This window comes from Rhipicephalus microplus, chromosome 8, assembly GCF_043290135.1.
Source record: "Rhipicephalus microplus isolate Deutch F79 chromosome 8, USDA_Rmic, whole genome shotgun sequence".
NCBI lineage: Eukaryota > Metazoa > Arthropoda > Arachnida > Ixodida > Ixodidae > Rhipicephalus > Rhipicephalus microplus.
The window spans coordinates 123252029-123502407 of NC_134707.1; the positions used below are offsets into that span (position 1 = coordinate 123252029).

General features: G+C 45.4%; 4 protein-coding genes across 7 annotated transcripts; 2 read left to right on the forward strand and 2 right to left on the reverse strand.

Annotated features, from left to right (window-relative positions):
- The first annotated feature begins 6099 nt into the window (after positions 1–6099).
- LOC142769371 (uncharacterized) lies at positions 6100–24761 on the forward strand. Of its 2 annotated transcripts, XM_075872553.1 has the most exons (5): positions 6100–6617; positions 7562–7604; positions 7684–7738; positions 7883–8078; positions 9365–9643. In XM_075872553.1, the coding sequence occupies exons 1-5, from the start codon at positions 6427–6429 to the stop codon at positions 9423–9425; spliced, it is 546 nt and encodes a 181-aa protein (XP_075728668.1). In that variant the 5' UTR covers positions 6100–6426; the 3' UTR covers positions 9426–9643. The 2 variants fall into 2 exon arrangements, with proteins under 2 accessions (XP_075728668.1, XP_075728667.1); XM_075872552.1 differs by having other exon boundaries at positions 6112–6617; positions 7562–7738; positions 9365–24761.
- On the reverse strand, positions 15813–66229 carry LOC142769370 (uncharacterized). Its single transcript, XM_075872551.1, has 6 exons — positions 65520–66229; positions 56458–56640; positions 54331–54374; positions 45416–45608; positions 29523–29627; positions 15813–28536 (listed from the first exon to the last, which is right to left on the reverse strand). Exons 1-6 carry the CDS (start codon positions 65835–65837, stop codon positions 28435–28437), a joined length of 945 nt encoding a protein of 314 aa, XP_075728666.1. The 5' UTR covers positions 65838–66229; the 3' UTR covers positions 15813–28434.
- A 50863-nt stretch (positions 66230–117092) lies between these two features.
- LOC119164562 (bestrophin-2) lies at positions 117093–176214 on the forward strand. The gene is made up of 15 exons (XM_075870338.1): positions 117093–117100; positions 117991–118101; positions 119738–119909; positions 121895–122024; positions 124694–124848; positions 128015–128092; positions 133024–133176; positions 134019–134099; positions 135368–135522; positions 143392–143467; positions 147853–148024; positions 150867–151003; positions 151443–151571; positions 166744–166828; positions 172406–176214. Exons 1-15 carry the CDS (start codon positions 117093–117095, stop codon positions 172792–172794), a joined length of 2031 nt encoding a protein of 676 aa, XP_075726453.1. The 3' UTR covers positions 172795–176214.
- A 1476-nt stretch (positions 176215–177690) lies between these two features.
- LOC119164563 (lipase member J) lies at positions 177691–237841 on the reverse strand. 3 transcript variants are annotated; one of them, XM_075872554.1, is made up of 9 exons: positions 237204–237840; positions 219768–219974; positions 203098–203212; positions 202324–202474; positions 196669–196761; positions 186969–187127; positions 180932–181003; positions 179370–179438; positions 177691–178621 (listed from the first exon to the last, which is right to left on the reverse strand). In XM_075872554.1, the coding sequence occupies exons 1-9, from the start codon at positions 237463–237465 to the stop codon at positions 178361–178363; spliced, it is 1389 nt and encodes a 462-aa protein (XP_075728669.1). In that variant the 5' UTR covers positions 237466–237840; the 3' UTR covers positions 177691–178360. The 3 variants fall into 3 exon arrangements, with proteins under 3 accessions (XP_075728669.1, XP_075728670.1, XP_075728671.1); XM_075872555.1 differs by lacking the exon at positions 196669–196761 and having other exon boundaries at positions 237204–237841; XM_075872556.1 differs by lacking the exon at positions 219768–219974.
- Positions 237842–250379: the final 12538 nt, after the last annotated feature.

Sequence of the window (250379 nt, forward strand, 5' to 3'; positions counted from 1 at the left end):
CACGCCTGGAACTCCAGTTTTCTCGGAACCAGCGTCCAGAGATGACGGGGGAGCGGCGCTCTTTTAATCCCCAAACAAGTAGCCGACTCGCCGAATGTCTATGCTCGCCGGCTATTGTCCCTGCTAGCCGGCGGATGAGACGTCCTGTCGCCACGAAGCTGTAAGCCGTTCCGGAGGGGACAACAAAGAGCGTATTCCTTTGAAGAAACGGCGACCGCCGCCACAAAGTGCCCGGCTAATTGAGCGGACCGTTTGGCGGACCGTTTGATGTCTGCTGTCCGAAGCTTGGAACCCCTCGACCAGCGACATACACGACGAGCAAGAGACTCTCTGGCGCCACCTTTAAGTGCAGTGATCTTGACTCGAAATTGGCTGTTCACGTGCGCCGTGCATGCTCGTACCCCTCACCTGTTGTGTGTGTGTGTGATTGGTGTTCCACTGAAGAAGGAGGAGCCCGACAGGGCTTATAACGGCGCCGCAGAGTGCAGGACGTCGCTCTGAACCAAGAAAAGGTTTAACCACCACGCTCGTGGTTTGTGAACTCTTAACCTCATGCTGTAAATATTTGTAAATAGTGCCATAAACCTTGTTTGTTTTTCGTATCCCCATCTTGTAAGCGCTCGTTTCCTCAATCCGAAGCTACACCGCGCTACCACAGCACCCCGGGATCACAACACAGAATACATAAAAAAGATAGAAAGGCAGCTGCGAAATTTCGGAACCATCTAAAGAAATGAGACGAGCATAGAGCAGAGGTTTATAACTACAGCTCAAGGTGCTAGTCTAGAAGGGGACGAAGCTATTGAATAGATAAGAAGAAGGGTGACAGAAAAATTTCAACAAAAAAGTGCTTTACGCACCACAATTTACAAGAATGAATCAAGTGGCACAATGGCTCCATTTTCACAACGAGAGTGGGAAAGGGCTGAGAAGACGGTTCCAAGTAGTACATCAACAGGCTCAGATGCCATTCTAATTATGCTGACAAAGACATTGGGACCGAAGTCTAAACAGACTTTGAGAGAGGCAGTGAGCAGAAGAATAATCGATGGTGAAGTCCCCGATGGATGAAAACTTAGCAGGATGAGCATAATATATGAAGAAAAGGGGGACAAAGTTGTCATAAACAACTACCGTCCTATTACAGTGAAATCAGTGGTCTACAGGCTGGCAATGCCGATTATAAAAGAAAGACTGCAGGCATGGATAGAGGATGAGGGGTTCTGGGGGAACTGCAGAATGGGTTTCGGAAACACAGGAGGTTGGAAGACAATCTGTTCTCACTGACGCAGTGCATCGAAATAGCAGAAAAGGAACACAGGCCCTTGTGGCTAGCATTTTTGGATATCAAGGGAGCGTACGATAGCGTGGTTCAAGAGGAATTGTGAGGAATACTGGACACACTAGACGTGAAGACGTAGTCACTTATCTTTTAAAGGATATATATAAAGGAAACAAGGTAGTTATAAAGTGGGAAAAACAGGTATCCAAGCCTGCAGAGGTAAAACGGGGGCTTAAACAGGGGTGTCCCCTGTCACCTTTATTATTCATGATGTACCTACAAGAATTGGAAGCCAAATTAGAGGGAAGTGGACTGGGCTTCAACCTCTCTTTCGTCAAACAAGGAAAACTCATTGAACAGGCACTACCAGCATTGATGTACGCAGATGATATAGTGCTAATGGCCGATAACAAGGAAGATTTGCAGAGATTGGTGGACATCTGCGGTAGTGAGAGAGATAGGTTAGATTTCAGATTCAGTAACGAAAAATTACCAGTCATGATTTTTAATGACAATGAAGGTAGCGAGCTTAGAATACGGGAGGTCACGCTAGAGATAACAGATAAATACAAATATCTGGGCGTATGCATAAGCAATGGGGCCGAGTACCTAAGGGAACACGAAATATACGTGACGACTAAAGGTAACAGGAATGCAGCAGTAATGAAAAACAGGGCACTGTGGAATTGCAATAGGTATGATGTTGTGAGAGGAATATGAAAAGGGGTCATGGTTCCTGGTCTGACGTTCGGCAATGCGGTCTTGTGCATGCGATCAGAAGTTCAAGCAAGATTAGAAATTAAGCAACGTGGAATAGGTAGGCTTGCCTTAGGAGCTCACGGGAATTCACCAAATCAGGGAGTACAAGGTGATACGGGATGGACATCATTTGAGGGCAGGGAAGCTAACAGCAAGATAAAATTTGAGAAGCGATTGAGAGAAATGGGGAAGGAGCGTTTGGCTAGGAAGGTATTCAGCTACGTGTACATGAAGAATGTCGATACAAAATGGAGGAAGCAAAACAGGGAATTGACTGGTAAATACTTAGGAAACAGCAGCTGGCCAAACCAAAAAGAATTATCGGGTAAGGAGGCGAAGGAAGCTGAGATTGATATGTGGAGAATCGGCATGATTAAGAAGTCCGCACTAGAGATACATCAAACTTTTAAGCAGGAAATTGCCAAGGAAAGTATCTATGATAATACTCGGGGTAGTTCTCTACTGTTTGAGGCCAGGACGGGAGTACTGCGAACCAAGACATATCGGGCCAAATACGAAGGGGTAGACACAGTATGCAGTGCGTGTGGAGAGGAAGAAGGAACTGCCGAACACTTGGTAATGTTCTGTAAAGGGCGTCACCCTATAGTTCAGGATGATGGCGCAGAATTTTTCAAAGCACTGGGGTTTAGGGACAGGTAGGGCAAAATAGACTTTAAGCTGGTAGAATTAACTAGAAGGAGGTTATCTGATTGTTGACTAAAGTCAAGGGACGAGGGAAATATAATCCCTTCACTGCAAAATAAGAATCCTCAACCACACTCTTTAAAGAGAAAAAAATCTAGTTTTCGGTTCATTAAGAATTACGGCTTGGTAGCGCTAGTCACTGCCCAATCTAAAGGGTACAGCCATATCCATTCATCCATCCATCCATCTGACCTGTCGCCGCGACGTAATAGATCCTATGCACAGTGTTAAACGGAGTTCGTGCCGTTCATTTGGCGTTGCGGGAGTTATTTTCAGAGATAGTGCACTAAGGTTATTACGAGTGGGAAATTAAAGCACCAGTTGTGCGGCTATGCGGTGCTACATGGCGGAGATGTGAGTGCGATGCGTGAATTTTGCGGGCACTGTGGTAATTTAGCCGTATTGCTTTCTTGTTCTTTAAAATTAACTGTATATATTAAAAAACCGTTGCAGTGGGCTTAAGGGTAAATGCAGGAGGACTATGCACTTGAATTCAGGTGCATGTTAGAGAAACCACAGGTGGCTAAATTTTTCAAAGCACTTCAACACAACGTGCCTCGTAATCGTATAACATTAGTTATTGTTATATGTTGAGGCACACACCACATTCATCCGATGCCGCCGGAGATATTGCAAGTGTAAGGCCTGGAACAACTTGTTCGTTCCAGACAACTAAAAGTTGCGATCCAAACGTTTTTTTTTTCTTCAAGGGAAGATAGCACAATAATTCAATAAATGTGTGTCCCTTATAAGGCTATAATATGCAAAAAACAATGAGTTCAGCAAAGTCTTATAGAACACAATTTATTGAACGCTAAAACAAACAAACTGGAAATCACTTTTGTTCACGTGGTATCAGAACTACTTCACCACGCGGTATCAAAACTACTTCATCGTGAACGTTTTGCATGTAGTCCTTCAAGATATCGTCCTCATGGAAGTGGAGGACGCACACAGAGCAAGATCTTGATAGTTTCTTATCCAATCTTGGTATTGCTGGTTGCTACCGTTGAAGACCTCTACGGGTGGCTTGAAAAAAAAAATGCCTTTGTTCGGTCGCAGATTTTGTTGAGTCGTAGCCGCTTCGGCAACTAGTGACAAAGCAGCGAGGCATGTTTTATAACATCGAAAAACCGTCACACGACGCACGAGAGCTATGCAGCTATCAACAGGCACGATAACACAACATAGCTGACAGCAAGTGAGACACAACGTCAATTGTCACCATATCTCAGTAAGCAGCAGTGGGAGCACAAACTGCGCGAGTGTCGTCGATCTCGCTGAGACACACAATGATAGCGCTTCGCACGGAACACACTTGCACTATACTTGCACGCGGCAAGGTTTTGCTTGGCGTTGCATAAGTCAGTTGCCAGACTTCGGGGTGGTTGTTGCCAAACTGCCACCAAATTTAGTAGATAAAATTGCCCCTGTTGTTGTGGCTTCTCCGTGAAGGTTTGGTGTCGTCCGCGGTGCATTTTGCGAGTGCATGAGCGATGCTGGCCGTTTTAATTAACGGAATGAACCGCGCCTTGCAGACGTTGGGGCGCGTTCTCTTGCTGTGTGTGCTGCTGTGCAATTAAGAGATCATGTCTCAGAGTAAGGTATTCAACAACGTGTCGTCCGCCGTGCATTTCGCGAGTGCGATGAACATTTTCGCGAGTGTGTGTGCGACGTAATTAACGCAATGAACCATGCGTTAAAGAAGTCGGGGCCCGTTCGCTTGCTATGTGCGCAGCTGTGCAATTAATAGATCGTGGCTCAGTATTAGGGACGCCCCCACCTCTTTTTCCTTTTTTTTTCACAGCTGATCGTTCCGCGTCGACCGCGTGCCACGACGGGGCGCTACGCTTCCCCTAGCTGTGTCAGCACAAGACATATCGTTCGGACTCGTGTAATGTGACGAATAAACGTCCCAAGGCTGGTTAATTGGGGTACGTCGAATATGCTACAGCTGATATATGCCTGGAAGGCTGCTTTATCGACGCAGTTGGAGCGAATTAAGCGTGACTCGCACGTACCTGTAAATGGGACCCTGCACAAGCATTCAGTATTTGGAATTTTGGTCGTTTGTGCTTATTGCGGGTGGGGCCCTGCAAGTGACAGTGGCTGATCGGCGCGGTCCTATTTACAGGTACGCGCGAGTCGCGCTTAATTCGCTCCAACTCCGTCGATAAAGCAGCCTTCCAGGCGTATATAAGCTGTAGCATATCCGACGTACCCCAATTAACCAGCCTTGGGACGTTTATTCGTCACTTGTACACGAGTCTGAACGATATGTCTTGTGCTGACACAGCTAGGGGAAGCGTAGCGCCCCGTCGTGGCACGCGGTCGACGCGGCACGATCAGCTGTGAAAAAAAAAAAGAAAAAAGGGGTGGGGGCGTCCCTAATACTGAGCCACGATCTATTAATTGCACAGCTGCGCACATAGCAAGCGAACGGGCCCCGACTTCTGTAACGCATGGTTCATTGCGTTAATTACGTCGCACACACACTCGCGAAAATGTTCATCGCACTCGCGAAATGCACGGCGGACGACACGTTGTTGAATACCTTACTCTGAGACATGATCTCTTAATTGCACAGCAGCACACACAGCAAGAGAACGCGCCCCAACGTCTGCAAGGCGCGGTTCATTCCGTTAATTAAAACGGCCAGCACCGCTCATGCACTCGCAAAATGCACCGCGGACGACACCAAACCTGCACGGAGAAGCCACAACAACAGGGGCAATTTTATCTACTAAATTTGGTGGCAGTTTGGCAACAACCACCCCAAAGTCTGGCAACTGACTTATGCAACGCAAAACAGAACCTTGAGAAGTGATTCTTAAAAAGAGAAAGGAAGAGAAAAGTGAGCCCCGTTATTATCTGCTTCAGTGAGCGACACCGCCACAGTAGCTCACGAGGGATGGGGGTGAGGAGGGATAAAAAGGGTAGGAGTAAAGATGTAGCAAAGCGGAAGAAGGAGAAGAGAGGAAGAGACGTGAGGTGGTGAGCCAGAGCGAGCGACGACAAACTAAGGGGATAAAGAGATAGGGAAGATGGGAGCACGGTCACTGGAGTCCGAGGACGGGGCACACCTGCGAGAGCTCCTTTCGGCGTCGGTAGATGGCGTAAAGCAAGTCCATTAAGTCAGAGCTACACTGTCGTCGAAGGTGGAAGGTCGTCGGCGGCAAGAGGTGACGTAGGGCGAGCCCAGTCGGCCAGAGCCACGCTGACGCCGGAGATCGCATAGAAGTGTGGCAGCTTGGGCTAGTTAGTATGTCATGACGATAGTTATAGCGCGAGAACAAAACGACGACACAGAGACAAGAAGGACACGAAAGACGCGAGCGCTCGTGTCTTTCTTGTCTCTGTGTCGTCGTTTTGTTCTCGTGCTATAACTATCGTCGGAGATCGCAAGCGCGCGAGCGCACAACCGGTCGGCCCGGAATCCAGCAAGCGAGTCAACAGAACCTTGCCCTTGCACGCTACGAAGAAGCACCTGCTGTTTTGCTCCGTTCAGTGGAGTTAATGCCTGGTGGAGTTTACGAACGCGCTGGCGCCACCTTTCGCCACGCCGTGAAAACCGCGGGTCGGCCTGGCGCGCAGCGGCGGCGACAGCGCCGCGTCCATCGCCTTCAGTCAGCGAAAACAGTGCCCGCGGCCTCGGGTTAGTGCCCCAATTTCTTGGTACCATGGCAACTGATGGTGGTACCGGTACTGCCGGTACTTCGAGTAGAACGAAAGCCAACAAGCGCCGCTACTGCTGCGTCAAAGACTGCCACAGCCGCGAAGGACAGCCTGGAATTCGATTGTACCGTTTTCCCGGCCAGCCTTGGGAGAAAGAACGACGGAGAAAATGGATTGTTGCCGTTCGGCGAGTGAAGTAAGTACCTGTAGCATCTGCATCTGTGTAATTGGTACCAAATTATGTTTCGGTTACCTCTGCTGCCGTTTGTTATGAACACGAGAGCGCACTGGACACTACGAACAAGCGTCCTCGTAAGCGTGCGGACTGGTTCCAGAAGTGTATATAGAGATTGCTAAAAACAAGGGAATTGCGGTATTCGCTTGTTGCCTTGATATAACGTTTTCTCTACTGACAGACATCCTATGATTATTAGACGTTAATGACGACAACATTCAATTAAATCGAATTAGTAAATATTTTAATGAATCGATATTGGCAATAGAGTCAAATAGGAAAACTGGGCAATTTTCTGCGAAAGTATCGTTGACACTTTGACATATCTGAATAGTGACAGCTCTGAATTTTTCCCAAGTCATAAAATCTGAGCAGTTGCGGCGGCGAAACGAACTTTGAGGCAGTGCAGCCGTCATGCTTCCAGATACGAGCAACATGAGCGAGCATCGTTGTATAACGTATTTACTTCACTTCGTAAGTGTGCGTGCTGCAGATGTGCTTTTTTTACGCATAGCGTAAGGCTAGCCAATATTGAAGTCGTTCTATAGTTGCTGCCAGTTCTGCTGCTTGCAACAGTCGGTTTGCCGGCAAAGTTGCAGGAATTTCACCACTCCGTAGTAATTACAAGAAACTGCATTCTGGGAAAAATATAGGTATGGTTTTTGAAGCAAGCCCGTATGTTTGCAAATTATCTAGCAAATACCCTCCTAATAAAGCTATGCAAATACTTTTTTGTTTATCTGATTGTTGCTCTTTCTCTCTGTAAAAGCGCACACAACCTTGATTGTACGCCGACTAGCCTTTTTCTTTTTTTTTTTTGCTTAATGTTAAAAATTTTCTGTTTCTGGGCTGCATGTTGTCTTTTTTTTCTCACAAGTACCTTCTTTCTTAACGCCCGTTTTCAGTGAGGGTGATGGTTCTGCTTGGATCCCAAGTGATGCAGCAAGGGTATGCTCAAAGCATTTCGTCAATGGTGAAAAGAGCAACATTGCCACGCATCCAGGCTACTACCCTACCATTTTTCCAGATGCCTGCAAGTCTCGTCCCGTCGATGCAGGAAGAGCTTTGTCAAGATATGAACGGTCAGTTCTGACAAAGTGGTGTTGGTGTGCAATTTTATTTAATGACATGCATGGTATGAGAGACAGGAAGGCCTGCCAAAGGCTTTGTAATATTTGCACAGCATACGTGTGTTTAAATTCACTGTTATTGCAATTCATTTTTAGATGGAACAGAAGGGCATCTGCTGCAAGGTCGGCAAAGCCTGAAAACCCAAGGACTAACATTGATTTCGGTGACAGCGAGGACACAGCCCTCAATACGACCTGCTGTACCTCCAGCGCTACGTCCAGTGCTTGTGTCAATGGCTTGGACCTGCTCTGCGCTGCAGCTGCATTGGCGCAAGAGCAAACTGCAGACCAGGTATAGCCATATGAAGTTGCTCTTTATATTTACACTAAGTGACAGCTGTGCACTGTGTTTGCTAATTGCACTCGCTATACTTGTTAATGGTGATGTTGAAATATACTGCAGCAGGGGGCAACATGACATTACTTCATTATGGTAGTAGCCTTCATTGTGCTTAAGGCTGTAGTTGTATCAGATGCTGAAAGTGACATTTATGGTTGTTGAAGGTATGGATGAATGCTGAAAATAATATTCATTGTTGTTGAAACGTATTGATGAATGCCAAAAATGATATTCATTGTTTTTGAAATGTATGTATGATAGGAACTACTTAAAATTTTACCTTTGATTGCATGCAAAATTAGGTGTGTCCAATAAAGCAGGTCTTTCTACCCAAAAACAAGATTTTCTTGTGCAGTGGTAGCAGCAGTACTGCCTGTCACATGTGCACTAATGAAGGCGTAAATAAACACCCACATTACGACATCTCAGAAAAACTGAATTCATCCACAATACCATGGTAGATTGCATCTTTGCATCAGGTCTAAAAGTGCTATGAGGCTTAAATAATATGTTAACAATATAATGATTTTTTGCATTGTGCAATAGCAGTTTTTCTTTAACTGCTGTTCCATCTCACATCACTGAGAATAACAGAATAAAAAAATGCTCTTCAGCTGAAGGCATAACACTGCATCTGCCATAAATGATACTTTCAAGAATCACAATCACGTAACAGCACGTGCAAGATGCTGAAGCTTCTGATAAAAAAGGAATTGCACTTGAACCTACAAGTCTTCCTGTTGACCATCTTGCAGTTGATAATTCATTTTATGGCACACACACATTTTCATTCATTAAAAGTGAAAAAAAGTTGCACTAAAACACTGCAGACATTCGAGAAAGCCACCAGTAAGGTGATAGGCATGTACTCAAAATATTGCTACCTTTAAAATTCACGATGATCAGTTCTCTGAAATTTTATGCTTACACGAGTAGCAGCTGGATTTCAAGACGTTATTTTGAGGCTGCAAGTTGTTCTTTCATAGTTAACAATCATCACTAGCTGAAACATTTATACTCAAAATGCAATATGTGGTGTGTTTACCATTTAATTGTAAATAAGCTTCCAGTGCGGGAAGTACATTTTCACTGTTTGACTAGGTCAGGGAAAGTAAATAAGAAAAAGGACTAGAGTTTGGGATTTTCTGTATACACCGAACAATCCTGCTTTCTATAGTTTTTCTAAATGGATAAATATCGCTCATTGCATGATATGTTTTTTTCTTGTTTGTATGCAGGCCTGCCAGACTGATGATGCTGACACCTGTGGACGTCTGGTTGGCTTTCTGTGCTGCATGAACGGGCATGATGAAAGCACACAGGTCTGGCACACAACTATTTGCGATGCAGGAGTTCAGTGCAGCCCTTCAATAACCTCACGCCACAGCGGGCCAAGCCAGCGAACTTCGTCATTCAATGGCTACGAAAGTGTTAAGTCATGTTCTAGTGCCATGAGAGATCTCTGCAATGTTACATTAGAAATGTATGCCGTTTTATTATAGATACGCTCAAAGTCACCAAAGTTCGCTAAGAAATAGAAATAGTTCGCTAAGTTCGCATTTCATACCAAGTGGACCGGGGAGCAGGTGCAGTTTACCGTCAGGTGTACTGTCAAGTTTAATATCCGTTTTAAATGCGAAGCATTTCTTAGTGAACTTCGGCAACTTTGAGCGTATCTATCTATCTGTCTATCTATCTAGCCGCCTACGACTTTTAGCTCTCCTGGCCGTTTGGATAGTGGTATCTATACCAAACTTGGTGTGGCATAACATGACTGTATGACGAGCATGTTTGACTAGTCTTAACATGAAAATTATGACATGTATGCCATGAATGTCATGATTTACATTTCATGGTCCTGCTTCTCTTGCGGTGATTTTGTTCACATGACATGTTTCAGAACTAGTATGGTATGACATGATAGCATGGCAAACCCAAGTGACAGACCCTAATATGAAAATCATGACATGCGTGTCAGGTAACATGACTACATGCCACGCTCATGATGAGCTCGCGGCCGTTTCGCTAGCTTCACATGTACCAACCTCGGTATTACGCGATTCGAATGGTGACATAGGTAAATGACACATCCAAACATGACAATCTAAACATTCGTGTCATGTACAACGACTACATGCCACAATCATGATGCGCTCGCGGCCGTTTTACTAGCTTTACATATGCCAAATTTGATAATACGTGACATCAATGGATGAAGAAGGTATGTGACTGGTGAAAATATGATAATCGTGAGATGCGTGTCATGCGAAAACATGAGTACATGCCACAGTCAGGGCGTCAATACATTTTGATGCGACGCGGTCGGCGTGCTCGCCGGTGTTCATTTCGTTGCGTCAGGCCGGCGTTGCCACGCCAGGCGCTGGTCCTGCCGTATACTCGCAGGTGCGCGCAGTGCTGCGTTGCTTTGTCGCATGTGCGTTTCAGTGCGTCCGGCGTCCCTCTGTCCCGAAAAAAGGGAGATGCAGTGCTGTCTGGGCAACACATTGGCACGAAATGCAGCATGTCGCATTTTGCGCCAGTTGCCGCTGGGCCATGCTGATAGACGCTGGTCGCTCCTGGCGTCGGACTGCAGAGTGCTCGCGTTTTGCTAACATAGTGGCGCTGTGCCTAGTGTGCGCACGCGTCAACGCTAAATTGGAGTATATTGGGCCTTTCATGATGCGCTCGCGGCCGTTTTGCTAGCTCCAGATATTCCAAATTTGGTGTTACGTGACGTCGATGGATGACAAAATATATGACTGGTGCAAACATGATAATCCTAACACGCGTGTCATGTAAGAACATGACAACATGCCACGCTCATAGCGTCATCATGTCATGTTCTTACATGACGCGTGTCATGTAAGAACATGACAACATGCCACGCTCATAGCGTGCTTGCAGTCGTTTCGCTAGCTCCACATATACTAAATTTGGTATCATGTGACGTGAATAGATGGCGAAGGTAAACGACACATCCAAACATGATAATCATGACACGGAAGTCATGTACGGCATCACTCACCTCCACCTCGTAACGTTGTGCTGATTTTAAAGTGACATATCAACCTTTCTTATTCGTGCTTCGCATATCATCGATTCGCACTGTACGTGGGATCTGCCAATTTTTCGATCGTTCCAAAGGGTGACATCTGCTCAAGCTTTATGACGCCTCTAGGCTCATTTGATAGATACACCCACAAAGTGATTGAGTAATGCGGTGCTTTCCGCGCAACGTAGAGTGCAGTAGTGCCAGCGAACTACTGTAGCTCTATCGTTAGCAACAACTACATAACAGTTTGGCCAAAACGAATTGAGTGCGGCAAAAACATTTTGCTATCATATTGGTTCTGTAAGCATACGAATTGCCTAGTCTGTGTTCTTGCACAAGAGCCAGAAAAGTGCATGCGAGTGCGACCGGCGGCTGTCGGTGAAGGGAGACGTATGCTCATTGGAAGGGCTTGAATCGCGTCGCATCAATGTTTGCCGCTTCTTACGCGGACACCGGTACAAAATACAAAATGATTCATTTAGGTTAATTGATGCCACGGCCGTGTTGTATTGTCATTCTTACTCGTCGAAATTACCGCATATTTGTACGTATAAACCTCCCCTGCATATAATCCGCACCCCCACTTTCAGCTCACCGAGAAAGAAAAAAAAAATCCTCGCGTATTGCCCGCACATTTGATATACAGGAAAGGCTGTACAAAAACTACTGATCAAGCAACATAGCACATATGTAGACAGAAAAAGCTTTATTTAGCCAGCAGAATACGCTGTCTGCAAGGCCAGTCACAATTCCCTCACTGTCGCTGCCTTGCTAGAGCTATCACTTGAGCCGCAGTCCTCACTATTATGCACAAAATCATTTTCGGTTCCATCCATGTTGTTTGTGATGCAGCATTTCTTGAAACATTTTTGCACCATCTCACCTGGAATGGCCTTCCATGCCTCGACAATCCACTTGCAGAATAGGGCAATATCAGGCCTTCGGACTCGTCCTGTCGGCGTCAAGTCGTAGCAGCCTTCGACCATCCACTCGGCGTAATAGCGCTCGACATGCGCTTTGAAAAGCCTGTTAAGCGGCACATCTAGAGGCTGCAACATTGACGTCATTCCACTAAGTATAACAACTAAGTCGGTGCCGTAGCGTGAAAGGCGGTCCTTCACTTCCTCAGTTGTGTGGCCACATAACGAGTCAATAACGAGCATGGACCTCTTTGCGAGCATCCCACCGGGCCTCTTCTCCCATACCGTCTTGATCCAGTCTACGAACAAGTCACTGTTCTCCACGCATTCTCGTGTGCGCGCACCACCACACCGGCAGGCAAATGAACATTTGGTAGAGTTTTCCTTTTCAAGATGACGTACGGTCGCAGTTGTGTGCCTTCGGCGAGGGCACAAAGCAAGACTGTGATGCGCAGTTTCGTGTTCCCGCCGGTCAGCACGCTCACCGAACTGCTGCCCGTCTTCTCAATCGTTGTGTCCAACCGCATTTCAAAATAAACAGGAGTTTCATCCGCATTGCCGATTTGCGAGAAAATGTAATTGTGCTGCTTTCGCAGGCCAATTAGGTACATATCTCTGGTACTTGAGCAGCTTCTCCTCTTAAGAAGCCAGCAAGCGTTGATATATTGTAGTACGCCGTCTGATTGAGAGCCCTTGCCGCTTCATAAAGCGGTGCAGCCATCCGCAGCTCGCACGGAACTCGTGAGATAGGCCTAGCTCCCTCGAAAGCCGCCGCGCTTCCACTTGGGCCATCTCGGTCGATACGACGTGGCCCCTGCTTCTCACATCTCCGATGAACTTTACTAGCTCTGCCTCCAGCTCAGGGTACGCACCCCTCTTGGGGCCACGAAATGACCTACGGTCGCGGCGCGCGGCTTGTAAGCTCTCTTTCTTCTTTCTCCACAGTCGCACGCAGGACTCCTCCACATCGCGCCGTCTTCCCACTCGCGATTTCCGAATTCCTCGGCGACGGCAATGATCTTAAGCTTTTGCTGTGCCATGAAGGCCTGCCGCTGTACGTTGCTCATGGTGACAGAACAGATCGACTTAGGCTTGGCGAACGGGTCGAGATGTGGAGAACTAGCGGCATCAGCGAGGTAAAGAGCGCTCACACTCGGCGACAACTTGACAGCACTACCCCTTCTAGTACACTGTAACAGCACCCTGGAAACAACAGAACCGAAATGCATGCCTGCTACCACGTCAAAAAGTAGTACAATAATTTACTGATAATATCTCTATAGGCACTATAATATCTCGTTTGCCTTGCTGAAATAAATACTGCTTCATTTATTATGGAACTTACTTTATTTATTATGGAACTTTCTTACACAGCACCACCTTTTCGGCAAGCCCTTTCCAAAAGTAAACATTGCGTTCGTGACGTAGGGACATGTGGAGGGTCACTGAGCGGCCGCGAACGTCCAAAAAATATACTTGTGGTGTGACAGTGAGATTTTACACTGAACAATCGAATTGTTTCTCCTCAAATGTTTTTCTAAACGCTTCAACGATGCAAGCAAGCGAAACCAAAATCGGCCGCAAGCTGCCGGGCTACTTGCGGAGCAACACGAATTTGCGGAAACTGCCTCCGCAGCCTTCGCCACACTGTTAAGGGGCTTCACAGCGCTACAAGCATTGCTGTGAAGCTGCACTATAGAACCCGCGTATTATTTGCACCTCTACTTTGCCACTGAAACTTTTGGGTTTTTTGGTGCGGGTTATACGCGCGAAAATACGGAATATATTCTTAAACCCAGAAGCCCGGATAACACAATTGTACGCGCTCGGTCGGTAGGCCTAGCCTTTGGTGGAAATCATGGTGGTAGCAACATGAACAGATTCCAGCATGGTACACTATATATTGCCCATTATTATAAGCCCACCCATCATCCGCTTAGTGCTTCCCACCATTATAGCAATGGTGGGCAGAGCCTCCCATGATTGCCCACTATCTAGCCGCTACTTCCCACCTTTGATTCCACTTTACCCATCTTCTGTACATCATGCTACCCAGTATGTCCCGCCATATTCACCATAATTTTCACTATACCCACTATTATTTCCACTACGCCCACCGTGGTTTCCAGTATCCATCATTTTCTGATAGGGAATGCTTATTTTGTTAGGCACGCGTACGCACAGACTGCCTACAGTTTCCATAATCTGGCCAGGTTTTTCAAAAATTCTCTGACTTTTCCAGTAGGGTTCAAATTCCATGACTTCTTCAGGTTTTGCAGGTTGGTAGGCACCCTGGTCAGGTTTATTACGCTTGAATCTACGAGTTGGCGGCGTAGCGAGCGACGGTCGCGGTGCGAGCGGCGGTATATTTGCAGGCGTTGCGGGCAAACGGACGAGGTGGCAGCTGCGGGCGCCGCGGCGAGCGCGCAGTAGGTGAAGGAGGGAATGACATCAGCGTGCACTGCAAGGGAAGCGTATTGTGAATGCGTAGCTGCGGCGTGACCTACTTGGCACCACTCCAATACCTGCGGCGAGGGGAGCGCGTTGTGGCACGTTCGTACGGATGCACGAATGGATAGTGGTATGCAGGCTAGTCAAAGAGCTGCAACGCATCCAATAACAGCCTGGAATGCCACGCCCTGTCTACCCCACTGGTGCGCACAAGCGAGGCCGTAATACACCGGTGCATTGTGCACATAAAACCTGAGATATCTCATTGAAAGCAGGCACGTGACAAAAGTTACTCAAGGACTCCTACAGCCCAAACAATGTTTACAAACGAAGCTGCTGCACAGAAAACTCTGCGGCACTGCCACGCATTACTAAACATGTGCGGGTCAGCAATGCAAGCCATTATCGGAAGCAATTATATAACACATCAGACACAAATGGCACAGTTTACACGGAAATTAGCAAGCAAAGTGACAAGAAAAAATGCGTATAAACATCGATGTTGAAAGCCTAAGCCTCGAGCTTAGCGCTGGCCGGCAGCACGAATCTCTCTCTCAAAACATACTGTCGCACGTACTGTCACATAGAAAACTTGATTGAATACATAAATTTTATGCTTGCTGATAGCTTGAGGCGGCCGAAAAGAATAATGCACTGTTAACCTCATGAAAGCCTACCCGTTTTATTAGATCTATCCCCGTCGCGCGCACACACTTGCATAAAACGTGCGCGTAGCTGACGGCGACACCATTCGTAGCCTGCAAGTTGAAACAGAAGTAGCCACAAGTCACCACTTGCGGCGCTGGCGGCGCATTGGTACAGTGGACTGTTGTAGGTGCTGCACGTTTTCCATATGTGTACATCTTTCTTTTCTTTGATCCTCCAGTATTGTGTGTACATCTATCTGGCCCTCTGAACATGTTTTGCTGTATCAATAGAGTGAAAGGAAATAAAGAATAAAAAACAGGTTAACAAAAAAAGAAGTATGAAAAGGCTAGTTAAATTAAAAGATAGCACAGGAATGCACACCACCATTGGGAGGCCGGGGAAAAGGTCTGATGCTGGGATTTTCCGAAATAGTCACTGTTGTACCTCTGAATAATGCCATGACTGGCTTGGTTGCTACAGCTGGTAACAATCGAATTCATAAAAACATTTATCAGTCTCAGTTGACTTTTTTTGCAGAGTGCCTCAAAAAACACACCGGTAATTTTTATGACACTAGAGAGAAAAAAGAAAAAAACACAAACATACTACACCTCATTACTAGCATGCTATAGCTTTATTCTTCAAGAATTCAAGCAGAGCACAGCACATAGGCACATGTGCGCACTTTGGCAGCAATGACTTCCATTACTTAAGCTGCCAAAAATATTGACTCACTGCATTTACACACTCAGCGAGGTGTGAGCAGTCACTGTACAGTGTTTTACAGCACAACCAAAACACACACTCACCTCCATATATGAGGCATAGCAGAGAAGAAAAAGTAGTGGACTGCGTACTTTGAGATAGCGCTTCTACTAGAGAGCACGCAAGAAGTGTCTAGCATCCGTCTTTCAGCTAATAGAAAGCAAACTCGGATGATAATACAACAAACTAGTTCACTCCTCGGTGAATGTGCACAGAAGAGCAGCGACACACCACCACGTGTAGTCTCAGAAATTTTAACAGGTGGACATGACAGGCAAGCTAGGCATGCACATGCAAAACAAAAAAGTTTCAAGGGCCTAAAGGTGAAATGTAGTACTAAAAATATACCTAAGAAGCCCTCAAAACGTTAACCCTTTATTTAAAGCATCATAATCATGCAGTGGTGGGTACAGCTGTATCGGTCTCCTTATATTGGCCAGCTTCCATTTCATTTCTAGTGCATACAACACATTCCATGAGTATTAAACCGAAAGTTTGCAAGGAGTCTTTTTTTGTAATCTATAAGCAGAAAAAGAGAATACGACTTAACTGATACTAAGTGCACACAGATGAAGACAAAAAAGGAAAGACAACAGGTCAGGCAATTGTCCTGCTGCCCTTCCTTTTTTTCTGTCTGTGTGTGCTTAGTATCAGCTAAATCATGCATTTCAACTTAATAGCCCAGTTATCAAATTTTTTGAGTGAATGCCTCTGGTTGTTCCAGCGTGGCCTCCTTTTACTAAACTCCTGACAATGCATGAGTCTTTCACAGATGCCATGCAAAACTTCAGGATAGCATCCCAAACACCTAGTATTATACATTAACCGTATGAAAATATAACCTGCAAGCAGGTTTAAAATATGCAGAATAGTCGTGCATTTTTCGAAAATACTGGGAGAATTTCACAATAGCAGCCCGAAAAATACATATTGACATCAAAATGCTTTATAAGAATATAATGCTGCCACTGCTTGCATGTTCTGTGTGAGACCACATGGCTGGTGATGCTACCAAACAACTCACAATCATGCAAAGCCCGTCAATGAGAGATCAGGGCACACAATTTAGCATATGGCTCCTATTTAAAGAGTCCCAATGAGAGGTGAAATATGGTTCAGTACAGTAGAAAAGAATGCACTTTGAATTTTTTACACTACTTACATTTAAAGCTTACATAGATCGCCACCACAAAAGCTCAAATTTTGTAAATAATAGGAGCTGACATTTTCTTAAGTTGGCAGATATACGGTGTCGGCAAAAACAGTCCAACTAAAGACAAAACGAGGAAGCAACATTGCTCTTTACAAAGCTTGCCCTTTTTACACGAGTCAAGATAGTTGCATGATTCATTGCTCAATGAGTGCGCAAACAGGCTATAGTATGTACTAGCATTTGTTTACAGGTTTTGTTACCGAAAACCAGGCATGAAACAGCGTAGAACGATGAAACAACAAAGAATCTCACTATCAACTGAAAGTAGTGTAATCAAAGAAAGGTGCAAAGCTTGTGTGTAAAAGCTCAAGGAAAAGAGGTAGCACCAACCCAAATCCAGAAGACATGTAGGCTCTTAAGATCCTAACTGCCTAAGCATAAGGATTAATTACTGTTTGTGAAATATAATCACACCATTTAATACTTAAATCTTACACACACCTATTTGCACATAAAAGGAAATATAATAACACCGCCCACAGTTGACTTAAATACGAAACCGAAACCAGCATGGTAAGAATCTTGCATTAAAGAGGTCAAATGCAGTGTCATTACCATCACAAAGAGGTGACTGAAAACACGTAGCAAGCTGGTGGCTTAGCTGCAAGTTTCTGTCAACTTCTTTTGTGTGTGATCGCAACCTGTGGATGTTAGAGCCCCCCCCCCCCTCATGAGATTCACATGGTGACGCGTGATCTTCATTACGAAAGTTCACGTGAACAATAGTTATTCTGCACACCGATGACATCTCCATCATGTCGTCTTCGTGTGTATAAAGCCCGAGACCGTGAGTAGTGCAAACAAAACGACATCTTCAGCTGCCTGTCAGTGCCCAAAAGTTTTTCCATACTGAAAACGGGAGAATAAGCTGACCTCGAAAACCAGTTTGGAGGCCATCGTAAAGTGTCCTGCAACACTTATCCAAGTGATCATCGAGCAACCTTCAGGTGATGCCATACAGGTATGGCATAAACCCTGTAAAAGTTGAAAGAGCCATAAAACAATTCCCCACCAAATTGCAATTTTGGGGAGAATATAGAATTAGAAGGTCTATTGTGCCAGTGCATATAGCATGAAAAATGAACTGTATAAGACTATTTCATTGCAAAACAAGCCCTATAGGTCGCCTGCTATAAACCCTGCCCACTGCCAGCGACTGCCATTTTGCCATGGTGTTTGTCACATCATGTACTTCATGGAGTGGAGACATCGTCTTCAACCAGTTTCAGCAACTGAAAATCATTCGATTTTCAATGTTGAACAGTAGAAAGCTTTAATAGCTCGATTGCATGTGCAGTTGGCTGTGAAAAAAAAAATATTGGCCAGAATATTGATTCGCAAAGAAAGGATCTTGTTACGTTACAGCTCGCGAGTTCGCCAGCGTACGACACTCTGGGCGCTTGCGTGTTTCTAAATGTATTCATTATAAATTAAGTTCTTGGAAAAACGCGCCGAAATTCTGCCAGCTTGTCCGCAAACACCCATGAATTAACGCACGAAACACAGATTACCAGCGAAAATCTTACACAGCACCACCTTATTTTTGTGGCAGCTTTGTTGTAGTTCATTGATCCAGAAATCAACAGTTGCAAAAAGTTTTTGTAATCTCGCAAGTACGAGCAGTCACGTAGATTTGTCGCACACTTCAGCAGTTTTCTTTTCTCACTGTACCGGTGAGCACGCTGCAAGCTGCCCTGGGGAGGAACGACAAAAGGGAAAAAGTTGGGTGCATTGATGAGCGTGTGCCATGACCTGGAACACTTTCATTTCTCTTTTGTTCTTTGAACGCACACCTTACTTTAAAGCGTGTAGCGCAGGTATGTCCTGCTGTACCGTGGTGGCTGTGGTAACTATGCACGAACCAGCCAATAGCACTGGGCTTTGGGTATATGGCATCATAGGTTGAGAGAAGAGCGAGCGACTTCTAGTTGACATTAAATATCAAAGGCCTCATGCAGCGCTGCAATGTCTGGCTCACGTGCTCTCAGGAACCTCAACTAGTGATCAGTAACCTTTCTGACCGTGCTCAAAAAGCGTTGCAGGGATGCTTGTAAGGAATATTAAAGGCAAACATTAAGTCGACGTGCAGCCTCACTATGCTACTTTCGGGTCGTGGAAACACTTAATTTGAAATAAAATCACATTTTAGCGTTCCGCACAGCGTTAACACCCCTCAAATCAGCCACCTGAAAATGGCCTTCCTGACTTAGAAGTTACCTGGCCAAACGTTGCTCGCCTTTTACTGCACAACTGGTGACACCATACTAGCAGCAGAGTGAAAGAGCGGTAGCCACAGCAACAACACTGACGACTGAAGTTTGCCGCAGTGCATGTGATGGCACTCAGCCTCTTCGAACGTAGGGGTTCGTTTTGCAGCACCCAGTGGAAAGTCACGCCAGCTCGTCTGCAGCAGCTCAAGCAACATACACCATCATGAAACAAGCGCTAAAAATTCACACATTCAGAGAGGACACATACAAGTCCTCTCCGAGTGTGCTTTTAGCGCTTGTTTCATCATGAACGCCCAACTGGCAGTCATCCTAGACATACACCATTTGAATAACTGGCAACATCACATGTATGCGACATTAGTGACTTTAAGCTTGTACATATGCTTTTGAATGTTACAGTATTACCAGAATAAAGGTTTGTGTTTGCAGTCTTATGGCAACATGTGTTTAGCAAATCTTTACAACCCCATACGTAAACATTTATTTTTGTTTGTGCAAACCACTAAATGGTGATGATAACTGCACTTGAAGCTGAACTGTACATAGTTTAGATAAGATTGAATCACAACTCCAGCAAAATCATGAGCTGCTGCTGGCCTGAATGGTATACTGGCGTACGCAAAGGTTGTAGGAATGCAGAATTACCGGATGACAGTGCAAACATTTGTGATGCTTTGTGCAACCACAGTCTCTGACACCTTTGTATTTGCTTAATGTTTCAAATTTCAAGAATTACTAAAAAGTTAACTCCTCCGTAATTACACCACTGCAAGGCATTCTCACGAGAAGTGGAGTGCACGATGCTTCTGCAATAAAATTTCTTTGTTAGCCAGGTTCAACCAGGCCCCACTAGATGGCACCACCTAACCAGGCAAAAACATACTTTTTGAACCACTCAAACAAAAACTGACAAGCAGAATTTCATTACATGCTGTAATGCATGGAAATTTCTTTTTTTATTGTAACTGGCTTGATTACCAGTGATCAACTGTACTAGGGCCTTCTGATGTCATTGAGATCATTTCAAATATTCTCACTTGGGGTGCATATGGTCATACATTTAGGTACCTTTAATTTTCAATTTATAGAGCAATGCTGTTGATAATATTTAGAATATAGACATTCTCAAACATTGATCTTTCACTTTGATATAAATTCATATTTGCCTTTAGTGTCCCTTTAGGCAACTCCGTGTAGACCTGTCTGATCAAGGTAGTTGCTTTCTTTTGGCACGGGATCACAGTGGGTCCATAAGTGATCCTAAAGCCAGCAAAACTGGTTGACACACACATAAACAGAAAAAAAAAACCCGAAAATAAATTTGGCGTGCTGTGTAGGGAAATTATGTTTGTCTTTCTTCCGACTATAAGTAATGCATCACGTCATTTGTTATTATTATTCTTTTTTGTTATTCTGGTGATAATACAGTTGGGGAAATGTTCATTGAAAACCCACAGAATTCGGGTACACATGAAATTGAATAATGCATTAGATTCCAGTAAATCAGGTATGCTGCGTCACAAACTTCATCTTTGTGTCCAAACGAAACTATGTGGCTCTCCAGTTACAGAGAATGGACACACAGTTGCAAATGCGGCAGTGTAATGAACTGAAAGACAATGTTACAACTGCAGGCAAGTGTTTACGTTCAGTCAACGTTCAAATGCTGGTAGTTCCGCGCCTGCAATCGCACAGTTGCCCTTAAGTAACATGAGCTTCTACGAACTTGTTCAGCAGCTCAACACAGGCTGGGGAGCTTGAGAGATCCAACAAAAATGAGGGCTATTTGAAGTTGCACCTAGACAGTAAACTGGCCACAGCTTCACACGAGCCTGTGCTCTAGCATGTTCGACTAAAAGAGCCTACACTTATAGCCCACAAAATTGAACAGTCAAAACTGCATGTAAGTTAGTCACTATAACGACTAAGTGCTCATTAAATGAGTAATCTAGTCTACACAAACAGTTGTAGAGCAAGCAACCGATATTACTGCAAGAGTGTTTATGAAAGCGTGAAATTAACTTTCTCATAATAGGTACTGATCATTAAGCTCTCGAATCATTATGTCAGATAGTATTTGTAAATTAGCCTGCAGCTACAAAAACCGAAAGTCGAGCCTCTAAGAACTACTTACATGTTCAACAGATGACAGGCACACACATCGAGGTTAATTGCAACCTATAGTACTCCAAGCTGGCAGTAAACAAGAGAAGCATTTAGAAAAATTTCTTTGAAAATTGTTAAAAGAAAAAAAAATTCCAATGTTCTGCTCGCTATGTTCAGAATTACCTTTTTTTATGTGTTGCAGTTATCTTCAAATGACTAAAAACATTGATTAGAGCAGTAATGATAGACATTATTAAGTTAAATTAGTAAATTACTTCAGACAGGCAGTCGCATAAAATGATGAAGTTCTAATCCTTTCAGCGAAGAGCCTATTGCCCCATTAAAGGGATACTGACACCATTTTTCAGAGGTATGTTTACGCTGCCATACTAGTCTCCTCCATACAGAGATAGCTCCAAAGAAGTGTGAGGCATACGAAATGCAGGAAGAATATTTTCATTTTAATATCAAAGTCAATTTTTACCTGGCATGCCTACTGACATATACTATACTCGACAACAACTTTTCTTGGCATTGAAGCGAAAGCTGCAGAGCCAAATAGCATGCATAGTACACCGCCAGTGAATCTAGTTCCACAATAGGCCCCGCATTTTCAACGTGAAATATAAAAGTTCCTCTTTTATTTTCTACGTGGAGCTTGTTAAGAATGCCAAAGGGTTCGTCCTGCCTTGCCGCCGTGCAGAGGCCATCGAAGATGTTCATCTTCCCTGCCCAATTTCACGGGTCGAGAGGAGCGCCGCCAAGACAAAGCCGACGGGAGCGAAGGGGGTTTCGCCCGCACCATTCCCACGGTAGCCTTCGTGGGACCGGCTCCGATCTTTCCTTCTTCCCATTTTACCTCTCTTTTTCCTTTCCCACTTTGTAGTCATTTTCAATAAACCAGTCTTGAAACTGTCACAACGAGTAGAGTCGCTCCTTTTCAAGGCTCTTGCACGCGCAAGACATGCCGCCTTGCTATAGTTACCGTGCAGCGAAGAATTCGCTTTCCAATTAGAGGCAGCCAATGAAGATTAGAGCGCAAGTAATCATCTACAGAGATATTTGAAACAGGATGCAGTACACACAGGCAAGACAGTTCTATTTATTTAAATTTACATCGTTTACAAATGCTTGAGAAAATCCAGCTCTTTATACGAGTGCCTCAAATGCTACGCAGTGTCTGAATCTACATGAAATGCCTCCGCCACTTTCCACAGCGTTACAAGACGTGCGCCAAATAGGACTTGGTCGTGTAGGGCTACACGTGCAGAAGCTCTGCCCCGGTGGCTTTCTCTTCAATGCCAAGAAAAGTTGAGGACGAAAACAGCTTGACATCAGGGTAGAGTATAAATTCCGGTGCCTTCACGTGGCAGTCTGGCTAGCTGTGATGACGTCAGGTGCCAAAACTTCCAAAATGGTGGTTTGTACAACACTAAAATAAACAAAATGGCCACTTGTGAGCCACCAACGGAGTCATTGTACGGAGTGGCCATGGGCACATCCCGACACCTCACACGAGCACACGACAAAAAGCTCATACCATGTTGCAAGGTCGGGGTACATAAGGAGCGAAAAACAGATTTCAGAAACACACAATAATTACTTTTTAAGTGTGAACTTGCAGTTAGCAGCAATTTTTGAGGCTTTTAAGCGCTTGGTTTTTCGTTTGACGCTAAAAAACACGACAACTGAACATTTTTGTGTCAGCACCCCTTCAAGATTTCCAAAACAACAGCCATTGCCACTTTAGTGGATCACGAAATCTAACTAATTTTGACAGAAACAGCGAAAATAGGCGAACAGTACAACTGTCACAGCTACACAGCAAGCATAGTTTCCCTAGCTTAGCATGATGTGTTTTGTCTTGGCACTCTTACACTCGCATGAACAAGCTTTAGCGAACGCTTTTGATCAGGCTCTCATGTGTGGGCCATTCAGTGTTTTAGGTGAGAAAAAAGGGGTCCGTATTTTCAATGAATGCGCAGCATATCAGCCTGTTGGTTGCATCTAGCTGCACGTCGCTCATTATTTGACTCTTGCTTCTATGCTATTAGTTGCGAAATCCCTTGAAAGGTGTCTCCATTCCTCCACCTTGAGAAGACATTAATGTACCTGCTAGTTGACTCTTTTTGGCAACTAAAACCAAAACTAAAAATTCACCTTTTTTTACCGGGACACCGTTTGATGCAACCACATTGATAATGTGTGTGCCGCCTTAAGTTGTTTTATTGGTTAGCTCAAAGTATCGATTTGTCCAATTTTGTCAGTAGCACTAAGAAGAAATTTCATTTTTGATTGTGAACAGGTATCGTCATATTTACAATTCACAATTATGCTGCCTTAATAGTGACCTCTGCTTTTTATAATTAATTTTGTAATACAGTAGACTCGCAACAATTCAAACTCTGATAATTCATACTTTTGGTTATTTCAAACAAAATTAAATTTTTTGGTTGGCCCTTTATTATTTCAATGTATTTAAAAGTCTCTTTATTCAAACCCCATTGGGTTAATTCATACTTTTTGTGGTTCCAAAGCAGAAAACATCTGCTGCTTCGCCACTACTATTTGCTGCTTTGCCACTACTATTTAAAAATTTGTGTGCTTGTATAATCATAACACTATAATAATGAAAAATAAGCATCTCAGGCCTTAAAAAAAAAAAGGTTCTATTAGCGAACAGATGTTTGAAACGAAGCACACGCATGGTAAACTGTGATGCTTCTCAACAGAGAGAGTTTTGTGCTGAGGGCGCATACCTACCGCAAAGAAGCAGTCGGCAATTCACGATTTCTTTGAGAGGTCTGATCAGTATTAAATGGTTGACAAGCTTGTGGACCTTACACATCTGCTTTCTGTTCATTGCATTCAGTTAGGGTTTAAAAACGCTTTAAAAAATTATAAATGTGATAAAGTCAATGCCTAATTGTAATGTGTGATGTCACTTCGCCCACAGTCATACATCTGAGAACTTCTGATAATTTGAACTTTTTGATAATTCAAACAAAACTCAGAGGTCCCTTCGAGTTTGAATTATTGAGTCGACTGTACCACGATTATGTTGCATGTCTCAACTTCCAAACGCACGTTTCATCACTGCTTAATTATTCATGTTTTCTCAAGATTGCTTCATTTATAGGCTGTTCACATGGCGTAATACTGTTAGCTGAAGCCCCCATGCCCACTTCTTAGACCTGTAAACAATTTTCAATAAACAAACTGTGTGCTGATTGTTCCTCAAGTTCAGAAGATACAGTGCATGATGTTATCTTTGGTATCTTTGGTCACACTTATGGCATAGTGCCTTGAGCACAATTTTCTTTCATTTCACTAAACACAACAAACACGCCATCATTGAGATTTGCCAGGCCTACCTTCAAGTGATGCTAACAAAGTACACGAGCATGGTGGTTACAACTAATGTTATACAGTCAAACCTCGATATAAAGAAACTGAATATAACAAAATATTGGTTATAACGAAGTAAATGAATAATAGTTTTGCCATACACATAGTTAGCAATATACCTTTAAAACAACTTTTTGAATATAACAAACTTATTTTCATGTCAGATACAACTTTGTTACAATAAGGTCTGAGCGCACAGGAATTTATTCTCAGTTTGCTAAACTCAGTCTTGAGCTTCGGCATAACTTCCTTTAAACTTGGCCAATGGCGTAATTGCAAAACACCGTTAAACACCTCTTGCCAACGATTAATGTCTATCATATCGAGGTTGCAATGAAGCTTTAATTCAATAACATTAGGTTCAGTTGCATCCTTAGCCCAGAAGACAATCAACAAGGCTCAGGAATTGTGACATGCTCAGCGAGTCCATTATCTCCCAACTTCAAATGCCCGTGCAAAAAATGAAGAGAAAGAAGAGAAAAACAACAACTACACAGGATGCACGTCCTAGCAGTGTGTCCTGTTTTTTTACTGATTGACAGCTCCACGAAAAAATACACTCAAATCTTGATATAATGTTTTCGGATAAAACGCATTATTCATAGCAAAGTAAGTGAAGAATATCTTTGCAATAGATACAGTATTATGCATAGTCAACAAATTTCTGGATATAATGAAGTATTTTTGTGGCAGATATGACTGTTATAATGAGCTTTGAGTGTATGCATCAAGGCAAGGTGTCTTTGCGAAATCTACAGCTATGTAACCTGGGTCTACTGACCAATCAAGAAGCTCAGATTTGAGAGAAATCTCTGGACACTGACCACCCATGTAGGGCACTATGTACGCAACTGGGTGAATGGCGTAATGCGATTGGATGAGAGGAAAGTGACAATGCAAGAGAGACGTGCGAACTACTTACACTTCACCCTTGCTCTTGCTTGCTCGTCTATCATGGAAATAAAAGAAAAGCGATCTAACAAAGTCTCGAACATTCCATTTTAACTGACCCATAGTGGCTAGGTCTGGATAATCCCAGCAAACACGTTTAGTCGTGTGCACAGGCAAAAGCTGCCTCACTGACCTACAGGAGAGCATGCGGTCCTCGATGAGTCTGTCCAAGTACAGGTCTCAACGTAGCTATCATGACTAAGTAACTAATAGAGCTTTAAAGCTGCAATCGTTCAGCTGTCACGAAGATGAATGGTTCATAAATTGACGAAATCTTCACACTTGATGACCTCATGGTGTCGTTTAGTAAGCTTCTACGAATACCAACAAAGAAATATATTTCAAAATGAACAAACATGAAGCATGTGCACAACTACTGTAAATCATTGTGCTTATTACGAGATATTGCGCTGAAGCTTTTCAGAGCCGTAAGCTTAGCAGCAGCACTGTTGGAAACAGAGGCAAGAGTTGGAACTCCCACCATGGTAGACCCATTTCAGTGGAGTACAAATATGAAAAAAAGAACACCCCCGCAAACGATAAAGAACCTCCTGTGGTAAAAATTCAACACAATCCCATTACATTTGAAAAAAAAAAAAAAAACGAATTGGTGCAAGTTTTAAACAATTGTGCACTTTTGAAGTCACAAGGTTTCTTGAAACCAAAAGAAAGAAGCTTAGGCAAACCTATAGGTCTCCTTGAACAGTCACAATTGCAGCTCCTACAGACATCCTGGTTACAATCTAAGAAAAAAATGTGAGCCATGCCACCAGCGTCTCCACGCACTTGCGAAGCACCTGTGAAACCAGGTCGTGCAGGCAGGTTGCCACTCGAGCCCAAGTAATTCTTCATGAATAATATAAATGTTATGCACATTATTAAATAAAGGTTTGCTGTTGCTACCTAAAGCATTACATTTGGCAGAGCAGATCTATCAAAACACCTGAAAAAATTGACAGGAAGTTAAATAAGTGAGACAACACAAATGTGAGTTTGTACGAAAGGGAGTCAACTACAGTCAAATCTCGTTACAGCGTAACTCAATATAATGATTTTTTTCAGATTAACCGACTTTTCCGAAAATCCTCCTCTAAATGTCCATTGGTTTAACATAAAAACAGTTTAGTGCTACGAATTTCAGAATACAGAATGTTTCAGAATCACGTATCGAATATTTGCCCCACTTATATCTTCACAACACTTCAAAATAGCGGATAGTGATTTTAAAAAGCTACTGAAGGCTGTGAAAATGATTCCCAGCTCCGTTCTTGCCACTATCACTATTATGACAGCGCCCGCGTATTTCTCTATCTGCCCGTCCTATTCAAATGTGCGGTAGCCTGATCCCTATCGCCATCATGATTGCTTGGTACTTGCGTTGCGCACCATTGCCTTTGTTATCGTCTGGCAGCTTTACGTGCGCGCTTGTGACCCAGGCTGTTTTTTAGCCTTTTGGTTGGCGATTGAGCGTTCCAGATCAGCTCCCAAAGCAGCACGAGAGGACTGCTACGACAGCGGAAATTGTGAAGCAAGTGACTTATGGGATGAAGTTGTCGATTACTACCAATGCATGCTTCACTAATGCTCGAACACTACCCACGGTGTGAACTACCGATGAGGATCACACCATTTGTTGTGATAAGGAAACTGCAACGGGAGCGAAGATAACATTGAAAAAGTACGTGCAAGCCAACGTGATGAATCGGTATTTGACATTGATGCTTCACAGTGCGTAAGAAGGATGCGCACGCTTAAGAGTTCATCTTTCAGCAGTCGAGCTGCCCCCATCAGGATATATTTCGCTCTTTTTCAAACACACGTGAACTGGTTTCGTAATACTTCGCCTTTGTCTTTTTGCGCTTATTCGAGCATAATGCAGTTGCGAATGTATACACAGCACAGGTAGGTGACTCATGTGTCTGCATTTACGACTACTGCACGAATTCTTTAATACTTTTACTACATTGACTTTTCAAAATAACAAATGATTTTCAGTGGTCCCTTGAGATTCCTTGTATCGAGATTTCACGGTATATGAAATTTTCAAGAAATGCTTCATGTTATGAATATGAGGAGGTGCTGGAGAACTTACGGAAATTATCCCAGGGCGAAACCTCGATGGCTCTAGGCATAGCCAACACTTTTTCTCAGGTTGTAACCGACTGAGGTAATATTTCCAGAAAGCTTTTGTAACGTCCCAAACTCTCGGGGCTTCCGGAATGCTGCTCGGACAGCCGACAAAAAAGGCAAAAGCAATCGACCTCGAAGCATAACTGGGATGGTATAGCCTCGGCGTCCAATCACGTATACAATCAAAGATGGACAGGCGTCCCGAGCAAACCTGGGGCACTTGTCACGCCAAATACACGCGCTTGCGGGAAGCCATCATTGGGGCGCTCATTCGGCACAGGCGCCCTTATGTGCACAGCCAATCACTGGCTTCAGATTGTCCACCGCACAGACAAGCCACAAAAAGCTGCCTCAAAGCGACTGCTACGCGCGCATTACGATGCTGGGCACTTTGCCACCGAGATGATGGGATTCCGAGGAGAACTGTCTGGCCTCACTCCTTGGCTGGTGGCTGCATGGCCAGCGGCACTCCGTCCAAGAGTGCGCTGTTCATCTCGCGCAGCTCTCGGTTCTCGGCCGTGACCTCGTTCAGTTCCTGCGTGCGAAGTGCTGCCTGTGAACCACTCTTGATTTTACAACCAGGGTATTTACAAAGCTATGAAGTTTTAAGTTAATTTTGCTTTAATTACAGAAACAGAAGGGTCCTGCAACACTATGCATTAAAACCTTGTTTATATAATCCAGAATTGTGTGCGCTTAGCACAATGTGGTACACTTTTAAAAGTGCCAGCACAATGGCAGGAATGTGAGATGCATTGCTTGCTTCTGGAAGCTCCTGTGTACTTGCCATATATATGTCATTTGTTGATGTTCTCCTTTGGTGTCGGCAGCTTTCTTACAATTACGATTTTCTTCTTGGCATTGTACAACTTTTACATACTTTCGTCCACACCACTACAGCCAGCGCAGTGCCATAGTGGTCTGCAAAGTCTGTGTGTGCTCTTCCTGTTTCTTGACGTAAAGACTTCACGAAACAGGCATGTGTTTGAATGTTATTCCGTTTTATGTATGCGGCCATAAATCTACTCAAAAACAGTGCCAACATTACCAGGAAAAGTACACCAATGAAGAACAGCTGGTTTGAAGCTTTCACTCAAAAAATAACTAGGATCAGGAAAGCACCAGCAATGAATCACTCATGGAACATTGCTTAAAAATCATACTAAATTCCCGGGACACTCATTTTCTATTTTATTTCCAAACGTGTACATGCACTGCATAACTCTGAATACCAGTACGATCACTGAAGCCTAAAAATTTTGCTGGTACCTTGTGAAGCCATTTGTAAAGTTGCTGTGGCCCTAAGATACAAAAAATTGAAATGTACGCTAGGGTTTCTTGTCTACATACAATTCATACTCCTTTCCCATAACTTCCTGTGGCACGAATTGCAGCTTATACAGATGTTTTCCATGACCCTGCAAGACTTGTATCACCAAGACGCTACTGCACAGAGGCCATGAAACATTACTGCAGGAGGCACTAAAGCATGCAATGTACCTCAGCAACGCAAACACGCACCTTGGCCAAGCCGAGCACCCTTCGCTCGAGTGAGTGGATGCGCAGCTCCTTCTCCTTGAGCAGCTGCACCAGCCGACGGACTTCCTCCTGCACACGCTCCGCCTCCTGCATAGACAGCCTTTGCTTGGGAACCATATCCGTGCTACCCAGGTGGGCAGCCCACCTACCATATAAATTAGTGCGTCTGTTAATTATAACTTAAAATGGCATCATGAGAGCAGCAGCCTAAAAAAAAAGACAGCTTCTTGGCCATGTGTTTTGTTCAAAAAACACTTCTACAAAACAAAAAAATCAAACGCAATGAAGTGAACCTTGTAGATACAATTCTATTTGGTATGATTGCCCAGCACCAACATCCACAATGTAATAACCAAGCGAAACAGAGAGGCAGTACGTCGAATTGGGATTTTACATTTTTTTAGATAGTATTCTACCCCGCATATTTCTCAAAGATGCATAAACGAGGTTGTGCTGTGTTTAGAGCCAGGCAGCATCCATGGATTAAAAGCAATGCAATAAAGTCAATGCCCAATTTTTCAGGCTACATAAGGAATGCAAAAAGGCTGAAAAATTAGGTACTTAAAAAAGAATTATGGCATGTGAAAAATGTGCCAACTTTCTGATATCTTTTGAATAAAGAAATCAATGATGACACATCAAACTTCTAAAGCTTCGCCAATGTGTCAATGAGGATAGTCCAGAAAGAGCCATGAAAAAAACTTGAGCTCACTGATGACGGTGGAACTAACGTTTGCATCAACTTAGAGTGTGTAAGCTATGCATGCATTGGATCTCCGTTTTTAACATTGGGGTTGTCCAAATTTACTACCACTGGATGAACTTAATCTGTGCACAAAGGGTCAGATTGTTATCACCATATTGTCAGAGGGTCGTGACGTTGACGAAGGCAGCAGACGGTGTGCCCCAAGATGGGACTTTTTATTTGGCTGAACTCGTGGCAGGGAAATGAACTGAAACTACAGTGAGCCATGCACACTGTACTATCATATCAATGCAGTGCCCAGGCCATCGATAAAACTGACAAACGTTAAAGTGTGTCAGCTTTTATAGATGCGCTATCGAAGAATCCAGAACTACTGCAGGTGGCCACACCAGCTCTGGAATAAGCTTTACTGTTCGGCTCTTGCACACCATCTCAACAAAACAATCTACTATAATCGTGAAGCTTCTCGAACGCTTGAGTCGTGGTATGATGACGTCAGAGGTACTGCCTACAATTAATCGCTAAAAATTAAACTAGCTGCACTAAATAAAGAACTTTCTGTGCATCAAGAAACGCAATAAAAGGCTGCTTCTTCGTTTCTGTTTGATTCATGAAAAAAATAACTGCCGGACGTAACTATAGGGAATGGTGAGAGTGGTTCAAAAGTTTGATTTTTGCCTGGTGAAAGTGGACAAGTCCCGACATCTAGCGGGGCCCAGTTGAACCAAACTTGTCTGCCATCTCAGAGGCCACGACAGGAAATTGTTCAATGGCCGTTGTTGCTGTGGCTCCCCCTACTTTCGTTCTGCTGCTACTAGGGTCAGTAGTTGCGCAGTAAGTCCGGGCGACGTTGTGCACAGCAACAGTGATGTGAGATGTTCTGTTCAAGAACGGGCAATTTGAAGTGCACTAACTCAATGCAGACCAGTAAAATGTGATTTTATTTCACCATAAGGACTTCCTTGGCACAGAACGACACTACGAGGTTTCTCGACCGCTATTTGAACAATCAACGCCGACTGAATAGTTTCCTTTTGTGTCCCTCTAACAATATGTGTCCCCTTCAAGTGCGATCACCACAAAGAGTTTCGTTGATTCTGTACCAAATCACAACTTAGACAGCACGCGACCTCTGCCGAAATGCAACCAATGCTGATTAGGCCTAGCCTGTCATTCGGGTTGTTGTCGTGGGAAGTTTGCCCTATGCATGAAGTTAGGGTGTCGAAAAAATCGCACTGTTGTTGAAAGTTAGCGCTGTGTTGTCTTAAATGTGCCTTCTCTTGTCCATGCCCTTTGTCTATACTTTGATATACATTGACTCCTTTTAAACAAAACTTGAAGGGACCAGGAAAATGGGTTTCATTTAAGGAAGACACGGGTCTTGGTGACGAAAAAACGCAAAAAAAAAAAAGATTTTTCAGTTTGGTGATTTTCGTTCTCTTCACATGCCAGCAAACAATGAACTAGAAGTGACGCGTAGTTGAGCCAAAAAATGTCTTGTTTATTCATCGCAGCACTTGGTTTCGCTTACGAAAACGGCCAAAACAGGCCCCTTTTGCATAGCTCGGTTCGCGCTAACCACTTATCAGATCGTGGCCATCTTAGTCTCGTTTGAAAGAGCTTCTGTTGAGCTCGCTTTCCCGTTCGAAACGAATTTCCAATGCTGCAGCCAGTCTGCGCTACCAGGCAAAAACAAGCGACAAAACCATACTCTATCATTGGTCCACAGCAGTCACGTGAGTGAACGGCGGCTCGTGATTGGAGTGCGGGGACTGACAACACAGGTGATCATGGGCGCCCGGCCGCTAACACGCACGTTGTCACCGTCATTTCAAAAGTTTTGTAGTTTTGCAATCGCAATCAAGATGCCGAACCGTGCTCAAAAGTTCCGCACACTGCACAAATTCGGCAAGCGACAGAACCAATGTGCTGTGCAGCCAGAGCTGAGCGGGACAGGAGACCGCAAGACGCGGCTATGCAGCAGCCCGACACAAAGGCAGCCTTCGATCGCTATAACTTCTACCAGTGGTGACAAGCGCCTAGAGTGCCATAAATCATCGCAACTGTCGAAGAAGATATTTGCACATCTCAGCGGAAGAGTGCAACAAATTCCGCGATGAAGCGGCGTTGCAACACAAGCAATCGTGATGGCGACCACGATGCCTCGAAATCTGCTGATTGTGGTGATACTTCAACGAGGCACCAGGAAACAACGCCGTCGCTTGTGATTACAACAGCAGAGAATGCTGCTGCAGCAGATCTTGCAGCCGGAGAAAGCGTGCCGGAGACTGCGACCGCTGCCTGTAGTACTTCAAGTATGTGCGATTGAGCTGCGAGGATAGACACGACATTTTTGGCATCGGCTGACCGGGAACTGATCTAGCGTCGTGAACAGCAAAAAGTGGGAGAACTTTCCTTGGTCTCGGCAACTGATCGTAAAATGAGTGTTCTCGCGAGTCAGCACGGCACCGAAAGTTCGTCGGCCGCGACGTATACTATGGTTGACCTCAACATGGTGAACAGTTTACTAAACGAACGTTCTTCTTGCCAAGTGTGCAGTGGTCAGTTGACCATCGAATGCGAAGCGGGTGAGTACGGCGTAGCTGTTGACTGAAGCTTCACTGCAGCAACTGCAGAGAAGTTGGTTCGAAATGGAGCTCGCTACGGGTTGGTGGCAGTGTTAACTGCAACCTGTTCGAAATCAACGTTCCCACAGGTCATGCGGTCCAGAGCACTGGGAATGGTCAGACAGCTGTGAATGACATCTTTGCCGCTATCGGTGTTTCACATCGAGGCCTTCATACGAAAACGTACCAAAAGTACTTGAAAATGAAGCTTCAGCCAGGAGCAACGAGAGCTTGTGCCGAACATTTGACTTAGTGTGCCACAGCAACCCCGGAAATATTGCCGCCTCTTTTGACGGAAGCTGGCACGCAAGAGGACACGCCTTGAAATTAGAGTAGCCTCTGTGATAGAAGTTTTTTCAGGTTATGTGCCAAATATTCTGAATGGAAAGTCAGACATTCATGCCAGAAAAATACCTCATGCAAGGCTGGCCAAATGGAAGTAGAGGCAGCAATGATTTTATTTCAACGCTCCCTTTTGCTTCATGGCCTCAGGTGCACCACCATGCTTTGTGATGGTGACAGCCAGTCGTACAGTGCTGTCAAAGAAGCTAAGGTGGACGGCCTCATAAATGTTGAAAAAGAAAACTGCTCAAGTCATGTGCAGAAGTGCATGGGAACTGCGCTTTGGAACCACGTGGAGAAGCACAAAGGGAACAGCAGCGAGCGCATCAATGACAAGGGCCGCCTAACGGGTGACCTCATCACAAAACTGACGAGTTATTATGGCTGGGCTCTGAAATCCCATTCTGGGAATGTTGATGAGATGCACAAGGCTGTGTGGGCTACATATTACCATGCGACTCCACTGACCATTCTGTCCACACGGCCCCCCGAGGCTTGGTGCAAGCATAATGCAGCCATGGCAAGGAATGAGCCCATCCCAAAAAGCAAGTACAACTTGCCAGAGGCTGAGAGCAATGCACTGCGTCCTGTTTGTGAACGCTTGTCCGACAAGAAGCTCCTGCAGAGATGCACCAAAGGGAAGACGCAGAATGCGAATGAGGCTTTGCCTTCGGTCATTTGCAGTCTCTCACAGAAGGACAAGAACACGTCACTGTTTGCTGTTGAGACTGTGGTGGCAGATGCTGTTATGCATTTCAAAACGGGGAACAAGGAATTTAGTTAGCTTATTTTGTGTGAACTGCAGCTAGATCAAACATGCACAGGTAACCAGCGAACGGTTGAGGAAGACTATTGTCGTGACGTCGGCTCGGGAAGGAAACGTGCATTTTCAGCGGCGTTCCAGGCAGCGCAAAGAAGCACAAGGACAAGCCTGCTTTTTACTACTCTGCAGGGGCTTTCTGAGTGATTGTAAATACAAGGGCTGTGGCTTTCATGCATGAAATTTTTATTTCAACTTTTTCAGTTTTTTGCATTTTTTTTCAAATACAGATTTTTTGCATGTTTTGAACTTTGCGATGAGCACTGTGTCGCTAATACTGATTGGACTTTCTTGATTTCTTTTGTTTGAATGCTATGAAATCAGAGTGTGCAAGAAAACCTTGATAAAATGTTTAAAGACATTGTAAAATTTTTTTTCTCCACAAATTACTAGTGAAAATTCAGAGCTAAGAGATTGCGACATAAAAATTTCATAACTTTGAATAAAGTTTAGATACTAGCATTAAATTGCATATTTGCACTATTTGAATATTCAGCAACATACAGGTTCAACTTTAGCTGTCTTGATGCATTACTTTTTATGCAAGTCACATTCCAAATTCGTGAAATAAGAAACACAACTTTTTTGAATTGATCTAAAGAAAATCTAATTACATGTCTTTAATCAGTGCACAAAGCTGAATATTCCCTGTAAAAATCACGTCTCGAAGCCTAATACTAATATATTTCACTATTGAGTCTCATGTTCTCCTTTAAGGGGAGTTTTCTTTACTGAGAGATAAACAAGGGTACAATATCTAAGTAAGAAACCAATGATATTAGAAGCAGTTGTTGCATTTAAGCAATAATTTCGTTTAGGGGGACGCGATAATGGAAAAATCGCGAGAAAGTCGATTTTTGGGAAATCACATATATGAGCAGTATGTATCATAAACTACCTTTTCTGTAAATATGAACTTCTAACTCATCGCAAAACTGTTTGAAATAACGTTTACAGCAAGCTGCCACAACCCTCAAGCGGCACAGGAGCGCTCCGAATAGTTCAGCTTGGCGTATCGCAGTTTCTCGACCGCTTGACGAAACTCCGCCATTTTGATGTCATTTTGTTAGTGAATTTTTGCACTTTTTTTCTCCTGCCAACCACGGTGACGGCGTAAGCGCAGGAGAGGAGCAAGCTGCTCATGATTGGAGGGCTCGCGAGAGCTTTGAAGTTTCCCACGGCAGAGACGCGCCGCCAAAATTGGGCGATACGCGCGCTCCTCAAGGACAAGAGGGACCCTGCAACTGCGATTGGCTGCTGCGCGCGATGACGTAGTACTCTTGCACGTAATGCGGCTCTCTCGTCGTCTGCTGCCGCTCCATCCCCGGCGTTTTGTGTTCCGCTCGCTGTCGCCTATCATTGCATCCGTTCGCATACTCTCCGCGTTTAAACCGTTTTTACGAAATGATTTTCCATTGTCTTTACGAGACCGTTGTTGCATTCGCTCATGATGCGTCCAACGAAAAGGAAGACAACAAGTGTCCACTTGCACATGCGCCGACGGTGATCGCATTGACACTACATGTGGAGCAGCTTCTTCATCTACGCAAGAGTTGGTCGAATTGATGCGCCTAAACACGGGACTCCTGCTTCACCGGTGCAAAAATTAGACGCTGCAAGTGCGCCTGGTGTCTCGTGCTCATTGACAGGAGCTTCCACATCCTCTTTTTATCAGCTTCAGAGTGTGCGATCCCGTCGTCAACTGTGCACTTGCCAACACGTTTTCTGACGTGCGAAGAGAAAGAGGTGGCGGATCAACAACGCCCTGCTGTTCAAAGAGAATGCTATGCCAGCGACGAAGCGGAAGTTTCAGGCAATGCAGCGCGACCTGGCCACTTAACGGGCAGCCAAGAAAGATTAACTACGCTTGAAAAAGGCTAAGAAGAGATCCTTGGAGAAGACGAAAGGCGGCGAAGAAAGAGAGTGCCAAAGGACACCTGCAGTTACGCTGCAGGGTTGTTTTAGATTTGCATATGTGCCCAAAATATTCAAATGTAATTTTCTCAAAAATGACTTTTTTGGCCAGTGAGAATGCTTGTTCCAGCCAAATCTGGGGAACCACTCATCCTATTATTAAAGCCCTTGTTTTTTTATGTGTGTGAATGAATTTTTCAGGAGGAGACAATCCCATTTTTTCAATATATTGTGTCTGTTATTTATGATACCTAATCAAAACTTTATTATTAATATCCCAATCACCCACACTAAATTTGATGGTCCGCTTTTTCGGTAAGAAAAATAAAAAAAAGGTAGCAATCTGAGAATCATCATTGTTAATTTCACAGTCCCAGCATCTTTTGAAAGTTCTCCAGACCTGGAACAAGAGAACCATGTGCACTATTCTGACATACTGCTGTAACTGGAGAGGCAGTGAACATAACTTCATGAAATTTTGTGATGATGATGATATATGTTGTTTAATGGCGCAAGGGCCATTGATGGCCAAAGAGCGCCAGGAAATGATATCGGATGGGAGCAATGGTTATGGTAAATGGCTGTAAAAGGGCCTAAAATTCTGCGCTCTAAAGATGCGTAAGACATATATTTATTAAAATCATGAAAGTGAAGTGAAGCATGCCTGGTGAGAATGAGTCTTTAGTTATCATGACATCATAAAATAGGAGCGTTATATTAGCACCGATTTCTCGCCAACGCCCTTGGTCCCAAGGGCCGGGAGACAGGTGCTCTTTTGGATGTAGCATCCGCAGCAGCAGCCTCTTTTCAGAGGCCGTGCTACCGATCACTTGAGTAGATAACATGGAAAGTATTTACTTCCTTTAAGAATGCATTCAATGCATTATAATTAAAGAGAGGTTCGCGACCAATAAACATAGCTGGGTGAAGGGGTATGTGTTCCTTGTATGCTAGTGGAAAATGTTTTTTCCTGTAAGCCTCTAGCTCAGAGCATTCAAGGAGTATGTGAAGTACGGTAAGTGGACGGCCACATCTGTGACAGCTGGGTGGGTCACCACCGGACAAAAGGTGTGTGTGCGTGCTGTGTGTGTGTCCTATTCTAAGCAGACAGAGACGGACCTCTGTACGGCGTGTTTTCGACGTGGGTGGCCAGTTACCGAGGTATGGTTTAATCAAGTGTAACTTGTTATGAGTTTGTTGATCCCATAACTTCTGCCAGTAAGCCCTGAGCTTTTTCTGTATGTTTGGTTTTAGATCCATTATAGGGACAGCAACTGAGGAGTTGGCAGAGCTTCCGTTAATTGACCTGGCGAGCTGGTCGGCCAACACATTTCCTTCGATCTCGCGATGTCCTGGCACCCAGCGCACGACGATATGTTGCTTGGAAGTATAGGCTGCGCAGAGTATTGAATAGAGGGATATAATTATAGGGTTTCTGTGTTTTTTAAGATTTTTCAATGCTTTTACGACACTCAGGGAGTCTGTGTATATAACTACCCTTGGCGTATTCAATTCTTTGATGTGTTTAACGGCTACGAATAACGCGTAAGCCTCGACTGTAAAAATGCTTGTGCTGGTGGACAGAACGCCGGCATCCGAAAAGGATGGGCCAACCGCCGCATAGGACACGCCAGTATGGGACTTGGATGCATCAGTATAATATTCTGGACAGTCATATTTATGATGCAGCTCTAAGAAATACATCCGAATGTGTATGGGGGAGGCATGCTTTGTGACAGCTACGAAAGATGTGTCACAGTCTATAACCTGCCATGGCGGGAGCCGCAGAGCAGGGGGGCTGAGGTGGTATTCAAGCAGTGGGACATCTGTTTCTTCAGCTAGGTGTCTAACACGCAGGGAGAAAGGGCGTGCCATTGCGGGTCGATTGTAAAAAAGTTGAGAGCTGGACAGGTCGTTGATGGTGGAATATGCAGGTTGCTCACTGTTCGCATTTACTTTAAGGAAATATATGAAGGAAGAATATGTTCTCTGCAGATGGAGTGACCACTCCTCCGATTCTACATAAAGGCTTTCAACTGGGCTTGTTCTAAAGGCGCCTGTGGACAGGCGGATGCCTTGATGATGAACAGGGTCCAACATTTTCAGAGCGCTTGGCGTGGCAGAGTGATAGACTATTGCCCCATACTCAAGACGTGTGCGTATAACGCTTCTATACAGATTCATGAGGCACTTTCTGTCGCTGCCCCACGTTGTTCGTGACAGCACCTTCAGGATATTCATTGTTTTCAAGCATTTATTTTCAAGATGTTTTATGTGCGGTACAAAGGTTAACTTCGCATCTAAAATTATACCTAGGAACTTATGTTCTGTGTTTACGGGTAGACGCTCACCCTTAACGACCAGTTCAGGATCAGGGTGCAAGCCTCTTTTTCGTGAAAAAAGGACACAGGTGCTTTTCTGTGGGTTCAGTTTGAACCCGTTTTCATCAGCCCATTTGGATACCTTGTTAAGGGCGAGCTGAACCTGTCGCTCACAGATCCCAAGAGAACACGATTGAAAACCTATCTGCACATCGTCGACATATGTTGAATAAAAGATATTACGTGGAATGTACAGACGGAGAGAATTCATTTTTATAATAAAGAGTGTACAGCTGAGCACCCCACCCTGTGGCACTTTGGTTTCCTGTACAAATGTTCGGGACAGAGCATTGCTCACTCTAACGCGGAAGGTACGATCAGACAGATAGCTCTCAATGACACTGAACATATTATCGTGTATACCTATGTGTGAGAGGTCTCTCAAGATTCCAAACTTCCACGTAGTATCGTAGGCCTTCTCCATGTCGAGGAACACAGATAAGAAAAACTGATTATGAACAAAAGCCTCACGTATGTGTGCCTCGATACGTATAAGATGGTCGGTGGTAGATCGGCCCTCTCTAAACCCGCACTGGTATGGGTCGAGCAATTTGTTTGTTTCTAAGTAGTGGAGTAAGCGGCAATTAATCATTTTTTCAAATAGTTTGCAGAGGCAGCTTGTTAACGCTATAGGTCTGTAACTTGATACAGTAGAGGGATCCTTTCTTTGCTTCAAAATTGGAATTATAACAGCCTCCTTCTAGGAGGAGGGGATCACACCTGAAAACCATATGTGATTATAAAGAGAGAGGAGGGTTTCTTTAGTTTCGGAGGGTAGTTCCTTCAGTATCGCGTACATTACGTTGTCAGAACCTGGGGTAGATGTATTACAGCAACTAAGTGCTGTTCGCAGTTCTGCTAAGCAGAATGGTGCATTATATGCCTCATTTCTTGCGGATTTTCTTTCTAACTTTTGTTTTTCTATTCGTGCCTTGTAATTCTGGAAGGATTCGGAGTAGTGTGAGGAGCTCGATATGTGTTCGAAATGTGTGCCAAGAAAGTTGGCTTGATCCTCCAAGCTTTCCCCGAGGCTATTTACTAGTGGAACGGAATACGTTTGTTGGCCCTGAATTTTCTTTACCTTATTCCACACTTTTCCCTCATCTGTGTACGAGTTGATACTCGATATAAACTTTGTCCAGCTTTCTCGTCTAGCTTGTCTACGCCTTCTCCTTGCCTGCGATTTGACCCGCTTGAAATTTTCCAGGTTTTCTGCTGTAGGGGAATCGCGAAGCAACGCCCATGCTTTGTTCTGAGTGGTCCGTGCTTTCCTGCATGCGTCATTCCACCACGGGACTCGCCGTTTAGAAGACATGCCGCTCGTTTTGGCAATACATTTAGATGCGGCATCAAGTATAAAAGCTGTAAAATACGTGACAGCGTCATCTACGGTCAGGGCAGACAGCTCAGCCCATGTCATGTGTGTAAGAGTTCTATACCCTTCCCAGTCAGCTTACCAGCACCGAGCGTCTGCTTGAGCTTGGAATTCACAACACGCTCGAAGAAATAGCAGAAGCCCAAGAGAGAGCACAGTTTGCAAGGTTATCTACAACAAGGTCGGGGAGAATGATCCTGCAGGAGCTGGGCCAACACCCAATGGCAATCAGGCACAATTACAATGATATCCCCGACAACATCAGGGAGAATATCACGGTGTCTCCTATACCAAGAAACATGCATCCAGAACACAACGTCGGAAGAAGAGTAGCGAGGGCCAGGACTATACTTCGTCAAGTCTCAAACGAGGAACGAGGGGTCGTATTTGTTGACGCGGCTTCCTACGCCGATGGGAAAGAGTTTGTGGCAGTGGTGGTCGATGGGGCTGGCCATGTCGTCAACTCAGCGATGGTCAGGACGGAAGACCCAATCATTGCGGAACAGGTGGCCATTGCCTTAGCACTCAAGATGGATAACATTGAAGTCGTCTACAGTGATTCCATGGCAGCACTACGGGCGTTCGCCAAGGGGATGGTCTCTGAACAAACGCTGAGAATACTGCAAGGCAAGAACATAACGCATCATCTTCTGAGTTGGTTCCCAGCTCACCTTGGGCAAATCAACGATTCCCCTCCCAATCTCAATGAAGCAGCACACGAGGCGGCGCGAGAACTCTCCAACCGCGCCTTCCCGGGGATGCGTTCTACCGATGAACCGGGAAATTCTTACAACATATAACGAGCTCACTAAACATTTCTACCTGTCTAGAAGGATTTTCCCTCCACCTCACAAAAATCTAACCCGGCCCCAAGCACTTACATTAAGGCTTTTGCAAACGCGGATGTACCGTACTTTGAAAATGTTACACATCATGTACCCTGACCTATACCCAAGTAATCTTTGTCCTCATTGTGGGGAAATAGCTTCATTAGAACACATGCTCTGGCAGTGCACCAAATTCCCTCATATATCGAACATCACATCTGCCAGATGGGAGGCGGCAATCCGCAGCTCATCCTTGGCAGATCAGCTCTGGGTTGTCCACCAAGCCCGCGAGGCGGCTGAGGAGCTTGGCATCTCAGTCCCCACGTGGGAGCTGCTCGCAACACAGTGATCTGTGTTTTGGAGGACCAAATAAAAGTTTATCCAATCCAATCCAATCCAGCTGAGTCAATCTTCCATCGAGGAACCTGCGGGGGTAGTTGATCTTTGTTCGGCGCACTCAGGATGATTGGGAAGTGGTCACTCCCATAAGGGTTTTTAAGAACGTTCCACTGAAAAACAGGTAAAAGGAATGGTGATGAAATGCTAAGATCTATGGAGGAGTACGTGTTGTTTGCAAGGCTAAAATACGTAGGCTCTTTTATATTTAAAAGACATAAACTAGAAGAGAAAAGGAGCTGCTCAATGAGACGTCCTCGCACATCACAGTGAGCATTGCCCCACAGGACATTGTGTGCATTAAAATCACCTAAAACCAGAAACGGCTCTGGGAGTTCATCTATTAATGATTCTAGATCATGTCTGTGTAGCTGTTGATGCAGTGGTATGTTCACAGAACATATGGTAATGAGTTTGTTAAAAAGTACAGCTCGAATGGCCACTGCCTCAAGGGCCGTTTGGAGCTTTAAATGTTGGCATGCTATACTACGATCAGCTATAATGGCTACACCGCCAGATGGTACGACAGCATCCTCCCGGTCTTTTCAAAAAATAATATATTGTCGTAGGAAGTCCTTGTGCTTAGGAGTTAAGTGCGTTTCTTGCACACATAGCACTTTCGCGTTGAACTTACTCAAAAGTTCTTGGACGTCATCTAAATTTCTAAGTATTCCCCTTACGTTCCACTGTATGATGTTGTCCACAGTGAAAAAGAAAAAAAAAAGGAAAAAGTGTTGTGTGCAGAGAAGACGGAGATTAGCTCATTTTACAGGGCCTTTGTCAGGCCCTGTAATCGGCGTTCTGTCCTTTTTGGGGCGGTCGAGAGAAGCTTGCCGCTCCTTCGGCGCTTCCTGCGCTGTTTGGCTTGGACTGGTGTCCATAGCCTCTTGCGAGGCACTAGACGCCCGCTCTACAGAGCGATCTGTGCGTCGCTTACACTTCGCCTCGATCGACGAAGTCTTTGTCCCCACCGAGCTGGGGGTCGATAAAGCCCCCTTGGCCTCGTGATTGCCCTGGCTGCCGCCAGAGCTTGTAGAGGTCACTGGTGTGGACAGGCTGAATGTGGGCAGGGCAGCGCTGGCTGTTCCCGCCGTAGGGGCTTGTGGCATTGACCTCGGCACGCTAGGCGAGGTCCGGGCAAATGCCAAGGGCCTTTGTGGTGCCGCCCCTCGTTGCACCACTTCGGCGAAAGGTGTTTTTAGTGCCAATGTTAACGACATCCGTTGTCTTGCTTCCCTGAATGTGATATTTTCCTTTACTTTTATAGTTATTATTTCTTTTTCTTTTTTCCAGGCTGGGCACGCTCTGGAGTATGCGGGGTGACTACCTTTGCAGTTAGCACAGAGGACCTCATCATGACTACATTCATCAGCACTGTGGCCGGTTGTGCCAAGCACAGATCAGCTGCCCTCGGCAGCTCTGGGATGCATGACCGAATCGCTGGCATTTGAAACAACGCCTCGGGTTTGGAATGAAGGGTCGGACATGGAGTTTTATATAGCCAGTTTCGAGAGTCTCAGGTAAAGTGGTTGAGTTGAAAGTGAGTATTAAGTGCTTTGTTGCTATTTCCTTGTTGTTGCGTCTGATTTCAATGCGCTGAACATGTATTACACCTTGGTCCTTCCATCCATCAAGAAACTCTTCTTCACTCAGTGTCATCAAATCTTCGTCCGATACCACGCCCTTCACTGTATTCATGGTACAATGTGCACTCACAGAGACGGGGATGTTACCAAAGGCTACAAGGTGCGACAGTTTATTGTACTGTTCCTTGTCTTTTAATTCGAGAAGCAGATCTCCACTTGCCATCTTCGTGGCCTTATAACCGGTTCCAATGGTCTCTCTCAAGCACTTGGCCACAAGGAAGGGTGAGATTGCTCTAGCTTTTGTAGATGATTGTTCGCAGTGGAGGACATGGTATTTTGAGAAAGTTTCTCTGTTTTTGGGCCAAAGTAGTGAAGTTGCGTCGGTGCGTACCCTTTTCGAAGCACGATCAGTTAGAGAGGGGGTCGAGGATCCCATGGGAAAATGTGTGTTTTTTCGGTAACGGCACCTACCACCCACCACGGAGTCCAACAAGGGGATGTGGCAGAGCATGTGGGCATGTCTGCGCAACGCCAGCAGTACGCAGTTACTATAACCCAATATGGTTTACCCTAGTTTGGATAGCCACACAAGGTTAACCCTTGCCGCCAGGAAAAACAGAAGTAAATTGAAGAGAGGAGAGAACAGGAAAGATTGAAAGTAAGAGGGAAAGACGAAGATGAAGAGAGGGAGAGACAGGAAAGGCGACTGCCGGTTTCCCCTGAGTGGGTCAGCCCAGGGGTGCCGTCTACGTGAAGCCGGGGCCAAAGGGGTGTGTTGCCCCTGCCGGGGGGCCTTAAAGGTCCAATCACCCAGCATCGGCTCAACCTCCAGGATTCCCTTTTCCCCGGACACAGCAAGGCCACGCACAGCTAGGCCACGCACAGCTAGGCCACGCACGGCTAGACGTGGGAGGGAGTCAAAACTCCCCCGTTAGCTCGGGTCCGTGGTGTCGCTACACACCAAACGCCTACTTGCGCAGGCGCCCCTGCGGGGATGAAATTTTGTATTAGTTCTAATACTTTCTCTATTAGCCTATCGTGAAAATTTCATTGAGATATTTCAATAAACAAAAAAGCAGTTGATATCTCATGGTAGCCCCCCTCCCCCCCCAAGAGAGTTTCATTTAATAGGAGTCTACTGTATTGTCACGCTGAGCCTTTTGTGCACCTAAGGATTGGAATAGATGGTAAAAGTATTTCGCCAGAAGGTAACTGTGGACGATTCCTTGTTAGATGGCCATCAGCACAGGTTGACGTCGTATGCTCACACTTTGCGGGCTCCCGTTGAGTGACGAACCGCTAATGTTGCACTTGTAAGGCCCGCAAGCTTTGCGAACAGTATCCTAAAACTTGCTTACAGCTTTTGAGTCTCAGATAAATCTTGCCTTGTGTTGAAACTGTGCTTTTATTGTTTAGGTAAGTCTTGAATAGTACTTCTCAAAGCTTGTAGTCAGTTTTTTTTTATTTCGTGTAATTCTCCCACCCCCCTCAATTTTTGTGGGCTTTCTGTGAAAAAAAAAAAAAGTTAAGATTATGCGAGTAAACACAGTAAAACAACATCTGAAATTATGGATGCTAAAATCTTCGGTGTCCGATTTTGCCTTCCTGCAAAAGTTTCAGATCTATAACAGCATTAATTAATTAACAGCACCTATGCCATGTCTATCATCTGCCTGTTAGAACCAGCGCCTTGAGTCTATATTTCTTCTGTAGCAGAGCCTGAAAAGCAGCTTTTCCACAATACGAGATTGTGATAAGGTAAAATAGTAAAAAAAAAACTGAAAGAGAGCTTTTTCATCCCACAATGACAATATTTGTCTTTAGCAACTTTGAAAAATTGCCATGCAGATCAAATCGAATAGCAAACACAATTGAAAAATATTCGGAATTTGAAATACTCGCATATTCCTACCTTTTTTTTTTTTGCTTTCTCTTCCGGTTTGAAGTCGGTGTGATGGTTAGGTTACAAGCGGGGCAAGCAGGGGCGATCAAATACAATATCATGATAATCCATGGAGCATGCCGAGTGCACAGCGCCGCGAATGAGCGTGCCAAAGCTTTACTAGAGAGGCCAACCAGAATTACCATTGAAAGTGCTAAAGCTCTGCCCTACCGTAGCCATAAGCGAACGACAGGAAAGCTGTAACGCTTTGTGCCATTTTACGGCTTTGTTGTCTTTGATCTATAGCAGTGTTAGATGTGCAACTAAAGAGCGAATTCGCTCTCGATGAGCGCGACGATAGTGACCATGGTTTCCTGTGCAGTGGCTGCGGCGAATGGTACACTCAAACCTCATCATAACAAACATAGATATAAAGAAATATTGGTTATAATGAACTAAATCAAAAATAGTTTTTGAAATTAATACAGTGTTAGGAATAACCTTCATAACTAATTTTTGGATATATGAAGCTTAATTTTTTGTAAGATGCAACTTTGTTATAAAGAGGTTTGAGAGTAGTTCCATTTTCAATCTTCGCTTGCTGCGCTTTAGATTTGAGTGGCAGTTATCTTTGTGCGCATTGACGCAGTGTTGTTTGCAACACTGCATGTAAGCAATATTGCGTTGAGTGGGTGCGCATGAATGGGCGCATATTTTCGTGGTCACCCATCATCGTGTTGACACGACCACACTTGTTATTGGAGCAGTTTAGAGAGCGGTCACATCGGTAGGATAAGAAAGAAATATTTATTCACTTCAAATACTTCGAACTATCTGAATTTGTGTCAAAGTGAATTTGAGTGTTGTGATATTCGATCAAATATTTGAAGCGCCCAAATATTGGCTCACCGAAACCATTAAGCAGGGCTATGCCGTGAATTTATCTGAGCTATAGAGTAAAACTAAAGCTCTGCAGCTTATCAACAGCAACATGCAAGAGAAAGAAAGATGGTGCCCACCCCAAGTGCCCTGTGAAGGGCCTCCCTGTTCACTCCAGTGTTGTCTTCCCATTCACTTCGCATTATGGAGGATGACGGCAGCAGGGAAGGCTGATGAGCACTCCCGTGCGAGCTCAGGTTTCCCCCGTCCGACTGATTCACGGCACTGTCGTAGTCCTGGTTGTCCTCGTCATCGGCATCCAAGTCGGACGGGCTGCAAGGTGTGTGCGACGTCAAAACCAAGAACCTCCAGCAGAATGCTCCACCCTTAACAACACTCACTATCCCCCCCCCCCCCCCCCCCCCCACCATAGAGTTCCCAACAATATGTACCAGGGGGAACTCTGGCGCTGAAATCGTTCAGCTACAATGAAACCCTGTTTATACCTACCTGCCGGGGTCGGGGACATAACTACACACTAAAGGTACAGTGAAACTCCGCCTATACGACCCACAGTATCGCTACGAGCCGCATTTTATGATGAACAGGTTTCTTCCCGACAAAATACAAATAATGTATTGAAAACCTTAGTTATACGATGAGTTTCACACCAGCCCCGCATCTTACGACGTCTATCAAATTTCATTAAAGAAAAATAAAAGCCACCTTTACTCATATCAAACGTAGACCGAATATTCACGAGTGCGAATTATAAACTTACATTCTCATAGATTGACTATAAGAAAAGTCAAGAGTGGGACAGGATGTCTTATTAGAATGGAACAATTACTCTCCTGGAAGTTCATTCACTTCTACACACGCCTTGATCGCCTGCATACGTATCCGGGGTCAATACAAGTCAACCTCTATTCACACAGAGTAGCTTCAGACAGCCGAAAAGCTGACATTTTCACTTTTTCGGTTTGTGGAAACATTTCCTGGTTGTGATAGAACTGATCTCCAGCCTTTGTCGCACTCGCAGTCACGAGCTTGCACACGCATAAGGACGCGACCAAGCTGTTTTCACCATGCAAAACTACTTTCACTTGACGTCAATGTTCATAATAAGAGCGGGACACCACTAGGTGCACTTCACAAGGCAACAAATTACGACAAGCACAGCTCAGTCTCACACGAAGGCATTCCACGCGAACTACAAGTCAGTACCATTATGCGATGACAATGCCGCAGTGTACGACTCTTCCGATGGGAGGCTGTTGGCAATGCCGTTTTGGTTTTCTTCTCACGCGCAGTCAATTTTCGGACTCTGTTTATCGGTAGAAAGATATGCGTTGGATTACATTTGTTAAAGTTGAGAGGAAAGATTTGCTTGCACCTCCTGTAAGTAATGCTGCCATTAGCTACCACCTGGCAAGGATAATTTAATCTACCTTCTTAATAGAGACACAAGGTCGTGCCTTCGGCTTATTCAGGTGGTCTGTACCCATTTTATGGGCATGACGAAGTGTCACTGCCTATAATCTTAGTTTTCGAATAAGCAAAGCCCGGTTTATAGGACGGTTTTAACATAATTGGGTCCAGGCAAAATTCGATTCGCCTGACATGCACCATTGCCGCCAACAAAAGAATAAATTCATTGCCACAGCAAATGCTGCTTAAAGTGCCCACAGCAAAGCCACTTTTTCTTTTTGCCAAAGTGCAGAAATGATTGCGTAGCTCTCGCACAACCATCCAATAGCATGAGGTGGCAAAGTCAAGGAGCATTTCGAAACTATAAAGGGGTCCGAGATACGCAGCATGGTACAGGAACAGAACAGACATAATCGACTCTCCGTGGTACAGTTGTTTTGCAGTCTGCCGCAAAGTTAAAACTGACGCAGTTTATTTAAACACTGTACGGTAGCCAAGAGCCAATTCGTTTACTGCATGGCTATTAGTGTGCATCGCTTTGCCTACTCTGCACACACCGTGACTGCCGATCTAATTGCTGAAGACTATGCCCATTCCGCTTCAGGGGATGCACAGATGCGGTGAGCAGCCTGTTGGGCTAAGGCGGTGACGCAAGCTTTGCACAAGTGATGCACTCTTTGCGATTCTCTAGAAGTCTTGGCAGTGGACGGAGCCGGGTTCCGGCTGTCACGGAATAAGAATGTACAGTATGACTAAAACAGCGTTACACTTGCTATACGGCGTGCGTGTTGGCATAATACAGTAATATTTCTTGGTGCCCGCACCTCGTTCCACTAAACTCTGCGACAGCGAGCTGCTTGCGTTTTTGTAAAGCGGTGCGTGCTTAAACACGGTCCCACACAACTAAGCGGCAACAATCGGTGGCTCAGCACGTTCAGGTAATCGCCTACTAAAAACATGCGGCATGGTTAGAGTGGCGCTACGCCACGAGCATGCTTGAACTGATAGGTCATACCGGCGTGTTTGTCCTGGTTGCCACCTCGCCTCCATTTTTTCCCTATCATTACCCGCAAGGTCATCGCCGCAATCGCTTGGAAGTCTGAACAATTGATTAGTTGATCTCCGCACTTAGCAACATGACAGAAAACCGTTCGCAACACATTGTGATGTCTGCAAGTTCCGCTGCGCAGTAAAATTTTCTGGCACAAAATGTTATCACCTCACGCAGTTAGTATGCACTAACCTGTAGGCGTAAGCCCAACACTATGGCTTAAGTGGTCCACAAAAGCGTTAGTCTCTATCAAAGTCAAGGATTCGTTGGAACTGCATTTTATCTGTTAGTATGCCTAAATCAGGTATGCACCAACGAGGTTTGAATGTAATATGAAAATGATGGGTAGTACACGAATTTGCTTATACTCGTCGACAACTTTTGTTGGAAATGAAGGGAAGGCTACGAAGCCAAAGGGGGTGTGAGCCACCACTGAAGAATATAGTCTCATCATTGCGTCCTTGTTTTCCGTGTGAAACATCATATAAAACGACATTTGTTTGTTTTCTACGTGATGTTCTTTATAAAGAAATCCAGCATGCACCAAAGATATACAGTAATACTTCGTTAACTGAAATTTGCATATTTAGAAAAATCAGCTAAGCCCAAAGTTTCCGCGGCACTGAACATTTCCCTATACGTTCCATGTATATCTTTTCCTTTATCTTGAACAATTTTGGGGTCAGATTGCGGATAACTTGAAATCTTGACTGAGAGTGGATCCGAAATTCCACCGTCAGACCTTTTCACGAAATTCGCTGCTGCCACACCTGAAGTTTGTCAATTTCTTTTCGTATTTAGCCGTGCCTGCTACTATGTCAATGCTTTCCACGAACGCAAAGTGCGCGAAGTCTCAGCCTAGCGACATATCAACTTTGTCAAGCAATCCTGTGGCACGTCATGCGACACGTGCGCTGAGCAGGGAGGCCTTCTGCCCACGCTTAACGTAGTTTGTCGCATTCACTTTGTGCAGTGCACATAATTTTCCCTGGGGTGTGACTTTTATTCATCTGCACGAACTGAGCAGTACGATTTTTCGCTCACTCTGAGGAGCAGCAAATTAGTGCGAGGGCGGCAAGCATGGCGCCAAAGCAGTGCAAGTCACTAATGCTACAAAAAAAGGTTGCCCTAATTAATTAAGGAAGTGTAGAAAGGAGGCCGAGCAAAATCGAGCATCACGCAGGAATTCGGCATCCCTTTGTCTACACTTTCTATGGTGCTGATAAGCAGAAAATGCTGCATGGATTTCAGCAGAGCTTCTCCAGCCAGCGGAAGCGCGTCCAAGGGTCGAAGTTCCCAGATGTTGAAGGGGCGTTGATTGTATGGCTGCAAAAAGCCGCGGCAGCAGCAAGTTCGCAGAGCGGCTATCGCCAACTGCTTTGCGCACACTGAGTTTCCACATGCCGCCAGTTTGCTAGAAACAGAGACAGCAGAGACAGATGACTTCGCAGACTGTGAGGAACATTGTCAAGAGGTCATCCAGCTTACAGGTAACGATGTCGCTGAAAATGACGAGACTTTTCTGGAGTACGCGCAGTGTGAGCAAGATGCGGCGGTAACTGGAATAATGACGGATTCTGAAATCGCTCAAATGGCCACTAACGTAGAGGCCGGCGGCTACGACGAACCACCTCGAAAGGTGCCGACATCTTCCGAGATGAGAAATTTGCCGTGCTTGCTTCGAAATAAGGTCAAGTGCAGCAGCGGGAAAGATCGACTGATGCGATACATCAAGCAGCTGGAGGACACCTTCCTAGGCCCGAGTACAACCACAAAGCAGACGAGCATTAGGCAGTTTTTCTCTGCTAAATAAAATGGCAGGACGGCGAAACCCAGCCAGTTAGTCTTTCGTATTTTATGTCTTTCTCACTTAAGCCTGCACGAGAAGAAATATTAGAAACTGCCGCTAAAGAGCCGGTAAGTACCGCGTAAACTGGAATTTAAGTCGAGACGTTTTCAATAAAACAACAAGCTAAAGTCGCCCCTCGTCTTATATAGCGGTGCCTAGCCGACAGTGCACCGCTGGACACAGCTATATTCGCATTCAAATCCAATAGCAGTTTTTTTTTCCCTCTTGTCTGTTTTTTTTTGTGTTCGTGATTTGCCTCCGATCTGTTCTAAGTTCGCGTTCCGCTTGACATTGTGTTTCATCTATAGCAGCCTTTTTTTTTTGTAGTATGAGTAGTATTTTATGAGTATTATTTGTAGTATTTGTAGTATGAGTTTCTAATATGAGTAGCAGTACGAGAAAGCAGTACTCAGCTGCGTTTAAACTAGAGGTTGTTTAGTTCGCAGAAGCGAACGGGAATATGGCTGCTCAGCGCCCCTTTAGTGTATCAGAAAAAAGCGTGTGCTATGGGAGGGTGCAGAAAGGGAAGCCGCAGATGTGCAATCCTCGGAAAATGTGATTTCGTGGGAGAAGCGCAGTTTATTCGCAGCTGGAGAATACGCTAGAGAACTTTGTGTGGGAAGTTCATGCATGCTCGCTGTCAGTGACCGTGGACATCATTCGCAAGAAAGCTGTGGAACTCGCTCGAGAAGCTGGGCTCACGAGAGAAGAGTTTTGCGCATCAAACTCTTGGGTGCGTCGATTCATGAGACGCAAAAGATTTTCTTTCTGGTGGTGCACACCCATCTGTCAGAAGTTTCCAGATGAGTTCGTAGACAAGCTTATAACTTTTCAGGGCTTCGTGAACCTGCTTCGGGAGCAGAACAACTACATGATGGGGCAGATTAGACAATGCCAATGAGAACCTTGTGTGGTTTGACATGCCTTCATCGACCATGATCATGCAGCATGGCGCCAAGAATATGAAGCTGTTGTCCACTGGCAAAGAGCACTCGTGCTTCTCCGTCATGCTGGCATGCATGGTAGATGGTAGAAAGCTTCCGCCCTTCATCATTTTCAAACGTAAGACAATGCCGAAGGAAGTGTTCCCGCCCGGTGTTGTCGTTCGCGTCAACAAAAAGGGATACATCGACGAGGCCATGATGCTCAAATGGATATGAGTAGTCTGGAACCCTCAGCCAGATGCACTGCTGAGTCTTTGCAGCATCTTGGTATTAGATGCGTTTTGTGGTTACTTAACCGACGCTGTGAAGCGCGCACTGGGCGATGAAAAAACGGACCTCGCCGTGATACCAGGTGGTATGACATCCACCCGCCAACCAATCGACGTTGTGCTAACCAAGCCGTTCAAGGACCGAGTGCGGCTGGAGTACCAAAACTGGATGTCCAGTGACAACCCAAAGACATCGACGGGCAGCCTACAGAGGCCTTCGCTTGCGACTGTTTGTGGCTGGGTGCTTTCCACCTGGCGTTCCCTGCCAGATTCCATGATGGAAAATGCTTTTAAGAAATGTTCCACCAGCAACTCGCTGGTGGAACATTCCTGTGATCTGCTGGATCTGCTGGTGAAGCAGATCCAGCAGATCGTAATCTGTGTTATTATTCCAATATGGCCATCATTCGAAGCGCGAGTGGAACCGACTACTTCGTGTAATAGTAAACGTGCAGTAGCTCTGTTGCTATAGCTTTCCCTTCATTGCCAAAAAAAAAAGTTTTCCGCAAGTATAGTCTTCTGTGCTTGCAGGCTTTGAATGCACTTGTGGCTTTGTTTACAGTTATGTTTAGGTTTTGTTTCAAATGAAAGAACGAATTGTTGTGAACTTCATGAGCCGATTAGAATTGGTGAGCCTATGAAAGGTCAAGGAGGTGAAGTGTAACTGCTGAACCTTTGCTGAATTTCATTTTGCGGCAAAGCGGATTGAGGCCAAACACAGCCGACAGAACCAAGACAAATCTGTGCAGTACTCATCATTCCGATGCTGGCGAAGCGCCGTGCTGGCAGCTCCTTTCAAACACTGGCACCAGGGTTCACTATTGTGTATTCATGGGACACTTTATGGTCCACCCCAAACGGCCATTTTTATTGTGACAGCATTTATATGCACACTCTCCGTAGGTCTTCGCCATCACTGTGATCTTCTGTATGAACACCAAATCGATAACATCACCCTGTGCATTATATATTCTACACGCAAGTGAAAGCAAGTGAGCACTCGGGACAAATGTGGCTGAAGCGAGATGAAATGAGCCAGCCATCTTCATCACATAGAGGGCGCTGCGATAACATCGCCTCACATGCTACATTAATTTTTTTAATGCTTAATTTACAAGATCATTTTGCATACAACCTACACAGTAATGAGAGGACAGTGGCTTCAAGGAAATACATCTTGATCTTTTTTCTCTTTCTTATTTGCTCGTGGTTTGTATTTCAGGGTTCAGGTTAATAAGAGGGGCAGGATAATATGCAAGAAAATACCATACATAACAATTGGTAGAAGGATCTACAACAAACAGTCCTACATGACTAAACACCTTTCTCCTTAAACAGAGCTCCTAATATGGAAAATAGATTTGCGGTCCATTGAGGTTTGGTCTAATAACATTAAAATGCAGTGTTGTGTGAGCGAATTTTTTCTGTAGACCAGTTTCTAGAAAAGCTGAAGTCATCTGGCCAGGGATGAAATTAGGATACTGAAACTACCATGTGCAATTATTGCCTTTCATGGATATCAGAGCCCTAAATCGACCTGGTATCAACAACAAACGAAAACGCATTTCTAAAACTTGATGCAACAAAGCTTTGCAGTCGTTTATAAGAAATGGTGGGCTGGAGCCATGATACTGCAACTGAATCATTGTTAAGTACTTTCATCACCCAAAATATGTTTGGTCATCGGAAATGTTTCATCGAAAAAAAAAAAAACAGCAGTTCCAGCCTCCAAAAACACAAGTTCGCCCGTCAAAAAGTTGGCTCGAGCGCACCAACCCCTGCTTACGGATTTCTTCATTACTTTGATCATGCTATGCAGGCTGCCAGCTCACCAAAGAAAAAGCTTATGCAAGCCAGCAAAGTGAAAAGTGAGATGCAGCGATGCGGTATTTATTACTTAGCATTTTGCACGGTTGTTCCCCCCCTGGTTTAGGTCTTCAAGAAGAAGTGCAGAAGTCACGAGGAAATGTTGCATATGTACCCTCTGTAACATCTGCCAAGGTCATAGTACTCGAAATACACTCAAACCTCGTAATAACAAAGTTGCATCTCACAGGAAACTAATTTAGTTATATCTAAGAATACGTTATGAAGGTTTATTTTAATTACTATATCAATTGCCAGACTATTTTTCACTTTGTTATGACTGATACTTCATTATATCCGGTTTCATTATACAGTACTATTGAGGTTTGAGTGTATTGCACTTACTCAATTCTATCTGAAAAATTTGCTAATTGAAACTCGAAAATGCACTGATTTAGTTTGGCAGTAAATTACAATAAACAACAGTGAAACAACAAAATTTTAGACACAATGACAACCCTCCCTTAATGCTGGCAATTAAGTAAATTTTCAGCATTGGGGTACTCGCACTAAATTTTTTTTTTTCATCATACGAAATGCCAAGCCTACAAAATGTACTGCTAAGCCTGAATGCACCCCATAAAAGCAATGACAGTATGTTTTCATAAACAGTCTCAATTGCTGACCACATCCTGACATCACAACATGGCACGAGCTTCTTGTCGTGCCCTCACAAAATATCGCGATGTTTGTATAGTTGCTCCACACAGTGGCTACACTGGTGATGCACAAGCGGCCATTTTGGAAGTTGTGGTACATGCCTTCATCACAACTACACTCAGTTTCATTCATCAGATGCAACGCTGTGGAAGCTATGCAAGAAAGTTGGCCAGCAACTCAGTGTGTCTCATGGCCACTCGCGTGACATCTGATTAGTGCCAGTGCACCCTAGCACTTCTTTGTGCTTCCCTTTGGCACGGCTGGCGAACAGAAGAAAGTGGGAAGGGCACCAAAGAACACAGGTGCCAAACGACCCTATGGTGTGCTCCCCCTGCACTGACACTGAAAGTACACGTGGTTACCATCATGATGAGCCCAGAGCAGAGAGCGTACGTGATGTCATGAGGAAACTAAGCTATACAGCGGCATAATAACAGACTGTCAAGGGCGTTTTTGTTTGTAAGCACAAAATATCTTTAAATACTTCTCACCGTAATAATGAAAAAAAATTTCAGTAATTGGTGATAACAAAACAACTACATTTTTTTTTTTCGAACGCAATGACTGCAAGAGGTCTCACTAGCTTCCACAGCGTTTCACGTGATGTATGAAACAAGGTATAGCCTGACTGCTGCGTGCTGTCAGCAGAATTCCTAGTGCAGCCTTAGTCAAGGTAGTGTCGATGTTGGTATGTGCACTACGATAAAATTAATTTTAATACCAAAATATTTTACCACCATTTACTGGGGCTTCCCACTTGCTCAGAGCCGTCTCTACATAGGGGAGTTTTTGTATGGCAGTGGGAACTCACCTTTGAAAAATGGTGCCAGTACCCCTTCAATAAAAACCTGCTGGAAATACATGGGACGATTACGCACCAACTGCCAAATTATTTTACAAGGGACATTTCTCTCTTTTTACCGAAATGCGAAAAAATAAATGCTGGGGTCATAAATGCTGCCTGTGCTTTATGTCGGGCACTGACCTTTTGTTGTTCCGGCATTTGCAGGGCCTGCCAAATGGCCTCGACTGAAAAAAGAGAGAAAAGATGCAAAGCAAAGGACAATTATATCAAAATTTCTAGGTAAGTGGCATTAGTAAACTTCAGGATCACAGAGAGTGGTACATTGGTCAAACAACTTAAAAAATAGAATAGTTCAAGCAGTATTTCAAGCAGTAGTTCAAGCAGTAGTTCAACCTCGAAACAGTTTTGATAATATTGTACAAACACATCGAGACAGAAGACCAAATTTTAAGGATTATTTGGAGACCGATTTGACCTCTCTGCGTGAACTCTGTAATTCATTAAAATGTTATAAAGCTGCGAGATGCATTAAAGCAAAACCTGTTTTCAACCACCCATTCAAACAACGACATGCTCTTGTAAAGCGTCATCACCGAGGCTGCTGCTCTGATTGGCAGTAGAATGCTTGAAAGTAAGAGCGGCTGGTAGGGTGTCGCCACCTGTTGGAGCAGATATAAACCACTTTGCGATTTTTGTCGCTGTTGCCAGATGGCATGCATTTGCGATGCATTACCAGGTGCATTTTGTGATGGCCTCCGAGACTGCGCGCAACCTGTCGATGTGCGATCTCGGAGGTCTAGACTAGGTGAAGCTAAAATCGTCGAGTGAGCTCATGAGAGCTCTGCTATCACAAGCGATGCCAGCCTGTCTCATGAGATGAGAAGGCAAGGCAGAGATGGGAAGGAGGGTATCATTTAATTGCCCATAGCAGCTTTAGTACATGACGTGTCAATAAATTTGTTGTGCGAAGGGTTTGATGATGCCCTAGCCTAAACGCTGACAAAACTTCAAAACTCATTTAAGGGTCCCTTTAAAGCTCATATATCAACACATGCGAATTCACAACATCGAATAATCTGGACGCACTCTCTGGTTCCTGCTGGCATATCCACTGTTAAATAACACCAAACTCTCGCTGATTCGGTCACACTTGGCCACAATTCAGCTAATTTAGACAGTCCTCGAAATTCAGTGAGTGGGAAGCACCACAAATGTGTGACGCAAATAAGCAAGAATGGTGTTCGTAGACATCCAAAATAAAGCTGTGCAGTTTCCATTCCCATCAGTACAATACATATGATAATGTTGGCAATGAGATTTCAGGTTAGTTAAGACAGGGAGGTTTTCAGCCATCGTCCCAATGTGAAGTCTAGTGTCGAAGTCTAGTGTGGAAAATTGTGTCTTTTACTGTGCTCTTAAGCAAAGTAACTACAGGATTTACATATTCATGAACACAATGAAACTGCATTGACATATTAGACATTTGTTTGATGTATTTTTTCAATTTTTTATAGTATGGAAGTTGATCTATTTGGGCATTTGTTCCAGCTCCACGAAATCTAAATTAACAAACTCAAGTACATAACATACTACAGTCAAAAATTAAATTTATGCGATGACCCAGACAGCTTGCACAATATTTTTAAGAAGTGGAACTAGGCATGTGTGATCGCCACTTTCCTGACTCAAAGTGTAGTGGAATAGCAGCAAGATTTGAATTTCAATAACAGTAGGGTGCGAGAACCAAATTCTAAGAATAAATAAATGGGGTGCAAGTGATATGTATTATCCCAGTGCAATGAATGCAAACATAATATACCTACTCTAATTTTTAGGGCTGGCATGCATGATAGCATCAGACTATGTGACTACATACAGCAAAGTGATCGACTCCATATTACATAATCCAGTTTCAAGGCTCTTCTGCTAGGCCGTGTGACATAATTTTTGTTACTTTTAAACAGAACTTAGTAAAATATAAATCCTAGTCACCGTGCAAAGAGAATGCTGGAATCTGTCACTATATTTTAAGGTATTTTCATTTCAACTAGGATCTAATCACACGTTCCGGCATGTCGTCGGCCCTTGTAAGTGACAGAAACCATGTCATCCCCAAGTGGGTGTACACCTGAACCTTATTACAATTAGGTTGCACATTATACAAAAACAACTTTGTTAAAACCAAAAATTTTCTGTAAAGATATAGTGATAACACTACAGCTATTGCTAACCCATTCTTCATTTAGTTAATTTTGACCAATATTTCATGATAGCCGAGTTCATTAAATTAAGGTCTGAGTGTAGTACTTCCTGGAAGGCTCCCGTCCCTGCCATGGTGGTCACTGCTCCCCCAGGTGGCACTGAAGTCGAGGAGGAGATGGAAGGGCCGTCCTGTTGCTGGTGCAGCACCTCATTCAGGGTGGTGTTGCGGCGTGTCTCTGCCGACATGTTGAGCAGCTCCTCCTCTTCGCCCGTGCTGCCACCCGTACTCTGAAACAGTCCATGGCAGGTGTCGGCATCCATAGCTTCCAAATTCACTGGGAGAACATGTGGCACTACCGTCCAAGAGCACTGCAACACATGGCAATGATGGGTAGTACACGGATTTGTCTGAGCTTTGTGCTTTCGGTTCCCTTTGGCTCGGTGTAGCCTGGCACGCTTTGTTGCAACACAAAGCTCGGAAAATGCGCAGCAATTCACTAAATTAAACTTTAAAGTCTCACCAATTCGTATTGGCCCACGAAATTACAGTGATTCATTCTTTTACCTGAAATAAATGCCAAGACATATTAATAAACAAAGTCACAAGCGCGTCTTAAGCTGCAAGCCCCAAGATTGGGCAAATCCAAGTACAATCATTTCCATGGTGCCTCAACAATCGCAGCAGAAGAGTTCTCTCTAGGAACTATTGTAAGAAATTTTGTTGGCAAAAAGTGCATTGTCAGTATGTCAAAGAGCATATTAGGATATCAAAACAAATAAAGCATGCGCTATTTTAAAGGCACAATATAATAACACCTGGTGTTGTACATGCCAAAACCATGATGTCGTTATGAGGGAATCGGTAGTGGATGATGAAACAACTTTTTATTGCGAGATCTTGCTAGTTGCTGTTTCGGGCCAGACCGCTCGGACAGAGGATAGAAGACATTGTCTCCCAATAGCTTCCCTGGCCTGCTAGCAAAAGTTTGTTCGTGTAGACCGGAGCTGAGCAGCTTTGTACACCGTTGCTCCCGGAGAGGTTTTGTTGCTTCGGACACAACCATAGTATGCGACTTAAGAAGCCACTTCTATTTTACAGGCTTTACATAAGGAGTCAGAATAAACCTCTGGAAACATCCTGTGTAACTGAGCAGGGCAGGGATACGAATTGGTTTGTAATATCCACTAATCTGCCGCCTGTTTTCAGTCTAATTATGGGTGAGCCGGAGGGAGAATTAGCTGCAAGTCAAAATGACGTTTGATATATTTTGTATCGCTGGCTATTCCGTTTTTTATAGAAGGTTCGGTTTCGGCAGCAACATCTCTTGACAAGGGTACCCCTTGAGCTGCATGGAGGCCTCCAAAAACTTCAACCATCCAGTGTTCTTTATCGTCACTGACATCACGCAGTACGTAGGCCTTTTATTATTTCCCCTCTACCAAAATGCAACCAGAACGGCTGGGATCGAGCCCACACCCGAGCACCATCAGCAGCCGAGCACTGTAAGCACTGATCTGCCAAGGCCGGCAATTTCAAAGTTCTACACGAATACTACACGGAGTAATGATAATACTAATTACACAGACCATTTAAAAGGGTCAGAGTGCTATTGCTATAGGAATATGAACCAATACAACAATAAGAACATAAGAAAGGCCAACGCTGTCGCCAATGATATATGGCGCTATGTGCATATGTCCTCAAACACTGGTCATGTCCACAAAGTACGAGTAGAGTTGCAGGGGTTTGCACACTTTTCAAGTGCTTTCTCTCTCCAATCATTCCAGCAAGGACCCTAAAATCAGGTGGGATGACCAAAGGGCAAAAAGCTTCATTCAGCAGTGTGCATCACGACCATCAGCACTTTTTTCTTTGCTGAACCCCTCTGCTGTGATCAACGACATGCTGGCGTAATTATATAGTATGCAACTCTAGCACTGTTGGCCACGAGATCAAATAGAGTAGGCACCTAACGGCAAACGAAGAAAACCTTAAAGTGTGGATGCCAGTGGCTTGTCGCCGCTCCAGCAGCAGTGTGTGTTATTAGCTGTTCGAATTCACGGTGAAAGTTGATGAAGGGGGTTCAGTCAACGTTGATTAACCTCACTGCTTCCTTTTGTAATGGAGGTCCCTAGAGTCAATAGCCTCCTTTTTTTCCAAACAGCGGCCGCAACACATTCACTTGTCGTTTTTCAACATTCTGTGTTGAAAAGCGATTTCCTTGATTTATTCCATCCCAAAGTTTCAGCATAGGCCAAGCCTAAACTCAAACTTGGCCTGCAACTCTCATTCTGACAAGCTTGAGAAAAACATGCCATGCATTGCTATTTCTTCACTTCATCCATTGGGTTCTTGTGCTAATTTCCTTTCTTTTTTTTTTTTGTTGCAGTGCTACGTTGCAGTTATAGAGTCTAATAAGTGCTTTAAAAACAATTGGTCGCAACTCTTTCCAACACATTCAAGCTATGAACACTGTTTTTAAATGTTCATGGCAGCTGCCTTATCAAAGGTCTTAAAGGAGTACTGTCATAATTTTGAGGCACCCAAAAAAAAGGGCATCTTTCATTTCCATGGTGTGCACCATCAACGTCCACCCCACACCAAAGCCAGACAATACGCAGAAACCATTTCACTTTGAATTTAAAGTTCATCGCCCAGCATCTTCAAGCCAGCCCCACCAAAATGGACAATTTCAGTTCACTGGGTTTTAGAAATTTTCGTCCTGTGTGTAGCATGATTAGCAAAAATTGCTGTCTGAGCATCTAAACTGCAATTTACTCATAATTGTTTGCATGAACCACAGCAACTAACAGCAAACTGGCTTTTGTAGCTAGTATGTCAAGAGTTGCAGTTTTCACGTGACGGCAGACACTCCTGACACGTAACTGTGGAGCCACCCTTTTGATACCAAAACCGATATTGTTGTTTTAAAGCAGCAGTACTAAAGATACTTATCAAGCACCACAGCACTCTTTTTAGGGTTCTCGACACCTATGTTTTTTATTTATTGCGACAACCTAAAAATATTTCAAATTTGTGTCCGTACTGTTTTAATCCAAATTTCCTAACAATTATCAACAGCGATTACTTATTCATTTTGAAAGCCTACATATGAAAGCACAACCTTCTTAATGACAATTCCATTCGAGTGTGGAGGAGTTACAAAAACATTAAACCACTTTCAAAGACACAACAATGGGAGTCAGAAGCTTAACAATAAGGTTCACTGCTGTAAGTGTGCTTCAATGTACAGAAATAAAATGACTCAATTTACTGGAATTCATGTCAATGCATTCTTCACCCCTGCCATGTATTATACTTGAAGTACAGGAGGAGCACCTAGATAAATAGGTAAATAAATACTATGCACTGGAAATTCCCAGCCCACGAGGGGCAACCTTTACCCTGCTCTTTTTCATTTTTAAGGTGTAACACTCAAATGAGCAGCTAACCAGAATGCATAACTACAGAACCAGGAACAGTTGTTCTTTCAGCTGTTGAAGTACATGCCCCTACATATTTTACTTAGCCCGAAGAAATCATTAGGAGTCATCAATAACTAAGAATCTCTATTGTTGTGTAGTAATAGATGCTCTCCATAATAGCATGAGGCCCTTGCTCTTTCTCCTGAATAGAGAAATGCACAACAGCAGCTGTTGCAGTCAGTAAGGTCGTAGGCACGTCCGCATTATTTGTGACTCATGAGACGCAGCTGCAGCGCAGAATTCTGTCAGCTGTCTGTAACACGTGGAGCAGTACTGCAGTCACACCATGGGGCACACAGTTCTTTTTCTTAATTACTTGACAGTTTTAAATGCAGCCTGCGTAAAACGAGCAAAACAATCCTTCAACGAAAACTTGCCTTAGATTGAAAAAGTGTTTTCTGAAAACTATAATGTTACAATTATAAGTTCATATTAGAGGAGAAAAGGTCACGGCTCCACATTTAGATTTTGCACCAAAATCTGCATGCGCGACGTCACGAATTTCGAAGTGTATTTGTCGTGTTTTGCCGACATTGGCTAGACGAAATTTCTCATAACCTTGTATGTTATGTCTTTGGCTCCTTTAGAAGACTATGACCATCATTTTTATCTATTGGGAGCTACTTAGGTCTCGGTAAATGCCCTCAAACTTTATGATTTCATGACATCGGTGCCGAAACTTCGAAGTGGCGTCCCCACCCGCATTTTTTTCTTCACGTTTTATCACGTATCAAGCGTCTTCTTGAGGGGAGTGCAGCAATTTTGGAAATGTGAAAGGGTAATTTACTAAAAACAATTATTCATTTCCCCCTTAAGTGCCCGTTTAACTACTTGACCGTTTTAAATGCAGCCTGCATACAATGTAAAAACAATTTTCAAGGACAATGTCACAATGAAATACTAGTCATGTTATCATTGTTGAACCTTTCAATTTAACAAACTTATGCAAATATATCCAGGTTAGTAGTGAAAGCATGCTTTAACTACGTGATAGCAGAACTCCAGGGGCTGCAATAGAAATAAAAACAAAAGATGCTAGGTTTGATTTCTTCAATCATAACCGTGCCATACGTGGTACAGTCTCAACACACTCAACTGGATGCAATAAATGCACATATGCTGAACCACACAGCCTACAAAGAACAAAAGAAATGCTGTGACAAATTTCCAGTTTTTTGCATAAACTATAGATGAATTATCATTCTAAAAAGTCTGCTCCCCTTACGAATTTCCACACTTGGTAAAAATTGCAGCTGGTCTCTGGTTTTATTATTATTAGGCATGTAGGCACGGGAAAAGGGAGCCATAGAATTTTGATCACGGTAGTGTTTTACAAAAAAATAAACAATGAAAATACAGTAAAAGCTTGTTAATTCAGGTTTCAAATGTCCAAGAAAACTATGCGAATTATCCGAATGACAAATAATCGAAAGTAGCCAGAAAGCAATAAATAAATGTAATTCTCAAATCTGTGCACTTTCTCCTTTTCTTGAGAAATACAAGCCGTCCAGCAATTATTTTGCACAAGAGCGGTGCAAAAGTGACAGCTTTCATCATTTGCGACTTCTTTTGCAATGGGAAGACAGCTCAAGACCACCGTGTCTCAATCCAAAATGTGCTCTGAAGTCACACCCTGTTATGTACTAACAATGTTATTCTGGATGGAAATCAACACTTCTTATAGGTCCACAGCCATTTGAGATTTTCGCAAACGCCATTTCTGTGTCTCTGCATCGCTCATTTGTGGTGCTCTGCACTCAGCGTTCTACAGAATGGATGATTTGACCGGGTTGCCGCCAAATATGACAATTAGCGAAAGTTTGGTGCCATTAAACAATGCATATGCTGGCCGACACGAGAGCCCCCACCCCCCCCCACCAAGTCTGAATTACCCTATTTCCGGACTGACGGGGATTGAATTAACGAGATTTCACTGAATTTTTTTTTTTTAATGGTGAAGGCCTTCAGCAAGTAGACCCCCCCCCCCCGAAAAAAATGTTGCTGGCCATGGGTCCAATTATTAGACATTCCTGCTCTCAACCATTTTATAAAGTTCCGTTTTATTTTGCACATTTCCGTACGACTATCAGCGTTTTTTTTTCCTTTCTGGAAAACATAGATCACAATGTGTTTAAACCAACACTGTGATGATGAACGAACGTTCGTAAGACAGGATTCCTGACGACAATTATCGAAATCGCCTGTGCGTTTTGTCATTGACTCCCACACTTTCTCCCATCCAGGAGTTTGTAAAGAACACCTCTGGTTAGTCTTATGCCACAGAATCGCTTTCAATTTCAGTTTTGAAGGAGTGCCTTTCTATCGAAGTGTCATTGCAGTGTGACATCACGGGGAGACAAAAACTCATGACGTACTATACTCGGCAACAAGTTTTCTCAACAGCACGGTGAGACCTACAGAACCCTTGCACATGCCTGCTACCTCGGCAGAAATATAACACTTAAGTTTACTGGCAATTTCTTCATTAACCTTGCTCAAATAAATGCTGCTTTATCTATCGTGACTTTATCTATCGTGACAGCTGTAGGAAGTCGTAAGTAAAATGCTGTTGTTATTCACTTTAGAAGAGTTCCTGTATTTTTTCCTTTCCATTTCCCAGACATCAACATTTTTGCGCCAGAGCTTTCTTTAAGCTTGTGAATATTTCTTTCGATTAATATGTTGGGCAAATAAAATAAATCTTCGAGCTGCTTCAAATATTGTTACTTCCCCACTTTAGGGCCGATTTAAAAACAGTTATCTTAACCCTTTACTGCGGATGTCGCGAATTCGCAACATACCATCGAGCAAGCAAGTCATGCAATGTGTGCTGCCTTTAATGTCGGCTGTGACGTACTCGTTGGGAATGTAGCTTCCAGCATAAAAAAATATTACGCTGTCTCGTCTAAGGTATTTGATGCTAGAACCAATCGTTGTGTAGCTGATGACAGAGAGCGCAAAGCGTGTGCAACAGCTCTCACTTCTCCATTTTTTTTTTCGCCTGGTAATGAAAGTTTTATCTTCAAATATTCTCTTTTTATTTGTTATGTACACAACATGTGGCCCACGACATTTTACATAGTTCTGAAGTACATTTTTTGATGCAAGGTCCTTGCTTCTGTGTCATATGGAAAATGCGCGACGTACATAAAAGTATGCATCAAAGTTGCGTTTTAGATAATTTCAGAATGCAATCATTTAAAGGTTGCTATTTAAAGCTGGAAAATGAAAACAAATTTTTGCTCAGCAGTTCCATAATTCAGGCATTAAAGAGTTATTGTTCAAAAACTACTCAAACATTATTTCACTTTGATTTGAATCAGTGTCATCACAATTAAAATTATACTAGATTCAGTTAAAAAATTCATTATTTGCACAATCTTAGTTAACTAGCAGCTACCACTGGATGTAACATTCATATTTTAGTATGAAGAGATATGTATTTTTATTATTATTTTTGTATGATCTTCCAAATTATGATAGACTACATGTAGGAATCAGGCTGGTGCGATTATTTGAATGCTTCAAGTATTCGTTCGAATAATTGAATGCTTCAAATAATCGAACAAATGGTACAGTATTCGAATTTCGCTTTGATTCGAATTTAAAATATTGAAAACTTCGAAGTATGCACAATGAACGAATAGGTCTGTATTAGTCTGCATGTAACTGCCTGTAAATGTAGTTTCACTACAGTGTAGGGATGCTAAGCCGTGAATGTACCTTCGCAGAAAAAATTCGTGAAGTCCCAACACAAATTTATAGGTGTCCTGCAACACTTACTCAACATGGTCAGAAAACGCTGCTAATCGGTAGTCGAGGCTATCGAGAACATGTGAACCAAATACTATAGCGCAGCACTCGGCCTGGAATTGATAGTAAGTTCTCAAAGTCAGCTAAAAATTTCTTTCTCTTCTCTCAACAAATGATGGATGAAGATAAAAAAAATTACTCGTCACAGCCATTGTATCAGCCACTGGCTGACTTGAACATGGCACGCTCGGTCGTTACTGGGGCTGCCGCGGGAGGCCGCGACTTGTCCACACGTACGTGCGCGATTTCACTGAAAAGTTTCGTATTCGAAGGAAAAAAAATACAGAAGAGAGAGAGAAAAAGTGCTCAAGGTCACGAGGCACGCGTGACTTTTTTTTTTTTTTCCGCTATGCTTAGTTTTCAGCACTTTTGTTGGGACAAGACTAGAGAAGACGCAATTGAAGCGTGCGACAAATCTTTGTAACTCTGCTCATATTGGACGTATTCTAAAGAGTTCCGCGGTGAATTCGTGAGACAATAAGCTTCTTTCGTGAATCCATTCCATGGCTACTCGAAAGAAATATGTCTGATCACTCAAGACACATCATGACAGCTACAATCCTACCATCAAATAGAAGTGTGACACACTCATACGCAAATAAGCACCTTTTGCGAAAACAAGGAATAAACAATTTGCTGCACGGCAGTGGAATATTCATGCAAACATAAACAGCCAATTACAGCCCGGCGCTGCAGTCTGTGCTCGTCGGTGGTGCACCACCAGGTAGCATGGACAGGCAGTTTAACATGCGTTTGTGCGATTCATAAAACTTTGTGGTTCACTGTATCTCCAGCTTGCAGTTTTTAATGCCTGAATAATGCTGAAGGTGAATAAAGCTCTTCTAGCTCATGCCAGCAAGGGCCTCAACCTATATGAAGGGGCGGTGTCAGTAGTGGGCACGGGTGCCCCCGAAGTTTTCTCATGCCCCCCCCCCCCCCCAATAACACAATTTTTGTCGTTGGTGCATCCCCCCCCCCCCCCCCCAAGAAAAAATCCCCGCACCACCCCCGCGTGTCACGCCAGAGTGGGAGCTGGGAAATAAACTGCACGTGAACACATTGCACACAACTGATATCTAAACATCACTCATTTGTTGGCCAATGGCTGATGCTGCACTATTTGCCACCACCAAGTCACGGATATGACCTGATCCCTGCCTTCATTTTCTTTCTTGTTTCTTTCTCTCTCAACAGTCACCAACATTCTGGGCGACACTTTTGCATCAATGAGGAGCAGCAAGGTCGGGCGATCTTTACATAAAAATAATATATAAGTTGAAGTGAATATAACGCCACTATCTCGCTATGTTTGTGACTTAATTACAATGACTAAACTTGGTTAGATAGAAGGGAAGGCCAAAAAAACACGGTCCTTAGGATGCGGAACCTAGCATCACCAGCCACACACTGGGGTGAAGCAAAGTCGCTCGCCATAACAATCACCCAGAAATAGTTCAACGTAGAAAGCGACTGGCTGACACAGAGTGGCGCGAGGAATAAAACGACAGACGCAAGAAAAAAGAAGCAAATGGAGCTAAGTGTAAACTTGACGCAGCAGCTTTTAGCCCCTTGATACGAGTTTCGCACATTACTCCAAACCAAAAATCGCACTCTAGGTGGCAAGGCAAAGGAATTTTCACGTGCTTACAAGCGTTACGTGCATGTCCCTGCATACAATTATTTATGAATGTGGCACTGCCGCGTGACCAAAGCGCAAACATTTTCAAGTAGCAGGCGTGCGACGTGTTTCATCGCAACGTACTGCAAGTGAACTATGTCTCAGCCAATCGTTTTGGCTAATAGCAGCATTGATTTTTCTTTGTTTCACGCACTCGGCCGATGCACGTGTCGCCAGAGAAAGCACGCACCTCGGTCGACTGCAAGTGTACCACTCCGGTGCTGCGTCGTTTCTCGCGAAGCTTTCGGCGCTCGCGCTGGGCCTTGCACTTGTTGGCATGGTTCGGTCGCGGACACCGCTTGTCCTTGGCCCGAGGCTTGGGCGACGCGTCGTGGTCGCACTCGAGCGCCAGCGAGCCCAGCTCGCAGTCGGGCGCCGACAGGTCCCGAACCGCGAGCGGCGCGGCCGTGCGCGTCACCGCGCGCGCCGTCCGTATTCGCGAACGGCGCGAGCACTGCACTTCCAGGTCGTGGTCGACGTCCTCCTGGCTCAGCGAACTCGATGCCATCGCTAGAAGGCGCGCCGTCGTCGTCCGCGGCGGTACCGAGCTTGGACTAGCCGTGCTGCTGCTAGGCCTAGCTGCTGTCAAAAGACGCGAAGCTTTCGTGCACGCCCGAAGTCGACGCCGCCGATTCCTCGCGTCGTCAGTGCCGCTCGCGGCGACGGCCGATCGTTGTCATGGTTGCGTCGTCACGGTCACAACAAGCGCTGAACGACAAAGCCCGCCGACAGCACGCCGAGCCAAGGCCGACGCGTCGCATACAATAAGCGGCCGAGATGAAGAGATGATCTCATCAGCTGTGTCCGCTATGATCAAAATATATGTGCCAGTAAGTTTGCCCTTAGGGCTAGTAGAGGCCGCTACGAGTCAAGGTCTGAAAGCAGAGCTAACAAATGTAGACAGCAAAACAAGCAGTCCTCTTTTCCTAACATGTGTTACGTGTATCAGCTTCACAAAACGTTTTACAAGTTGTTGCGGCATCTAGTGACGAATAAAAAACTACAGCGTGCATACAAAATTGTCAGACAGGTGGTCTAAATGTTTTTTTTTTCTGTCTTTAACAAAATTGCTTGATGACGCGTGCTTCGCAAATTTTCGCTTCACAAATTCGGTACTGTAACGTGTCGCGGACTCGAGGTTGGTGCCGTGCACGGATGAAGGTAGCTTTCCTTTCTCCGTGGTGCCGTGTATAGAAGTTCATACAATAATGAAACTCTATAATGTCATGGTTCAAACTTTGATTCAAACAAACACGAAACAACATGCTGCTATAAATATGACATACTTTTGGTTTATTGCATGGAGAGATTCGCAAGGAAGCTAGTTCAAGTCATACTCATGAAAACATGACACAGCGGTGTTTCGGGCTGGTTTCGGTTTCGATTATCCGCAGCGCTAGTCACACGTGAAAATGCGGCTGCTTGTTCAAAGATAATCGCATCGCTTCTCTATATACAAACACGTATGTTTAACGGTTTGGCTCTCATTATTGGTGGGATGCACACCGCGATTACTACATAACGGTCTCATTGGCGGCAAACGTGCTGCGGTGGTTTCGAAACCGAACGATCAGAGAGTCGCGGGCCCGCCCCGAAACGGGTCGATGATGCGAGCCGTCGGCATACGCGGAGCGAGCTCGCACGAAGCTCTCTATATAGCTGTGCTTATTTTGCCCCTGCATTCTGCTACAGGACGTTTCGTCGGTCGGGGCGGAAGCTCTTTTGCTTGCAAAACAGTGCCCGTACGCGAATATCCGAATGCTGCTACAACGCAGGAAGTCGACGTAACGCGACGCCTCCGGCGGTAAGTTGGGCTTCACCTCAGTGCGTCACTTAGATGTTTCTTTGATATTATCCCACTTTGCGTGCCCGCTTGTGCTTCATGCGTGAACCACAGGGTTATTTCGAAACAGCGTTAAATATAAGGAGCCTTCCCTCGTGGTTTGTCACCGGGGCTCTCACTTAATGCGTGTGATACGCCCAAACGGGGCTCAAGTTTTCCGCGCAGTGTTCGCGGAACCATATCTGTTTTGGTGTTTATGTTGAACCATCAAGAACGCCTAATGAAGGAATAAAAATCATCGTTCGGACTAATTTCTGCTATTAACTTTATGTTCGTTAGGGTATGTTGATTGTTTAGGCAGGTTTATTGACATGTCTTGCATTGTACGTAATACACGTAGTAATATTAGCAAGTGAGTGTGCAACTTTGACCACCTCCTTGCAAATAAAAAACAAAAAAAAACTGGTGAACAAATGGCGATGCTTGTTTGGAGTAGAGCACATGTCTTGCGGAAGGTGAAATGCACACACATCCCATTTTACAGGGTTCGAAACTCTCGTGTCGTCATTGAATAAGAGAAACTAATTGCCAAGTTGAATAAGCCGAATACATCGGCAAAATAAAAAAAAAGCTGCACTCCTTAGGAAATGAGTTTTCGAGTGCTGAAGGTTAGTCTAAGGTTCTCGAAAGCACTGTGTCCATTTCTTCCAACGGCATTCCTGGCAACGCGATCGCCGACCTCGATCGTGGCTCGAGATTTGCGCCACCAAGTCGAAGCTGAGGAAGCAGAGTCCACGCGCGTGAATACTTTAAGGTCTCATTCCACGACACCAGTCAGCATTGCATTGCTCACCAGCAGGCACGGCTGCCGGGTTGAAAAGGCAAAAAAAAAAAATAGCCAAGGAATTACACAAAGTAGCCAATTTGAGACAAGAGCAAGAAGCCGAAGGTAGCCAAGTGTGTGAAAACAACTATGTCGTCCGTATTTCTATGACTAAATGGACTAGTCTTTGGTGGAAATGTAGTTTAGAGAAGCAGCGCTTCCAATTCATAATTGCTCAGATTAAGTCATAGATTGTTGACTTCGGCAATCATTTCGTGCACGATGACGTATCAGTCTCTAGCGCTGTTCCAGAAATGGCTTTTGCTTCACACGTCTTGCGTTACTTAAAAAAGAACTAGATCTACCAGCTGTACGCGTTATGTAATGATTGCAAAAATTAGTAATTTATTATAATGGTTAAATTAACAGTTGCTGGGATCGAAGGATCAGTACGGCGATGTCGTTCATCACGCGATAACGGAGTCTGCAGCAGCCAATATACCATGAATTATTTATTTACACAGGACTTGTCCGGTGGTGTCGTGCATTTATCAACACTGCAGTGAAATAGATGTCATTGAGTGTTAATTTTTCGTCACGTCGTCGATACTCCTGACCACGGCAAAGAGTCTTCGTTATGCCGTTTTCCAGGACGCGTGCTTGAACCTCAGTGAACGTACACTATTTTGGCGCTTCGGCTATAGGAGATTGGCATATGAATGTCTTTAATGAGGTGTGTAATTTAATTCAAGCTATATATGAATTGAATATTCTCGACTTTTGAAAATATATCTGTAAATAATAAATAGGATGAATTAAAATCTACCGCAACTATTGAAAATTGGTTTGGTCAGTTTATTGCAGCTCTCTGCAGGTTTGCTTCACACCAGCTGTCTATGTGAAGCAAACGAGACAATATTTGTTGTATATGTTTTATATATTCTATTTTACTTTCAGTTGTAAACGGGCCCAATTCAAATTGGGAAGCTTGAAGCAGGCCTTCACCTCCATATTTGGCAGCGTATACACTCGATCACTTGCGGCTGCTACGTCACGAGATAATGATAATTTGGTTCAAATAGAGGTAACACGAAAGTAACCAGAAACTTGCCAAGTAGCTAATACCTTTTTGTACCGCCGCCAGCACCAAAGTAGCCAAATGTGCAAAAAGTGGCCAAACCCTGCAACCCTATCTACGACCTCCGGAGAGTTCACTCGGCGCTCTTCTGGTCAACACTTTCTCACACCCAGAGATTTCTACTTTTCCCTCTCTCTACAACGAGTCATGGTAGAATATTAGGAAGCAGTTCACAGACGCAAATTTCACTACCATGGAGTGAGTGAAACGTTTTTTATTTGGTCCACAATAGACGCGAGTAACTCAACGTCCCCAGTCTAAGCCCACTCGGTGACAGTTGCGTTAAACATGACCGGCCCCGCGCGAGCCCTCTGGACGGCCAGGATTTGAAAGGTCATGTCCTGGGCGTTAATGAGCGTCTTCATTTCCTCCTGGTGGAAATGGAGACGTGCACATGTAGGCGCCGCCCCTTCCGCCCCCCAGGACATCCTGTAGGTCCGCATAACCACAACACAGGGGACCATCCTGGCTTGGGAACCGTTCGGGGCATGTGTGTGCAGTGCCACTGGGCTCGGGTAGGTGCTTGTCCGGAGCAGTATGAGAGTGACAGCTTGGGCCCTGCGCAGCAAGAATTGTGGCAGGGATGACACTCGTCTTGAGAGGTAATGGTGCTTGCATGTCTTGCTATACGCGGAGAAAAGGAAGGATGGAAAGAGTGAAAGAAATATAGCCAGCTCCGCTCGGCGGACATTGATGATATGCTGAAGTCGTTGATGTGCAGTAAGGTTGTATGAAGTGGATTGACGCGGGAATGAAGCGTGTGAATGCGGTGAGAAGAGTGGCGGGAGCAGTGCACACTGCGCAGTGGGAGTGGTGGAAGGAGTGACGCATATTCGTATACAGTGGGTTTTATCCACTTTCTGTGTGTCTCTCCTGACATATGTGCTATACGAAATGCTTGCTGCATAAAGAAATGTTTCCTGGTCCACTGTGTGCCAGATCGATTATAATCGGCTAGGTCGAGGAAGTTTTCAATACCGCTTTAGTGACGTTTGCGTAAACAACTTCCAGAATGACCTCACGTGGGGCATTCAGGTGTTCCACTTGCAAATCTGGCTGGGTGCTCTACAAGTGCTCGCTTCAGGATTTCGGCGGCCACTCCGGATCTACCAGTGGAATTCGCCGTGTGAAACAAATCGCCCCTGTCGCAACGCCCCTCCCGACCCGATATTGTGGCTGCCAGTGGCGGTCAGGTCCTGGGCCGTAATGAGTGTCTTCATTTCCTCTTGGTGGAAATGTGGCGGTGTACAACCTCGATACAACCTTGTGTTCAAACTTGATATAGTCGACCTGCCGTATAGCCATCCGGACTCGCTCGCTGGATTTCGTGCCGACCGATTGTGCCCCCGCGATCTCCGACGACAGCGCAGCTCTCGCCGACTAGTTCGCCCTACGCCATCTCCTGACGCCGACAAGAGCTCTCGCCGAGTGGTGCCCCGTCCTCAGCCTCCTGCGATTGTGTCCATCTTTCTTATATTCTCCTTACGTCCGTATGTGGCTGTCCCTGCGCCTCGCTCTCTCCTTTCGCTTCCTCTATCTCTATACCTTTGAAATCCTATCCTTTTGATCCCTCCTTCCCTCGCCCCTCTCTCGTGAGCTACTGTTCAGGTGTCCTCCCCCTGCGAAATAGTTACGGGGCTCACTCTTCTCTTCTTTTCATTTAAAATTACCCCCCCCCCCTCCCCGTGTAGCCATTCCCAAATGAAATGATGTTTTCGGAATGTTTTCGGAGCACTTTTGAGGTAAGCTGTGTATTTAGTCCGCGTCGTCAAGGAAGAGAAGCGCTGTCCCTTTCGCAATATAGCTCGAATTTAGCAGTATACGTTATATTTGCCCGTTGGTGCATCGTTACTTGAAAGAGGTGGCGAAAGTTTAGAAGCGAGAAGAAACAAGAAGAGACGGAGGCAGATGTATTTTACTCATTTAGAGACCACACCGAATAGTCGAGCTGCTCCTGACGACACATCAGAAACACTGGCAGGCAACATCATGGAAAGGGCAATGACGCGGCAACACTACGTTGAAATTGAATGATCCGACTCACGGTCGCCTCATCGCGCAACTGTATCCTTCGAATGCCTATAGCCATTTACCGAGCCGTTTATATATTCTATTCTATTCGTTCCTGTATAGCAGAGCTCTAGTACCGGCATAGTCTGTGCCTTTTGGTCGCACGCTGTGGTTTGTTTGCTTGCTGTGAACTCGCAGAAATTCACGTGCTGCGTGAACCCAGCTGGCAAAAGAAAAAAGAAAGAAAGAAAGAAAGAAAGGAAGAAAGAAAGAAAGGAAAAGATAGAAAGAAATGAAAATACACCGTAATTCGCCACCATGGCTACAAGTACCGCTGTCTGGAACATCCAGAATTACTCGCACAGAAGTACCTACTAAGGTACCTACCACCACCGTATATCTCAATCAGTGGAGCCTCAGAATAGCAATCCGAAAGCATTACGCTCGGTACCTATAGACGGCGAGTTGTTTCAGATTCGAGGCGGACTTCAATTCGGTGGCGTGCGGCGTGACCACCCGTACTGCGCATGCGCAACAGCTGGCCCAAGCACTGCCAGAATACGCTCACACGCTAGCGCCTACCGGCCCGCCTAAGTGGCTATGTAAGAGGCTGTGGCCTCTCCCCCTTACACTCTCTCACTAATCACGTGATGGCGTTCGGGAATGAGATTCTGGAGATGCGCGATAAACCCTCGTGCTCCCGCGTCGCTTGCTCGAACAAGAGTTCGGGACAGCAACAGAAAGTGCAGTGACTTCATGGTGTGCTCCACTTTAAAAGACGCGTTAACATCGGACATGGTGCTCGTGAAGAACATAACTTCAAGTAGACCCACGCGGTGCTTTGCATGCTACTTGCGATTCTATTTAGGGGGTGATGGTGAAGTATTTTTGTTCTGTCATTTGAACGCCTTTAGATTTACCTCATAATTTATACCAAAACAGATGCTTGGAAAAGTTGGGGCATGGCTGGGAAGAATGAAGTGCACACTGCATATGCTAACGTGCAAAAATAATGCCCCGGTGTATCCCCTTCCTTCAGATCAATGTCCATTGGACTCATTAAATAGCGTGTAGACTGTTTAAACATAGAAGTCTGTAGTGTCGCAAATAAGCTACCAAACGAAGAAATCCGCTGCTAGTTTGCATGAGGCAGCAAGCTTTGTCTTGCAATACACCGCTTAGAATTGGCTCTATAGGCAGTATTCAATAGTCTAACCTAACTGAGTAGTTGAAATTATGCGGCGCTCTCAACTGCGGCATGCCTCATTTTTAAATGATTCTCTAGTGATTTTCCAACTTCGGCATTTTAAAATTTAAAAATTTTTAAATTATTATCTAATGATTTTTTACCTTCGACATTTTTCGGTGAATGACTTACGCTTCAGTACATTTTTGAAGTAGAATCAAAGAACATTACATCAAGCGCAAGCTCAAATACCAAATGCATTATCAACGTCATTTTGTTATCCTCAGTTCAAGTTGTCTACACCAGTAAATTTCTGAAAAAGAGGTATTTTGGGCTTTTAACGTGTTTGTTAACTATTTCTTCTCTACGTCAGTTACGCATAGAAGTGGAATAAAATAGCTGTGCGGTTGAGCTTCAGTTGTTATTTTTTCCAAAAAAGTCGTTCTGAAGAAGTTTACTATTTTTTTTTGCTAAAATACATGGGAGGTTCAAAAAATTTGAAATTGACGGAGGTGAGCCAATGTTTTCATTCTTTAGGAGTAAACATTGTTTCCTTGAACTAACTTTGCAATCGTTGTCCTGGCGTCTGAAAACTCTGCGCGATATAAATGTCATCATTATAGCGATCTGTGAAGAGTAGGAAATGAGAATGAAATAGGGAATGGTTCTGTTTATTTTTATCTGAATATAACCTTCTAAAAGTTCCTTCTAAAGGAGCGTTGTTTTAAGTCAAGGAAAACGCGGAACACCTTTAGCATTTTGCGCTTATTGATTTGAGCACGAGTTTCAATTTGTAAATATGGAGAGAGCTTTAACTCGGTGACATCAATTTTAATTTGTAGATTTAGCGAATAATAGCGCAATAGTTCAGTGAACAAGCGTACGTTAGAGCCCACGAGTAGTTAACGTAAATACGGAAACGGGGGGTCCGGACCCGAACTTTTGAGTAGTCGAGAGTCTGTATCTCTGAAAGTAAAAGTCTATTACGTAGGAGAAACCAACAAACTGCATGCATGCTATCTGTCAGAATACATTGGTGCTCGTAACACATTGGCCAATAAAAAAAGGATCAGAGAAGCTCTTCCCACTATATTTCACAATAGAGATAGAGAGATTGTGTCGTCTGCATTGGATGATACTTCAACCTTGTACCATTAATCAAAGATTGCAGATCATTGCAGGTCATGGCGTAAGCTCCTTCATTTGGCGTCAAAATAATCGGAACCAGCGTCAAAAAACTCTTGCATGGTTCTATAATGCCCGACGTCCTATTTTGTCGAAGTAGCCCGTAAGAACTCGGTGCCAATTGCACTTATTTCGGCTATACTGCCAACTTTTTTCTTGGAGAGTGTCCGAGGGGTTCAAAGATACGACGAACTGCTTTACTCACATCTTGCGTAGTGTCAAATAGAGAAATAAAGACTGATAATCAAATAGTAGGGATAAAAGAAAGAGAGATACTTACATAGGTCGGCAAAACATGTGCAGCTCACTTCGACTCACTCATGAAAAATATTTTGGACTCACTCAGACTCACCAAAATTTTCCTGAGCCGATCTCACTCAAACTCACGTAATTTTTCTTCAACCAGACTCGCTCGGACTCAAACTCACGAATATATCAATCAAACGCACTTACTGAGACTGGCTACTCAATCATGAGTGAGTCCGAGTGAGTCGACTCAGAAGTGAGGTCGCCGACCTATGGATACACATAATGAAAAAAAAAAGAAAATTATAAAAGGACAAAGATGACGTAAGACTGTAGCGTATGTTTAATACATTCACAAGTCAGTATGTGTCACTTTTTAAAAGTTTCAGAGATCGCGAACAGTAACCAACTGGTCCGGTTCATCGCTGTTCTAATCAAAATCGTGGACAGCTGCAAAAAGAATCAAATATGAATGCGGAGTTACAAAAATATGAGAATTAGTAACAGCAATGAAAAATACGCAAGCTATGAAACAGTATCCAGCGTTTATGAAAAGTGGTTAACAATTTAGAGTACTAGGTACTCTACTATGGGAGAGCATAAAGCCATCGCGGGGGTCTTGATGAGGCTGAATCGACAGTGTTTAGACAAATTAGTAAACAATTTATGATTGGTGCTCTACCATGGGAGAGCATAAGCTGTACCAAGTTCAAGCAAATAATAACTGTTGGTGTGTCTAGAAAAAGAAGTTGACGATTCAAAGTACTTGGTACTCTACTGTGGGAGAGCAGAAAACTGTCCCTAATATGTGAGTAAAAAAATTGACGGCAGATCCATGAGGTGAATGATGATGAGATTGGGCGAAGCTTCTGGAAGTAATACCTTGAAATTTTATTCCGTTCATTCGCCCGATAAAAAAACACCCGGCGTCTTTTGTTAAGCAGCTGGCGTCTTCTTTTTGTTTTGCTTTAGAAACATCTGGCGTCTTCTTGTTTTGCTTTTAGAAAACATCTGGCGTCTTTCGTTGGTTTATTCATCAATCAACGGCGTTTTGAACAAAATTTTTTTATTGTTTAATCACGCACAGGAGAAATCTCACCAGGCACTACTTTGGAGGTGAACAATGGCTGCTACTGGGAATGAGAGACAGCAGAAGTCGGCTTTTAACACTTCTACTTCTACTAACGCTTCTTACTGGAACATGCCAAGGGCTGCTAATGGGGAATGACAGGATCATTCGGCTTTTAGTTGACGCACACGCCATGAACTTTTTATTGTTCAACAAAGCACAGGAGAAATCTCCCACCGGCACCACCTAGCAGGTCAAAATGAAACACTTGTTACACACTACGACTACGACTACGAGGGACGAGCGGGTGCCGCGTTAAGGAGCTTCGCACCGAAAAGAACAAAATCTCAGATCAGAGGTATTCTACTCTTGATACGCTTAAAAAAAGTTGTTCACGATTCAGAGTACTGGGTGCTCTACTGTAAGGAGGAGCATATAAGGCTGTTTCGTAGGCCTCACTTAAACAGCGATTACAACGATCATGTGTGTAGAAACAGAGTTGAACGATTTACAGTATTTGGCACTCTACTATAAGAGAACAGAAAGCCGTCCCTTGGGATTAGAGCCCACTGTAGGGGTGGGAGAGCTTTACAAATCTCTGCCACGGACAGTCACAAAGTGAACGCTGATGGCGAGTCGAAACATTGTGCACTGCATTATGAATCATGGCCTTCTATTTTGTTCTGGTTAACAATCTTTTATTTTCTTCTTGTGAACATGTTGTTCTGTCATACGCTTTGATTGAGTGGTGGTTAAATTTCGGTGTTTTACGATGTTGTGGCCTTTTATATTGATTTGTTCTGGTCAACATCTTTTTGATATCCTTTTTGCTCACAATTATGTCAGTTTGTTGAGATGCAGCTGCGCCAAATCTGCTGTAGACAGTGAATGGTGGTTTATGGACAAGGAAGTTTAAAAAAAATGGCTCCGTATCTGCATGGTTATCGGCAAATGTCGTCGAAAGACGATAGTCTTGCGTGTGTAGAGAGTGAACAAAACATTTATTTGATTTTTTGTGGAAGAAAATTGGTGAATGGTATTATGCAGGCGCTGCGTTAGAGTGCCTCGAGCGTGCAGCGGAGGCGAATAAGCGCATCAGGTCAGGTTACACGTTAGACATGAGCGCCATCTGGCAGTTTTCTTAGAAAACGAAGCGCGTGGCTCTGAGACGGGTGTGCGTGCCCGTCTGAGAGGTGATAAGGTGTAGAACGCAAGGCGACGGGTAGGTGCCACCACCGTCTCATCTTAGGAAGCGTCGGAAACACTCGCCTTTTCGTGCAAGCGTTGCATGGTCAGCGTGGCGTGATAAGCGCTACGGTTCTTAAAATTACCTATGTATCCCTTTTTAGTAAAAGACACACATGCAGAATATATACGTGTACTTATGGTGCCCCAGACATCAGCAATAATTGCTTTTTAATTGAAAGTGTCGCAAGTATGAACGCTGAATCTTGAGCAACAATAGTGGGTCGGCCGTTTCAAATAACCGATGCCGTTAAGAGTGGACAAACAGACAAATGTACACAGAGACAGACAAACCAGAAGTTTAGCGTCGAAAGTCCCCAAGAAAGACTATCGTCTTTAAAAAATGCTGCAGTGGAAATTTTTCCCCACGAGTGAAGCCGTGCCAACCATAAGATGGCGGCTGTGGCAGCCATCTTACTAGGGGCACGATGAGCTGTTTATATTCGGCGATTGAGAAGAAGCGTTTTCCTCGCACGCCAAACGAGTTTAACGTGGAAACCTTTTCGCGTGAAATAGTGCTCAAAGTGCGTACATCTGTTACTAGTTTTCTTTAGGAAGCCTCGAATCCAAGTCAAATTTTATTGGAGATTGTGTCACCGATACTATATTATCTGCGGATCGTTTCTTTGGAAACAACTTGTAGGCCCGTGTGCTCAGATTTGGGTGCACGCTAAATAAACCCAGATGGTCAAAATTTTGGAGCCCTCCACTACGGCGTCTCTCATAACCATATGGTGGTTTTAGGACGTTAAACCCCATATCAATAAATCAAACTATCTGTGTTATATAGTTATCTATATAACACAGATCTGTCTATAGAATAACTATCTGTGTTATATGTTATATAGTTAAATATATTTAACGTAGCCTTTAGGCTAACAAATCAAAGCCACTAAATGTCTATGTGGGCCCCACCAGGAAATATCATGTTTCTGAGATCTTTGGAGGGCAAAACCTGGCTTCACTACTGCTGGCAAATCATTGCGGGAGCTTACACTCCAGAAATTTTATTTAAACCTTCTTGTTTACGGACGGAGAGACATTGTGAGCTATTAATGGAAGACTAAACAGTGACAACGGCTTGGTTTAATCAGATTGACAAACTGCTCTCTGAGAACTTTAATGCCACACGTTTCATTATGAATACGCCACCAACTACGAAGCCTTTGTCGATTGCCCCTTTTATTCTATCGGTGAGGGTCAGAAGCCTCAAGCTCAGTGGAATAGCCAGGCCGAAAGCCGTACTGTTTGGATGTCTACAGATTAAACCTTGTCAGGTAGGATATTAATCTTGCATGCATAAGACGCTCGATTATTTTGCTGAAAAATGGTTGAATACAAATGGGTCTACAATTACTCAGAAGTTCGCGATGACCTTTTTTTTGTGAACATGTGTTATTCTACCAACTTTTAGGGAATCGGGAAATATGCCTGCTTTAAACATCTTGTTAACAATATCTGCAATGACAGGAGATAGCTCACTAGAGACTAACTTGATGTGATTTATAGGCTGTGTAATGCGTATGCACCGTGCACCTCAATGAAATATAGAGAATGGGTAACAATTGCAACTGGACACAACAAAACACTCCTTACAAAACATACTGTGGGATGGTGAACTTTTACCATCACATGCCCACTGTGCCATTACGCATCATAGTCATCGCCGTAGTCATCGTCACCATAATAAAATTCCATGTCTCCACGTTTCTTTCTTTCAATGACTGCTGTTGGTTAAAGGCCCGAAGCTTGCTTTTGAGCGCTTCGTAAATGCATGACGAGCTTGCATTGACTCACAGGAGCTTTTCGTTAGCTCTCAATATACGGACATGTCGATGCTGGTAGTCCTGGCCTAGCCACAATTATTTCCTTCACGGACAGAAAGCACCACTGAAGTCAACTGCTTTTATAAACACGATAGCGCTAGAGAAATTCCGCCGTCGGCCTCGGCTCCGTTGGTTGTGAGCGAAAAATTGTCCGTGAGTGAAAAATCGAGGAAGAAGCAAATAAAATAAAATTTTTGGTTCCATTGAGAATCGAACCCAGGCCGATAGCGTAGCAAGCAGGTGTCCTACCACAAAGCGACAATGTTTTCCTTCTAGATTACTAGATTTGCACGTGGTGCAAATATCAATATAGGTCGCTAAGAACAATATTATACACAATAGAAGCGATGACAAGACAGTCGCGGAAATATTGGTGGTTACAATGCTAAGAATATTGCCACGTGAAAAATTGGACAGCCGTCTCAGCGACACCGATGTATGCTCGTTTCTAAGGCCCGTAACCGCTGTGCATTTATTTCCTGTGGCGCGCCCAACGCCCCCCTGTTTCTAGTTTGTTGCAGTGCGCCTACATGGGCTGGTTGGTACCTGATTAAGAAGTGAACAAACAGCGCTGGACGCGGGAAGGTGAGAGGACGACTTTCGTCTGTCGTCCTCTGAACGTCCCGTGTCCAGCGCTGTTTGGTCACTTCCTAATATATTTTATAATCTATTTTATTTCGCTTCTTTTTTAAAGACGATAGTCTTTCTTGGGGACCTTCGACGCAAAAATTTTGGTCTGTCTGTCTGTCTGTCTGTCTGTCTGTCTCTGTCTGTCTGTCTGTCTGTCTGTCTGTCTGTCTGTCTCTGTCTGTCTGTCTGTCTGTCTGTCTGTCTGTCTGTCTGTCCGTCCGTACATTTGTCTGTTTGTCCGCTCCTAATGGCATCGGGTACGTGAAACGGCCGACCCCATCTGCAGCGCCCACTAATGTTGCTCAAGGTTCAGCAATCATACTTGCGCAATGGTCAATTGAAAAGCAATTGTTGCGCAAGTCTGGGGCACCATAACAACACGTGTATATCTTTCATGTGCATCTTTTACTAGAAAAGGCATATACAGGTAATTTTAAGGACCGTAACGCTTATCATGCTGCGCTGACCATGGAACGCTTGCCTGAAAAGGCGACTGTTTCCAACGCTTTGCTAAGACGAGACGCTAGTGGCACCTACCCGTCGTCTTGCGTTATACCCTTTATCACCTCTGAGATGGGCGCGCACGCCCAACTCAGAGCCGCGCGCTTCGTTTTCAAAAAAAAAAATGCCAGATGGCGCTCATGTCTCACTTGTGACGTGACTTGATGCGTTCGTTCGCCTCCACTGCACGCTCGAGGCACTCTAACGTAGCGCCTCCAGAATACCATTCACCGATTTTCTTGTGCAGAACATGAAATAAATGTTTTGTTCACTCTTCCACACGCAAGACTATCGTCTTTTGACGACATTTGCAGATTACATGCAGATATGCAGCCAATTTTTTTGTGTGTGTTTTCCTCTCTCCACGCAACAGTTTGCTTTTCTCGTGGCGCGTCCCTCGCTCATCTTGCCTCAGTGTGTTTTTTTTTATTCCTCCTCAGACGGGGAAAGAAGGAGAGGGCTCGGCGGGTGACTCCGTGGTACAGTATCCGTGCTGACACGGCACGCATAAGGAAAACGCGTTCTAAACTGTACCTGTTCCTCTCGGAGCCCGTTTGCTCGGCAGTGGGAGGAGAAGTTTGAAAATGAGGAGGAGGGTTCAAAGTCATGCGGTGCATGGTGGACGTTTTGGGTACTAGTCTCCCGTGAGCCGGAATCCTGGCCTCGAATAAAGCTTCTCTAAAATAAAACGTGTATAAGCGGATCTCATTCACGCGTATTATATTTTAAAACAAAAGTCCAGTCACCTTCACGGCCCAACCAAACGACGAAGGAAAGAAACAGACGACATAAAAGATGACATAGAAACGAGTAAATGAAGGAACTAATCGTGGATTCCACGGGGATCATGCATTATTACACTTTATCAAGAGTACGGTGAGAGGGAAATTGTAGATATAAAAGGCGCGTTTTTAAAGTCTCAATAAATGTGATTGGGCACAGTGCCCGGCGCAGCTGCCGTCACAAACCGAGAAGTCGTGGGTTTGACTCCCATTGACCTCACTTTGATTTCAAAGCATTTCTCAGCGAACTTAGGCGATTTTGTGCTGATCTATCTATCTATCTAGCCGCCTTCGACTTTTTGCTCGCCTGGCCGTTTCAATGATGGTATCGATAACGAAATCGGTATGACAGAACATGACTGTATGGCGAGCATAAATGGTTAGTCATAACATGAAAATCATGGCATGTATGCCATTAATGTCATGCTTTACATTTAATGGTCTTGCTGCTTTTGAGGTGGTTTAGTTCACATGATATAGTGGAAAACTGGTATGATATGACATGACTGCATGGCGAACCCAAGTGACAGACCCTAACGAGGAAATCGTGTAAGTCATGACTACATGCCACGCTCGTGGTGCGCTCGCGGTCATTTCGCTTGCTTCACATATACCAAATGGGGTAATACGGGACGCGAATGGTTGGCAAAGGTAAATAACACGCCGAAACATGATAATCATGGCATCTGTCATGTAAAACATGACTAAATGCTATGCTCGTTGCGCGCTCGCGGTCGTTTCGCTAGCTCCTTTATATACCAAATTTGGCATCACGTCACGTGAACAGACGACAAAGGTAAATGGTGCGTCCAAACATGATAATCATGACAAGGAAGTCATGTATGGCAAAATTTACGTCTTCTTCGTAACTTTGCGCCACTTTTAAAGTGACGTATCAACCTTCCTCATTCGTGCATTGCATATAGCCGATTCCCACTGTACGTGGGATCTGCCAATTTTTTCCTCAGTCTTATGACCGCGCTATTCTTAAGCTTCATTGCCAAGACGAAGTCAGCATCAACTTCGGGCTGTCGCGATAGCTTGTGATGCTACGATTGGGCTAGGTGTATTTGTCTCCACATTGGAGCGGCCCGTGGTGTGGCCCTATGGGGTGGAACTTCTCCCAATCTTCAAATAAAGCTTTCATACCGTATCTCCGTATCGGGAGCACGCGTAACAGAAGGTTTGGTCGGCCCCGGCTAAAACACTTTTACGTTAAAAAATCTTATGGTATATCTACGAAGTGCATATGATGAGCAGGCGAAACAGTCGTATTGTTCAGCGTTTGAGCCCGAAGTGAGCAAAGACGAGGTCTGTACACGTTCCACTGGTTGTTTCCAGTCACACAATATGCATCGTAGAGCATATCAAGACGCCATTTGCTGCACAAGCCAGTCATGTTCCGGGATCATCATCGTCATAGCGTCATGGCTTATAGTTGGTACCTTGCATGTGCTGTGCCGTGATGACAGAAAGAGAATGTGTGGTCTGAAACGCGCTTCTTCTTAATCGATATCGTCGTTATTGTCATCACGGCTACGGTGCACGTTAATTGACAAGCTTAGCTCGACCTTAAAGCCCAACTCCGGCGATTTTTCGACCATCTCATGATGATGGTGCTTGTATGTTCTTTAGACACTATTCTCACGTGCCCGATTACTGAAATGCTAAAAAAATTGAAAATAATTTTAATTATCGAAAAACCGCAATACTGCAACCAAAACCCAACTGAGTGTGCTTCTACGTGTGACGTAAAGATTTGCCTGACGCTGCCTATACCTGCATGGTTGCGCATAATGCCCGTCAGATGGCACTACCTGTACACGCTGTCCGCGGCGATCGGCTAAAACGCTTATGCTGTTATGGTGAATATATGGCAAATAGTGTGTGGCTCAGAACGCAACACCACTTGGCACCTTTCGCGCGCCCACCAACACGGGAAAGAAAATTGCATGCTCAACTAACGAAGCGCCGGCCAAACCCACACAATCCATAGCAGACAAGCATACGCTGTAGCGGCACATCAATCCGTCACTTCCGCCATACAAAACACAACATCACACACACAATGTTGCGATTAATTCTGGCAAGCGAGATGAGCGTTTCGGGGCTATCTATACAACTTATTTGAAGAGAATCTGCGAAACTATCAAGCTTGCAATTCGGCATGACTGGCGCAAACTAGGAAATGAACGTACCCAGTGAATTTCATTGAGATCCACTGACCTCGAAAAATCGCCGGAGTTGGCATTTAAGAAGCTTCGCCTCCAAAAAAGCGATGATGAATCAAAGAGCGGGACAAAATTGATGCAGTTGCCGTCAACGTGAATGCTGTCGGAAGTGCGGACCTGTAACTGACCTGTCCTTCGGCGATGCGGCTGTTCCAAACGTTGAGCCTGCTCGGCGATCATGGCGGGAAATGAGACCATCACTTGTTATTGACGCAATAAAACCCTCTCTCTTCCTTTTTTCTCTCTTCATCAGCCTCACTTTCCTTTTCCGCGTCTTCTTGTTACACATGGCCATGCTGGGCGATACATGTCGCTCAAGAGGAAAGTGTATGACAGCTGGATCTCAGCCTTCCTTACCTACGGAGCTAGCAGAAACATAATAACACTCCTTGTTCATCAATAAATTAGAAGAAATGAGCATAGACATGAAACGAAGATGACTGGAAAGCAACTAGACTACTGTCTGTTTAATCACGAAACCACGGCTCAAATGTGTATGCTGATGTGGTCACATGGTCATGCCCCTATCGCCAAACAAAAGAAAAGCAGAAATACAATAAACTGACGTGTACTCCTTGCGTATCATCTCCGAAATACTATGCAATCCTCAATACTGCGAAAAAACGAAATAATAGAGAATATTGCAGGAAATCTCGTTCCTTCCTGTGCCACGCCACATAGCTATCACTGCAACAAGCTTTGCTATTACTTTCAAATGTAAGTATTTAACGTGCCACATTGCCATGACTTCTGCCCGAAGTTATCATTTCGTTACAATTCGCACTGTGTACAGCGAAGTTCCAAATTCGAGCCTGTTTCCTTTGTAACTTCTAAAATGTTATAAGACCCTAATGCAAAGTCAATGACCCGTTCGACCAATGTAAACCATCTCGCAAGAGAGTGTTTTTTTCGTTCACGACGCCAACACCACATTTCACGGAGGTCTGGCACTGGTTCGTCTCACACTGCTGTTTTTTTTTTCGACGGATGCGTGCGCACAAACAACTGAGCTTCCTTGGTGGGGAGCTACAGGGACACCGTACCTCACAGCAACTTTTACAGCGAAAGCTGTTATGAGATCACAACTCGGGTCACGCACAGTTGTCCGCCGCTGGCGCCGCAGCCGCCAATGTCCATGACCACATCGCGTGAAATTAGAAGAAAAACCTAGCACCAAAGACACAGCACCGCTCGAACCCGGCTCCGCTGGGTGCCAGCCAAGCATTCTACCCCTGAGATACGCTGGTGCTTGCAACTTTTTGACAAACTTGTCTTAGGCAGGACTGATGTCGGGAAAGTGATATGCGTTCATACGACCTATGAAGCGTTTTAAATTAGTGAAAAAACAACCAGCTGTCGCACAATGCGAATAGCGTAACAAGTGGACCGTTCAATGGCCCAACCCATTACGAAAGCTAGTTCTTGTTCTTCCGGTTAACTGTGGCGCATACCCACTTCAGCCATAATTCTTCATTTTAGTCAGCCACTGTATAAACAATTGGCACGAAATTCTTTGCAAATGTTTAGCGGATGCCGTGCTTGGCAGAAGAATGAATGGATATAGCATAGAAAATGCCAGCGTACTACCCAAAAGTTTGTTATTAATGCCCTAGTGGGTATCAAGCAAGTGTTCTTGCTGTGAATACCCAAAGAGTGTTTTGAAAAGGCTATGAAAGGCCGCTCTTCTAGCTTTCGCTGTCACTGTGCTGCGCCTTCCGCGCAGGCCTTGCGTTTTTTCCAGCCATGTGCAAGAAGGTGCACATAGGAAACGCTTGCGGCTTCCTTTGCTCAGGCTGAGCCTGCGAGTTTCATTTTTCCTGTGATATTTTGGTGCAAAGCTTTTGCGACAGCAAACACAACAAATCTTGGAAATCCGGCGTTTTGCGGTCTGTCGGTGTGGACCCCAAAGCTCGTCTGAGTCAGATATAATGTCACGAAGTGAGAGTAGACAGAAGATAGAAATACTGTAAGCACAATATTGACAACGTTTGACCTTCATCTTCTTCATCTGTATATAATCATGATCACGAAAAACGTCGTCTTCGTTCGAAGGGTTGATCAGGCGATTCGGCCTAATAAGCGCCGTCGAGACTCCAACGCTGCTACTGTCTTACAGAGTGGTGAAGGCTGCTTCGATCCCCAAGTCCTCTCCGACGTCACATTCCCCTGGAGCTTCATTCGGGTCGCCGCTTGCTTCCCCCGTCCGCTGTCATGGCTCAAGAACCGCTGCCCGGAATATCCAGCGTCCCTGTCCAACAAACTATTCCTGCGTGGATCGTCAACGCCCGGCAGCGCGACCCACCCATCTTCTCTGGTCTTCCACGTGACGACGTCGAGGTATGGCATAAATAATACGACATGACCAGTGTTTATAACCAATGGGATGAGCCTTAAAAACTTCGTCACGTCGCCTTCTATCTGTCCGATGTCGCGAAAACGTGGTTTTTCAACCACGAGAACAGCTTCCCGGATTGGCCTACTTTTGCTCAACAAGTCCGTTGGATTTTTGGGAAACCGAACATCCATTCCGAAGTGTCCAAACGAAAGCTCGGTGGGCGTTCCCAAGATCCCGGGGAGACGTACACTTCGTACATTGAAGACGTCTTTGCCCTTTGCCACCGCGTGAACTCGGTGGTGACAGAAGCTGATCGTGTTCGCCCCATCATCAAAAGGATAGGCCATGTCACGTTTAATGCTCTGGCTGTTAAAAACCCCACCACCGTTGAGGACGTTATCACGACATGTCAGCATCTTGATGAACTTTAAGCCATTCGATTGCACCCAGACTAGCCAGACGCCAGTCACAGCCAGCCTTCCTCGAATGCGGATTTGCGCGTGCTGGTTCGCACTCTGATTCGCGAGGAACTTCAAGCGCAAGGGTTGTCATGTGCACCCGCCCCTCGGCGTCACTCTCAATCTGCTGGACTGCGCGACATCATCAAAGAGGAGCTCTCATCCATGGCTGGCGCTCTCCCATCGAACACTACGGCGCCACCAACACCACCCATGACGTATGCGCAAGTTACTGCCATGCCACCTGCCTTGGTTCAGCACGCGCATCCTGTTCCTGCACAGTCCAACGTAGCAGCGTTTGCACCACACTCGCCTGTCCCAGCGCCAGTACCAGCGCCTATGACAGCTCCAGCACACTACGCCCTCTGGCGCTCGCCTCGCCCAATATGTTACTATTGTGGCATTCGGGGCCATATTTCACGATTTTGCTGCAAGCGCCAACGGAACGAACGCCGTGGCTACGATGTTTACGAAAGGGATTCGGAGCCATCCCCGAACCAGTACCAGCGACGCCCTACGACACGTTCCTTCTCTCTGACTTCTCCACTCGCCGCACCTCGCCCCTGCTATCCCGGACGCCGCCGGTCCCCTTCACCTCTACGACGCTCAACATCTCCTCTGAGACCGGCTCTACCTACTTCCGACTACCACTCGGAAAACTAGCTGGTGCAGTTTTTGGAGGGAAAGCTGCATCGCTCGAACAAACACCAAGACCTTCAGAGGGCCCAACCAACTTGTTATTAGTGTATGCGGAAGGGGTACCAGTTCAGGCATTGGTGGACACGGGGGCTGCTATTTCTGTTATTCATGCGGATTTGTGTACTCGTCTACGTAAGGTTACCACACCTTATACTGGCACTCTCTTACGTAGCGCAAATGACTCGCAGATACGGCCATGAGCACAGTGCACCGTTAGAGTTTTCGTTGATGGGATCCGGCATCATATTCAGTTTTCCGTGCTGGCTTCTTGTGCTTTTATGCTTCTTTTAGGATGGGACATTCTTTCTGATGCTGCTGCTTCCATATCTTGTCGACAACGACTCATGCATATGCGAGAGACGGATGATATTTCCCCGAAATCATCACGTGACCGGCTACGAACAGCCAATGACTTTCTTGTGCCACCTAACCACGAGCACGTTATCACGGTTATCTCTGGCTCCATTATCCATGGTGACGTCCTAGTCAGTCCATCAGTACGTTGTCTATCCAGAGGGATTGCACTTTCATCGAGTCTTGTCCACTTCTCCAATGGCACCGCATTTCTTGCAGTACTGAATATCACCAATGAGCCGATTCTGCTGACCAAGGGCACTGTTTTAGTTTCCAGCGTGGACACACAACCTATCTCTGTAGTGGCTTCGGATAACAGTCTGGTGGAATCACGTTCAATACCAACAGATGCTCCACCTACTACGGCTCTCGTCAATGCCGTCAGCACGGATCTCACTCCCCCGCAAGCAGACGAACTACTGGCGTTGTTGTCTAAGCATAAATTTTCTTTCGACGTACATTCCACTGTTTTATAGGCCAGACTTCTGCGATGGCTCATCGCATACACACCGACGGTACTTCTATTGTCCGTCGTCGACCATACCGCGTTTCTTCCAGCGAACGCGAGATCATCGACAAGCACGTTGCTGATATGCTCTAGCAAAACATCATCCGCCCCTCCTCAAGCCCTTGGTCGTCACCTGTCGTTCTCGTACAAAAAAGGACGGTTCGGCGCGATTCTGCGTTGACTACCGCGCTTTAAACAAAGTAACCAGAAAAGACGTATATCTTTTGTCTCGCATTATATGCCTTAGATTCCTTACAAGGAGCGGAATATTTTTCGAGCCTTGACCTGCGCTCCGGTTATTGGCAAATTCCAATGCACGAGGATGACAAGGAAATAACTGCCTTTGCCACACCCGACGAACTTTACGAATTTAACGTCATGCCTTTCGGCCTCTCCGATGCGCCAGCAACGCTTGAACGACTGATAGACGCTGTATTGCGGGGCCTTAAGCGGAAAACATGCTTATGTTACCTTGACGACATCGTCATATTTTCTTCAACATTCGAACAGCAAGTGCAGCGCCTAGATGAAGTTCTGACGTGTCTCGCAGCTGCTGGCCTTCAGCTCAACACCAAGAAGTGCCACTTTGCTAGCAAAAGTATTAAAGTACTCGGACATCTCGTCAGCAAAGATGGAATTCGGCCTGATCATGACAAGATTACCGCCGTTCTTCACTTCCCGGTGCCTCAACGCGTCAAAGAGCTCCGAAGCTTTCTTGGCCTTGCGTCGTACTTCCGGCGCTTCATACGAGACTTCGCCACCATTGCTGCGCCACTTGACCAACTCCTTTCTTCGGTAGCGTCATAGGTATGGTCGGACGAATGCCAAATGGCTTTCGACACCTTGAAACGTGCCCTCACGTCTGAGCCAGTGCTTTGTCATTTTGATAACGCCGCACCCACTCTCCTCCATACTGGTGCCAGCGGACGCGGACTAGGCGCTGTACTTTTGCAACGAACAGAGCGTTATGGCGAACGTGTGATCGCATACGCTAGTCACACCCTCACAGCAGCAGAGAAAAACTACACCATCACCGAGCAGGAGTGTTTCGCCGTTGTCTGGGCCATCCAGAAGTTTCGACCATATCTTCACGGCCGCCACTTTACCGTCGTCACTGACCACCACGCTTTTTGCTGGTTGTCGACGTTGGAGAATTGGTCTGGACGTCTCGGTCGCTGGATACTTCGTCTCCAAGAATACGAGTTTGACGTTATCTACAAATCCGACAAGAAACACAACGATGCCGATGCCCTTAGCCGCTGTCCTTTGCAATCCTCATCAGGCACTCCTGGCCTGTCGCCAACTGTGAGTGAACCCACCAAAGTGTCTCCGTCAGTTCATTCACTCGCCGCTGTCTATTTTCTTTCTATCTTCGGCAACGAGACGTTTGCATCCCACCGACGCAGCGACACTTACTGTCGCTCTATAATGCAGCACCTTCAAGGCTCCTCTCGTCCTCCCAACGCCCGCGCCCATCGACAGCTGCGGAACTTCAAGACTGAAAACTCAGTCCTTTACCGCTTTGTCTTCCACACCGAAGGACAGCACTGGGTTCCTGTTGCTCCTCGTTCCCTAAGGGCGCAGATTTTGGAGGTGTTTCACGATGACCCCAAGGCTGGTCATCTCGGTTTTCAAAAACCTATGAACGCATCCGCAGTCGTTTTGCCTGGCCTGGCCTTTCCAACTGCGTAGCGCGATATGTTGCGTAATGCTCGCTATGCCAACGCCGCAAGCGACCCACTTCCTCCCCGGCCGGTCTTCTACAACCTCTTCCGTGTCCTGACGCTTCCTTCGATGTGATTGGCATTGACCTCTACGTACCGCTACCAATATCAGCTAGCGGCAAGCGCTGGATTGTCACAGCAGTTGACCACTTAACAAGGTACGCCGAAACAGCTGCACTTCCTTCAGGATCAGCAGAGGACATTGCCACATTTTTTCTGGAGGCAATCTTTCTAAGACATGATGCACCACGCATCTTATAGAGCGATCGCGGCAAAGCGTTTCTCTCGAAACTACTCGAACAAATCCTCCACGCATGTAATACGATTCATAAGACGACATCCAGCTACCATCCCCAGACTAACGGCCTCACAGAGCGCTTCCATCGAACTTTGACCGGCATGATATTTATGTATATCAACGCCGAACACGCCAACTGGGATACCATCCTGCGATTTGTCACTTTTGCGTATAATACCGCTACGCAGCGCACCACGGGCTATTCCCCATTCTTTCTCGTCTATGGCCGTCAACCAACATCTCTACTCGACATCTCCTTTTTTGACGTCCCTTTGAACTCGTCATCGTCATCGAGGCAGCACTTAATCTCTCGCCTGGCCGATTGTCGCCACGCGCACACCTCAATACAGAGGCAAGCCAACAAGAGCGGAAGACTCGCTACGATGGCGTCCACCGCGTAGTTCACTTCAATACTGGAGACGAAGTACTGTTGTGGACTCCAACGCGGGTTCCTGGCCTGTGTGATAAGTTTCACTCATGTTTCATCGGCCCCTACGCTATAGTCGAGCAGACGTTTCCTGTTAACTAGCGAGTAACCCCTGTTGTCATACCTTCCGATGGCCGTTTTCGTGGTACGGAGGTTGTTCATGTGTCGCGCTTAAAACCATTTGTGTGCCGTACACCACCGTCATAAACAGCGGCCTAATTGGCTGCTTCCGCGCGAGGGGGAAATTAGTGTAAGCACAATATTTACAACGTTTGACCTTCATCTTCTTCATCTGTATATAATCATCATCACGAAAAACGTCGTCTTCCTTCGAAGGGTTGATCAGGCGATTCGGCCTAATAAACGCCGTCGAGACTCCAACGCTGCTACTGTCTTACATTATATTTGCAAATTGGGCATGGAGTACACAGTGTCCTTCAGCCAGGATGGCAGAGCGGCAAGAACAACACGAGTTTTTGTTCAATCGTCATCTTCGTCGCCTTTTTGGTCCATCCCTTGATCTTCATCATGGCTTGTATCAGCACTACCCACTCATTCCCACTCAGAGACGTTTGAAATCGTTCAGTGAGATCGAGGCCGACGCGGCAGAATCGGTTTATTGAAATGTCGATAAGCTGAAGTGGGTCAGGTGGCGCCTAGGAAGGATGCTTGCGGCGCTGGCACGACTCACAAGATGCAACGTATTAACGCACAGAGCGGTAAACTCCGGGCCAGAACAATCGACGCCGCATGTGGGCTGCTCCGAGAAGTCCAGCGGTTGGGGCATCATGAAGTTGTTCGAGCACAGTGGAATGAAGCGTTGCAGGAACTACCAGAAGAAGCTTTGGGCCTTCGGTGCTTGTGTTGCGCTGATAGAGAATTTCGTCACGGAGCGTGAACAAGCGCCGGTAAGGACCAAGCTGTGAGAATCTAGACGGCATATGACGGACCGCAACATGGCATCACTGATTTGTTCACTACGTATGTCCGTTAAATCAGAAATGGTGAAAACACCGGCATCAGAATCGTGCGCTGACAGGTAAGGGAGATCGACGGGATGGCGAGATAGACAGTCGGCATCTCGGTGCGTTCCGGCCAGACCTGTAGGCCACGTCAAAGCTATATTCCTGTAGCTTTAAATCTCAACTACCCAGGCATCCAGAAAGATCTTTGAGGAAGGACAATCAGCACAGGGTGTGGTGATCTGTGATGACCGAAAAGTGGCGGCCGAACAAGTGTGGTCGGAATTTTCCAACTGTCCATACAAGAGTGAGGTACTCGTGCTGAGTGATGGAAAACTTGCACTCGGACGGGAGAGAAGACGACTTGCGTAGGTGATTACACGATTTTAACCTTGTTGCCACTGGACGAGAACGGCGCCAATCCGCTGGCATCGGGGCGAACTTCAGTGGGTGCTGAAGGATCAAAATGACCCAAGGTAGGCGGGAAAGTGAGCAGGGCTGTAAGTTGGGGAAACGAATTGGCTTGCTGGAGACCCAAAGAAAACGGCCTGTTCTTCTTCAGTATCTGTGTCAAAGAATGGGCAATGTCGACGAAGTTGTGGACGAAACGCCGGAAATGGGAACAGAAGCCTACAAAGCTACGTACATCTTGCGTGGAACGTGTAGTGGGAAAATCTTTGACGACGCAAATTTTGTGCTTTTTAAACCTCTTTAAACCTTAAACCTTTTTTAAAACTTTAAAACTTATAACTTTTTTAAGGCAGCGGCGAAGCTCCGAGTTCATCAACGAAATGTGGGCCCCAGTGTTTCTAAGGGCAACAACAAGTGCGTCGTCTACATTAACGTCTATGAGGTTGCGTCGTGTTGGCATGGTCAGATGATTTGGCTGGCTGATTGTCAATGCAACAATATGTTCATTGAGATCGCAGGAATAGACTCGAATCGGAAATGTTTATTACAGAGCAAAAAAGAAGAGCTAGAACCTGGAGGGTGGGGCTCCTAATCCAGGGTTCCACAGGCCTCAGCAGCCCGCCTCTAGGAGTGCCACTTGGGCGTCCTTTTTCTCGCTGGCAAGCAATGTCTCACACTGCTCCATCATCACTTTTTGTGCCGAAAACTGAAACGTGTTAATTTAGGGTGGCTTTAATTCACATTCCCAAGTTATGTGAGAAAGAGTTGGCTGCTCTCCATATAACGGGGAAGTACCGACGTATGTGGCTGGGTGGGTCCCATGCTTTAAACGCGGCTTCAATTATTATATGTCTGGAGGCGGTGCCACTCGTACGCTTCTTTTGGAAATCTAGCCGCTTTCATCTCATCTCTGTTCCCTGTGTGCGTTCATTTCATTGCTGGGTACAATTTTTTAGTGGAATCCTGGATGCCTACAGAGAGAGTTCAACTGAAATCGATGACTACGAAGCCAGCAATGGAAACGAAAACGAGAGGTGTAAGCTGAAGAGCCCAGAACGGTGGTGAGTGGGTCAGGGAGGAATTTGGCGTTTAGGACCTCTTGGTCGTAATCAAGAAGAATGCGCATGGGCAGGGCGTAGTAGTGTGTATTCAAAACAATTGCTGGTAACTTCAAGTAATAAATTGAATATAAAAGAAAGAAAAGGTACGAGGATGACACAGAAACTCAAGTGAGTAGATGAGATTTAAGAGCGTGCAGATATTACTTGGTCGCAGCAAGAACAGGACTGAGTTGTATGGTAGAGACATTTGCCCTTTAGTTGACGTAGCCAGGTTGATTAAAATGTTAATGATGATGATAGTGCAACTAGTAGCGCACAAAAAAAAACACTGACGAAGTGCATAGTTTTGTCGTAAGTTTTTTTGTCCATAACCTTTTGTGCACTACTATTATCTCCCAGTATGCTATGCTGTACCCTTCCTCCCCTCTTTCTTTACTTCTCCTCACGACAACGTCCCATCTCCTCTCGATTGTTGCGCTATGATATACACAGCTCTGCCCTCCCTCATGGTGCATTCAGACGATGGACCGAATCCGGATTTGTCATGAACGCGGACGGCTAATCCGCGGATGATCCGCCTGCAGGCGCATCCACACGACGGACAGTGTCCTAGGAGAAAACAGCCAGATTGTCCTCGACCGCAGATTCGGCGCTCACCTGCACCCGCTGGCAGCAGACTGGTTTGAGAGAATTCAACATGGATGCCCGCAAGAAGCGACGCTTGGCTGCGATGTCTGTAGCGTTGTGACAAATGAACGAGGAGTGTTATTCTTTCAAGAGAAAAGAGAGTTGCTGGCAGAATGTTCTTTCAACTACATTGTTCCCCACTTGTAGAACTTCTAAATGCGTCTCCCGTCATTTTTTAGAAGTGGCACGTCACCGGTTGCAGAAGTTAGAATATTTCACCACCATGACGGCTAAGAGTTCCGCATGTCAAACGATGGCGGCGACATTTCCCAAACCACGAAAAGTGATTTCTGCGTATTTATTCACCTGAGAACAAAGCCACCGGAAATAAGTAAACCATGCTCAAGCGTAGATGATGCCCACCAGTCATGCAGCTGTCCGCGAGCCATGGAGAAAATGCCGCGAGCAGAGGAAAGGTGTACTGGTTGCCGGAAACCCCGAGCTAATCCGCTGAAGTATCGGCTTTCTCCCGACAGAATCCCGATGTGAGAAACAGGTTGGGGTCATCCGTCCACGAGCGGCATGGACGAGTCGCGGACGAGGGGAATCGCTGATGTGAGGTCACGTGACGCGCCGTCTGTCCCGCCACATCCAGATTCGATCCGTCGTCTGAATGCGCCATCACCGTTGCCCTCCTCCATCTCACCCTCACATCTCTTTGCCATACCCTTGCCTTGTTTTTTTTTAAATTGCAAACCAATTTCGTGAAATCGTACAATGTGGTGGAAGAGTTAATAAAAATTTATCGCGTACTTCACAGACACTGCCCGCCAATGTCCGCCATGTATTGTCCTTTCTAGTCGGGAAGTAAAGCACTATCCAGTCCGACGCCATAAGTAACGGTGAGTTTAGAAAAAACAATCACAGCATTTATACAGAGTGAATGATTATGAGTGGGGCGAAGCGTCCATCCGTCCATCCGTGCTTCTGTTTATCCGTTCATGTGGTCATCTGTCCGCCCGTGCTTCCGTCCGTTCATTCGTTCCTGCTTCTCTCCGTCCGTGCGTCCGTGCCTCTGTCCGTGTGTCCACCTGTCAGTGCGTCGGTATGGACGAACGCACAGAGGCACGGATGCACGGAAACAGGGATGGACTGACGAGCGCATGGACGGATGCACGGACGGACGTATGAACGGACGTATGGACAGACGGATGCACGGTAGCATGGATGGACATATAGACGCACCTACTGACGGATGGACGGAAGCAAGAATGAACAGACAGACACAAGCACGGATGGACGAAAGCATGAATAAACAAAACCATGGATGAACAGACAGACAGAGGAACGCATGGACGGATAATCAGAAGCACGTACGGAAGCACGGACGAAAAGAAGTACGTACACACAGACGGATGGGCGGAAACTGGCATAAACAGACAGATGGACGGACGTGCGAACAGACGGATGCACGTGTTGAAAACACGGATGGACGGATGGACGCTTCGCCCTTCTCATCGTAATTCACTCCGTCAATATCCTGTGAGAACTACTAACGCCTTATGTTTATATTATTCTCAAGAACATATACGCACAACGCCAGCTCTTAAGAAAGTCTTAAACTATGGGTTGTTACATACTGAATACGGAGGAGGGAACAACCCACGACCTGAGGGGCTTTGTCCGTCAAAGTGAGGAACGATGTAGAGTACTTGGTACTCTAAATTTAGAGTACTTGGTACTATGGGAGAGCACTAGGCTGTCCCGTATCGATGTCATGTGTTCGCAATGCCTTGGTGGCACGCCGTGCAATCCGAGATGGTTGCGGAAGGATGATCAACCCGTGAACTGGCATAAGAAAAGATAGAACGCACGAACGTACTCCCCGTGTCGCTTTCACCGCATGAACTCTTGGTCGTCAAATGAATGTATATCGAACCAAAGTACTATCGCAACTGGTAGAAATTGCTGAATGTTGGCTACCACATTTCTTTCCGTAGTGCAAAGGGTGGCAGTGTCAGCTGATCGACCGTGTATCAACGATGTTTTGCGTAATTCCGTGTGTGGTACAGAAAAGTGCGCGAACTAGAATTCACGTATGAATGAATGAAATGAATGTATAAACTTCATTTAAAGTCCGGCAGTTTTCACCGGGCGAGGGGGGGGGGGAAGTGGGGATTAACCACTGTCCTTTCCCACTCTTCGTCGATTATGATGGTGATGCCTCAGGTGACCGCTCGAAGTCCCTGGACCTGGGCAGCATATTCAGTTTGCAGGACGGCCCAAAGCTCGTCGGCCAGCTCGTCGCTGGTGAGTGCCGCCTCCTGCGCTGCCGCCGCCGATCAGCAACAGTGACCGCAGCCGCGGTGAAGGCCAGCCCCTGCCCTCGCGCGGTGGTGGCAGCAGCCATTGGCCTCGGAGTTGGCCCTTGCCTAACATGCGTCGCGATGGGAGCGGCGGCACTGAGGTCAACTTTTCCAGTACACCCCCAAAGCATGTGCCGCAATGTTGCCCTTTTCCCACAGGCTTTACACGCGTAAAGCCTGCGTTGGTCGGGTGTATGTTGTTATGCCTGCGAGTCCACAGCGAACGTCCATGCCTCTGAAAAAGGCAATCTGTGTCAAGGCCAGCCCGTGAGCCCGCCTGACGCGAACAACTCAATGGCGTCAACACGCGGCAGTGCCTCTCTGCCGCGCACGCACAATGAGTCACCTCAGCCAGCGAGCCCGTCGAGGAAGCAACCGGCGCCTTCCTATCTGGTGAGTCTGACGCAATGCGTGGCGACGTCACTCGTCCTTGGGTGCAGCCACCTGCAGCGCAGCGGCTCCAGATTCGATGAGAATGACGCGGCCCAGCGGCGACCCCATTGGTGGATTCTGACCTCACGACCAGCGGCGCTTCTGGTTGGACATTTGGTTACTCAAAGAATCCACCCGGTGCATATAAAACAAGCCCTGCGGCGCGTCGTGAGCAGTTGAGCTATGTGTTAGCAGTAGACACGTGTGTTAGAGAAGAGAGCTATGTGTTAGAGAGGAGAGCTCGGCTCTCCGAGTCTCTGTCGGCCCCAGTGCCAAATTTGTAACGCCTCTGTAAATATGCGGTACATAAACCTTGTTTAATTCACCGTCGTCTCGTCCGCCCGTCTATCAGCTCTGCGCAGAAGCAGTCGCGAGCTGAGAAACCTACGCTACCAAACGGCTGGTGACCTTCCCGGTGGAGTTCGAAGCAGTGACGCTTTCGGGACCGTGTTGGCGTCGCCGTCTTTCGTAACAGTGGAGTCAGTGGCGAGATTCGTGGCACCCTTAGTAACGTCGTCGGAGGCGTGCTTCGCAACAATTGTTGGCAGCTGCGGGATCGGCCGGCGTCAGCGACATCGATGCGGTGAGTGCCTGATGTTTTCCCCTCAGTTCACCAGACTATACTCTAGCTCAGGTTGTAGTAGTTTAGAGAAGGGCTGTGTGAAGCATTGAAGTGAGCTTTGATCGTTTCAAGCAAAGTCGAAGTACTTAGAAACCAAAGTTAATGCGGAAGGGGTAAACACGGGAGTGTTAAAAATTGCTTGCGCGTCTTGCTGGTAGGTTTATAGTGGGTACGGCAAGTAGATTCTTAACAGGGGCAAACAGCAAGAGGTTAGTGTGAACGATGGAGAACCTTAAAGTGAAAGAACTCATCGAAATTTGTGAGGAACTCGGCATTCCTTTGGGCCGTGCGAAACGAAAGCAAGCGATCCTTGAGATCATGGAGAATGAAGGAGTGTCGGCTGAGGAAGTCGATGAGGCCTGGGTGGATATCAAAACACGCCGTGATGAGGCTGAAAGGCGAGAAGTTCGCGAACGTGAAGAAGCTGAAAGGCGAGAAGTTCGTGAACGTGAAGAAGCTGAAAGGCGCGAACGTCACGAGCGCGAGGAGGCCGAGAGACAGGAGCGCCTCAAGTTGAAACGAATAGAATTGGTAATCCTACAGTGTTCGCAGGTGCCTAGCGTAGCTTCTCCGACGATTCAGGTGAGCGGTTATAGAATTCGGGACCAACTGCCACCGTTCGTAGTAGGCGAGGACATGGCGAAGTATCTCGTCAAGTTTGAATACGTCTGTGAGCGAAATGCTTTGGAGCGGTCTCTTTGGGCGCGGAACCTGTTAGCTCTTCTTCCTGGCGAAGTGTCCGACGCGATAACTTGCTTGTCGAGGGAAGCGTTTGAGAGCTATGGCGAGGTGAAGGAAGTGCTCTTGAGACGTTATAAGTTGTCACCCGAGGCTTTCAGGCAAAGGTTCCGGTATGCTAAAAAGGGGAACGAGTCACACGTTGACTTCGCGTTTCGTTCTAAAGCTGATTTAATTGAATGGGTTAAGGGCGAAGGTGTTTATGACGATCGCGATAAAGTGGTAGAATGCATTGCATTAGAGCGATTCTACGCTGCATCGAAGAGGATGTCAAGCTTTGGCTGTAGGACAAACTTGGTGAAGTACAGCTAAACAAGGCAGCAGAGTTAGCTGAGGAGTATTATACTCGCCGAAAGTTGCATAGCAGGGCAGTGCGCGTTGAAAAGGATGAAAGGAAAAAGGGCTTTTGAAAGAAACCTGATCAATGGAAGCCGCGAATCTGCTACAATTGCAGAAAGGAAGGGCACATCGCGATAAACTGTAAGCAAAAGTTTGCGACTATCCGAGAATCGAAAAACAAACGGAAGCCGCGAATCTGCTACAACTGCAAAAAGGAAGGGCACATCGCGATAAACTGTAGGCAAAAGTTTGCTTTTGTAACAATCCGAGAATTGGAAAAGAACATGCGGTTGTTGGAGCCGTATATCCAAGAAATTAGTGTGAATGGAAAAACGTGTCGAGCACTTCGTGACTCAGCGGCAACCATGGACGTTGTCCATCCTTCATTGGTGCCTCCGGATGACTTTACAGGAGAATGCGCGTGGATCAGGCAAGTCGCCGAGGAGCAGAGTGCTTGCTTACCAATCGCTATGGTTGTCATTGAAGGCCCGTTCGGTAAGCTTCGCACCGAAGCGGCTGTGTCTGCCGCGCTTCCAGATCGTTTTCCTTATCTTTTCTCTAACAACTCAGAGCAGCTTCTCAAAGAGCAGGGTAAATCGTTCTTCCCCAACTTAGCGTACATGACCCTCACGCGATCGCAAGCGCTGAAGCTTTCGCAGGAGCTTGATCTTGTTCAATGCTGTGAACCTTCAAGTGACCTTGGCGGCAAGTCGACGGAACCTCAGAGAGGAAATTTTCCGTGTGAGTCATGTGAGCAGTCACTCGAGCGGCCCGTCGCCGAAGCGACCGGCGCGGTTTTCGTAGCAGGTGGAGACGACATGGCGCCATTGAGTCAGAGCGAAAGGGGTGCAACGCTCTCGCCTGTAGTGGAAAGTTGAAGCGAGCTGTCGAGGGTTGATCGAGAGACGCTCATTCGAGAGCAGCGTAGGAACCTTTCGATTAAAGCGCTAATGGAAAGCGTAAACTTGGCAAAAAAGAAAAAGAATGTTTCTTTTTTTTTTTGAGAAAGCAGGGCTCCTGTATCGGAGCTACACAAATGCGCAAGGTCGCAAGTATGATCAGCTCTTGGTGCCATAAAAGTATCGTCGCCAACTATTAGAACTGGCGCATGAAAACGCATGGGCAGGGCGTCTCGGCATAAAACAGACCAAGGCTAGAGTTTCCCTTGCGTTTTATTGGCCAAAATGCTGGAAGGATATCGAAGACTTTGTACGCTCATGCGACACTTGTCAGAGAGCGGGGAAATTCGCGGACAAGTGGAAGGCACTCATGAAGCTTTCTGATACCAATTATGAAGCGAAATTAGGAAGGCGGCCGGACAAAATTTACAACTTGATGAAACCATACGTTGAACGTCAAGCGGTCGTAAATCGGCTGTTGAATGCTTCAGAGGACGAGGGAGCAGAAATTTTGAGTTCTAGTGATGGAATCGAAAAGAGATCGGAAGTAATCTTGGAGCAGTTGAACCTAGAGCCTAGGTTAAGTGAAGTCCAGAAGGAGGACCTGAGAAGGATTGTTTCCGAGTTTGGATACGTGTTCTCGGACCGTCCCGGAAACACGACGGTGATCTAAGACGATATCGAGCTAACTTGTGAGGAGCCAATCCCTAGCAAGCCGTATCGTTGTTCCCCTCTGCAACGCCGCAAGTAGGAGCCGCTCTTGCTATCGCATAGGTATCGTCGCCTTAAAGTGGCCGGTTAGTGAGGTGGAGCATGATACTCCAACACCAGAACTTTGACGTTCGCAACAGTACGAAGGAAAGCTAAACGCTAATGCAGACGATTGAGCCGTGCGGTTAGTTAGTACCTTTTCCACTTTTCGGTTTCTCGCTGGCGATTCGGGGCAAAAATTTTGTCCTCATCACGACCTTACTGAGTGCTCTCGTCCAGAGTGAGCTCAAGGAGCCAACTTTATATTCTATTCTATTTCGTTACGTTGTTGTACGTGTAAAAAATTGAGTTCTCATTTTAAGAGTCTTGTGTCCCACATGTGCCTCTTGATGTAGAGGGAACGAAATTCTGATAGACACGTAGCTAGGTATATGTTGTACTATACTTTGTCTGGTGTCCTGTCGGGTGACCGAGGGCACTTGCTTGTGTCGTGTGTTGTCTGTTGTCGAACCGTTCTTGACAAGTTGCAGAACCGTTCTCGACAAGTGCTGAAAAGAAAGATCGTCAGAAGAAACGAGCGAAGCTGGTCGACAAGTTGTGGCGACAAGCCAGTGGAGCTGGGATCCGTCCTCAAGAATGCGATGTGTTCCCGGAACAGAGTCTGGAGCTGCATTCTCCCCATGGCCCTGGAGGCAAACCTGGAGGGACCTGGCGAACGCGCGCGCCTGACATCCGAGCCACGTGGAAGCAGCTCGTCTTTCCGGCGCATTGTCTGGCGGCGGGGGTGCTGTTATGCCTGCGAGTCCACAGCGAACGTCCATGCCTCTGAAAAAGGCACTCTGTGTCAAGGCCAGCCCGCGAGCCCGCCTGACGCGAACAACTCAACGGCGTCAACACGCGGCGGTGCCTCTCTGGCGCGCACGCACAGTGAGTCACCTCAGCCAGTGAGCCCGTCGAGCAATCAACCGGCGCCTTACTGTCTGGTGAGTCTGACGCAATGCGTGGCGACGTCACTCGTCCTTGGGTGCAGCCACCTGCAGCGCAGCGGCTCCAGATTCGATGAGAATGACGCGGCCCAGCGGCGACCCCATTGAAGGATTCTGTCCTCACGACCAGTGGCGCTTCTGGTTGGACATTCGGTTACTCAAAGAATCCGCTGGGTGCATATGAAAAAAGCACTGCGGTGCGTCGCGAGCAGTTGAGCTATGTGTTAGCAGTAGACATGTGTGTCAGAGAAGAGAGCTATGCGTTAGAGAGGAGAGCTCGGCTCTCCGAGTCTCTGTCGGCCCCAGTGCCGAATTTGTAACGCCTCTGTAAATATGCTATACATAAACCTTTTTTAATTCACCGTCGTCTCGTCCGCTCGTCTATCAGCTCTGCGCAGAAGCAGTCGCGAGCTGAGAAACCTACGCTACCAAACGGCTGGTGACCTTCCCGGCGGAGTTCGAAGCAGTGACGCCTTCGGGACCGTGTTGGCGTCGCCGTCTTTCGTAACAGTGGAGTCAGCGGCGAGATTCGTGGCGCCCTTCGTAGCGTCGTCGGAGGCGCGCTTCGCAACAATGTGAGGATAACAAAGGCGTAAGGTTGGCGGGCTGGTGTACGTATTTGTCTGTATAACCTGAGAGTTACGGCCTGTCGTTTGTTCAATTTGTTGTGTGGTGCTGGTTATTTGTGTCTGTTTAGTCTGTTTGTTGTGTAATGTCGTTGAATGTGGTCAGGCTATCACCCCACGATCATTCCAGTTGTTGTCGTGTGGATAATGTCATCGCCCCGCTCTCAGAGGTGAAGGCGGCCACCGAATCGGCCACGGCTCGGTGAGTGAGATCTCGAGCCGTGGCGTGGGCCACCTCGCTTCCTGCGAGCGGGACGCTATTGTGAGCTGGGGTCCACAGAATGAACACATTCGCATTATTAGTTTTGAGATACGACGACGCCGAGGCCATCGCTCCTTGAAGCTCGACGCCGTCCTTGTTGCCATTACTTGATTGTAGTATCCGGGCCGCCAGACACGAGATGCGACCGCGCGCGAAGCCACGGACGGCAGCTTGCGAGTCGCTGATCACGACCGCAGCCTCCGGTGCTGCGGCCAGTGCAAGAGCAATCGCCGCCTCTGTGTGTTCCGTGCACACGGTGACGCTCGCGATGCATTTGCCTGTGCAATTCACAACGGCGATAACGTGAGCACGCCTTCCTTCTGGGTATCGCGGGGCGTCCACGTACACCGCTTCGTCGCTGTTGCCATACATTCTTTGGACGCCACTCGCTCTTTTGTTGCGGCACCCGACGTGGTGCGTGGGATGCATGTTTCTAGGGAGTGGTGGGACGATGAGACGGTCACAAGCCATGATAAGAACCATCGTCTTCTCCCCGCATTGCGCGTGGTATGTTGTGCCTAGAGTCGAAGACGTATGAACGGAGTGGTACTCCAAGATAATTAGTGCCGAGCCTGTCTGGCGGATTTGCCGCAGTAGAAGGCCATTAGCGAGTAGCGCGCCGTCGCGGCAGCACAAAACCGAATGTTTCTCGTAGCGATGGTTTGCAAAAATTACGCCGTCGTCATTACTTGCACTGTAAGCATTATGCAGCTACTTCTTTAACGAAACACAAGCATTTATCTTCCCATTAAGTAGCGCTTGTGTCACAGACATGATCAGACTAACAGTGCGCAATTCCCTGCACTCGTATTTTGCAAGTTCCACCAACGTGATCGAAACAAGGATATCGACACGCGTACACTTTTCGCAACATCTAAATTGCGAAATTTTGTCGAACAACAACGTCGTTCGGACGGCACCGGTGAAGTGCAGGAGAAGTTAGAGTGGACTGTAGTCGTAAATGGATACTTCAATGCTCTATTTCACTTCGCTGGTCGAGCTGGAGCATGTTGGCGGCATGCTGCGCTTTGTTATATCCACTGTAATGGGGATACATTCAATGCACAAGAAAAAGTGTGCTTTTAGTTTGAACTCGCGGTAGGATATCTTACATTAACTACAATCACATTGACTTACGAGCGTGAAGAAACGTCAACTCACGATGGCACGTGAAGTGAAACTCTCTGCTTGTGAGCTAGCAGCTGATAGTTCATCGCCGCTGTCACTCTCAGCGCGTTGACAACCACCTTCGCCAAGTGAAAAATCCTCGACGTCAAGACGGTTTCTTTGGACATCACTGATGAAAGTAATCTGAGCAATTCTCTCCGCCAAACGACATCGATAGCACCAACAACGCGTCATTTACCCCGCACAACACCCACACGGTGTCAATCACCACGTTTATCTGGGAGCCCGGTGCATACACTGTGGAGATCATTTCGCTCCGATACCCGGCAAGAAAGGAATCGCTTGCAGTATGCTGCCATCGATCAATGAACGTAAAAAAGCAAGTGGTGCAGCTTAGGCGAAAGTTTGGAAGCGCAAATCGCGAGCTTGCGCTACTTTCCGCGTACAATGAATGGTATGGCATTCATCCACTACGAAAGCACTGACGAATGCTATACGCACGTAAAACATGGCGAGTTTCAACTGGAATGGTCAGACGATAACATTAGCTATCGAAAGTGGTTGCCGAAAATGTCGCGAAGCTGTTATGTGTACACTGCGGGCTATAATTGAAAGCGTGAGTTGCCATGTATTTTCACGAAAACTTCGCGTGTCGCAAGAACGAATCAGGTTTATCCTGTCACGAATGGTTCGCTAAATTCACTGATTCACGAAACGTTCAAAGTGGTCTGTGTTCATTTCTTACTAACGCGTTAACACAGTAGCTAGCATCGCCGAAAAAGGAAGGGATCATTGGGAGCGTCTGCTTATTGATCATTCTTGAGAGGGCGTTCCTGAATTCAGCTAGACGGCGCGACAGTCTATGAGAGAGAGAAAGAGAGAGAGAAAAAAGGAAGGCCAGAAGGTTAACCAGATATTGGCGTCCGGTTTGCTACCCAGCACTGGTGGTAGGGACAGAGGGGCAAGAAAGAGGGAGTAGAAAAAAAGGGAGAAAAAAAAAACGCACATGCACTCATCAGTCATGAGAAAACGAAAACACACACAGGAATGGCATTCTAGCTACAACCGTTAAGAAAGGCCAGTCGATCGCAGAAGTGGCAGTAGCGCTTTCAGGGCTTTCTTCTGTGAAGTTGCATCTTGTCGATATTGTAAAACTCTTTCCTCCGACAGAGGCTGATTATCTAATTTGCTGCGTTCTTTGGGAAGGCATAATCGTTGTCTACTATACTGTAGGCAGTCACAAAAGTTATTTGAATGGTTTCTTTGCCACAGTGGTCACAGGCTGCAGTGTCGGCCATGCCAATGCTGAAAGCGTAGGCGTTGGTAAACGCAACGCCCAACAACAGCGTACATAAAGTGGTCTGCTCGGCAAAGCCACGGCTATCAGCCCTACGCCGTGGACCGCACGGGCAGCTGGTGCTAGAGATAGCAGATGTTATACGCCACCTGACAGTAAAAGGGCACCAAATTACATTTCAGTGGTTACCCAGTCACTGCGGACTCATCGGCAATGAACGCGCCAATCAAGCTGCCCACTCAGAAGACCATTAACTCTTACTACCGCTTTTTAGAGCAGATGCTGCACGAGAGCTCCGCTGACTTGCTCGCCAGCAAACCATATCACAATAGAATCACCCACGCTTCAAGAATGCCCGGCAATCGATTAACATTGTGAATAGAGTACGAGGTACTAGGCTATGGGAGAGTATCAAGCCATCTCGTGGGCTAACAGTTGATGTAGCCGTGGTGACAAATATCACGCCGTGAACGACTGTCTGCGACAGGAGTTCGTACACGCAGCCAGCCATTAAAAGCACGCTGGGGTAAGTCATCCCAAAAAACTTCCATAATAAATCTGGTTATAGTGCAGAGTAATGTTATTTATTCAAAACAGTATGACATTGTCTCCTCCACGGAAGGGACTGCGAAAATCAAAACTTGTTTGTATATAATCTTTCAACCAAACGAGTGGAAGCAACTGAAAATGCTCAGCCTGATGCCGTTTGAAGTGTCTGCTCTGCATTCTTGACCAAGTGGGGGGCATATTCAATCACAGGAAGCGTCGGCAGTAATATCAGCGATTGACAAATAAAAAAAAATGGCAGCATATCCACGGAGTGAATGATGCAGAGTGGGGCGAAGCATCCGTCCGTCCATTCGTTCTGGCTTCCGTCCGTCCATGCGTGCGTCTGTGTGGCCGCCCGTGCGTCCATCCGCCCGTCCGTGCGTGCGTCTGTTCGTGCGTCGAACGTCCATCTGTGCGTCCGTTTCTGCGTTCGTTCACGCATCCGCTACTGCGTCCGTCCATGCGTGCATTCGTCCGTGCAGCAATCCGTGCGTCCGTCCATGCATCTGTCTGTGTGTCCGTTCGTCCATTTATTCAACACTCCAAGTACCACCATCTCGCGTCTTTTCATCATATATTCCTCATATAGAAGCACCGCCATCCAGCGGACATTCCAAGGACTGAACGAGAGGAGGCACACGCACACTTTCTTACGGCTTGCGCTTCGTGTCTACTTCCCACCTTTAACCACCTCGAGTGGGAGGAACGCCGCTTGCTAGACGCAAGCCGGACGCGCTCACATCGGCTCCTGCTTTTTTAAATGTTTTTGACCGCAAATTTGCCGATCGACCTCGGTTTTTCGACTCATCTGATCCAGTTTCTTTCAAGGATCGAGTGGATACCCGACTTTTGCGGGTAGGTCAAGCTTTCGAACTTTTATTTGGGTGTTTCACCCTGTGCCACGTTGGCGCTCAGCTCGGCCTGCCGAGCGAGACGCTTCGAGAATGCTGCTCGAGGAGATGGTCTTCGGCGAAGAAATCTCCAGGCAGGAGGATGAAGCCTCCGGATGGATTGTTGTCCACTCTCGGAAGAAGCAGCGTCAGGATTTTACGCCCGGCGACAGCCCTGGCCCCAGTGCCGGTCATCGTGCCGCCCGTCTAGCGCACCCGAAGGGGCCGATAAACAAGCTCATCGCCGCGTCGCGCCTGCCGCGATTGCCTAAAGATCACTACCGGGTTGTCGTACGTCCCAAGGGAGGCATAGATGTGCGCAAGGTCAGTGGAATCAAGGTTACCCAAGCTTTGGTGATGGCTGCTTGTCTCGGCCCGCCGCAGGCTGAGGAAGATATTGTTTATGCCAATGAAATGCAGAACATTTTTGGGATCAGCACGCCACACGCTAGGAACGCAGAAGCCTACGCTAAAGTGAAGCAAATTCGAGTGGGAGAAACGCTCCATGAAGTCTCTACTTACGTGATTCCACCCGGGGATACGTGCAGAGGAGTTGTTCGCGGTATGGACCCTGAGCTCTCTGATGACCGGCTTGGTGAGCTCTTCGTGCACGCAAGAAATCCGAAGGTTCTTGGAGTACGGCGCATCAAGAAAACGCCCACGGTGATCGTCCTGTTTGACGGTATGAAAGTTCCAAACTACGTCATGTGTGGGACGAACCGGATCCGGTGCACGCTCTACCGACGACAAATCGACGCCTGTCGAACCTGCGGAAAGCTGGGACATCGCTCGGGCGTTTGTCCCACTCCTACAGTCATCACCTGCCCGGACTGTGGGGTCTCATCGCCCCCTGAGAATCATACGTGCCAGCCGAAGTGCTCCATCTGTGGAGGAGCGCATCCGACGGCGGATCGGGCCTGCCAAAGCAGGTACCAGGTTCCCTACATCGTTCGGCGTAGAAGGCGACGACGGAGAAAAGCAAACAAGCGGCGCGCGGAGTTCGTGCCACAGCAAGCTCCCGGGCTTGGATTCAACCTTGATAACCCTGGGCGGGGTGCGGGTCACCGCTCTCGCTCGAGGGATAGGTCTGCCTCCTGTGCCCGGATTCAGCAGGAACCTACCTGGGCTGAACGAGTGCGCCCAAAACGTGAGTCTCGCACTATCGTGCAGCGCCAGTTGCCAGAGCAAGCTACGGCTAGAATACAGCAGCTAGAGCGTGAGAATGCAACTCTGAGGAGTGAGCTTCAGGAGATTAAAGCATTAGTTGAGGAGCTTAGGCAGCGCGAACGCACGCCGGAAGGGGCGGTGAAAGTGCAGCAGGCCGAGGCACAACCTAGAGGCGGTAAGCGAAAAGCCGCTGACCCTCCGGTAGATATCGAGAAGGAGTTCAGTGACTTTAAACAGGAAATTATGGGGGTTGTCCATGAAATTAAGGAAGCCATCGCTGGTGTCAGCTCTGTCATCCAGTCCCTTTCTGCAAGGGTGGTGGTGGTGGAGCAAAACCTAAGTAGTAATCATGGCGAAGCTAAATAAAACATTTGTCATTTGGCAATGGAATTGCGCGAGCTTCCACAGGAAGAAGGCAGTCTTGCAGCAGTTCGTCAGCTCACAGGAGAATAAGCCAGCCGTAATACTCCTCCAGGAGACCCTTAAAGGAGAGGTGGCCCTCCGGGGTTATCGCTCCGTGGCCTGCTGGGGGGAAGGAAAACACGGGGTCGCCACCCTCATATCCAAAGAGTTCTCCTTTGAGGTTCGCGATGTACGTCCAGACCTAAAGGTGGAACACATACTCATTGAGTTAATCCCAAACTCTCGGCTTAAGGAGCACCTATTCATTCTCAACGTTTATAGCTCACCATCTGATACTCGGGAGACTTTTAATGCGCTTCTCTGCAAAGCCTCCAAAATCGCGGGCTCGGCTCCGTTGACAGTTGCTGGCGACTTCAATGCGCAACATCAGACATGGGGCTATATCAATAATACGGCTAAGGGGCGGGCGCTTCTGCAGCATACTACCAATCTTAATATGTTACTAGTTACTGATCACAACTTTCCCACACGTCTCGGCAATTCTGCAGCAAGGGACACCACGCCGGACCTGGCTTTTGTCAGGAACGTCGAGTGCCCTTTCTGGCAGAACTTGCATGAGAACTTGGGGAGCGACCATTTCATCGTGTCTATCTCCCTCGATGTTAAAGCACCGCCGCCGCGGGTTTTCAAAATTGTTGATTGGGATGCCTTTCGGGAACTCAGACAAAGCGATGAAAAAGAGTACGATGACCTTGGCCAGCTACTTGAGCGTCTTAAGGCAGATGTTAAAGCTGCCACTAAGGTGGTGGAGACGGATCTTAAAACGGAACGCATGGACAGCCGCCTAGCGAGGCTCCTTGAAGCCAAAAACTCCTTACTTAACAGATGGCGTACGCAGTGACTCAACAGGCGGCTCAGAAAGAAAATTGCTCTGCTCAAACAGGAGATTGAATCGTACAGCCAAACCCTGGCCAGACAACAATGGGATGAGGTCTGTAACGCTGTCGATGGGCAGATGCGGTCAGGGGCGAAATGGAACATTCTCAAGCACCTCCTGGGAGATAAGCAAACTAAAGATAATCAGAAACACACTGTTGATCGGCTCATTCACAAGGAGAGGTCTGCTGGGCTCTCCAATGATCAAATCTTACAACAGCTGGCGGATAGGTACCTCCCCCTGGGGGCTACCACGGATGCAGACTACCCGGATTTCTCTGGTCTGGAGGATGCGGAGCTGGACTCCCCCTTCAACGTGGCAGAGATCAGGGCGGTCCTTTTTGATCTCAATGGAAAATCGGCTCCCGGGCCGGATGGTATCACTAACAGGCTACTTAAAAATCTGGACGATAGATCCATTGAGCTACTAACTGACGAGGTCAACCGGGTTTGGGAGTCGGGGCAGGTGCCGAAGGAGTGGCGAACGGCCTCTGTCGTCCTCATTCCCAAGCCTGGTAAACCTCTCGGGCTCGGCACGCTTCGACCGATCTCGCTCACGTCTTGCGTGGGTAAGGTCGCGGAACATGCAATCCTTAACCGAATCTCCCATCACATTGAACAAAACGAGCTCTTCCCTTTCAATCTCAATGGCTTTCGTCCCGCGCTCTCTACGCAGGACGTTATGAAAATGATTAAACATCAAATTCTCGACATAGACACCAGATATGTCCGAGGGATTCTTGCACTCGATCTGGAGAAAGCTTTCGATAATATCTCACATCCTCACATACTGGATTCGATCTCTGAGTTGGGATTGGGGGCCCGCTTTTACGGGTTCGTCCGCTCTTTTCTCAGGGATCGCGTTGCCAGCATTCGGCTCGGGGACCTCTGCTCCAAGGTATTTCACCTTGGACCTCGGGGAACCCCTCAAGGATCGGTCATTTCGCCGCTAATTTTTAATATCGCGATGAGGAAACTCTCGCTCAAACTCTCTCGTATCGACCGCATCGGACATGCGCTGTATGCGGACGATATTACTATATGGTGCACTGGGGGTAGGGACGGAGACGTTGAGGAGTCCCTCCAGCAGGCCCTCAGGTGCACGGAGGAGTTTTTGGATAGCACGGGGATGCACTTGTCGACCGCCAAGTCGGAGCTCCTCCTGTACACACAGCCGGAGAAACGCAAGTTCACCACTATTCCATTTCCGCCGGAAGAGATCAGGATCAAAATTCACACACGGTCAGGGCAGGCCATCCCCCGTGTCGATAAAATTCGGATATTAGGCATGTTCCTGGAGGAGCACGGAAGTAACTCCCATACTCTGACTCGTATTGCGGCAAAGGCGGAGAGCATGGTCAAGCTTATACTTCGGGTGTCTAACAGGCGTGGAGGGCTTTGTGAGGCCAACCTCATGAGGCTTTTCCATGCCTTTCTTATGAGTCACATTAATTACATTGCCGCAGCGCATAGGTGGGAAAGGAAAGAACAAGGGAAACTGGATGTGATTATTCGAAAGTGCATTAAGAGGGTCTTGGGCCTTCCAAACAACACAAATGAGGAAAAGCTCAAGGCTCTTGGTATGCATAATACATTTAGTGAGATTGCAGAAGCGCAACAAACAGCACAAGCTGCACGACTGTTCTCTTCCAAAGCTGGGAGACGCATCCTGGAGTTTCTGGGCTGCGAACCAACTATGGTAGCAGACAAAAAGATACAGCTTCCACCCAAATTGAGGGAGCAGATTACGGTCTCACAAATTCCTAGAAATGTTCACCCTCTCTACAATGTCGGCCGCCGGGCCGCTAGGGCTAGGTCGCTCCTCAGTTCCGCCGCTGCCACCCCTGAACTTGTGGCGTTCGTTGACGCAGCACAGTATCCCGGCACATCCAATTTCGTGGCTGTGGTCACTGACCTTCACGTTAAAATCCTCACAGCAGCATCTCTTCGAGATACCACGCCGGCTAGGGCAGAGCAGGCTGCTATAGCAATGGCCGTGGCGATTCCCATGCGCATGCGCACTTTCACTGATTCTCGAGCTGCTGCACGAGCGTTCATGACCGAGTCAGTCTGTGAGCAGACGGCCCATTTTCTTACCAAAAGACCACATTGCACGGAAATCGACGGCCACATCACCTGGTTTCCTGCCCACATGGGCAAGGATGTCCACCCTGTTATCCCCAATGCCAATGAGCTTGCCCATGCCCGAGCACGCGAACTGTCCCACCGTGACGGGCAATCGGCATCTAATTTTGGGGATGGCATCCGGCAGCTTGATTCGCTCCTCACCTTTAACGAAATTTGCAAAAATTATCAATTGGCCAGGCGTAGCTTTCCGCTCCCGCACCCGCAACTCTCTAGGGCCCAGTCAGTCACTTTAAGAATGCTGCAAACGGGTACTTACCCGTCGCCTTTAGTGTACAGCAAGTTTATCGACAGCATAAAGCCGCAATGCCCTCATTTCGAAGAGAGACGTTGCACGTTACCCCACATGCTCTGGCAATGCGCGGCGCTGCGCGATGGCGAGCCTCTCAGCACAGAAGCTGCCTGGAGGACGGCAATTACCAGCTCGGACCGAGAGGTCCAAATCCGGGCTGTCCAGAGGGCCCGCAATTTGGCGGAGGGGCTCGCTCTTCCTGTCCCCACGTGGGTGCGGCCCGCAGCCGACCCTCCCTCTTGAGGGGAATCGGCTCCTCAGGACAATTTGTAAATAAAGTTCATTGACTGACTGACTGACCACCTCGAGTTCATGGTATACACTAGTTCACTGTATTCATGGCACTGCGGCCCAACGCTCGCTAAACCTTTCTAAAACCAAGGAGGTTACGCCCAGCGAGTATAACGTCGCAACCCTTTCTTGTCAGATAGTGCTCAATGTACATCCCAATGGCTGCTAATGGGGATCGCAGCGTGCGCGTTCACTAAAAGCCGAATGATCCTGTCTCTCATTTCCCATTAGAAGCCATCGGCATGTACATTGAGCACTATTTTTTATTGTTCAACAACGCAAAGAAGAAATCTCTTACCGGCACCACCTTGGAGATCAAAATGTTATACTTGTTACACACTACAACGGCTACGAGGGACGAACAGGTGCCGCTATAAGGAGTTTCGCCCCAAAATATAGGATTATAGAAAAGATTGCAGGGACTCAATGCTTCCTGCGTAACGCCGCAGTGCTGTCACTGCAACCAGCTTTTGCAATGTAAGTACTTAACGTGTCATTTTGCCATGACTTTTTCACAAAATTTCCAGTTCATTTAAATTCGCACTGTGTACAACGAAGCGCCAAACACAAGCTTGTTCACTTTTCTAACGTTTAAAAAATATTGCCAACCCCTAATGCTAACTCATAATTGGCCGATATGAACTATCCTTCAAGTGACTGAGCCCCGCTGCGGTGGTATAGTGGCTAAGGTACCCGGCTGCTAACCCGCAGGTCGAGGGATCGAATCCCGGCTGAGGCGGCTGCATTTCTGATGGAGGTGGAAATGTCGTAGGCCCGTGTGTTCAGATTTGGACGCACGCTAAAGATTTCCGGAGCCCTCCACTACGTCTCTCATAATCATATGGTGGCTTTGGGACGTTAAACTCCACTCATCAATCAATCAATGCAAGTGACTGACATTTCGTACACGACGCCAAACCACATTTCACGAAGGTCTGGCAATGCTTCGCATCGCACTGCAGCTTGTTTCGCCCGGTGCATGCGCACAAAAAATGAAGCTTCCCTCGTGCACGGAAGATTGCAGGCTCGCCATACCTCACAGCAGCTGTTTTCAGGTCATGCGCAAGGCGGTGCATATAGGGAAAACTTGCGGCTTCCTTTGCTTAGGCCGAGTGTGTGTGTTGTTTCTCCCTTTGAATTTTCATAGCAAAGTTTTCGCTATAGCAAACAAAACAGTTCTGAGAAAGCCGGCGTTCTGTAGTCTGTTGGTCTGGACCCCAAAGCTTGTCTTAATGATAGGTTGATAGAAATGACAGGACTGAGCTGGAATGGGAATACGTTTATCACAGGAAAAAAAAACAGAAAGAAAGGTTAGAAGCTGGTGGGTGCGGGGCTATACTGGTCTCTGGAGCCTGCCGTACGTTATTCTGGAGCGCCACGTGGGCCTCGTTTTCCTCACCAGTGAGCGATATGCCGCACTGTTTCGTCCTGAATTTTGGTGGCAAAATCTGAAGTGTTAATTTTCAGTGGCATTAACACACATTCATGGGATGTTACTGAGATAATATAGCTAGTGGAGCTTAAGAAGTTAATCAATAGGCGTAAGGTAGCCGACATCAGAAGGTATAAAATGGAGAGAATTGAGCAGTCTGTAAAAAGCGGCAGAAGCCTAAATGTTGCTAAGGCAAACTTGTGCATAGGCAAAAATCGGATGTATGCATTAAGAAATAAGAAAGGCGATGCCATAAATAATATGGAGAGGATAGTTAAGATGGCAGAGGAGTTCTACAGAGAGCTGTACAGAAGTCAAAAGAACCAGGATGGTATTGTGAGAAACTATAATAGTCCAAGAGAATTCGACATCCTACTACTAATGACAGGGGAAGTAAAGAAAGCTCTAGAAGGAGTGCAAAGAGGCAAAGCTGCTGGTGAGGATAAAGTAACAACTAACCTCCTGAAAGATGGTGGAGAAATTGTGTTAGAAAAAATAACCACCTTATATACAAAGTGTCTCTTGACGGGAAGGGTACCAGAATATTGAAAGAACACCAACATCATCTTAATCCTTAAGAAAGGAGACGTCAAGGGCTTGAAGAATTACAGGCCGGTCAGCTTGCTGTTCGTTCTCTACAAAGTATTTACAAAAGTAATAGATAATAGAATTAAGGCGACATTAGAGTTCAATCAATCGAAGGACCAAGCAGGATTTCCTACAGGCTATTTCACAATAGACAATATTCATACTATCAATCAGGTAATAGATAAATGCGTGGAATACAACCAATTCTTTTACATAGCCTTTGTAGATTTCGAGAAGGCGTTTGACTGAGTCGAGACATCAGCAGTAATGCCGGCACTACGGAATCAGGGCATCGAAGCAACCTTCATAAACATACTGGAAGAAATCTACAGTGTATCCACAGCCACCATAGTCCTCCGTAAAGAAAGCGACAGAATCCCAATAAAAAAGGGAGTAAGTCAGGCAGACACGATCCCTCTAATACTATTCATAGCGTATTTACAGCAGGTTTTCAGGGTCCTTGGTTGGGAAGAGTTAGAAATAAGAGGTAATGGAGTTAAGTCACAATCCAAGAGTTGGCAGTTCTCCACACCATCGGCAAGAACCAGCGTATGTGGTTGGATGGATCTCATGTTCAAAACGCGGGTACGGGTATGTATTTGTCTGCAGGCGTCGCCACTGATGCGACTGTTTTGGAAATGTAGCCGCTTACCTGTCACCTTCGTTTCCTGTGCATGTTAATTTTTTGGCTGGATGTGATTTCTTGAGCATAAATATGGACGCTTACAAAGAGGGTTCAACTGAAATCGATGACTACGCATCCAGCAATGGAAAGGAAAATGATAGGCGTAAGCTGAAGAGGCCGGAACAGAGCTGAGTGGGTCAGGAAGCAATTTGGCGTTTAGGACCTCTTAGTCGTAATGAAAAAGATTGCGCATGGGCAGGGCATAGTAGCAGGTATGTAAGATGGTCACTGGTCACTTTGAGTAATAAATTGAATTTATAAGAATGAAAAGGTGCGAGGGTGAGACAGAAAGTCAAGTGAGTAGATGAGGTTTAAGAGCTTGCGGATATTACTTGGTCGCAGCAAACACAGGACCGAGTTGCAGTGTAGAGGCATTTGTCGCCTAGTGGACGGAGTCAGGCTGATTCAAATGTTTTTAGTCATGATGATAGCGAAACTACTAGTGCACAAAAGAACACTGATGAAGTGCATTGTTTTGTGGTCAATTTATTCGCCCATGACCTTTTGTGGATTACTATTATCTCCCAGTACGCTACGCCGTACACCTCCTCTCTTTCTTTGTTTCCTTCTCCTCCTCACCACAACTTCCCATCAGCTTCCCATTGTTGTGCTATGATATACACAGCTCCACCCTCTCTCATCCTTTCCCTCTTCTTTCTCACCCTCACATCTCTTTGCCTCACTTTTGTTTTGTTTCTTTAAATTGCAAATCAATTTTGTGAAATCATGCAATGTGGCGAAAGAGTCACTAATACTTTATCGCGAACTTCAGAGGTGCATCCACCCAATGTCCGCCATGTATTGTCCTTTATAGCCGGGGAGTAATGCACCATGCAGTCCGACGCGATAAGCTTTTTCACGAGATGACCACAATGGTTTTTAAGGTCTCGAAATCTTTCTTAAAAGGGAAAGTGGCGTCAGTGACGCCGACAACTCGCCCCGCTATTTTAATGATGAGTTCGGTGGACCTTTTGAGCTTTGCCGTGACTGACCTTTTGAGGCACCTTGTTGTCTGAGCGGGCGATTCCTCACCAAGCGGTATTCACACAATAAAGATTCATCTTGGTGCTACAGGCAAGTGGAGTGGCCACGCCCCAATGTTGGACGTTTAATAGGGCGGCTGTAGGCGTCACCCTCGGAAGTAGTGTGTCACCTGTGAGTGAACCACGTAATCTGGACCCATTCCCTGATCTAGGGATCTGAGGAGAATGTACACTTCATAGTGATCCATTGTCCTAATTGGCCAGAGTTTTCTCGCCATGTATACAATGTAACAAATGCTTTGGTAAGTTTGCTCATTGCAGCCTGTACCTCTTCATCCATGGTCTTCGGTGGCTGCGAAGGGTGGTTTCAAGACCCACTAGCTTGAACATGTACATTGCCAAGAAAACTGGAAGAACATCTCAGCTTCGCCTTCAAAAGTAGAATGCGACAACATTGCTCAAAAGTACCAAAAAAAAAACGTCTGTGCGTGTACCAATGGCCGTTTCAAACTGAGTGTTTGCAAGAATTACACTGGGGAATTGATGACTACGCGCCAGTAAACATGCCAAACATGCGCAGATGCACGCAAGAATAAGGGTGAACAGCTTTCGCCAACCAATCGTCGCGCGAGTGACATGGTCTTACGCTTAGCGCAAATCTACGATTCTGCCAGTTTCTGCCGCGCAACATTACATGCTGTAAGAAGATTCCTCCCATTACGTGATATTCTTATAGATTTTTTTTTGTTGTCAAGCAGTTTTACGCACTGGCATGGCGCCTAGGTAGAATACTTGTTTGTCACGAAGATGGACTCGTTTTATTTCTCACTTGAATAAAATATTTTTGATTATTTAATCATTTGTATATAATTTATTTGACTTTTTGCTCACGGAAATCGTCGATCTTGCGCGCACAGTCAACAAAACTATGTGTAAACGTGAAAGGATAGAGCGACGAAAATGGACAAAGCGTTTACTTTGACGTTTGGGCAACCCATACGCGCTTTGCTTGGAAGAAAAGCCACAAGAATTGCACAACGAATAAAGTACACCTTAAATAGGCAGCGAGAGTAGATTGTCAGAAGCGCCACGTCACTACTGTTTTGCGTGTGGGTATATGATGAAACTCCTGTGCAAGTACCACATTTTGACACACAAGCTTAGTCGCAGATCTGGGCTTGATTGCGAAAGAACTGAAACGTTCAAACGCAGCACATAAATGCCGTGAAGGCTAGTTTTGATTTCGTAACGTTACGTTGTTACGCCAATCTGTGCTGTCGATAAACGTATCTGTTGCTTTTGTAAACATTTATTGCAGGCTTTCTGGTTAACCTCCCTGCATTTCTGCACAGCATCTCTCTCTTTTTATTGCAGGCGCAAGCTCACATTGAGAAAGACAGCGTGCTCGTAACTTCAAGTGGTGGAGCAGTAAAGAGTGCCGGCCATGACAGTGACGTACACGGCCGAGGTAGCCACATCCAAGGGTTTCGGATGCTTCTGGAGGTTGCTTCTCAGGGGAGTGCTGTGTTGTCGTGCTACAATAATTCGATTTGATTTCTTGCAGCCCCTTTTGAGATAAAAGCTACAATACAATCCAGAACCTATCGCGTATATTAGGGCAAGAAGGGGGACATTAGGTGACTTGACCCATCTGCTCCACCATGTGCGTCGCGTTCAAGGAGACACAATCCCAAGGTTCGTTTTAAAAGAATACGAAAGGGAAGAATGATTTATTCACGTATTAAAGGGGTCGTGAAACGATCGCTGTAAAGCGACAGTATCAAGTACTGTAAATCGTTAAACCTTTTTTTTCTAAACACAATGCGAAGCCACCGGCGTCCACACGCACTAACTAGGTGACGTCATCATAAGGAATGCTTTGCATATCGAGGAACGCGGAACTGTTCGGTACTTGCGAGTGCATGCAACTGGGACACTCATCAGCGTCTTTGTCATACGCAATCGGCACTAACTTGAACTCTGACGTCATATTAAGCAGCGTCCTTGTGGGACACGGATCGCTTATGGCAGGCGCCGATGAGCGCCTCGTGCGCGTGCTCGATATGCCATAGAGTTCCGCGTTCTTCGATAAGCAAAGCGTCTATGCAGGTCCACTCGGGCTGATGACATAGTTGGTGCATGCAGCTACTGATGGTGCCGCATTGTCATTGTAAAGCGGCCGTTTCACGACCCCTTTAAGTAAAATTTCGCAATCCTAGGAACGCCATTATTAGCGCGAGCCGACACTTGGTAATCGAGAAAACGCGAGGAAAGAAAATGTGGGTGTAAACGCGACCTTTGAGATTCTCGCAACAAACACCATGACGTCGAAGATCTTCACGAAGTCCACTAGGTCCTACGTCATTCCTGTAATGGGTAAAATTGAAGTACAACTTCATCTTTGGGGGCCATAGACATGACGTACAAAGTTTCAGGAAATTTCATCGAGTCAATGTCGCGAAAGTACGAAAAATATATTTTGGAATTCATGACATCCCATACAGAGAGTTCGGCGGAAAATTTCAAAGTGCGATTTCAACCTTTATTTTCTGCTCTAGTAATGAAGTTATGATGGTGAAAGTAGTGGCATTAGAGTTGCTCAGTTTATCAATCTGTTGAATGCCGTGTCGGTAGAAGCACGCATTCCATCGTGAAACGTAATGGTTTGTTTAGTTGGTATACTCGGCGAGAACTTTTTTGGCACTTAAGGGAAAGCTATGGAGGTGGAGCTTCTGAACATGTAGCACTACGCGAAGTAGTCCGTCTTGGCGCGCTTCTCGTAACGCTGTGGAAAGTGACGGGGGCACACCATTTACGTTGCATGTAGATGCAGTAGCCGTTTAGCGTTTGAGGTGCTTGTAAAAAGGCGCGACTTTCTCACGCGTTCAAAAAACGCGAACTCGCAACGAACAAATTTAAATTCGACTGTCTCAATTGTGGGAGCTGCGTCCTGTTTCAAATAGCTCGATGATTTGTGGGGTTTAACGTCCCAAAACCACCATATGATTATGAGAGACGCCGTAGTGGAGGGCTCCGGAAATTTTGACCACCTGGGGTTCTTTAACGCGCACCGAAATCTGAGCACACGGGCCCACGACATTTCCGCCTCCATCGGAAATGCAGCCGCCGCAGCCGAGATTTGAACCCACGACCTGCGGGTCAGCAGCCGAGTACCTTAGCCACTAGACCACCGCGGCGGGGCCAGTTTCAAATAGCTCCACGTAGAAAAAAAAAATAAAGGAACACTTCTGTATTTCAAGGTGAAAATACGGGTGCTGTTATAGAAGTACATTTACTGGTGGTAGGATGCCCGCGATTTGGCTCTGTACCCTTCGCTACAATGCCAAGAAAAGTTGTCGCTTAGTGTAGCAGTAGTGGGGCGCGCACGCCGATGCTGTGATCGCACGGTTAGAGAAACAGAAGAGGAAAGCGAGCTTGGCCGCTTGGGTTATATAACCACCAGTGGGGACGTAGGTTTCGGTGAAGCTGCGGTGGCGCAGTCCCTTATCGGAAGCGCGTTGCAGCAAGAGGCCGTGTCAAGCCGCGCTAACCAGTGACGAGACGGAGGCTGCGCAGGTTTGTGCGCAGTGGTCGCCACAAATCTAAAGCAAATCATTGTTTCACTTTGGTGTCCTTTTGAAGCACCTGTGATCGTGGAGCGCCGTGGATGCACATGGAGTACGTCTGTTCTCATTGTGCGTGATAGGGACGGCTTAATGCTCTCCCACAGTAGAGAACAAAGTGGTCTAAATCGTCAAACAATTTTTCTAAACAAGAACTCCGCAACTAACAGCAAAAGTAACAAAAAAGAAGTCCACAGATGTCAGTTGCGTGTTATGGTCAGCACTGAAAGCAGACGTGATTTAAGGTTAACAATATCGGGGTTCGAGATAGTTGATACCCTGCCCCACTTGTTGGGCAAAAAAAAAAAGTAAAGAATGAGACAGATATGGTGAAGCGCAAACTTCCAACGGAGTATATATATTATAGTGATGCTGAAGCACACATGCATACTGAAACAAACTTGTTTAATAAGAGTGGCGAGGTTTCGGCTAGTTGGTAGGTCATGACGACTGTTATAGCGTGAGCTCACAACGACGACAAAAAGGACACAGCCGTCGTCCTTATGTCGGCGTTCTGAGCTCGCGCTGTAGCAATAGTAGTGCTTATGAAGGGGTCGCATCTGTTCCCACAGATCAAAATGACTGTGACTGTAAAACTGCGAGCCAGTAAAACATTAAAAGTGTCCTTTCATTGTTTTTTTCTCCTCGGGAGAAATCCTGAGCGCGTGGGCAATACGAGCCGGGTCTGGCCAGGTGCTCATGCTACGATAGCCTATAACTGTATATAAATGTAAATTACCAATGCTACAGTTGCCTAGTGCCGTGTCTACTGCACTACCGCGTATGAACTAACTACTGCCATAGATTTAGCGCCTTCTTGAAGAAAGTCTTTCCCTTCTTTGTACGTAATATCGAAGTCATGCTCGCGTGGCTGCTACAATATGAAACTTCACTATGCACAGGTACGCAGGCTAACTATAAAATTAGCAGAGTGTGTCTGCTAACAAAAAATTCATTCTCCAGAGGCTAATTTCACCCGAAATTGCGTTCATACGAGTTTCCGCTTTTTCAATGTTTTTTTTGAACGTTGAAACAAACGCCAAGTTGTTTTTTTTATTTAAACCAAGTCATTCTAAAATTTGATGCGCACTAGACGTTTTGCGTTATCTATATGAATCGTTTGAAAGGCTGGTCAGATAAGTGAGACCCGGGCCCTGTAAATACATCATAAAGCTTTGATTTTACGATTCCAGTCGAGTACCAACGTGGGCATGCCGCATCGACATGGAAAATTGACAAGCTGACACTATACTTCCTGTCTTTTCATAGCTGTATACAAAGACGCAGCTCCTGAAGTGTCTCGTTTCGCTTGCGAGTCATTCGATTTCTCGTTACCCGAGAACGGAGACGTCGTGAGGTAGGAAACACTGTAAGAGAAAAGAAGTGCACACGACATCTTTTCGTTACTTCAGTGGTAATGGTAGGTTGGAAAGTATTAAATTCTATTGAAAAGTCCCACCCAGCGAAACAAAGCCGGGCCAACCAAAAGAAACCCGTATCGTCAGATACCTACGTGGTACGTGCGTTGTATATAGGAGGCAAATTGAAACGTGATGACTTTGTTCTAAAATTTTTTGGTTAATAAGTGACTTTTTTCTAGAAAATGAATTGAACACAATTATTGAAAATCACTTGGAAGTTCCATTTGGAGCTAATGCCTCTTTTTATCATAGAAGAACAGCCCATATTGTAAATAAAGATAATGACACGTGATGATTACTGTGCAGCAGTGGCTTGCTCGTGTTTTCTTCTCCGGATCCTGATGACCTGTGATTTGTATTTCTTTGTTCAGGTGGCGGGGCAGTATCTACAAGCTAGTGTGGCCGGACCTATGCGTCTATTTGATCGCCTACTACGTGCTCAATCTTCTCTACAGGTTTGCGCTCAGCGATGACAACAAATTGTAAGTCACGGTTGGGAGGCCGCTTTGATGTTCGTCGTTTATTACTATTGTACGTATAGCGCCTAGTTGAGCAAACAAAAGCCTCGTTGTCCTGTAAGAGAGTGTTGTCCTGTCCTTCAGTGAGGACGTTGCTTGCAGAGCCACCTCTGTTACCGCGCGGCTTGTAATAAATAACACCTTGCTTAACATCTGCAGTGCATTACCGAAGGTAAGGTTCGTGTTTAGATGACATATTTTATACGGTGTGCCATAGCCATGGCCTGTGTTTATAAATTATTATATTTTGAAGCAAAACTTTCATTGTGTGTTGAAGGTATTACTTATACGGTTCCCGGAGGAGTGAAGGGCAGCTATAGTCGAGAGCTGCATGACGGCAAGAGTGGACCCGTGAAAATGGTGATCTGATCAAGGGGATGGTATGTGGAGTGTACGCAGTGCCTTTTGGTTGCTGTCCCCGTCCTTCCTTTCCTTTCCTCTTCCTCCTTCTCTTGGTCGCGCTACGAATGACGTTATTGCAGTGACGGCGAAAGGAGTATAGTGCTTCGATTGAAGCGTCACGTGTCCCTTTGGGTTGGTGCGCTACCTAAAGCTTAGCAAAGCACACGTGGATGCCTCACGTGACTCGCTGAAGAAGCACTAGCGAGAGCTCGCTTGGTGCACTCTCGGTATGACGAGACGCGTCCAGCTCATCACTTTACCTTGTGCCATGGTGTACGATATAAGGGGTACCATATTACCGCACTAAGCTTTCTAGGGAACATGACGGCGACGGCATTTACAAGGAATTCACTGGAAAGGCCTGCGTAAATGCCAACGCCATCGAAGAGTACTCAGGTTGAGATCACTTGCTGAAGTTCTTGTCACTGTGCTACTCCGTTTTGTTGTAACTACCTTGCTGGCGTGACGTGGACGCCCATATTACCTCGTCTACAACATATCGGTATGTTATGCACCGTAAAAAAATAACAAATCTTACCCAAAATAAGCAAATAAGCGCAAAAAACATGATATCACACTGAAAAAGTGGAAATGACATGGTAAAGTACAGTTTGTTTGAAGCTGTTCGCACTCCAATAAAAAGTTGACAAGTGGGCATTTCTCTTTCTACCCGCAGTAGATATACTAACAGATCATTCCATATATCACAACACCGAGCTGTACATCACAAGTGCATATCCGGTATGGTGTCCTCTACGATGTCTTTCTGGAATATTCTTACCTTTTTTTAGTAAATTCTACAACGTGAAACGCCGTCTGTCCAAACTTGCTAGTTTCTTTCTCAATTTTGCTCTTTCATTTGCGTACTTCATGCACTCCAAAACGTAATGACCAACATTCCCATCTTCATAACCACATAGCGTTCTGGTGAGCTGGGTCGATGTATATTGAGCAGGAAGCTGTTTGTATATGCTAGTTCCACTCGAAGTCTGTGGAGTAAGGTATCTAAGTTTTGTGGGACATCTACTACTTATGTCGATCAACCTAATCAAGTAATGATTGTTTTGATTTAGGGCTATGAAACCACTTTTCCATAGAACAGTGGTTAGTGGAGTAGAAAAAATGAAGTGTGCTTCATTGCATATTCGCGATTAGACCGGAAGTGGAATTATCGTGAGGATGCACTGCCCCCCTACAGGTTCTTCGAACAAGTGTGCGTCTACTGCGGCAACTTTGCCGACTTGATTCCGGTGTCGTTCGTGCTCGGGTTCTACGTGTCGGTGGTGGTCAAGCGCTGGTGGGACTGCTTCACCGCCATCCCGTGGCCCGACTCGCTAGCCTTCTTCGTCAGCACCTTCTTGCATGGACAGGTACACACGACTCGCACAGATCTCGAGCATCGCTTCCTGCATCGCTGTTCGTGCTTGCCAAGTCTCCGGCTACCTGCGCACCACCTTTGCCTGCAGTACGTGCTTCCCTCAAGCCTTCCTCTATATTGTGCTGTCTGGTTGGCTGAAGTAATCACAAATAACTTATAAACGGGGTCAGGTGGTAACACTTATCATTGCGTGCAAGTTTGTTTTCTAGCAACCCGGGGAATATACAACCGTACCGCAATGAACCTGCAAAGTACGTTGTACGTTGTGCCGCGCAATGAAGGCTTTTCGCGACACAGTGTAGTTGCAATGCCATGCGTGACGGCTTTCAGTTCACTGCAGTGCTATCAGGTCAGTGAAGAAAAGAATACGGACTCAGTGTAAACGATTGTTGGATGTTAGCGCCTATGTGTACGAGTATACTGTTTTGACTGTTTATTGATTGATATGTGGGGTTTAACGTCCCAAAACCACTATATGATTATGAGAGACGCCGTAGTGGAGGGCTCCGGAAATTTAGACCACCTGGGGTTCTTTAACGTGCACCCAAATCTGAGCACACGGGCCTACAACATTTCCGCCTCCATCGGAAATGCAGCCGCCGCAGCCGGGATTCGAACCCGCGCCCTGCGGGTCAGCAGCCGAGTACCTTAGCCACTAGACCACCGCAGTGGGGCTACTGTTTTGACTGTGCGTCCACGGGGTGCTTATCGAAGCTCACTCACCTCACAGTTGACTACGCACAATGGAAGCGCATGCTGAGGGTAAGAAAGTTCCTTGTGAGATAGAGAGACAAAAATTTATTGTAGCTGAAAGCTGAAAAGTTGGCTAAAATCAATTTTTGGACCTACTACTTGCTGTTAGGCTAGGGGAACTCACTAGGTCAAAATCTGCCGACGTAGTTTTTTCTCATCTAAGGAAAGATGGACGTCAGTGGTTGTTCACTTGCTTTTATGACAGTATTTCTCGTGCTTTATCATTCCAAATTTTGAAGGAATCGATATTTCCTCACGGTAAACTGTGTGTGCACCAGCGGAATATAACGGTTTTTAAGAAAAACTTGACTTAGGCAAGGGAGTTTTGATGAGCGCATCCTTCGTTTACTTTGAACTTGGTAGATTCATTTTCTGAAGTTCCTTGATCAGTAGGTCTTTTTTTTCGTCCGGTGTTTTAAGACCATAAAGCTTCTTGCTGCGGCAAGGACGAAGTTAAGGCATGTTCACCAACACCCATGGTTACAACAAATTCTTAACCGTCAAGCTGGTACAGTCTAACAGGAGTGGTGGGGCTCCTCTCTATGGTAATTCCCTTAGGCAACACTGCAACGAGCACCCCGGCTGATAACCGTGCCTACCTATACCTTGAGCTCGCTACTCTTTCGCTACTGCTTCGCAAAGCCCTGGCTTCTTTGCACCGCTGCCTGCGTATCTGTGCCTGCTGATAGCACCCTCCTATTGTTGATGCTGACAGCAAAACGTGTTCTCATTATTTGCACAATGATGTCATTGTTGATGCTAGCGAGGAGCTTTTTATAAGGTCAACCTGCTTGTTCTTGAAATGACCGTGTTGTCTTTATGTGGCGTGCCTTCATTATTTCGGAGGTGACTCGTGTACTGAAAGCACATTCGTATTGTGGTATCAAAAGAATGTCATTCGTTAGTGGAAAGGTGGTTGCGCCAGCGTTGCTGCGAATTGAGGCTGAAGTTTATCAGATCAAATAATTAGCAGAAATTGCTATATCGGTAATAGGAACTCTTACAAGGGTGATAAGGCATAAACGCCACAATGATAGCAAATAGCAAAAATGCACTGAAAGATCAATCTTCAAGCCCCTTCGAAGGAGGGCGTGTTTACTGTATGCCGTGAGCTCTCTGCAACACTTTTCCTTGCTTCGTCACATGCGTGCTGCCGAGAAACGCGAGTGCGCAACGTAAGTGTGACGTAGGAGAGTGCCAGCCTGGGGCTGTAACGTGACGCAGGACGAACGTGGTCGGCTGATGCGTCGCACTATCATGCGCTACGCCAACCTGTCTTCCATCATCACCTTGCGCTGCATCAGCCCACCCGTCAAGAAGCGCTTCCCGACACTGGACCACCTCGTCGACGCTGGTACGTGTGCCTTGTTGTCTCTCTCTCTCTCTCTCTCTCTCTCTCTCTCTCTCTCTCTCGCATAGCCCCATATTTAGTACCAATCACCGTAAACGTGAATATGCTTATCCTGTCCCCTAGAGGCCTTACCACATGTAAGCGTTGCAGCCCGCCAGCGCTTGGACTTTTGACCTGGTGCTGCACCCCTTCCCTATGGAGAGAGAGGACGCGCGGCTACACGAAGTTGGGCGTCGACTCTTTTAAAAGGGGGAGAGCGTGGGGCCGCGTCATAAGGAAGTTTTAAAACAACGTTTGCAGGCGCTGCGTGCGTTGCGGGCATAGTGGGCACGTTATGAGTTTTAGAATAGCGTTCTCCATAGGAAAAAGTGTGGGGACCTTCGCCCTGACCATAATCCCAAATGCACGGAAGCTACACACAGCACTTCGCGGGCCTCGCGGGCCGCGATCAACGCATGCTATTTCGAACTTTCTGCGGGCGGGCCACGAACGCGAATAACGACTTGCGTTACGACGCATGCGCAGTGGCAGCGACCCCACCACAAGGGCTCGCGGTGCGCTATTCTAAAGCTCCCTACGGGCTGTAACGCGCACGTGTGGTCAGGCTTTACCAAAATTCAGTTGGGAAATTGGTAGGAACCCCATAAGACACGCTACAGAAAGCGGTGGTCACTACGTTTGTGCAGCTTGAGTACCGTAGTCAGCTTCTGTATACGTACGGTTTTCGCTAACAGGGTACTAAACAGGCCTTGCGAGCGTACGTAGCGGGCTACGATCCTACGGGTGGCTTCTAGTATACGAAATAAAGCGATGAAGTTTGTCAATCATAAAGGGTGAGTGTGGTGCAACGACAAGTGAGCTCGGCATGAGACAGGCTGTGCTTTTGTTCGAACTAAAATGTATCGTATGAGAGTCAGCGTTCTCAAGTATATACGACGAAGGCGACATACTTTCATTGGCAAACGCACCGTTGCGCACGGAGGCGCCAAGACGCTACGATCAGTTCACGAAACAGCGGAAGGGTGCCCCGGTGCGCTCCAGTGCGAATTGATGAAGATTCCGTAATGAAGTGAGAGAGGCACTTCTGTCTCATTACGTGTATTGAATGCGAAATCACGGGGTTCTATCTGAGATGACAATATCGACACTAATATCACGTGGCATTGTCACAGAACTAATGAGAACGAACACACAACTATGCCAATAAAAGTGTACGTATGTTGACAGTATAGTAAATATAATGAAAAGGGGAACAAGGAAAAGTGGACGAAAAGATACCTTGTCTCTGGCAGGTAACGAACCTGCGACTTTCGAATGACGCGTCTGATACTGTACCAACTGAGCTACAGTGATGACCATTCTTTCTTGAACGTTATGGAATACATATATGTATTTAAACGTGGGAGTGTCAGTCAGCACCGCTAGAAGCCATGGCGGCGATTATGAAACATGATTTTTTAGAAGAATATATTTTTTTCTAATATACGACATTAGGATTACTAGAATATGCGCATTTGGCCTAACCTGCATTTGTTCAGACTTGTTTGTCGATGTTAAAATCCTTTGAATACAGAAATGCAAATACACCCATGAAATCACTGAGGCCTTCTGCACTAAAATATTTAGAAAGGCCTGCGTCAGTGAGCCATCCTTGTCCCTGCTTGAAAGAGACACCCTCAGCATATGCGTTGATGCGTAGTATTTTGTATCCTTTGCGGTTCCTTGCCTACATTCTGATGTGCCTATCTGTTCAGCTGGTAGTTTAGGGCATGTTACATTTGTTTGTATAAGCGTTTTGCAGAAACCTGGAGGTTTACAAACAGGGTTTAGCCTAAATTGAGGACACACGCACGCACCGAGCGATGGAAAGTAAAATGATAGGTTTAAACCTTAAGAGACAAGAAGAGAGAAGAGTGAATCAGGGAACAAACAACCAAGTCAAGGATATCCTTGTTGAAATGAAGAAGAACAAAAGGATAATCCGCGCATTTAGCGTGTAGGCAGGGTAACCACTGATCATTAAGGCTAACTGATTGGATTTCCAGAGAAGGCAAGCGGGTTAGGGGCAGACGGAAATTCAGGTGGGCAGATAAGTGTAAAAAGTTTGCTGGTATAAATTGGCAGCAGCAAGCACATGACCGAGTCGACAGGCGGAGATTGGGAAAGACCTTTGTCTTGCAGTGCACGTACTGAGGCTGATGATGATGATGATGATGGGTGAATATTTAAGGTGTGTCAGTAGTAATCTAGCACGATAATTCATATTGTTGCACAGAATGGTATGCAAATGTTGATCCATGTTTTTTTTACAAAAGCTACGTTTCCTAACAATATATTATTGAAAGCAACTTTGGTAACACAGGTGGAATACCGGTGGCGTCTGTGTTTTCTTAAATGTATTGATTAAATGTAAGCAATCGAATTTCCACACGTTCTTTTGTATTGAAGAGTGTAGATATCTTTGAAAAATGCACGTTTCGCTCTAATAAAGTTCGGCCCATAATAAGTGCCACTGCAGTCGGTTCCAACCAAGCCTCCGTATTCAAAAACGCTCTTTTGCCACCATCTTCAATGCAGCACACACGCGTTTCAGACGGAATGTCTTTGGGTGGTGCAACTGCCGCGCAAATGCGTTTAAAATGCGCTGCCATGTTGATGTGTCGTCGTTGCAGGGCTGTTGCTTGGCAACGAGCGTGAGGTGTTCGAGCAGCTGAAGACAAACCACTCGACGTACTGGATGCCTCTGGTGTGGGCTTCAAGCATCGCTTCGCGGGCACGAAAGGAGGGACGCATAAGGGACGACTTCGCGCTGAAGACAGTCGTCGATGTAAGCACCTTTCCTTCATCATTACGTCGCCTGGTCTTCTTTAGTTCGTGGGGACACTGCCGCGACATGGCGTGATTATTGAGTGAGCTACTTCACGTGTACAATCTGTCGGCTTGAAACTTTTTTCATTGTTAGTGCTGTTGCAGTCATAATAATCGTATACATTCAATTTTAGTTGCACATGTTTATGGGCTAGATGATGCATTATTTCACACAAACACACACACACACACACACACACACACACACACACACACACACACACACACAGACACACACACACACACACACACACACACACACACACACACACACACACACACACACACACACACACACACACACACACACACACACACACACACACACACACACACACACACACACACACACACACACACACACACACACACACACACACACACACACACACACACACACACACACACACACACACACACACACACACACACACACACACACACACACACACACACACAAAGAATTTTTCAAAGAAAAAAGTTGCAGCTTTGCCACAAATACAAAGCAATGAAAACGGTTTTCCGATGGCTTCTGCGTAGCACCAGTCTTGTGCCACTCCTTTCTTGGCAGCATTGACAGAACGTTGTTGGAGATTTCCGGTGAGCATGAAGCGTTGAAGTGTTCTTGGTATGTTAATGGTCTTTTAATTATTTAAAGAGATGCTTCTCCCTATCAACGCACTGCGCAGGACGTTTTACCCCCTTTTCAAAGTAGAAGCCAACGGCTTAGAAATCACCTACAAATTAGCACAGTGCTGCAAGTTGCAGTTTTTAGATATTGAAAAATCTTTCAATGACGAAGGCGTTTGCTGGATGTGTCGCCCACATATGTGTCACCCACGTGAAATTAATAATGCCTTTCGATACCACTCATTCAGAGATGGTGAAGCGTGGGATAGCGCTAATGTATCTGCAAGCACCACTAAAAAATCCTGGGACCATAAAATGCAAGAATGCCTAGAAGACCAGGTCCCGAAGTTAAAACAGGATGGCTATCCACCCATGGTTTCCGCCACAAGGTTATTAAACGCTGTGGTGGAAACCTTCTTGAAAAAAAAAAAATGAAGGCAGAAGTTAACACTAAGGTTGGGCAGTAAGAACCTTCTAAACAAAACAAAACGAAACGCCAGTCGTATACATATAATCGCTTAGATGCACAAAATAACCCATAACCTGAAAGACCTGGCTGCGAAGCACAGTGTTCTAGTGTTTTTCTTCTGCCCCATAAAGATATCTTTGAGTGCTGTAAAGCAGATTCGCCATACAAACAAAAACATATAAGAACCCCAGGTGGTCAAAATTTCTGGAGCCCTCCCCTACGGCGTCTCTCATAATCATATGGTGGTTTTGGGACGTTAAACCCCACAAATCAATCAAACAAGAACATATGCCTAAAAAAGCATGGAAACGCGTCTGTTGAATGTGCGGTAGGTGTATCTGATAAGATTCCGCTGACACGTGGGAAGTCATATATTGACCAAACTGGCCTATGCTTAAATGATCGTTTTGCCGGTAATAAGCGTGAATACAGAATGGCATGGACCCGCCACTGTGGTGTAGTGGCTAAGTACTCGGCTGCTGATCTGCAGGTCGCAGGATCGAATCCCGGCTGTGGTGGCTGCATTTTCGATGGAGGCGGAAATGCTGTAGGCCTATGTGCTCCGATTTGAGTGCACGTAAAAAACCCCCCGGATGGTCGAAATTTCCGGAGCCCTCCACTACGGCTGGCTCTCATAATCATATGGTGGTTTTGTGGCGTTTAACCCCACATTAGCCAAATGGCGTGGGCGTCCTCATGCCCTATTATTCAAAGGCTGCGTGGGGAATGATAGAAGAAAGTGCGATGCGAAGCTGAAAGAAACAAAGTCCTTGAGCAGAAGCAAAGAAGACAGCCTGTGAACTGATTGAAGCTTTTTGTATCGATAGACGCAACAGCAGTTGTACCATTTTGATTGCAATTTCTAAAAGTGAATGTGCGTTTTCGCATGCATTGTGCTGCAATTCGGGTTTTGATTGCAGATACGCTTTTCGAAGCTTGATCTGCGCATGTGAGCTTTCTTTTCCTTTTTGTTTTTTTCCTTTTTTTAAATATTCATTCGCCTGAAGTGTGAATCCAAAAGTTGTAAATGTACGTAGGTATTATCGTGTCTGTGTTTCGTGTGTTTCCTTTCTTGCGCAAACCTTCCTTTAAGAAAAAAAAAGCATTTCGTTCTACAGCAAAACAAATGCCTAAAATGTACTGCCCATCCTTCGTCGACGGAACCCCGTCTTGGTAGGTTATTTTTCTGGAGTAGTCTTAAGATAACAATTTGCTCTTTTGCCCTGCTTCTAAAACGCTGTAGCACCTGTATCAAACAACCGAGACTGAGGAATCTTTATCATGAGTAATAAATTATACTCTCGCAAGTGTAGGTCTCCTCGTTGTCATCAACATTGAAGGGGCACTAAAGAGAAACGATTATTGGGTTACGATTGATACACTGCTCTCTGAGAACTCAAACGTCATAGGTTTTACTGTCATAAGTTCAATAATAACGGAAAAAATAAAGGCTGAGGTTTTAAAATTTGCCTCTGAAATTTTCGTACGTGACATCCACACTTTCGAGATGTATTTTACGTATTTTCATGGCATTGGCTCAATAGAATTTTCTCAAACGTCGTGTGCGGGGTTCAGGGCACCCACAGATGACATTGTACTTCAGTTTTGTTGATTACAAGCTACAAGGACACAGAACACGCCTTGAAAATCTATGACGTCACGGCGTTTGGTGCGGGAATCTCAAGATGGCGTGTCCACACGCATTTTTTTTTCGTGCCTTTTTTCGCTTACGAAGCGTCGTGTTGCTGTAAGGGTGGTGTTTTCAGGATTTTGAAATTGTACTTTACTAACACGTTAAAAATAGTTTTGCTGTTTAGTGTCTGTTTAGCATCAATGGTGTCCCTTTCAATCAAGCCTCACGCTTACAGAAAATCGTTTCTTGAATATTCCACTCCTAACTGAATAATTTCACAGATTAACAAAAGAAAATGACGTAGTTTCTGCTGCTTTCGTCAGATTTGTCACAATTCGTCTTGTGAAACTTCTTTGAAACTCAAATCAGCAACATTTTCTCATCTATCTGCAGGAGATCGCCCGCTATCGAAGTAACTGTGGCAGCTTGTTCAACTACGACTGGATCAGCATACCCCTCGTATACACTCAGGTCAGCAGAGAATTCTTTTTGCGGGTTCTGTCTGCAGTAACCACGGCGCTCGTCGTTCTTTTGTCAACAAACAAGTGAAAGAGCTGGGAAACCTCTCGTACTTGGTGATTTTCATTGGCAAAAAAAAAGCGTGCCTGTTGAAAGATGCTTTCGTTATCTCATGTAAAAATACTTCTATCTATACTTGTGAACCTGACAGAGAAAGAGGGAAGACGACTAGCCATATTCACCGCTTGAAGCGATACCGAGTGCGACTGTTGCAGCAGGAAAGGAAAATACTGTAAATTAAGAGGAGAGCAAACAATGAGCAAGACGAGGAGCACACTATCCAAACTCTTTCAGCATTACCAACAATAGTATTACGCCATAACTGGGAATAACTGCAGCGCTTCTGTTTGTACGCCTCACGTTGATTAGGTGGACGACTTCTGGCATGACTATCATGTGCGGCTTTCATGTGCGTGCTTATTCCTTGTTAGCTCGGGAAAAACAACGCGAAAAGGACGAAGGCATAGACACACGCGTAAACGTAATAGCTTCCAGTGACCAATTAGTTTTCTTACCTGATGGTTTTGTTTGGCAATTTCTTTGGGAAGGTGTGCGCAGTCTGGTGCGATGTAAAAAGAGTGGCTGGTGTAATAAACATTTCATTCGCAATTTCAGTGCTCTTATGAGTACAGGGCTCATTTGTTCTTATTCTTTTTGCGCTGTCTTTCCCCAGCTAAGGATGAACCTACTCGCCCTAATTGAATTCTTGTTAGTTATTGTGCCTGCGAAGTTCTCAATTGCGTCACTCAGCCTGACTCGCTGCCTTTCTTGGCTTCTCTTACCCTACCAAGCTCTGAAAATGGGCTACGGGAGCGATTTTTCTTCCATCGGCTTCATTGGCTATAGTTATTCGTGTAATCCTGAGAATGTTAGCCGGCGCCACTCATAGATATAGTAGTGAGAATGCAGCAATACTTTGTGCCGGCTAGGGTTATGTACCACATCATCTTTTCACAACCTGGCAGCTGGCCCATGGACCCTGCATAATTTCTGAATGCATCGAGCCTGTTTGAATGAGATGAGACCTTTGAAATGAAAAAAAAAATGAAAGAAGGGAATAAATCGGGTCTTGCTTCTTATCTGTGGCTGGCAGTGAAGCACGCTGAAAGAATGAACCAAAAGATTTCACACGCGTTTCTTCCTTACGCAGCTGGCTTTCTTTCTTCACTCATTCACACAACGTCGGCCTGTGTGCCACATGCAATTCGCAAGAATTTGGTGATACGGCATGAGAGGGCAGGGGAAAGTCGTGATTGATGAAGCTGAAAGCTCTCATAGGGGCCTTATGCATTCACCTAAGAAGACTCGAAGGCGAGACCCAGCTTTATTTTCTTCTCACTTGACGCATTGATAATCAGCCGACGTTCTAATCACCCAAAAGCTTTCTGCATCGAACGGGATTTTGGAGCTGCTTCCTGGACTGAAAGGCACTGCAACCTTTGTACGTGGTGGCTTCTGTTTATGATGCTTGAATAATGACCCGAAGGTCGCAGGATCGAATCCCGAGCGAGGAGGCCACATGTTCGATAGGGGCGAAAATGATCAAGGTCCATGTATTTAGGTTTAGATGAACGTTGAAGACGCCTGTAGCCTAGCATGGTCTAGTGGTCGAAATTTCCGGAACGGTTCATTAGGGCGTCCATATGATGAACATGTCGTGGTTTTGGAATGCCGAACCCCCGAAGTTATTACGATTATTACCCTTTATGCTCCTCACCTGGTTTTACACTGTCAGCATTACCAGCTCATTTTTGACCAAGCGTTGAGGTAGCGTGATCACGCTATGTTTACACCAAATATTTTCACAGTCGGTTTCGTCACGTCACGGCAGAGGGGGATATAGTCCCGTGAGTATGATTTTTCGCATCAGTCGTGCTGACACATGGCATAGTCTGCTTGACAGATGGCATAGTCTGCCACTTCCAGAATTCAGAGTTCTCGCAATGACCACGGGGTGTTTCGCCACTATAGTTGTCTAGGCTGTCTTGCGTGGTGAGGAGGAATACTTCAAGAACACCGAGACATTGCTTAAGCGTATAGAGAAAAAATACAGTAGATAACACGTGTTTTGGGAACCAATTTTGTGCGACGTAGAAAGTGTTGCGTAAGGGGATCATCCGAAATATTTTAGTACAGTATTGTTACTCTATGACATCGTGAACTTGCGCGGAAAACTAAAAGAACCCTGTTACATTACTGCGATGCGCTCGTTAGGGGTGCTTTTCATTAAACTATTGATAGAATCTTTGACCATATATACCGGTAAAAAAAAGGAACATTGGTGCCCAAGTGATGCTTGCTGTAATCGATGCTTTGTTCAGTACAACTTTCTTTATAGGACAGCTTCTGGGAAAGAAACCTTATATCAAATACCTAATCTACTCGAAAACAATAGTGCGTGAACTTTTTGTATAACTTATTGCTAAAAGCGGTCTAAGTAAGTGCCCTGTACTGTACCTATAGCTATGTTATTAATTAGAAATATTTCTTTTAGTGCCTTTGTACGTTTGTATAGTTGTGTAAAAGTCGCTCATTTCTGTCAAATGCATATTTATTTATTGTACTTGGTCTTCTGATTTATTATTTTCCTTGTTTTCGTTTTTTACACGTTTCCTAATTATTTTGCTATGGTGCAATTGACGTTGACTGTAGCGTGATATTTTAGGTATATGTTTCAAACATAATTTCTACTTTTCGAATTCGGATTTTGCATAGGGAAAAAATTTGTGTATTTTCGTTTCATGGCATTTCAGCAATATGTGGTTGGAGGGACCCTAGTCAGGCAGATGTTATCTGCGTTCAGTCCTTTGAATCTACGCAAATATTTTTGTCTAATTAAATGTAATCAACGAATAAGAAAACTTTAACAATGCTTTTTGTCGGGTGTGTTCGTGGTGCCACATTTGCGTAAGCGCTCATCAACATGACAACAATACGATGACACTAAGAGAAATCACTTTGTGTACCGTCAAGTTTACATGTTTCTTTTGTCACTTACGAGCAGTGCTTACTACTGCTACAAGCTGTTACGAGTGTTGCTGACGAAGTTACCATTGCCAAGTTCACGTTTCCAGAAATATCGGGAAAAGTAGAGGGGTGGGTGACCTCCGCTGTAGCTGCATTGGCAGAGCATCGAACGCGTAATTGGCCGAAGGTTGCAGTTTCGATCTTTGCAGGGAACAAGTTGTCTTTTCGTCCACATTTGTATCATAATCGCTGCAATACACTGCAAAGGATACCACGAACCCACTCCCTATACTTTCAATACCCTTCGCTGGCAGGCTCGTTGGGGATGCATATTTTGTACGTAAAACTGCTCGAACGAAACAATGCACAAGAAATGAAGGAAGAAAGTGAAAATTTTAGGCTTGTTCTTCTTGGTTAGACGCAATATTAGTGACAATTGAAACCTAATGATAGCAAGAAAAGTACACTCGATAATAATAGTAGAGATTTAAATTTAAATGTGATGAAAGTAAAGTTGATGCAAATGAGAGTTTCAGCTGGCTGGGGCTCAACCTGCGACCTTTAGATAACGCATCTGATTTCTACCGGCTGAACTACAGCACTAATTATCCTCCCGTCCACTTTATAAAGTATATGTGAATTGAAACCTGGGAGGCTTGGTCAGCGCAGGTAGTAGCCATGATACGAAATACGTCATTTGAAGGCCAACTTACAAGGGTGGCGACTTGATTATGGAAACGTTCTTTCTTTGGTGCACGCTGGCCTACCACCTCGAGCAAGACGAAGGTGCGCGAGGCGTGAGTGAAGAAGGTGAATAAGGGGGCTGCCTTGACTTTTTCCCACAAACTTTTTCACGGGACGTTTTTGATACAAACATCTCCCGTGAAATGCATATTTCTTACTAAATGTCCTTACTGGATTGCTACTACTTATAACTCGTATTTGAAGGTAGGAGGCCGAAAGGCGCCATTTTTGATCTTCATGAAATTCACCTCATGAGCCCTAGCTCACAAGAGGCCTTAGTCAGGCCGACTCAACCCTGCTGTACAGAATAACTACACGATCGGTGTACACTACGGCATGGTTGTTTAAACTCAAGGGTAAACTACTTCCCCGTGGTGCACTGAATGCAACTAAGTCCCGAATTTCCAGCACTATACATCTGGCCATGGAGGCGTTTTTGGGCTAAAAGCAAGACACTGAAGGACAGCATGAAGCAAGTGTTTCTCTGTGGATTTGCGAAGACGTTATGTTTCTGGCAGATGCGCGGTGGATGGAAAAGCAACTAGTTATTCTGCTTTCACGTTTTCTACGAGAGAAAGGATTAGGCGATGTATGGTGAGACGATACATAAAAAGAGTCACTCAGGCGAAGCTATTGCCAGCTGGGTCTGCCAGTATAACCCTGCATGTGGCAACATTATCACCCCGACCACCACCGCTATCAAAAGGCGCCGTGTAGAGCACCTATTACGTGAGATACTGGTATTAAAGAGTGCTCTCACTGTGATCAAGAAAGCTAATAATATTTGAATGCACTTAGGAGCCGACACAGACCCACTAAGAATGAGATCGAGCCGTCGTGAGTAGTCTGAGTCTAAGTGGGATCACCTGAGTAATATTTTGGGCAGTCTGAGTTCGAGTGCAAACGTTTGAGAAATATTCAGTTAGCGTGAGTCGAAGTCACGAGAAGTTGGCTGTGACAGAGTGCGAATGGGGGATAAAAGCGAAATGTGTTTCTAAAGTTAGGACTAATTTTTTCACCGACATATCCCCACACCATAGAAGAAATATCACGTACCAAAATACGTGTAAAGACGAAGGCAAGCGCTGTACCCCTCCTTGATTTAACTTAATCGGACTGGCTCGTAGAAGGTTACCCGCTGCTATATATGGTGTGCTACACAACATTCTCAGGTGACGACACTGGCGGTGTACACGTTCTTCCTGGCGACGTTGTTCGGAAGTCAGTGCCTCAACCCAGAGGCCGGTTACAAGGGACACGAGATCGACCTGTACGTGCCCATCTTCAACTTCCTGCGGTTCTCCTTCTACATGGGCTGGCTCAAGGTAAGGGAGGTCGCAGAGACGGTTCCCCATATCGCTGGGAAACTCGGGTCAATAGTTCTTGCAATGAAGGCAGTCGCACTACTTGCATTTGCAGACGCACCCAAAGGCCATTTTACTGTACTCGTGGTCTGCTTCCACACAGGAGGAGGAATGCGAAATGATCAATTAAGGGTATTAATTGCCCAGTTTGAGGCAAAACGTTCTTCTGAAGAGGGCTGAAGGAGGGAGAAGGCTCCCACATGGGAGGTTGCTTGTGCGTTTGTAATAGAGTTGATGCGCACATGTGTTGTAGAAGACAAGCATGTAACATCCAGTTACGTATTTCGCGGTAAATATATTTGACCGACATCTGCCTGTCTGGCTAAAATTATGGGAATAAAAACTCTCCAGTCTCAAGTATATATAGTTTTCACTTTTTAATTTTAAAAAGTGGCCCTACGTTTTGAGACTCGTTCGGCTTTCTCAGCGTGTGAATGTGTAGCCGGCTCTAAAGCTAGTGACTTTTCTTGTTGGTTTTCTCCCTCTCCACCATCGTTGTTCTTGCCGCTCTCGTGAATGTGTTGTGTCCTCACCTTGCGGAGAGAAACAGCTGCAAGGTTGGGCAGTTCAAACGGCTCGATTTCTATTGCGATACAAAATAGAAAAGTGATGCAAGATGTTAGACAGTCTAATTAGGTTGAGTTTCTTTATGTTTACGCTTAAAGCTCATTTGGATCACGGCTCCTGTGGTAGTTCTCTCGCAGCCAACAAAACAGTGCTTTATGTGAATGGCTTTCATGGACACAATTATCTTGATGCTTTCTGAACTTGAAGCAAGTGCTTTTGCTACGTGTACCATGCAGGTAGCGGAAACTCTAGTGAATCCTTTCGGCGAAGATGATGACGACTTCGAGATGAACTACGTTATCGACAGAAACGTTCAGGTAAGCTGGGTGTAGTCAAACTCTTTGCTGCTCCCTTGCAAAGTAAAAACCGGAAACATGAAGTACAAACATTAACGCAACTCGCGAAACGTTGTGAACTATGTTAAACAGCACTGACAGCACTGGAAAATCCCGCGTGGTGGTGGGAAGTTTAACAAGGGAAAACTGAAGTTTGTGCTGCGAGCGTGTCGTTGGTAATTTGTCTTTCATACGGAACAGAAAATGATAGGTCAAATTCCCAAGAATAGAAATATCCTGAGTTGAAACCAGGGACACTGACAGATACAATAATAAATCTGGAGACGACCCATGTGGTCGCAGCACGACAACCGATGACCAGCTCGACCAAAGAAATAGCCCTTCTCCTGAGTCAGATGGTGCCGTACCAAGTTTTCTGAAGGATTACGTCAGTATTGAGGGCGCGCATGTAGACGTTGGTTCCTGTTCATCCACTTTTTAGGAGAAAATGCCACTGGCTTCAAAAGCTGTGCTGCACTATAGACCTAATAAATGTATGCAATCAATGGTAGGCGCCGTCGGCATACTCAGGGTGCCTAGGCTCAGCCCACAGCCTAGGCGCTCCGAGCACGAAGCGTTCGGGAGGAGTCTTCCATCTATTGAACACTCCTTTCACACGCTCTGTGCTCCCAGGCATTAAGGCATAGTAATTTTACCATTTTACGGTAAATACAAAGCTGTATTAAACTCCTCACTTGAGCAGGTTTTTCAAGATTCGAAGCAGCTTTTGCTCGAGGCTGTGTCCTTCTTTCTCTTACGCGTCCAGTCTCCCACTGCGCATGCTTATCCCCCTCCCCCGTCTCTATCTTCCTTTCCTCTCCTACCCTCCCCACTGTCTCTTTCGAGTCGGCGGCGCAGGAAACGAGACGTTTACTCAGTACAAACGATCACTTCGTAGCCGTTGATCGTCGGTTTCGCGGCATTCCACGTTTCTGTAGGACACAGCGCGACTGATTTGGCTAGCACGGGATCACGTTTGATGTCTCTGGCTTGTGCGTGGAGGGACCAGCTGTTTAACAGTGCTGTAGTCATGGTCACTGGCAGCGTTAGTGGTCCTGCTTAAAGCGACGTAGACGAGCTTCTGTGGGTGCCGTTCACCATCTCCCCGCTCCTTCACCTCCGCACATGGTTCCCTTTAGCGGGAGATGGCGTAACTTTTTATTATAATGCAGTTTTTTTAATAGTTTTCTTTGTCACTTCTTCAAAACTGTGCTTGGAATGCGTGTCAGCAGCCTGCTCCTGGCTTCCAGGTGTCGTACCTCGTGGTGGACGAGATGCACCAGAACCACCCGGAGCTGCTCAAAGATCAATACTGGAACGAAGTGCTCGCACCTGAACTCCCTTACACGCTGGCGTCGAGCAGATTCTACTGCTTTCCTCACCAGGGTTCCACCGCGTGTATGATGTGAGAGCTTTTTCACTTCTGCATGAGTGGGGCAGGAAAAGCTTATTGATTTGAATTTTCAGCTAGTTGGTGTTTCTACAATGATATCATCATACCGAGCGCAATAACTTCGTTTCTTTTGTGGAATGAAAAAAAAATCTATTACCACGGGTTGCGTGTTCCAGCTGACGTTTCAACAAGCGGACGTGCTTCCCCGACAATCTTCGATATATCTTCCGCTTCCAGTCCTCTTTTGAATTTAGGTTGTGCGTCTTATTTGCGCTATTTACGATCATATTATTGTAAAGCTTAGTCAGGCTGCACATGGCCTAATTTTCAGTCTCTTCAAATAAGCTCATGACGCAAACACTTAATTAAAGACGCTGTAAACACAGCAGTATAAAAGTAATCACACCTATCAGACCGAACCAATTCAAGTCGTCTGTCACCAAAAATACAGTTTTCAACAAATATTGTGGCTCTGCTGTAGAGAAAATAAGTTTTATATTCATATGGTGAAAGCGGTGCTCTTCCCCGAACATAGAGTCTACCTTAAGAAAGGTTGGTCATGATCTATCTCTCCCTGTCAACTCGTCATTGTTTAGCTGTCATATGGCAACACACTAGCTGACGTTGAACGTTCAAGGCTATGCTGCTAGCTTTGATGTATAAGTACGCTAGTCCTCACAGTCCTTCGTTTAGTAATCTTTAGGTGTCGGTTCAAAGGATGTGGGCTTATATTTCAGGGGCGCAATTCTTACTCTTTCATTACCGCATTGAGTGTCGTAGTTCGGTGCCTGTCGTGGCCGACATAAGAAGCGCAGCAAGCCATGAACTTGAACGTCGAGTGTAGAGAGGATGGCGGAAGAGTGGGAAGGGACTAATCAGATGGCCACACGACACTACGAGATGCCGCCATTGTATTCTACAACTGAGCCGCCATAGGTGTGCGCATGTTTCTCCGTCATGAGTGGCGCAGGTTCAGCGCAGCATCCCCCTCCCCTGCTTAGTATGAGGCAGATTTTGGCACCCCCTTTATTCATGTAACAAATGATTGGTGGTGACTCCCCCCCCCCCCCCCCACTCCTGTATGCGCCTCCGATGCGAAAGCTTATCGTCATCTCCAAGAGAGCCTTGAAATTCCTGCCGTCGAAGCAAAAGTGAGGGTCTTACATAATGAAAACACACGTGCAGCTGCGCTGAAATTTCTCGTTCGGAAGAACAGTATCAACGCTGTTTCTTTTATTGTGTGCTGTCGTCATAGTACACATCAGTCATCTGAACTTCCCAAGGGCCCTAGAAGTGGTGCACATATAATCGTCAATAATTAGAGATAGAATCAGGCAAATCCAACGCAGCTGATTGTTGTCGCGTGTGTGTGTCCGATCATCCTCGTACTTAGACTTAACGAAGAAACAACGCTGTTGTAACAATAGACGGTCTACACTAACCAACAGTAACACTTAGTGTTATTCACAGTCATGAGCCATAATAAATGTCCTGGCATAATAATTGTCGCAAATGAACGAATCTGGGAAGGACTCGAGGTCACTTTCTTGTGAGCCTTCACACTCAGTGAAGGCGGATGACCAGCGAAACTGTTTAGCCCACGGCACAAACGATGTGATGCTGAGGACATTTTGGTTTCGAAGGACTGGTTGTGAACTTGCACATTAACACATAAACCAATATGCATAGCCTACCGCGAAATATCGACTACTGTACACGCCATTGAAGATTCACTGCGATGCACAACTTGACAAAGCCAGCTCACTATAGAAGGCCAAGTATACTCCCTTGCCTTAATGTTGGCTTTATGTCCAAGCATTTGTACATTGCACAAATAACATTTTTAATGCAAGAGGTTTAAAGAGGTTGTTTCAAAGAAATTCCATGTCGTTGCTTGAGAGCGAAAATCAGCGTCGTCCTTGAACGAAGTCAAAGTTATATGCAAATAAAAAAACTAGAAAATATATTTATTTGAGTGGAACCGAATATCCGAACTTGCAAACCCTCACTCCATAAACCCGTGCGTTAAGCCACTGGACCACCACTCATATATTACCATCGGCAGTACCGATATCTTGTTTAAACGTGGCAGAGATTTTGCAATCACCCACGGAATGGCGCAATGTACCCTCACACGCTTTATTCATACTTCTTCTATCATACTTGCAGCGAAACTCCGCATAGGTTCCGCGCATCAAAATACCAGCTCCCCATAGACAGAAATCTTGGGGTTCGACTGATTTGAGCGTGATATGCTGGAGAATAAATAATTTTGTAAACAGTATATGTGATGCTGTGCAGCCATGAGCGCCGCCGCATACTGCCTAACAGCGGTTATTATGACAGCGCATACAGCAGTGTCATATTTGTATATTGTATTGCTGCGCCCAGCTAGCGCCACAACCGGCGAGCCACCACGAAATAGACTATTGGGTTGTCGGGGTTTCAGAACGCAGCTTCGTCGCAACTGGTATGGTTGGAGAGCTCTGCCCTGAACGAAATCGCATCACCGGGTTTTGTCGCGCCACTTGCGTGGATGTAGGAGCCGGAGGACGCCCGCACTTTGGCTTTCCTTGCGACGCGGTCTAGGCGTCTTCTGAGAAGGGAAGCCAACCTAGCGACTGAAAAGGCGTTACGGCCACGGCCCCATTGCGCTGTCCCGTTATGCTCTTGAAAGTGAAGCTCAAGAGTCCTCCAAGTTTTAAAGAGGACAGTATTTATTCAGATACTTCAACGTGAACAGTTTGATCTGTCTGTTGGTGTCTTCCCATTGATTCAGCCACCCGCGAAATGTTTAAGCCTGTGATCAAAGCACACTCATCTTATTATGATGGCTGCTTTCATACTTGTAAACATATTGTCAATGAAAAAGACAATAATACGCACAATTTCAGCACAGAATAAATATGGTAGATGTTAGACAGTGTGTCTTTTTGTTTAGAAAAAATACATAAATATTCAATTTGAAAGACAAAAGCGTTTATTACGATGCTTTAACAATGCCATGCTATGAGCGAAAAATCGGGTTTTTATTACGTTTCGACTAAATATTCAGAGATTTTAACTAAAACGACCTGATTGGGTCCCCTACCAGTGAGTATGCGTTAAAAAAAAAGGACTTTCGCTTTTTCATTTTGCTCTTAGATGGCGCCACATTTCGCACAGCACCTCCAGACAGAACACTGTCTTTTGACGACCTTTGCAGCGAAACACGAAGGTACGCGGCCATTTTTTCAAAACGCATTATGAACTATCGTAATTGGAAGGACTTAGAACCCATCTAATGCACTAGCTGCTATCGACGCAAGAATATTGTGGAAACGTTGGTCTTCCTTGGCTCCAAAAAGTTGAAGCGAAGGTTTGCGAGTGTCGTAAGGTATCCTTGTTGGTTGATTACCAAACACCTATTTTCAACGCCTACTGCACGCAAAGACAATGAAATACACAAGGAAGGACACACATCACTACTATAGCAACAACGATCGGGAGTACCTTGCATATACCATAACCTCACTACCCTGTGCATACCACCACAAGGTAGGTGAACAGCTGAGGGCTATAAGGGGGGAGGTCAACTGCTCAGGGCCTAAAAAAACTTGTATTTTTAATATTTATACCGGTAAAACATCCTACACTGTTTGAATTTCGAGGGTGGAGGGGGCGTATGGCACCTCTCTGGCTACGAGCGTGCATTAAGGTAATCAATACAAATCACATGGGAACACTGTGAAACGTGCGCTGAACCTTTACACTTTGAAAATGCAACTAGTGGTAAGCGCGCATTAATAGCTTGTCCACGTTTATGCAGAGAATCTCTTTAGTTGCCTGTCATATGAAAGGTTTGCATGTACAAATACCACCGAGTGCATCGACACGCTGAGCCTTTTCGTGGAACGGGTACTCTCGTCTTCATGGTGGCTTAAAGTGATAGTCTGTCACTTGGAAGGGCGTTTTCAAGGGTCTATTCATTTATTAATGGAATGGATGACAGCCCGTCATGTAAAGTATGCGGGTGCAGTGAAACAGTCATGCACCTTCTCAGTGAGGGCACTCGCCTCAACTGCGATAGAGCAATCCTCTCAACCATGCTAGGCAAGCTGGACAACCACGCCTCACAAAAAACAAAATACTGTGGCCCTGGCTTACCCGGTATGCCTCACGAGCTGCTCTAAGCGCGTTTTTGCGGCTTCTGCAAGCAACTGGACTGAGATATTAACTTTGACTGATCACGGACTATGTTTCTGCCTAGTATTTACGTAGTGCTCCAATCACTTTTTTTTTCATTCTGGGACCAAACTCTTCTTCTTCTCTGTGATTTGTTTACGCCATTTTGTTCGTTCCCAAGTACAGGGTAGAAGTCTGAAACCTTCTGGTTAACATCCCCGTCTTTTACTTTCTTTCTTTCTATCTCTCTCCATGAGACATCCCTGCACTCACACGACTAAGTGCGGAGAGGGTGCAGAGTTATAAAGCGTTCAGGTGGCAGCTTCGTTGTCGTTTGATCGGGTGTCTCGTAATCACACATTTACACATTAGCTCGTCTGTGCGCGTAGTGCTACAGCGAAATCCGATAGATGACAAAAGCTTTGCATCCTAAGAAATTGTGTATACCATTCGTCTTACTCTTAGGCATAGGCGCCAGTAGGATTTTGTCTTTTGGCAGCGAATCGCTGTACTATCATGACGAAGGTGGGGGAGGAGAGGCACTGGGGCAGCTTAGGTGGGGCAAGCACTGGTTCTGTTTGAGGGGGGGGGGAGAGCTGTTCCCCTTTTGCATTCCCTGATGGCACCTATGCCCTCAGGTTCTTTCAGTACTAGCCACATTTATTTTCAAAATGAAGCTTAGGTTCTCATTAAAAGACCCACTAGATGCTCATTATTTTGTAACGAGCGAGAGCAAAGACGTGAGACGACGTCGAAGGCAGCCGAAGGGGCCGTGCCGATCTCGCCACTTTATTCCACGCCTGAAGCGGAACCGTGGCGGCTGTTCACGTCTGACACGCCAGGCAAGGAGCTAAGCTGGTCTAATCCTCGTGCAGCTCGAGCTAGCATCAGCTGCGCGAAAGGTGCGGCGTGGTGATCAAGAAGTGATGATAGTGATGATGGCACTACAGGGCTCCCTCCCCCTTAGCGCTTTGCGCAATTTGAAGGCATATAAAAGGGAGCGGCAAATGCTATATACATGAATAACGATCCATAATGTGTCCATTTGGGAAGTCGAGGTTGTCAACGTGGATGGGCCATAGGTAAGCAGTGGGTCTCCGGCGGGTGACTCTGGGAGAAGCGCAACGGACGAAGAAGGAAGCACCGGGTCGCTGTGGTCACAGACTATCTAGTCTCACAATTACCTGGTCGGACAGACTGAAAGTGGACCGTGTGTCGTGAGGTTGTGCCACTAACTTTGACAGAGGGTCGGCAGAACGGGTTTTGACGTAGGCGTCGACGCAACACAGATCTCAAAGTTGTGCGGCGTCCGGCGTGCCGGCGTAGATAGACGTACCGACGGACGCGGGAACGTGTCCGAACAACGGCGCCACGGGTACGGTGGGTAGTCGGGTACGCGACAAGTTGTCGGCCATTGCGTCGGACAGACCAAGTAGGTGCTTCCGCCGTTTTCAGAACCGTGACTGCAACTCGTGGCTGAGTAGCAGTGCGGCTCAAAAGGTGCTGCACTGTATGATGCCAAGCACGTTGTCGTCGTTGACGTAGGGTCACGGGTGGTATTCATGTATAGGCGTTGTCGCGGTTGTGACACACGAGCTGCCGTTGAGGACACGCGTCTGGTTGTTGCCGTCCGGCGTCAAAGGCTCCTGGGAATGGTGGTGGTGGAACCTAGTCAGCGTGAGCTCGGCCGGAGGGTTGGACGGCACACGTGTGCTCGTGTATTGACCTGCGGTAGTTCGCGCACGAGGGTTGGCATGCAGTTCTGCATAATTGATGGCTGCATCTAGCCAACACCCTTTAGATTGCTCCAATGCAGGCGTGGTATGCCTGGTCAGCCCTGTCGGAAGCGGACCAGGCACGTCGTCTTCAAGCGCGTCAGTCACATTCACAGCGTCTTGGAAATTTGGCTGTGGTTGATGGCTCGTGGCTTTCAGTTCGGCTGCGGGAGACTGCGAGGGCAAGGATGGTCACTGCTGGCAGGACATGAAGAGCATTGAAGGAGGTGGAGAGGCGCATTCGGACATCGTCGACGGTGAAGCCTCCGCGACCAGGGGGCCAATGGCGGGCGTGACAATGTCAGTTGTCGTGGTAGACTCCGAGGTGTTCGGCGATGTTGCCATCGTGGAGCCTGACGCGTCAGAGGTGTGGCATGACGGTGAAACCTGTGCAGTTGGGGGCTGAGTAGCAGGTGTTACGATGTTCCGATTCGTAGCAGACTCCAGGGTGTGCGGCAGTGTAGCCATCATGAAGTATGACATGTCCGAGAAGTCATGGTCTGTGGAGGTTGAAGAAGGCGTGCGGGTGGCGAGCGTGCACGAAAGATCATAGGCCGCGAGGACTTCGAGAAAACGCCCCTCGTGGCGGACTGGTCGTCGGTAGCGGGAACGTCTTGAAGAACCTCGTCGGGTGGGCAGTAGGGCGTGGTAATCGCGCCGCTAGTGGCCGGACGAGAGGTTAAAGGAGTCGCAGTCGGGGAAGTTAGGTCCCAGTCAGTGGAGACTTTCGGACCGGAGGATACCGCACGCTGCGACGCAGGGGAAACCTGGATGTCGCGGGTGAACGGTAGCGGGTGGTAGGTTTGGCCGTAGGAGGCCAGCACCACAAAACAGAGGTCACCGTAAAGCTGTGGGCTAGAGCTTGAAGTGGCAGAGAGATGACGCAGCTCTACAGCAAGGGCGTCGAGAAGAATGGCGTGCATCAGTGGCTGGTCCGTGACGCCATTCACTGCAAGAACTGCGTCAAGCTGCATAAACTATACCTTGGGGTAGGTCGATTGGAACGGCGGCACTGGCGGGCAGAGCCACAGGAACATGGCTGCCGATGGCTCGTCGAAGGGTGCGTTCTCCGGATCACCACTGTAGCGGGAGAGGTAGATCGTGCTCACGCGCCTGGCGGTTTGGACGCTGCAGCCGCCGCCGCTCCGCTTCGGCAATAGCCTTTTGTAGTAAAGTGGCGAGACAACGACACGACCACGTTGGCCGCCGTCCCGTCTTTCTCTCTTGCTACAAGTTCGTCCACTGTTTCAAGGAGGCACTTAAGGCTTGGCCGCATGAATTTCGTGAAATCGGAAAACGAGTCATAGGCAGTTTTGTAGTAAATACGTGAAAATCTGCCTCTTTTTATGAAGAATGTGCAATAATTCCCAGCAGCAGCATTCACTAGTAGCTACTTATGCCGCCGTGGTTTGACCTGTGAACTGTAATGTCAAGACTGTAGTGCTTTGGAGTCAGTCAAACATAACTTGTTCACTTGCCAGGCGTTCAAGGTACGAGTTCCTTCGAGCTGCTAGATCTCAGAAAAATACCTAGACCAGCTCAGCTACTCAGCGACCTCACATTAAAATTTTTCTCAAATTTACAGAACATAAACTTATAAGATAAACTGAAACGTCACTAAGATCATCATCATCAGCATGGGTAAAGAAGCATATATCACGATCATAGTATTTTCTTTTTTTCTGTCTTTCACTCTTTCTGCCCTCCTCCTCATCCTAGGCTTTTTGTACTCAATTCATTCCCCCGTGCAGAGTATTTTGTACGCATCTTGCATACGCTGGCAGAATTTTCTGTCTTTTATAACTCTCTCACCCACACATGCGCGAAGAATGCCTTTGCTTTTTCAGCTGTTAGTACATAGCAGCCTGGGCTTTTGCCTGCGTATGCTTCAGTCAACGCACCTTTTCTTATTTCTGCATTGATACATTGGCTTCTAATGCAGAATTCCACCTGGACAGGCAAGCGTGGTGTCCCGGGAAAAGCTGGCGGGGACGCCCCAAAGAATTGAGAAGCATCAGGTGACGTACTGTTGACAAAATATATCACAAAAATTCAACTCGCCTCAAAGGACATCGTACTAAAACTTCACTTCATTTCACAGGGGCGACAGGCCTATGCAAACACATTTATTGAATACAAACCACGAAAATCACTATTGAATAAATAGCGAATTGAGGTCAGCAGGCAGTAATGCGATTGTTCTTGGCCGTTACGATGTCTTCCACACTTTTAATATCCTCTTAAACGTGCCACAAGGGATGCGGACGGAAGGTACGGAATACATTTGCAAGAAGATATCAAAATGCACCATTTTGAATGGTTCAGAAAAGGTGGTTCGCAACTCGCAAGAACGATAAATTTGAATATGCGCCTAGGAGGTAGTGTGCATGGTAACGAACACCGATCAAATACAGAATACTGATACGAAGACATATTTCACGGAAGAATGCATTTTGCCTAACACCATCATACGCCATTAACTAGGGTTGGCGGAGAGCATTGCAAATCATTGAAATTGTTTGGCTTTCCATTCATTGTGGTATGATTAATCATCGATTGACACAGGAGGAAGGAAGCTAAGTACTCTATGCCTAACAAACCACGCGCTGTATTGACGAAGACATCAGGTGTAGCTCTATCAAACTTCTTCAATATGCAGCATGGGCAATCACACAAGCTACATAGATAGATAGATAGATAGATAGATAGATAGATAGATAGATAGATAGATAGATAGATAGATAGTAACATTTATTGGGGTGCAGAAGAATCATGAAAAACAATGTTACCTCTGAATTTCTGTCGTAAAGTTACACTTTAATCATGCAACCCTTTGGCGGAGATGACCAACAGAACAGAACGCTGGGCCATAAGTATTATAAAACCGACGAAAGCGAGTGAAGGAGGACAAGGCCTCTAAACGGTGAGCTAATATGTGATGGAGTTTACTTTGTCAGACAAAGCTAAGTTTCTGGTATAGCATTGCGTTAGTCTGCATATTTGAATGAACAATAGTGAAGGCGGTTTAGCCATGACGCTGACAGTTGAATTGATGATACAATCGTCTTCAGTTTTGTGAATCTTGTACACACAGGGGTTGTTTATTGCTTGTTCATGCTGAGACCATTATGCACCAAGAGGAACTTTCTTAGGCACTTCAACTTGCTATTTTGTCATTTTTTTGGTAAGCGCAATTATCATTTTCACCGTTGGTAGGATGCTTCTCTTCTGCACTGTGCAACTCACTATTTGGGAGGTCGGTAGCTAAGCAACCAAAACTGGACACAACAAAAATAGCAGGGAGGATTCAGTGGTAAAGCAATCCTGCATTCTTGCCTTATACAGCGCACACGAGACGACGACGAATAAAGAGAAAACAGACAGGCGCTGACTGTAAGCTAAAATTCATTTGTTCAAAGAACAACTGTTATATAGGTGAAGTGGAACCTAATATAGAATACAAAGAAACCCAAACAGCAGTACACCGAAACACGCCTCAAGGACGGAGGAAAACCGAAAAGGATATACATTTGTATCATATTCTGCAGGGGCTGGAAAGATAGACAAATTCTGCGTCGCTCAGCGAAATTGACGGCATGCTGACACACTTATTATTTCTCCTTCGAATGTGGAAGGCTTCAATTCCTTTTCTTGCTACCTGAATTTTATTTTATGGCAGTATAATTGTGTCGTTGAAGAAGGGTACGCAGCTGCATTTGTGACAACGAGTTGTGAAAGAGTATGGTTTAGTCTTCGCTAATGAGCGTTCGTGTTCTCGAAAGTGAACATTGATGCATCTTTAGCTTTTGACAATATAAGTTTTACTGCATGTTAATTGAATTTCGTATAAAATGGCTTCCTTGCATTGTGTATATTAGACGGCATGGTGTATTCCGCAGTTGCCATGAACAATTTCATTGCTTTTGCTCGGTTTAGCAGTGTTTTTTACAGTGAAATCTGTTATGAGATCACAATAAATCTCAATAGCGTGCGGCACCGTAGTTGTCCACCGCTGCCGGTGTCCGTAACCACTAGCGCGCAAAATAAAAAGCCCAGTAAAATAAAAACACTGGAAATACAATGGGATTGCAAACTGGGTCCCCTGCGTGCCAACCCAGCACTCTACCAATGAGCCACGCCTTGTGCTTGGGCCTCCTTTGCAAACTGGGCTTAGGCAGGCTTGATGTCGGGAAAGTAATCTCGAAATTATAATTAATAAATCGTTTTAAAATAGCAAAAGAACAACCCGGTGTCAAACAATGGGAATTGCGCAACGAGCGGGTCATCAGATGCTCAAACCTTTTACGAGAGCTTAATCTTGTTGAACTATTAACTGTGGCGCATACCCACTGTGGGCGATTGTGGTAATTACTAAAGCTTTTGGCGTAATTATTCATCGTGGTTAGCCACCACACAAAAAAATTGCACAGTGTTCCTTGCAAGTGTGCAGCGGCTACCACGCTTTTCCGAAGAATGACGGATGGCATAGCGAAAGCCTGCCTACTGCACAATGATTTATAGCGTAGTGGGTACCCTGTAAGTGTGGTGGCCGCTACCCAAAGAGTGTTAAAAAAGGCCCCTAAAGGCCACTCTTCTAGCTTTTGCTCTGACAATGCTGCGCGTTTAGTGCAGGCCTGGTGGTTTTTTAAACCTTTGTGCTCAGGAAGACAATTTTATAAGGAGACGAAAGAACAATGTCAACGCCATATCATTTGTCCATGTTTTTTAAAACTGTGTGCCACACGGTGAATATAGTATGACCATGTACTTTTTTGCTCTGACGGTTCGTTCATCATTGCCAGCTGGTATTCTATTTGTTTTAAGATGTTGGCGCATCTTCTCGCACGCTTGGGCAATAACGTGTTCCGGATAACCCGCTTGCTTAGGTCTAAGAACTTGTTCATTAGACAACATCTAACAACTTGTTAGTGGCCCCAGCCACATTGAAAAATTCATTTCTTTTGTTAACTGGGGCTGCTGAAAAAAATATGCTGTGATCAATGTAGACGGAAGATAGGAGTTTGTACAAGTAATAATACATGCCATCGCTACTCGTTGCATCCGTAATTGCCTTTCGTGTGAGTAGGTGTAGTGGACGAGTTTGCGAACAATTCCTTGATATGGCACCGCGGTTTCATTAGCGATAGGCATCTCGCATATTCTCATATGAGAGCAGAGTTGCAAACACGTCTAGTAACTACAGCTATGCAGTAAAGTGACACTTTGTTTTGGCAGGTGGCATGCGCAATGCCAATTCTCGTACCTGGTGTTTCAACCACTAAAGATGAAAGAAGAAATACCGCCTTGCGGTATGCTGCGGAGGTTCAAAGGGTGGCTTCACAGCCGCGACAGTAGATTTTTTTTGGGGTTGGCGCCTATTAAGAGCTTAAGAACGGCGCCGAGAGAGCCCTCTTGTCAAACCACTTAGTTGCAGCTGCAGCGGCAGCGGGGAGGTCAGTTATTGGCCTCTGTGTCATCTTTTGTAGCGTTAGCTACACTGGCCTCGCTGAGCCAATTTTGCGTGGCACAGGTCTGCGCATGGGCAATGATACTCCGCCGCCGCTGCGCGCGGCTCGCCGCCGGTGTGCGCGCAATTCGATGCGCTGCGCAGACGATCAGTGGTGTCACGCACCGGAGCCGGCACCTCCCTCACACTCGGCCGCGCGCGACTCGCCGCCGCCGGTGTGCGCTCTCCAGAGGAGTGCCGTCATAGCCTTGGTAGACATATGGACACCGACGCGCGTGCCTTCCCTGTGCAGTCGCCATCTGACACTGGGCTGGAGCCGCTTGATAGCGCCTCTGACTGGCGTTTGCCACTGTAGTATAGCCATGCACAAGGAGAGTGCAAATGCTGCTCAACGGTGCAGTAGAGCGGAGAAGCTTATCAATCAATCTTTATTTTTGCATAGTATGGTTACATCGTTAAGGATATGCAGAAGAGGGTCCCAAGGTCAGAAAAACCGTACCGGGACCCTCTGTACATGATCATTAGGTAAGGATTACGAAATATTACGAAACTCACCGGATCTCGAAGTAGTTGGCCGGCAAAATAAATATACGTGTGTCATTGCAGCAACATTAAGCATGATAATCAAGCGAATCCTAGACACTCTGGAAAGCTAAGAATAATCAGCTAAACCTTTGCTAATGCTACGTATTTCCTGGCATAGCTGAGCTAAGTCACTGCCATTTTTTCTCGAAGCGCGGGGTTGCTAGTGGCGTCCGGAAAAGGATTGCGCAACTCTGCTACCTAAAGGTAGCATAAACAGTGACTCTAATTAGTGGCGTGTATGCGTCATGCGCCAACTACGGTAGAATATATATTGATGCTTTCCAAGCTTTGACGTAATCACCATTTACAGGTAATTATGTCAGGTAAATACAGGTAACTCCACTTTCACAGGGGCCTGAGGATGGCGATAGCCGTTCTACGCTACGTGGCCGTCCCGTTCCGAAACCCGTTGCTGCATCTCGTCGTGGCAGCTCGACCTGGCGGTGGCCGGCTGCGCCTAGCTGGGCTGGAAGGCTGGGCAGGCTTGTCGGTAGGAGGGACTCGACCACCACACGGGCCTCCGGTAAGCATGCAGCGTATTTGAAAATCATCTCAGAGTCCCGTCAGTGTGGATCATGATTCAAGCTCACTTCAACATGTAATACGCGGGCTGCCAAAAAGCCTACCAAATCGTACACCAGCAATATATTCACAAGGAAAAAAAAAGTCTTGTCACTTTCATTCGATTCCGTGAAAGAGAATTCATCAAATTCATTATTTGCAGTGATTTGTTTACGGGGTGTGTGTGCGGGTAGTCGAAAAGTTTTATATTCATATGGAACAATGCTATCTTTGAACCTATCATCGAATTGAACAGCCGTCATATAGAAGCCGAAATATTTTGTAGATATTTCAATTGATTGCCACGTCCCTTTAGAGGTCCAAGTGAGGATTATTGGACGTATATAGGAGGAAAGTGCAGTAAGACTCTTGCCAGACGCGTCGCTTGGGCGTGTACTCGAGAGGCGGATAGCTTGTACACTTCTTTTATCTCCTGTGCCTCTGCATAAGCATGCCATGCACCACTACGGGAAATATAAGTTGCCCAAAATTAAGAAGGAAATTGGTGCGAATGTAGAATAAATTGAATCCCTGTTCCATGGCTCATTCGAGGCACCGAAGGTTAGAGCTCATGCTGTAAGGCAAGCTACTTTGCTTTGGCAGCGTCAGATTACTAGCAAACAATAATCATTCGTGCCTACTGAACAGTTACTGAACTAAACATCTTGTTTTCTCTAGACGCTTCTGTCGCAGAACTCTTGCCATGAAAGTGTTTTAATTTCTAACTCGCTCTCAATCACTGACCAAGGGAAAACATTGTTATCCCAGGGCGTCATTTCCACCATACGCCTACAATTGATGTGTACCTACAACACGTGCTCTTTACAATACGCATCGGCTTTTTTTAGGTGTATATGAGCCTAAGTTAAACCCAAACGCGTTGATTCCATGAGCGTTATTACCTCTAGCATGCGATTAGCACGAAAATTCAGCAAGCCCCACTTCTCACGTACAGCTGACTGGGGAGTTAGTTCATGACAAAATGAGATTTTTTTGGGGGGCAGCTCAGTTTGAGCGCGAAGAAAAGATGCTATGCATTAAAGAAGGGGAAAAGAAACAGATGCCAGTGTGAGCGCTACACTGCCGTCTTTTTCTTTTCCCCTTCTTTAATGCATAGCAAGTTTTCTTCACGCTCAAACTGAGCTGCGCTAAAGCAATCCCATTTTATCACCCACTTCTCAGCTGCGGTGCGGTAAGAATAAAAAATGGAACACACGGGCGGAAAGTACCACTTACTATTTATGTACAGATGTAACCAGTTTCTAGAAAGACTTCGGTGAACCATGGATATGAATGTTTCGCATCGTAGATACTCTGATGTATTTATGTAACCACTCCTGCACAAGCCGTGAAAAAAAAGAACGTGGAGTTAACTAAAAAGGAGTAATACCTTTTTATTTTACATCGTCATCCTGACCAACCTTTCAAGAATTTTTTCCATTGATATATCATCTTGACACTTTTCTGTATAATGAATGAATGAATGAATGAATGAATGAATGAATGAATGAATGAATGATTGCTAAAGTTATGAATACGAGGATAGGAACACCAACTATACATTCGTTCTAAAAATGGTTGTTTCATATTCGTGACAATGCTTAGGCTACTGTGCTCTGCTGCTGACCCGAAGGCCATGTGTTTGATCGACGGATGTGCTATGTGACCGTGCATCGTGCGATGACTGTAAACACCTGATAGTCTAAATTTCCAGACTAGTGCTTCATAAACATATTGATTGTGTTCTTGGCACGTAATAGCCCTGATATTTTTAGCAGTGGTGTTACATGCAGGGGAGAACTGACGCTTGTCTCACCACAGTCGCAAAGTGCGCCAAAAATTGTCCAGACAGACTCGGTTTTCTTACAGCTTGACTGAAAACTTGATTTTAATGCATCCAGATGTACAGAAAAAGCTTCCGTGAAAAAATGGCGCTGAACGGAACTGACACTGCCGAAGCATAGCATGAATAACGGCTCAGCGCGCTGCCCCTCAGAATGTCAGTAATCCGTGCTAATATTTCGTGGTATTTCTAGAAATACGTATGCACGATCACTGCAAAGAGCTTGCGCATTTGTGCAATACGTGAGACCTCAGACTACAAGCGTAATTAATGCATGAGCAAGAACGAGGCAACTAAAACACGCGGTCAGCTGAGGCAAGTGTAGCCCTTCGTACTGCTTCTCACCCAATCTCAGCTGCAGCGGCTTAAATCTGAACGCTATGCGAGCGCCACTTCTCACAACGGCGACAAAATCTGGCCGCCTCTCGAAGCTGAGAAGAATATAGAAACGTTGGTTGCAACTGACTCCTTTTTTTCGACACCGAAAAGTTATGTCAGTGCGACGCTCCCCTCCCCGTTTCCTCCATCCCCAAGAAAAAATTGCTCTGCCCAGAGATTCTTTGTACTCCTGTGAAACTGTCTACAAAAAATGTTCCCCTTATCTCACGTGGAAAGTAAGAACGCTTTACAATAGAACAGTTAGGCACTAAGCAATGTATCTAGGGGCTTGAGGTGCTCAGATGGTGGCACTGTGCAGACAACTCTGTCGATATCTTTTGGAACCTTCGGTATTTTTTTAGGTGGTGTGTCGCTGCTACAGCACAAAAGTACTGCATTTGCACGTTGCTGCCATTTTTGTTTTCATACGCTCGTTAGCGGATATGCTATACATAAACACCCAGCATGTGAAGATGTGCCGAGCCTAATGAATGTTTTTTTTTATCATGTAGCACTTTGCCCTAACATTCTCTTTCTTTGTGAGATCTGTGAGTGCAGTAAATGTTCTTTCACTTTCCTGCAGAGGTGACCTCCATGCGAAGTGACGAAGACAGCGTTCGAAGGACCAACAGGAGGCCACCCTTCTCCCCAGAAACAGGCTCAGTCAACAGCCGGGCATCGACGGCGCCCGCTTCGCCTCGGCCCTTGTCCGCTGAGCAGGTGAGAAATTTCCCAGGCTTTACTGACTCGCTGCTGCCACGGTGAAGAAAGTGAGAATCTGACTGGTCACGTTAATGGGTGAACTTGTATCGACGAAACGAAAACCGAAAATAGCATAACTTGCACTGGAGGCGAACTCCTAGAGTTGAAACTGAGCTGGTGAGCAACTAGATTGTCCTGGCGGTTGCTGTATTGTGAAGTTCTGCCATTTTTTTCTTTCTTCCCATATCGCTGTTTTTTCTCTATTTCACTCCAGAATAGTTGTGCTATCTACAGTTGATTACAATTGTATTTGATGGTCGTAGGTGTCGCCAACAATACCTTAAGCGTACATTGGCTGCATGCTTGAAAACAGCATTTTCTCCGAATTATGTATATAAATGAGGAGTTCTCGACATATTGTGTCCTCACCGATTGCGTTGTTCCTGTTTGCCGCCAGGACGAGGACATATTTCGTTTGTCGGACCTATTCTTGGCTGGCTCTCGGGCCCAGTCATCACCAGCAGAGGCTTCCTGTAGGGCATCACGAGAGGGTTCAGCCATTGGAGTTAGTCCTGGTGTGAACGAGGTAAGCAGTATAAAAAGTCTACATTTCAACTGGAATGTAGCCGCAGATGACTTCTGAAATAGTTAAAATCAGAATAGTCTTGAATGACACATCCGAGGGTCGCTACTGCTAGACAAACCAATACTGATGTGCGTTGCAAAGCAAGCACAAACAAATTCTAGTGGCGAAACAGCCATGGTGGCCTAGTGCTAATGGTGCTTCACTCCTGGTCCGAAGATTGCGGGATCGAATCCCGTTCACGACGGCCGCTGTTCGATAAAGGTGATATGATTGAGGTCGCCGTATTTAGGTCAACCTCAAAGAGCACCAGCTGGTCAAAATATTTTATACTTCCACTACAGCGTTCCTCACAGTCATCTTGGGACGTGAAATTCTTACAGTTTTTACAATGCTAAGCTTATTGCAAATGATAATGTCATTTCATAAAGCAATCCTTGACTCGGGGAGAATTTATTTTGCCTAAATTTTTCTGACTTTGTCACTCAAACCACAGCTTGAGGCAGGGCGGCCAGACCGTGAGGCAGGGTGGCCAGTCAGCAGGGTTACCCACCACATTTTTAGGGTTTTATATTTGAGATTTCATTCACCCTGCACCACAGGTAAGAAAACTCACTCAAAGGTCGACTCACTTAGACTTACACAGACTCAGATTGAGCCGTGAGTCTGAGTCAGAGTCTGTACGGGTGAGTAATATTTTGGTGAGTTTGAGTCTGAGTGAGTCCGACTTAAAAAACTTATCGTGATTGTCAGTCCAAGTGAGTCCGACTCATGAAAATTTTCGCGAGTTTGAGAAGGAGTGAGTTCAAAGCGAAAGATACATTTCATAAGTGAGTCTGATCGAGCTGCACAATTTTAGCTGTCCTGTTCTATGCATTACCAATGGTACAGAGGGGTGGTGTCTGCCTGCCGTTGTCGTCTAGGAAACGTTTCAATAAGTGCAGCAGCAACGAATTACCGAAATGAATACAAGAAAGTAGATGTCGTGCAAGACCTCTGTTACGTTAATAATGAAGAACAGAGCATTATGGGGATATAATAGGTATGGAGTGTTTGATGTCTGTGGAAAGGCGTAATGGTTCCTCGGCTTAGATTTGGTACTTCAGCAGTGTGCATGACGCCAGATGTGCAATCAGGAATGAATGTGAATCAAACGACTCTGGGACGTCTCGCGTCGGGAGCTCACGGAAAGACGACGAATGAGGCTGTAAAGGGGATATGGGAGTGACAGGTCTTGAAGTAAAGGAAGCTGAGAGCAAAAGGAGATTTGAAGAGAGGCTTAGGAATACGAAGGAGAGTAGATGGACAGAGAAGGCGTTCAGGTATTCGTATATATTGAAACAGGATGGACACAAAGTGAAAAAGAAGAACTAAAAGGCTCACCAGTAATTATATGGCAGGCGGTGTGGACGACAGGGCAACGAAAAGCATTAGGTGAAAAGTCAGAGAGGCGGACAAGATTTATTGAATGACAGCGATGGAAAAGAAGCCGGCTCTCATAAATTTCCGAAAGGGCAAGAATGAAGTAAGGCGGGAGAGGTTTTATGATAATTTAAAGGGAAGCGCTTTACTGTTCGAAGTGATGTCGGGTTGCCTTAAAACACGTAGTCGCAGAGCGACAATAAATAAAAAATTAGAACGCCCCCTCGCGGTGGTCTAATGGCTAAGGTTCTCGGCTACAGACCCGCAGGTCACGGATTTGAATCCCGGCTGCAGCAACTGCATTTTTGATGGAGACGAAAAAGCTGTAGGCCCGTGTGCTCATATTTTGGTGCACGGTAAAGAACACAGATGGTCAAAATTTCCGGAGCCCTCCACTACGGCGTTTCTCATAATCATATGGTGGCTTTTCGATGTTAGGCACAACTTATCAATCAATCAATCAATCAATCAATCAATCAATCAATCAATCAATCAATCAATCAATCAATCAATCAATCAATTAGATCAATCAATAAAGAAGAAGAGCATTGTACATGCTATGGGGAAGCTAAAAACAAAGGAACATGTTCTAATTGATTGCGGCGATATCCACCCAGGCATACGGGTAGGTACAAGCCTACATGAGGCATTGGGCTTCAGGGACAAACGTGGAAAGCAGAACACGTCCGCGATAGAAGCATGTAAGAGGTGGTTGGAGTACCAGTGGCAGAAAAGTAGAGATAAAGGACAGAAATAACGCAAATATAAGGTCATTCTGCCTGAAGAGGCAAAAAGATGGAACACAAATTTATAATTATAAAAACACGAAAAAAACGAGCCCTTAGGAATACACTTCTTTCACACACACACACACACACGTATATATATATATATATATATATATATATATATATATATATATATATATATATATATATATATATATATATATATATATATATATATATATATATATATATATAGGAAAGAAGTGTATACTTTAGGGCTCATTTTTTGTGTTTTACACAATATTAATGAGATCTAACAGACAATAATGCCAAGGAAAGTATAGGGGAAGATATTAGACCGACTTGTAATGTAAATGTGAAGGAAAGTGAGTGAAAAGATTACTTGCCGTGGGCAGGATCCGAACCTGCGACTATAAATATTGTGTAAAACACAGAAAAACGAGCCCTTAAGTATACACTTCTTTCCCTAATTCATTAACGAGGGTCTCGTACTGGCAGACCTATTGCCTTTAGGTTGTATACGAGGGACTGTTGGTCAGCTGCCCACTCGTAATAAGTTCACGTGCTACGTGACGCCAAATAGGCTCAAAAGAGTGTGTTACACTCGCTGCCATGGCTACTGGTGGCACTGACTGACACTCCTTCGTTTAATTCACATATAAACCCAATAAAGTGGCTGGGGGGATAGCTGTCGTGGTAGCTCAGTGGTAGATCACGAACGCGTCATTCGAAGGTCGCAGGGTCGGATCCTGCCCACGGCAAGTTAATTTTTCACCCACTTTTCTTCATATTTACATTACAATTCGGTCTAATATCTTCGCCGATACTTTCCTTGGCATTATTGTCTGTTAAATCTCATTATATATATATATATATATATATATATATATATATATATATATATATATATATATATATATATATATATATATATATATATTGTAACGAGGGCAGTGGGCATGGAGCTCGAGTATAGAAAAGGAAGAAGACTTGCTGTGATCGCAGGCTTGCGTTCAGTTAGCCCTTGCGCTAAATAAAGCTCTCGTTCGCCGAGTCAACTTCTGTTTGTTCAACAACACGTTTCAAGTGGTGGAAGTGCTGGGTACATCTGGTCCTCACCCTGGAACTTCGCAGCCGCACACTCCAACGACCTCCTACAATGAATGATCCGGGGCCATCTCATGCCGCTACTCCAGATCTCGCACCTGTGCCTGCCTTCTGCGCTGGCGCTCTCCGGCAGCGCGACCCCCCCCCCCCCCCCCCCTCCCATATTTGGTGGCACAGAGGACCAAGATGTGGACAACTGGATTGCCGAGTATGAACTGGTGAGCGCATTCAATAAGTGGAACGCAGCCGATAAGCTCACAAATGTGAGTTTTTACCTGACCGACGTGGCAAAACTATGGTACAGAAATCATCAAAGTGATTTCAGTACCTGGCCGGAATTGGCAAAAACCCTCGCGGAAGTCTTTGGCCGTCCTGCTGTCCGCCGCCTTCGTGCTGAACAGCGCTTGCGGGGCAGAGTACAGAGAGCAGATGAAACTTTCATGAGCTACATCGAAGATGTGCTATTTCTCTGCAAGCTCGTCGATTCGACTCTGGACGAGGCAGGCAAGATCAAGAACATCATGAAAGGAATCGACGACGGTGCATTCCAAATGCTGGCTGCGAAGAGTCCCAAGACGGTCGCCGAGGTGTTCAGCTCTGCCAAAGCTGCGTAGGCAACGTGCTTCCACACGTTGCGCTGCTGAAGACACCGCGGACATCTCATCCCCCGACTATCACCATGACACCACCGACCACTCTGCGTTAATGCCACTCATAAAGCAATTCATACGCGAGGAGGTCGCCTGGCAGCTATCTATAATCACAAGAACTACCGAGCCAATGGCACCCTTGTCGCCTTCGCTTCGCCAGGTCATTCAATTGCAAGTTGCCGAAGCATTGCCGCCAGCTCAGGCTCCACCAACTATTACCGCACCACTAACGTATGCAGCCGCAGTTGCTCGGCCACGTGCGCCAGCGTCTCCGGCCATCTACGAAGCTACTCGCCACGTTTATTCGTCGACGCCACCTTCCCGCTCGCTGACCGTCCCGTCTCCGGCTGTATACGGTACAACTCAGAATGTTTGTATGATGCCGCCACATGCACGATCATTTACGGTACCTTATTCAGCGAACAGTGCCCCTACCGTCAGCCAATGGCGCACTCCAGATAATCGGCCGATGTGTTTTTCATGTGGCATCCCAGGCCACGTAGCTCGTCACTGCTGTCGTCGCAACTTCCCTTCTGATGACATTGCAGGGGTCTCACTTTACATGCTCACCATGCCCACTCAGCCGCGATATCCCGTTCCTGCCGATCCACCTCTAGACGTACGTCCCGTTTGCCGACCATCCGGCTCAAGCCGTTCACCTTCTCTTCGTAGTCGATCTATTTCTCCAATGTTACGTCGCAACAGTCCACCGCGAGGGGAAAACTGACGGGCGCAGTTCCGGAGGCAAGAACTGCGTTGGCAGCGAAAATTTCAAGACCTAACTGCTGTCCCCCGAACGAAATTGAACTCTATATTGATGGCATTAAGGTGAACGGACTTGTTGAAACTGGAGCTGCCGTATCTGTAATTAGCGAGAAACTGTGCCGAAACTTGAAGAAAGTGACCACGCAACTTACCGACCTATCTTTGCAGACAGCTACGTCTCATCATATTCAGCCTTCAGCTTTGTTCACTGCACGAGTCGTCATTCAAGGTGCGATGTACGTCGTCACATTTGTAGTTTTATTCCGTTCTTCGCATGACGTTATCCTTGGGTGGGACTTTCTTTCGTCAAATTCTGCTTTGCTCGACTATGCTAGTTCCGAACTTGCGTTATCTGTGCCGTGCTATGACCCTGACGATGGCGCTTCGTGTAGAGTGTTTTCTGCTTCGGACGTTGACATTGCGCCTTTGTCAGCTGTTGTTGTCTCCGTGTCGTGTGCCTCCCCTCTGAAATCGCCTTTGTTATTTATGCCATCGGTCCCATCTGCGTGCCGTCGAAATATCATGCTTCCGTTTGCTGTCGTCATTTTTCGCAATGGTCACGCTGCCAATTATGTGTGCAATCCCTCGGACAGCCCGTCATCCCTACTACGTGGAGAATGCCTTGGAAGCTACGAACCTTACGAGTGCATTCTTCCGGCTACTAAACCCGATTCTACGGTTTCGCTTCCAATTTGTGCTGTCACTCCTACCAACGCGCCTAATGATGTTCTGGACGTATTCTCGGATGCCATCGACTCTGAGCTCGCACCAACTCAGGACGAAGAGATTATAATCTTCTACCCCGCTTTCGCTCTTCATTCGATCATGACCAGTCAGACTTAGGCCGAACCTCTGCGGTCGTTCACCGTATTGGCACCGGTCGACAAGCCCCGCTAAGGCAGCGTCCGTACTGTGTGTCATCTGCTGAACGCCGTGTCATCGATGAGCAAGTGGACGACATGTTGAAACGTGGCATCATCGAGCCCTCCAACAGTCCCTGGGCTTCACAGGTTGTTCTCGTCAAGAAAAAAGACTGATCCATCCGGTTCTGCGTTGACTACCGCCAACTCAACAAGATAACACGCAAAGACGTATACCCTCTGCCGCGCATCGATGATGCTTTGGACTGCCTACAAGGAGCAGAGTTCTTTTCTTCGTTAGATTTATGCTCCGGCTACTGGCAGGTGCCCATGGCAAAGGGTGACTGCCCCAAGACAGCCTTTGTAACACCGGATGAACTATATGAATTCACCGTTATGCCCTTTGGCCTCTGCAATGCGCCTGCCACTTTCGAAAGGATGATGGATACCATCTTGCGAGGTCTGAAATGGAAAACGTGCCTTTGTTATTTGGACGACATTGTGGTATTTTCAAGCGACTTTGCGACCCACCTCAGCCGCATCGAGCAAGTTCTTACGTGCCTTTCCACGGCGAGACTTCAACTTAACTTGAAGAAATGCCACTTCGGCGCTCGCAAGCTTGTAATTCTCGGCCATGTGGTTTCTAAGGACGGCATTCTCTCGGACCCTACGAAACTTAATGCAGTCACGGCGTTCCCAAAGCCAACCACCATCAAAGAGCTTCGAAGGTTCATCGGCCCATGTTCTTACCTCCGGCGCTACGTCCGCAATTTTGCCTCCATTATCGCCCCCCTGACCAATCTTCTTGCCGGAAGTTCTGATTTGTCAGCGTGGTCGCAGGCGTGTGATGATGCATTTCAGGAACTTCGACGGCTCCTCACCACGCCTCCCATACTCCGACATTTCGATCCGTCTGCTCCAACGGAGCTTCATATGGACGCTAGTGGTGTCGAGCTAGGGGCCATACTGGCCCAACGCAAGGATGGCTTTGACGAGTACGTCGTTGCCTATGCCAGCCACGCCCTCAGTAAAGCCGAGAATTACAGTGTAATTGAAAAGGAGTGGCTCGCCATTATTTGGGCAATCGGAAAATTTCGGCCTTATTTATATGGACGTCCGTTTGATATTGTAACAGATTACCATGCGCTTTGCTGGTTATCTTCACTAAAATATCCTAATGGTCGGCTCGCTCGTCGGGCATTGCGGTTACAGGAGTTAGATATCCGTGTTATCTACCGTTCTGGCCGGAAGCATTCCGACGCCGATGCCCTGTCACATTCGCCATTGGCTTCAGAGCCTGTCGGCTCGCCTATCTCCACCAGTGCTGCCTTGGCCATCAGCATTTCGGACATGCCTTCCGAGCAACGCAAAGATGCTTGGATTTATTCTCTTTTGGACTTTCTTTCAAACCGGACGCCCACTCCAGTTTTCAGGACGCTTCGCCGTCAAGCAGGACACTTCACTGTTCGGGATAACCTGCTTTACCGCCGAAACTACAGCTTGATCGGCCGTAAGTGGTTGCTCGTCATTCCCCGACATCTGCGCTCTGACATCTGTGCCACGTTCCACGATGACCCGCAATGTGGCCACACTGGTGAGTTAAAAACATACACTCGCTTGCAGCTGCGGTACTACAGGCGCGGTATGTACCGTTTCGTTCGCCGTTACGTAAGGTCTTGCCTTACGTGCCAGCGACGCAAAATGCCCACTCAACATGCCACAGGTCCCTTGCAGCCGTTGCCATGTCCAGCACGAGCTTTCGATCGTGTCGGAATCGACATTTACGGTCCGCTTCCCTATACTTCGAGTAGCAACCGCTGGGTCATTGTCGTTATCGACCACCTAACGCGTTACCTTCTGCTACCGCAAAAGACGTTGCATGTTTTATTCTGCAAAATCTGGTTTTAAGGCATGGAGCACCTCGAGAGTTACTAAGCGACCACGGCCGCCTTTTTCTCTCCGATGCCATCAAAGCGTTCTTGAGCGAGTGTCGCATCATACACCGCATTACCACAGCCTATCACCCGCAAACTAATGGGATGACAGAGCGTTTTAATCGTACACTTGGGGATATGCTGGCCAAGTACGCTTCATCCGACCAGTCAAATTGGGATAGCATAGTGCCTTTTGTGACATATGCTTACAACACTGCAACGCAAAGCACCACTGGATTTTCGCCTTTCTTCCTTCTTTATGTACGCGAGCCATCAACAATGGATACCATTCTTCCTTATCGACCGGACCCTTCAGAGATGACTACCGTTTCTCGAGCAGCAGCACACGCTGAAGAATGTCGGAAGCTTGCTCGTGCGTTCACGTCACATTACCAGACGCGCCAAAAACATCGCCACGACACGTAAACCACGCCTACGAGCTTTGCTCCAAACTCACTGGTGTGGTTATGGATTCCTTCTACTCCTCCAGGACTCTCCCACAAGCTCTCGGCCAGGTACCATGGCCCTTATCGAGTTCTATGCCAAACATCTCCTGTCAACTACCTGGTCGAGCCGCTGGATGCATCTCCGGACAAGCGCCGTCGGGGACAAGAAATCGTACACATCTCTCGGCTCAAGCCATACCATGATTCCTTCTGTGTACACCTGTCCTTAGGTTGCCAGGATGGCTTCCTCATCGCCCGGGGGTGATTGTAACGAGGGCAGTGGGCATGGAGCTCGAGTATAGAAAAGGAAGAAGACTTGCTGTGACCGCAGGTTTGCGTTCAGTTAGCCCTTGCGCTAAATAAAGCTCTCGTTCGCCGAGTCAACTCCTGCTTGTTCAACAACCCGTTTCAATATATATATAGTCTAGTAGATCCTCCGTGAGCGGTCACAACGTGGTTTATTTCGACGTTTCGGCCTAGAGTCTGGCCTTCATCAGGAATAAAGATACAGTATATATATATATATATATATATATATATATATATATATATATATATATATATATATATATATATATATATATATATATATATATATATATATATATATATATATATATATATATATATATATATATATGACTCTACGATGACTGGGTGACGTGGCCCGGCTCATAGTTCATGTTTATTCTATACTGCACTTCTTCCTTCTCGGCTTCTACCAATCATCGCTTCATACGTCACACGATTCCCCCTCCCCCCGAAAGAAGGCATGGATTACGAACAAGGAAAAGTGCACAAGGAGAGGTTGAGAAGTCACAAATGTCAAAATGCACAATTGGTTTCATGGCCCCGTGGTGTTCCGTAAACTCTCAAAACTTCAGGAAAGAGTGCAGCAGTCCGGTTAACGCAGGAGTTCTGGTGGGCGAGGCTGATGTTTGCGTCCCGGATAACACAAGAATTCTCTGGACGTGGAGATAGCGGAAATCGCAGCCGGCATTCTTGTGAAGAACAAACGAGGTTCGAACACCTTGCAGAATGGACAGTTCAGATATCGTAGGCATCGAATTCTTCGTCGTGGCACAGGTCGTGCAGGCAGCTTGCGTGCGCGTTGATCGAGGTTGATTGGGCGCTGCCTGTGTTTCTGCCGAGTACAAGAGGTGCTTTTGTGGCTTTTGGAAATTTTTATATGGCGATGTCGCAGATGGTTTGATGGTAGGCACATTCTTGATCTTTGTTGGAGAATGTGTTCACCACGATGGGCCTGTTTGCAATGTTCTTCAAGCCTTAAGAGTGCACTCGATGAAGTTTTGTTTCGCCGTTGACAATGTTGAAGTATGCGTTGACGTTGTAATTTCTTCGTTTCGTCAAATTGCTTGTGGTGTGACGTTGATCGTGGTGTGCCAGGATTCTTAGCGAGTCCTCCGCAGGCTTCTACGACGCCAACCAATGCAACTGTTTCCGGCGCAAGATAATGTGGCGGGTTTGATGCACTTGAATCTTCTGTATTTATAAACCGTTCATTGTTGGTGGTCGCCTGAAGCGTACTCATGTCATCAGAAGTCGCACCTGTGGTTTTGTTTTCATTATAGGCAGTGAGGTTGTATACTAGATTCACGTTGCTTCGATGTTGTGATTGATGAACACTCGACGCTTCTGCAGAACACTTTTCTTCACAAGATGCTGATTGTGAATGCTTCTGTCTTTGTGGAACTGCTGAGCTGAATACTTTGAACGAATGTTGTTTCTGTGAACATTCGTTGTCTGGTTTGGTTTCATGTGGATTTACTAACTCGTCGTGCGTAAATGCCGTCACGCGTCCGAAGCCATGTGGGCCATGTGTGCGACACGAAGCATCAAGTGGTTCGGGTTGTTCAGTAATACCTGAAGTATTATGGTGCCGTAAATACATTGGAAATGCCGATTTATTTGCCCGGGAAAAATCCAACCGTAAGTCCGGTCTTTTGGCAAAATGGTCTACATTCCTATCGGCACACGGTGGCATTACCTTCCCTGCTGCGACGTGCAAGTCCCTAGTTGGTATTGTAATGCGTGAAGTGTATTTGGACGAGTCATACGATGATACAATGGTGGAATATTTACTCTGAAGTCTTGTTTGGGAAATACGCTTACTGCGGGAGGATTTCGCGTAACTGTGATGGCTGAGTTGAAGAGACTTCAGCTGGTGAGATACGTACAGGTCTTCATCATATTCCTTGAAACGGGTGATCATCTCCTATTTGATTTTTTGCCATGACTCGTCGTTCTCGAATATGTGAATTAGGTAAAATTTGAATGCCTCACCGGTGACGTAGTCGCTGAAGTTCGTAACCATCTCCCGTTCCGACCAAGATGCAGCGGTAGCGTGGAGTTCGAACAGGTTGAACCAGTCCTGCACGGGTCCATCGTCCGCTGATCCGGTGTATTTGGGGATGTCGAGGTCAGCCGATGGTTCTGTCATGGTGCTGTTCGTTGTCCTCCTAGACGATGATTCGGTAGTCAATGTACGGTCAGGGCGTCTTCTGGGGAACTGCGTCGATGATGAGTGACTGATTAAGGGGCAGGCAGGTCTCCATCCTGTCGACTTGTGTGACGCTATGATGACTGGGCGACGTGGCCTGGCTCATACGCCATGTTTATCTTTCACTTCACTTCTTCCTTCTCGACTTCTACCAATCATCGCTTCATACGTCACACGCTGACTCCTGCTTGTTCAACAACCCGTTTCAATATATATATATATATATATATATATATATATATATATATATATATATATATATATATATATATATATATATATATATATATATATATATATATATATATGTGTGTGTGTGTGTGTGTGTGTGTGTGTGTGTGTGTGTGAAATAGCGCGATGCCGTCTTAATGAACTCGCGAATCGTATGACGAAGTGTGGCGCCACCATCAATTTGTGAAACTACTGTATCTGTACATAGACTTTCCGGATATGTTTCCTATGGGTCCGCCATCGTGTTGAAAAGCTATGCAAGTGACACCACACGTTGCACGCGCAGGAGACAAATATGGCGCGATGTTTTGGCGCAAGTGACATGCTACAGAATTAGTAGCATGCACTGAACAAGGTTGAACTTTCTCGTTGAAGCTGCATGTTGTTATAGGTTCTAACGAATGCCGTGTGCGAACAAAGCGACGTGGTGAACACTTTTGTAGTGGTTGACCGATTCCACCATCACAGCTGTGAGATGGACGTTACGATCGAAGACCTGAAAAGTTTGCTTTGCTGCGCAGTTACTCGCAAAATAATTGGTGAGATTACTTTAAGCATGCACACGACCTTTTCATCCCTGACCGGAAGGCAAAAAATAGAAGTCTTGATGGGCGTTTGAAGTAAACTTCACGCACGTGTGGTCGACAATCAGAATGAATTTTGGCCACCGATGCCAGCTGACCGACAGATGCAGACAAAATATCATTGCGTGTGGTTACACTGGCACACACTGACAAATTATCATGTGTCACTAACTATCATTGACAACTGCTTGACTGTTCGAAAAATTTGGCAGTTCCAACGTACATGGGTATCGACGTTATGTGAAGCATGCGGAGGGAAGGCGACCATGTCGCAAACTGTTTATTGAGCGACACGTCATAAAATGACGATAAATATATGTACAAACGTTGCACGCACAGATATATGTTGAAGAGTTGTAGATGTTTATATAACCAGTTGTTTGCACTTGCGCAACGATGCCAACTGGAACATGCGTATTAGCAACACCAGAAGCTGATATGAAGCGCTGATGATCGCGAGGATGCTGGCCCTGGACATTGCTACATATATGAACTTCAGCGTAGGGCAACTAACCACAATTGATGTTAACCCGACGTTGCGGCTGCATGAAAAGAGTACATATGTAAGATTTATAAAATTGGGTAGACAGCACTGAAACCACAATTTACGTTACAATAATAGCGAAAGTTGGGTTAGTTGGTGGTTCATACTAGGGAAGTAAACACAGCGCAAAAATATAGACAAGACAAAGACAAGGTGTCGTCTCTTCCTTTGTCCTTGTCTATATTTTTGCGCTTTGTTTACTTACCAAGCACTATTGACGTTTCACGAAGATTATCGTATATTTGAAAAGTACTTCCGATACCTGGCGAAGCTCTGTGGTAAAATGCTTCTTTGCAACGCAGAATGCCACAGTTCGATCCCAGCAAGGTCCTGACATTCATTCTTTACATTCGTTGGGTTGACGCTACCGATGTCGGGTATTTCTTAACGCTCGCGTGTTAAAATTGCCCATGTGTATTCTCGTAGTTTTTGAGTAGATACTAATTGTAAATCACCTTGGGCATATACCCGCATACCAGCGGCACATACCCACCCGTGGGAATGTGCCACTGTCTAGCGGGAAACGTTTGACGACGCGCGTGATGGTACTGGGACGTTATTCATGTCTTGACGAGTGCGTCATATTCATCGAGCTATCTTACCCTCCCATGCTAATTTTGGTTCACGCCAAGTTAAGGGGGCGACCACGAAATTACCCAAACGTAAGCGGCTAGATAGATAGATAAATAAGTAGATATATAGATAGACAGGCTCAAAGTGGCCGAAGTTCGCTAAGAAATACTTTGCATTTCAAAGCAGCGCAGAAAATTAGCATGATACTCATTTCAAAAGTCCAGTTAGAAGCGCGCATTTCGTGCAGTGCACATTGTAACGATCAAAGCGAAAGCCTTATATGTCTTACGAAACACGATTGATTGATATTTGGGGTTCAACGTACCTAAACCACCATACGATTATGAGAGACGCCGTGGTGAAGGACTCCGGAAATTTCGACCACCTGGGGTTTTTTAACACGCACTGAAATCTGAGCACACAGGCCTACAACATTCCCGCCTACATCGGAAATGCAGCCGCCGCAGCCGGGATTCAATACCGCGACGTGCAGGTCAGCAGCCGAGTACCTAGTCCCTAATCCACCACGCTGGGGCATCATGAAACACAAGAAACACCGTCTTTTGGTGACAATACGAGCGCTGCCAATACTCGTATGATATCATATAGTACAGCAAATATCAAATAAAGCACGACTAATGGCATTGAAATGTTGCCGAATGAATATTAAAATTTAGAGCGCAAGTTACTTTAAATTAACAAGGCAATTAGCAAAACTACGCGTATAACCTCTGTGCACAAGGTAAACAAAACCTGATTGAGGGCGAATCAACTACGAAGTAAGTTAACCGCGAACGTAACCAACATCACAGAAAATTTTCATGAGAATGCATGCTGGCTTTTGCTGTCAACTCATCCTAGCATGCAATAAAGAACCCTGCAAGTTGAAATTTTAATTCATGCTGGGGAAAAGACGCACGCTGAAACGCTCGACGACCGCTTATAATGGCTACGATAGGCCTGATGGGCACCAAAGGGCGCGGGCAGATAACGTGCGGGCGCCGCGTCGTTGTGTACGTAAAGGTGGCTGCGCCAAGTGAATATGAACATTTGACGTCATTTTGAGCCACGGAACTACGCTCGCCAAATAGCGAAGTGAGCAGCGCAAAGAAAAATTACGCGCAACTCTTGCTCTCTAAAGGCAGCGGCTATACAGTAACTATATTTGTGTAGCAAGCACAGCTGCACAGGATGTGTTCAATGGTCTCTTCAGCTCCGCAGGAGTCGCATGATTTGATTTGATTGATATGTGGGGTTTAACGTCCCAAAACCACTATATGATTATGAGAGACGCCGTAGTGGAGGGCACCGGAAATTTAGACCACCTGGGGTTCTTTAACGTGCACCCAGCAGGAGTCGCATGTAGAGGTGTCTACCATACCAATGCAAAAAAAAAAGGGTACACCTTTGTGAATGCAACACCCAACCAAAGGCGGCATAACAGTGTCGCATCGGAGTGACACCTTTGGAACCTGGTAGACGACCAGAACGTGCGTGTAAGCTCTTGAGCCAGCAGGTAAAGTTGTCTTGCTGCATCAGTCCTTGATAGAGGAATCGGGACCACACGGGTTCCCTCATGGGCTGAGCGGGCTGCATAATCGGCTAATTGATTTCCGGTAATACCGATATGTCCAGGCAGCCATTGATATATAATATCTTGCCCTCGTGCTACAGCTTCATGATGGCAATGTCTTATTTCATGTACCAATTGTTCATGATTCCTCCTACGCATGGCAAACTGCAAACTCTGAAATGCTGCCTTCGAATCACAGAATATGACCCATTTTCCTGGACGCTCTTGAACGAGATATTGTAAAGCAGCCCTTATAGCAGCAAGCTCTGATGCTGTAGATGTAGTCATATGCGACAACTTAAGTTATGATTTGACCAAGGCTACACAGTGATACATAGGCATACTTGGTATTTGGCGCATAATAAGCTATCTCACATAAAAGATAAAAAAATTCCGCCATATCCACGAAGTGAATGATGATGAGTGGGCGAAGCTCCGGAGGTAAACCTGGTAAACCATGAATCCTCTGTACATTTTGCCCACTCGATTTTATTACATCGCTCCCCCTAGCGTACGTCGCCGCACTAAATCGAACGATTGCCTTCAACCAATGACACGCGCCATATGTGACATCATTCCTATTTTATAAGATCTCGCGTCTTTCATCAACTACAAGTACCGCTTTCTAGTTTATAACATCTTGCATCTTTTCATCATCAGCTACAAGTACCACCATCTAGTAAACACTACAAGAACTAAACGAGAGGTGGCTACATACAGGATACGGTACCGCCATCTAGTGAACACTGCAAGAACTAATCTAGAGGTGGCTACATACAGGGGACGGTACCGCCATCTAGTGAACACTGCAAGAACTAAACTAGAGGTGGCTACATACAGGCTACAGGGGACGCACAGCCCACGCCCTAAGGAGCTTCGCCCCTAAAAAGCACGATATATAGGGCTCGACTTGGAAGTCTAAGCACTCTAATTCGGGTGACAGATTGGGTTCCAGCGTACCCTACCCTCGCTACCGGAGCCCTTGACTGTTGTGCAAATTTCGACAGAGAAGTGTTAATTTTCGGGTTACTTCTAAATAGGTTTTCACACCATACGCTTCCACACTAATCATGTTACTGGCACCACGCAAATGACATTGTGGAGCATAGTACACCTGATTTTGCAGGAGCCTTGCTGTGCAGTGCATGGTACAAAAAAATATTGAGTGATTATACGAACAAGTTACGTATTCTTTACTTCTCTATTGCTTTGACAGGCGCATGACTTGTCGAGTGGCAACGAGGGAAACATAGCTAGATCCTCATCAACTGAACCATCTACTGTGCTCTACATGGACGCCGGTGAGAAATACATGGTCTTCTTTTGAAACAAATAACTGAGCCGGACACAGGCCCTTAGCAAGAAATTTTTTTTTGAGGTGGGCGAGGGGGTAGTTGTTCCCTGTCTTCGGTGCAACACCCCCTCCCATCGGAATTTCAGGAAGGAGGGTGGGGCACGAGCTCTCGAGCACCCTCCCCCCCCCCCCTTTTCCGCTACGAGCATGGCTGGAAATTACGTACTGTCACACATCACGAGATCATGAGTGGACGGTCGGTCATTACACTAGACGGAACACATGGACGCCAAGTTCACCGTGTGTTGGCACACAAACCTTCCAAAGCGCTAATGCATTTAAACAGGGCTGGGAACTCCTGTAATGTTAATTCTAATGCATCAACCGCGATGTAAATGTCGTCTAGGTTATTTCTGTCGAAGGGTGGTAGGGGCGGGGGGGGGGGAGGTGGAAGGTTACAGCGCTGCGGCGGTCCGAGTCTGCTGATAGTGAATACAATGCAGTAATCGTCCTCTGTGTGTTCTCGGCCTTATGCTTGCCTTTGACAATTATATAATGGAACTGACGCATAGCGTCGGCGCATTTATTGGTAATTTTCCGGTGCTTTTCTCTCCTCTCTCCCTTTTATTTCCTCAGCACCGAGTAGCCAAGCGGATATGTCACTGGCTCTTGTCTATGCCTTACACATACTTGCTCTGCCTTGTGCATACTGTCCCCGCCTTGTGGAAGAATCTCTTGCTCGGTTCTATGTCCCGCGGCATCGTCGTTCGCATTAACACTACGCATGCGCAATGCGCAACTTCTTTCTTCTCCTACGCGCATCCCTCTCGCCTCACAACGCCGACGCAGGGAGCGTCTGCTACCTTACGCTCGGTGCCTCCTCTAGTATAGGCATTCGTCCCCTCGACGTATGCATAGCCACTGCGCGTTCTCTCTCCCTCTCTCCTCTCCTACACCTCCCTTTCTTGCCTCACAATGCCGACATTTATTAATTGGTTTATAGATGAAATTGGTTTATTGATTGATAAAACTGACTACCCGCACTGCACAAGCGTCCATTGGCCACCCCGCATATATAAGCACTGAATCTTGACCTCCAAAGTAGTGCCGGTGGCAGATTTTGCCTGTGCGGTGTTGAACAATGAAAATAATCAGGGTGCGTGTTAAAAGCGGCCTGTGGGTCCGCTTTTAAATTTTCAATTTTATCTCATAAAAATCAGGCCACTGTTGCCGAAAGTGCGACACGCGCATACATGCATGAAAGCGCAGCACCGCGTATAGTATGGTCCGTGGTCAAATGGAACACTCGAATGAGAACGTGTCACATTGCTCGCTTTTTTACTGCAAGTGAACATGGAAACGTGTTTTGTGCATGGCTCTAGTCTGCCAAGAGAAGCCAGAACTTTCAACTTCTATTAGTAGTATTCCAGCATGGGCTACTATGCTTTTCCAAGGCAGTAAAATCTGGATAGTCTGTTCCCTTTAACTGTTCCATTTAACAATGAACTCGTATGTACATCAATATAGGGTATGCATTTTGCTCCGAGAGTCCCCGAAAAGGTCAGATAAGTTCTGGTTGACAGAACGTCCTCGTCATCCGATTACAACCACCGCAGAGCAAATGCCACTCCCATATTTCGCCCATCAAACAGGTCCTGTCCTTGCTGTGGCTGCGGTATACTCCAAAACTTCCCAATTTATTCTGCTCAGAAGTTTAAGCTCCTGCTTCTTCATCACACGCTTACCTTCTCTTGAAATCGCCTCTGTTGCTCAAACAGTGGCTATTTTGCGTTTACGCTGCATGCTCTACCCACCCCACTTGAAGATTTCATCTACGATGTCCTTAACACCGTTTATCTTTTGACCCTCTCTGCTGTATTGTTTCTTGAAGTTACACCTGCCATTCCTATACATACCATGTGCAGAAAATGAGGTGGGTCTGCGTTACAGGAATTGGGCAAGTCTCCACTACCCAGTATAGCAGGGGCGACAGAATACAAATAAGTTGCAGGGAGAGAGGGGAGCGAAGAAGAGTGGTGGGGCAGGAGATTAGAGCCTGTAGTGCGGGGGAGTAAAGCTGAGCAAGCTAACAGTGCTGAGGCAAGGAGCTCGCAATTAAGAGTGGAGCGAGTGTCAAGCAAAAACTCAGCTCAGAATACCGAAAAGGAAGAAGAAAGTTTGCGGAACAAGATAAAATTTACAGCATATCCACGGAGTGAATGATGTTGAGTGGGGCAAAACGCCTGCATGCCTGCCTGCCCACCCGCCCGCCCTTTCGCCTGCCCGCCTGCCTGCCTGCCTGCCTGCCTGCCTGCCTGCCTGCCTGCCTGCCTGCCTGCCTGTCTGTCTGTCTGTCTGTCTGTCTGTCTGTCTGTCTGTCTGTCTGTCTGTCTGTCTGTCTGTCTGTCTGTCTGTCTGTCTGTCTGTCTGTCTAAAAGCTTAGACTAAAAAGATTTTCGCCACTGATAATTTGGCACATACCACGCTCTTTTAGAATAGACTTTATTCAAAGCATGCGGAGGGAAGGTCAAAATGTTGTAATTTTTCATTGAAGGATACATTTTGAAGTAACGATAATTATTTGTACAAATGTTACACGCACTGATATGTATAGAACAATTGCAGATGTTTTATTTAGTCAGTGGCTGGCACTTGAGCATTGATGTCAACAGCAACATGAAAATTAGCAACATCAGAAGCTATCAGCTGATATGAAGCGCAGGTACTCGCGAGGATGGTAGCCCTGGAGGCTGCTACATAAATCAATGCCAGCGGATGGCACCTAATTAAAAATGACGTTAACCCTACGTGACGACTGTATCATAACAGTACACGTGCAATATTTATAAAATTTGATAGCCAGTATTTCAACCATAACTGAAGTTACACGAAGATTAGGGTCTATTTGAAAAACAGTTCCGAGACCTGGTGAGGCTTTTTGTAGTAGAAAACTGGATTGCCATGCAGAATGCTTGGGTGCCCGCTGATACCGCGTTATGGAATTCATCGGGTCAACACAGCCGATGTCCGCTTTTTCTTAACCACGACGCGTCAAAATTACCCATGTCTGTTCTTGCTGTTATTAGGTAGATACTGTCTCAGTCTCCTGTGGCAGATATTCGCATGCCAGCGGCACATACCTACCCGTGAGTATGTTCCACTGTCTGGTGCAAAGTGTTTGACGTCGAACGGGGCGACATTATGACAATAATCACGTCTTGGTCAGCACGTAATAATCTTCAAACCATCTTACTCTCCCGTAATAATTGTGATTGAGGCTCAGTGAAGGGGGGATAGATAGCACTGATAGTGTAACTACTACTGCTCATTGTTGTGTTATTTTTGAAGCAAACTTCAGAAAATTTTGCAGGGTCCTTCAATGAAGAGTTCACGAGATGATGTGTGAATTTTGGCAAAAATTACATAGCCATAATAAAACGAATAAAAATATTTGATTGGTTTTATTTTTGAAGAAACTTTTGTGAGAAACATTTTCTTGAAAAATGGTGAAATCCCTTCTGGTTATTACATGTGCCCAGGATATCTTTCTCAGCAATAGCAATATTGGTAGGAATGACGATCCTTCAGTTAAAAATATAAACGTTTTGTTACTAGAACTGTAGGGCTTTTTTCTTAAAGGAAAATTTTCATAAAAGTACCATTCCGCTGGCAACAACATTTTTTAGCTTCAGAAACAGCTCGTGGTATTCAGAAAGAAGACAAATGTTTGGACTTGATAGCTTCAGTTGTAACAGAGAAAAGGTTCCTTTCTGACAAAAACTAATGTTCGAAGAAAACCCCATTCAGAGCTCGAGCTGCTACGGTGATGTCACGAGATCGGGCGCGTTTCGGGCCATTTTCAAGTGTTTTCCGCAGCGCGCAAAAACTCGCCATTTTGTCGAAGCACTTCTCAGTAATGCTGGAATATTGTGCCATGAAAGTTGAAAAATAGCAATTTCATTCGTCTTTGCACAGACAGACAGACAGACAGGCAGACAGACAGACAGACAGACAGACAGACAGACAGACAGACAGACAGACAGACGGACGGACGGACGGACGGACGGACGGACGGACGGACAGACGGACGGACAGAGAGAGAGAGAGAGAGAGAGAGAGAGACACAGAGAGAGAGAGACAGACAGACAGACAGAGAGAGAGAGAGAGAGAGACAGACAGAGAGAGAGACAGACAGACAGACAGACCGACAGACGGACAGACAGATAGATAGATAGACGCCAAGAGTGCTTGTATGTATACGCAAAACTGATTCGCATTTAATGAATAAAGTGAAAATAAATTGTTTGCCGTGGCAGTATTCGACCCTAAAAAACCACTGTGCAAAGGCGACTGCCGTAACCACTCGGCTATCCAGGCATGGTAGCAGAACAAGCATTTCTGGGAACCATTTGATTACGAAAGAGTAGCCCTCCACTACGGCATCTCACATAATCAAGTGGTGGTTTTGGGACGTTAAACCTCACATATCAATCAAATTAATCAATTGATTATGAAGTGGTGGTGAGGAGGAAAAAATGTGGGGAGGTGATGGCAAATTACTGCATAGCCACGTATGCTACAATAAGCAAGTGAAGAGGAAGGGCAAGTGAGGCCTAGAATGAGAGTAAGGAGGATGGCAAGGTCAGCAGATTCGTTATTTTCGCAATTCGCTCGGCTATTGCGCAGATGTTCCTTTTTTCTTTTTTTTCTTTCTTCTGTATCTTTATATTTATAATGAGCATCTTTCGTACGCTTCCAGATTTACGAAGACGTGTTTATAACAGGAAGGTACAGCGAAACGCATGCTTTTTTTCTCTGAAGGACGACACACTCACTGAAAAATTCAAATAAATCTTTTGCAATGTGAAGGGTGTTTCATGTGATCAAGGAATGTACCACCGCTCGTGGATCGGCTACTGATGAGCTGAGGTAGTAGCACTACAGAACTGGGAAAACATTGAATCCGGGTTCGAATCCAGACCAAAACAATTATTTTTTCTACGGCTAAGTTTTTTTCTTGGAGATATCTTTCCTGACATCTCTACTAACCAAGGCTTGTCAGTCTCTGATGGGTCATATGCTAGTGAGATATCAGGATGCATACGAACCTATTATAGGTATCAAAATTTATTTTATTGGGGTAAAAGCCCTTATTCATGGCTCATTATAAACGAAAAATGACGGTAGATGACAACACGATCGAAAAGTATCATCATAACCTGACGACGTCGTATGTTGTAATGACCTCGCACGTCACCGAAATTTGTAATTTTATAACGTAGCCGTGACTTCAACTAACATGACGTCAAACAATCAAGACATCACATGACAACATCGTGTTGTTAAAGGTGAGGGTATCCCGGAGGTATATATTTCAAAGCCAGGTGATGTTCAGAAAGTATCCACTGCATCCGATTCCCGGTGCAGTGCAATACCACGCAGTAAGCGGCTGGATAAAGGAGATAATCAACATAATCGATTAAGAAGAAGACGGCTTGTACCGCTGGTTAAGTCGTCTTATGTGAATGCATAAGTCACAGCGTGAATTATTTATTTCTTTATTTATTTATTACGCTATGTGCAGGTTCATCGGCTGACGAAGTGGCGGGGCACAGCGATCTGGAAGAAGATCCGCAGACTCCTTTTATGGAGACACCACTAAATGACAACGCTATTCGCCTACCGTCCAGCCTCCCGTCGAAGTCATTGTCCAAGGCGCTGCCCATTCCGTCCTCCGGCCCAAAGAGGCCTCACGATCATGTCGCGTACGCTACCGCGCACACCGGAAGAGACTATGTTAGATCGGGCGGCACCAGGCAATCAGCCTCCGTTGACCACACGTCAATACCCGGCGATGCACAGAAACTCAAGAGAAGGCTTAGTCAGTCTTCGGCCAAACAGCCCGCCACCGTGTTTGCCAGAGAGCGGGAACAATACAGACAGGACTATCGTGTCGTTGGCAGTGACGTTTAACACGTAATTGCCTGTTTGTTCTTGCAAACTGAGGTATTCATTGGTGACAGCTTTCACAGCGAACGGCAGCTGTCACGTTGATGAAGGGTCCATCTTGTTCTAAGTTTATCTAAGTCAGAAATAGGAAGGTCTAAGTTTGATCCTGACGGCATTCTTCTTTATTGCGAGGATAGGTTGTCCATTAAAAGGCTGATCCTACATTTGCAACACCGTATATCTACATTTGACTCACGGTGTAAAGACAACGTCGGTGCGACCAAGCATCAGCAAAGGCGTTATCTATGGGCGTTCAGAGAAGGAGGTTCATGCCTACCCCGTCCCCCTGGGACACATGCCTCGGCATCCCAAATTAGCAGCTGCGCTATGCTCAGGGCATGTGGAGCGATGCTGCAACGATCCTTGCGCAGACTTTTAATTCGGGATAACAAACAACGTCAAAATACTCATTTTGGGTTCATCACTTCAGCCACACAGTTAGCGTGACAAATCAGCAACTCGGTTACGTGCCTCTGCATTGTTTATCCACTGTACTTGATTTGGGTGGCTATTCCCGCTTTCCTGGTCGTTGCTCGTTGCCAGCTGTCGATGCGGAGCTACGATCGTCAAATCTTGTCTTTTAGATTTTGTCGTTCGAACATTTAGATTCAGCCACAGAATAACATCTCCCGTAAGAAAGTGCTTGTGCAGATAAGGTTGGCAAGCTGTAGGCGAAGTCCAAGAGAGGCGCTACCTTAACACTAAAAAAGGAACTTTGCGTACGTTTGTTCCTCATTACTATGTGTATGCTTTCTCACGTTGCAGGTAGTTCGTCCATAAAACTGTGAGCGTGGGATCAAGGGCAGCGTGTGAGGACGAACCACACAACACGAGTATCATAATCTTAAATGCGCCATTGCGTGAGATTGACGTGATAATCGATTTCGCGTGCACATTTTGTGCATTTTTGCATACTTAGATGATGTAACAAGAGCACATGTTTGTAAGAGTTCGTGTTTTGTGGTTCTCTTTCATATACAAATCACCAACTACCTACTCAAACACCTGGCATCACATTTGCGGTGTATCTTTTAGCATTGTGCAGGCATGTAGATGGCACCGTAGATCATTGAAATATTTTTACTGGAGGGGCACATATTGTGTCTCGATATCGCGGTCGTCTAAAACTGCTCGTAAATTAGGGGGTGTTACAACTGGTAGCAGTAATGAACCCAAGTGGAGCAATGATTAGCTGCAACTTAATCCCCTCCCCCTCCCTAAACAGATACTACGTCGTGGGTCGTTATGTAATTTTTCATGGGCTTGACCCTAAATCATCACGCTCAGCCTGATTACGCCCCAGTATGGCGAATGTTTCGCCAACCTGTCCGGTGATGTGCATGCAAGATGCGGCCAAGTTATTCCTGCAAACTTCTCAATATCACCAGACCATTTCACTTTTTGCCAATTCCTGCCACGCTCGTCAGTCGGTGATGAGGGAAAACCTTCGTTCAGTTCGCTTTCCATTTCACGTTTTTTTTGGTTGTCCTTTATTAACATGGCGCCGCCCACCGGGGGTACCCTGCCCCAGTTTGTTTTTCTTGAATTCGATTAATATGTCATTTACCCGCATTTGTTCTGTAACGCACTGTGGTCTTGTCTCATCCCTTAGCGTAGTACCTATCACCTTCCTTGCTATAGTTCACAGAGCCGTTCTCACTTTAAATCTAGGGCATGTTTTTATGTGTTGTTCTTGCGTCAGAACGAGAAGGTTTAGGGCACGACATTACAGAATCTCCAGCTTTTCGCAGTCAGTCATACCATCCCCAAGAAGGAAAACATTTAGAGTTTATTAAAAGCAAATTAACTGACACTCCGAACTGCATACTGAATTCTTAGGGAATAGCAAATTAGGGTTTAGGGAATAACAAGGCTCATTGAACATGTTAATTTAGATAAAATGGTAGGTGTCTACTTTTAAGCAGACACCGAATCGGTACTATGGCTGAGGACCCTCTTTATTGTCAAGGCTGTGATTTACACACAGAGAAGTGCTAATGATTGTGATGTGTTGGTGCAGATAAAACGCATGCATAGGCCGATGTTCTGGTCTTTGCGTTGCGTCTTGTATAGTTGGCCAAAACTTTAACTATTGTGCACAGCGGCCACTCTTTTGTCTGTCAGCGCCATATTATGGAGCGAAGTTACATGAAAATGCTTCGCGAGTATGTGCTTAGCGAGTATGTGCTTCATGAGCATAAACTTGTTCTTGATTCAACTAAAACTTGATTCAGTCGTATGACAAGAATACACAGACAACGATTGCCACTCATGCACGATAGGTAAAGATTTGCCCGACTGCACACTTGCTTCAGGTGCGTCGACAAAGGAAATATGCTTACGCGCAATGTCGGCCAACACACCTACTCGAAGAAAGTCAAGCATATTCGAATGAAGGCATATGAAAGTCATCAAGAAGCAATATCACCTAAATACTAAGAATGCTAATCTCGGGGCAAAGTCTTACCTCCTTGGTGAAATTCGTGTAAACTAGATGTGTATCGAATAATAGCTGTTGTCCCGAAACGAAGCTTGCTTACGGTGACTGTGATAGAGAGAGTTTGCAGTGTTGAATCACAAGACAACCAAGTGCTTGTTCTTGTATGAGTACGCCACAGTGACACGTTGCGATAATAAAAGTGATTCTAATTCGAACGACAAACGCAGCACGTCTTCTGCATCTTCATAGTCTGGCTGCAGATTCTCGCAATCATTGTTCGCATAGAAATCGTTGCTACGTCACGCATTTCTAGCTTTGAAGCTCCTATTGCCCCATCGAAATGTGTGGTATTGCACGTTGAGGCACAGTATTGCAAAAGAACGGCGATGCAAGTAATAAATGAATGAATGAATAGAACATTTTTTCTTCACGCTTTCCTTAGCTTCAAGCATTCGGCGGGTGTTTTTAAAGAGACAGAATTCCAAACTATATTTTGGAAGAGACTCCAGTTTATACACACACATATCAGCCGCGGCTCGGTAATATCGATTTGCTGTAAGCCGTCGAAAACATAAATCGCAGAGGTAGATTGGCTGAAAAAAATCTGTTGCTTTATTATGCAATAGTAAATGTCCCTGATGTGAATAGTGCGTATCGCGAAAATCATCCCAGTCAGCCATTTTAACATATTGTAAAAAAAGACAGCTGTGGTCAAAGTAATTGCAAGAATGAAGACTATTTGCATAGCAGTTTTTGCGCGTGTGCGAAATGCCTGTTGCTCTGTTTTCACTGACTAATGCTTACAGAGGATGCCTTCTCTACTTCCCAAATGAGTTATTTCCTATTTTCTGAGCTTCCTGGATCCTATCAAACAAAATTAGATATAAAAAAACTTGCAGGCTTATGTTTCGTCTTGAAGAATAAAACACGATAGGGTAACCGAACTTTCTTTGCAATGCTTCCACATTTACTTCTGCTAATTTTCGGTGGACACCTAAACATTGCCTCGTGGAAAGGGACATCTGCGCTCGTTACATACGCTGTTGCAAACTCTCCAAGGGTGCTCATTGACTAAGTTCCTACTACTCCTTCATGCTTTACTGTGACTAATTACCCACTACGCATTCGTAACGTAACAGGTACACCTAGCAGTCGCACACTTTGTTGGTGCTGTGGGTGATGATAACGATGACTAATTGCAGCTGAGAATATTCCTAAAAGATTGGTCGTTAAAAATTGCTTATTGCGCAATAAAGTGACACCTGATGCAATTCTCTGCTTCTGCCGCGCAATATTAGATCTGTTAACACCACGACTCGCACTACATAAACGCTGTAAAAGGGTTTTCCCAAAGCAGTGTCTAGCAGGCGTGGCTCTGTGGTAATACACCTGCCTGCCTCAGGTAATGTCTGGGTTCGATTCTGGCTGGACGAACTATTGTAATCTTTACATCGAAAGCTGTACATGGCTAGATGAACCGGAAAAAACCATTAGTCACGACTTTTGATAACGGTTTTTATTGGCTGCGCCGTCAGTTACGTCGTTTTGTACGTAGCAACCAAGCGCACGCGTCATTAGCAGTGCTGCTAATGACGCCATACTCTTCGTCATACCCGAACAAGCGTGCCATTTGCTACACCGTTACAGACGTCGTTCATCGCTTTGCAGTCCTGCCGTCAAGCCCGCAAGCAGCAGTTTCAACTTGGAATTTTCTCATGGGAAGGGTACGAATCGTAGGAATGGGGAACCAGCAGACAACTTTCCAGCAACAGCGTCTATAGCTGATCTGCGAATGTTAGCCGGCAGGATGCAGGAGTAAAGGCCCGGGTGGCAAGCGCAAGTGGCCACTGAGCGCCGAGGATCCGGCAGTCTTCCGAGCTGAATAATAGGGACAACGGTGATCTGTAGACGCGGCGCTTCCGTCAGCGCAGCGTCAACGTTGCAATGGCGAGAACGCGTTCTCCAGGGCCAACACCCGCTTTCGGCGGGTGTTTTTCGAGGGTTATAGTAGCTTCGGCTGTGATAGTCTGCAACCGCCTGTGGCCACACGTTTCAGCTTTGCCGGTAATCATCCGCGTGGAGTTCTTGGCCAGGGATCTTTTTTTTTTGCGTTCCTCTAGTTGTATGGTCTTGCGTGAATGTACTTCACTGCTACATTAGGTCAGTTGAGAGTCTAACTCAGCAGTTTTCGCTCTGTTAGACCGACATGCACTCACACGTAAGCGCTTTCCTCATGCAATATATGTCAGAAGTACCCGTCGGAATACTTGAGAATAAGAATTGTTGGCAGAGTCGATAAGCGATTGCTAAATAATGAAGTGTATAAGAACAAACTTCCTTGTCTTTTCGGTTTTCTCCTCCTCCTCCTTCTCCTTTTATGGTCAAGCAACCAGTCACAAAAAAAAAAGGCGACAACATCATAGCTTGTACTGAAGCCTTATTTATTATTTTATTGTGGCTTGTTCTTCGGCCCTTCTCAATTCATCATTTGAAGAATACGTTGCCAACAAAAACATTCACGTAATTCCTGAGTTTTCCTAAATTAGCCGCAATGTCATTTAGAAACATACATGCGATGGGAAGATTGTGAAAAAAAGTTTTGACCACCGGAGGTTCCTTAACATAATATAAATAACGAGAACGACGTGACCTCACCTGCTAATGAACACCATGATGCGCACACATTAAGCTGCATTAAACTACAGGAGTTACCGGGTTCGATTCGCAGTGCCGGCCGGCCACCATCCGGTTTATAAACAGGGGACAGGCGGGCTTCAGAGCGGTGACGCAACGCTTGGTGGTGAAGCTTACTTTGCCTGGAAGACTCCCAACCCGTGGCGCGGGTCCGGGGCTGCACCACTCGATGGCTACCCACATGTTCACAGCACTTGAAGTGCCACAGCTTTACGTGGAAGGCCGTGCTTGCTTACGAACACCGAACCATTGCACACTACACAGTCAAAATGCACGTCCGCTGAATATTCCCGCCGGAACAAACAAATGACATCGTTCTTTTAGCACGCCAGCGTGCTGTTCACTCCTGTTCACAGTGGGATGGATTGCTGACGAGGTTCACGGTGCAGTGAGCTGTTAAACTAGGAGGTAGTCCCGACTCCACACGTCCAGTAGCTCAATCATGGGCTTGTACAGGATATCGTAGACCCGAAAACCAAGCACGAAGTCCAGGTGGGAAAAGTTAGGGTCAGGCACAACGTAGTCGTAAACCAGCACGTGCCACAAGTTGGCACGGAGGGCGGCCACGTCTTCGGGTGGCGCCAGGTAGTCTGCCAGGCTGGAGAACATGGCCACAGGAACCCTGACGCGCGACAAGTCGTACCTTGGTGCCACGGGCTGCGATGACAAAAAGAAAGAGCACGCTAAAATATTTTCTGCTCCTCTGCACGACATACGGGGTGACTGGTTCCGTATGAGCCAGTCACAAAATTCACAGAAGAGGCCTCAGCAAGACCAGCGATGAAGAAACGTGTAAGCGAACTCGCTTGATGAACAAGTGAACTGAGTTATGAATTCTAGAAATCAGGAGGCGGCTCTGATCAACAACTCAGACAATCGACTAATGAATCAATAAGTGTAATTTACTTGTCAGTACATAACCACAAAGAAACAATAAATCTGCAAACGCGGAAGCCGAGCAACATAAGGTGAAAGCTTTTAATCTCTGCTACTCGTGTCCATCCACCCATGCCCTAGAATGGTGCCAGCTGTAGCCTCCTCCCCTTTCCTCACACTCTCTCGGCAATTACGTGTTTGCAGAGAGTGCGCTGAAAACCAAAAAAAGAAAACAAAATTGAAAATAGGGGAACATGAAAAAAAAACTACGGCGTAGTCAGCCGAATGACCACAGGCTTTCGCCGAACGAGCTTTGAAATCGACGGTGTCCTTCAGTTTTTTTATGCCTAAACATCGTCCTTTCTCTCGGTACCAGCACAATGTTTGGTGTTTGTTTCTCTGCATGCTCCAGTTCCGTGGCTTTGTTTGAACGCGGCGCCAAGGTAAGCGATGCGGCAATACTGGTGGCACTTTGCTTCGAAGCGCAATGCATAGAGCGGAAGTAGAGAATCGGTGCGGTGACACTCACGTGGCCGTAGCGCTCCAGGTTTCCCCACACACCGTAGCTGTACTTGCGGAACTGCTTCGCTCTCCTAATCTGCATTTTTGTAAAACGAGGACAAAGATTAGTTATGAAAAAGAAACAAAATCATTTAGAAGCTGTCACCTTAGTTGATTAGTGCATTAGTTTTCAAAACCCGGCACCGTCCAACTCCAGGCCTGTCCGCCCAAGTGGGTTGTGCCAAGATATTGAGGAACCAACCAACCGACTGACCAACAACTGATACGCGTTTATTTCCATGGCTGGAGTATAGCAGAAGTGGACAAGTAGAAAGTACGGAACATAAAATTTAGATATACGTGCACTTTCGGAGAGAACGAGTTGTTGAACTCATGACTCAGCGTAGAGTAGTATTCATGCTATTTACAGAGAGCTACTAGGTAATTTAACTGCCTACATTCAAAATGATCACTTATACAATGCGTAAACGAAGGTAGAAATGGACTTCGCAAAACACGACGTCAGGGGACGCTCCCTATGACAGCGTGTTTGAAGCAACGAAGCAGACAGTGTTGCCAGGAATTGCGTCAAGCAATAGAGAAATTATGAAGAAGGTTCACTACAAAGATGTTTCCAACAAAAGCTTCCCCGCAGGGGCGAAGCTATGAGCGCAACATCGACAAATTGCAACGTTATACAATGTCAAGCTGGAGGCTTACTCTTTTAGATCCGACCTTACGAAACTCTCCGAAACGCTGGTGTAAGAGAATACAGCCGCTTCAGGGGCACTTTTCGCACAGTACCTCCGATTTTAGGGCGCAGTGCGTAGAAGAGTCTACGAGCCGTCTACCCTTCTACGTCTCGTATACGGGTAGACTGCTCGTATACACTTCTTAGTGCTGCGCTCTCAAAGCGGAGACGGCGCCCGCACCAGCGATGGTGACCGCGCTCGTAAAATCGGTCCACAATTGCTGCTTAGGAAACACCTTCCCCTTGCGTATTTTCATGCGCATTGAAGATGGCCGGGGCATTTTCTCTCTACTTGAGAATTAGATGATCGAATGAACAAAAAGGGGGGGGATGGGGGATCGCAAAGCTTGCGTTGCGATGGAGATGGCCGGCTCCGTTTATATATGCTTCAGTAGTGTTCGGAGCGGGTGGAACGTACGAAGTACTGATGGATATCATAAATTTGAATTTTATACGTGAGGCGGCGATTGCAAAAAAAAAAAAACCCATCGAGACCGTCCACATAAATAATATCGCAAGAAAATCGCGCAGATGAGAACCGACGCATTCAACATGGTAAGGCCGATGGCAAAAAACAAACAAACAAAAACATGAAGACGAAAGGGTCAAATTAGCACGGGGAACGTACAGTAAGAAAACGTAATTGGCAGTTCACGAGTTCACTCTTACAACGTGTTCCTGTTAGTGACGCTAAAACAGCAATATGAGGGTACAGACTCTATCAAAACGCGATTGGTATATAAAAAAAACAAAAGTCGGATTAAACTGCCCAAATATAGCCTCATGTCCAATTTCAGCGCATGCAATTGGTTATGGTTCTAACTGTGAGTAGATCGTACCTGAAAGAAATGCTCCATGTTTTTCTGCGAAGCTCCGGAAGGGTAGTGGGCCATATACACTGGTAATCTTGTCTCCATGAAACAAAAGGAAGAACACGAGACGGAATGGCACATTTGAATGTACTCTTTACTCAGCAGTGTAGAATTGCATGAACTTGTTAGACACGTTACACTAGTTTTTACACAGTGATGATTAAGCCATGAAAATGTGGAAAGCTTGAAATGCTACACAAAATCAACGAGTGTTGTATCAACGTACCTCCCTACAAAATACAGTAAGACAGGGGTGCATAATAGTAATCTCCAACGATGCTTTTATTTTCTTCATACTGGGTTTGCAATTCTTATTGTCAGATACACTGTAGTAGGCAATTTTAGGTCACAATTTCTCATCGTTTTACATTGCAACGCATTCCTTGTACCGTCTTGAGATGAATAAAAAAGAATTTTGGATATAACTCCAAGGTCATCTACCTGTCGGCGGTTCTAAAATATTTAAAATCAAAATAAAAGCCGATGGCAGAAACTGCCACACCTTTTCGTATGTCACTCACCAGATGAGGTTTAAGCCGTACTTTGTCTGCCTCGAATTGAAACGCGATTTACATATTTCTTATGGGAACACTGCAGTATGTGGTAGCCTTCCTGCCGGATACGGCCCCATGCTTTTCTGACGGAACTTTCGCCCCACAGTTTAGCTGACGACTTTGTGTCGCATAGGTCGGGAAAACTTGTGGAGTTCACTCCGACTCACTCAAAAATTTATTATTTAGCGCTTTGTAGTCACTCGGACTCACTAAAATATTTTCGAGCCATACTCACTCGGACTCACACTCACAAAACGTTTCTTCAGCCGGAATCACTTTGACTGAGACTCACGAGAATATTAGTCACCCCTACTCACCCAGACTCGGACTCACGGCTCGGTCCGAGTCTGATGGAGTCCGAGTGAGTCGACTCATGAGTATGGTAAACTCGAACCAACTTCCTTGGCAATAGTTTCAATGCTTTTTAACACCAATATCTCACGTAATCAGTGATCATCTTGCTGCCATTTGACATAGTATCTTCGAGAAGGAGTTCTGAATACGTCCAAACCACTATGGTCATTTTTCTTGGAAGAGATGATGGCATAAGATATAATTGAGAACTTCCCTGGAAGATTTCGGGGGAGGGGGGTGGAGGTAGAGGCGCCCCTACGTAATTCACGCCTATAAGTACTCATTGAAACTGTGCATGAATGATACTGCTTTGGAATACCTGTGAGGAGACGTGAGTATAAACGTGAGTTAAGGTAAGGCTGATAGTAAGACTCAGGATGAGTAGACAGGACCTCACGTCTACAAATCCATGTGGGACTCACTAAGACTCACTCAGACTCACTCAAGAATTATATATTCTTGAGTAAGTGCATTATATTACAAAGCTGTTCCAAAGGCTGCTAGTCATGAACTAAATTTCATAGACATGATTCGGGGACATAAATGTTCAGAACTTTTGCGCTACGAGCCATACAGGTACAATGAGGAAATTTATTGCTTTGGGTGTATTAAGGGGATGACGCTTTTGACAAAGCATTTATGAACTGCCCCGTAATAACATTATAGGTGAAGGTTTCAACTTTGAGCATTTGAGTAACGTTGCAGAAAAACTCGAAGCCACGTAGCTGAACACATGTTCCTCCCGAGAGAGGTAGGCTTTATCGATTTCCGGCATATTGCAAGGCTGGGCTCCCACCTAGGAGTTAACGGAGAAACCATGTCTCCCAGCCGCTTTTTTGGCCTGCTAGATCGCCCAGAGTTGCTTGTCCAAACCCGAACGGAGCAGCGCAGTCAACCAACGTGCCCGAAAGTCTTCCTTGGAGGCCGTGAGCCCACAATTTCTGATTAATGCTGGACATCACCACAGAATATGATCAACAGTGGCTCTGGTGGTACAGTACTGGCATAGATTAAAACTATAGCCGTCGGGATATATGAGGTGCATAATGACAGGCTTCATGGATTTGCGTGTTTGTAGCTCCCGCCATTCAACGGACTGGGTCAAATTTAGCTTGCGGTGAGGCTGTGGACAGTGTTGGGTTATGTTACAAACTTTAGTGAGCCGATCGTCCCATTCCCACACCGGTGCAGAAAAGTCCGATTGGGTTGCCGCTTAGTATGACGTCACTCGGAACGCATGACCTCAAGCCACGTTGTGCGCCACCTAATTCAGAGTGTACTCCGGGTTACCTAGGGGTGTGTGGGCAGGGAACCTGAGAATGTGCACGCATTTGTCCACCTCGTGAATTTCGCCTGCATTAAGGATGCACATGACTCTACAGAACTTGAGTTATTGCACGTACTATTTTTTCTACTTATAGAAATCGCATCTTTTCCTCAAAATGTTCCTGTACCATCAGGAAATCGCACAGACACACTGCGTTTTTGGAAAGGCCGGCCAAAGAGGCTGATAAATTTTTGAAACCACTAATACAAGCTACGTGCAAGCTTTTAGATGGAAAGGGAGATTAAAAAAACACTTAAGCGTTCAGAACAATGTGTAATTGAGCTATGACCAAGTACGGATGATTTTCCACAAAAGTGGAAGGATTTGTGAGACATACGAGAGTAGTGATGGAGATGTTAGAGCATGCAGAATCCGATTAGTAAGCAGTGAAGAGATTGCGAGGTGGATACAGCTTTTCAATATCCTCTAGAACTGTGTGAGTGGTATTATAAATGTTCTACTTTTAACATTTCTCACCCTGACGGTTGCCCATGCCACACACAATACATGAATACAAGTACACTGAAAGCTTAATTCAAACACGCGAATTAAGTTCAGCTCAAGTTATCCTGTGGGCACTCAAATGAAGGAACATCATGCCCCACTGTGTGGCCAGAATCCAAAGAAGCCACTTCGTGAATCGTTATTGCGAACGGAGTGCTACTACACATTTGTGGCAGAATATCTCGCAAATAAGGTTTACGGGCAACTACCAGTGAACCGAATCAATTGATCAGGCAATAGCACGCCGGAAACAAGCACCGATATGCATTCATGTGAACAGTGAGCCTTAATGTAGAAATACATGGCACTATTTATGCCCAAAACACGTTTATTCACTTGGCAGACTTGCCACAATAAAAAAAATTACAGCATATCCACGGAGTGAATCATGATGAGTGGGGCGACGCGTCCGTCAGCCCGTCTGCGCTTCCACCCGTCCGTTCATTCTTGCGTCCGTCCGTCCGTGGGACCATTCGTGCATCCATCTATGCGTCCATCCATCGGTCGTGCTTCCGTCCGTGAGCTCGTCAATCCGTCTGTCTGTCTGTTTGTCTGTTCGTGCGTCCATCCGTCCGTACGTCCGTGTGTCTATCCATCCGTCCATCCGTCTGCTAGTTTGTCTGTCCGTCCATCCGCGCGTCCATGTAGTGAACACTCCAAGTACCGCCATCTCTCATCTCGCATCCCCTGTGGCACATACCCGCACTAGAGCGGGTTAGTGCCACAGGTGGCCACTTAAAAGAAATAAATACAAAGAACGGACAGACCCACACTTTAAGGAGCTTCGCCCCTAAAAATTAAGGACCATGTCCTTGAAAAGAATTATGATGGGACGCTAAGCAACAATGGTGCGAACGTCCTTGACCCGGCCAAAACGGGCGTCGAAGCTGGTGCTGGAAGGATGGTTTGAAGCGAAACTCAGTGTAGCTTTTACTCAAGTAAACGTTTCTCTGAAACACAAAGACATGGGAGGCGGGTTGGGTTACGTGTAAGTTTTATCCCAGATAAACAAGCCGAAAGAGGGTTTACAGCCGACGTGCGGTCGAGCGTCGCATGTGGTGGAGAGAGTGAAGTGACAGAGGAGTGTGCTGCAAGTGAGTAGAAGAGCAACACCATCTAGGTGTGTTGGGAGCAGCCGGAAGCTATCGCGTGTGAGGATGACGTCTACACATAACTGCGACTTTACCTACTTGGCATCGTTTCAATATCTGCGGCGGGGGAAACACAGTGGGGCGTGTTGGTACGCAGACACGGACGGACATTGTTAGACAGGCTAGTCAAAGAGCTGCTTCGCATCTCAATGAAAAGCAATGAGAAATTCGCGTTTTTTTTTCCAATTTTTCTGTCGCGACTCAATGAGCATCGTTCGTAGCTTCTCCAAGAGCTACAGCTGTGAGGTCCAATTTTAATCTACTGAGAAATGCTGGGGTTTCTTTGTTCTGAATCACTCTTAAATTTAGTTTGATTTGCATATGTGTGATCGCTTTGGGCCAACTTTTCCGCAAAGTTTTGAAGGAAGGAACATGAAATAAAGGAAAAGCAGCAATGTTAACCAGTCTAGCAGGACTGGTATGCTACCCTACACATTGTTTATTGTGAGGTAAGCAAAAAAAAAATCTTTGGCCCCCATCATAAGAATATAGCAGGCGGAAAGGGGGTGGGAAAGTTTTAAACATAAAGAAAGAGAGAAAGAGGAGAGAGCACACACACACAAAGTCGCACTTGACAGTCGCCATACCAAAGTAAGTTTATGATCCATTGTACGAATCTGTTGCCTTCAGAATGTTGAGCACCAGCTTAGTCACCTTCACCCAAAATGTCCTCTCAGGCCCACGTTTCAGAACTTCAGATATTCATAGCTCCCAATTCAAATGAACCGTTGTTGATACCGACGCGCCCGAAATATTGGGAGCTGGCCCCTTAGAAATACACAGGGCTGCGCTGGGACCAGTTTGTCTTTACTGAAATCTTTCAGTCGCCCTCCCAATCTCGATACAGAGTAGCATGGCAGCCATGTATTAACGTCGGCAAAAATTTCTGTTTTCCTAATAAAGTGTCTCTTTCTTTCTCGGCAGTTGTTAACATGAATTAACTTTAAGGGCACATTAACGAAGCATGAATTAACGAATTATGAATTAACGAGCTTTCGCTTTCAAGAGCGAAAATTCTGGTGGGAAGGCTTGACGCGTTAGCATTGTTCATGTCAGGATGGTACAATGTCGAGAGCCAATGCAGGCCGCAGAGGGATTCTGCAGCAGAAATTTTACCAATCTTGTTTTTCTCCACGCTATCTTGAAAAACAAGGGCTTCGTTGAATTTAGTACTATTAGTTGTAGTAGCAGTTAGAATAGTAGTAGTAGTAGTAGTTACAGTAGTAGCGTTATATAGTAGTAAATACTAGTAATATGATTAGTAATATATGCTGTGTTATTTAAGATGTAATAATTAATATGTGGGGTTTAACGCCCTCAACCACCATATGACTACGAGAGGCGCGTAGTAGAAGACTCCGGAAATTTCGCTTACCTAGGGACCTTTAACGTGCACCCGAATTTGATCACATGTGCCTACAGCATTTTCGCCTGCATCGAAAATGCAGCCACACAAGCAGGGATATATTATTAGTAGTAGCAGTAATAGCACAGTATACTGCCCAAGCGTATCGAAGGTGCGAACAGGTAGTGAGTGAAAATGCTTGGAAAGGAAACGAGGCTTTCATCACTAATAAGCGGTTCTGACCCTCAGCGCCGGATTTTTTATGCCCCTGCGTCAAGCTTCCTAAGAAAGCGCGAGCAAGTTTGCATTCACTTTCCAAGAAGTAATGTTGGGACTCCTTGCTAGAGAGAGATAGAGAATATAAGAATGGCCGAAGGTTAACTAGACTGCGTCCACTTCGCTACCCTACACGAGGAGAGAGTGGAAGGAGGGAGTGAAAGTGAGACAGTTTTCCCCGAGCATTAGGTATGTACACAATAATCACACACTGCAGGTACTCCTCACTCACTAAATTCATGATATAATAATAAATATCGTCGCCCAACGTCCCGAATCCTCCATATGAATATGAGACACGAAGTAGTGGAGGGCTCCAAAAATATCGACTGCCCGCATGAGGTTCTTTACTGTGCACCTAAATCTGAGCACATGGGCCTCAAGTGTTTCCATCTCCATAGAAACTGCGGCTGCTGCGACCTGGATTCGATTCTGCGACTTGCGTGTCAGCAACAAAGTGTTTACCCACTAGACTACCGTGGCGGGTGCTCACCACATTCAGTTGGTTGTGGTTAACGCCGAGGTAGTAGAACCCGGGCGTGGAGCAAAAGTAGCGCATCTGCGTCGTGGTGTCGCACACGGTGTACGATGCGTGCCGGAGGCTGGGCTCACGCACCAACACTCGGCCGCGGTTCAGCTTCACCAAGGCAGCCTGCAAGAAAAGGAGGAGCATTAGTGCACCACGACGGGTGTATTTTAAGCATTAACATATGAAACAAGGCGAGAACTTCAGCGCACTGTCGAACTTTTTGTACTTTATCAGCGAATGCTGTATACGGGTAACAGAAACTAAAAACTGTCCGCAGTGGTGTAAGTATTGGCCACTATTGGCTGTACTATCAGTTAGCTCATTCTCAGCGTCGAACCCCAGCGCGTGCGATTGGGTGCGTTCTGAGTGATGTCGTCCATATCGACACAGCCATGGCGCAGAGCACGCGCGCATGAGCTTCCCTTGAAACCTTCCACATGCCAGCGACAACTTTAGAAGAGCTATGACAGTGGAAACGTGAGTGAGCTCACATTCTCCGGGGAGATAGTACAGTTCTGGCACGAAAACAGGCGCGAGAGGCTGATAGCTCGCAGCAACTACGTACTAATGTTCCGGCAGCCTTCCAAACCACGGCAAATCACGAACGGGAATGCATGTGCCTGTGGAGAGCGGATCCTACAAACCACGCCACCAAGTTAGCTCGCCATGACAAGCGCTTTAAAGAATGCCGCACCGAACCATGAATGCGTTTTTCTTGAAGAAGGGAAAATGCACCTAATTTCTTTCTGCCTATAGGCGACATGGCGCAGTGCCTACGCCGAGCAAGTGGCACGGAAGTGTCGGCTGAAGAGGCAGTTTGGCTTTGGCTACGACGTCTGTGAATGCGTGTGGTTCGAAAACAGCAACTGGGATTAACACATTGCGAAACGCATTTAACTGCTCATTACACTCTTTCACGACCATGACCGATATGCGACGCTCAATGTGTGGCATATGAGATAATCACCATGGTAAACCCAAGCCACACGTGCATAACCTCATTAAGAGGCGCGAATATCTAGCCAATAATTGTGAAAAGCTTCAGCGCCACGGCGGGTTCAGCACACTGCTAAACACCGGGGCCGAACGCCTCAGCTTTCACTGGTTAATGATTTGTACGGAGTGCTTGAGGAATGATTTTATTTTTCATAATTTCTCATGCTTCAGATACATATAGCGTACATGCAGGTACATAGAGCGCGTGAGCACATTCGCACAGATGTGCAGATGGTCTAAGGCGATGCACAAGTGTGCCGTTTATGAAGGCTCCGAGTGCCTTTTTTTTCGGGGGTTTCGAAAATTTTATCGTCACAAAAACCCGGATTCTTGCAATAAATATATAAACGAGCGAAATAAGGGTCTCCGCGAGACATTTAAATGGGTCAACAGTGTCCTTGTGCAATGTATATTTTATGCCCAAAAGGTATAGCGGGAAGGCATACGATAATGCTGAGACAGTCCATTGGTGTCAAAAAGACATTTAACGATGCACTTTTGGAAACTTGGGGGTTGAGTTATGCAGAGACAGAAATGCCGCGTTAAGGATATGACGGTTCCTTATCTTCACCAGCAGAAAACCATTTAAGTGTAGGCGCTGTTTGGTTCATAGAGCAATGAATAACAATAAATGTGACCGTTGAGCCTAAAGAGGGACAATACTTCTCTCAGCTAAATTACTAGTAATATACACCTGGCCACGCTTAAGAACCAAATTTAGGGGCAATAATTACAATCATTCAACGTATATGTTATGCCAGTGTTACGTCACTGCGGCATTCTACGTGTTGCTTAGAAACTGAATACGATTGCATTCTATCATGTCAGTGATTAGGCTAGGGGAAATAACTAGAAAATGGAAATTCACTTGGTGAATTTCCTTAGTTTCCCAGTGAGTGGATTTATAATAATGATATTGATACGGTATGAGCCGGGCCATGTTTTGGGGACAAAGGTAGAGGAAGAGGAAGTTACTTGGGTCGCTACCCAGCAGTTCCACCATAAAACTGTTACAATTAGATTGAGTTTAACTATGTTTATTTACAGGAGAGATCAGGCGACGATCGGCGAGGATGGCGAACATAGGCCAAACCAAGTAACTTTCTCTTCCTCTACCATTGTCCCCAATACATGACCTGGCTCATACAGTATCAATATTAATATGTTGAGCTTAACGTCCTAAAATCTCCATATGATTACCAGAAACGATGTAGTGGAGGGCTCCGTAAATTTCGAACACCTGGGGTTTATTATCATCCACCCAAATCTGAGCACACCGGCCCATAGCATTTTCGCCTTCGTCAAAAATGCAGCCGGGATTTTATCTCGCGACCTGCGTGGGTGATTGGATTTACTTGAAAATGATAATGTTCGAGAGTACGCATGATTTCGTTAATAATAGTGTAATTAGAAGAAATTTGTTGAACTGTAGTATAATTGGGAGCCTTTAAGGTTGACATGGCTGATCCCTCAGTCATAAGAGTCGGTATAACACGAAAGTGAAAGGTGTCTTCGCCGAAATAGTCGAGTGCTTACTTTGTATCAATATATTGGAGCTCACAGTTGGTGCATGGCAGATAAAACACTGTTTGACGTAGATGCACCCACGTTGACACCTGCGTGAGGCCTAAATGAACGCGGCTGACCTCTCTGTTTAGGAATGGGAGTAACATGAATGGGAAACACGTTTTCACAGAATTTATGCTCTGTTTGACCTCAAGGGTGAAGGAACGAGCGTTATAGCAACAAATTGTAATAGCACACCCAGAACGGCACGAAGCTCGAAACTCAAGAGCGCGCACCTGAAGCATTAAACGCGCACAAAATAAGCATACACAGGATGAGCTCGAGCTAACAAGTGCCACACTTGTTACTTCCTTGAGTGTGAGCAGAGCCCTTATTTCGCAAACGCGACTACTGCAGCTGCCAAACGACCTTCATGTGAAAAATCTCACGCTCAGTGCGCGAATAGCACAGCACGCACAAACCACTCCGCACGCGCATGTACGAAAGACGCCGTCGTGCAGAGGTGCGCGTGCATCGCAATGCGTGTTTTCACAACTATCAAAGTGCTCCCTTCGAGCCCAATCTTGCTAGTTATAATGTAAACTCGCCTAACGAAGTGTTGTCGAGCTCTGTGTACCACCAGTGATAAATTATGTATATAATTAGCTTGCCGTTAGTGTGATGAACGTAAGATCTGTGGCTGACATAAATCCCCAGAAAAACGGCCGTACAGAAAAATCTTGAAAAAATAATGAGGTGAGCTAAAAAATTAGCAAATGTAATCTGCCAGAATGAACCGATTATGGAATGAAGACTCTCGCGAAAAATGCAGAACCGCAAAAGTCTTTGCCATAAATTAGAGCCGTCCGCCGCCCGTTTTTGCTCACGCCATTCTCTCCACCGCCGAAGTTTCGAGAGAGAACACGCTGCCGCCACCGCCGCCGCGCAATAATTGCGGTGCACTGCCGTTTGTCTGCCGTATTTTAACCCGGGCGAGGAATCTGGGCATGAAGTACTTCACTTCACCTTCTTTTCTGCAGCTTGAGGATTTTTCAGTGTGGTGCCCCGGCTGCCCTCTTGTGTCTGTGTTTGCTTGCCCCGTCTATGCAGGATGTTTCAGCTAAAAGCACCCAGCAGTAAAAAAATTAAAAATTAGAGCTACGTGTCTCCAGCTATCATAGTATTGTTCTTAGCTGTATGTAGCACGTGAGAATATATTTTTGATCTACCGAGCACGGTAATTAACAAAGATTGCTTAATAAACTTTTTAAATACTGACTCTAGAGAAAAAAAAATCAATACAAGGCTTGTAGCTATTTTCAAGAAATAACAAACTTTTCAAGTTACGGCAAGATAACAACGCTGGTTCATTTTCTTCCAGTGTTTTTCTATAAAGCGAGCGAAATTAAAAAAAAAATACCACGTCATTGCCACCTAACGCGCGGCACTTTGAATGCCCTCAAATGCAAGTTGAACGAATTACCGAAGGCTTCTCACGCACGATGGTTGTTGAATAGGCTTTCGATGACTGCGATGAACATTAAGCGATGGTTGAATGGTACCATTAAAAAAAAAAGGGGGGGGGGGCGAAAGAAAGAAACGAATACAATAAACTTGAACAAAAAGCGGCTTCCACGTGCATTGTGATACGAGACCAGAGGCAGCAGTCGGCGCAGTGCCGACGTTTTTTTTTTCTTTTCGGGCCAACAATAAAAATGACAGTGGAGGAGAGTGCCCGAAAAGAAATCGTTGCCACATATCGTGATAATCACATGTCGTGGTTATCATGTTATCATCGTTTCTTGTTGTAGCAAATTTTGTTATGTAGATGTGCTCCTTCATAAGTTTTGTGACATGTGCGGGAATGCCTATCGAAGTATGGGCCTCAAAATTATATTATATGGGACCCAAGATACCCATGGTGCCATAAAGATTCATCCCACTTATGGAATAAAGCGCTAACGGAAGAATCGCCATTCGAACTGCAAAGATAATGCTTCTCCATTTAGTGACTTGAAAAATAAGTTTGAAGCCTAATGAAAGAGGCCACGAACTTCTACTTGAACAGTGCCTTCCCTACATTTATGAAAAAAAAATGCATCCAGTTTTTAAAAGTAGATTAGTCCTGCATCATCTTTGTTTATTCTTGATAGCCAATCCTAAATACTGAAGCTGTAGCAAATGCCTAAATAATTACTTCATATCTGTTTTGTCCTACCGATAACAGCATCAATTTTTGATGTCCCGCGTATAGCAAACTACCTGCTCTTTGTAATCACGAATGGAGCTCCTCTGGAGTACATAATCTTGTACAAAATCTCAAGGTTTCGAAACGATCCGGCCAGGATTCTGATCCGAACGTGCTTTTAAAGTGGTATTCAGAGTGGGGTGCTATCTTTAATTCAATTCAATTCTTATTTTCCAGTTTTTTACATGATGGAAAAATTTTTTTACGGTGATAAAACTCAATATTCTCTGCAGCAGTTCCCCAGCTCTGAAAATCAGGGAACGTCGTGCCCGTATTTAAGTCTAGAAACAAGCAAATAATATCAAATTATCAGTCAATGCTTTTGCTTCCTACTGGCTTTCTATTTTTGGCGCATATCATTACCATATACAATGTAAAATATATAAATGCCCGCAATATACTATAACGATCACAGCACGGCTTTCGTGCTGGCCATTTTACTGTTATACTGTTGCTGGGTTATGTGGTTGCTCCAACAGTTACTACTGTTATACATTGCTTTTTCCCTTAACGACCGTAAATAGGTTCATCTCATGCTTCTTGTCTACTCGGAGGTTTTTCACATGGTTTGCCATGCCAAAGTTTTACCTTTCTTATAATTTTTTTGTGAAAACACGATAGTTCATTCGATAGCAGATTACTTGCTGTTGCGCCTAAAATTTGTGACGTTTAACCACGCCAAGTCTTCCGACGTACATATTACACCCTGAAAGGACCTCCAGGCTCGGTGATTGGACCGCTTTCAGTTAATATTTATAGATGTTTCCGAGAAGGTATTATCGGTGATACTAAAAAAAAACTTATATTACAAGCAGATGACTGCGTTATCGTTAGAACCATCTATATTTTCAAGATCCGAATGCGCTGAAGTGTTTTCTTTTGCCGTTTTGTAAGGGGAGTGAAACATGGCAAACTTAAAAAATACTGTAGTCATGATAAGAAACAGGCTCTTCTGTTTTATCTCTGCAGCCATTCTAGAAAAATGGCGCATTTGTAATCGTGTCATCCTCCTGCATAAATGGGACAGTTCAAACTGGTTTCATTGCTCTAGCACCCGTATAATTCGTTGCATCTTCTTTACACCGTACGCGGTGATTTGATCCTCTAAATAATGTGTCCGTTAGATCAATTCAGGAATGTTGTCATTGTCTTTTTTTGTCTTTTTTTGCAGTGCGTCTATTTTCAGAATGACCTTGATAGTTATCTGCGCTGATTCAGTTCTGAGAAATAAAAAAAAAGAATAGCGTAAACATTTATTGGGTTAATTTGCAAGTTTTCAAGGTGCTTAAAATTTGTATTTACACCTGCTATGTTTCCAAAACTACAAGACAGCAGTATTTGTAAATAAACAACATTAGGACAGCTGCAAGCACGTTAACTGCTTCGCCCTGCCGGTGAGGCAGATTGTTCTTTTTTTTGAAATTCAAGGGGCAAGTATTATCCCCACCATTTCTTGAATATTCAGCCTAGCCCCCTTAACTCCGGACCACGCTGCTGCCGATCCGATGAACCCCGAGCCGCTGACGCGCCACCGCCGAATGTGGAAACACCTTAGAAGGGTGGCAGTTTGGGCTAATTGGTATGGCATGACGATAGTTATAGCGCGAAAACAGAGCGGCGACAAAGAGCGTTCGTGTCCTTCTTGTTTCTTTGTCGTCGTTCTGTTCTCGCGCTATAACTATCGTCATGGAAACACCAATGCGGCACAGCCGGCAATTTTGGTACCAGCACACAAGTCCCATAGAGAAAAATTAACTAATCCCAGCCCTTCTTCCCTTACTGGCCAGGAAGAGGTTGTCCCGGCTCAATAGTTTAAAAGTCGAAGACCACACAAAATTTGCGATAGTCCGATGAAAACGCTGAAGGTAAGATCGAGCGCAATGAACAAGTTGCAATACACAGTAAAGCTTGGTAGCTAAAAAAAAAATCACACCCTATCCACGGAGGAGTGAATGATGATGAGTGGGACGAAGCGTCCATTCATGCATGCGTCAATGCGTCCGATCACGTTCGAGAATGCAGACGGCGCGTGGGTGACACCGACGAGACGTGAGCCACAGAATCCGAATGTGAGCGTCTTCGACGCGCCCGCCACTCTTCTTCGTCCGTGCCCCACCACCGATCCTCCACATACAGCGACTATCCAGGTGACTGAGAGAGGCACTCGTTTTCTGCGTACCCATGTACAGCCCATGGAGCAGCCAATCGGAGAGTGGCGGTACACCACCATCTAGAATATTCTCACTGAACTGCAGTTTGTATGTACTTCTATGAGACAGCACCGTGTATTATACTGTTAGGGAGGTACTGCCTTTTCTTTCTCGCCTCTTCTTCTCTCGGTTACGCGTGACGCATGACAAGGTTAAACGAAGAGGAGCTTCGCCCTTAGAAATATTGCAACCTTTAGATCTCCGAAAGATGGAAAGACAATGTGGGAAAAAAATCTCAATCTATGGTTAAAGCTTAGGAATGTGTTCTTTCCAGTAACACGAACTGAATTTGTACGTGTCTAGTGGCACACCATGAAGTTCTGTTTTTTGGATTTGTTAAGTATATAAGTATGTAATCCTTTCAATGTTTGTGTAGTATTTATGAGAATGTATTTATGTAGTATTTGTGAGAATATTGTCGTTGAGTGGATGCGTCCGTCAAAGCGAATGTTCTAATTTTAAATGCGCTATATAATTAATACCATAAGAAAAAGGTAAGGTCTTTGACCAAATCGTTTCGCACCGCATGCTGCGAAACGTGCGGTTGTACGTTCGACCCACGGTGAAGGCACTTTTCTTGCTGTTTTTTGTCATCTGTTAGTGTATAATATACAACGTAATAATCATGACGGTAATACGTCAGTGGAACCGCTGTGAACCGCAAAACAAAACACTTTCATGTTACAAGCAAAAGGCCTATATAGCTGTGCCTAGGGCGACCCTTTGATGCGAGCGCGGCTAGCTTTCCTGGTTGGAATCGAGGCACTCTAACTACATCTTAAACGAATTGCCTTCTATAGATGCTAGTTTGTGTCGATGACGCGGTACTTCACTGTACCACTGAAAGACAGTGACGCAGCTTCGCAAACTTAGAGCACTGTGCATGAGAGATTTAAGTGCATTTGTAATGTCCTCGTTAATGTGCCTTGCTGGCCCTATGCGTTAAGGGCACAACACCTCTCTTCACGGATTGCGAGGTGGGGGGTTTGATTTCGGATGATGAAACCAATGGTTGTAGATTTTTACAGACTTGCTCTTTTTGCGTGCAGCTTGTCGGGCGGTGACTGCCATCGTTTACGCAGTGTTGCCAGTGTGTACACTTCTGAGGTCGCCGGTCAAGGTCGACTTCAACAATTTCCACCCAAGGCATGTTACAAGGTGTCTGTTTTCGGTACCCGTGCGCTCGCATGCTCGAAGTAGCCTCCAAGGATGGGAAATGAAGAGAAAAGTGTGGCGTCGTAACTGCCTCTGTCGCGTCACCTCAACGCCACACGGGGGATATGTAGTGGTGGAGAGAAAGGAATGTGAAAGAGAGAAGAAAAGAGGAGGCTGTCGGTGGTGTTTGGTCTGTCCGCACGCGAACTCGCACCGCCTCCGAGCCGGGAGGAGAAAAAAACCACCACGCAGGGCGGCAGGGCGACGAGCATCCTTGCGACTTCGTCTACTTCGTTCTTGTCGCTTCGTAGGCACGGCAGCACGTGACAAGATCCTTATGATGAGTGTTAAGCACGGGTACCGATATTCTCCCAAGCCCCCTCACCTTCCTGCTCCAAATGCCATCGAAGAATACTTGATAGCTCCACGTCTGCTATTTGGGATCGTTAGGCATTTGACTCACTGCAGCGGCCAGTATGGTCTGGATAGACAGCTGGTTAACGCACTGATCAACGTGGCCAACACCGTGCAGCAACGACCGAGGAACGTGCTGCTATGCCTTAGAATCCAAACACTTCATGGATTCCGCAAATGCAACCAGCGTCAAAACCGACGAGCGAGCCAGGCTGACGCAAGCACTGACATCTCTTGCGGTGTCTAACGCAACGAGTGGCAGGCCGTCTAATCCACGGGTCCTATTCCAGCCCGTCACCGGTTCCTGATTGGAAGATTTGACTTACTGGCTTATGCAAGGGATCCTCAGGGCCTATAAAAGAACCAAGTGGCATGAAGATAGAGAGTGTCCGAAGAAATCCTGGCTCATCGTCGCACCTCAGTGCTAGCTCCTCAAGCGGTCGGCCCCACTGCCGGATATGTAACGCCTCTGTTTATTCTGTGTATTAATGTTGCCTTAACTCATCGTCGCCTTGACGACTCCATCTATGAGCTCCGTGGAGATGCAGCCGCGAGCTCAGACACGCGTTAAGCAACAGTGCCCAACACCGCTGCCTCCAACGTACACATGACGCGCCGGCCCGTTAAAACAAAAATGGTCTCGTCAAGGAACGTCCCCGTGCACCTCCAAGCAAGCTCCTCTAACGACATTCACTTTGTAGACGTGGCGGTGATTTTTTTCTCATTTGCTTGTGTGTGCATTTTAATAAAACCATATTTCTGACTGAGATACACTTGCTAAGTCTTGGTGAACCAAGGCAAAAAATACTTCCATGCTTCCAAAAATCTTTCCTGTCAGCGCCTCTTCGAAGATATCGAGTATTTCTGATCGGCCATGTTGATCGAGTGGCTAAGGTACTCGGCTGCTGACCCGCAGGTCACGGAATTGAATTCCAGCAGCGGCGGCCACATTTTCGATAGAGGCAAGAATCCTTAAGGCACGTGTGCTAAGACTTAAGTCCACGTTAAAGAACCCCAGATGTTAGAAATTGCCGGAGCCTTTCACTAGGGCATTTCTCATAATGATAGGGTGGTTTGTGACGTTAAACCTAAATATTTCTTGTAAATATTGAATGTTTCTGGAATATTCACTCACCGTGAGAAACGGAGACCAAGACGTAATACGCCTAGCGGGGCTTCTCAGGTAAGTCACGTTGCCGATAGGCGCCAAGGCCAAAAGCAGTCGAATCTGCGATATAGTATTTTTCCCCTTCAGGTAAGCCACCCAATGGACACAAGTAGCCACACCTTAATAAAATTTGTTAGCGGACCTGGTAGTGCATAGGTGTCGGCAAAGTATAGAATGCAGAATGACATAACCCGAGATTAATTGTTTCCAAAAAATATGCAACAGCTCTTAGCGTATGTGACTGGAGTAAAATACAAATATATTAAAAAATCTCCCGGCGCTCCATGACATAAAAGCACAAAAAAAACCCTGTATCTTGTACCTTGCATATTACGTGCACTGTGTTTCACAAACAAGGCATCCATTTCATTGACTCGGACCAACGACTCCTCTCACTTATTTTTCTTTCCAGACAGGCTTGAGCACTTAAACGATGGTTTAGATTTAGGTGGATAGATAGAAGAATGGAAATAGCGTCTCTTTTGAAATGCGGCGGTGGCCTGTGAGCACTGAATTAAATGTCTGACTACATGTAAGGTTTTGATGGTTTCGATTGATTATTTTTTTTAATTATCTGCCATTGATTCATAGGTAACGTTTATTACATGTTTGCTACAGTTATTGTGCGTCTAGCCTATTTCATATTTGTTCTTTATCTCTACTTTAACAACAGAAACGTCAAAATATACTTTCGCTGACGCCTAACATGAACACTAATATTTCATGGGCATTGTGTAAAAACACGGACTCTTCATCAATGCATGCAGCCTAAAATATATCAGGTGCGTATGTTCGCTTTCCAGCAGTACATGTTCTGTCATTTGTTTGTTTTGTATGTATCATGAAATACATGACACATTCCCACTCTGAGGGATTGGCGAAACAAAAAGCGTGAAGTATTCTATGCATGGTAACTTCACCATTGCTTATAAAATCACTGATGTACGAGAAGGAAGATATTATCGAGAAAAAAAGATCCAGAGAGTTAGAGTTAGAAATTAAAACAAAAAAGTGAAAAATAACCAGTAATATAAAACAGATAATTTGATTTTCGGAGCCAAGCAGCTCCAGCTTAGTTTGCCAGAACCAATTAATTTGGAATGTATGTCTCATATTTATTCGTATTTCAGAAAAGAAATTGCTTCGCACTCCTTTTTTTCAAGTATTTGTTAACATGGGCATTATATTGTAATTAGTTTAGTGACTTGAATAAAATTACACACCGCATCGAATACACCTCTGTGGCAATGTCCCAAAACAAAGACATCAAAATTGAGAACAGTTTCTGGGGTTAAACTTAAACCTAGATTCACAAACGGAATAGCTAATAGTCATTTCCTATTTACTATAGGTAGTTTCAATGTGATATAAAACAATGTTCAACAGTTTCTGATTATCCGCAGGACGAACAAAGGGGGAAAAGCGTCTAAGCTGCTCTCTGTAAATAAAGATTTATTGGAGGGACACGGCACCGGAATCTGGAAATAATAAGTTCCAAGTTTTTTTCGACTGACTTCACAGGGTTTCCATGAGAATTTGAAGGTCTTATGAACTGTCCATTGTCATATTTTCCTCTCTATCTGTAAAAATAGCGTTTCTTCTAGATCTTCTTCATTAAGGTAAATCTTTTCACAACAGCGCGTTCCATAGCCACCCGGCTTCGCGAAAACAAAAAAAGAAAGAAGTGAAGTCCCTCCTTATTTGCCTTTCGGTATGGCTACTCAGAGCACGTTTTTCTTTTTTGCTGCTGCTGTCTAATGAATCTTCAGAGAGTCCTGGACTTTGTGCCGTAAGCATTTAACGTGGTTGCGTTAAAGAGCTCAATCGGCATAAATGGCGGCGTCGGCGTAAGGGCCGTTAGTTGTAACCGAAAAGTTATCACTTACGCGTGCCGTGAAATCAAGAAAAATGCAAGCAAAGTAAAAAAATAAAAATCTCCGGATTTGCTTGGAGATCGAACCGGGGTCATTTACGTCACAAATGGGTCTTCAGCCCCACAGCCACGGGTAAGCTTGTGCATTTGATCAAAGTAACTTCACCGGCTTGGACATTTACTGAAAGTAACTCATGTTTAGCAAACACACACGTCCTGTATGCATGCGTCACAATACAACACAAAATATTGCAGTTTTAATGCATAGTCAAATAGTACATTGGCATCGTGTGGTAGAAGATGCTGTTATCATAATGACTTCATGGTTTAAAGGTTGTCACCTACTACAGGAGGTACGCACGTTACTGCGCCTATTCTCTTCAGACCATTCGAAAGATGCGCAACAAGCTCGAAAAAACTTTACGTGCGAAGTGTCCCAAGTCCCCACTAGGCACATACTATCCCTTTCAACCCTTAAAGGCGAAGCCTAAAGATTCCCTAGTTTTTTGTTACCACAACGCTAACACACATGGTGCCCGGTAGCTGTTAAACCTCCTAGCGTTTTTCTATCTGTGCGCGGTGAGTCAACGGTGCCTCCAGAACTCCATTTTAGTCGCTGGCGGTTCGTGATTTTCGAGTTTCAGTGTCGACTTAAGAGTGGATACATGCGAACAAGCCCTCTTATAGTACTTCTTTGAGTCAAAAGTGCAAGAGGAAAGAGCTGCTCGGAAAAACAGAATCCAGAGGGTTGGCAGAAACAGATTTCCTTCGATGGGACAGGCCTCTTGTGAGGGTCCTCCTTTGAGGCCAAAATTCTTTGGAACTGAATGGAGTCACCATAGAAACTGGGATAAGATGTCCCCCTAACAACAAGGGCAATAGCATCCCTGGATGGGCATGTTTATTGCCGGAGAAAAAGTGAAAAAAAATGGGTGGATATGAAAATACTAGAATGACACATCTGTGGTGCGTGTGTTTTCTAGGTGCAGAAACATCTAGCATCATATGCTCTAAACTTACTAAATAACTTAATTACAAAAAAAAAAACTGTTTCATTGACCATTACACGCAAAAAGGCCCCGTTGAAGCACACGTACCAAATAAATAATCATAGTCGAGCTGAAGTATCATGCTTCAAATATTTAGGAGTTTTAATCACATCCGTTCTGAAATGGAGCGAGCACGTCACGTACATTCAGAAAAAGGCAATGCGAAAACTGGGATACTTAAGGAGAATGTTACCGAAAGCTTCTCAGGATACCAAACTGCTAGCTTACAAAACTTACATCAGACCACTATTAGAATATGCTTCAATCATCTGGGACCCATACACTCTAGTTAATACCAATAAGCTTGAGAGCATACAAAGAAAAGCCGCGCGATTTGTTTACAGTTCATACAGCTGGAAAACGTCTCCTACGAGTCTTCTCCGCAGGGCCGGTTTGGAAAGCCTTGCGGTAAGACGTTATCATGATCGGCTAAAATTTTTTTATTTGATGTATAACGATAGACTTCAAATTGACAAGGAAGCATACATCCAGCCGAGCATTTGCCGCCCAACACGATCCAATCGCCCAATGAAAGTCGCTGAATTTTCGTGTAAAACAAACGTCTTCAAAAATTCCTTTTTTCCCCGTACGTGCCATGAGTGGAATCTGTTACCTGCTAATGTTGTGCAATGTTCTGATGTCTCATCCTTTCTTCGTGCCCTGTTGCATTCGGCATGATTTAGTGTTCAATAGTAGTTGTTATCCTACCGATTGCACTTGTACAGTTTTTTTTTTCGGTTCAAAGTATATTCCAGTTCCGGTTTTTTTTTTCCGGTTTAAAGTGTACCCTTAGAAGTGTATTGTTATGCTTGTATGTTATCCTGTTTTCTTCTTTTGTATCGCCCACACCTGCTCAAAGCCTGGCACCCAGGCTAGCAGTAACCTGTAAATAAATAAATAAATAAATAAATAAATAAATAAATAAATAAATAAATAAATAAATAAATAAATAAATAAATAAATAAATAAATAAATAAATAAATAAATAAATAAACTTCTGCGGAACGATACTTTTATTTGATCATTTCACATATTTTACATTTATAATTATTGAGGAATAAAAGAAAGGAGAGAATATTAGAAGAGCTAACAACCTGGAAAAAATAGGAAAAAGGACGAACGAAAGGAGAAAAGGAAATGAAATGAAAAGAATTAAACACAAAGAAATAAAGAACAAAAATTGATGACAAGCAAAAAGGGAATAAAAAAGAAAGACAACAAAAGTATTCATATATACGCAAAAGGTATTCCTCTAAAATAAAAAGAAAATAGAGAGAGGGAAAGATTCGGAATAATGTGATGATACAATAGGTGTATGTATACATACTAAATTTATCTGCATTGTTATGAACACCTTAACGCATATCAGAGAACGTATATAGGTATATATATGTATGTGTATTGATGCTCATGTGAGCGTACATATTTATGGAAGAAATCTCGGGGGTTGGTATGGGAGAGGACGAGAGGGGCGTCAAACATAAAAAAAGGAGGACAAAGAGTGAACTGAAGAAATGAGGAGGCCCAAGGCAGTTGATGCCAGCCCAGACGGTGATGCACAGAAAGTAGAGCGAAGGACATGGAAGGAAAAGACAAGGAAAATGGAGGATTCGGCATGAAAGATGGAGGATTGAAATCAAAATAAAGAAAAAAAGAACAAGAGAAAAAAAGATTGTGTTTGTAAGTCAGGACTTCATAGGTCAAGACCGAGTCCTAATATTAATTTTTGTATTCTGTTTTATGGTTTTTAGAAGATGTCACCGAGCTCCTCGTTCGTTCCCTTGCGGGGGGGGGGGGGGGTTTGGCAACAGTGGTAGTGCTCTATACTTTTCTTTTTTCTTGTTTCTCTCTCTCTTTCTTCTTATTCTAAATGATGATTTGACACTTGTTCTATTCATCTTATTTATCTGGAAAGCTTACTTCGGCGCAGCAGACAGGGCACTGTTTGTTCTTTTACTTTTATTACTTTAGAAATAAAGTTTGCCCACACAAACCAGTGATGTTCCGTGCAGGGCACTTTTCCTTTTTTGAGGAATTTTCACGTCATTTTGAGCCAATGCGAAAAAAAGGAATCTCCGTGATATTACAGGGGATTTCCGGAATAGGTAAATTCCCCTATAATCCTGTGCTACCGACAGGACAGATAATTAGCGGTCACAGGGTGCCTTCATCTGCTGTAATTGATTCTGACGCATGCACCAGGCAAGGATAGCCTTTGAGATTAGTCTTTAATAGTTACGCGGAGTGATTTATATTTCACTAGTGGTGTTAGACTTGAAACCCACAATGTTCAGTGTACTAAGAGTATATGAAATAATAAAGTGATGCTTTTGTCTTGCGGCAGTGGATGGGCTAGTCATCAATTCAACAGTCGTCAGTCAGTGAGACAGGTGTAAATATAGTGTGTGCGTGGATGGGGGCGGAAATTAGTAGTGTTATCCAGGGAATTTTGCTGGAAATTTTGCGAACGTTTGCAGGGATAAATCCCTGAAACAGAGAGTGTTCATGTCATTTATTGGGAATTTTTCGGTATAGTATGGAACATCACTGACAGAAACAAGCCTCTAAATGTGGATGCCTTTTACATTCACTGAACAAGGAGAATACGGAGCAGTAAGGGGCCATATTTTTTTCTTGGCGTTTCTTGTGGTATTCCATTCAGAAATAAATCAAAACCTTCGAACAGAAAGGTGCGGTAACCTTGTCGTTGTACTCCGGCATCTCCGACAGCGTGACCCAGGCGGCCGCGTTGCCCTGCGAGAATCCCACGTAAAAAAGCTCGCTCCATCCGGTCCAGGCGAGAACGTAGTCGACCAGCGCCGGGATGTCGTAGAGGCCCACTTCATCGAGCCTGAAAATAAAGGGTGAACATCGCTGTCATTGGACCGATTGCCCACGAATAGCTCCTGTCAATGGCATAACTCGGCGAACTCACTCCTGAGTAAACGCAATCGAACTCACTCAAACTCATGTCGAGCCGTGGGTTTGAGACAGAGTGAGCGCGAGTCCAAATGAGCAATATTTTGGTGAGCTGGAGCCAGAGTGCGAATGATTGTAGAAAATGTTTGTGTCCGAATCAGAGTGCCTGTGGTTCAAGAAGTTTAAGTTGTGTCCGAGTGAGCCCTAGGTGCGTAATATAATTTATGCGTGAGTCTGAGTGAGTTTCACAATTTCTGTGGACTTTTGATCGATGGTTTATGAAGCGCGGCTTGACTACTCTCCCCATAATAGGAGTGCTAGCGTGATCTTTTAGACCAATATTTCTGGTTAAGTAGTTAAATGGCAAGGTATTAAAAATGAGAAAATCTCCCTCAAGATAAAAATAAATTTGCAGTGTTTAACACTCTTTGGCGTATCTCTTTGTGGCATAAAGTATTTAACTCTGACACAGAACGTCGGCAAAAGTGAGTTAGGGAGCAGTCTTCAAAAGACAGCTTGCTGTTGTACCTTCAAATGCGTGATGGTATAAATTACCCGAAGTTCCAATATTCCGTATCTTTCTCCGTGAGATGAAGGTGTTGCCGAGCATACGGCGTTCCTCGAAGGTTGGCCAGCCACACATCGTATCCGGCATCGGCTAGGAGAAAGCCTGCGTGAGAGAGAGAGAAATAAATAAAAGGAAGAAACAGGGAGGTTAACCTAGAAAAACTGGTTTGCTACCCTGTACGGGGGTGGGGAAAAAGGTCGGACAGAGGATAGAGATACAGGGATATAAAATAAATTAGAGAAAAAATTCACATGCGCACTCAATCAGAGAGTTCCGATCACAGTCGTTTGGACAGACTGGTTGAATGCAAGAAGCGCAGGAGCACCTTCACAGCCTTCTTCTGCGACATGAAGTCCTGTCGGTAGCACAGGATTATTTTTTCCGAAATAGTCTGGTTGTCCAGTTCATCTAGTGCATTGCAGAGTGACTGTCTCTGCGAGCAGTATTGTGGGCATTCACACAGAATGTGCCAAGTTGTTTCGTCACTGCCGCAATGGTCGCATGCAGCAGTGTCAGCCATTCCTATGCAGAACGCGTACGCATTGGTAAATGCGACGCCCAACCATAATCTGAAGAGCATAGTAGCGTCTCGTCGGCGTAATTGCGGAGAAATTCAAGGAAGAACTGGGTTTGAGGTGCATAACCGTGCATGGATGAAATGTGACTCGTTCCATTGTGACCTGATATACGCTTGTGAGCAAGCATGCGGAGTTTCCGTGCAGCGTCAGTTCTGGAGAGCGGAATTGATATTTGATCACTTTCAGTATGGGAAGAACGGGCAGCTTGATCAGCCCGCTCATTGCCAATTAGTCTACAATAACTTGGAAGCCATTAAAAGGCTATTTCATGTCCTTTCTCAATAAATTGGTGAGTTATTTCTGCAATCTCAAATACCAGCTGTTCGTACGAGCCGTGGCGTAAAGGTGATAGAAGGGATTGCAGTGCCGCCTTTGAGAGAGTTCGCATATCACACGGGAATGCCTGGGTCACAGTCAAACGAAATAATGCCACCTCAGTGGATCATAGTTATAGCGCTTTCTGGCACCTAGGATTGCCCCGGGATACCGTGGTTTTGGCACGCTAAACCCAACAGTTTTCATGAACATAGAGGGGTTCGCAAGCATCTGCCGTTTGCTGGCCGCTATGTGTGTTCACCTTAAACACAACCTACGAAATTTTTTTAAGTGTCTTTTAGAGCAGTGTTAGCCGGCGTTTGATGGTTGTGGCCTCTTGGTTATTGATGTTTTCGTCGTATCGAATTATTCCAATGAATTCCTCGCGACTTGGCTACAGCTTTTTCTCACATGTAAAAAGATTCTGTTTCTAGAGAGTTGAAAATAAACTGATCACCGAGATTCTACCGATAAATCGAGAGAGCTAGGTTCCCACATAGAGCGAGTACATTTGTTTAGCTCACTTCATCAAAGGCAAGTAAATCTCAATGCATGCTCAAATGGCCCAAAAGCGATGCTCTGACGTTAGCTGTATGTCCTTAAATACAAAGAACACAAAAGAGTGGCTACTTGGGCTGGTTGGTATTGCAATTTCTTCCAAAATACAAGGAACACGTCGGTAACCATCTTCTTCCACCCATTTCTGCGATGACGCTTGAAGTGGGTAGCAAAACATTAAAGCTGGCTGACATCAAAAATCTATCGCAAAGGATTTTCTTGTTGCTGGAGCCTCATCAGTAATATTTTGTATTTGAAGCAAGACTAGGAACACCAAATCAGCTGCGCTTAGCATCAGTCTCTGCACAATGTACAACGCGGTGTCCGTGTTTTGTGAACCATCGAGATGACGTCGTCGCATTTGCTTTTTATGTGAGCGATGCCGCATAACTGGTGCATCAGTGAAATGACTCGTAGTTTGTCTCGTGGCCCCCAATGGACGTCGCACTGTGTGTGATTCAACTTTTGGCGGTAGTGTGCACTGAAGATGCAGGCGGGTTCGTGCAGCTTGTTTCATGAATGCTGTATTCGTTAGCAAACCGTATAGTAGTTCGCCTGATTCCGGCCCATTTGATATCATCATATAATGGGTGTGCTTTATATTATCTCAGCCACATCTAACATTGTGAATTGCGATCAGTTTGAATTGGTGCTGATATCCATGGAAAGTACCCGCTATCAAAGAGTGAATTAATTGGCGTTTTAAGGTGATGTGTGCCTAAACCAAACTGCAAAAGTACTTTTGTGGCTGCGTCAGTAGGCAGGTATTTAGCCCCGGCCGAAAATCTCAATCGCACAACTTCTCCATCCAGTGGATCAGGACACTCTTTCCCCTGGTTACTGCAGTTTAGTTCTCGTGCCTCAGCCATGCGACGTCATCGAGACCCTTCACGTAGTCGCTACCCGTCGCTGTGAACAGTTATGATGGAATGATACAGCAATAATAGAACAAAAAAACTTAAACACACTACGCAAACGCAACCACGACCCTTGGAAGGCTATTGCCGGAAGTTCCGCATCAGAAGTCGTCTTGGGCACTGTGCGGCTCACGGCTGTTCATTTGCAATCAGCCAAACCGTCTGTCAAGAAATATGACTAATACATTTATTTAAAACCTATTAATAATTGTTTACACACGCTTCATCAGGACCTTCTTTTATTTGTTGTCTAAAGCACTAAGTCTACATCACCCTCCCCCCCCCCCCCCCCCCATTTTTTTGCACGAGTGACTCTACACGATTCGCCTCAAAGGCATTGTACAACTAGTGAGAGCTCATGAACCCGTATAATGATCAAGGCCGTGAGCTGCCTGAAAAACGTTGAATGGATCAAAGTTCAGTGCCTAAATAAATCCCGGAAGTAATTTGGGGAGAGAAACGCCTCTCCAACAAGAGGTAACAGCCATTATTCTAAAAATTACCACAAGGAAAGTAGGAAACTTCGCGAGGGAAATCCGTGGCCATATCTACCCGTAGACAGTTGACTCGAGCTCTTGCACCACACGTACTCCAGCTGTAATGGCGAGTGCTGATGGTTACGCTTTGATGGAGAACAGAATATATAAAGAGCAATCTGGATGTTCACTATGACGAAATTTAATCGACTACGCAGAAGCATGGTCTTCTAAAAAATTTCCAGGGAGCTTTTTCACAACTTGACTGCCACTTACATAATGTAGAGATTCTTAGGATTAATTCTCTTCTCTCTCCCACATTTATGGACAAGTTACAACCATGAATAGTATATAATTTTTCAAATCTCGTACGTCCAAAACTTTCATGACTGCTTTCACGGTGTTTTGTTCTCGAAGAATTGACACAGTAACTATGAGCTTATATACGAGGCAGTTTTAGTAGTAATGTATATGTTACTTTGCCTATACCTGCCAACAAAAACGTGCATTATATTCCGGAATAGTTTTGTAGGTTATTCCATTGCTTCTAGAGGTGCAGTTCAGCATCAGTTCCAGAAGTGCAGTTTGGATCAGGCGTGCCGATCTGTCTATCAATGTTCTGAATGGCGAATCTGTATGGCTCGATACGAAAACTTCTTTCCTCACATTTCAGAAAAGAAAAGAACAATCACTGACACGGTTTACCACTCACCGTCTTCATCAATCAAAGAATTTTGCATGGGATTATCGAAAATGCTAGACAAAATTTCAGGACAAAATAAGAATGCTCTCATTTTAGGTGATTTCAACATTGACTTATTACACATCAAAAATCCTCGAATAGTACAGCTAGACTTCTGTAGTCTAGCTGTACTATTCGTCTGTGAAGTCTAGCTGTACTTCTCGAGGAGCTAGAGGGTGTTAAATGGGATATAATAGGGCTCAGTAAGGTCAGGAGGACAGATGAGGCCTATACTGTGCTACAGAATGGGCACGTCCTTTGCTATCGGGGCTTGGCAGACAGAAGAGAACTGGGAGTGGGGTTCCTAATTCACAGAAACATAGCTGGCAACATAGAGGAATACTATAGCATTAATGAAAGGGTGGTAGGTATCGTAATTAAACTGAATAAAAGATACAAGATGAAGGTAGTACAGGCTTACGCACCTACATCCAGCCATGATGACGCTTCAGTTGAAAGCTTCTATGAAGACGTGGAATCGGCAACGAGTAAGGTAAAAACACAGTATACTATAGTGATGGGCGACTTTAATGCAAAGGTAGGGAAGAAGCAGGCTGGAGACCAGGCAGTAGGAGATTATGGCATCGGTACTAGAAACGCCAGAGGAGAGCTACTAGTAGAATTCGCAGAACGCAATAATTTACGGATTTTGAATACCTTCTACCGAAAACGAGAAAACCGCAAGTGGACTTGGAGGAGCCCTAATGGCGAAATTAAGAACGAAATAGACTTTATAATGACTGCACACCCAGGAATCGTGCAGGATGAGGAAGTGGTTGGCAAGGTACGATGCAGTGACCATAGAATGGTACGGTCTCGAATTCGCCTGGACTTGAAGAAGGAACGACAGGAACTGATACGCAAGAAGCCAATCAACGAGCTAGCCCTGAGAGGGAAAGTACAGGAATTCAGAGTGTCGCTGCAGAACAGGTACTCGGCTCTTAATGAAGAAACCAACCTTAGCCTAGATACAATGAATGATAATCTGACGAGTAGCACTACGGAGTGTGCAGTGGAAGCTGGAGGCAGAGTAGTTAGACAGGACACTGGCAAGCTTTCCCAGGAAACGAAGAACCTCATTCAGAAGCGTCAAATCATGAAAGTGTCAAGTACAACAGACAAAATAGAACTGGCAGAGCTTTCGAAGTTGATTAATAGACGTAAAGTATGCGATGTAAGAAGGTATAACATGGAGAGAATTGAACACGCTCTGAAAAACGGAGGAAGCGTCAAAGCAGTGAAGAAGAAACTTTGGATAGGCAAAAGTCGGATGTATGCACTAAGGGACAAAGAAGGCAAAATAACTACCAATATGGATAGGATAGTTAAAATAGCGGAGGAGTTTTACAGAGATCTGTACAGTAGCCGAGACAACCACGACCTTAATACTATAAGAACTAGCAGTAACCCAGATGTCACCCCACCAGTAAGGATAGAAGAAGTCAGAAAAGCTTTGGAGAGCATGCAAAGAGGCAAAGCTGCTGGTTAGGACCAGGTAACATCAGATCTGCTGAAAGATGGAGGACAGATTGTGTTAGAAAAACTAGCCACCCTGTTTACGAGGTGTCTCCTGACGGGAAGGGTACCAGAGTCTTGGAAGAACGCTAACATCATCTTAATACGTAAGAAAGGAGATGACAAGGACTTGAAGAATTACAAGCCGATCAGCTTGCTCTCTGTAGTATACAAGCTATTTACAAAAGTAATTGCTAACAGAGTAAAGAAAACATTAGAATTCAGTCAACCAAAGGAACAAGCAGGAGTTCGAACAGGCTACTCAACAATTGACCACATTCATACTATCAATCAGGTAATAGAGAAATGCTCAGAATATAACCAACCACTATACATAGCCTTCATAGACTACGAGAAGGCGTTCGATTCAGTAGGACTATCAGCAGTCATGCAGACGTTGCGGAATCAGGGCGTCGATTAAGTGCATATAAACATCCTGAAAGAAATCTACTGGGGATCAATTGCTACCATAGTGCTTCATAAAGGAAGCATCAGAGTAACAATCAAGATATGTGTAAGGCAAGGAGATACAGTCTTTCTAATGCTATTTACCGCGTGCTTACAGGAAGTTTTCAGGGGCCTAGAATGGGAGAGCTTGAGGATAATAGTTAATGGAGATTACCTTAGTAACCTGCGTTTTGCCGATTGCATTGCTAAGTAACCCAGGGGACGAATTGCAACTCATAATTACGGAGTTAGACAAGAAGAGCAGAAAGGTGGGTCTTAAAATTAATCTGCAGAAAACGAAAGTAATGTACAACAAGCACGGAAAGGAGCAGCGCTTCGAGATAGGTAATAGTGCACTTGAAGTTGTAAAAGACTATGTCTACTTAGGGCAGGTAATAACCGCTGAGCCTAACCACGAGATGGAAGTAACTAGAAGAATAAGAATGGAGTGGAGCACATTCGGCAAGCCCTCTCAAATTATGACAGGTAGATTGCCACTATCCCACAAGAGAAAGGTATATAACAGCTGTATCTTGCCGGTACTTAGCTACGGAGCAGAAACCTGGAGACTTACAAAGAGGGTTCAGCTTAAATTGAGGACGACGCAGCGAGCAATGGAAAGAATAATGGTAGGTGCAACCTTAAGAGACAAGAAGAGAGCAGAGTGGATTAGGGGACAAACGGGGGTTAAGGATATCATAGTTGAAATAAAGAAGAGGAAATGGACATGGGCCGGGCATGTAGCGCGTAGACAGGATAACCGCTGGTCATTAAGGGTAACTAACTGGATTCGCAGAGAAGGGAAGCGGGTTAGGGGGAGACAGAAGGTTAGGTGGGCAGATGAGATTAAGAAGTTTGCGGGTATAAATTGGCAGCAGCAAGCACAGGACCGGGTTAACTGGCGGAACATGGGAGAGGCCTTTGTCCTGCAGTGGACGTAGTCAGGCTGATGATGATGATGATGATGACATCAAACATCTCTTTGTTGTGGACTTCACTGGCTGTTTTGAGGGTTTCGGCTTTGAGCCATTGATTAATGCCCCTACCCGTTCAAGGCAAGGTTCAAGTTCTATATTTTATTATATAATTTCCAATACCGACATGCATCCCTCATTCGAAAATTCTTCAAGTAGATATTACTGATCACTATCCAAACTTTTTTTATTTTGATTTACCTTGCAGTCTTCTCAAAAGAGAGGTACATGGGACGAATTTCAATCTATCCGACTTTGTAGAGTTAATAGAGCGCACTGATTTTTCTAACTTCTTATGCTTCTCCGATGCAAACATTGCGTGAGTTTGCCCTGAATATAATAAAAGCGGTAAAAGTTTGCTTTTTACTAATCGATATGGTGCACCACTTTGCTCTTGGGTGTCAGTGGCTCTCTTAGATTCCCTTCGCAAGAAAGATAATCTATATCGAAAAACAAAGAGGAAGCCGTTCAACACCCGACTTAAAAAAAAAAAAAACGTTACGAGACTATTTCTGCGCCGTTAGACGGTGCCCTATACCAAGAAAATAAAGATATCTTGAACGGAAAATCGGCGCATGCACGCATGCACAAGCTTTAAACAGAAATAAAATATAAATAATTATTTCTTAAATCGTGATAAGAAGACCGCTGCCATCAAGACTGTCGCTATCGACAACATAATAGTACGAAATCCCGAAGAGGTAAGTAACTAATATTGTAATTTTTTTTTGGTCTTAAGAAACTATCATAAGTCCCCGAGTGCCACAGCTGAAAAGGCAACCCCAATCTTGCTCCTCACGCCCTTGCACAACTGACGAAGTGCTAACGGTCATATAACGGCTGAAGAATACAGGAGCTGGCCTCGGCAACATACACTCAATACATATCAAATGTGTCAAGCACGTTGCAGCTGAAGCTATCTGTCATATAGTCAACCTGATCTTAGACACAGGGATTTTTCCCAAACAACTAAAGGTTGCTAGAGTAATTTCTATACTAAAGAAGGGTGATCCGGCATTAGTAGAAAATTACAGACAAGTTACTATACTCCAATGTTTCTGCAAAATAGAAGAAAAGTTAATCCAAGTTAATATGTTGAACTACTTTGCAAAATTTAATGTACTGTCTTCATCACAGTTGGGGTTCCGCGCAGGTCTTTCAAAAGAACACGCTGTGATTAGCTTTATTGACTGGATCCGAACCAATTTGGACAGGGGATTATTAGCCGGCTCAGTGGTCATAGATTAAAAAACAAGCCTTTGACAGTACTAACCACGAAGTTTTGTTTTCCAAGTTAGAACATTACGGAATTACTGGTGCGTTTTTGGCAATTCTGAACGATTACCTTGCAAACAGATATAAAGGTGTATTTATCGATGACCCCTCCGCAGTGGCCTAGTGGGTAAGGTAATCCGCAGGTCACGGGATCGAATCCCGGCTGCGGCGGCTGCATTTCCGATGGAGGCGGAAATGCTGTAGGCTCGTGTGCTCAGATTTGGGTGCACGTTAAAGAACCCCAGGTGGTCCGAATTTCCGGAGCCCTCCACTACGGCGTCTCTCATAATCGTATGCTGCTTTTAGAACGTTAAACCCCACATATCAATTAATATTTATTGATGGCGCCTTTTCTCAACATAGGCTCATCACCTAAGGTGTACCCCACGGATCAATTCTTGTTCCGCTCTTATCTTTAACATTTATTACAATCTACTGATTTACTTATCTAGGGCCAAGTGTTTTCTGTACGCCGACGATACGATGATCGTAGCTTCTGCTTCTAACGCCACTGAGCTTTTAGATAAATTAAACTACGCAATACAGAAGCTTGAAGACTGTTGTCTTAAAAAATTATATAAGAATAAACCCTGTAAAGTCTCAGTTCGTAGTTTTCCATTCTCCTCATAAAGTAGTGACATCGGCCTTACACACACGGATAAGCAATGTTGAAATTAAACAAATAAGATATGCGAAGTTGCTGGGTGTCATTGTAAATTCCAATCTAAAATTCTATATCCATGTCGATTCGGTGGTAAAAAAAATGCCTTCGGCATAAAGACAATAATTAAAACGCGTTCAAGCTACAGCATAAAAACACTTCTATCACTTTATCCTGCCTTCATCCATACACACATAAAAAATTGTGTTACCACTTGAGGAAATACTTATTACACCCACATCTCTTGTTTACTTAGCATCCAGAAGCGCGCGCTGAAAGTTATAACTTTCTCATCCCCTCGCTCATCGTCCAGGCCCGTTTTTTTAGAATTGAGTGTACTACCTGTTGTTTGCATATACAAATCTAGCCTGATGGTCTTGCAGCACAAACTCATGAATTACCAAGTTTCTGTTGCCCTTCTAATTCATCAATTTATTAATAAGAATAAGACCAGGTTTCCTATGTCACACAATGTTTTGTTACCGAAAGTCGCAACGAATTATGGCAAGCAAACAGCTTGCTTCAGCGCACTTTTTATTTGGAATGCTCTCAACCCTAAATTGAAAACGTTATCCGTACACCAGTTTCGTTCATATTCAAAAACATACTTGCTCTCAACAATTCATTACCATATGACTCCCTTTATGCATTGCCTTTATTAATGTTATGTCTTATGATTTATTTATTTATTTTTACATACCTTCTTTCATCGTACTAATCAGTACGGTTATTGTGTTGCCAATATTGAGGTTTTTCGTGTACACATATAGATATATAAGAATTTAGATTGGTGTATATATGAGTTTCTTTATTATATCTGTGCACCTGTATTAAACATATTTCATTTGCTTACTAATTATTTTTTTGTTCAATTCTGTTAGGAGGCCCTCCCACAGTTTCTACTTTTGGGCCTCCTTCTGAAAATGTAGCACCTTCATATATCTATTCTGTTCTGCGATTTTTTCCTAATGAACTTGAAACTTGAAACTTAAAGTTGTAGCTCACTCTGAATTTTACGTTCATTACTGTCGGGATATACAGTTAGCCATGAACAAATGGGTCCAAGGAGAGAACACTTCACTATCTTGAGACCTATTGTCGGAGCAATGCTTAAGATCAAACAGACTGTGTATTTCAAAAGATTCATCAGTCCAGACAAATGGTCAGGAAGAGAGCACTCGAAAGGGACACTAATTGTGCGTTAGAGGGCTGATGAACAATGCAGTTCGATATTGCTTGTCGGCATAGAGGCTACATTTTGTGGTCACTTGTGCAAGACGAAAAGATAGCGGCGTGGACAATCGGAGACAATGTGATTGCTGCGACCGTGTTTCTTCATTGCTCCACGCTTATTCAAGCTGACGTATGAATGATGATAACCGTGGCTTAATTAGTGCATGTATACGTGTATGATTTAATGTTTCAACACACAATGTCAACATAAATTTTTGATTTGATTTGATATGTTGGGTTTGACGTCTCGAAACCACCATATGATTCTGAGAGACGACGTAGTGGAGGGCTCCGGAAATTTCGTCCACCTGAGGTTCTTTAACGTGCACCCAAATCTGAGCACATGGGCCTACAGTATTTCCGCCTCCATCGGAAATGCAGCCGCCACCACAGCCGGGATTCGATCCCGCGCCCGTGATTTGATCCCGGGTCAGCAGCCGAATACCTTAGCCACAAGACCGCCGCGGCGGGGCACACAATGTACACATCACGGGGGTTTTTCTAAGTAGGTAGCCATAAACTGTGACGTGGTTTTCGTTAAGGATTGTTGCGAGTGATGCCGCATGTGTATCATTTCAGTGTTCTTCGTATTTTTGTCCACGCGTGCTGCATAATTGCTACTAATATCACATGAACCGCTCAAAGTAAGAAGCAGAAAATTACTAAAATACAAACCACAAAGTACTAAAAATAAATTAATAAAATCACCTGAAATTTCCTTTTACTCATTACAGGATGCATTGAGTTTGCGAATGATGGTAAAACGACCTTTCAAGACATGTTGACATAAACATTCCTGTTGTACGGCAAAGGAAAGCACACTTCAGGAGAACTCTGCTTAAGTTTCGCTAATCAAACTGGTCTCAAGCATGTATTCAAAGGTTGATGGCTTAATAATATTAGAACGAAGTAGAATTTTCTTGTATAATTTTGGACAAAAAACTGGCGTACTGGTCTTATGACGCTCTTGTACCTCTTACCTACCGCGGTAAATTAGCAGTATTTGCATCATGCAGTTAAGCTAGAAGACGCGAGGTCAATTGCCGGCCGAAGCAGCCTAACTTCGATTCAGGCGAAATGTCAAAGCATTCATGTAAATAAATTTTGGCTCCGGCTACACAAAGCAAGGTCGTCAAAGTTAATTTGGAGTCATGTCACTGCGGCACCCCTGATAATCATATATACTAAGGTTTGAGGTTGGTAGGATTTATTTAATTCAATTTAAGCATGTATTTCAATCTACTCAAGGGCGCAGCTCTTCAAGCTTTTCGTTGTGCTAAGTAGTGTGAACATGGCTTATCATCCCCATAAGCCGCTATGCGCTCGCTTAATTTTATTTGACCAGTGTTGTGGAATGGGCGCCTCTATTCCATTTCGATTCTGTTCTGTGGAATTAGAACTTGCCGCCATTCAATTCCGTTCACTTCCTCGCAATAAAAAAAATGGGCTTAGTCTATTCCCACACTGGAAAAACCGGGCCGTTCAGTTCCATTCCTGTAATTTCTGAACGTAGAAATGGATAGATATGGGGAGTTTAACGTCCCAAAACAACCATATCATTATGAGAGAAGCCGCAGTGGAGGGCTCGGGAAATTTGACCACCTGGGGTTCTTTAACGTGCCCCCATATCTCAGCACACGGGCCTACGGTATTTATGCCTCCATAAAGAATGCAGCCACCGCAGCCGGGATTTGATCCCACGACCTGTGGGTCAGCAGTCGAGTACCATATTCACAAGACCAACGCGGTGGGGCGTTAATGTACGAAAAACGTCTTAACCTTCAAATGCTGGGTCAGTGCACATTGGAATTTGACATTGAAATCATGGTGTCTTATAATGCATGTGGACATGTGATTAGTTTACCAAATCGCGTTAGACAGTTGTCAGGGACACCTCTTGACACATTTAAAATTAACGTTGAGTTATAAATTACAAAATCTGGTGTTGTCTGCAGTGACCTCAGCGACCACTTGGCAATATTTACGCACGCACTGAAGAAAACTAGTAAGCGTCCTGAGAGTGTGCTCGATACTATTAGGCAATAACTGATAACAGCCTTGAATAATTTAGTGTTGCTATACGTAATATAACATCGAATGTCGTGTACTGCGCAGTAGAACCAGATACTGCATTTAAAACAGTTATTAACCATTTTAAAGTATTTCGAGGATTTCCGCATAAATGAAGTATCACGACGAAAGAAAAATTAGAAAGCCTTGGATTAACTGAACTTTTTTTCTTCATCGCATCAGTGTTAAAGACCAGCTTTACAAAGCATTTGCCAAAACTAGAGTATTTTCAGCGCTAATGGAGTACAATATTCGTTGAAAAAACTTCAACAAAAATATTAGAGCCCCTGAAGCTCAGTATTGTGCAGACATTGCCAGCGTAGCAGTGGCCGGAATGACGGTCTCAAGCGGCAGCAATTCAATGTTGTAAGTGCTGGATATAACAGTGAAATACCTGATAAATGATTTGAAACGGAACTGAAGCATGTCGTTATTCACTTGCAGATTCTTTGAATAACACTCCTCTTGCACATTTTCAGTTCAGTGGTAGTATAGATGCATTGAAGTTTCTTTCACCGCGAGGTCACGACAGTGTTTTTCTTTCTTCTGTTCATAGCCAAGAAGTTGCTCTTAAATGGCAATGTCTTGAAAGGCTCTTAAGAGCCCTCAAAACAATATTTAGAGACGACCCACAGATATTGTCTGTTAAACATGTTGTCGATATAATTCCAGCTTCACTGGCCCACTTATTTAATTTGTGCCATAAGATGTCCACTTTCTCTGTCCAAATGCAAGTCACTAAGTTCAGGCCAGTCCCTAAGAAAAGGTGATGGGAATAAAATTTCTAATTACAGACCGATATTGATACTTCCTGTATTCACCAAGGGCTTTGAAAAATTCATTTTAACACGTCTGCACAGTTTCAAATTGAGTGACAGAACGGTATGACGCCATTTATATTATTTCGAAAAAAAAATACTGCAAGGCCTGCTCGGAACGCGTGGCACTGTCACAGCGAAAGCTGGAGAATAGGCCTTTCAGAGCCTTTTTGCAACACTCTTTGTTGCTGCTGCAAACACACTTGCAAGGTATCCACTACGCCATTAACCATCGCGTAGTGGGCAGGCATTCACTAAGTTATCCTTAATCAGTTTTCGAACAAGCGCTGTACCGGCTAAGGATCTTTATGCAATTCTGTTGACTATGGCTGACGACAATAAAAAATTATGCCAGAAGGTTTTGTAATCCCCACAATCCCCATCAGTGCGTGTGTTCCACAGTTGATAGGATCAGGCATTTGTAAAGGGTTCCAGCATTTGACGACCCACTGGTTGCGCTTTTCGCAATATGTGACACATGGCTGTTGCTGTTCTAAAACGCTTTATTCCTCACATGAACACGATCCTTTTCCCAACATCAAGCCTGCCAAGCCAGTTTGCAAAGGACTTCCTAGCACCGGCTTGGCTCACTATAAAATACCGGGCTGGCATGCAGGGGACCCTCGATCGAATCCCATTGTGTCCTTGGTATTTTTTTTCTAATTTCGTGTGATAGTGGTCACGGACACTGGCGGCGGCGGCGAACAACTACGGCGCGGACGCGGCCCGAGTTGTGATCTCATAGCACCTTTCACTTAAAAAAAAAAATTAGGTTGACTGAAACTGCGCTGCTTGCACGAAACGAATTCACCCTCTGAAACTTTGAAGAAAGACGCATATAGTATTAGCCCTCTTTTTTGATTGAAGAAAGCCATTGAGAGGTTCCATCATAAAACTCTTGTGAGCAAACTTGAAAGCTAATTCCAAGACGTGCCGCTGAACTCGTGAACTTTTGTTTGTCCCATCGACGGCAATACGTTAACGTTAGTGGACACTCATCAGAAATGCTAGGTCTAGCTAAGGCATTTAGCATGGAAGTATACTGGGGCCTTTCTTGTATCATTTCTATACCAACAATATCGTCAATATTCATTATGACGTACTCCTTTCATGTTATATATGCAGATAATACCAATGCAAATTTTAGCGACAAAAGTCCTGACAAATTGACAAGGAGAGCTAATAGAATGCTTGCCGCATTGTAAAGCTGTTGAGAACTAAATGCACAAGAAAATATTGTGGTTAAAACGAAAGTGATAATTTTGCGCCGTTATGTGCGAAATGTAACATCTTGCGTTTTTCAACTTATAGCTCCTAAAACGTTAAAAATACACCAGCACTAAAATTTTTGTTTGGTTAACGGAGAAGTTGATAGAAATGTGTATGTCAACCCAGTGTGTTTAGCTGCCTCCCGTTTTGCTGGTTCCTCATACCACAATAGCTACGCTCTTTCTACTTCTAGCAAATTGCTGCATTTGCAACCTTTTTTTGAGGTCCCAAGTGAATTGTTGCCAACTTGCATGGGTATTTGGCACACACACAGCCTTAAAGAAGCTCCACATTCTACAAAATAGGCTTTACGCATAAGTTATAACACAGCCAGAAATCATTGTTCTGCACAGCTATTCCAAGCTTCCGATATCCCAAATGTTTGACACCTATAACTTACGCCTTGTTCTTATGTATAAATACGAAATAAGCAATACCATTCTAATTCTCGCTCATTTAGCAGAGTTAGCCGAATACTCTTCTTTGTATCTATTACGGCTCATGATAAATTTCGAAACAGGAACACCACGCACAGACTTCGGGGCCCAGATGCTAAGAATAACTTTTGCCGGCGTGTTAAAGATTTTATCGCAAAAAGATTTTGATATTTTTTGTTACAGTCCAGCGCTTGATGCTTTCTTTGTGAGCTGCTATCTAAAATATTAGTTTTATTTTTATTTTTGTAGTAGTGCTTTCTTTTTTTCTCTTCAAGTTTTATAACTTACTTGCTTGTACGTGTTGTGTTCTTTCGGTGATCATGAGCAATAATAATGTGTGCTCTTCTTGTGCTTATGATTACGTGCGCCAGCTTTAGTATACCGTCACTGCTTGCTGAACTGTAATCGGCTGGGAAGCTTACTCAAGCTCGCAGCAGATTTTTCATCCGTCGCTTTCTAGTTCCTCAAGTGATAAATATAATGGTTGTAGAACGACAGATTAGTTGAACAGTTTTATTCAATAAACCTGGACAGTATGTCTCTTCGCTCCCTATACACTCATTTAATTTCGCTTGACCCCGTCGTGAAATTCCAGCAGAGCATCAGTATATGAGCATACACTAAATGTACATATGCGTTTACCTGTTCATTTTGAGTTTGTTGGGGCCATTACGTTTTCTTTTCCGTATTTGGTTGTGATTGTTCATTGTCATATATTTTTTTTTTCTAAGTTAATTTGTGCATATCTTATTGATGTCGTGGAGTAGCGTTGTTACTCCTCTGAAAAAAAAAATCCAGTTACTTTATGCACCCCTACACCATTGTATTTATACCTACGCAAAGTGCCTTGGATTATTGTTAGCATGCCATGTACCTTTATTCAGTACTGCACACTGTCAAAATGTAACACAAGGGGGCCAGGTTTAGCCAAGCTCCAGTAAGGCAGCTTTTTCGCAACCCCCCTTTCTCCTTGCTGAGATTAAATAAAAAGTTTATTTGATTGATTTTGATCTAGTTAAGAATAAACCTCCTCTAAAGATGGTGTCATCTCATGCATTTGAAACTGCAAAAGTACGTTAAGAAACTGAAGGAAGTTAGCTTTATGACATATTTCGTGCATACCATCTGTTTCTTAGCTGTATGCTCATTCCCATAGGGGCATTTTTCTCGATATCTATAGTATCCATAGTATTCGCACGGTCAGCATGTTTGAAGAAATGTTGAGGTTTTAACGTTGTATAATATTAAACGTGTTAACGCAAAAATGGCAATGTAACAGAATTAGGATTTCGTTAATGGGAAAGAAACCTTCTGAATCTGCCGAGAGAAAAAATCACAAGGAATAACGGGTTAAAGGGAGGGTATGACGCCACTGTAGTTCCACACGACGGATACGAACGGCATAGGACGGTGGCTACAAGAGGAATAGAGAGACACAGTTCAGAGCAACACAGTCTATATGAGGACAGAATTGTAGTAGGCACGTTGGCTGTATATGTACGGGCTTGTAGTCAGGCAAGCCATTTTAAATATACTGTTTTATTGTAAATTGGAGGCTCTAACTTACTAATTTTTTAAGTTACAAAATCAGTGCGTAGACGAAAACGTGCTCCATCTTCAGAAAAAAGAAGATGTAATTTAATTTCCTGTCCATTCCACGCAAAGCGCGCTCAATTCTATTCCCATTCCATTCATTCAACTGTTGTCTCCACCCCTATACGGGGTTGCAAAATGTGAAATAATTTCGGGATTATCCCAATGCCGGAGTGCAACTGCGCAACACTGTATTCGGCTTCTGATTTGGTAGCGGAACAGGTGGGTGAATTTGTTCAAAGGAGAATATAAGAACTGACGGGTGAGTCTGTTACGTGACCAAAAATGGCGTAATAACTTGTCACGTGATTAAAACGTGAGTCATGTAAGGTCACCCAATAGCTCGTCACGTTGCGCACAATCACTGACATCATGTAACATATATAGTCATGTGAAGTGTAATAACTTGTTCCCGCTTTGAACTTCGAGACATTTTTGTCACGCGGATTGTTCTAGCCAAAAAGCATGGAACAGCTGGTCACGTGACTGAAATATAGGCATCATATAACAGGAGGTCACGTGATATGTCTAATAAAATATAACCATATTTAGTACTACTAGCAAAAACCTAGCATCTTTAAAAAAAGCCTTGCATTACTAGCGAAATTCAGCTAGGTTGTACATCAAGTTCGTTTAGGATTCCAGCCACTTGCCACTACTAGAACCTGCACTCTTTCTTATCGCGATCGTTGACCAACTGATGATGTCAATGAATCAGGAGTCCTACCTAGACTGTGGTGAAGATAGTTGATGACCCACTCGACGAATGACAATCCTACCTAGACTCTGGTGAGGATAGTTGACGACCCACTCGACGGATGACGATAAGAATCCATGCACCAATATAACAGGTGGCCTCCGGCTCCTGTGCGGAGGAATGGAAGCCCCCCAGCGGCCATGTGGGATGCGTTGCATCGACAGCACGTAGCTGTCCTGCGTGATGACCGTGAACTCCTGGCAGTAGTAGCCCTTGCTGCGGATCAGGTCTGCCTGCGAGCGTGATGCAAGTGCCGTGACACCTTTCTGGCAAATATTTGATAACTATTGGACACCGATAAGAAACAGGACCCAAGAAAGGCAGCGAAAAAAGCCCACAACGCCACCTCGTAACTTAATTATACTTGCCCCTGCCGATGATAGAAAACTGCAACTATAGCCTAAGTTGAAAATTAGGCAAAGTAGAGTGGTGAAGTGTTAAAATGAAAATCGGCAAACCCATCATTTATTTATATATTTTAACCTCGGAGTAAAATAAGTCTTCATGGTTCAGGTGCTCGCTGCTCTGTATAATGTGACAACATGAAATGAAGTTCTTCTGGACATGTTCAAGGCAATTCCCTTAATATATATATATATATATATATATATATATATATATATATATATATATATATATATATATATATATATATATATATATATATATATATATATATATATAGGTATGGGATATGGCACAACGGGAGCGTTGTCAACAAGGATAAATATATTTATTTCCAAACAGTTTCGGGAGGGGTCCTCCCTTCATCAGGGGATGAGTTATACTGACATGAACTTCCAAACTTCGTTGCTGCCGCGTACCTCTCGCCTTGAAATATGTTTGCGAGAGTGAGAGGGAACTAAAAAAAGGAAAGAAAGAAAAAAAAGAGAAAAAGGGGAAGAAAAAAAGACGAAAAAAAGAAAAAAGGAAAAGAAAGAAAAGAAAGAAAGTAAAAAAGAGAAAGAACCACTGTCAACACTGAGAACGAAACCAATTGTCCGTTTACGTCTACATCTGGTTCTTATCACGTGCTGTTCAGTTCTCGACGTGTGTCGGGCCACCCATGATTGTCGCCGCGGTGGCGGAAGGGGTCCGTGACGGCGCGCGTAAAGAAAGGGTTTCTCCTTAATGGGTCGGTCGGCTCTTTACCCTTAATCTTCGTCCGTTTCCCTTCAATGGTCATCAAGTGGTAGGCAAACATAAACACTTTGTATGTGCATGTGAAAAAAACAAAAAAAAGAAAAAAAGAAGAAAAACAAAAAAAAAACAAGAAAGGACAGTGTACACGTACGAGTCAGAAAAAACAAGCATGGTCTCCAGCTATCAATCTTTGTCACCGATTTCCTCCTGGCTTACTTCTCGGAGGCAGGAGAGTTTTCCGGGGTCCTCGTTGACGCCGGCTACTAATGTTCGAAATTCGAAAATAAAATATGCCTCACGCTGTTCGCGCTCGCGTCTGTTTGAGAAACCGGACTGCAAAAGAGTTACGCTGATATATTCAAAACTGTGGTTTGGCAGGCGCAGATGTCTAGATAAAGGTAGCTTCGGCAGTGAAGTGGCGTGGTACCGGTGATTATTGAACCGCAGCCGAAATGGCGTGTCTGTTTGGCTGATATATTCTTGTCCAAAGATGTTGCAATGTAGCATGTACATTACGTTACTGGAGTCCCAATTAAGACTTTCAGTTATGGAGAATTTGAAATCCGAGAAGTTCGCTTTGGATTCACGTGTTGTGACTATCTGTGGGCATACCTTGCATCGAGCTTTTCCGCAGGGATGGCACCCTGATTGAATTTTGGGGGTGTTTGTTTTTGCTCTGACAAGAATGTCCTTCAGAGTTTTGTCCCTGCGGTACACCACGTGAGGTGGCTTCGCGAAAATAGAAGTTAGTCGTTTGCTTTGCCTGATTATGTTGAAATGGCGGGAAAGTATGTTGTTGATTCGTGGCGCTGATTAGGAGTAAGTTAGTACAAGGTTTGTTTGGGAAGTCGTTTTAGATACTTTGTTTGGTCCCTTAATTATATCATTCCTGTTCACGTTGCGAGCACATAGTATGGTATCGTCAATAATGTCTTCCGGATAATTTTGTTTCAATAAGGAATGCTTCAGGTGCTCCGCGTGTCTGTCAAATTCCCGCATATCGGTGCATATTCTTCGGTACCCGTTTTGCAATGCTTTGGGTGGCTGCTGTTGAAATGTAGGTACATTTGACGGTCTGTACGCTTTTTGTAAAGGTTTGTTGACAAGCAGTCATTTTTGACCGTGACGTCCAAAAAGTTAATGCTAGTTTTGGAAATTTTGTGCGTGAATTTAATTGACGGGTGGCACTTGTTAAAATACTCTATGAAGCGGAAAAGACTTCCCTCACCGTGGTTCCATATCATAAAAATATGGTCTAAGTATCTTCTATAGTAGAAAGGTTTCAAGGTGCGTCGCTCAATGAATGGGATTTCAAGTGAAGCCATAAAGGTGCTCGCGAAGTTTGGGGCCATTTTCCTGCCCATTGCGTGCCACTGACCTGAAGGAAATGCTTGCCATTGAACTCAAAATGGTTATAATTTAGTACAAGTTCAAGAAGTGTAAAGAGTACCTCGCCATTTACACTAGTTGATGAGTCAGATTTTACATATTCAGAAACCATAGCCGCTATTCCGTCATGGTGGGGTATGTTGGTGTACAGTGAGCAGACGTCCATGGTCACCAGAAAACTGCCGCCTGGGATGTCGAGACTAGAAGTTTCGCAGATGAAGTGGTTTGTGTCCTTTAGGTAATAGGAAAAATTTGGGGGGATGTTTTTTTATTAAGGAACTAATGAATTCTGATATATTTTCTGTTGATGTGCTGTTACTGAATACTATCGGACGTCCCGGATTGCCTGCCTTGTGTATTTTGGGGGGCAAATAGAATCAACCGGGAACAAAATGGGCCGGTTACATTGCTTTTAACATTTTGCCAGTAATTTTCTTGTCCCAGCGGAGACTGTTTAGGGTTACTTTTATCTCGCTTTCAAATTCGGGAGTCGGGTCCGTCGGAAGTTCTTTGTAGAATTTTGTGTCTGATAGATGTCGTTCCTCTTCCTTTAAGTAGTCCGACGTGTTTAGAATTACTATGCAGCCCCCTTTATCAGCCGGTTTGACGGTAATTCTAGTGTTTCTTTCGTAGTTCATCGAGTGCCCTTCGTTCTAAATTTGATATGTTGTTTCGAAATGGCCGATTTTTTTTTCATATGCTCTGATAATATTTTTTTTGAACTGCTGATATTTACATATCGAGGTGTTTGTCCCTCGTCTCATCTGGACACCATGATTTGTCACCACCAATCAATCTATTCTCGTGGCAGAATAGAACAGCTGAATAAGAGGCAGAATAAGAACAGCTGGCCCAGGATCGGGACTTGTCTCTTCTCTGTCTCGCTCATCACAATATATATATATATATATATATATATATATATATATATATTGTGATGAGCGAGACAGAGAAGAAGAGAGAAGTTCCGATCCTGGGCCAGCTGTTCTTATTCTGCCTCTTCTTCCTCGCTCGCCTAGCAAGCGCGTCTGTGCCAGAGTGCCAGAGTGCCAGTTTCTGTCTTCGTCGTCACACTCGGCCATGGCTGCAAGCATTGTTGATGGGCCACACGACGATGTTCATGTGGGTGAGGCTAGCTGCAGCAGTTGAAATTGCTTCAGGTGGGTGGAGTTGGCTGCATCGTCGTGATGGGCCCCGACCACGCTGAAAGTTTGTCGAAATTGGCTCCGGCGGCTGACACTGGCTATGTCGCCCAGGTCGTTCGCCATGTCGTGATGAGAACTGGGTCCTGGTTGGTCCCTTCGTTGATGATGACTCCGCGGGACAACATTGACTGTCGCGTGGCAGTCTACAGCCTCGGCCACGCTGCGACTTTTCAGAGAAAGTAGTTGGACTCCGGTTTTCGTTTGGTGGACCGAGTAGGCATTCTCGTAGTAGAAGTTTCCTGTGGTGGTGTGGTTTGCATGGAGATGGTTCTGGTGGGCGGCCCCGACTGGATCGACATAGTCGCAGGTTGATCACAGAACGCTTTCCTTTGTCCCACCACATTTTAGAAAAGAGGGCAGGAAATGGGGGATCCGACAACGAAACGAGTAGCATCTTATGCAGCCGTCTGCGCAATTTTCTACGGATCGAGAGATGTTTTTTGGTGCGACCAGACATCTGCACGAACCTGGGGTGAAGTCCTCGTGCTGACCCGCGGCGGGGCTCCCGTGCCGTGACTTGCGTAGTCCGTGACCCACGCAGAGTTGTAGCTATGGGGCTCCCGGACGCTGTAAAGTCAGTAATTCCTGAAGCCACGCTGCGTAGTGGCGAGAGATCCTCGACGGAAGCCGCTCCGGAAATCGGAGACTCCACCGATTCAGGCAGCGCATGCATCGCACGCATATCCTCTTCCGTCTGGTCAGATGGGATGTTATTAGACTCAGCGGAAAGACCTGTCTCATTAGGTGGTAGAATGTCCAGTAGGATGGGGGCCGGTGCCTCTAAGTCGAACGGACGACTTGCGTTGGGGCATCTTGCGGAGCATTGCGCAAAGCTTGCCATCAGAAACCCGCCACACCCAGCTGCACCGTCAGGCCGGTGCTCCTCAGAAGCTCCAAATACGACAGTAGAAATGCCTGTGCAAGGCAGAGTTACACGATAGTGATTGTTCCCTACATCTAGGTCACCGAGAGATGACAGGATGATAGGGTCTTCGCATCCTTTAGGTCGGGCTTTTCCCGAGTTCCGTCCTGAGAGAAGGTCGAGCTACGTGGGCAGGTGGCACAGGGAATCGGACCGAAAGCAGCTATGAGCTTGACGCTTCACTCCGCCCATGACTGCTGCTTCCAACCTTCATGCCGGTGCCACGCCACTGCACCTTCCCGAAGACGGTCTATGGCCACATACCATTTCGGATTCTCTGTCCAGGCCGCGCGCATTGCTAGCGCGTTGACGGTTGCCACCCAGCTGTCGGCGTCGTTCCGGACCCCGTCGAATCCCGGCAGTTCGTAGGTGGACGGCGATGGTGGGGTGGCACGTGAGAATGCGGATATCACTGAGGCAACGCCGTCGAGCGGGTCTGAGAGCTGCAGAAGGGTGCCCCAAAGTTGCCTGCGTTGCTCCAATGGGCTTGCCTCAAGGTCGTGCGAGGCAGCTACATCCAACACGGCGTTAGTGGTGCGCAATTCTGGCAACATTGTAGAAGCTCGCTCGGAGATTTACGCGGTCAATTCGTCAGTCTAGACGCGGAGTAGCGCGATGGTACGCCGCAGGTTCGCGGCGCTATTGTTTGTGAAGTCCGAAGCGTTGGTGATCATGGTCTTCGAATGAGTAGCGGTTGCAGCACTCACACCGGTGAGGTTGACGAGCAGAGAAGCCTGGACGACGTTACCTGGTAGCTCGTATGTTGAAAGAGTGCGGCAACGGGAATGTAGGCCATGGGAAGCGTGGGCGGAATTCCCAAAGGACAGGAGCCGGTGTGGATCCCTGCCGCGAAAAGGTGGCAGGGTGTCAATGAGGCCATGCCCTACAACCCCAGGGGAGGCCTGGACGCCGTCCACTGGTGGTTTCAAGTGTAGGTGAAGCGGCGGGTGCGACCCCATTGCGAAGGAAGCGTGAACGGCGTTCCTCGATGGAGAAGCCCGCACTGCCGACGAACCACGAAGACACGTACCGGTGGCTTGCCGGAGAGGGTTCACTTGTCGGCTTTCGCTGACGGCAGAATCCATAGCCAAGGACGCGTGGATGGTGTCCTTGTGAAATGGTACCGGTAACGTGTACTGCAGCTGCCGAGGAGGCCTTGACGCCATCCCCGAATGGTGGTGGCAGTTGCGGCAGGTGAACAGCTGCCGAGGAGGTCTTGACGCCGTCCTCAAGTGGCGCTTATTGCGGCTGTCCTGGATGACGAAGCCGGGACGTAAGACTTCTGCTTCGTCGGCTGCGCCATTGTGATGAGCGAGACAGAGAACAAGAGACAACTTCCGATCCTGGGCCAGCTGTTCTTATTCTGCCTCTTCTTCCTCGCTCGCCTAGCATGCGCGTCTTTGCCAGAGTGCCAGTTTCGGTCTTCGTCGTCACAATATATATATATATATATATATATATATATATATATATATATATTGAGCACTGACTATGTACTTCATCTTCATCTGTATGACCAAACCATTGTAGTGATCATCATCGTATGTCACGCGGGCTGGCTCTCTGGCTCGTGCGTCTGGATTAAAAAAGGATAACCTGGTTTCTGCCGTATACCGGACGTGGTCTCATAAATGGTTAAGCGTGCTTTGGTTCCCACGTCCTCCTGCTCCACTTGTCACCTCTGGAGCTCCAGTCTGGTCGACGGTTGTGCCCTCAAGCAACAGCGATGGCAGAACCCAACCCGCCCGCTGCTGCAACCACTCCTTCTCAGCCACTTAGGCTTCACTACACCGTGAGTACCTCTCATCGAGACCCTCCGGTATTTTCCGGCCTTCGCAACGAAGACGTCGAAGAATGGCTCGACAGTTATGATCGAACCAGCGTTTGTAATTATTGGGACGGGGCGCACAAACTGCGCTACGTTCCTTTTTACCTCGATGGCGCTGCTAAAATCTGGTATTACAACCACGAGAGCGACTTCTCCAATTGGTCGGCCTTCACGGGGCATCTCCGTCAGGTATTTGGCACGTCTGCAGGATGTTCTGTAGTAGCGAAACAGAAGCTCGCAACCCGCATCCAAGGGGACGACGAATCGTATACGTCCTACATTGAAGATATTCTGGCTCTCTGTCACCGAGCACAAAATGACATGACGGAGGCCGATCGCATCCGACATCTACTGAAAGGTATCAACTCTGTGGCCTTCAATGCTCTCGTGATTCAGAATCCGACTACCGTCCGGGACGTCATCACTACATGCCAACGCCTGGACTCGCTTCATTCCACGCGCCTTCCACACGCCTCCTGCGACGCTCGCTTTACCAAAGAGCATGAAGTGCGGGCCCTTATCCGCACAATTGTCAGAGAAGAACTTCACGGCCTTATTCCAGGCAACCCTACCGTTGCGTCTGTCCACACACCTCCTCCCAACCTGCGAGAGATAATCAAGGACGAACTGGCATCAATGACAAGCGCTGCACATGCCCCGTCTCTTGTGCGCTTTCCAGTGCCTTCGTACGCACAAGTTGCATCGCGGGCCCCTGCACCAGTTCCAACCATGCCTGCGGACGTCGGATGCGACCATGTGGCTGCGATGACAACGCAAGCGCCAAGGCCACACCACTATTCTACATGGCGTCCTCCCCGCCCCATCTGCTTCTACTGTGGCATAAGGGGTCATATATCCCGTTTCTGCCGCCGCCGTCAGCAGGATGAACGACGTGGTTACTCAGCTTACGAGAGAGACTTTTCCCCGAGACCCGATGAATACGATCCCGCACCGTATCCATCCACCTCCCGTCAGTCGCCCTCCCCTCCACGGTCTCATGCTGGGCCTCATCCTTCTCGTTCATCTCGCCGCCGTTCTCCGTCACCGTTTCGGCGTACGTCATCATACTTGCGTCCCGCTCCGATTTCTCGGGACTCGGAAAACTAGAAGGTGCAGTTTTTTGAGGGGAAACTGCTTGTCGTCGGAACGCTACAACTCTTCCGTCTCGTCCAGCTAATTTACTGCTTGTTTCTGTGGAAGGTGTTTTTGTTAACGCCCTTAAGACACAGGAGCCGCAATTTCGGTAATTGATCGTGAATTGTGTTTTCGCCTGCGTAAAGTGCAAACTCCTTATGCCGGTCCCATGTTATGCGGTGCTAATAACAGTCCAATTCGCCCGACCGGGTTGTGCACTGCTCGTATTCTCATCGATGGAATCCGTCATCACACACAATTGGCTGTGCTGTCTTCGTGCGCTCATCAGATAATCTTAGGCTGGGACTTCTTGTCAGCGGCGTCTGCTGTAATTTCGTGTGGTCGGCCCCTCATTCGTATTACGGACACTGAGCTTTCTTCTGCTGCCGACTTTTCGTCGCCCAACCTTGTGGCAGCGGCGGATTTCCTCCTGCCTCCCGGACGAGAACGTGTCCTTACGATCAAGTCACGAGACATTCTAGATGGTGACGCTGTGGTTACTCCTTGCCAGCGCTGCATTTTTCGAGGGATCACCATCGCATCTTGTTTAGTGCGGTTCTCCCGTGGTTATTCAAGCATCACGGCCTGCAACACGACGCCAGAACCACTTCTTCTGCCTGAGGGGACCACTGTTGTCAGCATTACCGAAGAAGCACCGCTTTGTGTCGTCACTGGTTCATCTGCTTCGTCATTCTCAAAGTGTATGCCAGCGGAAGATGCATTTCCTGCTCTCAAGGTCACTTTGTGTGAACATCTCAACCCAACGCAAACTGATGCCTTGCTAGCGTTATTAATGAAGCACAAAACTTGCTTTGACGTTTGTTCCGAAGGTCTGGGTCAAACAACAGTGACCGCCCATCGTATCGACACCGACGGATCCCGTGTGATTCGCCGCCGCCCTTACCGTGTGTCGGCTTCTGAGTGCAAGCTTATAAAAGAACAAGTCAACGACATGCTCGCGCGCAACGTCATCAGGCCTTCGACAAGCGCATGGCCTTCTCTTGTCGTACTAGTGAAAAAAAAGGATGGCTCGGTACGGTTTTGCATTGATTACAGATCACTCAACAAAATCACTCGTAAGGACGTCTACCCAATGCCTCGCATTGACGATGCTCTTGATACTTTACAAGGTGCCGAGTACTTTTCAAGTCTCGACTTGCGCTCCGGTTATTGGCAGATTTCAATGCACGAGTCTGATAAAGTGAAGACTGCGTTCGCTACACCAGATGGGCTCTTTGAATTCAATGTATTGCCTTTCAACCTATGTAATGCCCCAGCCACAATCGAACGGATGATAGACACGGTACTGCGGGGATTAAAATAGAAGCCCTGCCTTTGCTACCTGGACGACATTGTCATTTTTTCGTCGAGCTTCTCACAGCACCTGGAACGGCTAGACGAAGTCCTCACATGTTTAGCTAAGGCCGGTCTCCAGCTCAACACTAAGAAGTGTTGGTTTGCCAGTCACAGCATCAAGGTTATAGGTGACGTCGTCAGTAAACATGGCGTTGAGCCCGATACCGACAAGGTTGCCGCGGTACGGCACTTTCCTACACCAACCACACAGAAAGACCTCCGCAGCTTCCTAGGCTTAGCGTCGTATTTCCGCCGCTTTGTACGTGATTTTGCTACTATTGCGGCTCCTCTGCACAAACTTCTGACCACGAGTGCACCTTTTGTCTGGTCGGATGACTGCGAAGCCACTTTTGACACCCTCAAGCGATGCCTCACATCACGGCCAGTGCTTCGCTATTTCGACCCTGCAGCACCTACTGTGCTACACACTGACGCAAGTGGACTTGGCATCGGTGCTGTCCTTCTTCAGCGGAACCACGCTTCCGAAGAACAAGTCGTGGCCTACGCGAGCCGTACTCTGTCACCTGCTGAGCGAAACTACAGCATCACTGAGCAAGAATGTCTCGCCATCGTGTGGTCCATTCAAAAGTTTCGTGCTTACTTATTCGGCCGGCATTTCACAATAGTGACTGACCATCATGCTCTGTGTTGGTTATCGTCTCTCAAAAATTTGTCGGGACGCCTTGGCCGTTGGGTACTACGATTGCGAGAGTATGACTACAGCGTCACATATAGGTCAGGCCGAGAGCACCAAGATGCCGACGCTTTGTCCCGTTGCCCGCTCTCGCAAAGCGCCGAAGTGTCACCTTCCATCTGTTCGTCACCGCCCGCCAAAGTGACCAAACAGACGGCTGCTCCTTCGAAACAGTTAGTTGCCTCGGCGGACCTTCTTTCGTCCACAGATCTCGCCTCGCTCCAACATGCCGATACCTACTGCCGCACAATCATCGATCGGCTCACTGGCTTATCGCGTGCTCCAAACAGCCGCCTAAGACGACAACTTGCCCGTTTCAAGCTTCAAGAGGGAACATTATGTCGGCAAATTTACCATCCTCTCGGTAACCAATGGATTCCCGTCATTCCTCGCTCACTTCGTCTGGAAGTTCTACAAGCGTTTCATGACGATGCGACAACTGGCCACTTAGGGTTCCACAAGACCTACGACCACCTCAGGACTCGCTGCTTTTGGCCTGGCCTCTCCACTTCTGTCGCCAAGTACGTCCCTTCCTGCGCGTCATGCCAGCACCGAAAACGTACCACGTCCCATCCCGCGGGGCCACTGCAACCACTGCCGTGCCCGTCCACTCCCTTTGATTTGTGGGAATAGACTTATACGGACCTCTTCCGCTTACGCCAGCCGCTCACCGTTGGATTGTTACTGCCATAGACCACCTTACTCGCTACGCGGAGACGGCAGCTCTTTCATCTGGTGCTACCTCTGAAGTAGCCAATTTTTTCCTTCGCGCCATTATTTTACGACATGGCGCACCGCGTGTGCTCCTTAGTGACCATGGCAAGACATTTCTTTCACATGTCCTTGCTGAAGTCTTAAAGGCCTCTAACACCATCCACAAGACCACATCAGCGTATCACCCAGAAACTAATGGTCTGACTGAGCGTTTTCACCGAACTTTGTCTGACATGATCTCTACGTACGTGCAACCAGATCACAAAAACTGGGACAGAATACTTCCTTTTGTCACGTTCGCATATAACACTGCCATACAGCGTACAACGAATTTCAGCCCTTTTTTTCTCGTGTATGGCAGTGTGCCGACCTTTGTTCTGGACACCACCTTTTTGTCCACATCTTCCAATCCATCTTCATCTCTCCCGGAAGAGTTCGCCGCTCGCGTCGCCCGCTGCCGTGAAATCGCCCGTGCCAACACTGCTACCATTCAGGACAAGAGAAAAATCGACCTTGATTCGAAGCGTCGAGTTGTTGTGTTCCGCCCAGGCGACGAAGTCCTTTTGTGGACACCTGTTCGTGTACCTGGGCTCTGCGAAAAATTCCTTCACCGGTATCTTGGTCCATACACCGTCCTGGAACCAACATCTGAAGTCAACTATCGCGTTGCTCCTGCCAACGCGGCTTCTGATCGTCGTCGCCACGACACCGAGATCGCCCACGTCTCTCGACTGAAACGATATATTCGGCGTCCCAACCCTTTCTAACTTGCTGCCCTCTTTCGCGAAGGGGGGAAAATAGTGTGAGCGCTGACTATGTACTTCATCTTCATCTGTATGACCAAACCATTGTAGTGATCATCATCATATGTCACGCGGGCTGGCTCTCTGGCTCGTGCGTCTGGATTAAAAAAGGATAACCTGGTTGCTGCCGTATACCGGACGTGGTCTCATAATATATATATATATATATATATATATATATATATATATATATATATATTTCAATCTCGTACCCACAGCGCCATTCAGGCTACTGGCTTTGCAACGTCAGCCAAGGGCCTTACAATGAGCTGTGGTTCCGATAGAGCTTCGAATTCACCGCCGACGTATTCACAGTCTAACGTGCTTACGCAAACGCATCCGCTGTAACCTCCACCGACATCTGCATATAGGTCGCAAAGGATGACCACCAGTCGACCATTCACTCGTTAGACGGACTTGCGGAGTACCGTCGACCATCGACCATTTTGCTTCCATTGTCGAGAAGCTGGCCGTGTTTTCTGCATTTGCCCATACCATGACGACAGACACCAGAACATTCTACAAACCTCTCCTCGTGCTTATCTTGATAACCGCCGTGACAGCAGTGCAGGCCCTCAAGCACCGCCACCCGATGTGCTATATCGTCGGCGCCACTCTCCTTCACCTGCCCCTAATTGAAGCAGCACCACAGTTACGCCGAGGTGGTCCGTGGCGGATACCCTAGGCCCCATCGACAAAGCTAACAGCAGCGATCCTTGTGGGGAAGGTTGCCGCCCGTCGAGATGCTAGCACACCCACAACATCTTCACTACGACGTGATACGACGATACGACGGATTATACACGGATCGTACGACGGACGATACGAAGGACGATAGAACTTCACCGACATCAATGAAAGTCTTAAGCGCCAACCTACACATTTACATTGACGGACGCCCAGTATAACAGAACTTAGAGATATTGGTGCGGACTTCTGTATTATCAGCCGTAAACTCACCGACTGCCTAAAGTCAGAACAATATGGGCGGGCCCGAACATAACCGCAGGGGGTGAACTGGTGACGCCGAGGGGCAAATGTACCACTCGAATTATCACCGGCAGTTCCAATTTCGTTGCTACTTTCGTAATTTCAGCTGAGTGCTGCAAAGACCTGATGTTAGGCATGGTCTTCCTGCGTGAATACGGTGCCGTTATCAACATTCCCGAGAGATTGTTTACATTTTGGATGGCTACAGGTCACGTTTAGGATAGGTCCTGTACAGAGCAGCGACGTAAACCTCTGCGCGTCTTTGACGGTGACGTGACCATTCCACTGCGGTCAAGCGAACTTGTAGCTGTGACATGTGACACTTCAAGCAATTCTTAGGACATCGCCGAAGAAATACTGACACTGCTATTCAGCCATGCTTTATCTATCACAAGAGGCGTCGTCAGCATAAAATGTGGACATACGCAAGTCCTTGCTAGCAACTCCAGGTCTGAGCGCCAACATTTAATGAGGGATATGGCAGCCGCGTACATGGATAAGCTCGCCAAGATGACACACTGCCAAACTCTTGAACAAGATAATTCAACTGACCTGCCACTCGTACCTCTATCCGTTGATAATGGCTCAAGTTTGCTGCCGGCGCAGAAGCAAAGTATCTTGCAGCCTATAAACCAGTTTGAACAAATTTTCTCTTCGACGTCCAGAGTTCGTGAAACGCCACTGACGAACCATCGAATTAAAACCGATGACATGACTGATGGCATAACCCTCAGGCAAAACCCGTACCGGGTAGCTACGAGGAAACAAGGAGCCATCGAAAACCAGGTATGAAAGACGCTTGAAGATGACGTTATTCAGCCGCCGAAAAGCCCTTGGGCTTCGCCGGTTGTGTTAGTGAAGAAAAAAAGACGGCACCTTACGTTTCTGCGTGAATTACCGCAAGATGAATCAGGTCGCAAAAAAGATGCTTACCCCCTTCCACGTATAAAGAATTCACTCGATCTACTACTCCGAGCACGCTATTTCTCGTCGATGAACTTAAGGAGTGGGTAATGGCAGATTGAAGGCGATGAATGAGAACGGGAAAAAACAGCTTCCGTGACACCTGATTGATTTCCTAATTTCAAGGTACTTCCATTTGGCTTGTGCTCAGCACCGGCAACGTCTCAGCAGCTAATGGACATCCTACTAGCAGACCTGCTTGGTGCGTTTAGAAGACGTCGTCGTATCCTCGGCCGCATTAGACGAACACGTCAAGCGACTGCCCTCAGTATTTTAAGCTATCCGTTTCGCTGGACTAACACTCAAGCTGGAAAAAAGGCCACTTTGGCTTCGAAGAGCTTTTGTTTTTTGTGAATGTTGTCATCAATGAAGAAGTGTGGCCTGATTTCCCCCCCCCCCCCAAAAAAAAATAGGCCCTATAGATATATATCTGCATGTTACAGTGCAAATGTCGTAGCAAAACGATAGTCTTGCGTCGGGAGAGAGTGAACAAAACGTTTATTTGATGTTCTGTGCAAGAACATCGGTGAATGATATTGTGCAGGTGCTGCGTTATAGTGCCTCGAGCATGCAGCGGAGGCGAACGAGCACATTAAGTCACGTCACACGTGAGACATGAGCGCTATCCGGCAGTTATCTTGGAAAACGAAGCACGCGCGCCTGTGTGCCCGTCTCGGAGGTGATAAAGTGTAGAACGCGATGCGATAGGTAGGTGCCACCACCACGCCATCTTAGCAAAGCGTTGTAAACACTTGCCATTTCATGCAAGCGTTGCATGGTCAGCGCAACGTCACAAACGCTGCGGTTCTTAGAATTACGGCCTTTTCTAGTAAGAGACACACATACAGAATATCGACGTGTTGTTATGGTGCCTCAGATAAGCGCAATAATTGGTTTTAATTGGCAATCGCACCAGTATCAACACTGAATCTTGAGCAATATTGGTGGGTACTGTGAATGGGTCGGCCGTTTGGAGTATTCTTTGGCCACTTTGGTGCAGTTTAGGGTACCGTTAAGGGCGGACAAACAGACAAATGTACAGAGAGACAGACAGACCAAAACTTTTGCGTCGAAGGGCCCCAAGAAAGACTATCGTGTTTAATATCTGCCATTGCACACTTTTCAGTGCCATCTGACAAAAAGGTAGCCCGACGATTTTAGGGCTCTGCGCTTACTATCGACCCTTCATTGGGAACTTCTCACGCATTGCATCGCCGTTAACACGCCTCACCAGGATAGATGTCACATTCGTGTGGAATGGTGAACAGCAAAAAGCCTTGAACGAGCTGCGGCAGTGTCTCCAAAATCCACCAGTCCTCGGACGCATTGATGATGATGGCCCAAGAACAGTGCCCACCAGCGCCATCTATGTCGGTTTAGGAGCTGTACTCGTGCAGTGGCGGGATGGCGCAGGACGAGTAACCGATTACGTGAGCAGGACTCTTTGACGCGCGGAAGACAGTTCTTTCACCACGAAAAAAGAGTTCCTTCCGGTGGTTTGAGCGGTTATAAAATTCCGGCCATATCTGTGTGGGTGTCCTTGATTGTTGTCAGTGATCATTACCCCCTTTGCTGGCTCACGAACTTAAATGACCTTAAATGAGCTTCAAGAATTTGACATGCCTGTGGTCTACAGATCAAGGAAGCGACATTCAGACGCCGATTGCCTTTTTTGTGCGCCATACGAACCTGCATTGGCAGAAGATGGTGATACAGCCTTTGTAAGAGTTGTAAACACGGCTACTGTCGCACAGCTGCAACGAGACGACCCGGAACTAGAACCCATAATTTGTTTTTTGGAGGGTGGCACTTTAGCTGTACTACTTAGACTGTTCGGAAAGGGCTATCGTCATTTTGCTTGCGCAACGACGTCCTGTATAAGAGGAACTTCATGCCGTGCGGAAATGACTATTTACTCGACGCCCCAGCATTTATAAGAAGCGAATTGTTACAGGCATGTCACGATGAACCAATCCCCGGCCCCTTGGGTTACAAGCGTACGCTGTGCAGAGTGATTCAAAATACTACCGACCAGGACTGATGGTGGCCGTTCAACACTACGTTCAGACGTGCCTTGATTGCCAGCGCAGAAAAGTCCGTTCGTCAAACCAGCAGGCCTCCTCTATCCTATTGACGTACCTGTTACTCTTTTGCCCAAGTCGAAATGAATATTTTTGGCCCGTCTCCAGTGTTTCCATGCCCCGCCGCGGTGGTCTAGATGCTAAGGTACTCGGCTGCTGACCCGCAGGTCGCGGGTTAATATCCCGGCTGCGGCGGCTGCATTTCCGATGGAGGCGGAAATGTTGTAGGCTCGTGTACTCAGATTTGGGTGCATGTTAAAGAACCCCAGGTGGTCGAAATTTCCGGAGCCCTCCACTACGGCATCTCTCATAATCATATGAGGGTTTGGGGACGTTAAACCCCACATATCAAAAGTAATCAATCCAATGTTTCCATTCATTTAGGCAAAACAAAATTCAACGTATACAATAGCATAAAATATTAGCAATTTCATTGTGAAATCAATCCATTTGACAGAAATGTGCACACAATTGTGATTAGCACAGAAAGAATATTAAAACGCATTTATGCGCAATAATGGCTGGCAAAATAAAAAAGAAATTAATAAAAATTAGAGCTATGAGCAGCATATGCATGTTGCACAAGATAAGAAGAGGAATCGAAAGAGGTATAAAAGTCTGTTTACCTTTTTAGGAGAAATGGGTGTATCTTATTTTTAAAGACATAAACGGAGAAACATTGTTCTAATAATGTCATCACAGTGGGGTGGTCATTAAATAGAGGAGAATTTGGTAAGTTAGTTTTTGTGTGCCGTAGTTAGTACAAAGCGTATCTTTCTTGAAGCTGATAGTTCGTAAATTATCACCACGGTACCATTAGTGAAACTTTCTCAAATATTCTATTTGAATAGGTTTTGGTTCACGATGTATGATCATTGCTATCTTCTAGTATATCACCAAAGCAACCACGATTTCTTTTTGTGTAATGATGCGATGTGGTGACTACCTTTTTCTGTTTCTTTAAAGTAGTTTTCAAGCACGTTATGAAACACACTGTACTTTTTTTAGTTGTGCTTAGCCGCATGCCTTCTGTGCTAACCCGTGTACAATAGTGGATTGGGGCTACTCAAGCTGTTATAACAGCTTTTACCAGCCCTTCTTTTAAAATGTTGTTGCGGAATAAACTTCAATTCAATTTATTTTATTTCAATTGTTATTTATCTAGCCAAGTTAATCCATCAGCAGTTGTGGTGCTGCGCAGTTTTATTTCGCATCTGGACGTGTAGGCCACGTGCATTCGCAACTTTGTGGACGCTATTGTTGTGTCCTAATTCAGCGACCACGGTGTCGTGGATGACACATGTGGCACTCAGTAATTTCTTTTCGACTTCACCTGATGTGCAGGCAAAGTCCTTAAATTCAAATGCAGTCGAATCTGTTGAAGAGCTTCAGTCATGACTCAAGTGCTAATTTAAAACGTCTTGCTGCATGGTGATGGATGAATAATATTTTGCAAGCCACTTTTCCGGCGAAAAAGCTGGCACGTGTGCGTGTCTGTGGTCGCGATGCGCAATAGAGGATGGGTTCAGAGCACAGTAACATTGGCCGTTGGGCGAGTTGGTGATAGTTCATGTTCACTTGATATGTAGCGCACGAAGACGAGACACACAAGTACTCTCGCTTTTTTTTGTGCCATGTCTTTATGCTCTGCTTCACAACTAAACTTGATATTCAGGGCACGTTTCAGCTTAACACACGGGAGTCTTGAGCAGCGCAGCTACATTGTGAAGAAAGTCACGAATGACAAACATTTCATAATTTACACTGTTTTTATGCGAAGCGAATAGAGGATTTAGATATACACTAAAAAAAGCAAAATGGATTCACGTATATTTACCTCTTGTTCGTTGCATTCACGACAGTTTCGACAATATGACATTTGGTCGATTCGGACATTTTGTTCCGAACTAGTGAAATTCGAATGAACGAGATGTGCCACACGATTGTGCGGTCCCGCTAATACTGAACTTCGGCAGCGCATTTTTTTCCTACAACCTTGTGAGTGCGGTATGAACTGAACGTTTTAGCTCACAAACTTGTTGAGTTTACTCGGCGTGATACGTTACAGTTTTCTTTGTTAGCTTAAATTTTGAGCCTGCTGCAACTATTGTGATAAGAGACCTTGGGTATCGCCCTATTTGAAGGCACATAATCGGATATTTTCTCGAACCAACGCACTCGTACACAAACAACCATGTCGAATACAGAAAATATTCATAACAATTCATGAACTCACCGGCGTTCGAAAGGCGTCCGGTTGCCGCGGTTCGAAGATGCACCAAGCACACCCGAAGCACAAGCTCCACAAGAGAGCATTCAGACAGAATCGGACACACAGCGACGACCGCACGAACGGGTGACCAGCGGGCATCCTCATTTACGGCTGTTCCCTCCCGGCGCGTCGCCCGATCGCGCGCGGGCCCTCTAATGCGGCCAGTATCGCAGCAGCCGGGCGCGGCACCTGCTACGGTCAGAGCGCAACTGCATGCGCCGGTCATCGGAGGAAAGAAGAGACGCGTCGTTATTCGCCGCTACACTCTCTCCCAATCACACGCTCCGCTTCTGTAATATTGCGCAATGTAATTCGCACAACGGCTAGCCCCAGCTATTTGGGGAGCTCCAAGAACTGACTGATTCGAATTTGAGAGTGCTTTCTGATTTGCCGTCGACAATGCATGGTCCAATAGTCAACATTCTGCGTATACTCTCAATTCGAACGATGCTCTCGGTTGACTGCTTGTGAAATGCTTCACGCAATTAGCTTGGCAAAGGAATGACCCCGAAACGAGGTAACCGCATTATTTCGAACAGCCCACCCTTGGGCAGTCGATAAGAGGTGGTTTCTCGCGTGGCGACGCAACCGTTATGCAGCGTGCCAAAAATCGTGCACCGCAAGCGGTCGTTGTCAAGAGGAGGCGAGGACACATTCAAGTGCGCGATAAGCAATCCTGGCGCGTATCTGACAAGGGGTAAACAAGTGCACTTTGCGTTGAGCGTCAGGAGTTCGGGCATTCTTATCACACGCACCTAAAACAGTTCAGCAAACGAGGATGTGCGCAAAAAATCTGGGGCGATGTCGTGGACTACACTGCAAATTGCCTGCTCTGTACTGTTTCCCAGGTCACGGTCTTCGCAGGGTCACTATCTTCACAAGTTTTACCTTACGCATGTTGCCTACGGCGGGTTATTATCGCTGGCGCAGCACTAAAAGCAAAAAAAAAAAAGCGAGCAAGGAAAAACTGTCTTTGCGTCCGCGAGAAAAGGGCGTGCGGGTATTTAAATCTGTCCCTATCCTGGGCAAGCCGCTGTGCTGTAATGGGGCGACACAATGTTGGCTGGAATGTTCGACTACATGCTTGTGCCCCATCCTGTGCATGTTTCGAAGAAGTATAGTACCAGTAGCACGCAAAAAACAAGAAGACAGATGGAAGCGCAGTAAAGAGACCATGCACGGTATGCTGAATTACGAGCTGTAGTGTTTTTTGAAAAAAAAAAAAACCCGGTAAATGCTGTACAAAACAAGAAAGGGCCCGAACTGCAGCATAGAGGGTATTGCCCCCTCTGATAGAGCCTGCTTTTATTGGGCACGTAGTGAAATACGAGAAAATGCCGATAAAAAAAAAAACAGACGCCGTTTTGTACATACGTTTCGACTCTCTAAACAAACAAGGCTCCCGAAACATCTTCAAAATTTGAGTCTGCTTCTTTGATTGACATTCTCGTTCATTTCATCATACGGTGTACTGCGCAAGTACCTGCAAGACTAGCTAGAAACCCAAAGTACACCGATTTTCCTGACGGTTGACGCGTCGGCACCCCATGCGCAACTCAACTATCTCTGGGCTACGCCCCTTCATCAACAACGGTTTGTGCTTTAGGTGGTCTTGTCAGACTCTGCTCAGGCAGCGCTGCGAGAAGCGCTACCACCAGTGCCCTCATCACCGCGCAGGCCATAAATAGGTAGCGCAAAGAGAGCCATCCGCAAGCGACCAGGCACAGATCTATCTATCTATCTATCTATCTATCTATCTATCTATCTATCTATCTATCTATCTATCTATCTATCTATCTATCTATCTATCTAGCCGCTTACGTTTGGGCACTCTCGTGGTCACCCCGTTAACTTGGCGTGAACCAAAATTATTATGGGAGGGTAAGATGGTTTGACGAGTATGATTCGCTGGTTAAAAGATAGATAATGGCACAATTGCGTCGCGTTCGTCGTCAAACACTTCCCGTCAGACAGCGGCACATACCCACGGGCCGGTATGTGCCGGTGGTGTCCGAGTATGTGCCGCAGGAGATTGACACTTAGCATCTACCCAGGAACGACGAGAACACACATGGGCAATTTTAACGCGCGAGCGTTAGGAAATACCCGACAGTGGTACCGTCTACCTGATTAATGCAAAGAATAAATGTCAGGGTCCCAGCTGGAATCGAACCCAAACATCCTGCGTGGCATTGAAGCATATTACCACAGAGCTACGCCAGGTCTCGGAACTACTTTTCAAATAAATGCAAATCTTTGTGAAACATCAATGGTGGTTGCAGTGCTGCCTCCCAATTTTATAAACATTACATATGTACTCCTTTGATACAGCCGTCACGTCAGGTTAACGCCAAGTGTGGTTAGTTGCCATGCGCTGAAGTTTATTTATGTAGCAGTGTCCAGGGCCAGCATCCTCGCGAGCATCAGCACTTCATATCAGTTTCTCGTGTTCGTAATATGCGTGTTCTAGTTGGCATCGTTGCGCAAGTGCAAACAACTGGTTATATAAACATCTGAAAGTCTTCAACATGTGTCTATGCGTGTAACATTTGTACGTCACCTAATAAAAAAATTTCAACTCGGTAAGCTTCCCTCCGCAAGCCTCGCATTACGTCGATTCCGAGGTACGTGGAGTCTGCTAAATTTTCCATTAACAACGTTTTGCGATTTACTTGAATAACGTACGTTACCGCATCTGCTTGTTAAAGCCGGAAATTAGAACCTTGAAAGTATACGTGCGTGATGCTGTGTAGTAGCACCCACCTCAGATTGTCGTTAGTCGTGGCATGTGCGACGTTGTTCGCGCGTGATTGATTGATTTGTGGTGTTTAACGTCCCAAAATCGCCATATGATTATGAGAGACGCCGTAGTGGAGGGCTCCGGAAATTTCGACCACCTGGGGTTCTTTAACGTGCACCAAATCTGAGCACACGGGCCTACAACATTTTCACCTCCATCGGAAATGCAGCCGCCGCAGCCGGGATTCGATCCCGCGACCTGCGGGTCAGCAGACGAGTACCTCAGCCACTAGACCACCGCGGCGGGGCGTTCTTCGCGCGTGTCACCTGTCTACTGTTGCACGGCGCGAACCACGGTCAGGGGCTTTGCTGAGCGTCATAATCAAAGTTACTCGAGTTCTTCATCAAGGGTACTCAGAACAATAACAGGAGACCTACATTATAACACTTTCTCACGCGACCGGCTTTGGAGAACGCGAGTAATTCGTTTATCCGACACATTCGCAATGGCCTGTATTCAGTTCTCTCAACATTCTGCTTCAAAAAGGCTGCGGAAATGAGTAAAACTAGTCCTTTAAGTCCGTGGCAACTCACAACGCAACAGTAGCACCACTGACGTCTTTCTTCATAGAGCGCGGAGCTGTTGCGTCTGCTCTTGTTTTCACCGTCATTCTGGGGAGTGAACCAGCAAGTACGTCATGGCGGTTTGGGGACGCATCATACTAGCGGGTAGAAATGCGTAACTCTTTTTCCGAGTGTTCAATGTGCAAAAGCTCCTAATATTCAGCTCAATCCTTGTTTCTCTCGCTCAAGTTTCCCGTGGTTGCGCCGCAAACTATGCAAGTGAGTCTGGCTTTGCACTACTCAAAACTGCACCGAGAAGTGGCACGGCGTGTCTACAAAACTAAAAAAAAGGTTAAGGGAGAGAAAAAGTAGAAAAATGAGGTCACTCAGCCTGAAGAAGCTGAGAGATGAAAAATAAATTTAGATTTTGCTTTGTTATAATAGAATCAATTTAATGGAAGTAGATAAGGCATGCAGCCAACATAAAAGGAGGTTTGCAATTTTTTTGCGAGTCTGGTGGCACACATGTCACTGCCCCATTATAAAGGGGATGCTATAAGCATACATCCATCCATTCATCCATTTACTGCAAAGTCATATGCTTATAGTGACTGTGCTGCAGGCAACACGCTGTATGTATAAAGTGGAATCGAAAACATCCAGATGCCATAGGACACGGCGGCACTACTGGCATGACGTGTAATTGATTCGTTTTCGTCATACAGGTGAGCAAACAATACGGAAATGCTTTCGCTCAAATAAACATTTTCCAGTCTTGCTGCCATGTCCAGGGCTGCTCTGTTTACTATTGCCTGAAGTGCTATTTCACGCAGAAAAATTACCTTTACTTTGTGGGGACATTGAAATAGATGCTAGTCCTAGAACTGGCAAAATCCTTCTCTTTAAACAGGTTCAACGAAATGCTGTTGATGTCAGGAAAAGTAAGAATGACTATCTCAGTGTCATCGAATCTAATCTGCAAAAAGTTGCAGCTCTGGATGACAAGGATTCTTCACGTCTATTCATGGTAATCAAACTATGGCAGCCAGTCTCAGATACGCAATTCACACTAGACGACCTTGAAACTTAGTAATAAATAAAACTGTAGAGAACGGCAAAGTAAGTGACAGTTACTTAGCTGAAGTGGTTATTGAAACTGTGTTAAAAAGGTACTTCAAATAGAACCCGTGGTGTGGAGTGGACATGTAGACTATAGAAAAACCTCCTGTCAATAATGCACAGCCGATAGTACGAAAGCAACCAGATTTTCAGGGAAAAACTGCTACACTGAAGCATTGCCACAAATGAAGGGATCGCAAATCGCGCTGGGAGAATATATCAATCCCCGTGTACGTGACATCAAAAAGAAACTGTGGCCCGCTGCTAAGACAAAAAAAGTAGCAGACAAAAGGGTAAATCTCCTCTTAGACAAATTAAAAATCCACAGTTAATTATTTGAATGGGAGGAGGATGCAAGCTACATCCGACCTATTAAGTGAAACCCTCGGCAAGAGTAAATTGATGGGTAAATCGGAAGATATCTCAAGCAAAACGGAAAGTAAAGCCCCTGAGAAACCCACCTGCGCACGTTGTTTTTTTTTCGTTGCTATCACTTGTGTAAATTGTTTTGCGAAGCAAGCGTATTGCACTGTACGTTTTTCTTCTTGCATTGTTAGTCTTTCCTGAATGCCTTGTCAATGTATTATTGTATTTGCCCCTCCTGCTAGGTCAGCATATTGGCCTGCAGTATCGATAAATAAATAAATAAATAAATAAATAAATAAATAAATAAATAAATAAATAAATAAATAAATAAATAAATAAATAAATAAATAAATAAATAAATAACTTGCCTTCATGACCTTCGTGGAAGCAGTGAACTTCACTACCTGTCCGACGGTAATCGATTGCGTTTATCGCACTCTCTTGTCATCCTTAGTAGGAATGCATTCACGCTATCAATACCTGTACCTTTGCACTCTTGCACATAGGATTTTAGTGCCTGGCGATTTAGACCTTCCTGTTATTGACTGGCCCACTATTAAACATCAGCCACCTCCGTCCAACAATATTATCCATACTATGCTGGCATATCTTCTCCTTGAAATCGTTAAAGAACTCACTCTTGCAGAGAGATGTTCTTCGAATGTGCTTGACCTATTTTTTATTAGTAACCACTTTCCCTCAGATGAGGCCACCATTAAACTTAGTGTTATCCACCATTATTCATTAGTGTTATGCTCTATTCCCTTACGTGAGCGTATCAGGCATTCATATTCAGTTTCGTTCTCTCCCTTCAACATTGTGGACGATGGTAGTATTCTGGACTACTTATAACCCAAATTTACTTCATTTCAGTCGCTTGCCGGTAACATGAATTCCGATATTGAAACGTTCTGGCACAAATTTATAAATGTTGTATCGTACAGCAATTTTTGCTACAAACCAACTGAAACAAAAAGGATGAAAAAAGTGATTCTACAGAAAAAATAGAGAAGTTATTCATGAAAATTGTCAAATAAAGCGTCTGAAAAAGTCTTGAAAACCAACATCTAATCCCGAAATCACTAAGACCGTCACAGAAACAATCAGTACAACAAAGTCTGAAATGAAACCAGCCGAAAATTGTTCTTTTTTTCCCCTTAGCATCCCTTTTCAAATGATACATCCGAAATATCCTTCAACTATCAAATCCAATAAAAAATAGCACGATGTTTCCAGAAGAAAGCAGTGATCCAGCTAATTTGTTCATTAACCATTTAATTTAGTTTTCACTATGTGTAGTGACATTCCACCACCCCTCGAAATCATCGCGTCAACCCCATTGAACCTTTCCGCATAAACGAAGCAAGTAAATTTAACCTCTTGCTAAAACAAGGATAAAAAAGAAGCAGTGCCTCATAAGATACCGAATCAGTTCCTACACGTTACGCCGAAGGGTAGCTAAGTATATGATTTTATTTTGCACATGTACCCTAATAAAATGCTCACTGCCCAATGTCTGGAAAATGCCCCAGGTCATACAAATTCGCAAATCAGGTAGTGAAGTTTACGTCGCAAATTGTCGTCAGATATTTTTGATAAGCACCACTTGTAAAATACTAGTGCACAATATTCTCAAGAATATAACTACAAACTTTGAAAATGGGCACATTTTGTACCATCAAGCACGGGTTTTGTAAAAGTCTTTTCACCGTTATTAAACTTACCGAATGAATACGTGAACTATCATCGGCCATTGATGATCAATAGCAGATTGACCTAATGTCGATCATTCGACTCTTCGAAAGCGCTTGACCGGGTTTCACGTCAAAAGCTAATCAAAAATTACAGGCTACTAAAGATAAAGAACCAATCACAAACTGAATCAGTGCATAGCAGACCAAGCAGAAGCGGTTTGTAAAAGTAAGCCAGCAAACTAACGAAAGTTATGTCAGGTGTAGTGCAGCGTAGCGTCTTGGCTCCTGTTCTATTTCTTATCTTTATTAACGATTTGCCTCAACTCACTGGAACGAAGAACAAGCTTTTCGCCGACGATTGTATCACGTATAAAAAACTACCTCTCTTTCTGGTAATATTTTCTTCTGCAATGCCCTAGTATAGGTGTCTTTTTGGTGCACTGAATGGCCAATGAGCCAAAACGTTAAAAATTCAGCCACGTTAAGAATATATCCGAAACAAAATACCACATCTTGTCTATACTACTGATGACACGTTGCTAACGTCCCTCTGAGTACATGGGTGTATAAGGCTAGTGTTTTCTAGTGCCCCTAAATGAGAAGCTCATGTCAACTAAATTACATCTCCAGCGTTATAAATGATATTTTCTTCTCAAAAGACAACTACGGTCCACGCTACCTCAAACAAAAATCTCAGCCTTTGAGACCTTATATTTCATCCATTATTAGAATATGCTGACTTACTCTGGTTTCCGTCTAAATATAACCTATTTTAAAAGCTAGAAGGGGTATAAAAAGCAGTTAGCTTTATCTAAAACAAATACAACTTCCTCGAATCACCTACTAAACTAATTGCAACAGCTGGGCAACGAACGCTAAACTTACACGCCTAAAACTGCTCTTGACAGCTTTAGGTTCATATCTATTTCAGAAACCAGACAGTTGCACCACAAATATCCACTAAAAGTACTGGAACACCGTTTCAACATTGATTGCTTCAAGTATTCTTTTTTTTCACAGTCTGTTGGAGGACAGAATAAATAGTCCGTCTGTATATCGAACAGTGAAGATTTGAATACATACGACGTGTGTTGAAAAGTAATGAAAGTGGCGACACGGTGGCAACCTGCGAATGTTGTGTCTAATGGCCTGTGCTAGACAAGTTTGCCTATTCTCGAAAATTTCGAAGCCCTCTACTACGGCGTTTCTCATAATGATATGGTGGTTTTGGGACGTTAAACCCCACATGTCAAGTTTTTCCATTCCTTCCACATCCTCAGCCCGAGTTACGACTCCGTATTGCTAACGCAGTACTTTTCACAGTCCCGTAAGTGAGTTCTATTTTTGTTGTGTGTTGCAGAAACGAATAATTTGAATTCAGAACATCGTTGTGGCATAAAGCTTTGCGTTAAAACTAGTGAATCCATGAGTATGAAAAGTATTCCTCGGTAAGCATCCATGCAGGTCTGTTTTTCCTAAAACCAAGCATATGGGGCACATGCTTATCGTGAGCACAAGTTTTCCTATGGCACAAGTTATTTTTCGAAGGCATAGAAAACGTTGAAACGCATTTTTCTCAAAGAGACACTGCATATGAGTAGGTGCTTCAACGTGATAATGAACTGTGTTGTTTGTAAACCCCCTAGTCGCCTGGTTTCAGTGCGTGTTAATTATCACTTTCCCAGAAATAAAAAAGACGTCCAAAAAGGACATAACTTATTTACTCTGGAGAACGCTTGAAATATTGTGACTGACATGCTAAAATTCACATCAGTTGAAGACTTCCAGGGCTGCTATCAGGAGTGGGACCAACGATTTCGCTGATGTATATGGGCCCGAGAGGACTACTTTGACAGGGATAGCATTGTTTCAAAAAAAAAAAACTGCAAACTTTTGGAAGGATAAACTGAGTGGAATTACTTTTCTAACAAACCTTGTATATATATTTCGTTGGTAGCCATATTCTTGGCCACTATAGTGAATTAGTGTTTTGTTTCATTTGCTTTTTTTCACTTGTACAATTCTTGAGCGTTTTTTCAAGATGACAGTTCATCAGTGATATAAGTAATCAGGCTTATTTCATGTTTATCCGTCCCATCTTTTTAATGGTGCCAAAGGCGCCGACTATGTACCATTTATGTGTTCTAAATGATTTTTGCCACATAGATTATGTTACCTTCTCTCCGTGTAATTCGGTTATGAATTATATGCAGTCAAGAATTTTCACTTTGGCAGTGTGTCTATATCTATTGTGTATTTTTCGTTGCCCTCCTGCAATTGAGACTGACAGTATGTGAAAATAAATAGTATACAAAATAGCGAAGAAACCCAAAGCATATAAAATCACTTATTACTCAAATTAGAATAACTTGATCTATTCCTTTCAAGAACTTATGCCTGGAATATGCTCATATTTTGTAGAGTGGTGTTTTGATTTCCTTCTATGCATTTAATGGCATCTGTTACTCTGAAAAAATAGAACAGTCATAACACAAGAAACAGTAGGAAAAACGCATATCGTTTTTGTTATTTGTGTGTGTGTTATTAAGATAAGACAGTGTAAGTGCATGCAAGGCTTTGGACAAATAATCAAATGACCAGGTTTTCAGCCTCTTCTGTATATTCCGTTCCACGGACCAATTTACTGCTTACCAGGAGAATCAGGGCATGAAATCCTTGTGTTGCTTTGGCACAACTTCGCTCGAGCATCAGGAAAAAGAAAAATTTAGGCAAAAAAATAATACAGTGATCGTCCTTTCACCTGTCTTATTTCCATATTTGCTTATGCTCATTTTCCTCAATGTTCCAAGTGAGTTGTGGCAGAGCATTACAACAATCGGTCAATACATATTGTACTACATTCTTTTTACGTATTTGAAGCCACTGTCTACATCGCAAGACAATCCCTGTGTACGTTGCAAGGCCTCCTGAGCATTGAAACAGTGGATGGGAAGCTCACGGTTAGTGGAAATTGAGCTTTTTCAGGAATGCCGCGTCTTATTGGGTTTAGGGTGGGTAGTGGTAGCACTTTACTAGACGGAGAGTACGGCAAATTTACATGACTGAATGTAGTCATAAGTAATTCGTTACATACGTATCATTCATTTGTCGAAGCGACGTAGTGTTTATAAGGACGCTGTTTCAGAGGGCTTTTAAATATTATTTTAAAGAAGTCGCTCCTAAAGTGACAATGTAGAAGGGTCGGCAGCCACACTCCCTAACCACGTGGAGTCAGCCAAAGGAGAGTACACCTGCATGGACGATTATCATGGCAGTGCATTCATTCTCGGTACTAGCATCAATGCCGGTCTATTTTTCCTAGGCTGACGTGACGTAGTTATTGTCTTCGGTTGCAGGCACTTTCTCATTGTTGTTTTAGGAGTGACATTTAACGACCTCTTCAACTTTGAACGCGTGCTGTTCACTTATTGCGCGCAGCACACTGCACAGGACTTTAGCACTTCCACTTACTATGCCTCAGCTCGTAAGAGGCTACCTTTTTTCCCATTCATTCATTCATTCATTCATTCATTCATTCATTCATTCATTCATTCATTCATTATTCATTTGCAGGCGTCTAATTCTTGCACGCATTTGTTCGGTGGTAGTCTAGGGAAGCCGAGAACAAGTTTCTTCAAAAGAGTTGGCGATAACCACGAGTGATATGGCGTGACGCCAGCGACGGGAGTACGAAAAGATAAAGGATACTGCATTGCGATGGAAGGCAGCAAGCTACTCACACCAGTGACAGCAAAACTTCGAGTGTTTGACGGCGATTGTTTTTTCACAGCTGCGTGCGGCCATATAGTGCTCAGGAAACGTCCCGTGATACATTTTATCCCTTGGGGGCCCGCATGGTAACAAAAATTTTATCCTAGCTTTTGCTACGTGTAATTACGTAAATGTCATATTTAATCTCTCACATGCACGGGGGCCCACGAGTTCGTCGTGGTCCCACGAGTTCGGGGGCCCACGAGTTCGTCGTTATCAATTTTACTAGCGCAACAAAAACAAATGCCCCCACCTTCCCGAAGGAAATCGCGTGAAAATGCGAATGCATTTGTTGCTCCGAAAGAAGATACCGTTTCCGTCAGACATTCGCCTTCAACGACTTCTGTCATTGCTTTGAGAGGCGCCCAGCCAGAGGACAGTCGAGTGTGAGGTGCGCGCTTCGCTTCATTGGACGGGAAAGTGGGCTCAGGGAAGAAAGACAGCCAACAGAGCAGTGAAGCACTGCACCTGTCATTGTACCTGACGGCCCTAATGTCAGCGTCTTATCAACACAAACGCTACACAAACGCTGGTAGCACAAACGTGACAAACGCGTTTCAAACGACGCAATGCATTGAGGCATTGGCAAGTCACGTACAAGTCAAGGAGGTGGGGCCTCCGGTTGCTAGGGGCGAGGATAAGCGCGCGCTCTTGCAGCTGTTGCGGACAGCTGTCAATGCCAAAGCGTGACATGGGGGGGGGGGGAGGCTAGGGACGCACGCTACCGCATGTGTTTCAATGGGAGAGAGTAGTGAATGGATCTCGACGGACGCCTGACATAGCCCGAGTAAGTAATGCATATTCATTAAAAAGCTGGTTGAGTACTTCCCTATTCTAGTGATTCAAGAAGATGTATATACTGTTAATCGGCATGTCAAGATTTGCAATAGAAATTCTCCCGTTCCCTACTGCCAGCAAGCCTAGAGTCACATTACTTCTGGATACATGACAACAGCTTCCACAAGAAACTGCTTCTTTTCACACACAACAGCAATCTTAGGGCACAGAATACACAAGACTACACAAAGTGTTATGCCTTAAAGCCAAGTCTTTATAAAAAAATAAAATTGTTTTCAAAAAGTTGACTTGGCCGTGCCGAAAAGCCAAGTTCCAATGCACTTTCTTCAATTGTGTAGATTGTGCGTCAGTTTTCTAAGTCGGAACTGTAAGATCCTTTAGGTGAGCTTTCTCTTGTCCAAATCTCTTCTTTTTTTGCATGTGGCAGAGAACAATTGGTTTTGGATGTGACCCCCAGTGAGCTTTAGGCTGTGCTCCAAACAGCCGTCGTAAGTGGTTGTTTGCTCTAGCTTCTACACGTGCCTATTTTGCTACGCGCGGTCACTGACCTGCCGCAAGGCAAAGAAGGGAATAAGCTACCGCATAGTGACAGCATCCTTGACGTAAATGAAGAGGCCAGTGTTTATTTACGGCAGAGTGAGATTGTCGCTGATTCAGTGCGTTACATATTTTTCTTACACCGTGTTTCACTGCCAGAGAGAAAGAGTGCGCAGCAAGCTTGCAACTGCTTTGGTCAAAGCCTCGGCGCTCTAAAACCGGCGTCTCAGTGGGAGCATTTCACAACGCTGACAAACGTGATAGACTTTTGGATAGAATAGAACTTTATTTCAGTCCTGCAGGACGCGCTTAGCACGTGGCGGGCGTCTCCCACGTAGGGACCGACAGGGAGTACCTGGCGGCCACTTCGTGGGCCTGCTGGACGGCCAATTGCTGGTCGGCGAGAAGTGAGCTCCTCAGGGACCTGTCCCACTTGCTTGAAGTAGAGTCAGGAGAAGTTGTTCTACACTCCCAGAGCATGTGTGCGAGTGTCGCCATGTGTCCACGCTCCCCTAATTATATTCACTGCCTAGTAATAAGAATGAGTCACTAGGTTTTATATACCGAAACAACTAATATGAGACATGTTGTTGTGGCACAGTCAGCCTTTATTTTAACAGCCTTTTCTTTACAGGTGCCCTGAAATCTAACTACATGGGTGTTCTCACTGCACCCCTGTCGAAATGCAGTGAACGTGGCAGGGCATCGTATGCACGCCTTCATGCTTAGAAGTGCGAATCCTGTACCTGCTAAGCTGCCGCAGCGTATTTTTTCCTTGTTTATATATACAAACTTCATGTGGCATGTTCAATAGTGGTGCGATTGGGGGTGGTGCCACATATACTGATAGTTTCAGACAAAATCCTCATCTTCTTCGTAAAACGCGAAAATTGACCATTGGCATGCCGCAGCATCCAATCAACACAAGCGATGCAAAAAGCAATCATCACGTGATAACATTTTTGTGACGATACATATCAGCAGAATTTGTGATGTCGTTACGAAGCAATGATTTAGATTGGGCTAGTTGGCGATCGGTGTTCAACAATCAGCGCAGTTACGTACAAGGGACGATAAAGGGAACGGGGACAAGCAGTAATTCTTTTCTTGCTTCTTTTCGGTTCTGCGCTAGTTGTTAGATATGTGGGGTTTAACAACCCACAACCACCACATGATTATGAGGGACGCTATAGTGGAGAGCTCCGCAAAATCTCACCACCTGGGGTTCTTTATTGTGCACTTAAATCTCATTGATGTGTGACTTGTGGGGTTTAACGTCCCAAAACCACCTTATGACTATGAGAGACGCCGTAGTGGAGGGCTCCGGAAATTTCGACCACCTGGGGCTCTTTAACGTGCACTCAAAGTACACGGGCCTGCAACATTTCCGCTTCCATCGGAAATGCAGCCGCCACAGCCGGGATGCGATCCCGCGACCTGCGGGTCAGCAGCCGAGTACCTTAGCCACTAGACCACCGTGGCGGGGTCACTTAAATCTGAGCACACGGGCCTTCAGAATTCTTGCCTGCATCAAAAATACAGCCGGCGCCTC

Coding starts and splice junctions, on each gene's coding strand:
- LOC142769371 (XM_075872552.1), top strand. CDS start 6,427: ATGGCAACTGATGGTGGTACCGGTACTGCCGGTACTTCGAGTAGAACG. Junction 6,618..7,561: donor GTTGCCGTTCGGCGAGTGAA/GTAAGTACCTGT, acceptor GCCCGTTTTCAG/TGAGGGTGATGGTTCTGCTT. Junction 8,079..9,364: donor AAGAGCAAACTGCAGACCAG/GTATAGCCATAT, acceptor GTTTGTATGCAG/GCCTGCCAGACTGATGATGC.
- LOC142769370 (XM_075872551.1), bottom strand. CDS start 65,837: ATGGCATCGAGTTCGCTGAGCCAGGAGGACGTCGACCACGACCTGGAA. Junction 29,628..45,415: donor CCCTTCACAGGGCACTTGGG/GTGGGCACCATC, acceptor CTGTCTATGCAG/GAGGCGGAGCGTGTGCAGGA. Junction 28,537..29,522: donor GGGTGCTCGGCTTGGCCAAG/GTGCGTGTTTGC, acceptor CTTCGCACGCAG/GAACTGAACGAGGTCACGGC.
- LOC119164562 (XM_075870338.1), top strand. Junction 128,093..133,023: donor TACCCCTCGTATACACTCAG/GTCAGCAGAGAA, acceptor CAACATTCTCAG/GTGACGACACTGGCGGTGTA. Junction 133,177..134,018: donor TCTACATGGGCTGGCTCAAG/GTAAGGGAGGTC, acceptor TGTACCATGCAG/GTAGCGGAAACTCTAGTGAA.
- LOC119164563 (XM_075872554.1), bottom strand. CDS start 237,465: ATGACCGGCGCATGCAGTTGCGCTCTGACCGTAGCAGGTGCCGCGCCC. Junction 219,975..237,203: donor CGGACGCCTTTCGAACGCCG/GTGAGTTCATGA, acceptor GCTCGCAGGCAG/ACCTGATCCGCAGCAAGGGC. Junction 187,128..196,668: donor CTTGGTCTCCGTTTCTCACG/GTGAGTGAATAT, acceptor CTTTTCTTGCAG/GCTGCCTTGGTGAAGCTGAA.